At 41.2% G+C, this 288,358-nt stretch overlaps 1 protein-coding gene and 1 non-coding gene across 2 annotated transcripts; both read right to left on the bottom strand.

The window, feature by feature from the left end:
* Positions 1 to 60,202: 60,202 nt before the first annotated feature.
* On the bottom strand, positions 60,203 to 197,654 carry LOC126163056 (protein O-mannosyl-transferase TMTC4-like). The gene is made up of 13 exons (XM_049919955.1): positions 197,039 to 197,654; positions 187,217 to 187,448; positions 184,447 to 184,630; positions 181,359 to 181,538; positions 174,005 to 174,310; positions 158,641 to 158,849; positions 145,923 to 146,100; positions 136,367 to 136,566; positions 135,957 to 136,064; positions 128,879 to 129,020; positions 77,598 to 77,712; positions 62,494 to 62,676; positions 60,203 to 60,724 (listed from the first exon to the last, which is right to left on the bottom strand). The coding sequence occupies exons 1-13, from the start codon at positions 197,166 to 197,168 to the stop codon at positions 60,531 to 60,533; spliced, it is 2,361 nt and encodes a 786-aa protein (XP_049775912.1). The 5' UTR covers positions 197,169 to 197,654; the 3' UTR covers positions 60,203 to 60,530.
* Positions 197,655 to 275,826: 78,172 nt separating this feature from the next.
* Trnat-ugu (transfer RNA threonine (anticodon UGU)) lies at positions 275,827 to 275,900 on the bottom strand. The gene has a single exon. It is a non-coding gene; the product is annotated as a tRNA-Thr (tRNA).
* Positions 275,901 to 288,358: the final 12,458 nt, after the last annotated feature.

Genomic DNA, 288,358 nt, shown 5'->3' with positions numbered 1-288,358 from the left:
AATGAGAAAGGAACTGAATTTGATGGTAGCTTAATTACGTATTCAAATGTTCCTTTATACGGGAAAACCTAGGAGAATTGCCCTAATTTAATCCTTGTACCACTGAAAAGATGAATGAAATAATGAAATAAGTATTAGTGTCAGTGGTGTGCCCCCCCCCCCCCCCTGTCAGACTATATACTGAATTTGTAGCTCAGTTAGCCCCTTTTCTATAATCTATCGTAGATCCCTCGAACAAAACTGGTGCTCAGTTCTTGGAAAAAGGCACAGGTCAAAACCGTCTACAAGAAGGGTAGTAGAAGTGATTCACAAAACTACCGTCCAATATCCTTGACATCGATTTGTTATAGAATCTTAGAAGATATTCTGAGCTTAAACATAATTAGGTATCTTGAAAAGAATGACCTACTCAATGCCGACCAGCATGGATTCTGAAAACATCGATCATGTGTAACCCAACTCACGCTTTCCTCACATGACATCACGCACCCTCTGGATCAAGGCAGACAGGTAGATGCTGTATTTCTTGCTTTCCGAAAAGCAGTTGACTTAGTACTACACCTACGCTTATTGTCAAAAGTACGATCGTATGGGGTATCAAGTGAAGTTTGTGACTGGATTGAGGACTTTTTGGTAGGGAGGACACAGAATGATATCCTGGATGGAGAGTCATCGTCAGATGTAGAAGTAAGTTCGTATGCGCCCCAGAGAAGGGTATCGGGACCCTTGCTATTCCTGTTGTATATTAATGGCCTTGCAGACAGTATTTACAGTAAAATCAGGTTTTTTGCAGATGATGCAGTTACCTATAATGAAATACTATCTGAAAGAAGCAGCATAAATATTCAGTCAGATCTTGATATGATTTCAACGTGGTGCGCAGATTGACAATTTACTCTAAATGTTCAGAAATGTAAAATTTTGCACTTCACAAAATGAAAAACAAACGTTGTTTCCTTTGACTATAATATCAATGAGTCACTGTTGTAATCGGCCACCTCATACAAATATCTAGGTGTAAGACTTTGTAAGGATATGAAATGGAATTATGACATAGGTTCAGTCGTGGGTAAAGCAAGTGGTAGACTTCGGTTTATTGGCAGAATACTGGGGAAGTACAATCAATCTTCTAAGGAGATTGCTTACAAATTACTCGTGCGACTGGTTCTAGAATATTGCTCAAGTGTGTGGGACCCGTACCAGATAGGACTAAGAGGGGAATTGAACCTATGCAAAGAAGGATAGCACGAATGGTCACAGGTTTGTGTAATCCATGGGAGAGTGTCATAGAGATACTGAAGGAACTAAACTGGAAGACTCTTGAATAAAGACGTAAACGATCCTGAGAAAGTCTACTAAGGAAGTTTCAAGAGCCGGCTTTAAATGATTGCTCTAAGAATATACTACAACCCCCTTCGTATTGCTTACATAGGGATTGTGAAGGTGAGATTAGAATTATTAGAGCACGCAGAGAGGCATTCAAACGATCTTCCTTCCCGTGCTCCATGAGTGAATGGAACGGGAAGAAACCCTAGTAACTGGTACAATGGAACGTACCATGTGCCATGCACTTCACAGTGGCTTGCAGAATATAAATGTCGATGTAAATGAAGATATAGATGTAAGGTATGCCTCGGGCGGAATTAGAGCTCAATGAAATTAATCGAGAAGTTCATATTTCAGATACATCTTCTGTACATCGGTGGCGGCTGATAACCACACAGTCGCAGTTGTTTCGCAAACGACTCGTTTGCGGCCACGTGTTTAGGATAACTTTTTTGGTTCGGTTACGATATAGTTTCACAGTCTCACTTTTCACTATTAACTGTGATCAAGCCAATAGATACACTCCTGGAAATGGAAAAAAGAACACATTGACACCGGTGTGTCAGACCCACCATACTTGCTCCGGACACTGCGAGAGGGCTGTACAAGCAATGATCACACGCACGGCACAGCGGACACACCAGGAACCGCGGTGTTGGCCGTCGAATGGCGCTAGCTGCGCAGCATTTGTGCACCGCCGCCGTCAGTGTCAGCCAGTTTGCCGTGGCATACGGAGCTCCATCGCAGTCTTGAACACTGGTAGCATGCCGCGACAGCGTGGACGTGAACCGTATGTGCAGCTGACGGACTTTGAGCGAGGGCGTATAGTGGGCAAGCGGGAGGCCGGGTGGACGTACCGCCGAATTGCTCAACACGTGGGGCGTGAGGTCTCCACAGTACATCGATGTTGTCGCCAGTGGTCGGCGGAAGGTGCACGTGCCCGTCGACCTGGGACCGGACCGCAGCGACGCACGGATGCACGCCAAGACCGTAGGATCCTACGCAGTGCCGTAGGGGACCGCACCGCCACTTCCCAGCAAATTAGGGACACTGTTGCTCCTGGGGTATCGGCGAGGACCATTCGCAACCGTCTCCATGAAGCTGGGCTACGGTCCCGCACACCGTTAGGCCGTCTTCCGCTCACGCCCCAACATCGTGCAGCCCGCCTCCAGTGGTGTCGCGACAGGCGTGAATGGAGGGACGAATGGAGACGTGTCGTCTTCAGCGATGAGAGTCGCTTCTGCCTTGGTGCCAATGATGGTCGTATGCGTGTTTGGCGCCGTGCAGGTGAGCGCCACAATCAGGACTGCATACGACCGAGGCACACAGGGCCAACACCCGGCATCATGGTGTGGGGAGCGATCTCCTACACTGGCCGTACACCACTGGTGATCGTCGAGAGGACACTGAATAGTGCACGGTACATCCAAACCGTCATCGAACCCATCGTTCTATCATTCCTAGAACGGCAAGGGAACTTGCTGTTCCAACAGGACAATGCACGTCCGCATGTATCCCGTGCCACCCAACGTGCTCTAGAAGGTGTAAGTCAACTACCCTGGCCAGCAAGATCTCCGGATCTGTCCCCCATTGAGCATGTTTGGGACTGGATGAAGCGTCGTCTCACGCGGACTGCACGTCCAGCACGAACGCTGGTCCAACTGAGGTCCCAGGTGGAAATGGCATGGCAAGCCGTTCCACAGGACTACATCCAGCATCTCTACGATCGTCTCCATGGGAGAATAGCAGCCTGCATTGCTGCGAAAGGTGGATATACACTGTACTAGTGCCGACATTGTGCATGCTCTGTTGCCTGTGTCTATGTGCCTGTGGTTCTGTCAGTGTGATCATGTGATGTATCTGACCCCAGGAATGTGTCAATAAAGTTTCCCCTTCCTGGGACAATGAACTCACGGTGTTCTTATTTCAATTTCCAGGAGTGTATAAGAAGTTCTTTCATGGAAAATTTGTAAAGAACTCTAGAAATACGTTTAAAAGGAAATGCCTTTGTTTTATTCTAATATCCAGCTCTAGAATAAGGTTTAGAAACTTCTTTCTCTCATAAGGGAATGAGTACGTACCTACTTATATAAAAAAAAGAAACACGATCTCTAGATTTAAATTTATTATTAAAGGTCTTATTAAGATCCCAGGCAAAGGCAACCAATACAGTATCTGAGCGGGAGGGAGCGACATATAATATGGTGCTTGTGGGAGACAAATATCGTCGAACCGGCCCTGTCTGTTTAGCAGAACCGTTTTGACAGCTTGGCCCCATCTCACATGGCGATCGTAGTTCATGTGTCAACATGGCGGCTGTGACGTCCTGTGTCATCATGGCTTTACTTCGTGGGGCAATCTCTCCAGTTCGTTCCTGAGCTCACTGTGGGCGGGCATTGAATGCATACAATGTCGGTCACGGCATCAGACCTGAGGCAAGAGTGCAATACAAGCAAAAGAAAATGGATGTCGCACAGGGAGAAAACAGGGGTAACAAAAACGCTTAGTAAACTCGCAGGCGAAAATGTTCTTTACTGTGGCGAACCAACCAATACTTCGCTTTATATATCATTTGCAGACGCACCACTCTTCGGAGATTTAAAATTTTATCGTATACATTAACCCTGGATTATTAACCCTTGTAACATTTAGATTGCAGTAAGGTATAAAACAATATATTTTGTATTTCATTTCATTTATTATCATCCTTTGCATCATTTACATGACATAGGAATTGTCATAATACTGTCCACAATATGCACAGCAGAATACTACAAATTTCTTTCAAACACATAAAATTAACATTTATAATATGCTGAAAATTAAAACATTGAATTAATGGGTTGTTCTTTTAGATGCTCTTTTAACAAGTACCTTATGTGATGAATTTATATATATTTAGTACATTTTGGAAAACACATATTACACATAATTTAGAGTTAAAAGAGTATATACGAGACATAGAGCTGACAATGAGAACAACATGATATTGACATACAACTATCAGTTAGTGATTTAAGGATTCAAAATATTCCTCTATGCTATAAAAACATTTACTTATCAGATACTTTTTAAATTCTGACTTAATTTTCCTTCATCTTCTGTTCCTCTGATGCAGAGTGGCGGAGCTTTATAAAGCTTTATTCCAAAGTGGCTCACATGTTTTTGAGTTTTTGTTTTTCTTGTTCTTTCTACATGCAGATTCTTACAGATACGTGTATTGTAGTCATGAAGATCTGAATTTACACGTAAACTACTCAAGTGTGTTCTTGTATGCAGTATGCTTTTTAATATGTACAAAGATGGTACTGTAAGTGTGTTTAGCTGCATGAACAAGGGCTTGCAGTGTGTTTGTGGAGAGCTGTGCGTAATAATTCTAATGGCCCTTTTTAGTAATTTAAAAACCTCTCTCAAGCGACATTTAGTTGCATCCCAGAATGTTATTCCATAGGATATAATAGAATTTAATTTGGAATGGAACGTACTAGTGGTGATATTATAATGCTAATTAACTAATGCGTAATCTATAAATTACGTGTTCCTTTCAATAAAATGGTAGTAGTAAACATAACAGTGTTTTGCTAGCAATGTAACATTTTCCCTCCTTAAGTGTTCCACGGTTAATGAAGGCATTACGAATACTTCTAATTTCTACATTCGCAACTGTCACATCACACTGTATTGCCATTCTCCACGTACAATCCACAATTTCTACAGTGCTTGGTCTCTCAAACCACGGTATTTCTACCAGTCGCTGATTTGTTTCCATATTTATTTTATTTTATTTATTCATTTCAGATTATTGGGGTAAGATCCAAAGACGGGAGAATAGAAAGGTTTATATAACGTATAAAGGGTGTCCCCAGAGGCATGGTCAATGTTTAAGGATATGACAGGAACGATCATTTGAAGTAAAAAACTTCATGTGGACTTATGCCCTACTTCGAATCTTTTACAACATAGAGCACATTTAATGTACATTTGTTGATAGGACCAGTCATTTTAGAAGGGAATTACGGAAGAGAATAACTTGCATTTTTTGGACAAATTAGTTTTTTGAATACCTTGAGGACACTACTTTGGACGCGTGGACTGTCATGTACGTCCAGCATGACGAACCGCATCCACATTTCACAGACATCTACATATACACTCTACAAACCACCATGAGGTGCGTGGTAGAGGGTAGGTCCCAATATACCAGTTATTAGGGTTTCTTCCTGTTCCACTCACATATGGAGCACACGAAGAATGATAGTTTGAGTGCCTCTCTGCGTGCAGTAATTATTCTAATCTTATTTTCACGATACCTATTTGGGCGATATGTATATGAGGTTGTAGTATATTCCTAGAGTAATCACTTAAGCCAACTGTTGAAACTTTGTTGATAGACTTTCTCAGGATTGTTTACGTCTGTCTCAAAGAGTCTTCCAGTTCAGTTTCTTCGGTGGCACTCTTCCACGGATCAAAAAAATCTGAAACCATTCGTGCTGCCCTTCTCTGTATACGCTCAATATCCCCTGTTTCTCCTATCTGGTATGGGCCCCACACACTTGAGCAATATTCTAGAACCAGTCGCATAAGCGATTTGTAAGCAATCTCCTTTGTAGAGGGATTGCACTTTCCCAGTATTCTACCAATGAACCGAAGTGTACTGCCTGCCTTACCCACAACTGAGTCTATGCGATCAATTCATTTCATGTCCCTACAAAATGTTAACACACAGGTATTTGTATGAGTTGGCCGATTACAACAGTGGCTCATTGATATTATAGTCATAGGATACTACGTTTTTTTTCTTATTGTGAAGTTCAAAATTTTACATTTCTGAAGGTCAAAAGCATGTTGGCAATCTTTGCACCATTTTGAATTCTTATCAAGATCTGGCTGAGTATTTAAGCAACTTTTTTCAGATAGTACTTCATTATAGATAACTGCAACATCTGTGTGAGAGAACATCCCAATCACACTTACATTAATAGCTGAATTGGTCGTGGTAGCACAATTAATGGCCACGAAGATCGCCAGACCTTACACCCTGAAATTTTTGTTTATGTGGTTGGGTGAAATGTGAGGTGTACAAACGAAAGGCGAATACGTGAGATGAAACAAATGGTTCAAATGGCTCTGAGCACTATGGGACTTAACATCTGAGGTCATCAGTTCCCTAGACTTAGGACTACTTAAACCTAACTAACCTAAGGACATCACAAACATCCATGCCCGAGGCAGGATTCGAACCTGCGACCGTAGCAGCAGCGAGGTTCCGGACCGGCCACAGCGGCCGGCTTGAGATGAAACACTTGGTAGCATTATGGGCGGCGCTGTCCTCATTAGAGAACGTGCAGATGCTTTCAGGCAAGAAACACGGCATGTTCTCCCAAGAGTGCACAAATGCACAGAAGATGACGGTGAGATATTCGAACATTTGCCATAAACTGTACAACAGCTGTAATGTGACGGGTATGACAATGGTTAGAGGTAAATGTGTTAAAACTATGTATTTTTCAATTGAATCTTTGTAAAATGCGCGTTATAAAGTTTGCTAACTGACGTAGCCTACATTTGTAAACCTAACAATGTACTGAATAATACAGAAAATAAAGAACAAACAACATTAAATGTGTTCTGTCTCGTAAACCATTCGGAATAGGACTATGTCCATATGAGGCTTTTTGCTTCAAATGATCGTTCCCGTTACGTCCCTGAATATTGACCGTTCCTCCTGGGACAGCCAGTATATCGATATAGAGACTTTCCAGATAATTTTCAGAGAATAAAGAACCACCAAAATTACCAATTCTAAAAAATGCAAGCTACGCTTAATACAAGATACGTTTCAGTCGCTTTCGTGGGGGACTGCCCACGTCGGCGTAACTTGCTGATCAGCAGCACTGCAGCCAGGTAAAGGTGCTCACACATGACCACATCTGCTGTCAACAACGAATGTGACGTGGTTTGTGAGTAACCGGTAGATCCAGCAAATCACACGAAGCTGAGTGAGGCAAGATGGAAGGGGAAGGATACGCCACTAAAAGAGGAAGCTCGACATTCCGAAACGTAGACAGTCCGCCCCAAATGCGATCCAGAATGTAAAAATACATCGACGTGCGCTTTTCGCCAAGTTACAGCCGATAATGTACCGAATTTACTGACATTCGCAAGTGATCTTTATCTTTTATACGAGGGGCGTTTGAAAAGTCGGTGCAAAAATAAAAACTACTTACGTGTTTGGGATAAACCTTTTTTTTATTTTTCGACATAGTCTCCATTTAGACTTATACACTTCGTCCAACGCTGTTCTAGTTTTTTGATCCCTTCCGAATAATAGGAATTGTCCAAGTCCGCAAAACAGCTATTAGTTGCTGCAATCACCTCCTCGTTTGAATAAAATCTTTGCCCTGCCGGACATTTCTTCAAATTGGGGACCAAATAGCAGTCCGAGGGAGCCAAGTCTGCAGAATAGGGGGGATGTGAAACGAGTTGAAATCCTATTTCCATTAATTTTGCGACCACAACTGCTGAAGTGTTTGCTGGTGCATTGGCGTGATGGAAAAGCACTTTTTTGCGGTCCAATCCCCAATGTTTTTCTTGCAGCTCAGTTTTTAGACGGTCCAATAACGATGAATAATAATCACGTGTAATAGTTTTACACTTTTCCAGATAGTCGATGAGGATTATCCCTTGCGAGTTCCAAAAGACAGTCGCCATAACCTTTCTGGCCGAAGGAATGGTCTTCGTCTTTATTGGAGCAGATTCTCCCTTGGTAACCCATTGTTTAGATTGTTGTTTGGTCTCAGGAGCGTAGTAATGTATCCATGTTTCATCCACAGTGACGAAACGGCGCTTAAAGTCCTGCAGATTCTTCCTGAACAGCTGCAAACCATCCTTGCAACACTTCACACGATTCCGTTTCTGGTCAAGTGTGAGCAGTTGAGGAACCCATCTTGTGGATGTTTATGCAAAATAGTATGTACCCGTCCATTCGAGATGCCCAAAGCACTAGCAATCTCATGCACCTTAACTCTTCTGTCATCCGTCACCATATCATGGATTTTATCAATGATTTCTGGAGTTGTAACCTCCACCGGGCGTCCAGAACGTTCAGCATTACTTGTGCGCATATGGCCACTCCGAAAATTTTTAAACCACTTATAAAATGTTGTAATCGAAGGTGCAGAGTCACCGTAATGTTTATCAATCTTCTATTTAGTCTCCTTAGGCGTTTTGCCTTTCATAAAGTATTGTTCAATCGCCACGCGAAATTCTTTTTCGTCCATTTTTTGACAGTCACTCGACTTCCTTGATTCACACGAATGCCAAACACAAAGAAATAGACCAATATGGCTGAAACTTGGTGTGCGTTCTTTGCAAAGATGCTATGAACTAAACATGACCTCGATACGCGCCGGTGGTGCTATCTCTCGGACTTTGCACGGACTTTTCAAACGCCTCGTAGTCGCCGAATTACAACATCGACTCTGCTTTTTTCTAAAGGTACTCTATTCTATGGCATTTGATAGAAGCTTCTAAGAGAACTTCAATGACGTAACACGCATGGGACTCGACCAAGTAGCTTCAAGATAACAGCGCCTGAAACCATTGTCCCACTGTCAGGAGTAGAGGTTCCACGAAGTCTGCACTGTTGTAACAATGCAAGTAAGCACGTAACTCAGGTACGTTTCTTGTGTGTACCTGTGCGTTTGAAGGTAATCAGACTGTGTTCTGCTATCGCAGCAGTTCGATAACTCGCCCGTAGAGCTGTTGAGTCGTTCACAGTGTATACAACAGACGGAATGGCGAATGTCGCCATAGTATTAGTACAGCGGTGCGGGTGTATGCTGAACAGTATCCATATCATGCCAAGCACTCACGGTCTGTCTTTGCAAACATTGCAAAAATAAATTCTAACTGGAATTGTGGAGGATAAAATACGCCAAGGAAATAGACGAGCAACTGATTAAAGAAATGAAGCTAACATTTTAGTAGCAGTAGCACAAAATGCAAATGTCACTAAAGGACATTTCGGAATTACGAGAGGGATGAACGAAACGAGTGTTCTGCGAATATTATATTCCATTGCATTTCAGCCTCTTAACATTCCACTGCACCTACAGCTTCATAGCAGTGACTTCCAAAATTGGTTACAACCTTGCAAATGTTAACTACGAACAGAGCAAAGTGATGCATCATCATCATCATCATTTAAGACTGATTATGCCTTTCAGCGTTCAGTCTGGAGCATAGCCCCCCTTATACAGTTCCTCCATGATCCCCTATTCAGTGCTAACTTTGGTGCCTCTTCTGATGTTAAGCCTATTACTTCAAAATCATTCTTAACCGAATCCAGGTACCTTCTCCTCGGTCTGCCCCGACTCCTCCTACCCTCTACTGCTGAATCCTTGAATCTCTTGGGTAACCTTGCTTCTCCCATGCGTGTAACATGACCCCACCATCTAAGCCTGTTCGCCCTGACTGCTACATCTATAGAGTTCATTCCCAGTTTTTCTTTGATTTCCTCATTGTGGACACCCTCCTGCCATTGTTCCCATCTACTAGTACCTGCAATCATCCTAGCTACTTTCATATCCGTAACCTCAACCTTGTTGATGAGGTAGCCTGAATCCACCCAGCTTTCGCTTCCATACAACAAAGTTGGTCGAAAGATTGAACGGTGCACAGATAACTTAGTCTTGGTACTGACTTCCTTCTTGCAGAAGAGAGTAGATCGTAGCTGAGCGCTCACTGCATTAGCTTTGCTACACCTCGCTTCCAGTTCTTTCACTATGTTGCCGTCCCGTGAGAATATGCATCCTAAGTACTTGAAACCGTCCACCTGTTCTAACTTTGTTCCTCCTATTTGGCACTCAATCCGTTTATATTTCTTTCCCACTGACATTACTTTCGTTTTGGAGATACTAATCTTCATACCATAGTCCTTACATTTCTGATCTAGCTCTGAAATATTACTTTGCAAACTTTCAATCGAATCTGCCATCACAACTAAGTCATCCGCATATGCAAGACTGCTTATTTTGTGTTCACATATCATTATCTCACCCAGCCAGTCTATTGTTTCAACATATGATCCATAAATAATATGAACAACAGTGGAGACAGGTTGCAGCCTTGTCTTACCCCTGAAACTACTCTGAACCATGAACTCAATTTACTGTCAACTCTAACTGCTGCCTGACTATCCATGTAAAGACCTTTAATTGCTTGCAAAAGTTTGCCTCCTATTCCATAATCTTGTAGAACAGACAATAACTTCCTCCTAGGAACCCGGTCATATGCCTTTTCTAGATCTATAAAGCATAGATACAATTCCCTGTTCCACTCATAACACTTCTCCACTATTTGCCGTAAGCTAAAGATCTGGTCCTGACAACCTCTAAGAGGCCTAAACCCACACTGATTTTCATCCAATTGGTCCTCAACTAATACTCGCACTTTCCTTTCAACAATACCTGAGAAGATTTTACCCACAACGCTGATTAAAGAGATACCTCTGTAGTTGTTACAATCTTTTCTGTTTTCATGTTTAAAGTTTGGTGTGATTACTGCTTTTGTCCAGTCTGATGGAATCTGTCCCGACTCCCAGGCCATTTCAATTATCCTGTGTAGCCATTTAAGACCTGACATTCCACTGTATTTGATGAGTTCCGACTTAATTTCATCCACCCCAGCCGCTTTATTGCACTGCAATCTATTGACCATTTTTTCCACTTCCTCAAATGTGATCCTATTTCCATCATCATTCCTATCCCATTCTACCTCGAAATCTGAAACATTACTGATCGCATTTTCACCTACATTGAGCAACTCTTCAAAATATTCCCTCCATCTGCCCAAGGCATCCACAGGATTCACCAGCAGTTTTCCTGACCTATCCAATGCAGCATATCTATGTAAAATTTTATTTAAGGAAGAATCATCGTTTATAAATCACGGGCAAGTCAATCTTCGCAATATGCACTAATTGTCAGTTGAATATCCATTCTGACTCAGAGAAGTGGATAAAAGCAACGCTCTTGGTCCATCAACGTTTGGTAAATGTCTTTCGAGACCCGCGTCTTTGATCCCTGTTTTATTGACGTAAACCTAAATACGCTCAGCTATCTCGAGTTCTTAAGATATCTACATCGTACTTCGTAAGCCACGTAATGGTGTGTGGTGGATGATACGTCTGGTACCACCAACTGATCCCCCTATGCTGTTCCACTCGCGGATGGTGCATGGGAAGAACTATTGTCTGTATTGGTTCTAATTTGTCGAATTTTTTCGTCGTGGTCATTACGCGAGATGTATGTGGGAAGAAGTAATATGTTGTTCGACTCTTCCCGAAAAGTACTCTCTTGAAATTTCATTAGTAAACCTCTCCGTTACGCACAGTGCCTCTGGAGGACGACGGTTCAAACCCGCGTTCGGCCATCCAGAACTAGGTTTTCCGCGGTTTCCGTAAATCGCTCCTAGCCATTGCCAGAATGGTTCCATTGAAACGGCACGGCCGATTTCCTATCTAATGACCTCGATGTCGACGGGACGTAAAACCCAATCATCCTTCCTCCCACAACGCCTCTCTTGTTCCGTCTGCCACTGGAGTTTGTTGAGCATCTTGGTAACGCTCTCGTGACGACTAATCGATCCCGTGACGAAACGCGCCGATCATCGTTGGCTCTTCCCTGTCTCATCTATCAGTCCTACCTGGTAAGGATAGCAGATGAACAGTACTGAAGAATCGGTCGAATACGAGCCTTATACGCTACTTCCTTCGTGGGTGAGTTACATTTGTTATTTCAAAATCACAGTTCACACAGAAAATTCGGAATTTCGCGCATTCGTCTTTATCACTCGTCCGCAATCACTTTACGGTGCCGCGCGGACGCGTTCCAAGAGGCAGTGGCCTCGAAGGACCAGCAGATCCCCGATCAGCAACAGCTGATCGAGCTGCTGATGGGGGAGGGTGGCGGGTGAACACGCACAAACACAGACACACGTTCCACACACCAACGCCTGCCGCAAACACGAGAGATATGCCCTTGCTCTCGCCTCTGGCGGCTCAGGCACTGACCGAAACGGAGCCAGAGCTGACAGAAGACACTAACAACTCCGTAGACGGACTGTGGCAGCAGGTCGGTCCACGACGCAAACCGCTTCAAAACACACAAACAAGTGAGTCCACAAACTCACGAGGGAACCGCCGAGTGCTGCTGCCAACTCAAACCACATCGCTAAATAGCAGCACCAGCAACACAGGGACCAATGCGAACAACCCTGCGACTGCAGCACACCCAAACACACAAGCAGCTATGCAGATTCCAAACAAGTCCTTGGCTGGCTTCCCAGCAGTCATTATACACAACTACGGAGACCTTAGTCTCCTAAACAAAGAATTTAATAAGAAACACAACCCCACAATATTCTACTCTAAACTCACTGGGGACCACGCCGCACTGTACGTGGCGAACAAATCAGATTACACTAATCTAATGGAAGGTAGAACACTTTACGTACAGGACAGGCCTGGGAAAGACACAGCAGTATGTGATCACTGGATACACCACAAAACACAAATAACAACACCACCCTACCCCCTGAGATCGTGGACTGCATCCCACCACAGGCTACAGAAGACACACCAACACAGGGACAACCACAACGCCAGAGAAGGAGAAGGAGGAACAACCAGAACTGGAGGAACATGACCACAAAAAGCAGTCAGACAACAGAACACCAATCCCCACGAATACAATTTGGACACCAGCACAACGACCCACACAACACACCCACTCACCACAGAGACCACACGGGCATCCACAACCGTCACTCAAACAGCTGACACACAAGCCAGCCCTCACCAGACGCCAACACAAGTACCAGCAGGCGCCAACACAACCAACAACTCACAGGTCGACACGTCAGACATTACCTCAACATTCCGAAGAATAATGGAGACATTATTCCCTGGACTCACGACCACCAAAGAAATCATGAAGATTATGGGGTGTGTCTCACAACTCTTCACGCGGTTCGTGTTGGGCTCGCTCAACTGGACTAGCTTACAAGCCACTATCACGCCACTATTCTACACCAATCCATGAATAACACGCCACACCACCCCCGAAATGCAGACGCCAACACAAACTTACAGATCCTGTTTTGGAATGCCAACGGGATCGCAAACAAAAGAGCCGAAATGGTTGCGTTCACGGAGTCAAGGGTATCCAAATCACCCTAGTGAACGAAACACTGCTCACGCCTCGCAAACAACTAAACATCCCAGGCTACTGCGTTTATCGTACTGACTGAGCGGATGGCAGGAGGGGAGGCGGCACTGCAGTCATCATACACAAAGACATAGAACACACGAACATCGAGCTCCCGGCACTTGAGGGACTAGAGGCCATGCTCATCACAGTCAAGTTCAACGGAGCCAACACTGCACTGGTATCGCTGTACAGTCCTCCTAGAAACATAGTAACATGCGATATCAGCACAATTCTCAACATACATCTACATCTACATTTATACTCCGCAAGCCACCCAACGGTGTTGTGGCGGAGGGCACTTTACTTGCCACTGTCATTACCTCCCTTTCCTGTTCCAGTCGCGCATGGTTCGCGGGAAGAACGACTGCCGGAAAGACTCCGTGCGCGCTCGAATCTCTCTAATTTTACATTCGTGATCTCCTCGGGAGGTATAAGAAGGTGGAAGCAATATATTTGATACCTCATCCAGAAACACACCCTCTCGAAACCTGGACAGCAAGCTACACCGCGATGCAGAGCGCCTCTCTTGCAGAGTCTGCCACTTGAGTTTGCTAAACATCTCCATAACACTATCACGGTTACCAAATAACCCTGTGACGAAACGCGCTGCTCTTCTTTGGATCTTCTCTATCTCCTCCATCAACCCGATCTGATACGGATCCCACACTGATGAGCAATACTCAAGTATAGGTCGAACGAGTGTTTTGTAAGCCACCTCCTTTGTTGATGGACTACATTTTCTAAGGACTCTCCCAATGAGTCTCAACCTGGTACCAACAATTAATTTTATATGATCATTCCACTTCAAATCGTTCTGCACGCATACTCCCAGATATTTTACAGAAGTAACTGCTACAAGTGTTTGTTCCGCTATCATATAATCATACAATAAAGGATCCTTCTTTCTATGTATTCGCAATACATTACATTTGTCTATGTTAAGGGTCAGTTGCCACTCCCTGCACCAAGTGCCTATCCGTTGCAGATCTTCCTGCATTTTGCTACAATTTTCTAATGCTGCAACTTCTCTGTATACTACAGCATCATCCGCAAAAACCCGCATGGAACTTCCGACACTATCTACTAGATCATTTATATATATTGTGAAAAGCAATGGTCCCATAACACTCCCCTGTGGCACGTCAGAGGTTACTTTAATGTCTGTAGACGTCTCTCCATTGATAATAACATGCTGTGTTCTGTTTGCTAAAAACTCTTCAATCCAGCCACACAGCTGGTCTGATATTCCGTAGGCTTTTACTTTGTTTATCAAGCGACAGTGTGGAACTGTATCGGACGCCTTCCGGAAGTCAAGGAAAATAGCATCTACCTGGGAGCCTGTATCTGATATTTTCTGCGTCTCATGAACAAATACAGCGAGTTGGGTCTCACACGATCGCTGTTTCCGGAATCCATGTTGATTCCTACAGAGTAGATTCTGGGTTTCCAGAAATGACATGATACGCGAGCAACAAACATGTTCTAAAATTCTACATCTGATCGACGTCAGAGATATAGGCCTATAGTTTTGCGCATCTGCTCGACGACCCTTCTTGAAAACTGGAACTACCTGTGCTCTTTTCCGATCATTTGGACCTTCCGTTCCTCTACAGACTTGCGGTACATGGCTGTTAGAAAGGGGGCAAGTTCTTTCGCGTACTCTGCGTAGAATCGAATTGGTATCCCGTCAGGTCCAGTGGACTTTCCTCTGTTGAGTGATTTCAGTTGCTTTTCTATTCCTTGGACACTTATTTCGATGTCAGCCATTTTTTCGTTTGTGCGAGGATTTAGTGAAGGAACTGCAGTGCGGTCTTCCTCTGTGAAACAGCTTTGGAAAAACGTGTTTAGTATTTCAGCTTTACGAGTGTCATTCTCTGTTTCAATGCCATTATCATCCCAGAGTGTCTGGATATGCTGTTTCGATCCACTTACTGATTTAACGTAAGATCAGAACTTCCTAGGATTTTCTGTCAAGTCGGTACAAGGAATTTTACTTTCGAATTCACTGAACGCTTCATGCATAGCCCTCCTTACTCTAACTTTGACATCGTTTAGCTTCTGTTTGTCTGAGAGGTTTTGGCTGCGTTTAAATTTGCAGTGAAGCTCTCTTTGCTTTCGCAGTAGTTTCCTAACTTTGTTGTTGAACCACGGTGGGTTTTTCCCGTCCCTCACATAGCACCACGGTTAATCGCCGCTGGAGATCTAAACGCAAAACACCCCGACTGGAACTCACGAATACGTACCTCCAACGGCAAGAAACTATACGAACACGCACTAGGCCGCAACTACATTATACTTGGGCCGGACGTCCCCATGTTCGTACCCACATAGAGCCGACACAGTCCAGACGTGCTATACATAGCCCTCATCATGGGCATCACATACACACTCAACCTTATGGCTGAAAACGATCTGGACTCAGACCACAGGGATGTAATACTGCACACAGAAGAAACACTGCAGGACACAGAACCATGCAGGATACTGAACTACAAGCGCGCAAATTGGACACTGTTCAAGGAAACTATTGATAATCATATTCCGGGTATCCACGAAATTAACAACACGCTACAAATTGATGAGGCTGTGGAGGTTCTTACTATTGAGGTCCAAGACGCAATGACTGACGCCATTCCATGTACGACACCAAATCAACACTCGACGGCCCTGGCCCAGGAAATCCTGGGCATTATCTCAATGAGGAACCGCCTCAGGAGATATTGGCAGCGTACCAGGCGCCCATTCTATAAACTGCACCTCAACAGACTCCAGGATATAATACGAGACAAAATACAAACATTACGAAATGAACAGTGGGGACAGAAACTAGCAGGGCTAGATACCACACATCCTGGCGTGTGTAAGCTAGCCAGACACTTCACCAGGGAGAAACATTACATTCCCACTCTACAAGCACCAGACGGCTCAGCTTACTCCACGATGAGGCGGAAATTATGGCCGGAACACTTGCAGCGCCTTTCACGCCGAATCTGGGTCCTTCAGGTCCAGATTCACACTTGAAACGGACCAGGAGGTTACACGACTTGTAGCCCAGCCCATGTGCGACGAAATTAGATGCACTAGTACAAATGAAATTTCATGGGTTATCAAGCATACCAACGCTAGGAAAGTCCCTGGGCCTGATGGCATTCAAAACCGTGTCCTCCAGGAGTTCACGGTTAGAGCCATAGAATAACTTGCACACATGACGAATGCCATCCCAAAAAGACCAGCACTTCCCTGACTTTTGGAAGGCAGCCAAGGTCCTGATGTTCAGGAAGCCAGGGAAAGACCACTCCCTCCCACAAAATTACCGACCCTTCAGTCTACAGTGCTCTCTCAGCAAGATTGTTGAGAAGGTAATATTAAAACGTATCACTAGGCACTGCATCGCCAATGACACCCTAAGACCGGAGCAATTCGGCTTTAGGAATCACCACTCAACAACACAACAACTCCTCCGTGTAGCTGAACATGTAACACACAGCTACAACATGAGCTAAGTCACAGGGGCCGTGTTCCTGGACATCGAAAAAGCTTTCGACTGTCTTTGGCACAACGGCCTTATGTGCAAACTAAGCGAAGCTGGTTTCCCGGACGGACTCATACGTCTCATAACTCATATCTCATGAACAGTTGTTTGAACACTGACGTGCAGGGCAAACAATCACCACAACACGGTATCCAAGCTGGAGTACTCCAGGAAAGCATCCTAGGGCCCATCTTGTTCAATCTGTCCATTAACGACTTCCCAGCAACACAAAACATGACATTAGCCATCTACACGGATGACACAGCCATCATAGCACAAGATTGGAAGCCATCGAACATTAATTCACGAATGCAGATGGCACTCAGAACTGCCAAGCCTTTGTTGGAACGATGGCGTATTAAAGTAAACGTCGACAAGTGCGAAGCAGTTCTGTTCACACACAGACCCGAAACTACTGCGCAAACATCAACACTGTAGAGGCAGATAACATTACATACACGCTCAATTCGTTTCCGAGAGAAAGTCAGATATCTGGGTGTCTGGCTGGACCGGAAACTTACATGGTGGGACCACATCGAATACATTGCCAACAGAGTGCACGCGAGGCTCAAACAACTCTACCCAATGCTCAACAGCGAAAGTGCACTGAATAGGAGGGTGTCGAGGTCCATACACATGAGACTGATTAGACCTCTGATGACATATGCAGCTCCCGTCTGGGGATATGCAGCTCCTACATGCCTGCGCCGCCTGCAGATCATACAAAACAAAGTGCTATTCATCGTTAGCAACGCTCCACGCTACATATGTACTGTGGATCTTCACAATGAATACCGCCTTGAAATCCTCAAGGAAGTATTCAAAAAACACGCCACATGACTGTACAGAGACTCGAGACACTCAAACAATCCTTTCATCCTTACTCTGGGAAACTATGGTCACAACCATAGGTGGAAACACAAGCGGCCAAAGACACTACTAGCTTGGGCATAGGCACCTGTGGCAAGTTAACAAACACAAACAAGCGACTAACATCGGCAAGCCCCTGCATATCAGCAATGTTGACTGGATATACCAGCTACTATAAAAGCCGACGAACAGGCAGGGAAACCAACGAGCTCGCTCACTAACACACAAACAAATCGCCAACATCACCCTACACTGTGCATCTGATATATGACCTATCAGACACAAAACGATGATGAACCTAACTATTAGAGGTATGCTGACGCTGATCGAGAGATCAACACCGGCACGCAGCGGCAGCTGCCGAATAACAGCACCGCACAACGTCAAAGGTATTGACATGCATGATACCCACAACTAACAAAGCCTACCCTTGCATGATCTGTCGCAGGCAGCAAGACATCCGCTACTGCTCTTACTATCCGACCTAACTATCGCACAGGATTTTTCCCTTGGCTCTTGCCTTGGCACTTTTTTCCCTCTGCCCTTCAAACCGCTAACCTTCGTTCAACTATCGACCCAATCTATCTCCAGATGAGCTCTTATTAATGGTTAACCTTAACCAGACGTACGCAACATCGCAGTGCCCACATCCTCCAACACTTCACTTTAGTGAAAACTTACCCTTCTGCAGAGCTGGCAGTAGACGCTTTGAGTTGGCCATCATGCCAGTGTGGGCGTGGAGGGGCTCCACCTCCATTTAAAGGTGCCGCGTGGTTTGAGGCGCCACGTCACAGATTGCGCAGCTCCTCCCACTGGAGGTTCGAGTCCTCCCTCGGGCATGGGTGTGTGTGTTGTTCTTAGCATAGGTTAGTTTAAGTTAGTTTAAGTAGTGTGTAAGACTATTGACCGATGACCTCAGCAGTTTGGTTCCATAGGAATTCACACACGTTTGAACATTTTTGAACTTTATGCCACTCCACGGTCGAGTTTAACTCATAATCCCGCAAATTTACAACCAAATTCGAGAACTCTTACTACACCTACACTACTGGCCATTAAAATTGCTACACCACGAAGATGACGTACTACAGACGCGAAATTTAACCGACAGGAAGAAGATGCTGTGATGATTATCTTTTCAGAGCAATCACACAAGGTTGGCGCCGGTGGCGACACCTACAACGTGCTGACGTGAGGAAAGTTTCCAACCGATTTCTCATACACAAGCAGCAGTTGACTGGCGTTGCCTGGTGAAACGTTGTTGTGATGCCTTGTGTAAGGATGATAAATGCGTACCATCACGTTTCCGACATTGATAAAGGTCGGATCGTAGCCTATCGCGATTGTGGTTTATCGTATCGAGACATTGCTGCTCGCGTTGGGCGAGATCCAATGACTGTTAGCAGAATATGGAACCGGTGGGTTTAGGAGGGTAATACGGAACGCCGTGCTGGATCCCAATGGCCTCGTATCACTAGCAGTCGAGATAACAAGCATCTTATCCGCATGGCTGTAACGGATCATGCAGCCACGTCTCGATCCCTGAGTCAACAGATGGGGACGTTTGCAAGACAACAACCATCTGCACGAACAGTTCGACGACGTTTGCAGCAGAATGGACTATCAGCTCGGAGACCATGGCTGCGGCTACCCTTGACGCTGCATCACAGACAGGAGCACCTGCGATGGTGTACTCAACGACGAACCTGAGTGCACGAATGGTAAAACGTCATTTTTTCGGATGAATCCAGGTTCTGTTTACATCATCATGATGGCCCCATCCGTGTTTGGCGACATCGCGGTGAACGCACATTGGAAGCGTGTATTCGTCATCGCCATACTAGCGTATCACCCTGCGTGATGTTATGGGGTGCCATTAGTTACACGTCTCGGTCACCTCTTGTTCGCACTGACTGCACTTTGAACAGTGGACGCTACATTTCAGATGTGTTAAAACCCGTGGCTCTACCCTGCATTCGAACCCTGCGAAACCCTACATTTAGGCAGGATAACGCACGACCGCATGTTGCAGGTCCTGTACGGGCCTTTCTGGATACAGAAAATGTTCGACTGCTGCCCTGGCCAGCACATTCTCCAGATCTGTCAACAATTGAAAACGTCTGTTCAATGGTGACCGAGCAACTGGCTCGTCACAATACGCCAGTCACTACTCTTGATGAGCTGTAGTATCGTGTTGAAGCTGCATGGGCAGCTGTACCTGTACACAACATCCAAGCTCTGTTCGACTCAATGCCCAGGTGTATCAAGGCCATTATTACGGCCAGAGGTGGCTGTTCTGGGTACTGATTTCTCAGGATCTATGCACCCAAAGTGCGTGAAAATGTAACCACATGTCAATTCTAGTATAACATATTCGTCCAAAGAATACTCGTTTATCATCTGCATTTCTTCTTGGTGTAGCAATTTTAATGGCCAGTAGTGTACATGTATCTGAACAGTATGGTGGTGGAGCTCTGCATCTTTTCTAGAGTCCACAAAGCAGTTCTTATAGCTCACAAAATCGCGCGAATCTTCTGACTGACTGAGAAACATCACACCAGTGATCATTATGAAGCCGCGAGATAGCTGTGCAGTGTCCTACTACTTTGAGCAGTCTCGTTCTGTTTTTGACGCTTCATTATACAGCACTTCGATCTTGACAAATTAAAACAGTAGTCGTTTTAAAATGTCTCAGAGCCAGAACATGCAATCAATGGTTTATGATCGGTGCGAGAAATATACTCAGGAAAAACATCGTGGTGATCGCTTAGCGCAACGGTGAATTTAAGCCCGCGGCACTAGTGTCTTCCCAGTGACATCAGGGAGCCACGTCAATAACACCGTACTAAGGAGCCTCCCAGGGTGTGCCAGAAACATCTGACTGTTTTGAAAACAAAGCAGATCAAGAGAAAAGTGGAAATACTTTTATTTTTTATGGAGAATTAGTGAGTATCACTATTTCTTGAAAACAACATTTGATAAGTGCCCACTGATTTATACTATGCCAGTGAGACATCCACGAAAGAGACAAGTATTACAGAAACACAAGTTTATTTACTGAACACGACTTAATCACAATTTTCAGTGTATAGTGGAAGTAGGTCTTTCTTTAAGTCTGAGTTTTAAACAAAGTCCTGCCATAAGTGAAACTAAGTCGATGTTCCTGATTCCCAAATAAAATTATTAAGTTCCTCAACACTTGAAAATAATCACAATACCCTTTAAAGTGAGAAAATCTTGAGATATTAAATAACGTTAAATTTAACCTAAAGCAAATACCGCAGTTCTGGACTTTGAAAACGAAGTTGCATTGAAATTTTATTAACGAAAACAAATACTTTTAAAGTATCTTACATCTGGACTTCACAGAAAAGTACCAGATGATCAAACGCAAAGAAAAATTTCTAATCCTGACAAGGATACACTGATGTGGCAAGACTCATGGGATAGCGAGATGCATATATACAAATGGCAATAGTACCATGCTCACAAGGTATGAAAGGGCAGTGCATTGGCGGAGTTGTTATTCCCACTCAGGTGAGTCAAGTGAGAAGGTTTCCAACGTGATTGTGGCTGCTCGAGGAGAATTAACAGACTCTGAACACGGAATGGTAGTTGGAGTTAGACACTTCGGACGTTCCATTTCGGAAATCATTTGGGAATTGAATAGTCCGAGATCCACAGTGTGAAGAATGTCCCGAGAATATACATCGAAGCGTCAAAAAAAATTGTGTAGGCATACGTTTTCAAATACAGAGGTATGTGAACAGGCAGAATACGACGCTGTGGTCGGCAACGTCTATATAAAACAACAAGTGTCTTGTCCAGATCGGTTACTGCTGCTACAATGATAAGTTATCAAGATTTAAGTGAGTTTGAACATGGTGTTATAGTCGGCGCATGAGCGATGAGACACAGCATCTCCGAGGGAGCGATGAAATGGGGATTTTCCCGTACGACGACTTCACTAGTGTATTGTGGATATAAGGAATCCGGTAAAACATCAAATCTCCGACATCGCTGCGGCCGGAAAAAGATCCTGCAAGAAGGGCACCAACGACGACTGAAGAGAATCGTTCAACATGTCGGAAGTGCAACCCTTCCTCAAATTGCTACAGATTTCAGTGCTGGATCATCAACGAGTGTCAGTGTGCGAACCATTCAACGAAAAAACATAGATATTGGATTTCGAAGCCGAAGGTCCACTTGTGTGCCCTTGATCACTGCACGACACAAAGCTTTACACCTCGCTGGGCCCATCAACACCGACATTGGACTGTTGATGACTGGAAACATGTTGCCTAGTCAGACGAGTCTCGTTTCAAATTGTACCAGGCGGATGGACGTGTATGGGTATGGAGACAATCTCATGAATCCATGGACCCTGCATGTCAACAGGGGACTGTTTAATCTGGTTGAGGATCTGTGGCGGTGTGGGGTGTGTATAGTTGGAGTTATGTGGGACCCCCGATACGTCTAGATACGACTCTGACAGGTGACATGTACGAAAGTGTCCTGTGATCACTTGCACCCATTCACGTCCGCTGTGTATTCCGACGGATTTGGCGAATTCCAGCAGGACAATGCTACACCGCACACGTCCAGAATTGCTACAGAGTGGTTCCAGGAACACTCTTCTGAGTTTAAACACTTCCGCTGGCCACCAAATTCCCCAGACATGAACATTATTGAGCATATCTGGGATGCCTTGCAACATGCTGTTCAGAAGAGATCTCCACACCCTCGTACTCTTACGAATTTATGGACAGCCCTGCAGGATTGATGGTGTCAATTCCCTCCAGCACTACTTCAAACATTAGTCGACTCCATGCCACGTCGTGTTGCGGCACTACAGGTGTTCCAGTTTCTTTGGCTCTTCAGTGTAAAATTTCAGGCAATACCTCTCACCACAGACAACACAGTGCCCAAAGACCTTCACGTAGCGACGGAAAGCAGTGGCGTTTGTGTAGAGTTGTCAGTGCTATCAGAGAAGCAACATCGCATGAAATAACGGCAGAAATCAATGTGGGACGTATGACGAACGTATCTGTTAGGACAGTGCGGCGAAATTTGGTGTTAATAGGCTATGGCAGCAGACCAACGCGAGTGCCTTTGTTAACAGCACGACATTGCCTGCACTGTCCCTTCTGGGCTCGTGAGCACTTCGGTTGGATCCTAGACGACTGAAAAACCGTGGCCTGGTCAGATGAGTCCCAATTTCAGTTGGTAAGACCTGATGGTAAGGTTCGAGTGTGGCGCAGGTCCCACGAAGCCATGGACCCTGTTGTCAACGAGGCACGGTGCAAGCTGGTGGTGGCTCCATAATGGTATGGGCTGTGTTTACATGGAAGGGACTGGGTCCTCTAGTCCAACTGAACCAACCCATTGACTCGAAATGAGTATATTCAGCTACTTGGAGACTTAATGTTCCCAAACAAGAACGGAATTTTTATGGATAACAATGCTCCATGCCACCAGGCCACAATTGTTCACGACTGGTTTGAAGATATTCTGGACAATTCGAGCGAATGATCTGGCCACACAGATTGCCAGTCATAAATCCTGTCACACACCTATAGGACATAATCGAGAAGTCAGTTTGCACACAAAATCCTGCACTGGCAATACTTTCACAATTATGAACGGCTGTAGAGGCAGCATGGCTTAACGTTTCTGCAGGGGACATCCAACAACTTGTGGAGTCCATGCCATGCCGAGTTGCTGCACTACGCCTAGCAAAAGGTCTGATATGGTATCAGGCTGTACCCCTTGACTTTTGTCATCTCAGTGTAAAAGCACAATGTAAAGTCTTGGTAGAATATTGTTAGTGAGCGAAACAAAACAGTAAAATTATACCAAGTCCCAGTGCCAGCAAACACATCACCGATCACTCTGAATCCCAGCAAAGGAGGTGTCGGGCTTTAGTGGACAACGGTGACTGAGTCCATGATGCAATGTGGTGGAGACCTTGTGCTTGTTTGTTCGCTGTGACAGAACTGCTGTCTGGAGCTCGTGTAATGGCCTAAATAGCTGCCTCGCAGACATTATATAGGTCCTGTTTTCGGCATGTGACCTGTGGATACAGGAAATGGTGCTATCCATCAACATCCTGTATTGTCACCATGCGTGCTGCATTGTCGCCTGGCCGGAATGGTGTTGTCACCCTCTGTTGGTCTAGCTTCGGTGTTGCGGCATTCTGAGATCCTGTGGCGTCTGCTTTGAAGGGTTTTAAAAATGAATTAAAAACAGTCTTGACTTCAATAAAATATTTATTAGCAATTTTACAGATTTAGGTCAGAATGTGACCATTTTCAGATCATTTATACCATGATGGTAGGCAGTTGACGTTCGTGGGGCCATAATGCTTGCTCCATTCACCACCACAGTCAACCGTCATGGTGACAAGAACTGGCAACCATTCGAAATAAATATTTTATTGTGGTCAAGACTTTTTAACCCATTTTAAACTATTTTAGCCAGACTGCTGTTTTCGTCCATGAGAAATGTTCTCAAAAGTTGCTGCTTCAAATGGGCTGAACTTGCAGCAACATAGAAGTTGTGCATGGTGCTATTGGTTCCTCTTGTCTAGGGTAGCATGGCATTCCTCCTCGCCCCCTCCTCCCCCCCTCCCCCCATGCCCCAGGCAATGGAAGACGGGTGGAGGCAGATGTCGATGCCCAACATCTTGCTGATGTATGTCAGCCAGCGGAGTCGCTGGGGAGATGCCGCCTGTGGGAGGGTCCACGTTGGGAAGCATTTCTGGAACAGATTGTGGTGTATGATTTCCGGCAGGAGACATGAGACCTCGATGTGACCAAACCCAATTGCCATGTTTTCTGGACTGGGTGCCATCCTATAAACCAATTTCGAGCATGGCGCGGCCAGAGAGATGTGTGATGGTAGCAGGGAGTTACGGGGGATGACTCTGGGAGAAGATGAGCGCCCAAACGAAATTTTGTAAGGAAAAACGGTGTCAGTGAACATGCTGGGGCTGTGGTGAGGCTGATTGCGGGTGGATAATAGAGGGTTGTGAGTGGTGTGGACGCACATGCAGTTTCTCTATGGCAGCACAGCTTTGCCATCTGAGCTTTAGACATTTGAACAAATTTCTCAACAAAGTCATTCGAAGAGGGTTGAAAAGGTACTGTGTGTATAAGTGATGTACTGTTGCTGGCACAAAAAGACAGGAAATATGTGGATATAAATTGGGTTCACTGTCAGTGATAATGGATTCAGGGAGGCCCTCCAATGCAAAAATGAGGGTGACAGCTTTGATGGTATGAGCAGAGACTGTGGATATCATTTTGGTGACTAAGGGGAAGCCAGTCCCAGCATCAGTTACCATGAACCATGGTAAAATGAGCCATGGCAAAATCTAAATGTATCCTGAACCATGGAGAAGAGGTAGTTGACCAAGGAAAGTAACTTCTTGCAGGGGCAGCCTGTCTGCTCTGACATGTAGTGCAGGAGGTGACCATATTTGTGACGTCTAAGTCCATACCTCACCAATACACATTTTGCCATGCTAGCCTCTTCATAAGGACCACACCCCAGCGGCCTTTGTGGAGCAGGTCAAGGACCCGACACTGCAGTGCTGTGGGATGACTTGTGCTCTTTTGTTTTCTTCTTGCAGGAGGATAGCCCTGTGGAGAATGGAGAGTTCCTGCTGTTGGGACCAAATCTCTGGAGATCTGGTGGACAGAAGGGCTCCTTATTGGAGGGCCATCCCTGATGGATGTAGTGTAAAATTCCCACAGCACTGGGTCTTCTACTGTGTGACACTGGACAAGATGAACGTCCAAGGGGAGCTTGGTGACTGTGTCATCTGCATCTTAGTCCAAGTGGAAGCATACTTCAGGGTCTGCATCAAACTCTGGGTCCTGACCTAGAGGCCGGTGTGACAACATGTGCTGCATTTGTACCTGTGTTGTGTATCATAGATGTAGGTGGAAATAAACAGTGCCCATTGTTGGAGGTAATGTGCCATCTTGGTTTAGACAAAATATACATTCATGTAGTCTGTCTGGAAGAGATAATATAACTCACTGCAACATTTCAAGATTTCATTTGCAATGCCTTGAATACATGCATGAATTCAATTATTTAGCTCATCAGTACTGGTTCAGAAATTAGTGTTTAAAATAGCCCTACAAAAAATAATCAGGTGCTGTGAGACTGGGTGAACAAGCAGGCCAGCTGATGCCTGCAAAGTGAAAAATTACTCTGCCTGGAAACATTTCATTCATGACATCCCATGGAAAGACATGCATTATGGGCTCTTGCTCCATCATTACAGTATGACCCTCATTTTCAAAAAACTGTGGACCAATAGTGTACTCTGAGGAAATGGAACATCATACTGCCACTTTTATACTATGCATAGAATGCTCCAGCAAATCACATGGGGTGTGCACTGTCCAGAACTGACAGTTCTGGTTGTTTATATACTCAGTAGCCCTCATCTGACATCAGTAACATGTTCACAATGTCCTCTTCAGTTGTAGGAGCTCCAAAAACTCTTTGCAGAATTGAAGTGTCATCAGCTTGTTGATTTCAGTAAGCTTATGGACAACTTTGATCTTCTACACATGCTGGTGCAGATCTTTGTGCAGGATTTGGTGAGCACTTGTAACCACCAACCCAAGTGTGATAGCTTGCTACCGAGCTGACCATTGAGGATTACACAAGAGCTTGTCCCATTCACAACTCACATTTTTTGAGGTATGCACCGAATGAGGATGTCCTGCAACTTAAACAACAGTTCCATCCTCATGCTGTTTCAATATCCATTGTACCGTATTGCAACTTGGAGGAAGATGTTGAGCAAACCTACATCTACAGTTGCATCATGCAGGTGTGATAGAATCTGTCTTTACGAACTGCTCCACCACCATAAAGTGATATTCCACAGACCAGTTCTCCATCTCAACTAAACTCTAGAGGACAGTGCTTGACATAGATAGTAGTATTACAGTGCCTCATAATATGTGTCCTGTCAATGAAAAGCTCAAAACTGTCTACATCTATATCTATACTCCATGAACCACTGTGAAGTGCATGGCAGAGTATGTGTCCCAGTGCAACAGTTATTAGAGTTTTCCTTTTCCATTCACATATGGAGTGTGGGAAGAATGATTGTTTAATTGCCTCTGCAGGTGCTGTAATTGATCTAATCTAGTCCTCAGAATCCCTGTGGGAGCAATATGTAGGGGGGGGGGGGGGGTAGTATATTCCTAGAGTCATTGTTTAAAGCTGGTACTTGAAACTATATTAGTAAGTTTTCCAGAGTAGTTGCTGGCTAACTTCAAGAATATCTACTTCAGTTCTTCCAACATCTCAGTGGCACTCTCCTATAGGTCAAACAAACCCATGACATTCATGCTGTCCTTCTCTGTATATGTTCAATATTCCCTCATGGGCAGTGCTATAGAATAGGTCGCATGAGTGATTTGTAAGTAATCTCTTTTGTAGATTGATTGAATTTTGCTAAGTATCCTATCAACAAACTCAAGTCTACCACCTTTTTTACCCACAACTGAGCCTACATGATCACTGCATTTCGCATCCCTACACTCAGGTACCTAATATTGTATTTATAGGATGCTATGTTCATTTTGTGAAGTGCACAGTTTTATATTTTTGAACATTTAAAGCAAGTTGCCAATTTTTGCACCATTTTGCAATTGTATCGAGGTCTGTATGTCCAGCTTCATTCAGACTGTAATCCATTATAGATAACTGCATCATCTGGAAAAACATTGTCATCATCTGCAAAAGTATTGTCTGCAACGTCACTAATATACTGCATGAACAGCAAGGGACCCAACACACTTTCCAGGGGTACACCCAAAGATACTTCTACATCTGTCAATGATTCTCCTTCAAAGATAAGATGCTACATCCTCTGTATCAATCCAGTGACAAATTTCGCCTGATATTTGTACGATCATACTTTTGATAAAAAGTGTTGGTGTGGTGCTGAGTCAAATGCTTTTCAGAAATTGAGATATACTGTTTCTACCTAAATATGTAGCTCCATAGCTTGCAGGATGTCATTTGAGAAAAGTGCAAGTTGGGTTTTACATAAAGTATGTTTTTGAAATCCATGCTGCTTGACATGGAGGAGGACATTCTGTTTGAGATATCTCATTGCATTTGAACTCAGAATATTTTCTAAAATTCTACAACAAATGGATGTCAAGGATAGTGGGCAGTAGTTTCGCTACCCTTCTTGTAGGCAGGTGTGACGTGTACTTTCTTCCGACTACTGGGTTCAGTTTTTTGTCTGAGGTATCCACAACAGATTATAGTTAGCAGAGGGCCTAACTCAGCCACAAATTGAGTCTGAAAGGGATTCCATTGCACCCTAGTACTTTGTTCCGCTGTTCCTCAACACCAATGACAATAATGTCTATTTCACTTATCTTTTCAGTGATAAGAGGGTTAAATTGGGGCAATACCTCTGCCCCCCCCCCTTTTTTTTAAGGAATATTTGGAAATGGTGTTGGCATTTCTGCTTTTTCTTTCTTTCAGTTTCTCTCTTGTCAATGAGTGTCTGGACACTAACTTTGGTGCTACTAACAGCCTTAACATACAACCAGAATTTCTCTACCTTTTGTAAAAGATCTTCAGGTGTTTCTGATGCAGCCAGTATTTACATATCGGAAGCCCTGCTGCAGCCAAAGAGAGGCCTTCTGCACTTGCACGGATGGAGTGATGCTGCTGCTGGACACTGCTGTTGTTAAATAAACACTAAATCAACTCTGAAGTGCTTTTTATTATGTCAGATGTCAGAGGTTCTTGTTTCTCCCATTTTAATTTAATGGCAGTCAGTGCTGGATTCCATGCTATACTGTATTCAACTTGAACTCAAGCATCTCTGTTGATATGACAGTCTACTGTAGTGATATTTATGGCCTCTTTGATATTACACTTCCAGAATGATGATGCCAAGGAGAAATCATTAGTCTTCTCATAAGATATGCAATGCTCCGTGGCACAACTTGACAAGAAGAAGGGACCGGTTGGTAGGGCATGTTCTGAGGCATCAAGGGATCACAAATGTAGCATTGGAGGGCAGCGTGGAGGGTAAAAATCGTAGAGGGAGACCAAGAGATGAATACACTAAGCAGATTCAGAAGGATGTAGGCTGCAGTAGGTACTGGGAGATGAAGAAGCTTGCACAGGATAGAGTAGCATGGAGAGCTGCATCAAACCAGACTCTGGACTGAATACCACAACAACATGTTCAGGCAGTGCTCCACTGCCACTGGTTTGTCATGTTGTCCAGGGCATGTATGTCAGTGGTGTTCGGTAAAATGTTCTTTCACAGTGTCACATGTCTACCCAATACCACATTTTCTGCACTGGCATGGGATCTTATGTAGAACTCGTTTTCTAAAGGTAAAATCATCTTCACAAAACATAATAAATTTCTCGGTTTTGCCTGTGGACCAAAAACACACTTAATGTTATATCTCTTGAAGAGCCTTTTGATTATTTAAAACATGTCACCAAAATACGGCAAGAAGATGCAGTCAGTGTCTCCACATCTCCACTTACATCTCTACATTGAACTCTCTTTCATCAGAATGCATTACACTTCTATTTATCAGACTAACCATTTTGTTGAAACACCATTTGTTGATGTTCCAGTCCACATGACAGAAGTTTCGCTGGGAAGCTCTTACAAATCCTCCATACAGTCCTGATCTCTTGCCGTGTGATTTCCATATTTTTGCAGCCATGACAAAAGACATTTGTGGCCATTGATTTTCTTTGGACAAAGAGGTGCACTCATGGGTACAGTCATGGTTTCGTAGGCAACTGCAAACATTTTTCTATGAAGACACTGACTGCATTGTATCACAGTGGGATGAATGTATTAATCGTTATTGCTATTAATCTTGAAATAATAGGCAGTTTAATTACTTTTCTTCCACCTGTTTTTATTTGACTATCCCTTATACTTAAACAACAAACACAGATACCACAGGTTTCCATAGGATTTCAATATCATTTCTGATGCTGTCTAAGATCACAGTTCACAGTTTGACAAGCAATGTGAAAATCTTGTGCCTACAAGCACTGCAAATAGCTCTAGATGTGGAAGAGTAACTCTTTCAATTGATGAAGCTCTCATCTTGTCACATATTAGAGGAATCATGACAAGAGTCACAGGTTTGTGATCAAAAATAGATGATAGCAGAGTACACCCATTCAGAAGTTTTGGAGAGGACACGCAGTGAATTAAGTGTCAGTACAACAGCTACCTATATGATTTGCACCACCAACACTTCTTGAAAGTATCCACCAACCTCTGCAGTGAAGAACCTGCCATGAGAATCTTACTGATAGGAAGTTATTTTCAGTCATCAGAGATGTGTTAACACAGAAATGCACTAAAGCTATAGCTCTCAAATGTTTGTGGGAGCTATTTCAGGCCTCTTACTCATCGGGAATGTGACAGTATTAACATTATAATGCAGGAAATCTATTCCCAGTACCTGACATACTTTCATCCAACAATATTTTTTCTTTTTTCTTTATAGAGTTCCTCACACATTGGTGGCAAACTTTAAGGTATGCTGCAGCCAATGAAAACAATCAGCATTCGAGTGAATCATGTGTCTGATTTCCACTGCAATACACCAGCTAAGCAAGACACATCACTCATCCACGTACACATCACAAGGTGGTGACAGAATACTGGATCGCTCTAACTGTGTGAGTGCTATGCTGTCATACTTATGTGAATGTATCCTTCCTTACGATATCCTGAAATGATGCTGCTCTTTGTAGTGCATTCCCTGCAATTAATATATACATAACTGCAAAACTCTACATTCAATAGCAGACAGTTAATATAACGGGTAGAAGGAGTGTGTTGACGGCGTGTATTGAACCACCATTACAGCGACTTATGTATCCCTTCTTAAACATTGTAACATGATTTGGCTCTTTATAACACAGACATTCATTCTGTTGGAAGTACAGTGCATACACACAGTGAATTTTACTGTTTTACTGTGTAATTGGAATGGTTATTATCAACATACTGGACAGCAGGATTTGACATCTGAACTTAACAATATGTTCTCACATTACGCATTTCCTAATTTTTTTGACAGACCCCAATATCAACTGGAAATGCAACTTGATTTTTCAAAATCTACATGAAAATAAGTGAATTTTAGGTTGAAATAGGTGTTCCAGTAGTTTGTATTTAACCTAAAGCAATCACGGAGCATGTAGTCCCTTTCGTATGATCATAGTTAGTAACGTGAACATCTTATTTCTAGAAGTATTGCAAATAGCTCTAGATGTGACAGAGCAGCCCTTTTGATTGGTGAAAGTCTTGCATTGCTGCGTACTAGATGAACAGTGATAAAGTGCCACAGGTTTGTGGTTGAAGCGGATGAAAGACAACTATCCAGAATATCAGAATGGGAAACGAAGATGGACACTATAGTGCCTACATACAGCAAGTCAGTCAATTTTGTGTTTAAGTAGGTGAATTTCAGGTAAAAATCAGCTAGTATAAAAGGTTCCAAGAGAGAAGTGCTTGGACTAAATGGGATAGTCACATTAGTCTATGTGATACACATCTAAAGATAAGCGAAGTCTCCACAGCTTTTCTAAATCATGTTGTTATGGATGCCTGTATGATTCTTTTCAACAAGGACACTTGTGCAAGAGACCTTCTTATGGTCACACATGTGGGTGTCAAGAGAAATGATGTGAAATTATTGATTTTATGGAAGATACTCTGAAATATTTCAGATGAAGTTTGGACTTTGAATATTTTATATGAAGTGGGAATGTGACAAGAAATCAAATAATTCTTAAGTTGATCTATGGATATTATATAAAATGTAACCCCATATGTTTACTTGCTATAGTGTAATTGTAACAAATAATGTCCATGTTATAATGAAATTGTAACAATATGTCCCCTAAAGCATAACATATTGTCACCAAAGTAAAACAAAGTGCTCCAAAACTGTAACAAACTGCCCCAAAACTGTATTAACTGTCCCCAAAACTGTGAAAAACCAAGTCATATTACAGTGAAATTGTGACAATTTGCCCCATGTTTCAACAAAAATTGTAACGAAATTCCCCTAGAAATGTGACGAATTTCCCCATATTACAGCAAAAATTGTAACAAATGGCCATGTTTCAGCAAAATTTATTGCAACATATCCCATATTACAGTGAATTTATAACAAAGTGCATCTCAGTATACAGACTTTTTACAGGATTAGCACAGTCATTGTTGCCTTATACGAATATTGCTCATCAGTTTTGGGAACAACGTATAGCTTTTAGGGCTTTTGTGAGTGGAACTCTACAGCCAACAGGAGAGTTACCCACCTAAGCCTGTCCAGCACACATTGTAACATATCTTGATAGTTTTAATTTTGTTGCTTGAATTTTCACAAGTGAGTCAACTTATTGTGTAAGTGACAGTGTAAACGTACTGGATTTGCATCTTCAGGAAATAGTCATGTATGAAAAAGCAATACTGACCTCCCTACTGTGATAATTATTTCAGGATTAGAGCTACGATCATCATAATGTCCTTACCAAGAAGCATTCTTCTATGTGATTCAGTCCAACAAATCAGCAGTTGCTGAACATTGCATTTCTACTGGCCATGCCATGGATTATGAAGATGGTAAGATTTTAACTACTGCTTCATCTTTCTGTGACTCAGTTGTTAAGGAAGCTGTAGAAATACAACTAGCCAACAACTTGCTAAACCGTGACGAAGGATTTCATCTTGACAATGCTTGGAAACCGCTTATTTCACACCTTCGTTCAGAAAGAATTTCTGCATCTTCACTTCCAACAGATGTTACCACTTTTAAAGATTAATTATTTATTTACAAGCATGGTGGATTCGCAGCAGCACTATTTTATTTGCACCCTGTGCTTATATGTTTATCTTTGCTATATATATCTTATCTATGACTAGCACAGTAGTGGCGACTTTGACATTTTTGACACATGCACTTTCAATCCTCAGCAGCTTTGTATCAGGTGACTCTCCGTATAAATAAGCACGCGCAAACGCTATGAACTCAGTCTCTGACTTACCTTGAAGATGGCTGGGAGGTTTCTAGCCGAAATATCGCAAGAAGAATTGTCGCTGTCCCGAGTGCATGCCCGAAAGATGATGGAACAAAGCATTCTTCTGTCTGGAAAATTGTAGAGGAAATGAAAACTGTTGGTCTGCCTTTTAACCTGAACCAGCTTGAGAGGCAAACTCATTTCTGTCTTTTGTATAAGAGTAAAGTGCTGAGGGGGGGAAACCTAGTGCCAGCAAAAGAGAAGAATCACTGTGAGACACTGCAAAGACTTGTGAATTTTAATCCTTTGTGAAGGACTCAGATATTTTAGAGTTGGGTACTCAAGCATCACCATGGACACACACTAACCCAAAATTCTCCCACATGACAGAATTTTGATATCTGAGTATGGACTGTTGTTAACAGATGATTCCAGAGAACACTGTTTTAGTATTTTACACTAATGGTCACGAATATTTTGCTATATGGTTGAAAAACATGCATTATTTGTCTTTAATGTTGTTTCAATGGTCTGAATATGCTTTATTTGTTACACTGACTGTTCTGTTTGATGCACATCCTATGATTCCCAGAGATTACCTATTATTGGCAGGGTTTCTTTCAGAACATAAATATAAGGAGGATCCTGGTTTCGATTACACAGAAAAACATTATGTGGCCTTACTTTACAGCTATGAGGCATTACTGTAAGGATGTAATACATACTGAAGGTAAAGATGACACCCACATGTTGTTCTGTGGGTAAGAAGGTTTTTGACTTTCTTCTGTCCTTGTGCAGAAAAACAGGGCACACAGGATGAGGAAACAGGGGGGGGGGGGGGGGGGGGGGTCGACATGGCCATTCCAACTCAAGCAGAGCACAATTTGTTGGTGAGCCACAAAGTCAGATATTCATAATATGACATAAAATGCAACGGGAAGGTTTCGTAGATGTGACAACACAATGTGCTTAACTGTAATTACTTCTGAACTACACATTAAGTTTAATTATGACACTTCGTCTTTGTATTCCAGCTATCATGTCACTGTGTTCTAAATGTAACCAAATTTTATAAGATATATTCATTTTAATTAGAAAACATACATTTATTTATCTGCAGTAGACTGACAGCTTTAAGCCACTTATAAGTGTTGTTGTAGCATTCAGTCTGACAACTGGTCTGATGCAGCTCTCCATGCTGCTCTATTCTGTGCAAGCCTCTTCATCTCTGAATAACTACTGCAACCTATATCCCTCTAAATCTGCTTATGGTACTCATCTCTTGGCCTCCCTATACAAATTTTACCCCCCCCCTCCCCCCCCCCCCCCACTAGATTGGTGATACCTTAATGTCTCAGAATGTGTCCTATCAGCTGATCTCTTCTTTTAGTCAAGTTGTGCCACAGATTTCTTGTCTCCCCAGTTCTATTCAGTACCTCCTCATTAGTTTTGTGGGGTACATAAAGGAGCCTCTGAGAGGATTGTGATGATCTGTGATCAAGATGATAAAAGCAATTGGGCGTACCCTGGACAACATCATAATATGATTCAAAATAATCTGATGACTGATCATTTCACACCGGAAACATATGTACCTGAGCCCTTTTCAGGGCCACAGTTAATGATTATATCTATTAACACAGAACACATAACACCAGCCAGAAAAGAACTGCTACGAGAACTATGCAGTTAGCACCAATGCCATATACTGTGCATAGAGGAGACACATAGAAGTTGTGACATGAGCAGACCAAAAATATACAGAATGTGTCTCACCTTCTAAAGACCACATGATAAATACAGAAGTGCTATCTTTGTTCATTCAGATATCCAGATTATATCTACAGCAGTCATGGAAGAAAACAACATTGAAATTCTCACTCTAGAAACAGTTAATTGCACCATTACATTGCTTTATAAACGACCTGGTGCTAAATTCATTGTTAACAGACCACCCAATTTTCTAAATAAACATGTGCAGATTGTGATCAGTGATTTCAACAGCCATAGTACCATATGGGGCTATGATCATGAAGATCAGAATGGGACAGCAGTGCAAGTATGGGAAGAAGCAAGTCACCTGATTTTAATCCGTGATGCAAAACTGCCTGGATCTTACAACAGTGGCAGATGGAGGCAAGCTTACAATCCTGACCTAATTTTTGGTAGCAGCAGTATCAGCCAACAATGTGTAAAATCTGTATGCTCTCCTCAAATACGCAACTTGCAGTATAGACCATAGACCAATAATGTGTTATTTATTTGCTGCTATAAGACCACAGTCTTTCTTTTCAAAGAAGGTTTAATTTTAAGAAGACTGATTGGTCAGGGTTTGCAGAATTGTTGGACATCGAAGTATCTCATATAGAACCAATACCCTAATGCTATGGCACCTTCATGGCTGCGGTAAAGAGATGTTTGAGAATGTCTATCCCTCAGGGCTGTCAAACATCTTATATCCCTGTGCTTACTTCAGACCAAGCCACCCTACGAGCAGGATACAGCTACTTATTTGAAGAAAACCCTTTCAGTAAAGCAACTGTGGAAGCAGGGAACAAGCTTATTTCCTCTATAAGGGAGACAAATAGGGATAAGTCGATAAAAACTACAGAAAACTTGGATCTGAAAAGAGACAGCCATGAAGCATGGAAACTTCTGAGATGCCTAAACAATGATCCAACTAAGACCATTACGCATCATAATATCACTGCCAATCAAATAGCACATCAGCTACTGATGAATGGGAAGCCAACACACAAATCACAAAAACCAAAATTGCAAAGAGTAGAGCAAGAGGAGAGTAATGACCTTACATCATCATTCAGTATGGAAGAACTACAGAAGGCTATCAAATAAAGTAAAAATTGCAGCTGGCTTGGGTTATATGAACACTTTGGCTTAAATACAAAGAAATGCATTCTCCAACTTTTTGATAACTGTGTAAGCATAAACCAAATTCCAAAGATATGGCAGAAGAATTGAGTGATTGCTTTGCTGAAACCTGGCAAAGAAGGAAATGATCCGAAGAATTTCAGACCAGTTGCACTACTTTGTCAGCTTTACAAAGTGCTGGAGAGACCGATTTTAATTCGTCTATCACCTGCAATTGACCCCTCACTTATAACTCAGCAATATGGATTTTGTACAGGTAAAAGCTGCACTGGACAATTGTTAAATCTCACACTGTTTATAGAACATGGCTCTAAGGCTCAGAAGGTGACAGGAGTTGCATCTGTCAACTTACAAGCAGCGTATGATATGATCAATCACCAGCTACTACTGGTTAAGGTCTAAAATCTGACCAAAGATTTAGGTCTAACCAGAATCATCACCTCCCTTCTGCAGAATCGCTGGTTGTTCATCGACTTTCAAGGACAGCATAGTCGATGGAAACTACAGAAGAAGGCCTCACACAAGGAGGTGTTTTGGCTCCAATTCTGTTTAATATATACACAAACGGCCAACCTATAGTCCCAAACACCGGAAGCATCTTATATGCTGATGACTTCACTCTAGCCACCCAGGGCATCGATTTTGAATCAGTGCAGAACAACCTCATGAATCCCCTTGAAGATCTGTCCAGATGCTACAACACAAGCCAGCTTAAACCAAACCCTTCAAAGACCCAAGTGTGTGCTTTTCATTTGAGAAACAAGGAAGCCACTCTTAAGTTGAAAATAGTATGGTTAGGGGTCAAACTGGAACACTACGAGACTCCAAAATAGCTAGGAGTGACACTTGACAGATCTCTCATTTTCAAAAAGCACTGCATGAAATGCAAGTCGAAAGTTTCCACCAGATACAATCTCCTGCAGAAATTGGCCGGATCACAGTGGGGTAGTCAACCTGAAACAATCCGAACATCTGCAATAGCACTATGCTGTTCTACAGCAGAGTGTGCCTGCCTTGTTTGGTATAATTCAACTCATGCCAAACAGGTGGACGTAGCTCTCAATGAAACCTGCATTATTATAACAGGTTGCTTGAAATCCACTCCAGTTGAATGGCTTTACCACCTTGCAGGAACACCACCACCACCTGTTCAAAGAGAGATAGCTGTGAACAAAGAAAGAAAGGCAGTGGTACAGGAAATTACCCATCCTCTGTATGGGCATGAACCAAGGCAGTGGCACAGGAAATTACCCATCCTATGTATGGGCATGAACCATATCTGCAATTACTGAAGTCAAGAAAGAATTTCCCTAGAACATCAAAGGAACTTAGAATGACTGCTGAAAAAGCTAGGTTACAACTATAGAGGGCTATGAACTACCTTACTCCTGGTTACAAAAGAATCATTGAAGCTTTACCTCCAGGCCATGACAGGGAATGGAAAGCTTGGAAATCCGTGTATAGACTGAGATCTGGAGTTGGAAGATCAAGATGGCGAGATGGGGATACACTGATCCAAATGGTATTTGGTGTGACTGTGGAGAAGAACAGACAATTCAGCACATGCTTTGGTGTTGATTGTGCCCAGTCTACTATACAGAAGATGATCTTCTGCAAGCAACAGAAATGCACTAGAAGTGGTAAAGTTCGGTCAAAAGTAATTTAACTGTAACTGTGTAAAATGTATGTACCATACCTGGATGTTTCTGACATGAAAATAATAGTAATTAGTTACTTGATCTACCCATCTAGTCTTCAACATTCTTCTATAGCACCACATACCAAAAGCCTCTATTCTCTTTTTGTCTAAACTGTTTATATCCATGTTTCACTTTCACATGGCTACACTCCAGACAAATATCTTTAGAAAATACTTTCTAACACTTAAATCTATATGGATGTTAGAAAATTTCTCTTCTGCAGAAATGCTGTTTTTGCCATTGCGAATCTACATTTTATATCCTCTCTACTTTGGTGATCATCCTTTATTTTGCTACACAAATAGCAAAACTCATCTAATATTTTCACAGTCTCGTTTCCTAATCTAATTCCCTCAGCATCACCTGATTTAATTTGGCTACATTCCATTACCCATTTTTTGCTTTTGTCCATCTTATATCCTCCATTCAAGACAATGTCCACTCTGTTCAGCTGCTCTTCCAAGTCTTTTGCTGTCTCTGACAGAATTGAAATGTCATAGACAAACCTCAATGTTTCTCCTTCCTGAACTTTAATTCCTACTCCACATTTTTCTTTTGTTTCCTGTACTGCTTGCTCACTGTACAGATTGAACAACATCAGGGAAAGGCTACAATCCTGTCTCACTCCCTTCTCAACCACTGCTTCCCTTTCATGGCCCTTGACTCTTACAAGTGCCATTTGGTTTCTGTAAAAGTTGTAAATAGCCTTTTGCTCCATGTGTTTCACTTCTACTGCCTTCAGAGTTTCAAAGACAGTATCCTAGTCAACATTGTCAAAAGCTTTCTGTAAGTCTACAAATGCTATGAATGTAGGTTTGCCCTTCCTTCACCTATCTTCTAAGATAAGTCATAGGGTCAAAATTGCCTCACATGTGCCCAGATTTCTCCACAGTCCAAAGTGATGTTCCCCAAGGTTGGCCTCTACCAGTTTTTCCATTCTTCTGTAAAGAATTCGTGTTAGTATTAATTAAACTGATAGTTCAGTAATTTTCGCACCTGCCAGCACCTACTTTTTTTGGAATTGGAATATTAAATTCTTCTTGAAGCCTGAGGATATTTTGCCCATTTCATACATCTTGCGCACCAGATGGAAGAGTTTTGTCATGGCTGTCTCTCCCAAGGCTCATAAGTAGTTCAGACAGAAGGTCATGTACTCCCAGAGCCTTGTTTCTCACATACATCTACATCTACATGATTACTCAGCAATTCACAGCTAAGTGCCTGGCAGAGGGTTCATCAAACTACCTTCAAGCTGTTTCTCTACCGTTCCTCTCTCAAACAGTGCTTGAAAATAACGAACACTTAAATATTTCTGTACGACCTCTGATTTCTCTTATTTTATTATTATGATCACTCCTCCCCGAGTAGGTGGGTGCCAACAAAATATTTTCACACGCTGAGGAGCTAGTTGATAATTGACATTCCATGAGAAAATCCTGCCACAAAGAAAAATACCTTTGCTATAATAATTACCAAACCAATTCACATATCATACCTGTGGCACCATTTTGCGATAGGCCTAGTACAAAACGAGCTGCCCTTCTTTGAGCTTTTTCGATATTCTCCATCGATCCTATTTGCTGCAGGTCCTACACCGCACTGTGATACTCAAGAAGAGGATGCACATGCATTGTGGAAGCAGTATCTTTAGTAGACCTGTTGCATTTTCTCAATGTTCTGCCAATAAACCGGTCTTTTGTTTGCTTTACTCGCAACGTTATCTACATGACTATTCTAACTCAAGTTATTCATAATTGTAATCCCTAAGTATTTGACTGAGTTGACGGACTTTAGATTTGTGTGATTTATTGTGTAACTGAAATTTATCATATTCCTTTTGGTGCTCATGTGCATGGCTTCCCCTTTTCATTATTTGGAGTCAATTGCTACTTTTCTAACCATCGAGATATCTTGTCTAAACCATTTTGCAATTTGTTTTGATCATTTGATTACTTTATAAGTTGGTAAATGAGTGCTCTCAGATTGTCCCCTAAATCATTTATGTAGATCAGGAACAGCAGAGGGCCTATAACACGTCAAATATTACTTAGAAACAAAGACGATGTGACTTACCAAATGAAAGTGGGTGGATGGATATGTGTGTGTGTGCGAGTGTATACCCGTCCTTTTTTCCCCTTAAGGTAAGTCTTTCCGCTCCCGGGACTGGAATGACTCCTTACCCTCTCCCTTAAAACCCACATCCTTTCGTCTTTCCCTCTCCTTCCCTCTTTCCTGATGAGGCAACAGTTTGTTGCGAAAGCTTGAATTTTGTGTGTATGTTTGTGTTCGTTTGTGTGTCTGTCGACCTGCCAGCACTTTCATTTGGTAAGTCACATCGTCTTTGTTTTTAGGTATATTTTTCCTTCGTGGAATGTTTCCTTCTATTATAAACAAATATTACTTAGGTTTTATTTGATGACTTTCCACCAATTACTGTGAACTGTGACCTTTCTGATGCGAAATCAAGACTCCAGTCACACAACTGAGATGATAGTCCATAGGCACGCAATTTAATTAGAAGTCATTTATGAGAGACAGTGTCAAAAGCCTTCTGGAAATATGGAATCAATTTGACATCTCCTGTCAATATCACTCATTACTTCATGAGAATAAAGTTAGTTGTGTTTCACAAGAATGATATTTTCTGAATCCGTGTTGGCTGTTTGTCAGTAAATCATTTTTTTTTTTAGATAACTTATAATGTTTGAACACTGTATATGTTCAAAAATCCTGTTGCAAATTAATGTTAGTGATAAGGATCTGTAATTTAGCAGATTAATCCTATTTGATTACTTGGCTATTGCTGTGACTTGTGCAACTTCCATCTTTAGGCACAGATCTTTCAACACATGATCGGCTGCATATGATTGCTAAATATGGAGCTATTGTATCAGCATACTCTGAGAGAAAGCTGACTGGTATATAATCTGGACTGGAAGACTTGCTTTTATTAAGTGATTTATGCTGCTTCGCTACAATGAGGATATCTCATGTTGGCAGGTGTTCTTGGTTCGAATTCTGGAATATTTACTTTTTCTTCTTTGTTGAAGGAATTTTGGAAAACCGTATTTAATAACTCTGTTTTAGTTGCACTGTCTCAGTAGCATCAACATTGTTATTGTGCAGTGAAGGTATTGATTACTTCTTTCTGCTGGTGTACAACAATCTCTTTGCATTCTCTGCCATATTTTGAGACAGAATTTCATTGTTGAAAGTAATAAAAGCATCTCACTTTAAAGTTCAGGCTACATTTTGAGCTTCTGTAAAACTTAGCCAACCTTGAGGTTTTTGCATTCTTTTAAATTTGACATGCTTTTTTCATTGCTTCTGTAAGAGTGTTCTGACATGTTTAGTGTATCATGTGGGATCAGTATCATCTCTTATTAATTTATTTGGTATATGTCTCTCAATAGCCACTGACACTATTTCTTTGAGCTTAAACAGCATCTGGCCTACACCTTCATATTCAGACTGGAAGGAGTGGAGACTGTCTCTTAGGAAGGTCTCAAGCAAATTTTTGGTTTTTAAATAGACATATTTTGCATTTATTTTTGATGGGTTTGAATGTTAGTCATCATGTTCCCTACTTCCTAAAGGATTATTTGTTGCTAAGAGGTCAAGTATGTTTGCGAACCATTTACAATTTGAGAGAGCTCCTGAACTGACTGTTTCAAATAATTTTCTGAGAATGCTTTCAGAATGATTTCTGATGACATTTTATGCCTACCTCCAACTTTAAACATGTATTTTGCCAATATATCGAGAGTAAACTGAAGTCACCACCAACTATAACTGTATGGGTGGGATACTTACTTGAAATGAGACTCAAGTTTTCTTTCAGCTGTTCAGCAACTGTGTCATCTTGTATCATCCCCTCTGCAGAATGACAAACCCTAACTTATATTGTACTGGACCCCTTGGACTGCCTGTTATGGTAAGTAGTAGATTTACAGGGTTGCATGGCAGGTCCGCTTTGTGGCTTATCTGTGCGGTGGCAGCGTAGTCAGCCTCCGCACTTTCTTGACCTGTAATCTTACCTGCCCTTACCTGCAGTTCAGCCTCTCGTATGTTATTCAGCACCCTGTAGATTCTGGACTTAGCAAATATGTACAATTAGGATTTTGGAGAGGAATTCCGGTGCTACTAAAGAATGCAACGCAGCTCTGATAAAAGAAATTATATTCAACAGACTCGTTGGCCTCAAAATTCTTTGATACAATTTATTATAAACAAGTTGCAAAATCTTAGTTTGCATACCAGAACCAACCAGACAGCAGTCAGATGGATATGCCCCTCAAAGTGGGGTTAAGACCACTAAAATAATAATAATGTCATGTGACTAGGGCCTCCTGTCGGGTAGACCGTTCGCCTGGTGCAAGTCTTTTGATTTGACGCCACTTCGGCGACTTGCGCGTCGATGGGGATGAAATGATGATGATTAGGACAACACAACACCCAGTCCCTGATAGGAGAAAATCTCCGACCCAGCCGGAAATTGAACCCTGGCCCTTAGGATTGACATTCCATCGCGCTGACCACGCAGCTACCGGGGGCGGACGGTTAAGACCACTGTCGGATACCGATTGCCTTTGGTTTTTGTCTCAGTCAGGCTAATCCCAATTGTGATCTTTTTAAAATCATTCACTCAGCTACCACACAGGTCTTTTAGTGCACAAGGCCAGGATCTTGTATTACTGGATGCCACGGAACTCAGTCTTTACTTGCACTTTATACCCCACATAAAAATGAGCATGATCATAACCAATTGATCATAATGATCATTGGCAGAAAACAAAAAAACAGAATTTGCAACACCAGGAGTGAGCACAGCAGCTGACTTACTGTGTTCAATGACTGTTGTGTTATTGCATGCAATAAGCTTTGCTCTGTTAACTATTTGCATCTATACCTCAGTAATTGTCACATATCACATCATTCACAGTGAAAATAAAAGCACCATCTATGTGAACATTACATTGTCACGGTCTTATGCAGATTTTGCCAAAAAGCAAAGCTTCGTTGGTAATCTTGCGAGAGCGCAACTGCCAGCCATCTGTACTGCTCCCCGGTCTAACCGCTAGTCCTCAACCATGGCGAGCTGTGTGCTCCTTCTCCCCCACTATACCGCTTGTGATGTTAGCCACCATCTCTGCCCTTAAAACAGACACATTTTACCTTATACTTTCCCTATTGCTTTCTGTGCAAATACACTTTTGATTTACAATCTTCTGCAAATTTTACTCAGGTCCTCTGCTCTAATTTAAAGTTTTCTCAAATGAACTACTTTTTTACCCTTCGGCAGCCTCTGGACGGACCAGTCCACCTTCTCCATCCCCAAGGAATGTCCAAATGTGGATGCAGTGTTGTATTTCTGAGCTATCTCTGGCTTTTCTGTGTCCTTCCGCTTTCATGTTCTTGCTAGTCACCATGCTGGCCTACTGCGCCCGACTTGGCTCTTATCGTAACCCTTCAGCACGCTATCTCTGCTCTGGCCATCTGCCTGTTTGCCATCCTGCTGCATTCTAATCAGCACTCACTTTATTAAAAAGGCTGGAACTTTAGTTTTTTAAACATTATTCTTAAAACAATTGCTTATCTGAAGTGTGGTCATTCTTCCACAGCATATTGTCACATTTCATCCCGTCTCCACTGTTTGTGTAAAACAATATTGCATTTTTCAGAAACAATGTAATAGATATTTTACCTCTGTTGTGCTTTAAAATTGTGCCTTTATGATTACCCAATTTCAATCTTTCACTCCTTTGTTTCTCATTAGTTGTCTATCACACCAACTGTGAACTTACAAACCTACTGATCTGAGGCCTGGGCATCATTCATGCCACCTCTTACTCTTCTTTTTCTGTTTGCTTATATTTGTTATGTTATCCTGTTTAATACACCTTTATTCACAACCTTCACACTGGCATATTACTTTTGTCCAGAACTGCACTTTCAGCTACTCTCTTGCACGCTTGAATTTTTGAATCACTTTAATATACCGAATATATGTACAAGACTATTCTAATGTGTCTCTGGCGCTCATGGCCGCTCAGTCCATTCCACACATCCTACAGGAATCTACTTCCACATCTTACAACTATGTCATAGCGTCTTGCTCCCTTAACTACCACTACAGAAAAACGTAATGCTTCTTTAATAGCTAGTGCTTTCTGTGGGCTCTGATCATTATTCCTCACCTTTGCTCTCTACTTTCAATTTGTCTCACATTCTTGCAGTGCCTCGCATATAGTACTAGACTCTATTCTAAAAGTTAAACATTTTCTTTAACTTTAAATACCCCTTTACTGCATGTAATTCCATTATTTTGCGTGTCCACAACTACTTCTCTCCACTCGAGCTATTGTCCTCCCTCCTTTTACAGCCCTGTGAAGAATTTTTGATAGACAAATGATTAGTAGTAGAGATTGAAGCACAGAAAGGAAGAATTGCTTTAGATTGCTGAGGTGCGCACAGTTGCAAACTGTGGTCTCCCCAAGACTGAGAGACTCCCTACGCTTAATTATCACTCCATCCAGTCACATACATCTTCAATTCTATTACATTCCTTAGTCCAAAAACTTGTTTGGAACCAGGATAGATGAGTCAATAGGCATTAATAAGTGGTGAACTCTGCACCAAAAATTGGCCATGATACCCTAGCAACAATTTCTTTATCTCTTTGGACACCTTATTCGATCGCTCTTTGGTCTTAACTAGAACCAAATCCCCTGGTTGAAACACAGTTGCCTGAGCCCTAGCATCATGTCTTTTCTTTCTTTCAGCTGCTCGTTGACACATTCTTTCTCTGGCCAACTTTTCTATTTCATCTTTAGTTAGAACTCTGCTCACTGGAAAAACTGTTCACCCCCAATAACATTCATTGGTTTATGCCCAAATATCAATTCACATGGCGCAAAACCTGTTGCTTCATGCCATACATTATGGATTATCTCTTCAAAATTTACAGTAAAGTTTGCCCAAGTTGTGTTTCTCCTGTGACAATAAGTCCTACATAACCAGTTCAACTCCATGACCTGCTCACTGGAATTCTCTTGAGGGAAATATGGCAAAATTCTGACATGTCTCAGTCCATGTCTCTCCAACATTTCTGTAAACTTGTGGGCTGTAAACTGAGGACCATTGTCTGACAATAAAGCAGCTGGCTTCCCCACCTGCACAAAATAATCTTTCTCCAGGAATTTGCCCTCCTGATTGGGTATAACTTTACATGTTTCGCAAACACATCTAACTCTACAAAAATATAGGTACAACCACCCCTCGATACTGGGAGATGTGCAAACAAGTCCACTGAAATTAATTCTCAAGGTCCTTCTACTTACACATTCTGTTGAAAACCTGCTCTCTCCTTTTGACATTGTTCACGAGCTTGGACTTGTCCCTGCACCCTTCGCCACATGTTCTCAAATATTACCACTTCTTGTAACTTTCCAATGCACTTTCATGCCCCATAATGTCCATGATTTTCATGCACTAGGTCTATTAATTCACCTACAAATTGCTGCAAAAACAGAGTTTCCATTCCTCCTGATCTCCTCTCCTCCTCTGAAACAACACCCCTTGATGAATTTTGTAAAATATTTTTACTTTGCGATGTTGCTTTGATCCTAAAATTTGCTTAACATATCTTGCATGTTCATCCTGATTCTGCTGTCTTCTCATATCCTTACATACTCGCCTAATTACAGCCTCATGCTTTGACCCTCTGATCATCAACACCCAGAAACCATCCAAGTTTCCCTTTTACTCAAGCTCTGTTCCTCCCACTGGCATTCTGGATAAGGCATCTGCAAAAATGTTATCCTGTACTTTAATGTATCTAATCTCCATATCAAACTGCTGTAGATACATCGCCCAACGACCCAATCTAGCATTATGCAAACGACATCTCTTCATGAAGCTTAATGACTGATGGTCAGTAAGCGCTATTGTGTGATGACCCAACAAATAAGCCTCAAACTTCTGAAACCCATACCATATAGCCAGGGCTTCCTGTTCTGCAACACAGTAGTTCCTTTCAGCTGCCTTAAGCATTCTGCTAGTGAATGTGATGGTTTGATGGCTGGGTTCTCCCTCCTGAAATATTTCTACCCCCAATGCCATAGTCACTAGCATCCGAAGACATGTAGGAAGGTCTACTGAAATCTGGATGATACAGAATTTTGCTACTTAATAGTTGCATGTTCAGTTCCTGAAAAGCCACCTCACATTCCTCTGACCACTTCCAGGGCACATTCTTTTTCAATAACTGATTGAATGCTGGGTTATTAAATGCTTGTGATGACACAAAATGCCGATGGAACCCAAGCAGTCCATACACAGCCCTCAAATCTTTCTTATTCTTTGGCTGAGAAAACTCCTCGATGGCCCTAAGTTTTTCACTCACTGGTTCTATTCCTGTTTGATCAATGATATGCCCCAAAAATTGAATCTTTTCCTTCAGCCAATCTGCCTAACTAAACTTAAGTTTCATACCCCCTTCCTGCATGGCCACCATTACTTTTTCCAATAATGCACAATGCTGCTCCCACATCTCTGTGGCTATTAATATATCATCGACATACACAGTAAGCTGGTACATTAGCTCAGGTCCTAACATCTGGTACATGGCTCTTACAAAGACACACACAGAAATGTAAAGACCAAATGGCAAGATGCAAAATTGATATCAGATTCCTTTATGCAGGAATGCTGTATATTTCCTAGATTGCTGTGCTAACCTTATATTCCAGTATCCACAGGTCACATCCACAGATGAAAAAACCTTTACTCCCTGAAACTTTTGGAAAAGTTCATCTATCGATATTGGCCTATCGGTCTCTCATTCTACAATTGCATTCAATCTTCTTGCATCCAAGAGAAGTCACACACTGCCATCCTTCTTGGGTACTACAACAATGGATTGATATATTAACTACTTGCTCTTTCAATTACCCCCCAGGACAACATGTGGTTTATCTCTTCTTGTATTGCTTCTCTCTGGGCAAACAGTATTACGTTAGTCTTGGGGGCATAGACCCCATGTGGCTTAATAGTCAAACTGCAGTCAAAATTCTGTAATTCACCTGGTGCAACAGAAAAGACTCCACAATTCTGTTTTAAATTTTCAATCAGTTCCCTTTTCTGTTGTTCAGACAAACTTCCCAACTCTGACACCCTCTCTCGTATTTTCCCTTGAATTGTCTCCACAGCATCGTTACCTCGACTCAAGCTATGTATCGTTATTAATTTCACCTCTGATGAATCGCCTCCGTCTCCTACTATAGGACTATTAAATATCTCCTTTCTCTTAACAAAGGGGACCACTAGTTTTCTACCTCCTACTTGGAATCTCAACACACAGTCATCAAAATTTAGTTCATCTTTAAATGCATTCAGGAAATCCAGGTCCACTAATAACTCTACAGTCAACCCGAGAATGAGAAGAAAGGAATGTTCTACCATTACTCCCCCTAATTACACTGGCATTGCTACTTCCTATCAAATAGCCTTTGACAACTTTCCAGTAGCACCAATATTTTCACTGGGGACGCTGGCCACACTGCCATATCTTCTTTTGCTGGTGAACTTGCAAAGCACTCTTCTGAAATTCCGAAAATTTCCAATCCGCAGTCCACTAACACCTGACTTATCACTCTTCCAACCTTCACATCGACAATAGGCTCACTAGCTGTGACCATGGGAATGACTTCTGTTGTAACCGTGACTGTTCCGGTTGCGGGGTTGTTGAGAACATAAGCGCGGCGGTACCAAATGGGAGCGTCCCGCAAACAAACAAAATGAACGGGGAAGGACAGACACAAACAATGACTGACGAAAGAGCAAGACCTAATTAACAACAACACGCAAATAGCAATGGGGTCACAAGCAAAACCTTATAAGTTCACAACGTCCACTTGCACATGGAAACCAAGTAAACACACTGTCTGTAGGTGAGATGCTGATAGACTAACGCGAATATCAGACTGCCTGCTGAGAGAGAGGCAGGCACTTAAATACCTGATAAGAGTACATTGCTATTGTTTGCTGGGACCATGTGCTCCACCGTGGTGCCCTCACATTATACGAGGGCCAGGAGTACTGTAGTGCCCCCAGAATTTTATGAAAGTGTGGAGACACTTGTGTTCCAGCCGTTTCAAACACGTGTTATTTTAAAGCAGGGTGTATGGATGAGCATGGGATACTGCACTCATTTATTATTTGCGCAGGCGAAACTGGAAGGTAGATAATTCGTTGGCACTGGCAAATATTCAGCGCAACCTGCCAAGAATAATTAAATACGGCCCGGAAGCTCCGTGGCTGGCTGCAAAGAGTAATGTAGCTTTGTATTGTTGAAAAACAAATGGAGTGACTTGAGATAATGGCTGTTTATTAGACATTGAACTGCTATTGAGAGTATGTGGACTGGACGCGGATAGTCAGCCACAATAAAAGCTTATGTATTAATTGTGTTGAAAAATGTGTAATTAACTGATTCTGGGTGCCCGATAATGTGTGGGCTTACGTCATAAACTTTAGTTGTATTTTTGTACAAAGTGGAAATAAACATGTTCTGGTGCATTGAATGATATTCCAAGAGTAGCGTATTTTTTAAATAAGAAGAGGGAGAGCGAGAGAGTGAAAATTTCCCCTTCCTAGCAGTGAAATCTTCGGAGAAGCGTCTGGTGCTAGCAGAAGACATCGGCGCTGCAAGAAAGCAGAACCAGCATTCTTCAGCAAGTAAGTCCACAAAAATGCTTAACATTACACCGGGCCACCACAAGATTGTGGCGACCGTAAAGAAAGGACCTGAGAAAGAAGGGGAAATATTAAAGAAGTTATAAGAAAAAAAAAAAAAAGAAACAGTTGGGAGTTGCCATAGCAACCAATAACAGCGAGGCTGAAGAGCGATTCCACGATACTTATCCAGAAATATTGTGTTGATAAATGGTGAAATGATTAAGGGAATCAAGAAAATCGCACAACGCTGCAGTTAGTCTCAAATCGCCGACGCCGACGTCTACCAATGCCGACACCGCCGTACACCAACGCCAACGTCGCATCAGACCAATGCCGATGCTGCTGTCCACAAAAGCCAATGCCATCGTCCACCTACTCCGATGTCGCCGTCCATCGACGCTGACACCGCCGTACACCGGTGCCAACGCCACCTTCCACCGACGTCGGGTGAGCTACTACTAACCTTTGATTGTTTGTGAAGTGTGGGGGGTTGTGGAAATAAGTGCGTGTACTTTTAATGATAACTAGATTAAAGGCAAAATAAAACACAATGGAAAAGGAACACCAATCCATAGAGTCTGTTGGGGCTATGGGAATTGAAAAACAGGGGCCAGATTTAGGCAAATTAATGAGATTTATCAAAGCGCAGTTTGAATCACAGAACACAAAACAGGATGAACTGAAGGCAGAATTAGACTCTTAAGTTAGATTTGCAAAACACAAAACTAGAGGCTCAAGCTAATATCCTAAGTAATCAGATGCAAGAATGGAAAAAAAGAATTGAAAAAAGAATTGTCCGATTCCCTGAGTGAACAGACAAATATTTTATTTAAGGATTTAGAACAAAGAAATGAAGCTAATCTAAAAGGTTTAGTTCAAAAATTAGAATATGATGTAGACTGTTAATGTAGTAATTTGGAAACACAATTTAACGAAAAATACGACTCTTTGAAAAATGTATGTAATGTCATATTTGATGAGGTCAAACGAGAATTAACTATGCTAAAAACCAGTGTCCAGAAACAAGATAAGTTGCTCTCCCTAGTACAGGCGCAAATTTCAGGGGTCAAATCATGGGTGGAAACCATAGAACAGAACTTCAAAGAAAAGTTGATGACCTGCAGAGCTTATAAATTTGAATGACTTAGAAGAACAAGTAGAAGAATTAATAGGACGAAAGGTTGAAGAGAAACTAAGTGTTGATATCTCTTCGCCTATAAGTAACTTCCGATTTAGATAACACCAAGAAAGACTTAGAAACTTTGAGGAAAGAATTCAAGTTTATGCAGGAGAAACTAGAGAAAGACACAGTTTCCCAAAATAATATATTAAATAAGGACATGATAACTGATTTGCAATGGGGATAAAATTCAGGCTTGTCGAGACAGTTTCCTAAATTCAAACCAGACGGGGAAGTACACCCCACCCATTTCTTAAAACGGTTCAATCAAGCCATACCAGGACCTTATCGTATTCAATCAATAGTACACCAAAAAAAACTCTATATTTAGTAGACCCTGTGACGGGAGAAGAAAAGGGAATGTATAATGTTAAGTATATAAAACAATATGTACAAAACTCCCAGGGGCATTGACATTCTGTGTCAACAGGCGGAGTGACGTCCGCCGGTTCCCGAGTTGGGTTCGGTGCTACTTCCACATTAGTTTTTCTTCACCGAACTCCCTTCAAATCTTTGACTATCCTGTATTCTATTTATAGCCATTAAGCTATCCTATCATATTAGTATTAAAAGAGACCAATTATGACTACACGATTATGACTAATTTAAGGAGTCACAATAAACAGTAACCTCTAAGCATGAGATAAAACTAACAGGGTAACATTCTAACAGGAGATATAATATGATGGTACTGTTTAGGAAGAATGATACCTAGATGACATAAACTGAACATGTGTATGAAATATAAAGTGAAGTGAGTAACTGAATAACTATTTGATTATAGTGTATATAATTTCTATTTTATAGAATGTTTTATATTTTTTGTAAAGTTTGATGTGATTGGGGAGGATTTATATCTAATTTTGAAAGGGGTGGGTAGCATAGGCACCGTAATGACCTACACACTGTGCCCTTCATACAACCCTCGCAAACAAGTGTGACTGGTTCTTCATCATTTGCCGTTTCATAGGAGTTGCTAAGATCTTTTCTTCGGGGACTTCAAAGGTCATGGTGAGAATGTCCGTTCTGCAGGAGACACCGAACATCATACCTCCTCCGGCTTCTCACTTAAGTACCGGCGAAGTGGGGATCCTGGGGAAGGGGGGTGGGAAGGGTTTCCTGTCTTTGGCGCTGTCTTCTTTCTTTCTTCGATCTTAGCAACCAATTCTTTTATTTCCTTTCTTACTTTTCTTAAGAGTACCAATCTATCTTTCCCTCTGTCCACATTCATATACTTCTATTGCTGAAGTCCTTCTCTTTTCCGTGATTTCTAAAAATCTTCAACTAAGAACCTTAGTGGGCCGAAGAATCAGGACGCACGATTACACTTCCACACTTAAACAATTAAATACAAAGATGCAGACAAGTAATACACAGGGAGATGTAACAACCATCACAGATAAGGAGGGAGGTAGTGCTCAGGAAGGGCTCGAGCACATGTGCTAAGTAATGACGGTTGCACATCTCAAGTGAAATGGTATAGTAAGCTTAAGCTAAAGGAACAAGGGGGGATGAAGTGTATATCCACCTATGTTCATAGCTATAGTAGTACAAAGTAATAGGAATGGAGATAAAAAGAAATAGATATTAAGCCAGAGGTATTGAGTCAAATAAGCTAAAGGAACAATGGGGGATGAAGTGTATATCCACCTGTGTTCATAGCTATAGTAGTACAAAGTAATATGAATGCAGATAAAAAGAAATAGATATTAAGCCAGAGGTATCGAGTCAAATAAGTTTCTGATGAATAATAGGATTGTGCAGACCGAATAGCCCGATGAAAGGAAATAAAGTTACAACCATGGACGAAACATATTTAGTTATTAAGGCTATATAAGTGAGCTGTAAGCAATGAACAAGCGAAGAATTTAAGCTGAGGGACTCAGCAAGAGAAAAGGAGAGGTAGATAGAAATTTTACCAGGAATTTTTAAATAAAATAGTGTGCAGAGGAGTACGAAAGAGGTAAGCCTATGAATCATTGTTAGAGAAGATAGGGAAGGCGCATCCGATATAGATGAAATAAGAGAAAGAGAGGCAGGTAGGCAGACCCAGAGGAGGCTGACTATACTGTGTGGGCAGGGGCACCAAGAAGGGGATTGACCTGTACCATAGTTTAGTATAAATGGAAGGGGCGTACTTACCCAAGGATGAGGAAGAAGATGTTTTCATAGTATCAACCCTTACGTAGATTGGAACCCAAAGGGAAAGGGTGGTATAGTCACCTGAAATTGTAGTGGAAAGTTTCTCCTGGTAAATTTGAATTCTAAAATTTTTTAAATAGAAAAGATGAGTCCTTCACGAGGAGATAGAAAAAAGAGAAAACCCCTGTACAACCAATTTTTTTCAGACCCGGAAAACCGGTGGTTATTATTGCAACAGCTTCTTAAAAAAAAAGTACAGACTCTACTCAGAGTAAGGGGAGGGATTTATTTTGGCTCAATCCTGGAAGCAAGAGTACATAAAACTATTGGAAATAGCTAATACTTGTTGTACTATTAGTTTATCATACTGCTATGTCTATGAAAGATATTACCAACAGCTTAATGAAATACCGTAGATGGAAGAGAGTTTTTGTACCTAATGTTTTTATGTAGTACAAAGTAACAAGATAAGTGTTAAGAAAAAATTATTAAAATATATGTTTTGAGCAAAATAACGAGTGTTCGAGCTAAGGGGGGGGGGGGGGGGGGGGAGATATGTAGTGCCCCCAGAATTTTACGAAAGTCTGGAGACACTTGTGTTCCAGCTGTTTCAAACACGCGTTATTTTAAAGCTGGGCGTAAGGATGAGCATGGAATACTGCACCCATTTATTGTTTGTGCAGGCGAAACTGGAAGGGAGGTAATTCATCGGTGCTGGCAAGTGTTCAGCATGACCTGCCAAGAGTAATTAAATATGGCCCAGAAGCTCCGTGGCCGGCTGCAAAGAGTAATGTAGCTTTGTATTGTTGAAAAACAAATGGAGTGACTCGAGATAGTGACTGTTTATTAGACGTTGAACTGCTGTTGGGAGTATGTGGACTGGATGTGGATAGTCAGCCACATTAAAAGCTTATGTATTAATTGTGTTCAAAAATGTGTAATTAACTGATTCTGGGTGCCTGGTAATGTGTGGGCTTACATCATAAACTTCAGTTGTTTTTTTGTACAAAGTGGAAATAAACATGTTCAGGTGCATTGAATGATATTCCAAGAGTAGCGTATTTTTTAAATAAGAAGAGAGAGAGCGAGAGAGTGAAAATTTCCCCTTCCTAGCAGTGAAATCTTCAGAGAAGTGTCCGGTGCTAGCAGAAGACATCGGCGCTGCAATAAAACAGAACCAGCATTCTTCAACAAGTAAGTCAATGAAAAAGCTTAACATTACACCGGGCCACCGCAGTACGCAAGCAGCATCACTTCTGGTGATAATCAAGGTCCATGCTGTCTGGCATGGATTAGAAACTCACAGCACTCGGCATCAGAGCTTTCTCCTCTGCTATCAAATTGGTAATTATCTCTCGTCAGCCAAATTCTCGAACAACTCTAACAATTCTGGATTGAAAATTACCTAACTGCCAACCCAAAGATCCTTCAAGCAACCTGTCATGAAGTGACAGTTCGCACATATGCTCAACTTCTGTCCATTCAGCACGAGATTTGAGGAGCTCAACTTCTCCGTCATTTAACCTTAAGGGTTGTCCATGTTGCTTATCTCCATCAAATGTGAACAAAAAAACAACGTCATTCTCTCCTCTTCACTGCTGACACCTTCCTCTAATGGTTCTGCTATTGCAACATTAACATTTCTATCCGTACTGCCAGATTCCACATTTACTCTTGGATGTCATAGCTCCCACACTCTTTGAGTAAAAAAGATATTACTATTTTTATTGCACTCAGGTTTTCAAACAATCAAGCTATTCCATAAGTTCGCTCACCTCCTGCACTTAACATGGTGTTTTCATTATCTCTCGCATGCTCCTGGTGCTGCTGATGGCCTGTCCACTGCTTGTATTCTTCCCTGTGCAAGGGACCCCCTACTACTGTTCTTCTCTCACTCTCTCCTTCTGTATTTGCTCCGCACGCATCCACTGTCACCTGTGTCCAGCCAGCACCAGATGACTCTCGCCCCTCCAGTGCACCTTGCCAAGTGTTGAGGTCATCTCTTACAGCCTCAGAAATGGCTCTGAGCACTATGGGACTTAACTTCCAAGTCATCAGTCCCCTAGAACTTAGAACTACTTAAACCTAACTAACCTAAGGACATCACACACATCCATGCCCGAGGCAGGATTCGAACCTGCAACCATAGCGGTCACGCGGTTCCAGACTGTAGCACCTAGAACCGCATGGCCACCCCGGCCAGCTCTTACAGCCTCCTTGCTCTTTCCTTCCCCTGCTCCCCCCACCAGCTCGCACAAGAACACCCGTTTCTGTATGGGCCCTTCTTGTGAGCTGTCTCCAGTCGGCCCACCACTGACACACTATTTAGTTTAAACTCTCTCCTCTCTCTTCCCTACGCCTGTCTCTCGCATTCTGAGCATGAACACCTCTCCTAACAAATCTTACTAGCTGTACATCTTCTTGCATTGAAAGCCACTGCGACCGAGCTGATTACCATTGCACAAATATAAATGCTCGAGTCTGTCTAAGAAACTCACATATTTTTCATAGCTGATCTGTGGTGCTGCTACCGGTTCCTTCCTCACATAAAAAGGCAACATCCGCTCTATCCCAGCGGCAAACAACTCGACTGTCATGCCACCATCTATGTGCTTTATGTGGCGCCACCGGCAATCACAAAACTGTTTCATAGTACCACACTCTGCTTGGTACATCCTGCCTCCCCAAAAATCCACTAACAATTGTTGCTGAATTTCTCCAGACCAATATTCTTCTAAAAACCTTTTCTTAAAATCTGTGAGATCTTTGCAGTCCAGAGCTACCTCATCAGCCCACTGAAAGGCATCACCCTGTAAGTGACCCACTACATACGAAATTTGCTCTCATTCTGTCCAGTACTCTGGCATTACCCCATCGAATTCCTTAAGGAATACTTTAGGATTAATGGTTCTTGTGGCTCAAAGGCACTAAACTTATGACACTAAATACAAGCTGCTTCTGCTGAATTGCTCGACGAAACCTGGCCTGCCCTTGTGTCCAGTTTAGCAATTGCTTGCTCATTTTGCATTATTCGAGCATCCATCTGCTGATTATGTATCTCTTGACGTTTCCCAAATGAGTCACATGTTGCTCGACTAGCTGCCAATGCCTGAATCATATCCTTAACATGCAACTTAAAACTAGTATCTTATTGAGATCTTATCTTACCACTTATATTACCCACTTCCATATTCATTTTCGTTTTAAAATCCCTCTGTTTAACTCCCAACTCAGTTGTGAAGTTTTGATATGCAGCAGCATGCTCAGCCAATGTTTTGATTACTTGATCTAACCCTCTTTGTGCCCTTTAGCACATTCCTTCTTCATTTGGTCCAGCTCAGTACCCACTTTAGATACTACTTGCTGCTCCAATTGCAATTTACACCAGGTGAACTGCTCAGCGATGTATTTCTTCACCTCCTTATGCAAATTCAACCCTTCCAATGCAATACTGGAGTTTAATTGTTCATTACCTTGCTTAATATGTTTACTGATTTCTTCCTGAAATTGTGTCAATGTTGCAAGAAGTGACAGCAAGAAGACATTTTTCTCTTCCCCTGGTACTGCCGAAATCATCTGGTCTACTACTGATTCTGACCTGCCTTGAGTAGCCTCAACCCCTTCAGAGATTGAATCACTCAAGTTAATAGTGGCACCTCTTTTCTCTGTTTGGTCTCTACTTTGCTATCAACCGCCAATAAAATTCTTGTTGAATGCACATCGGGGCTAAACCTCTGCACTGTCTAATTCCCTCATTTTAACAACCTCCTCAGTATCACCTTTGGCTTTCCTTGCTATGCTACTTTTATCCTGTGCAGCCATTCTCTTTTCTAAAGTTAACACGCTGTTCAACAGTTGGTATAGCTTTTGGTTTCTTAGCTTTCGACAATTTTTCCGACGTACTGCCTGTTTGCTGCATGCCCCGTCGTCCTCTTTGTGCAGAGCTTCTGCACCGGTTTCACCCTCACGTAGTCTGTTGTCCACTGGTCTTCTGCTTCCACCATGCGCTGGCGCCATTCCTCTTTGCGCGGCTGTTCATCACGACCAGCAAAGCTTAACAGACTGCAGGCGCCCGCTTATGCAAAGTGTGCCCTGTTCAAGGCTACTACGCAACCCTTTTCAACCGGTATTGTCACCATGTACTAAGCGCACAAGCCAAACTACTGAGCCATGCTGCTGCTGCAATTACATACAGTGCACTGTCCCACTATAGTGCTTATACTTTTGCATAAATTACTTCGTACTAGTCGGTGATTCATCTCCGTCTACTCGTTTCAAGGCCGATCATACCATTTTGTAACACTTCCCTAGGCCTATGCACCACTTTGTAACATCCTCTGCAGAATGATAAACCCTAACTTCTACATCTACATTCATACTCCACAAGCCACCTGATGGTGTGTGGCGGAGGGTACCTTGAGTACCTCTATCGGTTCTCCCTTCTATTCCAGTCTCGTATTGGAAAGAAAGATTGTTGGTATGCCTCTGTGTGGGCTCTAATCTCTCTGATTTTATCCTCATGGACTCTTCACGAGGTATTCGTAGGAGGGAGCAATATACTGCTTAACTCCTCAATGAAGGTATGTTCTCGAAACTTCAACAAAAGCCCATACCAAGCTACTGAGCGTCTCTCCTGAAAAGTCTTCTACTGGAGTTTATCTATCATCTCCATAACGCTTTTGCGATTACTAAATGATCCTGTAACGAAGCATGCTGCTCTCCATTGGATCTTCTCTATCTCTTCTATCAACCCTATCTGGTACGGATACCACACTTTTGAGCGAACTCAAGCAGTGGGCGAACAAGTGTACTGTAACCTACTTCCTTTGTTTCTGGATTGCATTTCCTTAGGGTTCTTCCAATGAATCTCAGTCTGGCATCTGCTTTACCGATGATCAACTTTTATGATCATTCCATTTTAAATCACTCATAATAGCTACTCCCAGATAATTTATGGAATTAACTGCTTCCAGTTGCTGACCAGCTATATTGTAGCTAAATGATAAAGGATCTATCTTTCTATGTATTCACAGCACATTACACTTGTCTACATTGAGATTCAATTGCCATTCCCTGCACCAAGCATCAATTTGTTGCAGATCCTCCTGCATTTCAGTACAATTTTCCACTGTTACAACCTTTCAATATGCCACAGCATCATCCGCAAAAAGCTTCAGTGAACTTCCGATGTTATCCACAAGGTCATTTACGTATATTGTGAATAGCAATGGTCCTGCAGCACACCTGAAATCACTCTTACTTCAGAAGACTTCTCTCCATTGAGAATGACATGCTGTGTTCTGTTATCTAGCAACTCTTCAATCCAATCACATAATTGGTCTGATAGTCCATATGCTCTTACTTTGTTCATTAAACGACTGTTGGGAACTGTATCGAACGCCTTGCAGAAGTAAAGAAACACGGCATCTACCTGGGAACCCGTGTCTATGGCCTTCAGAGTCTCGTGGACGAATAGCGTGAGCTGGGTTTCACATGATCGTCTTTTCTGAAACCCATGCTGATTATACAGAGTAGATTTCTAGTTTCCAGAAAAGTCATTATACTCGAACATAATATGTTATCCAAAATTCTACAACTGATCGACTTTAGCGATATGGGTTTATAGTTCCGCACATCTGTTCGATGTCCCTTCTTGAAAACGGGATGACCTGTGCACTTTTCCAATCCTTTGGAACGCTACGCTCTTCTAGAGACCTACGGTACACCGCTGCAAGAAGGGGGGCAAGTTCCTTCGTGTACTCTGTGTAAAATCTTATATCGTACTGGACCCCTTGAACTGTCTATTATGCTAAGTAGTAGATTTACTGGGGTGCGTGGCAGGTCCTCTTTGTGACTTACCTGCGCGGTGGCAGCGTAGTCAGCCTCCGCACTTTCTCAACCTGTAATCTTACCTGCACTTACCTGCAGTTCAGTCGCTCATACATTATTCAGCACCCTGTAGATTCTGGACTTAGCAAATACACTACTGGCCATTAAAATTGCTACAACACGAAGATGACATGCTATGGACACAAAATTTAACTGACAGGAAGAAGACACTGTGATATGCAAATGATTAGCTTTTCAGATCATTCACACAAGGTTGACGCCGGTGGCGACACATACATCGTGCTGACATGAGGAAAGTTTCCAACCGATTTCTCATACACAAACAGCAGTTGACCAGTGTTGCCTGGTGAAACGTTGTTGTGATGCCTCGTGTAAGGAGGAGAAGTGCGTACCATCATGTTTCCCACTTTGATAAAGGTTGGATTGTAGCCTATTGCGATTGCAGTTTATGGTATCGTGACACTGCTGCTCGCGTTGGTCGAGATCCAATGACTGGTAGCAGAATATGGAATCGGTGGGTTCAGGTGGGTAATACGGAATGCCGTGCTGGATCCCAATGGACTCATATCACCAGCAGTTGAGATGACAGGCATCTTATCCACATGGCTGTAATGGATTGTGCAGCCATGTCTCAATCCCTGAGTGAACAGATGGGGACGTTTGCATGACAACAACCATCTGCACGAACAGTTCGACGATGTTTGCAGCAGCATGGACTATCAGCTCAGAGACCATGGCTGTGGTTACCCTTGACGCTGCATCACAGACAGGAGCACCTGCGATGGTGTACTCAATGACGAACCTAGGTGCACGAATGGCAAAACGTCATTTTTTCGGATGAATCCAGGTTCTGTTTACAGCATCATGATGGTCGCATCCGTGTTTGGTGACATCACAGTGAACACACATAGGAAGCGTGTATTCATCATCGCCATACTGGCATATTACCCGGCGTGATGGAATGGGGTGCCATTGGTTACACGTCTCGTTCAGATGTCTCAGTAGAAACTGTGGGAAAATTGTTAGCTGGTGACTGGTTCACACATTTCTGAGTTCCACAATTGATCATGACAGATAACTTTGTCACTTTGAGTCACAACTATTCATGGAAGTAATGAATATCTGTGGTTGCAACCATTTACATACAACCAGTTACCATCTGTCAAGTAACGGGGTGCAGGAAAGGTTTCACCGTATGTTAAAGGCAGCACTTATGTACTAAAAGGTGTCATGAACCAAGGCATTACCACTCGTAGTATTAGGCTTGCATGCAGCAGTGAAGGAAGATATACTAAATTCACTGGTACAATTGCTTTATGGTGAATGGTTGTGAATTCCTGGGAAACTAGTAACACCAGTGACACCCTCAGCTGCGCAAGAGCTGAGAACAGAATTTGAGCACATGAGACAGTTATAAGAAGTGTCATCCATAAGGCATGGAGACAGAAGGGACTTACAAACATGCCCCTTTGTCTGGCTGCCTGATGACACTGTGCAACTGCCACTACAACTGCCTTTTGTGGTTCCTCATATAGTAAAAAGAAGGATATATTTTTACAGTAGACATAAATGGGAAGCAAGAGACAGTAACAGTTGAATGGTTGAACCCATGTTACCAGTGTATGGATGGAACATTATGATGTGAACAGGCAAACACACCTACTGGCAACAACTTGCCAACAGCGGCAAGTGGAAGAGACAGTCACTTGGCAGAGAAAGCCTCAGAACAGGAAGAAGACACTCTGGTGCAGCAACCACAGGTTTTTATCACCAGAGCAGGTTGTTGTATCAGCTCCAGTACCCCTACATAGCTGTGGCACCAAGTATTTGTTTTTTTATGGGGTGTAGAGGGCAGGGGGGAGGGGGGGGATGTAATGATAGAAGCATATAAATGGCAAGTGTATGATGCAGTAGATGATGATAGCTAGTTGCAGTATGGAATTATTATTGTCATTATTATGGAACTTTTGTCCATGTTATTTTTTATGATGGAACTTTTGTCCTTGTTATTTTTTTATTTTCCTTAGTTTTTTGTTGATTGATTACATGTATAAGGTACAAAAAGATTACTTACCTGTTTCTTTCATTTGCTATTATTATTCTCACCAAACACTCAGTGATTTGTGTATACCTTCGACTGCTAGTTCATAGGTAAAAAACTAGTTCACATTCCAAATTGGTACTGTTAGAGCATTATAGGACTAATAGCAAAATGTGAACACTGTTGCCATTCGCAGTATTAATATTATGGAATATCCAAATCTCATGTTCATAGATAAAGAACATTACATTTTACCACAGCAAAACTGACTGTTAACTCCTGCAGTTCTATTATGACAATACAAAAACTGTAAAATGTGATGTATATATTCTTTATCACCAACATAGCAGATGGCAGTGTTAGAACAGTTCTAGTGCATGTCTGGCTTTAATGACAGTATTCATTATATTTTAATAATAGTATACATTATAAAATTGTTGATGGGACTACAATCACTGAAGTCAAGACAGATAACTGGGTGGGATCTGTTCAAAATTTATGTGCCACTTTTTGGGTTTTAGCTCTGAGTGAGTGTTAAAACATACAATATTAGGATGAATGGAAGGGGAAATACATTACAACTGGTTAACACAATTCCAGCCTTTATTTCTAGTAACCAATCACTTGTTCTCCAGGAAGATTTGAATCCACAGCACAACAAAGCAAGCCACAGCTGTAACTATTTATAAAAACAGATAAAAAAGACTAATACATCACTGACAATCTTGTATTATCACATTTGGTTACTGTATGAAACATCTACAAGGGCAGTGACAACAGATATGTTTCATTGTTATAACAAAGTGTGAGGACTCCAGGAATAATCACTTTTCTGATTCCACACATGATTCAGTTACAATGAGAACATAATTAATTAATCCAGTCTTTTCTTGATATTAAAAAAATGACATTGTCAAGCATTACACGTATTTACCTCTTTCTTTCCCTTTTTTGTCTGTTTAGCAAGTGAATAATCTTGTTTTGAACGAAATGTACGGACCACATTCAGATTATCTATTGTACTTTGCATTGTAGGGTCTATGGCCAGCGCTATTTTATACAATGTTTCTGCCTTTGGGTACTTCTTCCAGCGATGGTATAAAACTCCTGAGGAGAAATATGTATGTGAATACAAAATGAAAATGAATTCATGGAGTACATTCAAGTATCACATAATGGAATAAATTAGCATCAAATAACATGAAAATATATTAAACATAACTGTCAAATGTAGCTATCTACAAAGCTACATTTAAAAGTTTGTGAGCAAAAATATTTCGTTCCCTCTCCTACCACTGCCACGCTACACTGTTGTTGTTGTTATCACTGTGGTCTTCAGTCCAAATATTAGTTTGATGCAACTCTCCATACTGACCTATTCTGCGCAAGCCTCTTCATCTCCAAATTACCACTGCAACCTACATCCATTTGAACTTGATTATTGTGCTCCTCCTACCACAATTTTTACCCCCCACACCTCCAACCATTACCATACTGATGAGTCCTTGATACCTTATTACATGTCTTATCAATCAATCCTTGCTTTTAGTTATGTTGTCCCACAAATTTCTTTTTTCTCAGATTCTATTCAGTACCTCCTTTATTACACTAACCACCCATCTAATCTTCAGAATTCTTCAGTAGCAACATATTTCAAAGGCTTCTATTTTGTTTTGGTGTAAACTGCTTACCATCCACATTTCACTTCTGTACAATGCTACACTCCAAATAAATACTTCCAGAAAATGCTTCCTAACGTTTACATTTATATTAGATGTTAACAAATTCCTGTTTTTCAGAAATGCTTTCCTTGCTACAGCCAATCTGTGGTTTACATCTTTTCTGCTTTGGCCACCATCAGTTATTTTGTTGCCTAAATAGCAAAACTCATCTACTACTTTTAGTGTCTCATTTGCTAATCTAAATCCCCAGCAATGCCCGATTTAATTTGACTACATTTCATTAACCCCCACCCCCTTCTTTTTTACTTTTGTTCACCTTATAACCTTTCAAGACCCTATCCATTCTGTTCAGCTGCTCTTCCAAGTCCTTTGCTGTCTCTGGCAGAATTATAGTGCTATGAATATACAGATGAAAAGTAATGCAGCAGTGATAAAAAAAATGGATTAATAATCAGTTGACACATGTCAAGCTTGAATAGAAAATTTAAAAAATTTAATCAGCAGAGCTACAGCATAATAATCTACAGATCCCATGATGATGATACAAGTCCTGAAAACTGATAAAAGAAATTTAAAAAAAATATAGTTCTACTATTTCACCAAATTTTACTTGGCTCTTCTGGGTGTACAATTGAAAAATCTTCTACATGTCAATCAACACTGCCAACTTAAAAGTGAGAGTTATATTAACACAGATGATTCTCTATTTTATGTTTAACAATTTTGTTTCTAAAAAGATTCTCAAAATTATAAAATCATTTTTTGTCATTTACAAAAGTGAGTCATTCTCAGTTTTATGATGAGATAAAAGACATCTTTTTTAATGCAGTGTCATATGGAATTTGTAACATCATTCTTTAACTTATAATTACCTTACAATCACTTTAATAAATCTGGCAAAATGTATAAGAATGAACTCTTTTTGAAACTATAAGCAGAACACAATGTTTGTTGAACACACCAGAGGTAGGGAATTTCTCACTTACTATATTTTTTCTAGTCTTTAAGAGACTTTTTACATCTTTATAAGTTTCACCTTGCTGTTGCTCATTTCTAAACTGTAAAACTGAACTAGAAAAACTGATGGAGTTAATGAATGAGGGCAAGTCCATGTAATAATTTAATAATAACAGATGGAACAAGTGTGAAAACTGTAGCAATGATTATATAATAAGGGAAGACATTAACACTTACCTAAATTTGAGTAATATAAAGCATTATTTGAATCAAAGTGAATTGCCAGCTGGAAATGTTTTTCAGCTTCCTCATATTTGCCAGACTTGCCCAGAGTATTTGCCAGACTAAAATGCAAAGACGGCTCATTTGGAAGATGCGAAAGGGCTGACTGCCCCACAACTTCAGCTTCAGTAATATTGCCTAGTAAAAGGAAACCACAAATGTAACCAGGCCATGAGTAATTCAGTCTCAACATTATTTTTAAAAAAGTTCAATTTTCAGCTAATTATCAAGAATGGAAGTCAGTGGTGCAATTATTTTATCTCAGACAGACATTTGAATTCCATCCATATATTCCATTAAAAACTGCATTTTTCTTCTGACTTCACAAACTAAAATTAGCCACAAACTGTTCTAATTAAACCTGATACAGGCACACCTATATATACAGAGCATCAACCGCAAATTACATTGCCTTGTACTGTTCCTTGTTATTTCATCATTGTGAGCAACTACCTATTAATTCATTATTTCTTGAGCTAACATAGTGGTTAGTTGTGTTGTCATACATCCAAACAATCAGCAGTAATATAAAATAAACACCGAACTAGCTGAGAAAAAATTTGTGATCTGTGCTAGAAAATGACTCAGATTAGAAGGTAGCAGCACAATCCCACAATGAGACTGTTGTCTACGAGATAATTAGTAAGCAAATAAACAGTTGGGTGGGGTCTGAAGCAAATGCTCTGTTTAATGCATTAGATGGGTCACTACTGCGGGGTAACTCTCGTACATGGAAACTGAGCAATATAATGAAGAATCACTTTATTATATTTTAATTAAACAGTGATTTAGCTCGTATAATGTAAGTTTATCATTCTTTAATTAAACTAAGATTAAACTGTGATTTTGCTCAGACGTTTACCTTGGTAACATAAAGACAGGTATCCTTTCTACGTGTACAAAGTACGCCACACGCCCTTTCGTGTTATGAAAGAGGGTGCCGCTAGAGGTCTCCCTGAAACTACTTGAGAGCCATTTCGATGAAGACACAGTGGAATTATTCCAGCATGTGCTCACAACCATGTATTCCCAGTGTGGGGGTAAGTTTTATGAACAGGTGGATGGAGTTGCTATGGGAAGCCCACTGGTACCATCGTTAACCTGTACACGGCACACTTCGTGGATATCGTCTTGGAAACAGCACGCCTTAAACCCAAGGTCTTTTATCAGTGCATGGACAATACTTTCACGTTCTAGCCACACGGTGAGGACACTCTAAAAAAAATTCTCTACCATCTGAACACCATAAATGAGAACACCAAGTTCACAATGGAATTAGAAGAAAATGGGTGCTTGCCCTTCCTCTATGTCATAATAAAGAAAGAAACATATGGAATACTGTGACACTCGAATACCGAAAGAAAACACACACAGTCCTGTACCTCAACACCAACAGCTGCCACTGCCCAGCACAACAGAAATCTGTGTTCACTACACTTGCCCGCAGAGATCATGACATTTGCAACAAGGACAGTTTATCTACTGATATGCAGCACCTGAACAAAACCTTGCAGAAAAATGGCTACACTGAAACACAGATTACATGTGCTCTCAAGTTGGCCAAGAAGAAGAAGGAGGACCTTCAGGAAGGAAGAAGAGGGCAATAAGGGCCTGGCGTTCCTCTTGTACGTGGACCCACTCACGGCAAAGATTTCCAGGATACTGGAGAAGAACAAGCCAAAACCATCTTCCATCCTCCAGCAAAAATCAGGAATATGTTGGGCTCAATGAAGGACAACCTGGGTCTAAGAACATCGGCTTTCTACAGCATTTGATATGATGTCGAAAACAATATATCGGACAGACACAGCGTTGCATCACACAACACTTCCCTGAACACATGAGAAGCGTTCACCTTGGACAAAAGGCAAAATCTGTGGTAGCGGAGCACAGCTTTAGTGAAGAACACATGTTTCAGTTGGAACAAACCAGGATGATGTGTAGAGTGAATGGTTTCTAGGAGTCTATTATTAAAGAGACAGTGGAGCTGTGAGTCAGTGATAACCTGGTCAACTGGGATAGTGGCTTCCAATTTAGCACCGTGTGAGACACAACATTAGCAACAATAGGAAAGAGTGCACCAGTGGAGGTAGCACAGTGGCAATTGATGGAATAAACAGGCTTCACTGAGATGAGATGCTGAGACAAGACACCAAGACCCACTGGCCACGAGCTCCCCCTCCTTCCCCCCCATCTGCTGCCGCACCGATTCCATTTGTGCTTGATTGGTCCAACTGGCATCATGTATGCAGAGAAGCCTGTGGTCCAGCAGCTATAAAGACCTGGATGAGACGTGAACCTGACACTTCGCCTGAAAATGGCAAGTAAGAAACTTGCCGAAATGTTGCCAGAGAATGATGCATTGACACAGCTGTCAACCTGAGAAGATTTTATCATCGAGATTCACTGAAAAAGCCTGCATTCTCATATGTGCACTGTTCTTTCAATGCTTCTCTATACTCAAAATTAAAGCACAAAACTTTAGGCATCACAAGTGCTTGTAAAGATTAAAGCTAATTTTTAGTGTTCCATACCTCAATCAATATAAAAGAACCGTTATTGGATTGCTTTGTTGTCAGGTCATCAGTCTGTCTGTCCGACTGTTAACAAACCTTTTCCTCACAAATGGGTAGACGTATCAAGCTGAAATTTATGTCACACACTCTGGTCTATAGTCCCTTGTTAGTGTAAAAAATTGAAGCTTCTAAACTAGTGTAATCAAAAGATTCAGCAATTAATGTCACATATTGTAATACTCCAAAAGCCAATAATCAAAACTTCTAGGGTACTTCCTGTTGGCGTATAATCATGAAATTTGACAAAACAGAAGATTTCACAGTGCACCCAAAGGAAAAAAGTCTGAAAACAGTAAATTTGTAATTATATCACACAATTTTTTTTTGTAATTTCTTATCTGACTCTTGTCAGTTAGTCTGCTTGTTAAGGCCCTTTTTCTCAGCAATGAGTACATGAATCAAGTTGACATTTATGTCACATACTAAGGTCTATAGGCTCTTGGTGGTGTAATAAATATAGGCTTCTAAGTCAGTACTGTCAAAAGTTATGACCATTTAGGTAACATATTTAGATACAAACTCCCTCATCAAACCATATAGGGTGCTTCCCATTGGCCTGGATCATGAAATTTGGCAAAAAGTAAGGTTTCACAGTACAACCAAAGGAAAAAAGTCCAAAAACTGTAAGTTTGTAATTATTTCACACGGAAAAAAAAATTTTCTGGCATGTTGTGTTATCAGACTGACTTGACTGTTCATCTGTCAGTTAAGACACCCTTTTTCTCAAGAACAGTATCAAGTTGAAATTTATGTCACATGCTAAGGTCTATGATTCCTTGACAGTATAATAAACATAAGCTTTTAAGTCAATGTAACCAAAAGGTACAGTCATTCATGTCACATAATTTGATACTCATAAATTCAGTCATCAAATTGATCAACAATGATGAAATTTGGCAAGAAGTACCTTTTCACAGAATAAGTAAAGGAAAACATCTGAAAATTTTTAATTTGTAATTATATCACATGAAAAAAGTATTTCTTTTGTCATTTGTTGTCTGATGTCCAACTTGAATTAAAACAGTCAGTAGTTCTGCATTCAGGCTGACTGTGTCATAATGGTGAAAGTCAAACATCAGGCAAGGAATGACTTTATTGCTGATATGATACACTTCGGAATCTGTCCATCATCAGATGTCCATGAACACAGTCTATGAATGTTTGTTTCACATAGAACTTGAAATGCCATATCTATGTACAGCAATCACTTCTGGATATCTAATGATGGATAAATTCCGAAATGCATCATATGAGCAATAAAGTCATTTCTTGCCTGGTGTTTAACTTTTACGTTCCTCAATGCAGTCAACCTGAATGGAAAACTACTGATTACAATAATAATGGTCACCTGCCTCTTGCATGACATTATGTCACATTTATATTATTGAAATTAAAACATTTTCGAAGTCATGGAATCCCTGGATCTTGCCAGTATCAGTGTCAATAACAGGCAAAAATGGTTGAGACAGTGAATTGCCAGAATGGATGAACTTTCTATATACATAATTAAGTTTGTACAGAACCCTCAGTGCACGAGCCCTATTCAACCCTGGCCAATTATTTAATATCTGCATAAGAAGTAAATATTTTATTACACTACTGGTCATTAAAATTGCTACACCAAGAAGAAACGCAGATGATAAACGGGTATTCATTGGACAAATATATTATACTAGAACTGACACGTGATTACATTTTCACAACCACCTCTATCCGTAATAACGGCCTTGATACACCTGGGCATTGAGTCAAAGAGAGCTTGGATGGTGTGTACAGGTACAGCTGCCCATGCAGCCTCTACGCAATACCACAGTTCATCAAGAGTAGTGACTGGTGTATTGTGACGAGCCAGTTGCTCGGCCACCATTGACCAGACGTTTTCAATTGCTGAGAGATCTGAAGAATGTGCTGGCCAGGACAGCAGTCGAACATTTTCTGTATCCAGAAAGGCCCATACAGGACCTGAAACATGCGGCCGTGCATTATCCTGCTGAAATGTAGGGTTTCGCAGGGATCGAATAAATGGTAGAGCTACGGGTCGTAACACATCTGAAATGTAACGTCCACTGTTCAAAGTGCTGTCAATGCGAACAAGAGGTGACCGAGACGTCTAAACAATGGTACCCCATACCATCACGCCGGGTGATACGCCAGTATGGCAATGACGAATACATTTCAATGTGCGTTTATCGTGATGTTGCCAAACATGGATGCGACCATCACAATGATGTAAACAGAATCTGGAGTCATCCGAAAAAATGACGTTTTGCCATTTGTGCACCCAGGTTCATCGTTGAGTACACCATCGCAGGCGCTCCTGTCTGTGATGTAGTATCAAGGGTAACTGCAGCCATGGTCTCCGAGCTGATAGTCCATGCTGCTGCAAACATCGTCGAACTGTTCGTGCAGATGGTTGTTGTCTTGCAAACGTCCCCATCTATTGACTCAGGGATCGAGACATGGCTCCACAATCCATTACAGCCATGTGGTTAAGATGCCTGTCATCTCAACTGATAGTGATACGAGGCCATTGGGATCTAGCACGGCGTTCCGTATTACCCTCCTGAACCCACCGATTCCATATTCTGCTACCAGTCACTGGATCTTGACCAACGTGAGCAGCAGTGCCGCGATACGATAAACTGCAATTGCGATAGGCTACAATCCGATCTTTATCAAAGTCGGAAATGTGATGGTATGCATTTCTCCTCCTTACACGAGGCACCACAACAACGTTTCACCAGGCAACGCCGGCCAACTGCTGTTTGTGTATAAGAAATCGCTTGGAAACTTTCGTCATGTCAGCACATTGTAGGTGTCGCCACCGGCGTCAACCTTGTGTGAATGCTCTGAAAAGTTAATCATTTGTATATCACAGCATCTTCTCCCTGTCGGTTAAAATTTGCATCTGTAGCACATCATATTCATGGTGTAGCAATTTTAATGGCCAGTAGTGTACATTATTTACAGAACATATGATCAATTGTGATATGTTCACATATCTCCAATGCAAATTACATTTAAAATCTTGTTATGCCTTGTATCGTTAAACATAAAAAAAGGTCACAATATTTCTCTAAATAACTAAAACCATCTTTCACTGAAGGAAAGATTACTTCATTGTCCAATATAACGGAGTGAAATAGTAAGCTAATGTAACGGGTGTATTACACAAAAAAGAGTAATTATGAACTATATTATTACTTTTTATTATACTCTAATTGTTAACTACATTTGCCTGATAATGGATACATAAATGTATGCTAATATAAGTTCTACACTCATTGCACTACACAGGTTCTCTCACCAGTGTGGTGTAAAAAAATTTCTGGCCATATATCATTTTGTACTAAAACTTCCTATCACTGTGAGCAAATCATCTTTAGACTTCTGCACAAAATTGTAGTAATTATATTTTATCTCTGTTTACAATAGAGAACTTCCCACCACTCTCATCCTCGTAACTAACCTGCTAACCCCATCCAGACAGACCTCAGAAGGCCCAACAGTACTGACCAACAGCTGTATCATCCTCAGCTGGTAGGCATCACTGGAAGCGGATATGGAGAGACACAGGGTGAACGGAGTCAACACACCACTCTCCCGACCGTTCTCAGATTTCATGACTGGAGACGCTACTTCTCAATCAAGTAGCTCCTCAACTGGCCTCACAAGGACTGAGTGTGCCCTGCTTGACAAAAGCTCTTGACAGACCAGACAGAAACCCAACTCAGTGCTAACCAAGCCTGACAGTTTAACTTCAGTGATCTGATGGGAACTGGAGTTTCCACTGTGGCAAGACTGTTGGTCCCTCATCCTCTTGTAACAGTGAAATTATTTTCCATGTATGGAAGAAAATAAAGCTACTAATTCATCATCTACCTGTATTAACATGACATGATGTGCTGTGCTGTGATGTAATGTAATGTGTATCTCACTTTGCGAAGATGAGCAGAAGAAGATACAATTGCTGAAACTTAAGAAAACCACATTCTATTTAAACCTTTAAATGCAGAAAATGACTTAAGCAACAACCTTTACGCAATCACATAATGTCAAAATACTGTCTACCTCTACAGCCAATGGCTCTACACTGCAGAAATGTGATGGCATGTAATCAGAAACTGACAAATTTTATACCCATAAAACAAAAAGTTCTGGCAGAATGTAAATAATTTTGGAGTCTAAGGGACCACTCACCAAATAGTAGAAGTGTGGAGTTGCTGTCAGATGCACATAAAAATAATTAAAACTGGCTAGATACAATGTGCTGGCTGAACACACAATGTCAGGATTGCAGTTTAGCAATAAGACCGATGTGAGGCATTGTGTCAGGTGGGGTGGGTAGAGGGAGGAAGAGGCAGCTAGCAGGAGGAGGAGGTAAGGTGCAGTAGCTGACAGCTCACAGGGACGCAGCTAGCGTACAGGTTAGCGATTAAGACACAGAGGCACCAGAACCAAAGATTTCATGCAGTGCACAATGATGAGCACTTGAAGGTGTGGACTGGGTGGCGGTGAAAGGACAGAAGAAAGGGAGACTGTTGGGTGGAGGGCCTGAGTGCATGAATGCAGTGAGTTAGCAGAGACTGCGGCCAGGAGGATTGAGGGAGCGAAGGGTAAGTTGCAAGAATAGCTCCTATCTCCACAGCTGGTGCCCTGGGTAGGTTCTAGATGCCATAGGTTGTGAAGTAACCATTGAACGTGAGCATGTTGTGCTCAGCAGTATGTCCTGCCACTGGTTTGTTAACTCTGTTCTTTGTTAAAGTGTGGCAGTGTCCACCCATTCTGGTGGATAGGTAGGCGGTGGCCATGCCCATATAAAATGCTGTAAAGAACTTGCAGTAGAGCCAGTGTACAACATGGCTACTTTCAAAAGTGTCCCTGCCTCCAATGGGATAAGATACGCCTGTGATAGGACTAGATTGGAATACGCTGAGCAGGCAAATTCGGCAGGTCTTGCAACTGGATCTTCCACAGGGATATGATTCATGTGGCAACGGGGTAGGAGTGAGAATGGCATAAGTATGGACCAGGATGTTTTGTACAATGGGTGGGCAGCAGAATACCACTTTAGGATGGGTGAGATGTAGGATGCCCTTCATTTATGGACACAGTGATTGAAAGTCAAAGCTCTCTTGAAGCATATGGTTCAGTTGCTCCAGCCTGGGGGTGAGACAGTGTGATGAGGAGGACACTCCTTTGCAGCTCCTTCTTGGGGTGGTGGAAGGATTAGGTGTAAGTGAGGATATGGTATGGAAAATCTGTTTGTGGACTAAGTGTGGAGAGTAGTATCTCTCTGGAAAGCCTCTGTGAGACCTTCAGCATAAAAATTACTGCAGATGGAAGGGGATGCAGTTGCCAAAATGCAGGAGCTGTTGATAGTTAGTTAGCTTGTTATGAACAGAGGTACGGAATGAATCCATCAAGAGGTGAAGATCAAAGTCCAGGAAGGTGGCATTGGAAATGTGGATAGTTACTAGTCATAAGTTTTTTTTAGATATAATGAAGACTTCAACAAGAACTCTCTGCAGATATATACAAACGTGACGAGAATTTTCCCATGGTACCACAATAAATGATCCGGGCCATGGTATTGCCAGAGCTTCTGTAAATGAGGTTTTGCCAAGTTTTCTTCAAAAAATAATGGAGCAGAAGAAGTTACCTATATTCCAGATTAGCAATTGTAAGGTTATTGGAGCTAATGGCACAAAATCCTGGAGCATAAGAGTGCAGACAAAAATGATGAATTTCAGTAGGGAATGTAGTGGATGCATGCAAGTTCCTAGTTCTTAATGGATTAATTGTAAACTAGATGTTGGGACTGAGCTCTTTCAAGGAAAAGGAAACAAAGTTCAACTTTTCAGTGGGCCACACCTTATTCTGGATTCACAGAGCTACAATCTGAATGAATGAACGAAGCAAGATGAGAGTCACTGAAGATACCGTATATGAAACCAGCTTCATTTTGTCTATGATCAACACTCCAAAACCCGAAATGTTCCTGTTGCAGAAGTCACTGAGCTTAATAAGTCACAGGGGCAGCAGTTGGCAAATTTCCTAGTGCAAAATTCTAAAGTTTTTGAAGAACAGCCAGGCATAATTAAAGGCCGCATATACCATATAGAGGTGTTTTCTTACCAGACTTCCTGCCATACTTTATACTCAATTACCTGGCCCCAATGGAAGCCTGTCAATGATGAGATTATGAGGATGTTACAATGGACCTTAAAAAAAAGACTTGCATGAATCTTATTCATGAGTTCACGACTGGAAGACAGAGATTTCTTCACAGACCTTTTGTGAACTTTTGTTTCAAGAAATGAGGAATAACTGTGATATGTGTCAACCTACACACTAGTGATTTATACTTTTATATTACACAAGTTGTATTAATATGTGCAGGTTTTCAAATTTTGTCCTTCTGCTTAGAAAATAGATTCCTATTGTTGTGTAATGTCATTGATGAATGCTTTTCCCTGAAATGGATTTCCTAAGTAAAAATTAATACTCTGTGTTACATGAATTTTATTTGTGATAAGGAATCTCCAGGAGAGGAATTATCATTTTTTAAAGTAATTAAATAATTTTCTTTGCTTTTATTTGAGAATTTGTAGGCTCAGTAAACTGAGCAAATGTTAGTTTAATTTCATCCAATAGCTCACAGTTCCCTAATGTTACAGGAACTGATGATTTAATTACTCCATAACAAGAATAATTTAAGATTCTTAGATCTAGATTTTGCTCTAGTGTCTAAAAACATGGGATGGTACAAGTGAGCAGTTTATCTTGACTGATGTGTAGTGCTATGCACACCATTCCATCTTTGTTACTTGAAAGGATAAAACATGAGCTGAATGTAGTTTGCTTCAGAATTATTTTTTTCCAGCTATGTAAAGATTAAAATGATACTATGGAACTGTTATTTAGAGAAGTGAGGGAGTGAGTGGTTTTGTGTGTGTGTGTGTGTGTGTGTGTGTGTGTGTGTGTGTGTAAAAACATTTTTAATTGAACATGAATATTTAGCTTATGGTTAGTGATGACTTGTGGAACTCTTTTAAGTATCAGCAGAAACATATCGCCCCTTTAATCTGTGTGAAACACCAAACCAATGCTGTACATTGAATTATTGGATAAAATGCAACATGATAATCAGTCAGAATAACTGAGAGCTTATGTAGTTATGAACATTGAATGTGACAAAGGTATATTTCAACATCGAACTATCAGTGACTGATCATTCTTTCACTTATAAGACTGGTGAATTTGACATCTGTAAGACAAGCACATTTGCATGTTTTGAAAGAAAATCTTCACACTTGTAAACATACCATTTCCAAAACAAACAAATTCAGGTCAACATAATTAAGTAAAAGTCCATATTTATGTTTAGACAGTTTCTTTCCAGCTCTAAAAAGGATAGGTATTACGAAGTGATTCTGAATGTTTTCCATGTATCTACACCACCGCTACTAGCATGGCACTGTGAGGGTTATGGCCATCCTGAGGGTGGTGTTCATTCCTGACCATACCGCGATCAGCCAATCCACTCACGGATGACTACTACAATTATGTTCCAGATCCACTTTGCCAAGATCTACTTCCATCGTTTTACGGTACATTGAAATCATTGTGGTGTTTTTCTGTTCCAACTCTCATACCACAAATTTTCCATCCATAGCTCCTGGTTATAATCAGTATCCACTAGAATATTACATGAGTTTCCTTGACATTTAGTTCTCACAATATGAGAATGCACATTCATACAAAAGCAATTTACTTAACACAATTTCTTTGTTGAATTCATGTAGTAAATTGAGGTTGATCAGGTTATGGTCAAGGTTTTGCCATGGTTCCCTTCGACCCAGTGCTGAATGGAAAACCCAGAATTCATTAGTTACTTCGACAGATGTGCTAACAGATAAGGTGAAAAGTTTTGTGCTAACAGCTAAGGTGAAAAGTTTTGTGCTAGCTGCATTTTCAGAACTTCAATCTTGGTGCCTATTTGGTAGCTTGTTATCATATGCTACCCTAAAAATAATCAATGAAAACAATCAATTATTGATAAAATTATTTAATTGGACAGATTAAAAAACCTACTCACCAAGTGGCAGCAGAACACACACATAAAAGACTGGTGTGATTGGCAAGCTTTTGGAGTCAGTGGCTCAATCTTTAGACAGAAGGGTTCAAGAGGAAGGAAGAAGGGTGAAGGAAAAGGATTGGAGAAGTCTACGAAAAGGGGCAGATTTTGGGAATGTCACCCAGAACTGCGGGTCAACGGAGACTTACTGTACAGGATGAGAAAGAAAGACATTGTTGGGGACTGCATGGACGAGATTTGAAAACCTGAGAGCTTAAAGGTAGAAGACAGTGTAATATGCAAGACTTTAAGCTCTCAGGTTTTCAAATCTCATCTGATGTAGTCCCCAACAATCAGTCTTTACTTCTCATCCCATACAGTAAGTCTCCCCTGACCTGAAGTTCTGGGTGACTTTCCCAAAATCTACCCTTTTTCCTAGACCTCTCCAGTCCTTTTCCTTCACCCTTCTTCCTTCACCTTCAACCATTCTGCCTGAAGAAGGAGTCACTGGCTCTGAAAGCTTGCCAATCACAACAGTCTTTTATGTGTGTGTTCTTCTGCTGCTTGGTGCCTAAAAAGAATCAGCTGCATTTATTCACTTAAGCATCCAGAAAAGAATAACAGTTGTTAACCTACTGAACTGAACAGTTACAATTGCTAATCTGGAATATAGGTAACTTCTCTACTTAGTGAGCACTTAGGTATATGTACACATGAACAAACAGTGACAGATGATGACAGTAGATAACTCTGCACTTAACTACTCATCACTTACCAGGGAGCCTTGTGCTGTCACCATATCTGAGTAAACTGTATTCCCAATGTATCTGGGTATATGCTTGAACTGAGGATACAGAAACTGTGACTTCATTAAGAAACTCTCATTTTTTTCATATTTTATGGAAGCATATTCTGTATGAACATGTTTTGAACATGGCTTGGAATTCTCTGGGTACTGGATGAAGGTTACTCTCTGAATTATGAAAAACTTTTTTGCTGGGACTTCTAATTGAATTTAAGTATGAGACGCATTAGAAATCAATGTATTAAAGAGATCAATATTAATTCTTCATTGTGTTGTAGAAAGCCATTGTACAAGAAATTGTAATGTAGTTAATTATATGGAATGTGTCTGAGTATACTATGATGAATGTTAAGGACATTGTTTGGGCTTGTGAATCAATAATTAAAACACACACACACACACACACACACACACACACACACACACACACACACAGGTTTGTTTAACTAATTTGTATTGTTGTTGTTGACGTCTTCAGTCCTGAGAGTGGTTTGATGCAGCTCTCCATGCTACTCTATCCTGTGCAAGCTGCTTCATCTCCCAGTACATACTGCAGCCTACATCCTTCTGAATTTGCTTAGTGTATTCATCTCTTGGTCTCCCTCTACGATTTTTACCCTCCACACTGTCCTCCAATACTAAATTGGTGATCCCTTGATGCCTCAGAACACGTCCTACCAACCGATCCCTTCTTCTAGTCAAGTTGTGCCACAAACTCCTCTTCTCCCCAATTCTATTCAATACCTCCTCGTTAGTTATGTGATCTACCCATCTAATCTTCAGCATTCTTCTGTAGCACCACATTTCAAAAGCTTCTATTCTCTTCTTGTCCAAACTATTTATCATCCATGTTTCACTTCCATACATGGCCACACTCCATACAAATACTTTCAGAAACGACTTCCTGACACTTAAATCTATACTCGATGTTAACAAATTTCTCTTCTTCAGAAACACTATCCTTGCCATTGCCAGTCTACATTTTATACCTTCTCTACTTCAACCATCATCAATTATTTTGCTCCCCAAATAGCAAAACTCCTTTACTACTGTAAATGTCTCGTTTCCTAATCTAATTCACTCAGCATCACCCGAGTTAACTCGACTACATTCCATTATCCTCGTTTTGCTTTTGTTGATGTTCATCTTATATCCTCCTTTCAAGACACTGTCCATTCCGTTCAACTGCTCTTCCAAGTCCTTTGCTGTCTCTGACAGAATTACAATGTCATCGGCAAACCTTAAAGTTTTTATTTATTCTCCATGGATTTTAATACCTACTCTGAATTTTTCTTTTGTTTCCTTTACTGCTTGCTCAATATACAGATTGAATAACATTGGGGAGAGGCTACAACCCTGTCTCACTCCCTTTCCAACCACTGGTCCCTTTCATGCCCCTCGACTGTTAGAACTGCCATCTAGTTTATGTACAAATTGTAAATAGCATTTCGCTTCCTGTATTTTACCCCTGCCACCTTCAGAATTTGAAAGAGAGTATTCCAGTCAACATTGTCAAAAGATTTCTCCAAGTCTACAAATGCTAGATATGTAGGTTTGTCTTTTCTTAATCTAGCTTCTAAGATAAGCCATAGGGTCAGTATTGCCTCACGTGTTCCAACATTTCTACAGAATCCAAACTGATCTTCCCCAAGGTCGGCATCTACCAGTTTTTCCATTCGTCTGTAAAGAATTCGCATTAGTATTTTGCAGCTATGACATATTAAACTGATAGTTCGGTAATTTTCACATCTGTCAACACCCGCTTTTTTTGGGATTGGAATTATATTCTTCTTGAAGTCTGAGGGTATTTCGCCTGTCTCATATATTTTGCTCACCAGATGGTAGAGTTTTGTCAGGACTGGCTCTCCCAAGGCTGTCAGTAGTTCTAATGGAATGTTGTCTACTCCCGGGGCCTTGTTTCGACTCAGGTCTTTCAGTGCTCTGTCAAACTCTTCACGCAGTATCATATCTCCCATTTCATCTTCATCTGCAACCTCTTCCATTTCCATAATATTGCCCTCAAGTACATTGCCCTTGTATAGACCCTCTATATACTCCTTCCACCTTTCTGCTTTCCCTTCTTTGCTTAGAACTGGGTTTCCATCTGAGCTCTTGATATTCATACAATTGGTTCTCTTTTCTTCAAAGGTCTCTCTAATTTTTGTGTAGGCAGTATCTATCTTACCCGTGGTGAAATAAGCCTCTACATCCTTACATTTGTCCTCTAGCCATCCCTGCTTAGCTATTTTGCACTTCCTGTTGATCTCATTTTTGAGACGTTTGTATTCCTTTTTGCCTGCTTCATTTACTGCATTTTTATATTTTCTCCTTTCATCAATTAAATTCAATATTTCTTCTGTTACCCAAGGATTTCTACTAGCCCTCATCTTTTTACCTACTTGATCCTCTGCTGCCTTCACCACTTCATCCCTCAAAGCTACCCATTCTTCTTCTACTGTATTTCTTTCCCCCATTCTTGTCAATTGTTCCCTTATGCTCTCCCTGAAACTCTGTACAACCTCTGGTTTATTCAGTTTATCCAGGTCCCATCTCCTGTAAAGTAGATGGCAGAGACAGGACAACATGAGATTGACTAAAACGGGGACACGACAATAAAACATGGCGCACTGTTAATGCATGACCACAAGGGCATTGCGGGGCTGGGTCACCGGAGAGCAGGTAGCGGTGGCTAAACCGGCAATGCCCAATCCGCCACCTGGTCAGAAGGACCTCTTCTCGCCGAGATGGTCGGGAGGAGGTTGTCCAAGCAGTTGGGAACGGTTTTACTGCCTGGAGCTTGTTTCCTTGAAGTGATGACCAAGTATCCCACCACAATGACACAAGCCTCTTACAAACAACCCCACTAACGTCAGATGACGGGACACAATGGGAGGCTGGCCGAGGTAGGAGGACTGCAACCTTGGCTGCAGCATATGACAGATTAAATTGTTCACACTTATTTTACAATCTTACATATATGTTATTGTAATTGCTGCATTTCATGTAGAGATACAATAACATCAGAAGAGTTAATCAAAAACACGATGTCCATTGAAATATTTCTGAGAACACAATGTGTGGTGGTGGTGGTGGTGGTGGTGGTGGTCGGTGTCACAGTCTGATATAGGATTAATATCATCTTGCTCTTTAGCAATGAAAGACGCAGTGCAGGACTCCTTATGAACCACTCATTTAAATGGAAGTCTTAGAGTATCTACTTCCACAAAATCTAAATCGTGCATTATCTGATCACCTATTTTCATCAAAATTAAATCATTTAACATTAGACACATATTCACATAATTTCACATGTGGGCCACACTAGACAGGAATACCGACATTTATTCTTTCTGGGCAGCTTTCACCAGGTAATTTCTTTTCCATCACCTTGACCCATTTCTTCTATCAGTGGTACTCTCTCATCAGGTAAAACATCTGTTGAACAGACTACTGAGCTTGAAGTCTGCCTTTCATGAGCAGTGCTCTACCAAAATAATACAGAATGTTCTTGTGTGACAATGTCTTTAAACTGTTCCAAGTATTTAGATCCTCTGTTTTATACCAACATTAAATAAACAATACCAAAAAGTCAACATACCTATGTTGTCCAACATAATTATCATATTATTCCATGCCAGACTGTGCAGTGGCTTAAGAGTTGTAGCATTCTTCCAAGCTTCATATGCTGCATTGTATTTTTTTAACTCCAGATACTGTAAAGGAAAAAAATTCCTTCTTCTGATATGTTACAGAGGTAACAAACATTAATGATAATGCACAATATTTCTACTCAGTAGGCCTAACTACAACATAATTATCAAAAAATTACTCATAGAATTCACCTGAGGAAGCTATAAAAATATGAGACAGAATTAACTGTCAGTATTTATCCTCAGGAGATGAAAAATTGAGCATTTGTAATAGGCACATATTAAGTATACTATCCTAGATTTCATAATAGTTAGTTACTTTTTCGGGGGAAGAAAGAGAGGGATGGGTTGGGGAAGGTCAGAAAGGCAGAGCAGACACCATGATGAGATGGAGCCATCTGTTATGAGGACGAGGAGAGGCAAAGGATAATTTGTGTGTGTGTGTAGAAGGATATTTCACTTTGTATTAACTTTGTAGGGAAGATGTGTATGCAATGCCAACAGACAACAGGACATTCATTGCAACAATAAAAAATTTACAAGAATGAGTCATTTAAAAATATGCAAGCATTATTGTGGCAGTCACGAGAAAGTCATAATGCATATACGCATATCAGTTTACTAGCTCTGCAACTATGAATAAACAGACATGAATAACACAGTAGAGAAAGAGACAAGAATAATATTAAGATCAAGTTCCTTGATGAGCTTATATTTAAAATTCAAAATGCAGGGTTAAAATAAAAACTTTGAGAATAAAGCAGATGAAAAGAGAACTTGCACAAGAAAATATAGGAAGGGTAAAACAGAAAAGAAAAGGCACACATCATTTGGCTCTCACGTTGTATCATAATAATGAAACCTTCCTCTTGCACGGATGAAAAAAACAATAGAAAACAGAGGGTAACATTAGCAAATGAAACAACACGAATAAAATTAAATCCACAGCGGGACACATTAAATATGGTGTGCCACAAAGTTTGGTGTTTGGCCCACTTCTGTTCTTGGTGTACATAAATGACATACCGGAGACACTGGGTGACTAATCAAAAACTGTACTATTTCCTGATGACACAAGGATATTGATATAAAGTCCAAAAACACCCATACCTGACACACTGACAAGAAAAATGATACAGCCTTTCAGCTGGTTCACAGCCAACATCCTAACCCCTAATGTTATAAAAAATCATATTATGCATTTTCAAAATAAATATATACATAAATAAATTACAGGTACCACATGGACATGGAAGGGATGAGGTTCCATGTGTAAAGGTCTTGAGTACCCATGTGGCTAATGAACTGAGGTGATACTGGCATGTCAAGAAGTTAACCAAAAAGTTCAGTCCTGCCTGTTTTGCACTCATAAATCTCTGCAAAGAGAGTTGCTAATACACTTGCAGTCAGTTCCATGCTACAGCATAATCTTCTGGGGCACTGCTGCTAATGTTAAAAAAGGGCTTATTCTACAGAAGCATGCAATAAGAATATTGCATAAAATTGTAACCAAACATCTTCTACATCTACATTTACATCCATACTCTGCAAGCCAGCTGACGGTGTGTGGCGGAGGGTACCTTGAGCACCTCTATCGGTTCTCCTTTCTATTCCAGTCTCGTATTGTTCGTGGAAAGAAGGATTGTCAGTATGCCTCTGTGTGGGCTCTAATCTCTCTGATTTTATCCTCATGGTCTCTTCGCGAGATATATGTAGGAGGGAGCAATATACTGCTTGACTCTTCGGTGAAGGTATGTTCTCGAAACTTTGACAAAAGCTCGTACTGAGCTACTGAGCGTCTCTCCTGCAGAGTCTTCCACTGGAGTTTATCTATCATCTCCGTAACGTTTTCGCGATTATGAAATGATCCTGTAACGAAGCGCGCTGCTCTCCGTTGGATCTCCTCTATATCTTCTATCAACCCTATCTGGTACGGATCCCACACTGCTCAGCAGTATTCAAGCAGTGGGTGAACAAGCGTACTGTAACCTACTTCCTTTGTTTTCGGATTGCATTTCCTTAGGATTCTTCCAATGAATCTCAGTCTGGCATCTGCTTTACCGACGATCAACATTATACGATCATTCCATTTTAAATCACTCCTAATGCATACTCCCAGATAATTTATGGTATTAACTGCTTCCAGTTGCTGACCTCCTATTTTGTAGCTAAATGATAAAGGATCTATCTTTCTGTGTACTCGCAGCACATTACACTTGTCTACATTGAGATTCAATTGCCATTCCCTGCATCATGCGTCAATTCGCTGCAGATCCTCCTGCATTTCAGTACAATTTTCCATTGTTACAACCTCTCGATACACAACAGCATCATCTGTAAAAAGCCTCAGTGAACTTCCGATGTCATCTACCAGGTCATTTATGTATATTGTGAATACCAACGGTCCTATGACACTCCCCTGCGGCACACCTGAAATCACTCTTACTTCGGAAGACTTCTCTCCATTGAGAATGACATGCTGCATCCTGTTATCTAGGAACTCCTCAATCCAATCACACAATTGGTCTGATAGTCCGTAAGCTCTTACTTTGTTCATTAAACGACTGTGGGGAACTGTATCGAACGCCTTGCGGAAGTCAAGAAACACGGCATCTACCTGTGAACCCGTGTCTATGGCCCTCTGAGTCTCGTGGACGAATAGCGCGAGCTGGGTTTCACATGACCGTCTTTTTTGAAACCCATGCTGATTCCTACAGAGTAGATTTCTAGTCTCCAGAAAAGTCATTATACTCGAACACATCTTGCAGATGTCTCTTCAGGTACCTGGTGATTCTTACACTTCCATGCCAATGTGTATACTTCCTAATGGCATATGTGGTTAATAACAGGAGTGAGTTTAGGATAAACTCAACAATTCACAACCACAATACCAGAAGTAGAAATAATTTCCATATGGACTATGCATGACTCTAAGGCTCAGAATGGAGTTTTACAATCTGGTGCAAATGCCTTTTAACAGGCTGCCAGTGGACATCAGGTGGTAAATTGAAAATTTCCAAATATTTCAATACAAAGTAAAAGTATATTTCACTAGGCAATCCTCCTACAATACATCTCAATACTTTGACTCACCAATGTAACATCTGTGTAACTCTAATACGTGTCTGAGATAAATCCTGGTTTTATCAGTACATAAATAGCTAATAATAGTGTGTGTAAAGTAAAAATTCTTTGCTTGATGTATCAAAAAATAATAGCAGCTGAATAGTACAGGAGGAGGAGCAGTGCTTTTTCAGAGTAGTTGTTTTCTTCCTAACATTAATGTTACATAATCTACAAATTATTACCATAAGTATCAGTCTGAGTAGACTGATGCTAGTAATAATATGTTGTTACTGTACTTTACAGAAGTGGCCACCATTCGTAGCTTCTGCCTGTTAATGGATAGATTGATTTGTTCCATGTCCCTGAAGGGCCTCCTTCATGATGGGACTGACAGAACATGATGTGTGACTGAATGAATAAATAATTTGGTGACTACTTAATGTGTTATATTTAATATCTATCCTGATTTTACTATCTTGACCAGACACTGTAAGAAACATTTCCTTAAATTTATGAACAGGCCCAATTTGCTTGGTCTTTTCTCTATTTGACAGAGTAAGGAAACACCAGTTTCCAAATTCTTGCATTTTTGTCATTCATTCAATTAATTAAAATGTTTTATGGGTTGGAGAGTTGAATGTTAGATCCTTTATTTGGCTAGGTAGTATAGAGAATTTAAAAATGGAAATGGATAAGTGGAAGTTAGATATAGTGGGAATTAATGAAGTTTGGTGGCAGAAACAACAGCACTTCTAGTGAGGTGAGTACAGGTTTATCGACACAAAATCAATTAAGGTTACTGCAGGAGTAGGTCTGATAATGACTAAGAAAATAGCAATACAACTGAGTTACTATGAACAGTGTAACGAATTAAATACAATAGGCAAGACAGACAGACAGACAGCCAACATTCACCACAGTAGTAAAGATTATATACACCTACTAGCTTTGCAGATGAAGAGATTGAAAGAATTTGTGATCAGATTAAAAAAAAAAAAAAAAAAAAAAAATATGTTGTTAAGAGAGACTAAAATTTAATTGTGATGGAGCACTAAAATTCAATGTTAGAAAAGGGAAGAGAAGGAAAAATAGTAAGAGAACATGACCTAGGGAAATGGCTGAAAGGGGAATCCATCAGGTAGAATTTTACACACAGCACATTTAATCATTGCTAAAACTTGGTTTGAGAGAAGGTTGTATACGTGGAAGAGACCTGGAAATATTGGAAGGTTTCAGATAAGTTACATGATGGTAACATGTATACTTCAGAAACAGATTTTAAATTGTGTATCATTTCTGGGAGTGGATGCGGACTGGGATGATAATTTATTGGTCGCGCTCTGAAGATTAAGACTGAAGGAAGTGCAGAAAGGAAGGAACTTAAAGAGACAGGACCTGGACGTATTGAAAGAACTTCCAGTTATTGAGAGTTTCAGTGTAAGCATTAGGTAGCAACTGACTGAAAACGGGGTGCAAGAAATACAACAGCAGAGGAGTGTGTTGCATTGAGAGATGAAACAATGAAGACAGTAGAGGATCATATAGTCAAAAAGACAAGGCCCACTACAATTCCTTGTGTAACACATGATGAATTAGATTGACGAAATGAGAAAAACACAAACAAAAATTGTAGCAAATTAAATAGAGAAAAGGGAACACAACGATACATAAATGGGATCAATTGAAAGTGCAAAATGGGAAAGCAGGAATGGCTTGAGGAGAAATACGAAGTTGTAGAAGCATGCATGAAGATGGGAAAGATAGATGCAGCCTATAGAAAAATTGAAGACCTCTAGAGTAAAAAGAAGCAGCTGGATAAATATCCATAGCTTAGATCACAAACCCGTAAGCAAAAGGTACAAGTTATACACAAAAAGGCTGTACAAAGGAAACAAACTTGAAGATAATATTATGGAAAGGAAAATGGAGGATATAATAGAAGAATCTGAAAGACCTAAGTCACAACAAGACACTAGGAATAGAAGATATCCTTCAAAATTATTGAGATCCTTGGGAGAACATACCATGATAAATCTATTCCACATACTGTGGGACAGATGAAATACTTTTGGACACTAATTCCAAAGAAAGTAGGACATGGCACATGTGAATATTAGAGAACAATCAGTTTAATAAGTCATGTTTGCAAGATTCCAACATGAATTACTTAGCAAAGAATGGAAAAAGGGTAGATGCTAACTTCGGGAAGGATCAGTTTGGTTTCCCAAGAAATGTAAGAACTGAGCTTATGACTTTTATTACAACACTACCTAGATGACCGTGCTTCTCAAAGGAAGTTAAAGAAGGGCCTGTGCATATCATTACTTTTTACGGGATGTGATAAAGCAAGCTGGGATATTTTTACTTCCTCTCTTGTTTTGCCATCTGCCTCCTTAAAATTCATTTTTTTCAATTTTAACTAATTACCATAACATACGTGAATATTATCTGCATTTCCATAAAAGAGCAAGTTTGGCCCTCAGTTTTGAAGAACATAACACCGGATCTAATTTTGTGCTTGGTTTTATGTGAGTAATTGATTTTCTAATTTATTTTGACTATTCCTAGTTAGTATCTTTCATTATAGGGTGAAATCAGCAATTGTTTCATATTTTAAATTCTGTTGTTGACTTCTTGTATATACACATGTAGATGCTGGTACTTAAATATACATCTGTATCATAATATAAAGAGGAAGTGTTTGATTTCAGGATAGTAACCCATCACATTCCCACATTGGTGACCTCGTTATGAATTTCGAGTACATTCCATGTCTCCCGCGCCTGTTCATTGTGCTACAAGTGATTGTTCACTGCCATGTCTTCTCAGTACAATGCTTTCCTCGTGGACTTGGAAGCTCAAACCAGCTCTCTGGATGTATTCATCATGTCTCCTGTGAATGGATTTTCTCCTGCTGACCACAATCCATGTTCTACACCCACATCACATGAGATGTTGGTCTTGTCACAACAGCTGTTAGCTGCACCTCCAGCAAGACTCAGGATTTGTATCTCCGGACTGTGTTTGTCACCATGTGCATTTCAACTAAGACGATAGTCAGAATAGTGTTTCACGTGATTGTAATCCGAATGCACAGGTTAGGTTGCCTCCACAGTGGAATGTTCATTCATAGTGTGCTCCCGTGACCATTACTGTGGTGCCATGTGCAGTGCTGCGATTACCGCAACATGTAACATGTTTCAGTCAGCTGTCCTCCACACCTGTTATGACTTCTGTGAATACTAGCCAAGGACATATCATCACTAATAGTGTACCATGGGTATTCCCCAGGACTTCTTCACAGGCAGTTGACCATAATAGTGCAAGATCAGTTTATGGGCCAGCACCTGCTGCTGGTGTTGTGCAACCAAGGGACGCATACCCCCACCCCCATCCAGTGACATACATCACCGCACAACAAACTTTGCCACCATCATATGTCGTGGGCTTTAATTCATGTAGCACATGTTCACCATCTGGTCCCCCCCCGCCCCCCCCCCCTCTACCACTCCTGCCTGCACAGAGGATTCTGGTTCCTGTTATAAGCCTGCTCGCTGTTTCCACAGCACCGGCTGTGCCTAACGCAAGCAACCCAACAGTGTGTGGCGGAGGGCACTTTATGTGCCACTGTCATTACCTCCCTTTTCTATTCCAGTCGCGTATGGTTCGTGGGAAGAACAACGTCTGAAAGCCTCCGTGCGTGCTCAAATATCTCTAATTTTACATTCGTGATCTCCTTGGGAGGTATAAGTAGGGGGAAGCAATACATTCGATACCTCATCCAAAAACGCACCCTCTCGAAACCTGGCGAGCAAGCTACACCATGATGCAGAGCGCCTCTCTTGCAGAGTCTGCCACTTGAGTTTGCTAAACATCTCCATAACGCTATCACGGTTACCAAATAACCCTGTGACGAAACGCGCTGCTCTTCTTTGGATCTTCTCTATCTCCTCCGTCAACCCGATCTGATACGGATCCCACACTGATGAGCAATACTCAAGTATAGGTCGAACGAGTGTTTTGTAAGCCACCTCCTTTGTTGATGGACTACATTTTCTAAGGACTCTCCCAATGAATCTCAACCTGGTACCCGCCTTACCAACAATTAATTTTATATGATCATTCCACTTCAAATCGTTCTGCACGCATACTCCCAGATATTTTACAGAAGTAACTGCTACAAGTGTTTGTTCCGCTATCATATAATCATAAAATAAAGGACCCTTCTTTCTATGTATTCGCAATACATTACATTTGTCTATGTTAAGGGTCAGTTGCCACTCCCTGCACCAAGTGCCTATCCGTTGCAGATCTTCCTGCATTTCACTACAATTTTCTAATGCTGCAACTTCTCTCTATACTACAGCATCATCCGCGAAAAGCCGCATGGAACTTCCGACACTATCTACTAGGTCATTTATATATATTGTGAAAAGCAATGGTCCCATAACACTCCCCTGTGGCACGCCAGAGGTTACTTTAATGTCTGTAGACGTCTCTCCATTTATAATAACATGCTGTGTTCTGTTTGCTAAAAACTCTTCAATCCAGCCACACAGCTGGTCTGATATTCCGTAGGCTTTTACTTTGTTTATCAGGCGACAGTGCGGAACTGTATCGAACGCCTTCCGGAAGTCAAGGAAAATAGCATCTACCTGGGAGCCTGTATCTAATATTTTCTGGGTCTCATGAACAAATAAAGCGAGTTGGGTCTCACACGATCATTGTTTCCGGAATCCATGTTGATTCCTACAGAGTAGATTCTGGGTTTCCAAAAACAACATGATACGCGAGCAAAAAACATGTTCTAAAATTCTACAACAGATCGACGTCAGAGATATAGGTCTATAGTTTTGCGCATCTGCTCGACGACCCTTCTTGAAGACTGGGACTACCTGTGCTATTTTCCAATCATTTGGAACCTTCCGTTCCTCTAGAGACTTGCGGTACACGGCTGTTAGAAGGGGGGCAAGTTCTTTTGTGTACTCTGTGTAGAATCGAATTGGTATCCTGTCAGGTCTGGTGGACTTTCCTCTGTTGAGTGATTCCAGTTGCTTTTCTATTCCTTGGGCACTTATTTCAATGTCAGCCATTTTTTCGTTTGTGCGAGGATTTAGAGAAGGAACTGCAGTGTGGTCTTCCTCTGTGAAACAGCTTTGGAAAAAGGTGTTTAGTGTTTCAGCTTTACAAGTGCCATCCTCTGTTTCAATGCCATCATCATCCCGGAGTGTCTGGATATGCTGTTTCGAGCCACTTACTGATTTAACGTAAGACCACAACTTCCTAGGATTTTCTGTCAAGTCGGTACATAGAATTTTACTTTCGAATTCACTGAACGCTTCACGCATAGCCCTCCTTACGCTAACTTTGACATCGTTTAGCTTCTGTTTGTCTGAGAGGTTTTGGCTGCATTTAAACTTGGAGTGAAGCTCTCTTTGCTTTCGCAGTAGTTTCCTAACTTTGTTGTTAAACCACGGTGGGTTTTTTCCATCCCTCACAGTTTTACTCAGCACGTACCTGTCTAAAACGCATTTTACGATTGCCTTGAGCTTTTTCCATAAACACTCAACATTGTCAGTGTCGGAACAGAAATTTTCATTTTGATCTGTTAGGTAGTCTGAAATCTACCTTCTATTACTCTTGCTAAACAGATAAACCTTCCTCCCTTTTTTTATATTCCTATTAACTTCCATATTCAGGGATGCTGCAACGGCCTTATGATCACTGATTCCCTGTTCTGCACTTAGAGTCGAAAAGTTCGGGTCTGTTTGTTATCAGTAGGTTCAAGATGTTATCTCCACAAGTCGGTTCTCTGTTCAATTGCTCGAGGTAATTTTTGGACAGCCTTCCACATTTTCTCCGAAGTTGGACAGTTCAATGTGACATCCCTGGCTGATGCATCAGTTTCGGGGACCCCAGCTCCTGCTGCCCTTCTGCCTGTTCATTCCATGGTACCGACCGTGCCTGCCACAATGGCCTTCCACGACGCAACAGGTATGCTCAGTGATCACACACATGGCAACTGTGACAAACATGTTTTTGGACCTATACCCCCTCCACTGTTACACATGCCATGCCGAACTGTCATGCTACCATTCTGTGCCCAGAATGGGATTTCGCAGCTCACATAAACAATTCATTGTTCCCAGAGGTTCCTAATTCTCCTCCATCTACTCCTCCTGGATGGCTAAAGAAGTTACCACTGCTGTCAGACGACAACCTTGTGTCGTGGTTCACTTTCGTAGAGCACATTTTTGAGCAACATCATGTTGCTGATGACAACTCCAGGTTCATGTGCCTCATGTCACACCTTCATGACCACTCAGACCTGATCTGTGACCTGCTCCTCTCTCTGCCACTGGCTCCGAAGTATGACTTCACCAAGAACACGCTTATTGAGTGCCTCGCCTGCCCCCCCCCCCCCCCCCCACACCAGGAGCTCATCCTAAAAATTTTATACAAAGAACACCTTGGGGACTGGACTCCATCGCAATTCTGGCACCACCTATGGTTGCTGGTCAACAAACCAATTATGCCAGATATAACTCTCTGGTCAGTGTGGTCTGCTAAGCTACCAACCAATCTCCAGATACATGTGCTACCACATTCCTTCCAGTCGATTTGATTGCACTTATGGATCGCCGATCAGTTGTACTCTCTCCTGTGACATTGCCAGCCCCTGTGTTCTCTGCCACAGGTTGGTACACCTCCAATGGAGATTCATCCGTTTGTTGGTAGGGTGGTAGGGGAAGGGCCCGCTCCAGCACTCCCATCCTTCACGATGCCTGATGGCCTGTGCTCACACTCCCCGCTCTCTGAAAATTCCCGGATCCTGCACACCCCGTACATGCCATTATACCTACCCAAAGCAATCGATGGCGACAAGCTACTCCCTCTTGCTAAGTCTCTGCCTCCACCACATCCAGCTCACCCATACTGCTGGTATCACAAGATCTTCAACGATGCAGCACAGAAGTGTAGATCATCTTGCCAGCACCCAAATGCCATCCACATGGCACAGTAGATGCTGAACCCTGCAGGGGAATCAGACAGGCGTCCCCCTACACATGTCACTTTCACACTGCCATTCTCTACATGCTTCAATATTCATATTTAGAACTGTGGGCATACTCCTCACACGATGGACATGTTTGTTAACCAGGAACCCCCTCATGTGCACCGTTCAGTATTCTCCATCACCGACGGGTCAATGCACAAAATAGTTACTACTGATGGCCCTCCTATATGGCATAAAGTCAGACGCCTCAACCGTATTAAATTACGTGTGGCACAACAGCAAGCAAATTAATGATCTATTAGCCGTAGGTATACTACAACCATCGGACAGTAACTGGTCATTGCCCGTTCACCTCGCTACCAAACACACGGCTTATTTCGCATGTGTAGGGACTACAGGCATGTAAATGCGAGGACTATAATAGCCAATTAACCAGTGCCAAACATCAACAACTTCACCCATGTTATCGGGCGCTTCCATCTTCAGTGTAATTGACTGTGAACGTGCCTACCACCAGATACCCGTGGCACGAGGATATACCCAAGACAGCAGTTATCATGCCACTAGGTTTGTTCCAGTACCATTACATGTTGTTTTGCCTTGAAAATGCTGCCCAGACATGGTAATGATTTATTGACTCCATCCTATGAAAATTCGAGTTTTGTTTCAGGTATCTGGATGACAGACTCATTTTCAGTAAGACAGCTGAGGAGACAAGTGTCACTTAACCACAGCACTGAAGACCTTAGAGTCGAGTAGTGTAAAAGTCAACAAAGATAAGTTACAAATACGGCAGACGCGTGTAACCTTCCTCGTCTACACAGTATCTGTCAATGGTATACAATATCCAAAAGCTCATGTGTACAGGCCATCTAATCTGTGCCACCCACTTTGACTCACAAAGAACTGTGCCAATTCCTCAGCACCATCAACTACTACCAAGTGTGCTCTCATTGGCTGCAGTACAAGCTCCTCTTCTGGGTGCACTGTCAGCAAGCAAACCTAGGGACTCTGACCCATCCATTGGACACAGCAGTGGGAGCTGTCCTTCAACAATGCTCCACAGTGACAACATCTCACCCCTGCACTTCTTCTCTAAAAAAACTGTCTGCTGCACAGAAGAAATACTCTGCATTCAACACGGAGCTCCTGGCCACCTACGAGGCTGTTAAACATTTCCACCCTGATGTTGAAGGATGCACGTTCTGTATCCCCACAGATCACATATCACTCACGGATGCCTTCTGAAACCCTCCGGAGCACTCTACCCCTTGTTGTTTCTGCCATTTCAACTCGGTGTCTCAGTTTATGACAGACGTCCACTATATCCAGGGTGCAGATAATATCACTGCCAATTTTTGCTCATGTGCCAATGCAGTGTCCAACATCATCGATTTGTCTAATTTAGCTACTCTTCAGGCAACAGAAGAGGCCACCCAAGCACTCCTTGTGGACCCAACCACCTTGCTCATGTCCACCAAGATATGATTCCCCGACATCACCGACGAGGTTTGGTGTGATTCTTCGATTGGGGTTTATGCCCAGTGTTACCGGCTTTCTTACGCTGTCAAGTTTTCGATGCTTTACACAACCTTGCACACCTGTGCATTCATGCCTCTACCCAGCTCATTATGGAGCACTTTATCTGGAAAGATACCAAAAGAGACTGCCAGATTTGGACTTACAACTGTATCTCTTGCCAAAGCAATAAAGTCAGCCGCCATACAGTCCCTCTGCTGGGTAATTTCAGATTCCTCCAGGACATCTGAGGCACGTCCATATCAATCTCATTGGCCCTCTTCCACCATCAGAAGGTTTTAGATATGTCGTGTTTTCTATTGACTGCTTGCCCAATGGGTGGAAGCCATATCTTTGCCGATCATGGCCGAGACGGTTGACAAAGGTTTCGTTTCCTCTTGAATCACCCAGTTTGGCTGCCCAGCCACAATCACAACCAACCAAGGCCGTCAATTTGAGTCATCCCTGTTCGCCTTGCTGTGTCGCATGTGTGGTATCCACAAAATCCACACCACCTTGTACCCCCCCCCCCCCCCTCGAGCAACGGTTTGGTGGAATGGTGGCACCACACTTTAAAGACCACCCTCAGGTGCTATAACTGCCTTTGGTCGGAAGCTCTACCTTGGGTCTTTTTAGGGTTGAGATCAACGCACAAACCAGACATCCAGGGCACCATTTGAGAGGTGGTTTATGGGGAGAAACCCGTCCTGTCAGGTGAACTAGTCCAGCCCATGGCTCAGGAGGATTTCCCCCCACCCCACCCTCCCAGACTTCATTGGCCACTTGCGTATGCATTTCGAGCACAAGCGCCTCTATCCACTGGTTAGCCATACCCAGCCACTCTCCTACATGCCCCCTTCTCTTCGAGACTGTTCCCATGTCATGTTACGGGACGACACAGTACGCCAACCTTTACAACTCCCTACCAGGGCCCCTTCAAGGTTCTGCAATGTGGCTATTCAACATGAGACCATTCTCGTCAGGGACACCACACAGACAGTTTCACTGCATCGGGTCAAACCTGCATTTGTGGACTCCGATTCTCTGGCACCAGGCTCTCCCAATATAGCTGATGACCAAGGCCCCCGCCATGTTTCAGACTCCTTGAATGATACACCACAAGTCACTCAAAACCATGGTCTCTCACTGGTGTCCAGCCCTAGCGACGCACCTTTTTCTGGTTTTCCAAACAGGAGGGGAAAATTGCTGCCCTTCAGGCTGAGTTAGACAAGGCCAGGGGAGATCTTGACAGGTTAAGGAGGGAGAAGGGTAAAGAGAGGTGGGAAGTGGCAACAGGCAACAGGAGGAACAGGCCTAGAACTTTGTCTGACAGCTTTATGGTGAATGTGGAAAATAGATTTGACCTGTTGCTTCAGTTAGAAGCTGGTGAGCCTCAAGCAGTTACAGGTGTAGACAGGGCACAACAAACTTTCAGCAGCAAATTGAAAAGTAAGAATGTAGGGAAATCAGTAAAGAGAAAGAAAGTGTTGTTGTTAGGTAGTTCCCATGGAAGAGGTGTTGGCCAACTCTTGCAGGATGAACTAGGATCAGAATACCAGGTCACCAATTTTTTTAAACCTAGTGCTGGTCTGGAGCAGGTGACAGAGGATTTAGGATCACTTTGCAAAGATTTCACTAAGGAAGACACCGTGGTTATAGTGGGTGGGGCAGGTAACAGTATTGACAGAGATCCTGGGTACAGCATAGAGTGTGACCTGGCGAAGATTGCATCAGCATCGAAGCATACCAGTGTTGAGTTTGTATCTGTTCTTGGGCGCCATGACCGACCTCATTTGAACTCTTCTGTCAAGAGAGTTAATTTGGAGCTGGAACGGCTGCTCATGTCGGGTGCGGGGTCACACATTGGTGTGGTTCATGTTGATTCTATCAGTAGGTGGGATTATACTAGGCATGGCCTTCACCTCAACAGGAAGGGGAAGGGTAAATTGGCTGGGGAAATAGCAGGAAAGTTAAAGGGGGGAGGCACTGTCATGAGTGGTAAAATACCAGTGGTTATAGGATTCAGAAAAGACCCTTTTTTAGGGTAGGGAGGACAGAAAGAAAACAAATTTTAAGAGAGGTTAGAACTGAGACAAACCTTCAGTTTGAGAAAGAAATCAAAAAACATAATTCCAGCTTATTACATCAACATAAACAGCCATTGGTTAAGAATTTTCAACTGTCAGCAGATATTTTAACTCCACCCAATTTTAACTCACTCAATGTGAAATGTCAGCTATCTTTATTGCATCAAAATATTCGAGGACTGAGAAATAAAATTAATGAATTAACTATCTGCATAGATGAATTAGAGTCTTCAAACCCAGCTGACATAATCTGCCTCTCCGAACATCATGTGACCACTGGTATAGAACTTTTAAGTGTTACAGGGTTTAGGTTAGCATCTCACTTTTGTAGATCAGAAATGGAGAAAGGAGGAGTTGCCACATTCATCAGGAACTGTCATAAATTTAAGAACATAGACATTCATAAATTTTGCCTAGAACAGCATATGGAAGCATGTGCAACAGAATTAGATTTTCACAAAAAATCTTTCATAATATTAAGTGTATATCGAGCACCTGCAGGTAACTTTAATCTGTTTGTAAACCACCTTGAAGCTGTACTGGCCCATTTAACAACCAAAAACAAAGAAATAGTGGTTGCTGGTGATTTCAATGTAGATTTCCTTAAAGACTCTCCCAATAAGAACTTATCTGAGTTAGTAACACTATCATTCAACTTAATTCCCACAGTAAAGTTCCCCACTAGGATAGCCACTTGCTCACAAACAGCCATTGATAATATCTTTATAGAAAAGTCAAATGAACAAAATTATATTACAAAACCAATAGTCAATGGCCTCTCAGACCATGACATGCAGTTCCTTCTGTTAAATGTTAATACTGAACAGGATATAAAATCTGTTAAATCTGAGCTCAAGAGGGTAATCAGTAAGCCAAAAATTGATTATTTTAGGACACTCCTCAGAGACATTCACTGGACTGATGTTTACAGTGCTCATGGCATGAATGAAAAATATAACATTTTTGCTAATAAAGTGCTTACCTTATTCGAACACTGCTTTCCCCCAAAACTTACCAAGGTTAGAGCAAAGTCTACAAAGAAGCCATGGATTACTCGAGGAATAGGGGTATCTTGTAAAACCAAAAGAAAACTGTATCTGTCAATCCGAAACATTTCCAATGTTGATGCTATAGCACATTATAAGAAATACTGCAAAATATTAAAGACTGTAATACAGATGTCAAAGCAAATATATTACAAGGAAAAGATAGTCATATCAGATAACAAAATAAAGACAATATGGGATATAGTGAAGGAGGAGACCGGTAGAACCAGACATGAAGAGGAACAAATAGCATTAAGAGTAAATGATGCATTGGTGACAGATGTGTATAGTGTTGCAGAACTTTTTAACAAACATTTTATAACTGTTACTGAAAAGATGGGGTTGTCAGGTTCGGTAGATGCTGCTATGGATTACCTTAGACCAGACATTTCAAGTAACTTCCATAATATGAATTTGACCCTCACTACCCCAACAGAAATAATGTCCATCATAAAATCTTTAAAATCAAAAACATCTAGTGGGTATGATGAAATATCAACAAAGTTAATTAAAGAATGTGATTCTGAGCTAAGTAACATATTAAGCTATCTGTGTAACCAGTCGTTTATCAGTGGAATATTTCCTGAATGGCTGAAATATGCTGAAGATAAGCCACTGTTTAAGAAGGGAGATAAAGAAATGGCATCAAATTTCCATCCAATTTCACTGTTGCCAGCATTCTCAAAAATTTTCGAAAAAAGTAATGTACAGTCGTCTTTATAACCATCTTATCTCAAATAACATACTGTCAAAGTCACAGTTTGGATTTCTAAAAGGTTCTGATATTGAGAAGGCTATCTACACTTACAGTGAAAATGTACTTAATTCATTAGACAAAAAATTGCAGGCAACTGGTATATTTTGTGATCTGTCAAAGGCATTTGACTGTGTAAATCACAATATCCTTTTAAGTAAACTAGAATATTATAGTGTAACAGGAAATGCTGCAAAATGGTTCAAATCTTATATCTCTGGCAGGAAACAAAGGGTGTTATTAGGAAAGAGACATGTATCAAGCTATCAGGCATCATCCAACTGGGAACTAATTACATGTGGGGTCCCACAAGGTTCCATTTTGGGGCCCTTACTTTTTCTTGTGTATATCAATGACCTTTCATCAGTAACATTACCAGATGCCAAGTTTGTTTTGTTTCCTGATGATACAAACATTGCAATAAATAGCAAATCAAGTGTAGTCTTAGAAAGATCAGCCAATAAAATATTTGTGGACATTAATCACTGGTTCCTAGCCAATTCTTTGTCACTAAACTTTGAAAAAACACACTACATGCAGTTCAGAACTTGTAAGGGGTGTCCCAAGAGTATATGTCTAACATATGATGACAAGAAGATAGAAGAAGTGGACGGTGTTAAATTCTTGGGATTACAGCTTGATAATAAATTCAACTGGGAGGAGCACACCACAGAACTGCTGAAGCGTCTTAACAAATCTCTGTTTGCAATGCAAATTTTGTCAGACGTAGGGGATATAAAAATGAAAAAGCTGGCATACTATGTTTACTTTCATTCCATAATGTCATATGGGATTATTTTCTGGGGTAATTCATCAAGCCAAGCTAAAGTTTTCCGGGCACAAAAACGTGCAGTAAGAATTATATGTGGTGTGAACTCAAGAACATCCTGCAGAAGCCTGTTTAGGGAACTAAGGATACTAACTACAGCTTCCCAATATATTTATTCCTTAATGAAATTTGTCATTAAAAATATATCACTTTTTCAAACCAACAGCTCAATTCATGGAATCAATACTAGAAATAAGAATAATCTTCACAAGGATTTAAAGTCACTTAGTCTTGTACAAAAAGGTGTGCATTATTCAGGAACACACATTTTCAATAACTTGCCAGCAGCCATAAAAAGCTTAACAACCAATGAAATTCAGTTTAAGAGAAGCCTAAAGGATTTATTGGTGGCCAACTCCTTCTACTCCATTGATGAATTTCTTAGTAAAACCAACTGATTTGTATATAAGTACAACATAACTTCTGCACAATTTCAGTGCAGTAATGTGTTCACTGAAAATTTGTGTGTGTGTGTGTGTGTGTGTGTGTGTGTGTGTGTGTGTGTGTGTGTGTGTGTGCTTGTGTGTGTGTAAGTGTGTAAGTATAATCTAACTTCTGCACCATTTCAGTGCAGTAATGTGTTCATTGTAAATAAGTATTACAGTAGTTGTATTACATGTTTCTTACCTTATAAATAAATAAAAAACTTTTTTATTTTAAATTCAGTGCAATAGTATTTGTAAAATGACTCTTAGTGTTCATTAAAAAATGACGATCATTCCACTTGGGACCTGTGGAATGGTACATTAGCTTATTTGTTTTAGTTGTAAATATTTGTCATGTATTGTTGTTTTTCTGACATGTTCCACATCCTGGAGGACCTCCTCACCACGGATCAATTGGAATGAAAGTAAATCTAATCTAATCTAATCTATAATTTGATGTATTAATAACATATATACATCAGTAGGTCATGCTAAGAAATTCGTCAGTAGAGTAGAAGTAGTTGGCCACCGAATAAATCCTTCAAGTTCCTTTTAAACTGAACTTTGTTACTGGTTAAATTTTTCATGACTGCTGGCAAGTTATTGAAAATGTGTGTTCCTGAACAATGGACACCTTTCTGGACCAAAGTAAGAGAATGTAAATCTTTGTGAAAATTATCCTTATTTCTGCTACTAGTTCCACGAACTGAACTGTTGGTTTGAAAAAGATATGTATTTTTAATGACAAATTTCATTGAGAAATAAAATTGTTGGGAAGCAGTAGTCAGAACTGCCCTCTGCAGAAAGTTCTTGAGTTCACATCACAAATAATTCATATTACATGTTTCCGGGTTCAGAAAACTTTTGTTTGGCTTGATGTGTTACCCCAAAAAATAATCCCATGTAACATTATGGAATGAAGTTAGCAAAGTACGCTAAGTTTATTTTTATACCACCTATGTCTGATAACATTCACATTTCAATAGAGATTTGTTAGGTGCTCCTCCTCGTTGTATTTATTATCAAGCAGTAATCTCAAGAATTTGACACTGTCAGCTTCTTCCATCTACTTGTCATCATATTTTATGCATATACCAGTGGCGAACCTCTTACAAGTTCTGAATTGCATATTGTGTGTTTCTTCAAAGTTTAGTGACAAAAAGTTAGCTAGGAACCATTTATTAATGTCCATAAAAATTTCATTGGAGAAGAATGCTGAGTATTAGATGGGCAGACCAAATAACTAATGAAAACGCCCTGAATAAAACTAGGGAAAAAGAAATTTATGGACAAATTCAAAATGAGAAGGTATCAGTTGATAGGCCACAGCATGGGGCATCATGGAATCATCAATTTGGTAATTGAAGAAAGTGTGAGGGGGCAAAAAAACTGTAGAGGTAGACCAAGGCTAAAGAGAATTTCTTCAACAGCATACCCCACCAACTGATATTGGACGTAAACAAACGGCTATATCACCTGTGTTCGAAATTCAAAAATACCACAATCATTAAAGCTAGGGAGTTTGACAGGGAGTGCTATACACGACAAGGATTCCACCTCAACAACCATGGAAGAAGATTAATCTCGAAACTGATTACCAAAACTGTGAGTAAAGAAATGGCCACCTTTACAGTAATACCGCTGGACCAGGGAAACCTGTAAAGCCTGCTGGTCTGTCTGGCAAAATATTAACAGATATGCTCCAGCCAGATCAAAATAACCATCAAACCATTCACTCTGAGTCCAGGAAACTAGATGTATCCAAATGTTGTCAAAATGGGGCCTGGCTACCAGCAGTAGACTTACACACAACTCAAGATATCAGCTGTATAGAAGTGCCCTTAAGAAGACAATCTGAACCCTCATCTTTACTGCCCAGGGTTAGCAAAAATAGTCTTCTGTTCTTACATATTAATATACAGTCTTTAAGAAAGAAGTTGGAAGAATTGCAGTACTGGTTAGAAACTTCCAACTGTGGTATATTTAGTGTAAATGAGCATTGGCTATATTCATCAGAAATTGACCTCAATATTCCATTTGGTTACTCCTTAGCTAGTAGTTACTGCAGATCAACAATTGGACATGGGGGTGTTGCAATATACACTCCTGGAAATTGAAATAAGAACACTGTGAATTCATTGTCCCAGGAAGGGGAAACTTTATTGACACATTCCTGGGGTCAGATACATCACATGATCACACTGACAGAACCACAGGCACATAGACACAGGCAACAGAGCATGCACAATGTCGGCACTAGTACAGTGTATATCCACCTTTCGCAGCAATACAGGCTGCTATTCTCCCATGGAGACGATCGTAGAGATGCTGGATGTAGTCCTGTGGAACGGCTTGCCATGCCATTTCCACCTGGCGCCTCAGTTGGACCAGCGTTCGTGCTGGACGTGCAGACCGCGTGAGACGACGCTTCATCCAGTCCCAAACATGCTCAATGGGGGACAGATCCGGAGATCTTGCTGGCCAGGGTAGTTGACTTACACCTTCTAGAGCACGTTGGGTGGCACGGGATACATGCGGACGTGCATTGTCCTGTTGGAACAGCAAGTTCCCTTGCCGGTCTAGGAATGGTAGAACGATGGGTTCGATGACGGTTTGGATGTACCGTGCACTATTCAGTGTCCCCTCGACGATCACCAGTGGTGTACGGCCAGTGTAGGAGATCGCTCCCCACACCATGATGCCGGGTGTTGGCCGTGTGCCTCGGTCGTATGCAGTCCTGATTGTGGCGCTCACCTGCACGGCGCCAAACACGCATACGACCATCATTGGCACCAAGGCAGAAGCGACTCTCATTGCTGAAGACGACACGTCTCCATTCGTCCCTCCATTCACGCCTGTCGCGACACCACTGGAGGCAGGCTGCACGATGTTGGGGCGTGAGCGGAAGACGGCCTAACGGTGTGCGGGATCGTAGCCCAGCTTCTTGGAGACGGTTGCGAATGGTCCTCGCCGATACCCCAGGAGCAACAGTGTCCCTAATTTGCTGGGAAGTGGCAAGTGGCGGTGCGGTCCCCTACGGCACTGCGTAGGATCCTACGGTCTTGGCGTGCATCCGTGCGTCGCTGCGGTCCGGTCCCAGGTCGACGGGCACGTGCACCTTCCGCCGACCACTGGCGACAACATCGATGTACTGTGGAGACCTCACGCCCCACGTGTTGAGCAATTCGGCGGTACGTCCACCCGGCCTCCCGCATGCCCACTATACGCCCTCGCTCAAAGTCCGTCAACTGCACATACGGTTCACGTCCACGCTGTCGCGGCATGCTACAAGTGTTAAAGACTGCGATGGAGCTCCGTATGCCACAGCAAACTGGCTGATACTGACGGCGGCGGTGCACAAATGCTGCGCAGCTAGCGCCATTCGATGGCCAACACCGCTGTTCCTGGTGTGTCCGCTGTGCCGTGCGTGTGATCATTGCTTGTACAGCCCTCTCGCAGCGTCCAGAGCAAGTATGGTGGGTCTGACACACCAGTGTCAATGTGTTCTTTTTTCCATTTCCAGGAGTGTATATTAAGAATGGACTAAATCTACAATACTTTACTATTGATGTCACAGACCTGTGTATAGACACCATCTTTGAGGCTACAGTTGTACATATACCTAAACATAATAGTATTGTTGCATCTGTATATTGCACACCATCTTCTAGTGAATATGAATTTATGGTAAATTTAAAAAAAAACTGTTAGTCTTACTAATTAAGCCTAAATATAAATACCAAAGAATCTTAATTTTTGGTGATATTAATATGGATATCAGGGTACAGAGTCATATCATATTGGAATTCTTGGATAGCCTAAGAGTTTTTGATTGCTATTGTCTAAATGATAAGCCTACAAGATATAATGCATGCTTAGACAATATAATAAGTAATATCCATGAAAATAATGTTGAAATTGGGGTAGTTAAGTTAGGCCTAGCTGACCATGATGGGCCTATGGATTACAGTGCCAGTCAGCATTCCAGATGAACAACACAAAACTGTTAGACCTATGAATGAATGCAACATAAGAGAGTTTAGAACTAGATTAAGGTCAGTTAACTGGAATGACATCTTATACAAAGATATGTGTGTGAATAACACAAGCAAATTATTTATAGAGGAAATTGCAAGAATATTTGATGAGTGTTGTCCCAGATTAGTAAAAAGACAGAATAATAACCAAGCCCATAAACCACAGACACTAAATAATTGGTTTACACCATACCTCAACAGCATCAGGATTATGCTTCTTACGTTTAAGGACAGATCTCATAACAGCAATGAGTACAAAGAGATGTACATTAGAATAAGAAAAATTTATAGATCTGAAATAAGTTTGGTAAAATGTAGAGTGATTGATAACGATATTCTTAAATCCAGAAACAGCTGTAAAGCTGCCTGGGAAGTAATTAAAAGTGAAATAAAGAGACCAACAACTCAACTAGCTTTACCCATAGCCCCAGATATCTTAAACTCACACTTTGTTAACTTCAGTTTACAACAAGATTTGTCTCCCCTCAACGCCATGTTTGATGCTAAAACTCTTTTAGGTTCAAATAAGTACGTAGTCCATAAATTCTGCTGGGCAACAGTAACTGAAAATGATGTTAGCAAAGCAATAGACAAACTAAGTAGTTCCAGAGCAGAGGACTTCTATGGTCTGTCAAACTTTGTCATAAAGAAGATACCAAGTGATCTTCTGCCCCCTCTAACCACTCTTATTAACTGTATATTACTGCAAGGGATTTTCCCCGACTGTCTGAAAATAGCAGTAACTATTCCCATATTTAAGAAAGGAGATAAATCAAATCCAAGTAACTATCGCCCTATCTCATTAATCCCAATAATATCTAAAATAATCGAAGACTGTGTTCACCAACAAATGAATCACTATTTTGAGAGGAATAATTTGTTAAGTAACTCACAGTATGGATTCAGGTCTAAACTATCCACAGTTAAAGCAGTTGAAAATATTGTTAGTGATATATATGATGGCTTCGAAAATAAATTAATCTCCTGTACTACTCTCCTAGACCTGAGTAAAGCATCTGACACTGTATCTCATAGTACTTTGATCATGAAATTAAGACACTACGGCATGGAAGAGGACACCCTGAAATTATTAGAATCCTACTTAAGCAACAGAGTACAATTTGTTAGTGTAAATGGGCAGCTGTCAAACCCACAAACAATAAAAAGAGGTGTGCCACAGGGCTCCATACTTGGGCCCTTCCTGTTTGTAGTGTATGTTAACGATATGCCACAGTATTTAACCTGTAAAACAGTCCTCTATGCAGACGATACAACTTTTATCAATTCAGGACAGTCTCTTGAATCTGTACGAGAAAAAAATAATATAATATTTGAAAAATCGGTTCATTGGTTTAGTGCAAACTCCCTATTCATAAATGAAACAAAAACTGAGGAAATATTCTTTAATTTGAAGGTATCAAACAAAGAAAATAAGTCCGTTAAACTGCTAGGAATGATGATTGACCAGAAACTTAGCTGGGATAAACATATCACATACGTCTGTTCTAAACTTGCACGTGCTATGTTCCAACTTTATAAGCTTAGGAGTAATGTCAGCCAAAACTTACTGCTGCATTCATATTTTGCTTATATCCACCCCCATCTTTCATATGGTATTCTGCTCTGGGGAAATTCTCCCAATTCAATATCAATTTTCAGATGGCAAAAAAAAAGCTCTTCTATGTGTAGTGGGTTTATCTCCTAGGGATACATGCAGGGAACATTTCAAAAAACTTAACATCATGACAGTTCCTTGTTTGTACATCTATTATTGCTTACTACATGTAAAAGAAAACATAGCTCAATATCCCCTTAGGTCATCTGTCCACACCCACAATACAAGACGAAACCACACAATTGATCTGCCATACTCTAGACTGTCTAAGATACATAATAGTTATAAATATGTAGGCCTCGAACTGTTTAATATGCTCCCTAAAATTGTACAGACAGTATCTAAAAGTAAAGTTAAGATAACATTGGGTCAATGGCTCAAAGGTAAAGCATTTTACTCAGTTGATGAATTTAAAGATTGTAATATGGCAGATTTGCTGTTTTAACATAGAGAAAGGTACCTCTGCCTGTAGTAGGACCTAAATTTGTATCAATAGCTTAGGATAATGACATAGTGTTATCAACATATATATGATAATGACACAGTGTCATCAACATGAATACTCCCTGCTTAATATAAATCTGTATAATGTTTTCCTTTTTATTGTAAAATTAATAATATATAAAATTCCAAATGTGTGCTATTGTACTACACTAAATTTCATATGATTTATATATACGTACATTGTTATGAGAATATATCCATCTTTATACTGTAATTGAACTTACTGACGAAGCCCACTGTATAGGAAAATACTGAACGGCTAATAAAGATTCTTATTCTTATTCTCGATAAATGACTTCAGAACTCAAGTATCATGTCAATAAGAAGTTTCTTCAGTGTCCAAAAGACATCATACATGATGGGAACATTTCAAAGATGCTCAAAGGCTATCTAGTGAAAACGGAATACCACAGTATTAACTGCAGCTTAAAAAATCTGCAAACATCGTTACATGTAATTAACAGTGCTCAAATATCAACTAAAATTGTAAAATTCTAGTAAAAGTATGTTACTGAATGTTTCATATGTGTGACTTGCCTTACATTAAACTAATATTTGCTGTATACAGCATCATCTCACAAGATCAGTATATTAGTAATTTACTTGTGTGCATGTCTGCTGCAACCAGAAAGTATATGTTCTTTCTATCTTTACGTGTCAAAATTTATAACTGATGCATATTTACTTGAAGACAAAGGAGTAGTTATTGTTTGGATCAATATCTTCAATTACAAACAAAACCCTTGACAAGTGTTCTCCATCTGGACCACAGAAAAGTGTCTTTCTTGCAGTCTGTCTTGTGTTTTGTGAGATTCTGTGGGAATATATCCACTGCAGTTCTAGATGGTGACAAATAATGTGGTTATCACTGAACTGAATCAGGCGACTGGATAAAATTCCATGTAGTATCTTGGACAATACTTTCACTGGGAATCCTCAATGAATCCTTTCTTTCACTGGGAATCCTCAATGAATCCTTTCTCTTGGAAAGCATCTCAGTGTCTACAAATATGGAGTTCAATCAGCTGCTTTGGGCAGGTACTGGGTCAGACATGGGTTTGGTTTCCACTGACGCAATTAGTAGGTGGAATTTCATTGGGCATGGCCTGCATCTCTATAGGAAAGAGAAAGGTAAATTGGCTGAGGTGATAGCAAAATCCTTAAGGTAGGTTGGTTGGTTTATAGGATTGAAGGGACCAGACTGAAAATCCTTAAGTGTGGGGAGTGGGGGAGGGGGGAGTGTGGTAACTCATGGGAGAACCTCTTTCTTAGGCTAAGGTCAGTGTTCAGTTATTCAACATAGAAAGGAATTAAGCCTAATGAGAAGGTCAGACAGGCAGGTACTAAAGGTGTTAATATATCAAAATAGTCTCATAAAGGAACAGCAAAAAATAATGGTAGTATATTACATCAGAATATCAGGGGATTAAAATATGAAGTTGATGAACTACTTGTTCATTTCAAATAGTCTCATAAAGGAACAGCAAAAAATAATGTTAGTATATTACATCAGAATACCAGGGTATTAATAAATGAAGTTGATGAACTTCTTGTACGTTTCGAAGATTTGGAAACTGAGGATGTAATAGATGCAGTATGCCTATCTGAACATCTTATAGTCACAGATATAGAAAAGTGAATATAAGCATTTTGCACATGGAAGTAGAGACAATATGAAGAAAGGTGGAGTTGCTATATATGTTAAAAGTTATCATAATGAGAAAAATTTAGAAACTAAAAAATTTTGTGTAGAGCAATATATAGAAACATGTACTTGTGAGTTCAAACTAAATAATAGTACTCTTAATTGTAAATGTGTATAGGTCCCACTGCAACCATTTCTGAAAAACTTGGATTGTTTCTTGTGCTACCTGTCAGAGAGAGGGAAGTAAATTATTATTTGTGGGGATTTTGATGTAGGTTTTTTGTAAGATTGTGGTAGGAAGAATGAGCCTGAAGCGTTACTCAGTTCTTTCAATTTGACATCAGTTATTGATTTCCCAACTTGGGTAGGACACGAAAGCAGCACACTTATAGATGATATTTTCATAACCCAAGATAAATTTTGATCCTGTTAGGAATGGTCTTTCTGGTCATGTTGCACAGCTAGTTATAGTACATGATATAGCTCCATGCAATAATGTAAATCAGTTCACAAAAATGGTGCATTCAATTAACAATTTAACACGCACATTATTGCAGTGTCTGCATTTAAAAGCACCTGTAAAGTTTGATGCACTGTTACTTTGGAGATGCATGCATGTCCAAAGGAACAGACACGTCTGACAATATATAGCCATGTTAAATCATGAAACATATTCACAGACTGTGAATATGGTACCACCACAGCTACACAAATCGCTGGAATCTGTCAAATACAAATACTGCACTAATGTATTTCATGCCAAAGCAGTCTGATGAGAAAACTAAATAAGTCTCTCTCCCTGTGCAGGAATCACATAACTGTGCAAGCACTATCTGTAGCAGATACTGGGACATGTGGAAGTTTATGTCTGTCTGTGAAATGTGCTTGGATAACCAAAGTGGTTAAGGCAACCGCTTACATAAAATGGGAAATCTGGGTTCAAGTCCTGGTCCAGCACAAATTTTCATTTGTTTCTATCAATTTGTATAGCTGTGGTTGTACTGTACTTGCAATTTGTGAATATATTTCATAACAATTTAACAATTGCAAATTTTACGGAAAGCTTGCAGCAGTCAGATTGGGATGAGGTCTGCCAGGGACCGGATGCTAAATTAAAGTATGACTGATTTCATGATGCGTTTGTGAGTATATTTGAAAACAGTTTCCCTGCAAAAACAGTGAAATGCAATTGTTAGAAACTATTAAAAAGCTATGGCTTACTAAATGGATAAAAGTATCTTATAAACATAAAAGGTCTTTTATTTATGAAGCATTTTCAGTGGTCTGTAATATATGTTTATTTTTATATACACACATCAAAAAAGGCTTTGCATCACCCCGGTTCCCAGAGCTCCTGAAGATGGACATTGATTGTGGATATTGTATCAGAGACACAGTCCCTTTGACTGTTCAGAGATGTCACTAAACCCACCCAAAGATGTAAACAACCATGCATGAGCAGCACCTATTAGACGGAGGGGATCTGACAGCTGATCAGTTCCAGTCATTCCACCAGCAAAGAGGTACACAGTTTGTGCTGCCTGTAGTTCAACCATGCCTAGATGGTCAATGCCGCAGTTTGATCACATCTAGGAGTGAATCAAAATGATGTTGTTTGGACATGGAGCAGATACAGAGAGACAGGAACTGTTGACGACATGCCTCACTCAGGCTGCCCAAGGGATACTACTGCAGTGGATGACTGCTACCTACAGATTATGGCTCAGAGGAACCCTAACAGCAATGCCATGATGTTGAGTAACGCTTTTCATGCAGCCACAGAATGTCATGTTACGACTCAAACTGTGTGCAATAGGCTGTATGATGGGCAATTTCACTCACAATGTCCATGGTGAGGTCCATTTTTGCAACCATTACATCATGCAGTGCGGTACAGATGGGCCCAACAACATGCTGAATGGACCACTCAGGATTGGCATCATGTTCTCTTCACCGATGAGTGCCACATATGCCTTCAACCAGACAATTGTCGGAGCCGTGTTTGAAGGCAACTCAGTTAGGCTGAATGCCTTACACACACTGACAAGCGAATGCAGCAGGTGGAGATTCCCTGCTGTTTTGTGGTGGCAGAATGTGGGGCTGACGTACGCGGGGCTGACGTACGCCGCTGGTGGTCATGGAAGGTATTGTAACGGCTGAATCATAAGTGAATGCCTTCCTCTGACCGATAATGCAACCATATCGGCAGCATATTGGCAAGGCATCTGTCTTCATGGATGACAATTCGCATCCCCATCATGCACATTTTGTGAATGACTTCCTTCAGAATAACGACATTGCTCAACTAGAGTGGTCAGCATGTTCTCCAGACACAAACCCTACCGAACATGCCTGGGATAGATTGAAAAGGGCTGTTTATGGACAACGTGACCCACCAACCACTCTGAGAGATCTACGTCTAATCGTCGTTGAGGAGTGGGACAATCTAGGCTAACAGTGCCTCGATAAACTTGTGGATAGTATACCACAATGAATAAGGGCATGCATCAATGCAAGAGGATGTGCTCCTGTGTATTAGAGGTAGCAGTGTGTACAGCAATCAGGACCACCACCTCTGAAGGTCTCGCTGTATGGTGGTACAACATGCAATGTGTGTTTTTCTTGAGCAATAAACAGGGCAGATATGGTGTTCATGTTGATCTCTATTCCAATTTTCTGTAAAGGTTCTGGAACTCTTGGAATCGAGATGATGCAAAACATTTTTTGATATGTGTATAATAAATGCATTAAGTAGTAGTTACAAGTATGTGACTATGCTACATTTTCTCATTTTTTCAGATTAGAAAAACTTTTGCACCACAAGTTTTGTGAGGTTAAATTATCATTTTGTGTTACTTATGATTTTCAAAGCTGCTAGTCCATGTGTGTGGTCTTGGAGATGTGTTCATTCAGTCCCTATACTGCAGATGGGCGATTTCTAGTATTTTTTCACCCACTTTATCACGACAGCTCACTTACACTTTTAATTTGTGTTACAATGTGTATGTTTACAGTGTGTAGTGTTGCCAGCTGTCACTGTATGTTTGTCTTTTGTTTGTGTGGTTTGATATGTACTCATTTGTTTTGGTGTGTGTGTGTGTGTGTGTGTGTGTGTGTGTGTGTGTGTGTGTCATTAAATTAAATGGCTTGTCTGGAACCAAGGTACCATAGGGAACCTTTGCCAGCAGTCCTGTACTCTCCGCTATACTCCAAGTCTTCCAAGCGAAAATGTTTGTATCAGGGAATGCTTCAAGGCCACCATAACAATCTGGATGGTTCCCCCATACAAAAGCCAAGGTCATCCATGTACTGCTGCCAAAGACAGCACTAACATCACACGTGAACTGCATTCTCAGTCCACGAAAGACATTTGGACCACCAATAAGCTGCTGCTTATTGAATTGGCCAGCGAGGTCAATGTCTATTGCTACCAATGACTTGTATGCAGGAACACTGCGCTGCCAATGGCGACGACAACCACATTGTACAGGCATTGCAGTGGTATGTTAACACAAGTGAACATTGTAGCTGTGTTTTGACTGGTGATGAGGCATTTGGCTACCTTAAGAGAAGGGCCTCCACACTCAGGAACATGGTGTTACTAGTTTTACTTAGTGCCACTAAGTTGATAAGCAGGCTGCAGCTGCATAGCTCGTAAGAGGGGGAAGCAATAAATGTCACACTTCCGGCCTGTCGGAACTGGCCTGTGCCACAGCACGCTGCGTCATTCTCTCTGTGGCTGCTGACGCGTGCAAATGCTTCACTCTTGGGTGTCACTGGGTGTTAGCTTGCGATGTTCACTTGTGTTAACATACCACTGCAATGCCTGTGCGACGTGGTTCTCGTCACCGTTGGTGGTGCAGTGTTCCTGTCTACAAGTCTTTGAAAGCAATAGACATTGACCTTGCCAGCCAATTCAGTAAGAAGCAACTTATTGGTGGTCCAAATGTCTTTCGTGGACTGAGAATGCAGTTCACATGTGATGTTAGTGCTGTCTTTGGTGGCAGTACACGGTTGACCTTGGCTGTTGTATGGGGGCACCATGCAGATTATGGTGGCCTTGAAGCATTCCCTGATGCAAACATTTTGGCTTGGAAGACTTGGAGTGTAGTGGAGAGTACAGGACTTCTGGTGAAGGTTCCCTATGGTACCCTGGATCCAGACAAGCCTTTTAATTTGTCTACAAGGAGAAAGAAGAAGCACAATGCAGATGAGTATTTGTTTATTTGGGACAACATAGGCAACAACAATTGTGAAATAAAAATTACTGGTGACTGTATGTTGTATTATAGACAATAAAAACTTCTTATCTCCTTTCCTAATTCTTTATGTTTCAAGGCAACAGACGTAGACATTGACCTTGCTGGCCAATTCAATGCCTTAAAAAATAGGTGTGGATGTAGGTGTGTGTGTGTGTGTGTGTGTGTGTGTGTGTGTGTGTGTGTGTGAGAGAGAGAGAGAGAGAGAGTGTGACAGGGGGGGAGTGGGGGGGGGGGGGGGAAGATTCATTAATTATTTATTCTGGTTATGTTTCACATTTTTGTTTGTTATTGTGGCAGGCAATACTGACCTTACGACTTATCTTAGAAGAAAGATTAAGGAAAGGCAAACCTACGTTTCTAGCATTTGTAGACTTAGAGAAAGCTTTTGACAATGTTGACTGGAATACTCTCTTTCAAACTCTAAAGGTGGCAGGGGTAAAATACAGGGAGCGAAAGGCTATTTAAAATTTGTACAGAAACCAGATGGCAGTTATAAGAGTCGAGGGACATGAAAGGGAAGCAGTGGTTGGGAAGGGAGTAAGACAGGGTTGTAGCCTCTCCCCGATGTTATTCAATCTGTATATTGAGCAAGCAGTAAAGGAAGCAAAAGAAAAATTCGGAGTAGGTATTAAAATCCATGGAGAAGAAATAAAAACTTTGAGGTTTGCCGATGACATTGTAATTCTGTCAGAGACAGCAATGAACTTGGAAGAGCAGTTGAACGGGATGGATGGTGTCTTGAAGGGAGGATATAAGATGAGCATCAACAAAAACAAAACAAGGATAATGGAATGTAGTCGAATTAAGTTGGGTGATGTTGAGGGTATTAGATTAGGAAATGAGACACTTAAAGTAGTAAAGGAGTTTTGCTATTTGGGGAGCAAAATAACTGATGATGGTCGAAGTAGAGAGGATATAAAATGTAGACTGGCAATGGCAAGGAAAGCGTTTGTGAAGAAGAGAAATTTGTTATCATCGAGTATAGATTTAAGTGTCAGGAAGTCATTTCTGAAAGTATTTGTATGGAGTGTAGCCATGTATGGAAGTGAAACATGGACGGTAAATAGTTTGGACAAGAAGAGAATAGAAGCTTTTGAAATGTGGTGCTACAGAAGAATGCTGAAGATTAGATGGGTAGATCACATAACTAATGAGGAAGTATTGAATAGGATTGGGGAGAAGAGAAGTTTGTGGCACAAAATGACCAGAAGAAGGGATCGGTTGGTAGGACATGTTCTGAGGCATCAAGGGATCACCAATTTAGTATTGGAGGGCAGTGTGGAGGGTAAAAATCGTAGGGGGAGACCAAGAGATGAATACACTAAGTAGATTCAGCAGGATGTAGGTTGCAGTAGGTACTGGGAGATGAAGAAGCTTGCACAGGACAGAGTAGCATGGAGAGCTGCATCAAATCAGTCTCGAGACTGAAGACCACAATAACAACAACAACAACAACAACAATTTGTAACAACACTAACGTTATCCTACTGTATATGTAATACATTTTTTTCTTCTGAATTTCAATAAGTTAGGATAATCGATGTTTTGATTTCATTTTTTTTTTTTTTTTTTTTTTTTTTTGTTTCATGCCATTATGTTGAAGAAGCTATAAACAATTTTCGATGTAAATTTTAATATTTATGTCAAATTTCAAGTAATGTTGTAATCGAAGTGAAGTGTACCTAATGTTGAAACTATTATAAGATGTGAAAGTTGTATTTGTACGCCTGGTCCATACGTAGGCAATGTATTAGAATATGTGGAATGTAAAACCTTTGGTGAATAGCCTGTCTGTAGGGGAGCGGTAAAAGGTGGAGGCAGGCGGGCGTGGGAAAATGACACGGGTGCTGTACGGCATAACGGGCTCAGCAGAGTTAGTCGGAGTTAGGCATCGATCTGAGAAACACGTGCTAGATCGAGGAGGCTCTCCTGGAAAAAGTGGTTTCGTTGAGCCTCGGATGCGCTGTTTCCGACGTCTATACAGCATGGCAATATTCCATAGGCACTAAATGGAAAAGCATTGCGACGCCATGAAGAAGTAAAGTGCTGATATTTCATGAGCCATTGCTGTAATTGCACGTGTGCTTTGTGCCTCGCCATCTTGCCGCCTGCCGACCGCCTCATCGATACGAACAGGTTGAAACTTTCAGTACTGTATTCGTGTGGACCAGTGTCACTTTTACTACATACTGTTCAATAATAACTTAAATTTTACCAGAACTGTCCAATCAATTAATTATCCTCACAACTAACCTAGACAGGGTCCTTTCCACATGTTGTGCGTTAGAATGATGTTTAAAGAACTTTGTTGCTAATGAAATACTGGACGAATAATATAGGTCTGACCAAGTTGGAAGATAATATTGAAATTGGTTTAGTAATGAAGTTTATTTAAATTGAGACAAAAATAACGGTAGTTAAATGAGCAGGAAATAAGACAAAAAGAGTGGTAAATCATATATTGGAAATCTAGAATGCTTAAGGCTCTCAATGATCAAACTTTCACTACAGTGATCATAACAGTTTCAGGGTCCCCCCCCCCCCTTTCTTTCTTTTCTATTCATTTGAATCCTGAAGTGTACTGAACTGCTTTGACCAGCAAAGTTAAAGTCAATATAAAACCTAAATTTATCAGTGTTTTACCCTTCTTAAAATTGACACTGTATGTGTGTTTCAAAAGTGCTGTTTCTAGGGTAACCTATGCCCGATTTCAGTCGGATCAATAGACAAAACGCAGTTTGTAGTAATCATTATAGTGTAATGTTGTGTATTTATAGCTTGTCCAAATTAGTATAGAAAGTGAAAATATTAGTTCAGTAGATTTTTCTGGTTCTAAAATTTACCATATAATGCAGTATTACTACGTGTTGTTATGCTTGTACGTACATCCACTTGTACAACGAAAAAACTCACTTAATGCCTAATTAGGCTGGCGACCGTATTATTAACAATTGGTAGCATCTGCTGTGTATGTTTCTTGTCCGTCCAAACGTGTAATTGCACTTTACACTTGCTTGACGTATCATTGTTGTTACTGAGTGGGTGTAAGTCTGATTTTGCCTCCATTCAGGTACACGCGGTCAACATATTTACTAAAATCCTTTCTTATAAGGTGAAGCACGTCAACTTACCATAGTACAGGCTTTAAAGAGTTAACGTACGCCCGAGCGTAGACGTTACAAGTGGCTTCCCGGTGACAGGACATCCAGTTGTTGTCGATCACAAATTAATGTGAATACCGAACAGTGGATGTTCAGTGGCACGAATTGCAATATTAGTCAGTAAAATAAATAGCAGTGAACGCCTAGTACGGTAGGGTGGTGTAATTTGCATTCAGTATGGACAGGAAAGTAGACAGGGTAGATGTGCCGAGCGTAATGGAAGATGCGCATGTCAATAGCAAAAGTTTAAGCGGCCAGATAACAGATGGCGTTAGCGGAAGACAGTTGGCATACATACAATATCATGAACATGTTAATGAACAGATTAAAATGTCGAGATTGCCTCGAACACAGCAAGGGATAAAACAAGAAGTAGGGGATGACTTTGTAGATGATAGTGGGTATGTAAACGAATCCACTGACATGTTTGATTCTCCACAGATAAAGAAAGAAACGAAAGAAACTTTTGAAGTAGGATCGGAACACAGCGATTCCGTAGAACAAAACAGTGTGAAAATTTTAAGCATGAACGATTTATTTGAACAATTAACCAAACAAATTGCAGGACAGAGTGAGCAGCTCAAAACACAGAATGATCAACTTAAAACACACGTTGCAGAGCAGCTCAAAACACAGAATGATCAGCTTCAAAAACAAGTCAGTAATCAGGTTAGTCAGCTTAAAACACACGTTGATGAGCAGCTTAAAACACAAAGTAATCAGCTCAAAACACAGAATGATCAGCTTAAAACACACATTGGTCAGCTTAAAGTACAGGTTGAAGAGCAAGGAATTAAAATTAGTAAACAAATAGAACAGGTAGAACAACAAGTGGGTAGTTTGAGCTCTGTAGTAAATACTATGAAATTTGAAATTGACACAATTAACAAAAATATGGATACTATGCAGGGGGAAATTGACAACATTAACAGTAGGTTTGATGTTGAAATTCTCAACATCCAAGAGAAAGTAGAGCCTCTAGTTGAAACAAAAGTAGACGAAAAAGTTTTCGGTCTTAAAACTGAGATCGTAAACGAATGTCAACTTGGAATATCACAATTGAAAAAGGCAGTTTCTGACACTGAAAGAGATTTAGGCGAAAAATTTACCGGACATGTACAAAAGTGTGAACAAAATACTTCGAAAAATCAAGGCAAAATTTTCGATCTTGAGAGTAAAATCAAAGATAGGCCTGGTGTTCTCTGTAATGGCACACCACTTACGAAGCTATTGGAAGGTGAGGAACGCTTCGATCCCGCCAAGAAACATAACGGATGGCATCCATTAGATTTCATCAAACATTGCGAGAGAATATTTCCTGAACACTTGTCTGATCAGGAAAAGATAAACGTAGTAATTAGCGCCTTAGCAGGTGACGCTAAGCGCTGGGGAATTAATTTGAATACCGAACGAATGACATTCGAAGAATTTAAGCAAAAGTTTACGGAAGAATATTGGTCCGAACAAAAACAGGATCATTTGTGGCACGAATTTATCATGGCCAAACTCCATGATAACAGGGGCAGGAATTCTTTGAAAGATTTCTGCGAGTATTGGTACCGGAAGTTGATGCATTTAAGAGGGAGAAGATCTGATTCTGAAATCATATGGGAGCTATATAAAAAGCTTCCAGAAGATTCAAAGAGATATGTGGGAAGCAATCATCGCAGCTTCCAAGCGTTTCTCGAAAGGGTCGAAGACGAAGACCACTGGCGCGAAAGTCGTGCCAAATATCAGAATATTGGTAACAAGAATAATCGCAATAATGACGGAAGAAATGACGGCGATGGTTTTCGCGTCAATATGATACAGAGAGGTAGAGGCAGAGGCAGAGGAAGAGGAAGTTATATGGGTCGCGGTGGAGGGTACACCGCACAAAATAATAACAATGCGGGAAACTGATTTCCGCCAACGTTGCTGGCCAAACGGAAGCGGACAGTACATACCGGCCCTGATTTAAGAAAAGTTACCGAACTGACAGTAATGTTATGAGACAGGTTAGAGACAGGCATGGAACGACACAACGCGAAGTTGCGGGCCAAGCGCCAGGTGCGAGCGCTAGTGAGTCATATGCGCCGCGCAGAACGCTACATGTTAACAGGTGAGTGGAGCATCAAAGGGCAACGGCCCAGCCTAGCAGAACAGCTGTTCAGAGAGTAGCCGCTAACAATGCGGCAGCATTAGATACCAACACTGCCGTAAGAACTGATGAATACATTACAGGTGGTAATTCCGTGGCGAAGGAAATAGTAGATGAAACGGTGGAGACACAGAGAGGCACGGTTAGCAGTGTTAGCAAAAAAGTAAATGGCGAGAAAGAACTAGCAGAAGTAACTGATTGGTGTGTGCAGATCGACGATCTGTACAAGGGCCTAAAGCAATGTGAGTGGGAGGATTTTAAGAAGGAGTATGAGGCAAGGAAGTTGATTAGTGAAAAAGGAGATAATAGGGACGTCGATAAGGTGACGTGGCCCAAAGTTGAAGAGGAGAGATTAAATAGCGCCGCGCAAAGTACGCGTGCTGCCGATAGGACAATGATTAAAAGTAAGAAGGAATTGGAGGAAGAAATCCTAAGCATTAACGAGGAAGTAACTTCTGTTAACGATCCGCCAACAGTACAAACTGCTACCGAAAAACACCGTGAGGAGGAGGCTGGTAATTACCTAAAAGTAATTGAAGTCCACGAGGATTACACTAAATATGAAGTAACAGTAGATGTGAGTAAAGCTGATAATGAGAACGTTTTGTCAAAAGAAGATAGTGAGTTAAAATCAAAACCTGACGAAAATGAAGGGGAAGAACTTAGTGCCTGTCTCAGAAAAGCTTTTATGTTAGAACCTGAAAGCGATCCAGAATGGTCGGATTCTGACGATAGTTCAGATGACGAATATTTCGGTACTAGTGAAAATAATGGAAATACAGTTAATTGCGATATTATACCTAATGATGACGAAGTTTCAAAACAAAATCCAGATGTTGATACTGAACAAAGAAAGAAAGAGCCACCTGAAGACTCAGTGTATATTTTACAAAGAGTTCAAGTAAGTAAAGACTTTGAACTCTAGAAACCTAGAAAGCCACCAGATATAAATGGTTCACAGGTCAGGAACATATCTTGGGATAATGTCATAGTCGACCAAAGTGCGTTGCGGAAAAAACAGGAAGGGGCATGATTTAGAGGCTGGGGCAAGTTTATATTGGACTATGAGAATGTCTTGAACACCTTGCATCATGAATCTACTGGGTTCCCACCGGAAGACATTTTGTTAGGCAGCAGAAGTAAAAGTTTAATTGAGGAAAAACTAGAGTTTCCGCCTTGTACAAGCTTGGGGTTGAGTCAAAAGAAAGAATTAGTCAGAAAAAGGGCAAAGCAGAAAGCTGAAGCTAGATCTAAAAGACATGATAAATATCTGAAAGTTTCAAAATTTAAAATTGGGGATTATGTTCTTTTAAAAACCCACGAAAAATCTAGTGAACTGAACCATGAAATTTCCAAATTTAAATATACACTCCTGGAAATTGAAATAAGAACACCGTGAATTCATTGTCCCAGGAAGGGGAAACTTTATTGACACATTCCTGGGGTCAGATACATCACATGATCACACTGACAGAACCACAGGCACATAGACACAGGCAACAGAGCATGCACAATGTCGGCACTAGTACAGTGTATATCCACCTTTCGCAGCAATACAGGCTGCTATTCTCCCATGGAGACGATCGTAGAGATGCTGGATGTAGTCCTGTGGAACGGCTTGCCATGCCATTTCCACCTGGCGCCTCAGTTGGACCAGCGTTCGTGCTGGACGTGCAGACAGCGTGAGACGACGCTTCATCCAGTCCCAAACATGCTCAATGGGGGACAGATCCGGAGATCTTGCTGGCCAGGGTAGTTGACTTACACCTTCTAGAGCACGTTGGGTGGCACGGGATACATGCGGACGTGCATTGTCCTGTTGGAACAGCAAGTTCCCTTGCCGGTCTAGGAATGGTAGAACGATGGGTTCGATGACGGTTTGGATGTACCGTGCACTATTCAGTGTCCCCTCGACAATCACCAGTGGTGTACGGCCAGTGTAGGAGATCGCTCCCCACACCATGATGTCGGGTGTTGGCCCTGTGTGCCTCGGTCGTATGCAGTCCTGATTGTGGCGCTCATCTCCACGGCTCCAAACACGCATACGACCATCATTGGCACCAAGGCAGAAGCGACTCTCATCGCTGAAGACGACACGTCTCCATTCGTCCCTCCATTCACGCCTGTCGCGACACCACTGGAGGCAGGCTGCACGATGTTGGGGCATGAGCGGAAGACGGCCTAACGGTGTGCGGGACCGTAGCCCAGCTTCTTGGAGACGGTTGCGAATGGTCCTCGCCGATACCCCAGGAGCAACAGTGTCCCTAATTTGCTGCGAAGTGGCGGTGCGGTCCCCTACGGCACTGCGTAGGATCCTACGGTCTTGGCGTGCATCCGTGCGTCGCTGCGGTCCGGTCCCAGGTCGACGGGCATGTGCACCTTCCGCCGACCACTGGCGACAACATCGATGTACTGTGGAGACCTCACGCCCCACGTGTTGAGCAATTCGGCGGTACGTCCACCCGGCCTCCCGCATGCCCACTATACGCCCTCGCTCAAAGTCCGTCAACTGCACATACGGTTCACGCCCACGCTGTTGCGGCATGCTACCAGTGTTAAAGACTGCGATGGAGCTCCGTATGCCACGGCAAACTGGCTGACACTGACGGCGGCGGTGCAAAAATGCTGCGCAGCTAGCGCCATTCGACGGCCAACACCGCGGTTCCTGGTGTGTCCGCTGTGCCGTGCGTGTGATCATTGCTTGTACAGCCCTCTCGCAGTGTCCGGAGCAAGTATGGTGGGTCTGACACACCGGTGTCAATGTGTTCTTTTTTCCATTTCCAGGAGTGTATTTATAATGGACCGTATATAATACAGAACATTCCACACGATAATGCTTACTACCTGATCCACCCAAAATCCAAAAGACCTTTAGGTGTAAGAAATGTTGTGGACCTGAAACTGTATGTCCCTAGAAGTGAGTGAACTAAGTACAATCAGAAAACAATTTGCAGTAAATGTGCTGTATATTATGCTGAAACTAATTTATGCCAAATGTAACAAATCTTTGTAACATAGGTAGACCAATATCAGTGTACTAATGTAATTATGTGAGTTTCAGATTACCAGTTGTACTATAAATGTAAAGAGGTATGGAGAAAAAGGGCTGAAAAGAAAGGATAAATGCTGTCAGCTAGATAAAAGATGGGACTGTCAAAAATGAAAATGGGCTGTATATGAGCCACAATATAAAGGACTGCCAAACACCAAAGAGGGCAGATAAATAGTCAAAGGAGAATTGTAAGTGTGATACAGGAGATGTAACAATATGAGGTGAAAAGGACTGCCCAAATCTGAATAATACGCAGCAAATGTGTTTAGTAATTTTCTAAATATTATTGTGTGTGTTTTTTTTTTTAGTAAATGAGGAAATGGACTGCCATTCAATGCAAGCAGCAACAAATTGTTTTATAGTGTATATACATATTTGTATTTGCTTTTGTAAATAAGTGTTTGTGTTCCAAATTTGGTTTTTATTTGTCTGAGAAATTGAACAATGATGAATAGTTTGCTACTTAAATAATGTTGTGATAGGAGGTTGGACTGTGCCAAAGGCACTTAAGCAAATGATAGGTAAATGTTCTTGATATGAAAAAAAAAAAATAATAAAAAATAAAAAAAAAAATAGACTTATGTAAAGTGAGTGAAAGGAAGTTTGTGGTATAAAAATTTTTTTTGATGGGACAATCACACAAAGATTCAGAACCACTGTATAAATATAAAGTTCAGTGTTCCCATCAAATTTGCACTTAGTGAAATTTAATGGAAACAGGGGCATGTGTAACAACACTAACGTTATCCTACTGTATATGTAATACATTTTTTTTCTTCTGAATTTCAATAAGTTAGGATAATCGATGTTCTGATTTCATTTTTTTTTTTTTTGTTTCATGCCATTATGTTGAAGAAGCTATAAACAATTTTCGATGTAAATTTTAATATTTATGTCAAATTTCAAGTAATGTTGTAATCGAAGTGAAGTGTACCTAATGTTGAAACTATTATAAGATGTGAAAGTTGTATTTGTACGCCTGGTCCATACGTAGGCAATGTATTAGAATATGTGGAATGTAAAACCTTTGGTGAATAGCCTGTCTGTAGGGGAGCGATAAAAGGTGGAGGCAGGCGGGCGCGGGAAAATGCACACGGGCGCTGTACGGCATAACGAGCTCAGCAGAGTTAGTCGGAGTTGGGCATTGATCTGAGAAACACGTGCTAGATCGAGGAGGCTCTCCTGGAAAAAGTGGTTTCGTTGAGCCTCGGATGCGCTGTTTCCGACGTCTATACAGCATGGCAATATTCCATAGGCACTAAATGGAAAAGCATTGCGACGCCATGAAGAAGTAAAGTGCCGATATTTCATGAGCCATTGCTGTAATTGCACGTGTGCTTTGTGCCTCGCCATCTCGCCGCCTGCCGACCGCCTCATCGAAACAAACAGGTTGAAACTTTCAGTACTGTATTCGTGTGGACCAGTGTCACTTTTACTACATACTGTTCAATAATAACTTAAATTTTACCAGAACTGTCCTATCAATTAATTATCCTCACAACTAACCTAGACAGGGTCCTTTCCACATGTTGTGCAATCCGAGTATCCCAAGATGAAGATTTAAAGTTTATGTTAATAATAATTACCTGCAGACCTATCTATGTTAGAATGATGTTTAAGAACTTTGTTGTTAATGAAATACTGGACGAATAATATAGGTCTGACCAAGTTGGAAGATAATATTGAAATTGGTTTAGTAATGAAGTTTATTTAAATTGAGACAAAAATAACGGTAGTTAAATGAGCAGGAAATAAGACAAAAAGAGTGGTAAATCATATATTGGAAATCTAGAATGCTTAAGGCTCTCAATGATCAAACTTTCACTACAGTGATCGTAACAGTTTCAGGGTCCCCCCCCCTTTCTTTCTTTTCTATTCATTTGAATCCTGAAGTGTACTGAACTGCTTTGACCAGCAAAGTTAAAGTCAATATAAAACCTAAATTTATCAGTGTTTTACCCTTCTTAAAATTGACACTGTATGTGTGTTTCAAAAGTGCTGTTTCTAGGGTAACCTATGCCCGATTTCAGTCGGATCAAATGACAAACGCAGTTTGTAGTAATCATTGTAGTGTAATGTTGTGTATTTATAGCTTGTCCAAATTAGTATAGAAAGTGAAAATATTAGTTCAGTAGATTTTTCTGGTTCTAAAATTTACCATATAATGCAGTATTACTACGTGTTGTTATGCTTGTACGTACATCCACTTGTACAAGGAAAAAACTCACTTAATGCCTAATTAGGCTGGCGACCGTATTATTAACAATTGGTAGCATCTGCTGTGTATGTTTCTTGTCCGTCCAAACGTGTAATTGCACTTTACACTTGCTTGACGTATCATTGTTGTTACTGAGTGGGTGTAAGTCTGATTTTGCCTCCATTCAGGTACACGCGGTCAACATATTTACTAAAATCCTTTCTTATAAGGTGAAGCCCGTCAACTTACCATAGTACAGGCTTTAAAGAGTTAACGTACGCCCGAGCGTAGACGTTACAAGTGGCTTCCCAGTGACAGGACATCCAGTTGTTGTCGATCACAAATTAATGTGAATACCGAACAGTGGATGTTCAGTGGCACGAATTGCAATATTAGTCAGTAAAATAAATAGCAGTGAACGCCTAGTACGGTAGGGTGGTGTAATTTGCATTCAGTATGGACAGGAAAGTAGACAGGGTAGATGTGCCGAGCGTAATGGAAGATGAGCATGTCAATAGCAAAAGTTTAAGCGGCCAGATAACAGATGGCGTTAGCGGAAGACAGTTGGCATACATACAATATCATGAACATGTTAATGAACAGATTAAAATGTCGAGATTGCCTCGAACACAGCAAGGGATAAAACAAGAAGTAGGGGATGACTTTGTAGATGATAGTGGGTATGTAAACGAATCCACTGACATGTTTGATTCTCCACAGATAAAGAAAGAAACGAAAGAAACTTTTGAAGTAGGATCGGAACACAGCGATTCCGTAGAACAAAACAGTGTGAAAATTTTAAGCATGAACGATTTATTTGAACAATTAACCAAACAAATTGCAGGACAGAGTGAGCAGCTCAAAACACAGAATGATCAACTTAAAACGCACGTTGCAGAGCAGCTCAAAACACAGAATGATCAGCTTCAAAAACAAGTCAGTAATCAGGTTAGTCAGCTTAAAACACACGTTGACGAGCAGCTTAAAACACAAAGTAATCAGCTCAAAACACAGAATGATCAGCTTAAAACACACGTTGGTCAGCTTAAAGTACAGGTTGAAGAGCAAGGAATTAAAATTAGTAAACAAATAGAACAGGTAGAACAACAAGTGGGTAGTTTGAGCTCTGTAGTAAATACTATGAAATTTGAAATTGACACAATTAACAAAAATATGGATACTATGCAGGGGGAAATTGACAACATTAACAGTAGGTTTGATGTTGAAATTCTCAACATCCAAGAGAAAGTAGAGCCTCTAGTTGAAACAAAAGTAGACGAAAAAGTTTTTGGTCTTAAAACTGAGATCGTAAACGAATGTCAACTTGGAATATCACAATTGAAAAAGGCAGTTTCTGACACTGAAAGAGATTTAGGCGAAAAATTTACCGGACATGTACAAAAGTGTGAACAAAATACTTCGAAAATTCAAGGCAAAATTTTCGATCTTGAGAGTAAAATCAAAGATAGGCCTGGTGTTCTCTGTAATGGCACACCACTTACGAAGCTATTGGAAGGTGAGGAACGCTTCGATCCCGCCAAGAAACATAACGGATGGCATCCATTAGATTTCATCAAACATTGCGAGAGAATATTTCCTGAACACTTGTCTGATCAGGAAAAGATAAACGTAGTAATTAGCGCCTTAGCAGGTGACGCTAAGCGCTGGGGAATTAATTTGAATACCGAACGAATGACATTCGAAGAATTTAAGCAAAAGTTTACGGAAGAATATTGGTCCGAACAAAAACAGGATCATTTGTGGCGCGAATTTATCATGGCCAAACTTTATGATAACAGGGGCAGGAATTCTTTGAAAGATTTCTGCGAGTATTGGTACCGGAAGTTGACGCATTTAAGAGGGAGAAGATCTGATTCTGAAATCATATGGGAGCTATATAAAAAGCTTCCAGAAGATTCAAAGAGATATGTGGGAAGCAATCATCGCAGCTTCCAAGCGTTTCTCGAAAGGGTCGAAGACGAAGACCACTGGCGCGACAGTCTTGCCAATTATCAGAATATTGGTACCAAGAATAATCGCAATAATGACGGAAGAAATGACGGCGATGGTTTTCGCGTCAATATGATACAGAGATGTAGAGGTAGAGGCAGAGGCAGAGGAAGAGGAAGTTATATGGGTCGCGGTAGAGGGTACACCGCACAAAATAATAACAATGCGGGAAACTGATTTCTGCCAACGTTGCGGGCCAAACGGAAGCGGACAGTACATACCGGCCCCGATTTAAGAAAAGTTACCGAACTGACAGTAATGTTATGAGACAGGTTAGAGACAGGCATGGAACGACGCAACGCGAAGTTGCGGGCCAAGCGCCAGGTGCGAGCGCTAGTGAGTCATATGCGCCGCGCAGAATGCAACATGTTAACAGGTGAGTGGAGCATCAGAGGGCAACGGCCCAGCCTAGCAGAACAGCTGTTCAGAGAGGAGCCGCTAGCAATGCGGCAGCATTAGATACGAACACTGCCATAAGAACTGATGAATACATTACAGGTGGTAATTCCGTGGTGAAGGAAATAGTAGATGAAACGGTGGAGACACAGAGAGGCACGGTTAGCAGTGTTAGCAAAAAAGTAAATGGCGAGAAAGAACTAGCAGAAGTAACTGATTGGTGTTTGCAGATCGACGATCTGTACAAGGACCTAAAGCAATGTGAGTGGGAGGATTGTAAGAAGGAGTATGAGGCAAGGAAGTTGATTAGTGAAAAAGGAGATAATAGGGACGTCGATACGGTGACGTGGCCCAAAGTTGAAGAGGAGAGATTAAATAGCGCCGCGCAAAGTACGCGTGCTGCCGATAGGACAATGATTAAAAGTAAGAAGGAATTGGGGGAAGAAATCCTAAGGATTAACGAGGAAGTAACTTCTGTTAACGATCCGCCAACGGTACAAACTGCTACCGAAAAACACCGTGAGGAGGAGGCTGGTAATTACCTAAAAGAAATTGAAGTCCACGAGGATTACACTAAATATGAAGTAACAGTAGATGTGAGTAAAGCTGATAATGAGAACGTTTTGTCAAAAGAAGATAGTGAGTTAAAATCAAAACCTGACGAAAATGAAGGGGAAGAACTTAGTGCCTGTCTCAGAAAAGCTTTTATGTTAGAACCTGAAAGCGATCCAGAATGGTCGGATTCTGACGATAGTTCAGATGACGAATATTTTGGTACTAGTGAAAATAATGGAAATACAGTTAATTGCGATATTATACCTAATGATGACGAAGTTTCAAAACAAAATCCAGATGTTGAGACTGAACAAAGAAAGAAAGAGCCACCTGAAGACTCAGTGTATATTTTACAAAGAGTTCAAGTAAGTAAAGACTTTGAACTCTAGAAACCTAGAAAGCCACCAGATATAAATGGTTCACAGGTCAGGAACATATCTTGGGATAATGTCATAGTCGACCAAGGTGCGTTGCGGAAAAAACAGGAAGAGCATGATTTAGAGGCTGGGGCAAGTTTATATTGGACTTTGAGAATGTCTTGAACACCTTGCATCATGAATCTACTGGGTTCCCACCGGAAGAAATTTTGTTAGGCAGCAGAAGTAAAAGTTTAATTGAGGAAAAACTAGAGTTTCCGCCTTGTACAAGCTTGGGGTTGAGTCAAAAGAAAGAATTAGTCAGAAAAAGGGCAAAGCAGAAAGCTGAAGCTAGATCTAAAAGACATGATAAAAATCTGAAAGTTTCAAAATTTAAAATTGGGGATTATGTTCTTTTAAAAACCCACGAAAAATCTAGTGAACTGAACCATGAAATTTCCAAATTTAAATATATTTATAATATATAATATATAATATATAATATATAATACAGAACATTCCACACGATAATGCTTACTACCTGATCTACCCAAAATCCAAAAGACCTTTAGATGTAAGAAATGTTGTGGACCTGAAACTGTATGTTCCTAGAAGTGAGTGAACTAAGTACAATCAGAAAACAATTTGCAGTAAATGTGCTGTATATTATGCAGAAACTAATTTATGCCAAATGTAACAAATCTTTGTAACATAGGTAGACCAATATCAGTGTACTAATGTAATTATGTGAGTTTCAGATTACCAGTTGTACTATAAATGTAAAGAGGTATGGAGAAAAAGGACTGAAAAGAAAGGATAAATGCTGTCAGCCAGATAAAAGATGGGACTGTCAAAAATGAAAATGGGCTGTATATGAGCCACAATATAAAGGACTGCCAAACACCAAAGAGGGCAGATAAATAGTCAAAGGAGAATTGTAAGTGTGATACAGGAGATGTAACAATATGAGGTGAAAAGGACTGCCCAAATCTGAATAATACGCAGCAAATGTGTGTAGTAATTTTCTAAATATTATTGTGTGTGTTTTTTTTTTTTTAGTAAATGAGGAAATGGACTGCCATTCAATGCAAGCAGCAACAAATTGTTTTATAGTGTATATAGATATTTGTATTTGCTTTTGTAAATAAGTGTTTGTGTTCCAAATTTGGTTTTTATTTGTCTGAGAAATTGAACAATGATGAGTAGTTTGCTACTTAAATAATGTTGTGATAGGAGGTTGGACTGTAAAAATTTTTTTTGATGGGACAATCACACAAAGATTCAGAACCACTGTATAAATATAAAGTTCAGTGTTCCCATCAAATTTGCACTTAGTGAAATTTAATGGAAACAGGGGCATGTGTAACAACACTAACGTTATCCTACTGTATATGTAATACATTTTTTCCTTCTGAATTTCAATAAGTTAGGATAATCGATGTTCTGATTTCATTTTTTTTTTTTGTTTTTTTGTTTCATGTCATTATGTTGAAGAAGCTATAAACAATTTTCGATGTAAATTTTAATATTTATGTCAAATTTCAAGTAATGTTGTAATCGAAGTGAAGTGTACCTAATGTTGAAACTATTATAAGATGTGAAAGTTGTATTTGTACGCCTGGTCCATACGTAGGCAATGTATTAGAATATGTGGAATGTAAAACCTTTGGTGAATAGCCTGTCTGTAGGGGAGCGGTAAAAGGTGGAGGCAGGCGGGCGCGGGAAAATGCACACGGGCGCTGTACGGCATAACGAGCTCAGCAGAGTTAGTCGGAGTTGGGCATCGATCTGAGAAACACGTGCTAGATCGAGGAGGCTCTCCTGGAAAAAGTGGTTTCGTTGAGCCTCGGATGCGCTGTTTCCGACGTCTATACAGCATGGCAATATTCCATAGGCACTAAATGGAAAAGCATTGCGACGCCATGAAGAAGTAAAGTGCCGATATTTCATGAGCCATTGCTGTAATTGCATGTGTGCTTTGTGCCTCGCCATCTCGCCGCCTGCCGACCGCCTCATCGATACGAACAGGTTGAAACTTTCAGTACTGTATTCGTGTGGACCTGTGTCACTTTTACTACATACTGTTCAATAATAACTTAAATTTTACCAGAACTGTCCAATCAATTAATTATCCTCACAACTAACCTAGACAGGGTCCTTTCCACATGTTGTGCAATCCGAGTATCCCAAGATGAAGATTTAAAGTTTATGTTGATAATAATTACCTGCAGACCTATCTATGTTAGAATGATGTTTAAAGAGCTTTGTTGTTAATGAAATACTGGACGAATAATATAGGTCTGACCAAGTTGGAAGATAATATTGAAATTGGTTTAGTAATGAAGTTTATTTAAATTGAGACAAAAATAACGGTAGTTAAATGAGCAGGAAATAAGACAAAAAGAGTGGTAAATCATATATTGGAAATCTAGAATGCTTAAGGCTCTCAATGATCAAACTTTCACTACAGTGATCATAACAGTTTCAGGGTCCCCCCCCCCCCTTTCTTTCTTTTCTATTCATTTGAATCCTGAAGTGTACTGAACTGCTTTGACCAGCAAAGTTAAAGTCAATATAAAACCTAAATTTATCAGTGTTTTACCCTTCTTAAAATTGACATTGTATGTGTGTTTCAAAAGTGCTGTTTCTAGGGTAACCTATGCCCGATTTCAGTCGGATCAATAGACAAAACGCAGTTTGTAGTAATCATTATAGTGTAATGTTGTGTATTTATAGCTTGTCCAAATTAGTATAGAAAGTGAAAATATTAGTTCAGTAGATTTTTCTGGTTCTAAAATTTACCATATAATGCAGTATTACTACGTGTTGTTATGCTTGTACGTACATCCACTTGTACAAGGAAAAAACTCACTTAATGCCTAATTAGGCTGGCGACCGTATTATTAACAATTGGTAGCATCTGCTGTGTATGTTTCTTGTCCGTCCAAACGTGTAATTGCACTTTACACTTGCTTGACGTATCATTGTTGTTACTGAGTGGGTGTAAGTCTGATTTTGCCTCCATTCAGGTACATGCGGTCAACATATTTACTAAAATCCTTTCTTATAAGATGAAGCCCGTCAACTTACCATAGTATAGGCTTTAAAGAGTTAACGTACGTGAGAGCGGAGACGTTACAAATTGTTTTAGTGGCTAAACTGATCAGTGAGTTACTGCTTATATTGATTTGGTCACTAATTATTTTCTTTTTCATTGCAAGGGCTCTTTGTATATGAACGTTTTCCTGTTACATCAGGAGTTTTTTGTTGTAACTGTTCACTCTAATAATTTTTATGTCCTGTTCTAACATGGAACAAGACACAAAAGCTTTTAGAGTGAAGAATTACACAAAAAAATTCCTGACATGACACATATGGAAAAAACAAACTACCTTTATTTAGTTGTGAAGAAGGAGCATACCTCTACCAATATGGAATGTTATTGAAAGGGACAAAGGGAAACATGGCAACCAAGACCACACAAAGCTTGTACTACCATCAAACTAAATGAAAACTTTATTAACAAATAGTCAGAAGTTGAAAATATTTTTAATAATGATTTTTTAAATGTTGCGGAGGAAGAAGAATCTAGATGCTCATCAGAAAAGGCAAGGTTATGGATGGAAGATGCAATACTTATGCAGTTTGATAAAATTGAAATTCTATCCACCTCTTCTGAACAGGTAAGTAGAACTCTCAGTCACATATGTAGTAGCTCGGTGAAACAGGGCATTTTTCCTGATAGACTGAAATATGCTACTGTTAAACCACTTCATAAAAGAGGGGATAGGTCTGATGCTGACAACTACTGCCCAATCTCGCTTCTGACAAATTTATCCAAAATTCTCAAAAAAGGAATGTTTTCAAGAGTAGCTTCACATATTGTAAAAATAAAGTACCAACAAAATGTCAGTTTGGTTTCCAGAAACGCTTTTCAACAAATCATATTTAAATGCTCTGAACAACTGAACATTACCCACTGGGATTTTTTGTGATCTCTAAAAGGCTTTTTATTGTGTATATCATGGAATTCCTCTACATAAGCTTATGTAGTGTGGTATTAGTGGGACAATGGTCAAATGCTTTAGTTTATATTTAACTGGAAGAGTGCAGAAAATTGAAATAACACACAAAAAAACAGCAATTCCTCAAAATGTGGAGGTATCAAGAATGGGTCTCATGTGATTCAGTCTGGGATTCCTTATTGTTCTTAATATCATTAATGACATACCACTCTATACTTCTGAAGATCAAAGCTAGTTCTTTTTGCTGATGATACAAGTATAGCAATTACACAACAAACACGAATTAGCCAAGGAAATTGTAAATGATGTCTTTCAGAAAATTATTAAGTAGTTCTCTGCAAATGGACCCTCACTAAATTTTGATAAAACAACACAATATACACAGTTTTGTACAACAAATGGCATAACATGATTAATGAATACAAATTTTGAAGAGAAGTCTGTAGCTAAGACAGAATATTCAAAATTTTTAGGTGAGTGCACTGATGAGAGACTGAATTGGAAGAAACACATTGATGATCCACTGAAATGTTTGAGTTCAGCTGCTTATGTTATTATTACATAACGGGATAGACAAAAAAAATCTACTCACCAAGCACTGGCAGGAGAACACACACACACACACACACACACACACACACACACACACACACACACATATATATATATATATATATATATATATAAAAAGAAAGATGATGAGACTTACCAAACAAAAGCGCTGGCAGGTCGATAGACACACAAATAAACACAAACATACACACAAAACTCTAGCTTTCGCAACCAACGGTTGCCTCGTCAGGAAAGAGGGAAGGAGAAGGAAAGACAAAAGGATTGGGTTTTAAGGGAGAGGGTAAGGAGTCATTCCAATCCCGGGAGCGGAAAGACTTACCTTAGGGGGACAAAAGGACAGATTTACACTCGCACACACACACATATCCATCCACACATACACAGACACAAGCAGACATTTGTAAAGGCAAAGAGTTTGGGCAGAGATGTCAGTCGGGACGGAAATACAGAGGCAAAGATGATGTTGAAAGACAGGTGAGGTATGAGCGGCGGCAGATTGAAATTAGCGGAGATTGAGGCCTGGCGGATAGCGAGAAGAGAGGATATGCTGAAGGGCAAGTTCCCATCTCCGGAGTTCTGACAGGTTGGTGTTAGTGGGAAGTATTCCCACGTGGAATGTTTCCCTCTATTATATATATATATATATATATATATATATATATATATATGATATGGTTATAATAGAAGGAAACATTCCACGAAGGAAAAATATACTTAAAAACAAAGATGATGTGACTTACCAAATGAAAGTGCTGGCAGGTCGACAGACACACAAACATACACACAAAATTCAAGCTTTCGCAACAAACTGTTGCCTCATCAGGAAAGAGGGAAGGAGAGGGAAAGACGAAAGGATGTGGGTTTTAAGGGAGAGGGTAAGGAGTCATTCCAGTCCCGGGAGCGGAAAGACTTACCTTAGGGGGAAAAAAGGACGGGTATATACTCGCACACACACACATATCCATCCACACATATACAGACACAAGCAGACATTTGCCTTTACAAATGTCTGCTTGTGTCTGTGTATATGCGGATGGATATGTGTGTGTGTGCGAGTGCGAGTGTATACCTGTCCTTTTTCCCCCTAAGGTAAGTCTTTCCGCTCCCGGGATTGGAATGACTCCTTACCCTCTCCCTTAAAACCCAAATCCTTTTGTCTTTCCCTCTCCTTCCCTCTTTCCTGACGACGCAACCGTTGGTTGCGAAAGCTAGAATTTTGTGTGTATGTTTGTGTTTGTTTGTGTGTCTATCGACCTGCCAGCACTTTCATTTGGTAAGTCACATCATCTTTGTTTTTAGATATATTTTTCCTTCGTGGAATGTTTCCTTCTATTATATTCCACGTGGGAAAAATATATTTAAAAAGAAAGATGATGAGACTTACCAAACAAAAGCGCTGGCAGGTCGATAGACACACAAACAAACACAAACATACACACAAAATTCTAGCTTTCGCAACCAACGGTTGCCTCGTCAGGAAAGAGGGACGGAGAAGGAAAGACAAAAGGATATGGGTTTTAAGGGAGAGGGTAAGGAGTCATTCCAATCCCGGAAGCGGAAAGACTTACCTTAGGGGGAAAAAAGGACAGGTATACACTCGCACACACACACATATCCGTCCACACATACACATTCCTAAACCTCTCCAGTTACTTCTCTCCAACCCTATTTCTTCCCATTCAACCCCTCTGCCAGAAGAAGGAACCACCGGCTCTGAAAGTTTGAATAAGTAATATATGTGTGTTCTCTTGCTGCTGCTTGGTGAGCATCACTTTTTATCTATCCAGTTACATTATATTGTCAAAAATTGATTACTTTCGTTGTTATACTTACATTATTAGCATTCTTAAAAATTTCTGGCAATAAACATATCAGTAAATTAGCTTACTATGCCCACCTTCATTCACTGCTTTCCTATGGTGTCATATTTTGGGGTAATTTGTCATTAAGGGAAAAAAGTATTCATTTCAAAAATATGTGTAATCAGAATAATAGCTGGAGCCCACCCAAGATCATCTTACAGATTTTTATTTAAGAAACTAGGGATATTTACAGCTGCTTCACAATGTGTGTGTGTGTGTGTGTTTGTTTATTTATACAGGATGGAGAAAAATTGTGTCATGTAATTTTAACCCTGGACAGCTGATGCCAGTAGGAAACAAAATTACTAATGTTGTATAGGTCAACAACATACCATTTTTAAACCACAGAAACTCGATGCCACGTGCTCTGATTGGCCATGGGATTGACCTGTTGTCATTCGTCAGTTGATGGGCAGTGCTATGGTTATCGGTTCACACATACAGAAGTCCCTCGCCCCATCACTGCCCGCATGTGATATGTGCACATGTCAAACAGGTCTTGCTGTTTGTCACCACTTCGCATCTGAGGCATTCACACATAAGCTTCACTTCGGAGCACACAAGTCACCGGCAATCTCTGGCAAGCAAAGCATTCATGGTCATGTGTTGTCCAGAGCATCCGGCAACAGGGCAATCCTGCAGAGCACTTTCCGTACTTTAAAAATTGTGTGTTGTCAACCTACACGACATTAGTAATTTTGGTTCCTAATGGCATCAGCTATCCAGGGTTAAAATTTCGTTACACGATTTTCCTCCACCTTGTATGCATGTGCGCATGCGCACACATGCGTGCGTGCACGCGCGCACGCACACACACACACACACACACACACACACACACACACACACACACACACACACACACACACACTTATGACATTTGTTATTAATAACACATCCCAATTAAAAAACAACAGCATTGTGCATAGCTACAACAGTAGCAGGAAGGCTGATCTTAACTATTCTTGGTTAAATCTAACTTTGGTACCAAAAGGGGTAAATTATGCTGCCACAAAAATTTTTGGTCACTTTTCCAATAGCATCAAAAGTCTGACAGATAGCCAACTAGTATTTAACAATAAATTAAAAGAATATCTGCATAACAACTCCTTCTACTCAATAGATAAATTTTTAGATATAAATCAGCAATTTTACAATAAAAAAAGAAGAAAAAAGAAAGAAATTTAGGTATGTTATGTAAAGAGACTAACTGACGTGTTTCACATCATTATGATGTGTCATATTTGTGACCTAATATAATCTAATCTAGAAGCAAAGAACAACAATATTAGGAAAAGGATAGATTGCTACTCACCATTAAGATTACCCATTGAGTTACTGACAGACACAACTAAAGACTCTCACACATTACAGATTTCGACCAGAGCTTTCTTCAGCAGTAAAACACATACCACACAAGTAAGCACACTTCATACTCACATGACTGATGTCCCAAGCAAGATGTCCCTGACACAGATCGACCTGATACACATGATAAAACAGAAGGCAGAAAATGGAAGCAATATGAAGACAGGGAGGAATAAATAAATATCACTGCAAGTAAACAAGTAAATCACACTATCCTATGATGATGCAATAGTTGCTTCTGAAGAGAAGAGTGATTTTTGTTATGCTTGGCTTGTCCCCCCAATGTTTTATGTTAATGCAAGGTATTATTTAGGCAGGAACAGGAAATTATGTGCAATTAAACTTCTCCCAGAAAATACCTAAAAGCAGATCTAGACTTTGTCCCATTTCAACTCTGAATGTATTTGTGATTCACATACTCAAATTTCAACTTGTTCACATCCCTCTCAAATGAATTGAATATATAATTGGTACTGAGAACTGAGCTTAAGTTTGATGTTTGTTGTTAAAAAATGATACAGCGGTTGTTATAGTTCCCCTACCACAGCAAAGAACACAACTACAAGATCAGAGTTCTAGTTTTGTCCCTTTTTACACCCAATGCTTCTTCTCATCCCTTCAATACTTCAGTTACTTGATTATCAGTAGTAGTACAGTTTGTTTTTAATAAATTTTTTAAATGAAACAAATCCTTTTGAAATGGGAAGCAGAGCCATAATTGTACTAACCAAGTTTCCTAAATTGTAATAGCAGTCAGGGTATTTCCGTCTATGCTTAAGAGCTGTTATGTAGCATTCTTCTGCTTCTTGATAGCGTTTTTGTCCTGAAAGTACAATGCCCAAATTCATCCAGGCAGCAGCAAAATCATTTCTGTAAGAAACCAAATGTATCAGCTTTATAATCACACAACAGGGAGACTACTATTCCACAATGAAACGGAGAGGCACAAATGTAACAACAAAGCTAACATACAGCACACACTACAGTATTTAAAAATATATTAATGTAATTTTTATTAAATTATTACTGGCTGACGAATACTGGCTTAAATCAATTTATGGATCAACACTCACCTTTTTGCATGTTTTACCCTTTATGGGAGAGAGATAATACATAGTATGATAGTACACCAACCTATACAAGTATCCGTTTATCTCCCCTAATCTTACTGTTGAAATAAAAATAACTTTCATGCTTATTGCTGTTCTCCACACATTGTAAAGCCACTGTGGCATATTTGGCACTAACGCTATATGGTTATTATAAATGCTTCCCAACAGAATGTGGTAAAGGAGATTTATGTTTGTGGTGGTGTCTGTGGTGACAGTGGACACTGTAGGATTTTTTAGGCACACTGTATGTTTAATACAGCAATCATGCACTAAATTATGGAAGTACTTTACTATGAATGTGATTAAAAGAAGTAAAAATCACACACTCATGAAAAACTTCCTTATCAAAATCTGATTAACACTCTCTTTCTTGCTTTCTCTTGTTAACATCTGAGTCTTCAACATATAAAACTTTTTGTAATACAAACAGCGTAAAATCTGTCCCCAAAATATAACAAAAATGACACATGAAAAATAAATCTAAATGCTGTGGCTGGGTGTTTGATTATTAAGGGAATTAGCCATTCACCTCCACTGACACATTTATGTTTTTGTAAGTTCATGTGTTGTTTGCTCAACAGGATATGAAATACAATGAGTTAAAATAGAATGTGTTGTAATTAGAACACTATATGAATTGGCATGAAGCCCCAGTCATACACGTTTATATGCCATCTAGCTCCGCAGATAATTAAGAGACTGAAGAAATATATGATGAAACAAAAGAAATTAAACAATGGAAAATACAGGATGGAATAATGACAATATTATGAAAAGTATAGATTGCTACTCACCATATAGCAAAGATGTTGAGTTCCAAACAGGCACAACAAAGAAACTACCAAACACACAGGCTTTTGATCAGAAGAACTTCTTCTGAAATAGACAACACACACACGCACATTCAAGCAAATGCAACTCACACACACACACAAAATCACTGTCTCTGGCTGCTGAGGCCAGCCTGCGAGCAATAGCACATGATGCAAGCAACAGCCTGGGTGGTGGGGCTAAGGAGGAATCTAGGACAGGAAGAGGGAGGGATAGAAGGGTACAGGTGGGGGACAGTAAAGTGCTGTTTGTGGGAGCACGCAGGGATAAGGTGGAGAGAGAGGGTAGGGCGTAGGGCAGCTAGGTGGTGTCAGGGGTTAGACAGATGAGGCGTTGAGGGAGGGGTAGGTGGGGGGGGGGAGGCTGCGGAGGAGAGGATGGAGCGGAAAAGGAGAGTAAAAAGACTGTGGGTATGTTTGTGGAATAGAAGGCTGTGGAGTGGGAACAGGGAAGGGGATAGATGGGTAATGGAGAATGACAAACAAAGGTTGAGAACAGAAGGGTTACGGGAACATAGGATATATTGCAGGGAGAGTTGACACCTGCACAATTCAGAAGAGCTGGTGTCGGTAGGAAGGATACAGACGACACAGGCTCTGAATCAGTCATTAAAATGAAGAACACTGTGCTATGCAATGCACACAGCAACTGGGTGTTCCAGCTGTTTCCATACAGCCTAGCCATCCGTGGTTGTCACATTTGTAGTGACAAGTGGTCCCTCTCAAAATATATCGAAGGTCTCACTGAAGCCTTCACAGACCGTAATTATCCTCCCAACCATGTACAAAAACCAAATCTCCTGTGCCTTATCTTTCCAGTCTCTCACCACCTCCAAACGTCACACCATGTAGCCACAGAAGAGCATTCCCCTCATAACTCAGTACCACCCAGGACTGCAGCAATTGAATTACATTCTCCACCAGGGTTTCGACTACCTCTCATTGTGCCCTGAAATGAGAAATATCCTGCCCACTATCCTCCCCACCCCTCCCACATGGGCATTCTGCTCTCCACGAAACCTACAAAATATACTCGTCCATCCTTAAACAACCCCTGCTCCCAATCCCTTACCTCATGGCTCATGCTCCTGTAATAGACCTAGATGCAAGACCTGTCCCATACATCCTCCCACCACCACCTACTCCAGTCTGGTCACAAACATCACCTATCCCATCAAAGGCAGGGCTACCTGTGAAACCAGCCATGTAATCTACAAGCTAAGCTGCAGCCACTGTGCTGCATCCTATGTGGGCCTGATTATCAATAAGCTGTCTGTCTACATGAATGGCCACCAACAAACTGTGGCCAAGAAACAACTGTTACTTGTTACTTGTTACTGAACATGCTGCCAAACATGACATCTTTCATTTCAATGACTGCTTCACAGCCTGTGCCATACGGATCCTTCCCACCAACACCAGCTTTTCTGAATTGTGTAGGTGGGAACTCTCCCTGCAATAAATCCTACATTCCCGAAACTCCCCTGGCCTCAACCTTCATTAGTCACTCTCCTCACCCATCCAGCCCCTTCCCTGTTCCCATTCCAGCACTACATAGCCATCATTCCACCATCACACTCAGTATTTTTACTTCTCTCCTTTTCCACTACTTCTGCGCCTCCCTCCCCACCTCTCCCCTACACTCCGTCTAACCCACCTCTCCCCTGCCCTCTGTCTAACCTGCAGCACTTCACTGTCCATCACCCCCACCATACTATCCCTCTCCCTTCCCACCTCCTCCTTACCCCCCCCCCCCCCCCAGTCGATACTCCCATCATGCACTGGTGCTAGCTACTGCTCGCAATGTGGTTTCAGTTGCCTGAGTCTGCGGTCATATGTGTGAGCTGCATTTGTGTGTGTGTGTGTGTGTGTGTGTGTGTGTGTGTGTGTGCGCGCGCGCACGTGCGCTTGGGTTTGTGTGTGTGTGTGTGTAATACTGTTACATTCCATCCTGTATTTTCCATTGTTTGATGTACTTTTACGATTCTTTTTTGACTGATAACAAAACATCAGTATTGTATAGTTCATTGATCAGTATAATACAATACTATGATTTTGATCAAAAATAATCTTGTATATGATTGAAGTGTAATGAGCTATTATTGAATAAGTATGTGCATATGTTATATGGGTGAGTTTTATAAATGGAAGGGAATGTCAAAACTTCTCTCAGTTTAGAATGAGATCATGTCAGAGTTAGAACTGAAGCTACATTCTTGCTCTTGCGTCTTCCTATTGAAGATGCATTTGTGTAAGAGTTGGAAAGGAGGACATATGCCTAGAAATTACCAAGTGGTTTAAACTGATTAGTCGAGAAACAAACAATCAGGTTGTCAGCCAAACGAAAATTATGAAATAGTTTGAACCGAAGAGGACAGATTTGGATGAAGCAAAACTTATACAAGCTCCAGAAGTTAACTCACCTGCTGATTGCCACCAGCAAACAGAAGCCACACACAAGAAAGATACCGAAACATTTTTATGGTAAGTGCTGTATTAGAAATGCCATTTGATAAAGAATCAGAAACTGTTTCAACTAAAGTTACTAAATACCCTGATTTTGCTATACTACACCATAACGTTCAGTCACTCACAAATAAAATTTCCATATTGGAAGCACTACTCCAGTATGCACTAAATGTAGACATAATCTGCATTACTGAACATTGGCTATGAATTGACAAAGTAAAATCAACCACAATCTCAGGATATAGATTAGCAAATCATTTTAGCTGAGAATTTTCCAAACATGGTGGCTCTGCTATCTTTGTGAAAGAACAAATAAAGTTCTGTGATGTCAGTAAAAGTTATATTGACTCAATTGAAAAAGACTTTGAACTTTCCATTACTAAACTGCCAGAGCTTAATTTCATAGTTATTAACATATACAGAGCACCAAGTGGAAACCTGCTAGTCTTCATGAATAGACTAGAGGTTCTGCTGAACAGGATCAGTACACTAAATATGAAGATAGTGTTTTGTGGGGATTTCAATATTAATTTTTCAAAAGACAGCAGCACCAGAGATGCTTTGATAAATATGACCAACACATTCAATATGATCCCCATAATACATTACCCATACAAGATTAACACAATGCAGAGATTCCATTATTGACCAAATATTCATCTCAGAAACAAATTACAGATTCACAAGCAGAGGACTGAACATGGGTTATAGTGATCATGAGGCACAGCTACTGTGTATAGAAATGCCAACAAGTAGAAGCAGTTCCAAAAAAGTAGTTAACCTTTTCTGAAGATAACATTAGAAGTTTTAATCTCTTACTGGTGAAGGAAAACTGGTAAAGCATCGCCACTCAGAACAATGTTAATAGCATGTACATGAGTTTTCAGAGCATCTTTCTTCACTATTTTAATATTGCATTTCCAAAAGTAGTAAAAACAGTAAAACCTAACAATAATAAGCAATGGGTAACTAAAGGCATAAAAATTTCCAGTGAGAGAAACAGATTTCTGCAGTACTGTTGTAAGAAATATAGAGTAACTCAACAATTCGCAGATTATTCAAAAGCCTACAAAAGAATCTATGGTAGAGTAGTCAAAGAGGCAAAAATTATGTGAAATGACAATTTGATAAGAAACTCATGTGACAAAATGAGATCCACGTGGAGAGATATAAAGAAAGAAACTTGTAGTTCAGAGCCAAAGAAAAAGAATGTATCATTAACACTAGAAGGCTCAAAAGTGACAGACCCAAATTCTGTTGTGGAAAAATTCAATGAATACTTCACTTCACTAGCTGAAGACCTTATTCAAGTACACTGTCAAGGAGCAGTCTCAAGTTTCTCCAGCAAGTCAGTGATCTCGACTGCTTCTATGTATGTTTATGAAACAAACCCCAATGAAATTATAAGTAAAATTAAATCATTAAGCAATAAAATGTCAAGTGGTCTCGATGAAGTGCCTGATTTCATATTAAAAGCATGAGCTCACCCCTTGGCAAACATTCTCAACCTCTCTTTAAAAACTGGTGTATTTCCAGATATTTTTAAAATAGCAAAAGTTTCACCACTGCTAAAAAAGGGTTCTTCTGAAAAAATATCAAACTACCAACCCATGTCACAGTTAAGTTCCTTCAAGAAAAACTCTCGTATGACAGGCTTTTAAGTTCCATAAATAAATATGCACCTCTTACAGTACAACATGGTTTCAGAAAGTCTAAATCTACACAGACAGCAATTTTCGAATTCTCAGTCTGCATTTTAAAATCCCTTGATTAACATAAATTAGCTGCAGGTATTTTTCTAGATCTATCAAAAGCCTTTGACGTCCTGGATCATGACATTCTGCTCCAAAAATTAGAAAGACAAGGAGTAAGAGGTGTAGCACATAGTTGGTTGTGTTCATACCTAAAAAAACCACAGGCAGAAAGTATCACTTCAGTACGAATTCAACAAAATGAATAAAACAAGAAACAACTCCTTTCTTTCTAGTGAATTACCAATAAAATATGGTGTACCACAGGGCTCAATCTTAGGTCCACTACTCTTCTTGATTTATGTGGATGTCTTAGTTGAATATATGAGTCCCACAAAAACTATCCTGTTTGCTGATGACACCAGCATATTGCTCACTGGATCCAGTCCAGAAACTTTGGAGTCCATGGCAGAAAGTTCTATGAAAAGACTTTCTGAGTGGTTCACAAAAAACAAACTCATTGTAAATACTGAAAAAACTGTGTGTGTCGATTTTCATTTAATTCCTCCAACTAATCAAATGTCTATTCAAGCACAATTAAAAAATGATACCCTACAAAATGTGTCACAAAATTTTTGGGTCTATGGGTTCAGCAGGACTTAAAGTGGGACACACGTATAAATAATTTGTCTAGAAAACTATCATCTGTGTGCTATGGCCTAAGAATTTTAAAGGCTACAACAAGCTAAACAACAGTATTGCAGGCTTACCATGCACAGTTCTGCTCACTAGTCTGATATGGGGTCATTTTCTGGGGATACTCAACTCACAGTGTAAAGCTTTTTAGAATGCAAAAAAGAGCGCTAAAAATAATTCGTGGTCTCAAAAAGATGGAGTCCTGTAAATCCCATTTTACTGAGCTTGGTGTTCTAAATGTTCCAAGTTTATTCACTTATGAAACTATCTTGTTCACTAGGGACTACCTCCTGAAAACAGGCAAATTGCTACAGAACAAACATGTACACAACTATAGTACCAGAGGGAAATCAAATATATATCAAAAATATCACAGAAAAACCACTTACCAGAGGAGCATAATTAACATTGATGTAATACTACACAATAAGATACCAGAGAAAATAAAAAATGCTACTCATCCAATATTTAAAGCTAAACTAAATGCATTTCTAATAAAGCACTGTTTCTATTCTGTAAGAGAATTTCTGAATACATAACAGAATTAATTATAATAGGCACCTATTTTTAATTTGCCTACTATTCTGCTAATACTATGTATTATTATAACTTATCTTTGACCTGTCCAATATCAATTGTACAATTTGTGCTGTATGATAAAACTGGACCAATAAAAAATCAAATCAAATCAAAAAGGCAACTGAAGGACTAGCTCACTTGAAACTTCCTTTAGTATTTTAGTTATGCACATGAAGTCTGGTTCTTTAGCACATGTCACATTATACAGTTCACAAGATCTTTACTGTTAGTTGTGAAATAGCTTTGGGTTGTATTCAGTAACAAGTGCACAAATATTAAGCCACTGGAAGTTACTTCTTTTGCTTCCTTCATAACTTTATAGCAAAATTAGAAGGTGCTTGATTCATTATTGTTGATATATAAACTATTTTTTTTCAAAATATTTCAGTACTTCAATTTACATTTTAGGAATCAAAAGTTTCAATTCACCTCAATGATATGGCTTTTCGGAGGAGGCTTTCTGCTTCAGTCAACTGTCCTTCATCTCTGAGCATATTGGCCAAGTTGTTCATTGCCTGATCATATTCTTCATTTAACCTGCAAAAAGAAAAAGAAAAAAGAATTTAGTTTTAATGCAGGGAAACAATATAGTCTACAAAGTTGTTCATCATAAATATTATGTATTCTGTTTTGGACCTTAACACTAAAAAATATTACAAGTGGCTGAAAACATTATAAATTTATGAAATACACATAAAAGATTCTCTTTTCATCTATACAAAAAATTTTGATGGGGTGAGAACAACTTAAAAATTCACCTATTACTTCAAGTACAGAGGATTCCCATATAACTGTCAAATGATATTAAAATAAAACACAGGAAGTTTTGAACATGTTACCTGAGAGCTGTCCTGTAGCCAGCAATGGCTGAAAGTTTATGTCCAGCATCACCTGCCTTTTTGGCGATGTTGTAATGAATTTTGGCATTAAGGGGGCAGACATTAAGACCACTCTCAAAAAGAACCTCCTCTGTCTTCCACTGTGCACTCCTTCGAGTTGCACGGCTACCAAAGGCAATCAGCAGGTAAAGAAAACCTACCTGTACATAAATGAGAGTAAATAACAATGTAAGTAGCAGAGCACAAGCAAATGACTACTGTATTCAAAAAAAAGAATTGTGATACATGCAGAGGCACAGCAATAAAAGGGTGGTGGCAAAGGAAAATGACTGCAACTTGTTCTTAGTTGCTCATACACCGAGACAATGTCTGCGCTTATGCTTATTATGCACTGTTTAGGTGTTCACCTAAAGCATTCTTGCACAGCACCTGCTTTCAAACACAGAGCTCCAATATATATTACACATAACAGCTGCAATGCCAATACATAGGAGGCTCACACAGGCACTTCAATATTCTCCTCTGTGCTTACAACACTCATATCAATGACATTTATGTCCCTTGTATGGATTGATGATCTTTAACCTTCTTTTACCTAGCTAAATAAATTGACCATTTTTTACACATTAAATTTTGAAACACGTTATTAAAAAACACACACACGTTTTGGTTGTTGTTTGCTAACATGCTAGTGGCCAAGTTACCTGCTGGAGGACAACTGTCCCAGCAGTGTGGGTTCCTATACAATTCTTTCTTTGAAGAACTAGCTATAATATAACTCTGACAGTGTGGATCCCATACACTTGTTCCTTCTAAGAACTAGCTATAACCTTACTATTGTTAACTTATCAATTACAGCTACCCATTAAAACTACCGTCCACCTAATATTACAGAAAAAACTAATACTAATACTAATAACAATAATGATTATGATGATGATGATGATGATGATGATGATGAGAGAAGTAATAAAAATACGAAGAGAGAGGTAGAGGAGGGAGGGATGGGGGAGGGGAGTAAAGAGGAAGGGGGAGAGGGGGAAAGAGGGAGAGGGAGAGGGAGAGGGGGAGGGGGAGGGGGAGGGGGAGGGGGAGGGGAGGGGGGAGAGAGAGAGAGAGAGAGAGAGAGAGAGAGAATAGAAAGGAGAAAAATGTTGTCATCATAATAAAACCATGTTGATGTAGCGTTGTTTTTAATTTTTTACTTTTTTTATTAGTAATCTGAGGTAATTTCACTAGTTAGGGTATGATACATCCAGTATGCTTTTCACACTGGCTTTAGGAACCTTATAACCTGAAAGCTAGATGATGATGTACTGGAATACTTCACAACTGAATATCTGTATTACAGATGAGGGACTGAAGATCAAGTCTCTCTTTCACACTTGATTTCAGATCAGATGACAACTCAGCTTTGGAAATGGTGTTGGGTTGTTTTGAGGGAGGAGATCAGACAGTGAGGTCATCGATCTCATCGGATTAGGGAAGGACAGGGAAGGAAGTTGGCTGTGCCCTTTCAAAGGAACCATCCCGGCATTTGCTTGGAGTGATTTAGGGTAATCACAGGAAACCTAAATCAGGATGGCCAGATGCGGGATTGAACTGTCATCCGCCCAAATGCGAGTCCAGTGTGCTAACCACTGTGCCACCTCGCTTGGTGCTTTGGAAATGAAGACAAGCTAATGGTCTACTTCGCCTAGATGCAGAACACACTGTCTGTGACAACACATTCAACTTCATCTGTTGCCTTGCAACTCATGTCACATTGGTTCCTCACAGAAACATCTCTTCTGAGCTGCTCATATGATAAGAGCTCTTCCAGCATATTCTACTCCCCTGCAATTTTCCTAGACTTAAATTCTGTTAGTCTTTGTGTTGGCCTGTCCATTCTTCTCTTCCTTTTAAACTTCTAGTTTTCCCCAGTCCTTTCGTTTTCTTTTCCTTACTATTTTATCTTTCTTAGGCTACACACTGTACTTCCCTTTCCAGTTCTCTGGCCATTTTCGTGGCAGGCTCCCTCCCACTTTCTTGCTTGGCACATCTCCCTTCACATGTGTATCCTGTCTGAGGCCACAACTCGTTGCTGGAATCCACCAAGTTGTTGCTTTCTGTCTACTCCATCACCTCTCTTTGCAATCTTTTGAAGTCTCCCCTCCTTCCACCTCTTCGGCCTTCCCACCCTTTTCAACTTCTACTACCATCTACACCAGTTATGCTGCAACATGAAAAGTATGTATGCACACCTACATATCCAGAACAACAACAAGTATCCCAAAGATAAGCAATTAATCACTTTTCTTTTATGTTTTGCCCACACTGTTACTTCATATTTACAGTGTGTCATGGCCTGTCCTTGCTACATTTATTTTTATTATTCACAAGGTGGACATAAAAATGCAATAACCTGTACATTCTTGGTGGAATCACACCATTAAATTCCTTTTGTATTAAATACATTAGCAGGTGGTACATGTACAATTATTTAACAGGTTGAGAAAGAAATCTTAGTATGTATTAGTAATAATGTGGGGTAGGAGTTTGGGGGGGGGGGGGGAGGGGTGAGAGTGATAGCTAGAGCTATCTTCTGGTTAAAAACAATTTCACAACACTTCTTATACTGCAATGGCAATGTACCAGGGCACTTAGTTTCAAGTGGCTAGTGCGAAAATGAGACAATGGAAACTCCAGGTAGGACTATCAACAATGTAGGACAAGATAGATTGCTACTTTCCATAAAGAAGACATTTCAAGTTGCAGACAGACACAATTAAAAGACAGTTACATAAAGCTTTTGTCCACAGCCTTCACTGGAAAAAGAGAAACACACACAAAAGTAAGCACACCTTCTGGCCTAAGATGCTGGAGTTGGCAGTTGTGTGTGTGTGTGTGTGTGTGTGTGTGTGTGTGTGTGTGTGTGTGTGTGTGTGTGTGCGCGTGTGTGGTGTGCTTGCTTGTATTTGTGTGTATGAACTCTTTACTGACGAATGCTGTGGCCAAAAGCTACATGTGAGTGTCGTTAAATGTACCTGTTTGCAACTTACTTTGAAGATAATTTTAAGTAGCCAATGAGATGTGCAGAAATAGATTTAATGTTCTCCAATATTTCAGATGAACTGCTGCATTTCTTCAACTTGCTACCACAATATTTTGGCACATAGTCTTCTGGCCATTGTCAGGCGAATACACACAAAAATGCACTGAGCTCCCATATTTAAGACCCTGCTGGCAAATGCATGGTGTATTGAGCTGGTATTGTGCAAGTGCTGCTTGAGTGAATGCGTTTCTGCTCCAAGTCTGTGCACTGTGGCGTGCGCCCTCCGTGGTGAAATTGGGTCAATCTTTGCAGTCTGCCTTGTTGTAGCCTTGTTGTTGCCTATGTCACACTATCAATGGAAAGCAATGATTTGTTGGTCAGTTTTGATGTAGTTTTGCTTTTTACAAATGTGCCTCTGATGGACTTAATACATCTCGTTGGCAGTAGGTCTGGGATTGACATCACAGTGTTGTTCAAGCACACTCTACCCTCAGCATACTTTTTATTTAACAATGATGTTTTTTGACCAATTGGATGATGTCGCCATGGGGAATCCTTTGTCTTCCCTGGTGGCCATCCTTTTATGGAAGATTTTGGGGAGCAAACATCCCTCCAGTATACGCTGATGACACTTTTATAGCTTGGCCTCATGATTTGGACATTCTCCAAGAGTTCCTTCAACACCTGAACTCTACGCATGAAAACATAAAATGTACTATGGAAATTGAGAAAGATGGTTGGTTGCTTGCTGCTTTTACATCTCTTGGTGTGACATAATACCTATGGAACAGCACTGCATCTGCATGGCAAAATCGCAGGAGTAGTGTTTGTCTACATCGCTCGCTATGCATGCTCATGTGGCATCATTCCTTTTGAAACACTCTGTATTAGTGGATAATCTACCATCAGAGGTACATACAGTAGCTTGTCATGAGTTTAAGAAATATTTTAAAGACATGAATGAAAATTTTAAATCAGTACACAGTGAAATTTTGAGCATGAATGAGAGAGTAGAATTAATTAAGTGTCTATAACAATCCATTACTAGTGCTTAAGAAGGCTGCAGGCAGGATTCACCTTGTGTTGGACGCAAGCACACAAAATAGGCACACAGAAATGGAATGTGATAGACCTGTTAGTATCGATGAATTATTGAAATGATTTGAACAGCAAGATAGTTTAGCTTGATGGAATTGATGGTTGGCTATTGGCAGGTAAAATTAAATGAGGACTCTAAACTATATACAGTGCTTTTATACAATGGAAAATGTTATCAATTTAGGATATCACCTTTTTCATTGAATAATTCTGTTTCAGTATTTATTAGAGCCCTTGATCAAGCTCTTGGGAAAGAATTATTGCAAGAACTTTCAATTTATGTAGATGATATTTTATTGGCATCCAAGACATGGGAACTGTCTTTGATATCTCTTTTCTTCTTAGATTTCAAGAAATCCATGCTTAATTTCCTTTCTTTAATCTCCTTTAGGAGGTCCAGTTATATCTTTTCTTCTTTCCATAAGCTATAGTCTTCCTTGTGGAACCCTTCTTATTTCTGCTTAGTTTCAACCTGTTTTCACAGGATTGATGAGATTGATCTGCATGCATGAGACATGAGATGATGACAATACAACAAATATTCAAGTGTAGAGATGTTCCCGGGTATCAAACATTTTTGGTGGCGATAGCCATGCATGAAGGAACAGCTGTATTGAAGAAGACACACTACACTTGTTCAAACAGCAGATGCATGGGCATAATAAAACAAGATTGATTTCTTAAAGACAAGAGTATGCCAAGGGCAAATCAAATTCATAACCAGGAAAACTGGGTATTATTGATGCATGACAACATATTACAAGTATGTATGGATATGAATACCAGCAAATTGGTGTAATGTAAGTACTGATATAAATTTTTCTATGAATATAGATTAGTTAAGAACTCAAGATAATTTTATCTCACAGGTACTAATGAGTAATGTTGCTGAGTTAATTACATGCATAAAGTAGGGAAAAGTGAGTAAAATATTAAGAAATAAGGAACAAAGTCTGGCTGAACGTACGTGCATGAGCCATGGTAGGTAATGCAAAAGTGGATATGAAGCTTTCAACTTTAAGTAAACAGATGGGCCTGGGAATTATTGTATAAAATATTATAAGTATGAGGATTTGCTAAATGTAAGTAATTAGAGTATAAAGAAATGTTAAGCTATAAGCTGAAGAGTAACACAGGTTGACATCTCAGTACAGTCAAATATAAGTGAAGAAATCTCTTCAAACTGATGTAAGGAGAGAAGTAAAAAATAAGCTGATAGATGCTGTGTGACTGGTTTGTAATATAAGGAGAAGTGTACTCGGCTTAGGAGAAGGTAGAAATGGGAGACGGATGGACAGATACGTGAGAGACTGAGGTATGCTGTGGTTCAAGGAATGGCGGTAGTATATATTTGTAGAGAATTTAAATGGGGCATTTTCACATGAGGTTGTGCAGTATCTACCCACAGAAGGCAATGAGCAGTTCTTTTATTAAACAATTTACACAGTTGCAGTGGAAAATGATCATGTCAAGGAAGAGGTTTCTTAACCAGTTTAGATAAAGGTTTTTCCTAATCACAATGTAAGGGGACCCTTAAAATCTCCATGCATATTAACATACAGGTATTTGAAATTTTGATGTTTACTCGTAAGGAACGACGTACCGTCAGCATAAGACTCCTCTAGAAAAGGGAAACATAATAAAAATTTGTATAGGGGAACTGAGAAGTAAATGAGTTAAATGTTAAATAAGTTAATGCAAACTGATCTCTTTATTGAGAAACAGACTAAGGAAACAAACAATACCCACCTACAGAAAAAAGTCATAAGTATTTTAAAAGAAATAAGGGTATATGCATTGTAAAAAATTGTGTGACACGGTATAAAGTTTAAATATAACATGACACTTATAATGAACAAAGCATGTTCTACAAATTTTGTTAAACATGAGCTGGAGTAATAGTCACTAAAGATATATATAAATGATGTACCTGTTGAGGAAATGAAAGTATTGATGCATATGAAAAGCAATTATGCGCATCTTTAGCTCGATTGTGGGGTGTGTAATGCAACAGCATGTTTCATCAAATACCCTGGCCCACTACCGCACCAGCTTAAGATGATTGTGATAGTAGATATTTGTTAATGATATGAATATAATAGAGGGAAACATTCCACGTGGGAAAAATATATTTAAAAAGAAAGATGATGAGACTTACCAAACAAAAGCGCTGGCAGGTCGATAGACACACAAACAAACACAAACATACACACAAAATCTAGCTTTCGCAACCAACGGTTGCCTCGTCAGGAAAGAGGGAAGGAGAAGGAAAGACAAAAGGATATGGGTTTTAAGGGAGAGGGTAAGGAGTCATTCCAATCCCGGGAGCGGAAAGACTTACCTTAGGGGGGAAAAGGACAGGTATACACTCGCACACACACACATATCCATCCATACATACAAGACACAGGCAGACATTTGACAGGTATACACTCGCACACACACACATATCCATCCATACATACAAGACACAGGCAGACATTTGACAAATGTCTGCCTGTGTCTTGTATGTATGGATTGATATGTGTGTGTGTGCGAGTGTATACCTGTCCTTTTTCCCCCTAAGGTAAGTCTTTCCGCTCCCGGGATTGGAATGACTCCTTACCCTCTCCCTTAAAACCCATATCCTTTTGTCTTTCCTTCTCCTTCCCTCTTTCCTGACGAGGCAACCGTTGGTTGCGAAAGCTAGATTTCGTGTGTATGTTTGTGTTTGTTTGTGTGTCTATCGACCTGCCAGCGGTTTTGTTTGGTAAGTCTCATCATCTTTCTTTTTAAATATAGATATTTGTTAAGTTGTATATAAGAAAGGAGCAAATACTGTGCATCTCTGGCTGTGTCTGTACGGAGCGTGCACGCACAGTAACAAGTGCAGTGGCAAGCACACATGTGATGCACAGTGTTCACTTGCTGTCTGAGGCCGTAAGTATGCATTGGCACTTGGTTTCGTGGACAACTCAGAGTAAGAGGGCTGCCGACATTGTCAGTGGGAACCCAAAACAAATTAATCTCTTTTATGTTATAAATAACTTCGATGTATGGCCTAAGAGTCAGATGTTATGTATAAGGATGTGTTAATGTTTCATTAAAGTATCTTGAGTTACTTTCACTGGGATGTGTCATTATGTGACTCAAAAATTTTACATATAGAGAAAAGGAAATGAGAGTTTGGGGTTATTTAGTAGCTCAAAGTAGTCATCATGCTCTAAAATTTCAGCATCAACCAGCAAGGATCAAAGCCCAGAAGAAAAGGAAGTTTGTACACAGCAATGTGATGGAGTAGCTGGACCACCAGAACAATTTCTGAAGGTGACTGTTCATCAGCAAGATTTATAACAGGTAACTGACAGATCTGACACGGTGAAAATGTACCAAGCGCAGACAGCAGTTGAAGTGCACCACTGCAAACCTATCTTCTTCACCATGCAAACTCTCACCATAGATGGCACACACCACAGCACGTGGACTTGCAGCAGAAATGCAAATGCCTATGCAGCATTTGTGCAACACCAACTGGATACACCACACATGTGCTGCCTGGGTCTTAAATACAAAAGCTCAGTGCATTTTTGTCTGTATTCACCTGAAGATGGCCATAAGTCTCTGTGCCAAAATATCATGGCAGCAAGTTGCATACATATCCAGCAGTTCACTCAAAATTTTATGAATCAATCTGTACACCAGAAAGTTTTAAATTTCACAATAGATAAAATGTTTCTAGTGTCAAAACTGTGAGGGTACAAAGTAACAATACCTTGCACAGCCCAAAGAAGTGGATAATTTGGGCATGAGAAGAAACTTGAACTCCTTGCAGAAAACACGTGGTCTGCCTGATTTTCTCCAGTTGGCTATTCAATACAAGGTATCAAGTTATTACATATTCTGTGACACCTCACAGAAACCCTATAGATGTTATTCTGTACAACAAGCATTTAACATTTACTTTATCAAAATACAGTGAGTGGTAATAGAAGTAACCAATGGGTTTTAAGTACTAAATGTATGCAATGGTGGCTAAACATAAACCTTTGTACTCACTAGAAGGTAGAATAAGAACAGAATTCTATGTTCATGTTATTATAATAAAGGTTTGACAACAAAACTGGATTTTTTCCATACTTTTCTGAAACTTATTAAAGTTGCAGAGACAAATAAAATTTAGTTTATATGAGGCTTGTTCCAAAATGCCTGAACTTTGTCCACAAATTTTTTTCATTGCTTACCTCTCACTTATTTTGTATGATCTCCTTCAAAATACTCTCCTCCACAACTAACACACCACTCCCAACACCATTTCCCCTTCCTGAAGCAGTCTTGGTACACCTCTTGCTGGATCACATGAAGCGCCACCTACAAATTTTCTATTATCTATTATCAGGTCTGGACAGTACAGAGGATGAGGCAGCACAGTGATTTTGTCTTTTGTGCAATAGTCACGCACCAACAGAGATGAATGTGTGGGTGTGTTATCAGGATGCAAGAGCCATGAACTGTCTCGCCACATTGCAAACCATTTCCTTCTCACATTCTCTGACAGGGATCACAAGACGTTCTGAAAGTACCATCGATTATCAGTTTGTCTCTGTGGCACAAATTCATGATGAACTAATCCTTTAAAGTAAATTATCAGCATGGCTTTGAGATCTGACCTGACCTGACGAGCTTCTTTTAGTCATGGAGAAACTTCCCCGACTCATTGTGAAGACTGAACCTTGGTTTTAACATCATATCCATAGACCCACGTCTCATCAACACTCTAATTCTTTTAAGGAATATCTTGTTCTCATTTGCGCAATCCAAAAGATCTTCACAGACTGCGAGGGGAAAATCTTTCCGGTCTTGACTCATGAGCCATGGGATGAGATGCTGTATCATGATTTCATGACATGATCCAACTGAAACGTTACATTCTTCTGAAATCTCTTGGACAGTCAGTCTTCTATGGGCACGCACAATTTTGTTGGCGTTCCTGACATGAGCATCGTCAGTAGATATTGAAGGGCATCCTGAACAAGGGTCATCTTTAACTTCCAACTGGCCACTTTTAAACCGTGTGAACCACTTGCAACACTGAGTATGGCTTAAGCACTCATCACCGTAGCCTTTCTGCACCATTTGGTGTCTCTCTGTAGAGGTTTTCTTGAGTTTCATGCAAAATTTAATGCAGATGCGTTGCTCCTCTAGCTCTGCCATCTCAAAGTTTGAAACCTGTGTGACACAATGTTCTGCGCACTATAGCACTGATCAATAACTAACAGACATACAACAATGAAACTTCTGGCAGTTCACTTTAAATAAAGGCATGTGAAGGGATGACAACTGCATTTTGCTCCAACACACCACTGGTGAGAAATTACGAACGTTCCGGCATTTTTGAACAGACCTCGTAAGAAATAGACAATTAATAGCATTAGTAGTACATATTACCCGTGCTAGTGATCTATCAACTTGGGCCAGCTGTCGAAGGCCTATCACAATAAGCATGCAATGGCCAGCACTTGGGAGGTAAAGAACACGCTCAGCCACAACAAAACCCACACGGAAGAATATATTTGAAGCTGGGAGGAATGGAATCACTAGCAGTCCCAGACTCAAGATCATGCACCTGTAAAAAACAATATTCAAGTAAATCAATGAGTTAGATAAAGTGCTGCTTTAATGGGGTATTAGTGCATGTTCAATACATGGGCAACAATCCTCTTTGTCGGTTGTGTATATACTGCATTCTGTATCTACAGCCTGCACCAACATTCACTTACTATATTGTTTCATTTTATGTTTTTGTTGCTGATCATTTCTATTGTGAGCCAATGTGTGAGAGGTAAACATATTTTACTGAGTCAGCAGATAATGTAATAGTCTATGAAGACTTCCGTGGAGTACTGGGAGACTGCAAAGCATTTTGTCTAAAATGAGACCCATGGCACAAATGTGAAGACATAAAAATTATATAAAAACATGTCTGGAAGTAAATGTATATGATGAAGTTCTGAAATCATTTCTGCATGGACCATGGGCGGTGATGTGTGTTTTCATTTTGAAGTAAATTGTGAGCATCCAGGAGAGAGAAAGAAAACAACATTTTCTGGGGCTTTCCTGTGGTGAATAAGATATGGGTTCCAATATCATTTTCCATTGTGTTTCTCCATATTTCTGACAAATGTAAAATAACAATATCATAATGTGAATCAGTGCTACGTAGGCAAAAGAGGAGCACTTTGACTGCTGATGCAGGAGGAATATGAGTTAAAGTCTTCTACACACAATCAAACAAAAGTAGGTTAAGAGACATGGAATCTCTTGCTTTAGAAACATCTGGAATAGGTCGTTCATCAAGAAAACAAGGCAGACATGAAACTGGAAAACATATGGATATACTGGAAAACATATGTACCGGTATATGATGTATAAGAGCTGGTGAAAAGGAGTCTGTCTGAACTCTTTATTAGTGGAAGAACTGAGGGTAGTGTGTATGGTACAGGAAAGGAACATTTTACAGTCACACTTATTAACTATTCCATTTGTGCACTGTGTGCCTCTCTTTACACAAATTCTGCATAATATTTCCTTCCCTACAGTGTCATCTGTGTATTATATTTTACCTTCTCCATTGCTAAGTGCACCTCTTTCTTTGCTAAAAGAACAACATTTAAGCTATGTGGCCTAAAATCTAAATCCCTGTTAGAGGTGTTATTTAATTGGATAGATAAAAAATCTACACACCCAGAAGCGGCAGCACCCACACATAAAATACTGTTGTGATTGGCAAGCTTTCGGAGCCAGTGGCTTCTTCTTCAGACAGAAGTGGTGAAGGGGAAGAAAGAAGGATGAAGGAAAAGGACTGGAGAGGTCTAGGTAAAGGGGTAGATTTTGGGAAAGTCACCCAGGACCATGGGTCAGAAGACTTTAAGCTCTCAGGTTTCCAAATCTCATCTGATGCAGTCCCCAACAATCAGTCTTTCCTTCTCATCCTGTACGGTAAGTCTCCTCTGACCTGCAGTTCTGGGTTACTTCCCCAAAATATACCCCTTTTCCTAGACCTCTCCAGTCCTTTTCCTTCACCCTTCTTCCTCCCCCTTCAACCCTTCTGCTGGATGAAGGAGCCACTGGCTCCAAAAGCATGCCAATCACAACAGTCTTTTATGTGTGTGTTCTGCTACCACTTGGTAAGTAGATTTTTTATCTATCCAATTAAATCATTTTATCAATAATTGACTGTTAGAGATGTGATATAACGATGCAAGTAAATGAAAGGTCGTTTGTTTTGTGTCTTGTAACATCTTCAATGGCTTATAGTACAAGTTTGTTTTATGAATATAATAATGGTGTTGTATAATAATTCACATCTGTTGCTATAGTACAGTTTTTTTTGTTATTCTCATATTTTCAAGTAATAGACAACTTTTTGGAGCACAATTTTCATAAGGTTAACCAAATGTTAATTTAACCTTATGAAAATTGTGCCCACAAATTGCTTCTTTCCCAAAAATTGAAGAATAACAAAAAACTGTAAGGTAGCAACATATCTGAATCATTACATAATGCAATTATTATATACATCATACACACATGTATCACAGGGCACTGAAGATGCTTCATAAACAGATACAACTGAAAAGTGTATAGCATAAAACAAACCACATTTTATTAAGTTTCATAGATGGACAACATCTTCAAGAATATAGTTGCAACTAACGAACAACAGAAAATGTAAAAAAAAATGACAAGTTATTAGCTTCTAATTACAGTAGGAACATTCTGGTACAATGAATGAGGGCATGGTGGAAAGTAATATTTCTGTATTTTTTATGTAAAAACTCTTAAAGCCTTTTAAATAAAACAAATGTTATTAACATTCTACATCTTTATTCTTCACGTCTACATATTTGCAGCCCTCTGCTGCTACAGGGCTCCCAACTGCAGCACCTAACATTGCTGTTGTATTGTAACTATGTAGGGGCATAAGAAACAGTGTGCTGCAATCAAGTTTCAAATTTGAAGAGTTCATCCACACATGTAGCAACCTCTCCTTGAAGTCCAGAGTGAAGATTTTAACTCTACAATGGGGTGTGCACTGATACAAAACTTCCTAGCAGATTAAAAGTGTGTGATGGACCAAGACTCAAACTCAACACCTTTGCCTTTTGCAGGCAAGTGCTCTAGCACTTGTGCAGTGTGCAGCACACAGTTTTAATCTGCCAGGAAGTTTCTCTCCTTGAAGTGTTTCTATAGAGAACCTAGTTATGGGCTGTATCTAAGTTCTCAATTGATGTGTCACTTCAATGTTGTTCAAGAGTACTTTTATCTTACTGAAGATTTTAGATTACCTTCTCATTCTTTCTTGAAGCAGTGGACCTGCTATTCAGTGCCACTGATTGTGCCATGGGACTTTGTTTCCAGCTGCAAAAGGTCGAGGGCTATAAGAGAGCCCACAACTACACCAACTCATTATGAAATGGCGTAACTGTCTTTTAGAGAATTCCCCCGTACTTAGTTGTTCTTGTATTCAATAATTATGAGTGGTAACAAATCTGTCATTACTCAGAACAATGTATCTGAAGTGTATCTCTGAACAGTACATAAGAAAGTGACATTTTTCCGCAGCTTCTATCAGATGTTTTTGGGTGTTCATATTGTCAGCAGAAGTGTTTCCTCTGTGCTTTCCAAAACACTGCCAAGCCATGACACCAAAGCATAAACATCACATCCAGAGCAAGCAGAGACTCTTAACAGCATCACACCTCATTGATATCCCGTGCTCATGCTTCTCGAATCTTCTCTGCACAAACCAAAATCGAAGCATGCACAGTGGATATTTCTTACGTGCTAACCACCTAAACAGTGTTTTTAAACCAGCAACTTTCATAAGATTGAGTTGAAGAGGCAGAAGAACGTGTTATACCACATCCTTCAGCTTGACAATGCCAGATCATACATGAGTGCTACGACACCTGCAACAATCCAGCACCTTGGGTTCACTGTCACTGAACATCCTCCATACAGTCCCGACTTGGCTCTATCAGATTTTTAGATTTTCATCTGTTTCAAATACTTAAAACAATGAATTAGTGCGAGCAAATGTGATGTTGTGGCACCGTCAACTAAGTCAAACATTCTACAGTGACGTACAACAAACTGGTCTCTCATTGGGAGAAACGTGTATGTCAGCAGGGTGGCTAAGTTGAGAGATAAATCTGTAGACATAAAGATTTAAGATGTACAATGTTAATAACATTTGTTTTATTTAAAAAGATTTAAGAGTTAACACACAAAATATTCGGAGTTATTAGTTTTTAGCCCGCCTTGTTACCTACTTTGGAGACCACTCACCAAATAGCAAAAGCATTGAGTATTGAGTCGTCAATGGGCACAAACACAAAATAATGAAAACTTGCTAGCTTTTGGAGTAAGAGATACAAACACAACACAAACCCACCCACACACACACACACACACACACACACACACACACACACACACAAAATATTCCAGTACTGCAGTTCATCAGGTGGACAATGTTCAGGTGGGATTTGTGTCGGGTTAGATAACCAGGGAGGGGGGGGGGGGGGGGGGGGGGCAGGGAGGGTTTGGGGTGGGCGGCTAGCAGCTCGAAGGGAGACAGCTGATCTGCTGGCTACGAACATGGAAGGAGGGGTGGCAGTTGCACAGGTTAGGTATGAAATGCACAGGTGTCAGAGCCAGCGGAGAGTGGCAAATGCTGAAGGTGACATTAGGATGTGAATTGAGAGAGGGCAATAGGACCGAGGAAGGGGAAACTGTTGTGTGGCAGATGTGGGAATTGCAGGTATCTGGAGCTGAGGCCAGGGTGACTATGGGAGCAAAGGGTGTGCTGCAATTTCAGAGAAGTTGGGGTGGAGGAAAGGATCCAGATGGCCCGGGTTGTGAAACAGCTACTGAAATTGAGCATGTAGGCTCAGCTGCATGTTGAACTGCTGGGTAGTCAACTTTGGAAGGAGTTTGTTGCTGGTCATTCATCCTGCTGGACAGTTGGCAGTTAGTCATGCTGACATAAAAAGCTGTGCAGTATTTGCAGCAGAGTTGGCATATAACATGATTGCTTTCACAGGTGGTATAGCATCTGATGGGGTAGGATAAACCTGTGACAGTACTGTAGTTGGATGTGCTGCATGGGTGGATTTTCCATGTCTTGCATCTGGGTCTCCCATGAGGATATGATCCCCGTTGCAGAGGTTGAGAGTGGGAATGGCACAGGGATGGACTAGGATGTTGTGTAGGATGCATGGGGGAGACAACACCACTTTAGGATGAATGGTAAGGATCTTGGGTAGGATGTATCTCATTGGAGTGCATGATGGTAGATAATCAAAATCCTGGTGAAGGATGTGGTTCAGTAGTTCTATTCCAGGGTGATACTGGATGACGAGGGGGTGCTGCTTTGTAGCTGATTCGTGGGGCTGGGGGGAGGATTGGGGATGTGTGAACATGTTGTTGTTGTTGTTGTGGTCTTCAATCCAGAGACTGGTTTGATGCAGCTCTCCATGCTACTCTATCCTGTGCAAGCTTCTTCATCTCCCAGTACCTACCTCAACCTACATCCTTCTGAATCTGTTTAGTGTATTCATCTCTTGGTCTCCCTCTATGATTTTTACCCTCCACGCTGCCCTCCAATACTAAACTGGTGATCCCTTGATGCCTCAGAATATACCCTACCAACCGATCCCTTCTTCTGGTCAAGTTGTGCCACAAATTTCTCTTCTCTCCAATTCTATTCAATACCTCCTCATTAGTTATGTGATCTACCCATCTAACCTTCAGCATTCTTCTGTAGCACCACATTTCGAAAGCTTCTATTCTATTCTTGTCTAAACTATTTATCGTCCAAATTTCACTTCCGTACAAGGCTACGCTCCATACAAATACTTTAAGAAACGACTTCCTGACACTTAAATCTATACTCGATGTTAACAAATTTCTCTTCTTCAGAAACACTTTCCTTGCCATTGACAGTCTACATTTTATGTCCTCTCTACTTCGACTGTCATCAGTTATTTTGCTCCCCAAATAGCAAAACTCCTTTACTACTTTAAGTGGCTCATTTCCTAATCTAATTCCCTCAGCATCACCCAATGTAATTCAACTACATTCCATTATCCTCGTTTTGCTTTGGTTGATGTTCATCTTATACCCTCCTTTCAAGACACTGTCCACTCCATTCAGCTGCTCTTCCAGGTCCTTTGCTGTCTCTGACAGAATTACAATGTCATCAGTGAACCTCAAAGTTTTTATTTCTTCTCCATGGATTTTAATACCTACTCCGAGTTTTTCTTTTGCTTCCTTTACTGCTTGCTCAATATACAGATTGAATAACATTGGGGATAGGCTACAACCCTGTCTCACTCCCTTCCCAACCACTGCTTCCCCTTCATGCCCCCAACTCTTATAACTGCCATCTGGTTTCTGTACAAATTTTAAATAGCCTTTCGCTCCCTGTATTTTACCCCTGCCACCTTCAGAATTTGAAAGAGAGTATTCCAGTCAACATTCTCAAAAGCTTTCTCTAAGTCTACAAATGCTAGAAACGTAGGTTTGCCTTTCCTTAATCTATTTTCTAAGATAAGTCGTAGGGTCAGTATTGCCTCACGTGTTCCAACATTTCTACGGAATCCAAACTGATCTTCCCCAAGGTTGGCTTCTATCAGTTTTTCCATTCATCTGTAAAGAATTCGTGTTAGTATTTTGCACCCATGGCTTATTAAACTGATAGTTCGGTAATTTTCACATCTGTCAACACCTGCTTTCTTTGGGATTGGAATTATTATATTCTTCTTGAAGTCTGAGGGTATCTCTCCTGTCTCATACATCTTGCTCACTAGACGGTAGCGTTTTGTTAGGCCTGGCTCTCCCAAGGCTGTCAGTAGTTCTAATGGAATGTTGTCTACTCCCGGGGCCTTGTTTCAACTTAGGTCTTTCAGTGCTCTGTCAAACTCTTCATGCAGTATCATATCTCCCATTTAATCTTTATCTACATTCTCTTCCATTTCTATAATATTGTCCTGAAGAACATCTCCCTTGTACAGACCCTGTATATATTCCTTCCATTTTTCTGCTTTCCCGTCTTTGCTTGTAACTGGCTTTCCATCTGAGCTCTTGATATTCATGCAAGTGGTTCTCTTTTCTCCAAAGGTCTCTTTAATTTTGCTGTAGGCAGTATCTATCTTACCCCTAGTGAGATGACCCTCTACATCCTTACATTTGTCCTCTAGCCATTCCTGCTTAGCCATTTTGCACTTCCTGTTGATCTCATTTTTGAGACGTTTGTATTCCTTTTTGCCTGCTTCATTTACTGCATTTTTGTATTTTCTCCTTTCATCAATTAAATTGAGATCTCTTCTGTTACCCAAGGATTTCTATTAGCCCTCGTCTTTTTACCTACTTGATCCTCTGCAACCTTCACTATTTCATCTCTCAAAGCTACCCATTCTTCTTCTACTGTATTTCTTTCCCCCATTCTTCTCAATCATTCCCTAATGCTCTCCCTGAAGCTCTCTACAGCCTCAGGTTCTTTTTTTTTTTTTTTTTTTTTTAATGTGGATAGGATGCTGCCAGATGTTGAAATGCTGGTACTGTTTGTAGTTAGTGGGTTTAATGTGGACTGAGTTGTGGACCAGAGCCATCAGAGAGGTGAAGGTCAACATCCAGGAACGTGGCACATTGAGTTGAGGAGGATCAGGTGAAGAAGATGGAACAGAAGAGAAGGTGTTGAGACTCAGAGACAAGTGGTCATGTGTGTCAGTTGTACCTGTGTGAATGTGTGTGTGTGTGTGTGTGTGTGTGTGTGTGTGTGTGTGTGTGTGTTTTGTCAACTTTAAAAGAGGGCCTCTTGGCAAAGCATAGCAGTATTTTTGCTGTGTCCTCCATATGATAAGTACCAATCCACCATAGTGACTTTGGGAATAGCTAATAACTGTAAAGAGTATGTTTAATGTAAAAAGAGAGATGCAAACCATAGTGCCTTTTCATGTTGGAAGTGTTCTAATATTTCTCAATAGATACTCACCATAGCAATTTTATTGAACAGCTTACATTGTTATAGAAATTTATTTGTTGTGATAAAGAAAGGACATCGACTATACTGTCTTTATGTAAACTGTTTTTAATTATGTAACTGGGTATGTTTCAAAACGACAGAATGTTTGTAATGGGAAAAGCTAAAAGGAAATTTATGCTGGAGGAAATTTAAAAATTTCAAATGTAATTTATTTGTGACGTGGACATTTATTTTGTTGAAAAGAATCTCAATATTATTATTTTGTTGGAAATATATTTCTCACAAAAGTTTGTAAAATACACTCCTGGAAATTGAAATAAGAACACCGTGAATTCATTGTCCCAGGAAGGGGAAACTTTATTGACACATTCCTGGGGTCAGATACATCACATGATCACACTGACAGAACCACAGGCACATAGACACAGGCAACAGAGCATGCACAATGTCGGCACTAGTACAGTGTATATCCACCTTTCGCAGCAATGCAGGCTGCTATTCTCCCATGGAGATGATCGTAGAGATGCTGGATGTAGTCCTGTGGAACGGCTTGCCATGCCATTTCCACCTGGCGCCTCAGTTGGACCAGCGTTCGTGCTGGACGTGCAGACCACGTGAGACGACGCTTCATCCAGTCCCAAACATGCTCAATGGGGGACAGATCCGGAGATCTTGCTGGCCAGGGTAGTTGACTTACACCTTCTAGAGCACGTTGGGTGGCACGGGATACATGCGGACGTGCATTGTCCTGTTGCCGGTCTAGGAATGGTAGAACGATGGGTTCGATGACGGTTTGGATGTACCGTGCACTATTCAGTGTCCCCTCGACGATCACCAGTGGTATACGGCCAGTGTAGGAGATCGCTCCCCACACCATGATGCCGGGTGTTGGCCCTGTGTGCCTCGGTCGTATGCAGTCCTGATTGTGGCGCTCACCTGCACGGCGCCAAACACGCATACGACCATCATTGGCACCAAGGCAGAAGCGACTCTCATCGCTGAAGACGACACGTCTCCATTCGTCCCTCCATTCACGCCTGTCGCGACACCACTGGAGGCGGGCTGCACGATGTTGGGGCGTGAGCGGAAGACGGCCTAACGGTGTGCGGGACCGTAGCCCAGCTTCATGGAGACGGTTGCGAATGGTCCTCGCCGATACCCCAGGAGCAACAGTGTCCCTAATTTGCTGGGAAGTGGCGGTGCGGTCCCCTACGGCACTGCGTAGGTTCCTACGGTCTTGGCGTGCATCCGTGCGTCGCTGCGGTCCGGTCCCAGGTCGACGGGCACGTGCACCTTCCGCCGACCACTGGCGACAACATCGATGTACTGTGGAGACCTCACGCCCCATGTGTTGAGCAATTCGGTGGTACGTCCACCCGGCCTCCCGCATGCCCACTATACGCCCTCGCTCAAAGTCCGTCAACTGCACATACGGTTCACGTCCACGCTGTCGCAGCATGCTACCAGTGTTAAAGACCGCGATGGAGCTCCGTATGCCATGGCAAACTGGCTGACACTGACGGCGGCGGTGCACAAATGCTGCGCAGCTAGCGCCATTCGACGGCCAACACGGCAGTTCCTGGTGTGTCCGCTGTGCCGTGCGTGTGATCATTGCTTGTAGAGCCCTCTCGCAGTGTCCGGAGCAAGTATGGTGGGTCTGACACACCAGTGTCAATGTGTTCTTTTTTCCATTTCCAGGAGTGTAATTTTGATGTATTACTATCGAGTCCAAGGTGTAGAAATTTGATAATACTGTAGAAAAATTTCATGTTTTCATTAATATGTAGTTCACCACTGAATTTTTTGATGGTTAGACTCGGTTAAAAAAGTCTGCGGTTAATTTGTTTGACTTTCTTCAGGTAAAAAGGTACTTTATAATAATCATGCTCTTATATGAACCTCAAACATACTTGAAAGTAATTTTCAGTTCATAGGAGGTGTGTAACGTATCAGAGTATACCGAGTATTTATTCCTTGCAGTGAAGTATGTGATCTTAGAGTATGTCTATTCTGGAGCCAGAAGGAAGAGCAATTTTCTTTGTTCTCAGCTGTAAGGAGCTAATACTGAGCACCCAAATTGTCAGCCAATAGGAATTAAGCATTTCCTGCACTTAGGAACAGCTTTGTATGGTGCAGTTCTGTTAGCTCTGGAACCATCTCACTGTGCAGGTCATGTGACCCACAGTTTTTGGCTAAGATGGAAACCATCATTTATTCTTTTGCTTCTGTTACCGTAATTATGAAGCAACTATAGTTCTAAACAGTTTAGTGGAAGTCTGGAAATTTTGAGTAGCTTTGCCTGGAAGTTATTTGCATGTGAACTTCCCCCAAAACAACTTCACATGGTGTGTTTCATGAACGTTCTTGGAAGTTTTGGGTGAGCACATCTTCTTAAGAAGACAACTGAATGACTTGATATAGTAACTCATAAACAGCTGTGGGTCAGTGGCTGTATAGACCATAGAAATTATTCAGGTTGGACTGATAGATTTCTGGCTCCTTTCACATGTGAAATCTTGTAGTAAAATAGTAACCAACTTGCATGATTCCAGAATGAGATTTTCACTCTGCAGCGGAGTGTGCACTGATATGAAACTTCCTGGCAGATTAAAACTGTGTGCCCGACCGAGACTCGAACTCGGGACATTTGCCTTTCACGGGCAGGTGCTCTACCATCTGAGCTACCGAAGCACGACTCACGCCCAGTACTCACAGCTTTACTTCTGCCAGTACCTCGTCTCCTACCTTCCAAACTTTACAGAAGCTCTCCTGCGAACCTTGCAGAACTAGCACTCCTGAAAGAAAGGATATTGCGGAGACATGGCTTAGCCACAGCCTGGGGGATGTTTCCAGAATGAGATTTTCACTCTGCAGCGGAGTGTGCGCTGATATGAAACTTCCTGGCAGATTAAAACTGTATGCCCGACCGAGACTCGAACTCGGCACCTTTGCCTTTCGCGGGCAGGTGCTCTACCACCTGCCCGCGAAAGGCAAAGGTCCCGAGTTCGAGTCTCGGTCGGGCACACAGTTTTAATCTGCCAGGAAGTTTCAACTTGCATGATAATTGTTTCAGTACTAAGTACAGATTTGGTAGCCATTTACAACTTCTTTCGGAGGCAATAAACCTTAATTAACTGAAATTTAAAAGCTTTTATGCCACTTATTAAAAAACCAAAAGCCCAATATTTTTTTACAAAACTTACACATGCTGCCTCCAAGCTTGAGTTATACGTCTTTTGCCGGTACATATTTAGTGAGTCTTTCATCAGCTGAGACAGTACCTATCAACACAGAGTGAAGGGGGTGTACATCACGAAGCCTTTTGAGGTAGGTGGACTAAAATTTCTGCACTGAAACTCCAGGCACAGACTTTTATGTTGAATTGTTATCTGAAGTAGATGTAGTAGGGTGTTGGAGGTATGAATGTGCCCTGCTGATTGTTCGAGGCTGGAACATGCCACGTTGAATGCTGGAGGTCTCACAAAGGCCTTCACAAACAAGCACCCACCCTGCTCCCTCCCTAGTCCACAAACAATTTCCCCATGCCATATCCTTGCACATTCCAAATCCTCCCTCCAACCCCAAGAATCATCTACAAAGCAGTGCCTCCCTCATCACCCAGTACCATCCTGGAACAGAACAACTGAAGCATAACTTTTATCAGGGTTTGACCCTACCCAAGATCCTACCCACCCCTCCTAAAGTGGTGTTCCGTCACCCTCCCACCTACACAAAATTGTAGACCATCCCTGTGCCACTCTCACTCTCAACCCCTTGTCACTGGGACCATTTTATTGTGGAATATCCAGGTGCAACACCTGCCCAACCAACCACCACTTATTAATCCAGTCCTGTCAGAGGCTTATCCCACCCCATCAGATGGCCTATGAAAGCAGTCATGCCATATACCAACTCTGCTGCAAACACTGCACAGCTTTTTGTGTCGGTATGACTAACAACGAACTATCCACCAGGATGAATGGCCAACACCGAACTGTTGCCAAACTTGACCACCCAGTGGCATAGCATGCAACTGAGCATAACATGCTCTATTTCAATAGCTGCTTCATAGGCTGGGCCCTTTGTGTCCTTACCTCCACCTCCAGTCTCTCTGAATTATGGAGATGGGAATTATTCTTGTAGCACACCAATAATCTCCAGTCCCCACACCTGCCACACAACAGTTTCCCCTTCCTCAGTCCTATCACCCCCTCCCAGGTTCACATCCCCATGTCATCTTCAGTGTTCACCTCTCACCGTCACCTCCGATATCTATACATCACATGCCTAGCCTGTGCATCTGCCAACCTTCCCTCCCAAATTCCCAGCCAGCAAACCAGCTGCCCAAGAGCCACTAGCCACATACCCCCATAACTTCCTGCCTCTTGCCTCTCTCCTCCTACCAACCCCATCCAATACAACCTGCACCCCAACCTAGTCCACCTACCATGCAGCAGCAATGGCATTGTGTGTGTCCAGCTGGTGCCATGCAAGGATATATAAGTGTGTGTGTGTGTGTGTGTGTGTGTGTGTGTGTGTGTGTGTGTGTGTGTGTGTGCATGCGCAAATGGTAGGGAAATAGTGAGTGTGTGTGTGTGGGGAGGGGGGGGAGTGCACTCACATGCTTCTGCATGTGTGTATATTTGTACTTTAGCATGAAAAATAATTATTTTGGAAGCCAGGAACTTTTCTTTCATTTTTTGTGTTTGGCAGTGAATATCTGATTACAGAGTGAAATTTTTTCATTCTGGAAATAAATCAGTTTTATCAGCTCTTACAATACAGTTGAGTTTCCTACTTGACAATGGAATCATTGTAATTCAGTCAATATTAAACCAGTATCTACTAATAGTACGTATGACCAATGCTGTCTTTCTCAGTTAGTTTCACTGACAAAATTTTCTTGGATTGTGGTGAATAACAACACTGTCTAGCAAAAAAATATCAACAAGCTCTGTATTTGTCAAGAAAATCTGACTGAACTGATGAGTCGGAAAATTGTTGATATATTATTTCATGATGCTGCTGTTATTTGAATCTTATCTAGATAGCTGAAGAAGTCATATACATTACGAATAAAATAGGAAATGTCTCAAGATTATCAGGAGAACATACCTCAAATTTCTTGAGTTTCTGCTTGAGAAACACTTCCGCAGCAGCACTGCCAATGAAGTCCAGAAGATAACAATGGTCACAATACGATAGTCAAATGGATTCTTCATGGAGAAAAGGGGTATGCAACCCATGGACCAATCAAAGCACAGCCATTCAGGGCACAATAGTAACCAGGCATTGAGAGCATAGATGTAGTTGTAAGTAAGAAACTAAATGAACAAAAAAAGAGTTTTTGTTAGTTATAAATCTTGAATTGTTTCCTTAGAGTAAATATTAAAAAAAAGCTAAAAATGAATAAATAAAGCTCAAATGTGAATCAACAACAAATAGCTAAATCCATCAGGAGGTGGTCCAGCAGAGCATCAATTATCCAAATACCAATTACCTGAAACATTAGCTAAATGAAAACACTCCAATCAGACAATTCAAATTTGCACTCAGTAAATTCAAATTTGCACACACGCCATGCAGAAGTTTCAGTGGCACTGGGCTGGCCAGTGTAGCAGTAACCACCTCCCTGCTAAATGTCATTTTTTATGTTCTGTGTTGATGCCTAAACCTTCCATGTGGCTGATCACGCTGTTGAGACATTCACAAAACATATTGTTCCTAATATTTTCAATAAACTACAGATAATAGACCAGTTGAAGAAGGCTGCCAGTGGATCAAGCTTATCTCAGGAAGATGGTTCAGAAATGCAGTAATGCTGGGTCTTAAAAGGGACAGAGACGTCACTACAAAATTTGCAAGTGTACTTCACAGTGTAATGGTACAAAACTCTGCCACAGTCCACAGCCATAATTGCACCATGGTCACCTCCAGCAGCCACAGAGACCTGTCGACACAGCAACCCTCTGCTGTCAGGTCACTTTCACGTCAACCTCCTTCTGACTGATGACATCTGCATCTGTAACACTGGCCCTGTTTGAGACTTTTGAAATGATCCAGAAACACACTTTCTTCTGTACTGGTCATCATTTTACAGCAGCACTTAAACGTCAAGGACCAGCCCATCATCACTGAACAGCTTGGTAGTAGTATGAATTCCAATCTGTTCTGCCCGTGCCATACTAACATCACAGCTACCATTGCCATCAATGAGACATGAACTGTCGTCTGCTAATTGGCTGCGTGGGTTGCTCACAGCCAGCCACCCCACTGCCAACACCACCACGTGGTCCGAGACTCACAGTGAGGTACAGTCACTTTGGCACTGCTACTACATGGTCTCCAAGGTCTGTGTTTGATACCCAGGACAGTTTTACTGGACGAGCCCATCTACCCCTGGGCAGTTGTTGCTCCACCACCCCCGCTGTCCTACATAGCCATCATCACTTGTCACAATGTGGCAGGAGTAGTAATCAGTTACAGAATTCAAGTAACTGTTGATCAAGTTTTTGGACCTGTCTGGTTGTGTTTTTTCCTTTGCTTTCCTTTCTGTTTGGGTATATTGTACTTGTGTGGCAGTAATTGTCAGCAAAATATCTGTCACTAAGAGACTGATAACCCTGGAGATGATTCAGCATTTGGTGGATAAGGTAGCTAAATTTCAAACAGATAATAAAGCTTTGCATAGAGAAACAGATTGTTTAATGGGTGAAAGCAAGAAATGGTCAACTTCTAACATGTCCCCACACATCTTTGATGCTAGTACTGCCTAGTTAGTAGCCCCATTTTCTGGTAAAAGAGGGGAAGATCTTTTTATCTGTTTTGATAGTTTGCACATGAGTTATGGAACTGGTGTACTGAGCAGTTTCAAATTTAAAATTAGTGGGACACTAGAAAATAAGTAATATACAACGAGAAGTTGTAGGATGCTCAGTCCTTCACAGACTTTCAGGAAGAGTTAGTGGATCATTACAGGAAAAAGGATGCTTCTAGGAATTATCAGGAAAAACTTAATGGTTTAATTAAAAAACAAGGGGAATCAGTAGAAAGTTTTGTAGACCGTTTCAGGAAAATCAATATTTATATACATGAAATGATGGAAGGTGATAGTGTCAATAAGCCCATTCTGTAGGAAGCAGAACAATGGACACTTGATGCATTTCTGTGGGGACTATTGGCTGAAAACCTTGGAATATGTGGTACAAACTGCGGCAGCTTCAGCTGAAATTTACTCAGTGACTAGGCGGAAGGGGCAGCAATTAGTTTTTACATCAGTGCACAATGCTCCCAGTAAGTCTGACCACTTGGATACCCATGTGCAAAACCAATGACAGGCATCTGTCTAACTGGCTATGTAAAGGGAAGATTGTGTTGGGTACAGAATTACAGGTATCCATGACAAACAAGTGTTTATTTGGTGCCATAAATTTGAACCACCACATTTCAGAATAAGTGGTGGGGTGGTAATACTGTTCACTCCCCCTGTTCAGTGTTACTGAATTTCTGAGTAAGAGGGTTGAGGGGGTGGGGAGTGGAAGAGGCAGAGGGATTTTCAGGTGTGTGTTGAACTTCTCACAAGCTACGGCATCATTCTTGGGCTACATTTCCTAGCAAAACTTCACACCAAAGTCGATCTATAACAACAAATAGTGGAGCTGGGTGGGACATTGTTCAATCTTGATTTTACTTCTGAAATAAATGAACTGTCATAAGGAATATCTGCGACATCAAGCAGGTAATTTAAAACTGCATACGTGATCTCACTTAACTTGTGGGATGTAACAGTGAAAGGTAAGAGAAAGCTGCTCTGGATGAACACAGGAGCTCTGATTAATATTTATGTGTGAGAGATTCCCTATCAGAAAATGGGAAGTTGGATCAGGCACTATGTTTACCCTTAGTGCTGGAAATTGACAAAAGTCGAGGGACGCCTTTCAATGTAGACAGTATTAGTTTGGAAGAGGTTAACATCAAGAGGTGCACTGACAGGTAACTTAAGAGATGTTATAAGCGGATGACTTGAATACGGATTTTAGTGCAGAATACCCACTATAGGTGTCACATCCAGAAGGATGGCATGCTGTGGGGTCTGAAACTGAAGTAATGCATGCACCACCTAGATGATATCATTCTATTCTGCAAGGACAACCAAGAGCACATGGTGCATCTATCAGAAGTCTTTGGTCGATTAAATGTGGCACAACTGACCCTTAACTTACAAAGTGTCACTTTTTATTATAGATGGTCCATTGTTCAGGTCATGTTACAAACTGACCTATGATTTGTAAAGGTTGTAAAGGATTTCCCAGTGCCTAACACAGTAAAGGATTTACAGTCATATTTTGTGATCACTAATTTTTACAGAGAATTTATTCCAAAATTTGCAGATGTAATGAGACATCTTATGCATTTGCTAAAGAGTAAGTAAAGTTTCACTGGAATCTAGATTGTGAAGCATCATATAAACAATTAAAAGATTTATTAAGCATGGTCCTATCGTCGCATTTCCTGACTATGAAAAACAGTTATACTGTTGTGTGACTTAGGCAACCACCACATTCTTGGCTCTGTTTTGAGGCAAGAGGTAGATGGGAGGGAACATATAACAGCTTATGCTTCTAGACTGTTCAATAAGGCAGAGAACAACTATTCATCTAAAAAAATTTGCACTAACTTTTAGCATCACCCATTTCCATTGTTATTTGTATGGGTGACATTTTAGGGTCATAAGGGATCATGCAGCACTGAAATGGCATCTAGGACTAAAAGATAGAACCAGTTGTTTGACACACTGGGCTTTATGGCTAAATTAATTTGATTTTTGAGGTTTTACATCATCCAAGGAAATCTCATGGAAATGGATGAACTTAGTAGCAAAATCTCTGCAGTAGAATGTATTGGGGTAAGCACAGAAGAATGTTGCAGACTCAGGCCACTGACCCAACTTGTCAACAGTCTGCGAGGCAAGCCCAACTCAGCTCTGACGATAGAGTGCTGTACATGCAACTAAGGTCCGGCTGCCACATAGATGCACCAGTAAGTTTACAAAAGAAATTCTGAGGCAGGCTCAGAATTCCATTTTGGCAGGACATTGTGGATGATGTGCCACGGAATGTCCTATTTCCGGAAATTACTGGTGGCCAACAAGAAGCAAGATGTAGAGGGTTTCATATAGAACTGCATTCACTGTGCTCGAAGAGACAAGCTGAGTCATCAGTGAATCCCATTACAAAGGTTACCTGAGGTGGATAGACCATTCTAAATGACTGGAAGGGACATTCTTGGTCCCTTTGCACAAACACCACCAGGGAACTGATATGGATTAACTATAAGTGATTATTTCTCACATTTATTGACTGTGATCACCATGCCAAATCAACAGGCAGAAATGGTGGCACAAGCTATGGTCAGTCAATGTTTACACAGTTTGGAGCACCAGAGACTGTGTTAATTGACCATGCCACTAACTTTATGTCTGAGTTACTGAAGTAACTGTGTCAACTATTATGCAAAAGATGTCACTATACCCGTAAACAAACAGCAGGACTGAAAGGCTACACCGAACAATAGCGAAATGTTATGTTATCATGTAAATAGTAGTCATAATGATTGGGACACACTAATACCAAATGTAGTAGCAGAATGTAACTTGAAAGTCCATGAGGATATGGTCTTATGACTGTATGAGGTTGTTCTGGCCAAAAAATGCTCTCCCCTTTTGAATTATGCAAACCTACCCCATGAGAAAATATATTGTTTGTTTGAAACTTTGCTGAAAAGTTTGAAAATATCTGGTGCCAGATTACAAAGATCAGTGCAACAGCTCTAGACTAAGAGGGGGCTTACAACAAAAAGGAAAAATTGTCCAAGTACCAAATCAGGCAATGGGTAATGTTATCTAACCCTTGATGCTGAAAGAAAAAATTAAAAAGTTCATTTTGTGTTACCAAAGACCTTATCAGGTAGTCAAGACAATGTGTCTTGTTAATGTCAAACTGCAACTTCCGATCTTAAGCGCAGTGGTGTTAAGTAAGAAGAATTCTGAACTGAAAGTACTATCTCAAATTGCTGGCAGTTCCTTACGAAGGAAAGGGTTGGTGATAATATGAGAAATAAGGTAAAATTATGCACGTAAAGCATGGTGTACCTACAGTTGTTCCAATGCATCAATACACCTTGTCACGAGATGGCTTTGCGAGCTAATTTTTCATGTTTTCCTATTAGCTATTAGAGATATTTGTGATAATACATTACTGTTATGTCTGTGTTTGCATTGCTTTTCTGAAGGAGGCTCATGTGTAAGTGCGAAGAAAAATTTTGCTTTGGTAATAGATTAAAATAATTTTCACATAAAATTTTATTTGCAATATTGGTAGAACATTAAGTGCCTTATTTAGCATAACATCGTGCAGCACATTTATTGTTTGGTTAAGTATGTGGTTTGTGTAGAAGCAGTTGTGCAGACTTGCAATGTGAAATAGGTTGGCAGTAAATAGAGAGAGAGAGAGAGAGAGAGAGAGAGAGAGAGAGAGTGTACACCTTTTACTAAACTGTAGACCTATTTTAGTGACCATTTTGAACTTTTCAAACAGGGATGTGTAGTTAACAGTCTGCATTATTTGCAAGACACATGATACAAGATATAAATGTACATTTATTTTTGTGTTTAATTTTGTGTTTCTTTGTTTCATATTCCTATGACCAAAAAGGTACAAAATGTTTTCATAAATGACTGGTTATCTTAAAAAAATCAGTTATCTGAACATCTTCCACCCTCAACTGTTTTAGATAACTGGTGCTCCATTGGAAAAACTATTAAAGTCATGATACTAAATAGGCAATAAAATCATCACCATTTATATATTACAGACACTAATCACCTAACCATATTCTGATCAAAACATGTAGTCATATCATTCCTACACTACAGCTTGGCCATCATCTGTGGTTCGATTTCTCTCCACAGGGTCATTTTCCACATGCACAGCTGGCCTACCACTGAACACTTCCACAACCTGTGATATCCTCCCCACAAATCTTAAATTCATATTCAATAATAACTGTTTTGACTTTGAGTGACAGGTATTCAAAGCTCCCTCTTATGCTAAACTTCTCATTCCCACTTTGAGGGTTTCACTAAAGTCCAAGAACAATAAGCCACTAAATTTATTCAAATTATGTTGTTGATATTTACACTATCTAGATCTAAGCTGTCTTACAACACATCACTTTGTTTATAAAGTTCAGCTGATTTAAACCTAGAGTGCTAGCACTATGAGAGCTGTCACCCTCTGTGGGTTAAACACTTCCTTCTTTTGGAACTCAGCAGTTGTAGTAAATTATCTATTCAGACAAGGACTTGGCTCATAAATATACTCTTTAACGTCACCAATGAACTATTTAACTATCTAACAACAAAGCAGCGTATTTCTCTAGTATGGATATAAATTTCTTATGCCATGACATAGTGTTGTCACCTCCCAAACCTCCATACAAGCTACTCACAGCCTTTACATATCTTTGACTCACGCCACTGCTATATACTCCACAGGTTTAGGATAGCATCCACAGCCAAGCTTTATTATACATTTTCTTGTCACTACTTTCTCCAGCCCTTTACTAATAAGAACTCTTTCAAAGGCACACAGTATACATCCAATAATATGCAACCACAGTTTCTCCTTTTCTTGAGAATAGCTATTTCAACAATGACATACCTACAACATTCTCTCAGTACTTCTACTTCCTTACAAATTCTGGCACAAATATCTAATAAAGAATAGCAATAAATTTGAAATCAAATTTCTATGACAACTACGCAATACCCTTTCACTGTTCCTACAATACTACACAATAGCTGTAACCTTATTGTTGCTAGTGGTTGTTTACTGTTTCCCAGCATGAGGAAAGTTCTCAGTGAAAGTCAGATTGTTGTGACAGCCATTTACAACGCAGCAAGTTGTCATTATGACTAACATACTAACACTGATGAATGTGTGGCTCTTGGTCAAAAGTGAATATCTATTGCCATTCTCTCTTCTCATTTGGACCTTCTCCTTGCAATCTCATCAATAATCAACCATGGTAAAGCAACAGTCAATCACAGCACAGATGCTGCACACCGAAACAGCATATACAGGTGCCAATCAGGAAGAAGCAGTAAGCAGCACCTCTCATAGTTACAAGGCACCACTGCCAAGGCACACTCTTCAGATACTGCCATATAGAACTAGACTAGCCAGTTCTATTCTGCTCTGTCTTCAAGTTGTGTATCTCGAGTGCAGTCACACCAAAATGTACTGCTTCTGGCTCCAGAGGACAGTGGTGTTGTATCATTGCTGAGTCAAATCTAGTTCCATCTTAAATGTGTTGAGTGTCATCAATGGTCACATATCCATCACAGCTGCAGCAAATATTCAGAATTCATTATCTGTAGACCTGTACTTTGACTCAGCTCAGTGTTTACGGCTGCCTTTTGCATATTTGAACAGCAAGTCATTTAACTGCATAACTAATTCCAGACTAATTCCACGGTAGTGGAGCACTACAGATAGAGTATTTGTTTGCTTCAATGAAGTGTTGGGTATTTGACTGTTCATTTAACTGACTGTTTCATTTGTTCAGAGCAGAACACAACACCTCCCATCACAGAAAATTTCAATGATTCCACTTCTATCATTCCCTTGTCATCCTCCAGTATTCCTGCATTCTCTCACTGCATACCTTCTTCATTACATAGCACCATTTTGTGCCTATCTTCTTCTATTCCTAACATGGATCCCTTCATTTTTCAAAATTCTTCTTAATCTCCATTTTTACCACATCTTATTCTCTTATGTTGTGACTTTTATAACGTTTCTTCCACTCTTTAATGGAGGTTGTCATCATCTTCCTAGAAAAACATTTGAAAATCTGTTAATTTCGTATCAGTCATTCTGCACAGGTATTAAAATAACATCACACAACATATTGTTTCTTTGTTTCTGTTTTATTTTGTATGTTCTATTCTACAAGAACTTCTTACTATCCATATATCTTGTTTTTGGTGTATATAGTACCTTAGTCAACAATTCTCATTTCAAGTATAGCACTTTTAATTCAATATTAGACATCTGCTCAACTATAAGCACCATGGCTCTGTTAGTTTAGTTTGGTCATGAAAGAGATTGCAGCTGACAAGAGGACTGCCAAAGAAGTAAACAAAGACAACTTTTTTACTTAAATATAGCCACTATTCAGTGCAATGAGGTATTGTGATTATGTGTGTTTGTAGATGAAACTTGTTCATCTGACATATATCAGTTTTAATGTGATCTAATTTTAAGGTAATTAATGTTCTAGGTGTGGTCCGGTCAAAAGATATGTTTAAATTGTTAATTTCCGACTTTTTCAGAGTTCTCACAATTAATTAGACTGATTCCACTACACTCATCTCTGAATATTTGGTGCTCAGTGGCCTTTAACATCATTCTTTAATGGTCATTGTTGAATGTTGTAGAGAAGTTACACAAATTATTCTTTACAGCAATGAAAAAAATCAGTTTTTTAAAATGTAATGTGATTGTATGGGTAAAAATCTACTCAGCAAGTGGTGACAGGGGAAGATACACATACAAATTTCAAAGTCTGCAAGCTTTCGGAGCCAGTGGCTCCTTCATCTGGCAAAAAAGGTTGAAGAGGAAGAAAGAGGAGTGAAGGAAAAGAAGTGGTGAGGTTTAGGAAATGGGGAGAGTTTGGAAAAGGTGCTCAAACCCTGAGCCAGGGGAAACTTACCAGACAGGATGAGAAGAAAAGACTGACTGTTGAGGAGACATTTAAAACCCTAAGAGTTTAAAGATGAAAGAGGGGTACGGTAAGAGACAGATTATTGACACATCATCATGCGCATGTTAATAAGAACAGGAAGCTAAGTGCATTTTGTGCGCTAGAGGTGGGGGACGAGGAAAAATGGACAGGTCAGAAAATGAAGGATATAGAAAACTAAAATGGAGTGAAGAAAGGAACAGTTACTGAGAAGAAATGCTGGGACTGAAGAAATTAAAAGTAAATTAAGGCCAGGTGGGTGGCAAGAACCAACGAAATGTTGTAATGCCAGTTCTCGTATGCAAAATTCTGAGAAACTGGTGGCTGGGGGAATAATCGAAATGCCACGTGTGGTGAAACATACACTGATGTCACGACTGTCATACTGTAAAGCACGCTCTGCAACAGGGTACTGTGTTATGGCAGTATACGACCTCTACCTATGCCCATTCATCCTAACTGAGAACTTGGTGGTATTCATGCAAATGTACAAGTTAAACAGTGTTTACTTAACAGCCGATACACAACATGTGTCATTTCACAAGCAGCTCTCCCTTTGACAGTATATGTTTTGCCAGTACAGGGCGGATGTAGGTGATGGTAGGTGGGTGTATAGAGTAAGTCTTGCAGCAAGAATGGACGTATGGATAGAAGCCATAGAATAGGTCTGGCAAGGATGTTGCAGAGATTGGGAGGGTGATGAAAAGTTATTCCAGCTGCAGTGAGCAAAATGTCAGACAGAATGGACCTCATTTCAAGACATAATTTTAGGAAGTCTTAACCTTGTCAAAGTAGCTGGTTAACACATTCAAGACCAGGATAATACTAAGTGACAAGAGGCATACGCCTAAGCTGTTTTTTGGAGGGATCAGCGGTACCAGGAATGGATATGATGGCCCAGGAAATCTGCTTTTGAACTAGGCTGGTGGGGTTATTATGTCCAGTGAAGACTAGGGTGAGAACAGTGGTGTTTTTCTGTAAGGAGTCTGCATCTGAACAAATATGCTTTCCTCAAATGCCAAGGCTGTATGGGAGGGAACAGTTCATGTGGAAAGGATGGCAAGTGTCAGTATGTAAGTACTGTTGTCTGCTAGTAGGTTTAATGTGAACTGAAGTGAGTAGCTGACCCTTGGTGAGGGCGAGGTCAACACCAAGGAAAGTGGCATGGGATTCAGAATAGGACTATGTGAAATTTAGGTGGAAAAATGTATTTAGAGATTCCAAGAATTTTAACAGGTCTGCCTGACTATGAGTCCATATTGCAAAGTTGTCATCAATGTATCTAAAGCAAACCAGGGGCCCTCAAATGACACATCAAAAGGTTAACTTATAAAGGAGCCATCCTGGTTCCTATTGCCATTTTGTCCCTCATCTGTTTATAGGTCTGCCCATCAAAGGTAAAGTCATTTAAGGGGAGCAGGATGGGTGTCATACATTTGGAATCAGGTGGGTGAGTAAATGCTCAGCAGCAGACAGACCAGGCACTTGGGGGTGTTCGTGTAGAGGGAGGTGTCTTCAGTGGCCAAGACAAAGTGTGTGGTGCGACTGGGTCAGGCTCAGATTTCAGGTGATCCAGAAAATGATTGTGTCTTTAATGTAGGAGGGAAGTCTTTGTACTATAAGTTGCAGGCATTGATCAACTAATGCAGATATACTTTTGATGTGTGCTTTGAAGCCAGAAATATTGGGACAACCAGGGTGTCTGGGTAGTGGATCTTAGGAAGAAATTGAAAGGTGGGAGTGCATGGTTTGCATGGGGTAAGAAGTTCTGTGGATTGAGGTGTTAGTCCCTGTGAGGGGTCTGAGGTTTTTTGAAAGGACTGCAGGTTAGTTTGTACCACAGGGATGGGATCTTGATGGCAGATACTGTACGTAGGGGTGGAAGACAGCTGGTGTAAGCCCTCACTTACATACTCCCATTGGTCAATTACCACAGTGATACATGTCTTGGCCACCAGTAGGATAATGATAGAGTCATGAGCGTTTAGGGAATGAAGAGCCTGGAGTTTCGCAGAGCACACTTTAGAGTCACATTTTAGGGACCTGAAGAAGGGTTGTGAAAGAATGCTGGAGGTTAGGAATTCTTGCTAGGCTTGTTAAGGGATGATTTTGAGGCAGTGACAGTGGATCAAGTTGGGACCACTGTCTGAACTGTTCAAGCCAGTGTTCTATTTCAGCTGCATAATTAAATACAGGTTTAGGTCTGAAAGTGAGACCCTTGTATAATACAGATAATTCAGGAGAGGAGAGGCCTTAGATGAGAGGTTGAGAAGACTGTAATGTTGTGGTCAGTTTTTGTGATCATGAGTTATCATTGTTCTGGTAGGCAGTGGTGAAGGTTGGGGGATTTTAAGAAGATTGGCCAAACTTGGTTTGTAGGAGGGGAATGGTGGTTGACGGTGTGGTTCTTTATAGGAAGGTCGTGCATGAGGAAGGCAAACACCACTGTTGAGTTAGTTTAGGAGAAGATGGGAAAGTGCTATGAGGTGAAGTCTGGCCTGTTTTTGCAGTTTGAAGTTGGCTTGACAGATGATACCATCCAAGGAAACATGAGAGGCAGATAACTTCAGCTAACATTATGGCAGAAAATTCCTTACCCACTCATTACTTCTTGTTAACCTTTGTCTGTTCTCACAATTTCCATATGAATTTTTCTGATTTTTTCCCTTGCTTTTCTCTCTGTTTCCTCCTCTGCTTCTTCTTTGCTGCTCCCACCATCTCTAGCACTCCAAACCCTCCTCTCTTGCTATGATGAATCCCATCAAATATTTCATATGGTCCTTTTGAAAACATGCTTTTGAACAATCAAAAATAAGGCCCAACATTTTGTTTCTTGAAACTTGCTTGTCCCTATGAGTTACCCTCAAAGGCCTAAAATTGAAAGTTTCTGTTTCTGGATGTAATCCTACTTGACAAAGCCCCTTTTACAGTTTCAAATAAAGCACTTTCTTGCACTCATCTAACTAATCTGTCCCTGTACACCTCATCTGTCAGTTTCCACACCACCAGACTTTCTGCCTTTACAAAATCCTGCAGTTATCTGTCCCTCATATTTCCTTGGATGTTATCCATCAACCAGGCCAACTTCAGACTGCAAAAACAGGCTAGACTTCATCTCAAAAAGTTTTCCCACCTTCTGCTAAACTAATTCAACATGGAGTTTCCCTCCTGTTCCTCACTAACTCCCTAAACAGCCACACCATCAACCACCAGTCATCCCCAACAAACTGGGCTTGCCCAACTTTCTTAACATCGCCCATCCACCACCACTGCCTCCGAGAGCAATAGCCAACAATCACAAGAACCAGCCACAACATTACAGTCCTCTCAACCTCTCATCTTAAGCCTTCTCCCCTCCTGAATAGCCAGTGTTATCCAAGGTTCTCATTTTCAGCCCTAACCCTGGATTTAATGGTGCTGCTTTGGTGAAAGACCTACTTTCCTTCACATGTAAAGTCAACTGGAAATATCACTTTGCAACCAAATCACAAAACCTTTCAAACAGCAAACCGGACATTAAACCCCGCCTTGAACAGTCTGATTATGATCCCAAATTAATCCACCATCACTACCTCAAAATCATCCCTTACAAGCCTTGCAAGAATTCCTTTTCTCTAGCATGGCTTTACAACCCTTCCTAATCTATCCTCTGCAAAATTCCAAGCTCTTCATTCCCTAAAAACTGATGGCTCTATCTTTATCCTTCTGGTGAGCAAGGGATTCACCACTGTGGTTCTGATGAACAGGAGTATGTAAGCAAGGATCTACACCAGCTGTCAGCCATCACTACGTATAGCATGTGCCATCACGATCTCATCCCTGTGGTACAAACTGATCTACAGTCCCTTCTGAAAACCTCTGGCCCCTTACAAGGACTAACGTGTCAATCCATAGAACTTCTTACACCCACAAAAGCCATGCACTCCCATCTTTTACTTTTTTCCTAAGATCCGCAGACCCAGTGACACTGCCTGTCCCAAAATTGCTGATTTCAAAGCACCCACCAAAGACGATATCTGCATTAGTTGATCAATGCCTGCAACCTATAGAACAAAGACATCCCTCCTAGATTAAAGACACAATCATTTTCTAGATCATCTGAAATCTGTGCCTGTCCGAGTCTAACCACACATTTTGCTTGTCACCACTGATGCCCAACTTCTTTCCCTTTGAGGGGCAGACATATTAATAGATCAGGGGAACAGCCATGGGAGCTAGGATGGCTCCTTGTTACACCAACCTTTTCAGGGGTCATTTGGAGGGGGCTTACCTAGGACCCATAAGCCTTCAGCCACTGGTCTGATTTAGATACATTGATGGCATCTTTGCCATGTGGGCTCACAGTCACTCTGGCCTGTTAAAATTCTTGGAATCTCTAAATACATTCTCCCACCTAAATTTCACATGATCCTATTCCAAATCCTATGCCACACACTATGCTACACACTTCAGTTCACATTAAACCTACTAATAGACAACAATACTTACATACTGACAGTTGCCAGCCTTTCCATGCCAAGTGTTTCCTCCCATACAGCCTTGGAATTTGAGGCAAACATATTTGTTCAGATGCAGACTCTTTACAGCACCACACCATCATTCTCACCCCAGCCTTCACTGGACATAATAACCCACCAGCCTAGTTCAAAAGCAGATATCCTGGGCCATCACATTCATTCCTGGTACTGCTGATCCCTCCAAAAATACAACTTAGGAGAACAACTCTTGTTACTTAGTATTATCCTGGACTTGAATGTATAAACCACCTACTCTGACAATTGTAAGACTTGCTAAAATCATGTCTTGAGAAATGGGATCCATTCTGTCTGACACTTTTCCCACCACACCTAAAATAGTTTTTCGTTGCCCTTCCAATCTCTGCAGTATCCTTGCAGACCATATTCTATAGTTCCTTCCCCAGTGTCCATCCCTGCTGTAAGACTTACCCTATGCTAACCACCTACCACTGCCTATACCAGCAATTGGCAAAACATACAGTCTCAAAGGGAAGGCTACATGTGAGACAACACAGCAAGTAACAGCTGTTATATACACACTGTTCGGCTTTTGCGCTGGCATGACTACCACCAAGTTATCAGTTAGAATGAATGGGTATAGGTAGAGGGTGTATACTAGCAACATACAATATCCTGTTGCAGAGCATGCTCTACAACATGTCAGTCATGATCTCAGTGCCTGTTTCCCAACATATGGCATACCCAGATACCAGTGCTCAGAACTTCACAGGTGGGAACTGGCATTGTAACATGTCCTTGATTCTTTCCACCAACGTGGCCTTAATTTATGTTAATTTCTTCAGTCTCAGCATTTCCTCTTAGGAACTATTTTCATTTCCTATATCTTTTACTTTCTAACCTGTCTATTTTTTTCTCATCCCCCACTTCTACCACATACAATGCATTTAGCTTTACGCTTTTATTACTTATTTACGATGTTTTGTAAGTAACCTCTATCTTGCCTTCCTTCCCACTCTACTCCTCTGCCAGAAGAAGAACTTGTAAATTTCAATACATTTATGTATGTATTCTCCTGTTGCCTCCTGGTCAGCAGATTTTTTTTATATGCAATTACATTACAATTTATTCTTTAAAACATTGTCCTCAATTTCAACACATTGTGATTATGCAGATGTCCTCTCTATTAATTTGGTTACAATTCTTCTTGTATAGACTGCAGTGTCCACTTCTTCTGGAAATTTATATTCACTTCACAGTATCATTTTTTCTTTTACTGTTCCTCAGTTTCATTTCTTTTTAATTTTAGCTTGGCTAAACACCATCTTTGGTGCCGTACTGATTGTGTGTGGATAATCTTTGCAAGTTTCATAGTTCAATCACTAGAATTTCTTCCCAAAAATGTTTGGTTTCTGTGTGATGCTTAGCTTCTGTTATATTACATGTTTTCTTTTACCTTATATGTTCTTACTGGAGTATCCCCTGTAGCTTGACTTTGCAGGAATAGTGGTATGAACTTTGCTTCTTACTACTTTGTCAACCATGATTTCTTTAAAATAACCTTGAGAAATAAGTGAACTGCGTTAAGAACTGTGGACAACATCAGGTTTGGCAGCATCTATGTTTTAGCTTTCCTGGGGAGTTTCTTGAAGGTGGACATAAACTTCAGCTGGCTTTAATGAGATTAATTAGTGTCATACCATTAGTCCTTTGGAAAGCAGTTTATTTTCTTAAACAATTTTTACTTATCTATTCGTGCACTACCTAGTGCCTTGTAGCTGCATTCTTTTTACGACTTGGTAGCTGATGTCTCTAAAAAAACTGTATAGTTTTTTTTGTTTCTGACACGTACTTGTCAAGCAAAATGGTTGCTTCCACTGCTGAGATTTGTATTTACACTTACTCAAGAGGATTTTCAGTTCTTGACTAGGTTTTCCCTGTAACCCATGAAACCGTCTTAGAGCGATTGGTACCATTCAGCACCACATGATCTCATAATCATTGATATTCACTGAACCTTAAAAATGGCATTTCTCTCTTTGTATCCAAATGATTCGGTAAAAATGCAAACTTTAACAAAGAGTTACAGAATATTTACTTCACAATACACAATGCAAGTAACGATTTGAAAATTATCTTCATTTCATCTTAACTTTTCCACAAATTAACATTCACAATCAAAATTTTAACATCCTTACCCTGGCTGTAAAACTTTCAGCAAATGAGGCCGGATTATCTGACTTCTGAAATGTTGGAAGAGTGGAGCCCATTACTTTCCAGCGGAGCAGTAACAACAAAATTCCTGTGAGAAACAGTATAGCATGTCTCTTTAACAAATGCTTGCTTCTTCCATTAGAGCTGCTTTTTCTTTCATCTAAACCAATTGTCTCCACTTGTACCTCTTGACTTTTCTGAAGAGCACTGATTTTACATGCCAAGCTTGATATGACATCCATAGGAAGAATTTTAGCTGTTTCTATTACATCGTACAAGCTGCACAGACCCTGCAAAACCAGTGATCCTGAGTATGGTATGTAACAAATATTGACATAAAAAACATAATAGTGCACAAAGGCATAGCTTATGTTGATATGATGCACAATATAGAAATATTTTGTACATGGTTTTGTAAATATTTACTACAACTATTACAATTTTTTTGTAATGTGAACTGTAATTAAATATTTTATTAGAGGAAGAGAGTCAATGAAGTTTTACTATCACTACATTCTTAGCCCACATTATCCACATTCTAGTTTTGGATACTACTTGCTCCCTTCCTGTTTGATGAAAATTTCTCAGGTTAGCTGCAAAGGAATCCCATGGTCATTGCCCTACCTTGCTTTACAGAGGCAAAGGAAACATGTGGTATGTTTTTTGGTATTACAAAATCTTTTTTTGTGTTGTTTCAAGGCTGATTTCCACTTCCATAATTACATTTATTCTTTGTAAATAGCAACATGCGTGATTCAATGAATGTGACAAGTATCGCAGAGCTGCCTTTCTGATTTGTCCAGCAGTGGGAATGAAGCAAAAAAAAAAAAAAGTCTAGCTCTTATCAGTTTTTACTGAAGTTTACATAATTTCTGTCAATGCGATTTGTGTCTTTAGAAATGGGTACGTTCATGAACTGATGAGGTAGTTGAAAGTTTTTCCATTGAGCTCAAAGCCTTTCCTGTAACCTTTATATTCACATGTCACCATTTGCAAGGGGACCAGTCCAAACAGTCACCAGAGACTGAGTGACAGTTGAACTGGTTGTGGAAATTATGAGGAAAAGATGGACAAATGACAGTTATTTACCTGAAAACAACCTGCTTCTTTGAGAGCCACCCTAAGATTCATCACATCCACCGTCCCTTACTCATCCTGACTGCACCCTAAAGTGTCAGATAACCCGCACATGTAGGATGAGTCTTATGCTACTTTCTAATCTTGAAGAGAAATGTGAGTGAAAATATAGTTATTGTTAGTGTTTATTTACAGCTGAAATTGGTATAAAAATAATAATTCAGTGAAGAGAACAAATGATAATATCAGTTTTCTTTGCAAAAATCTGTGTACACATACTTATAGCTCTAGTTGATCTGCATGTGATGCAACAACTTGACACACACTGCTCCTTCTCACAAAAACATGGCAAATGGATGGAATGCACATAATTCCACAATTATTAGCATCCAAACAATAATATAAGTGTTAGAAAAGCACTCCCTAAATAATGAAGCAATCAATTTAGCTGTTAACACTGACACAAGAAGATATTGCATTGTTGTTGTTGTTGTTGTGGTCTTCAGTCCTGAGACTGGTTTGATGCAGCTCTCCATGCTACTCTATCCTGTGCAAGCTTCTTCATCTCCCAGTACCTACTGCAACCTACATCCTTCTGAATCTGCTTAGTGTATTCATCTCTTGGTCTCCCCCTACGATTTTTACCCTCCACGCTGCCCTCCAATACTATTGCATTAAAAATCTAAAATATTCAAATAAAGTGACTGGAAAATACACACAAAAAGATTACCCAATCACTTTCACATATACTAACCCTCCTCTTTTTAATGTTTTGGAGAGAAATTCAGACACACCAGAAACTAAAACCTCATGGTAGACTCTTACCATCATCCCATGGTCCATCTGCATTACTAGGGAGAACAGATTCCAGTAGGTTAGAGAGAAGATAAACAAGCAAATGGCTTCACTGAAAGAGCTCCAGTTGCTTATATTTACACTGTAAGGTCACATTCTTGTGACATGGCCCAAATTTTCTGCAGCACGTAACTATTGATGTGTAACATATCATGTGCCATGGCAAAATACACTGACAGAAAGAAAAATGCAGCACCAACAAGGAATTTTGAAACATAAACAAAAATTGGCATGCGTTATTTCTACATCGGACATATGATGACTATACTAATTTCTTGCCAGTCACATAAGAGTGGTGCTAGCAGTGCCACTATGAGGATGCCAATCAGGTTTGCTTTAAACACATACTGTAATTGTTGTGGAGTGTTACTTCCTTTGAGATGGGACATGGTATGTTGATATTAGTCAAAGATGCCTTTAAGGTGACATAAAGATGGCAAAGTTTCACCGAGGTGGTGTAATTGGAGTATGAGAAGCTGGATGTTCCTTCTGTGATACTGCAGAGAGATCCGGCAGGAATGTAGCCACTGTACTAGAGATGGGCAAAACTGTTCTTTTCAGAGATTGGATCAGAACTGTTCACTCCCTGAAATGAATTAGCTCTTTTTCACGACTCACCACTCATTTACAATAGAAAATAAATGGAAGGCACATTGCCCTTTAAACTTGGTTTATTCCAGTACTATACCTGTATTTTGATCTTATTTGATCCTATTTTGAAGTAACACAGATAATGAGTAAGAATTTTGTATTGTTTATTGAAATTTCCACGATATGACAAAGTTTTTGATTATTGATTTATTTTGCACTATCGTGGTTTTTTGGGTGATCGGAAAATGTTGTAACTTGAGATTTACATTAACAATATATTTGGCTATAATGTATTAAAATTTCATTAACCTCATACAAATACATCGCAAGCCATATATTTTTAAAGTGAAAGTTTCCTTTCGAAGACGCCTAAAATCGCAAAATCCGTACCAGAATAAGAAAAAAAAAAATATAAATTTGACTGTAAAACGATAGTGCTGCATATAGCCTTACGCAGAGTAAAACAAGGAAAATATTGGTGTATCACATTTTGCGATACGTTTATCGGTTCGCTCGTAATTAAAGCGTAAATTCGAGTGTCCATAATAAAAATCCTATAGTAAGAGGAGTCATCAGGAACCTAATCTAATCAGTTTAAACAAATAAAAATAAAATAAAAACAATTGATGTATACATAACATAATAATGTAATATACATAGCGGTATTACTATGAAGAACAATATCCAGTGGGGACGAACTCCGATGCAGAGGCGCTGAGTCGAGCAGGTCGAGCCGCGAGCTGTATTACTGCGTGAGCTGAGACCGCAGAGACCAGAGTGACACCTGAGTCGCTTTGCTCGACGCTCTGGCTAGAGTCGAGACGGTGGGGTGAGCGTTGAGCGGGCGAGTTCCGAGGGTGGGGGGGAGCGGTGAACTCACCCGCTCCGAGACAAATCGTCCGTTCCCTTGCGAGCAGGTTTTTGCAAGTAGTTCCTATGTTATCCGCTAGGTGGCTCTCTGTCCTGTTGCTCGCATCAACTGCCCAGAGGGCAGGACATGCGACTGAAACGATCGCCGACAGACTGCGATGCGAAGTTAAGCTGCGCCAGACACTGCACAGTGCACACGGCAGACGACGCACAGAGACGGCACGGCATATGTGAAACACAAAATCCAATGGGGCACTGCACAATGCAGGCAGCCAAGGTAGAAGCAGGGCAGAGGCCGGCGCTGGCTGTGTTGTGTGGCGTGCACTGTGCTCTGACCAGCAGAGGCGCTGCTGATATGCTCCGTCGCTCCGTCTCTCTCTCTCTCTCTCTCTCTCTCAGTGGGAAACGTTTGGAGCTACCGTTCTTTTTTCTGAATCACTGATTGTTCACTCCTTTGAAAGATTGAACTCTATGAATTAGTTCAAGAGTGGATCCCCCATCTCTACACTGTACATGAGCACTGGCAGCAGTGGTCATGAAAATGTATAGTTGCAAGAGTGCCGAGCTCTTGACAGCCATGTGGCACTACTGAGAGGGAAGAGCACTGCATTCAGTGTATGGCTCTGGTTCATTACACTGCATCTGCAGCAGCAATTTCAGTAGCAGCTGACACTGCAGTGACATAACGAACTGTTTCAGCTCTGAGCCAGACGGAGCCAGATGCCCTGTTGCATGCATTCCACTGTTGCATGCATTTTCGACTTTAGTGGTGTCAAGCGAGAACTTATTGGAGGATAGGGCGGTGGTCTATCTCCTTTTCTGATGAAACCTGTTTCTGCCTCAGTACCAGTGATGGCTGTGTCTTGGTTACAAGAAGACCAGTTGAGGGCCTGCAACTACCCTGTCTGCTTACTGGACACACTGTACCTACACCTGGAGTTAAGGTCTGGGGTGTGATTTCATATGACAGTGGGAGCACTCTCGTGGTTATCTCACACAGCATGACTGCAAATTTTTATGTCGATCTGGTGATTCGACCTATTGTGAACAGCGGTCTAAGAAGTGTTTTCCAATAGGATAACACTTGGGCACACACTACTGTTGCAATCGAACATGCTCTTCAGAGTGTCAACATGTTGCCTTGGCCTGCTCAATTACTAGATCTGTCTCCGATTGAGCAAATATGGGATATCATTGGACGATAACTCCAGCATCATCCACAAACAGCATTAACAGTCCCAGTATTGACCAACCAAGTGCAACAGGCATGGAACTCCATCCCACATCCAGTACCTGTACAACACATTGCATGCACATTTGCATGCATGCATTCAACATTCTCGAGGTTATAGCAGTTATTAATATGCCAGCATTTCGCATTTAAAATGGTTTGTCTTGGGCTTACATTAACCTGTGATCTTGCAATGTTAATCACTTAAATATTCCAAAAATTTTATTACTCTACATTAATTATTTTTTTGGTGTTGTGATTTTTTTTTCCACCAGTGTCTATATGGTGACCGGAAAGCTGTTTGTAAGTATACAGCTCACAGTGGATTGCACAGTATAGATGTAGATGGTAGATAGGTACAGACAGGAAATGATTTGTCCGAGTTACAAAAAGGGGCTATAATCGGCTTTCAGACAAATGAGAGCATAAGAGGCAGCTTTGTTTAAAGGCTTCAAAAAGGGCCATCATAGTGGGCCAAAATAGCTTTGTTGTAATGATATTCACAAGAATTACAAAATAGCTAGTATATCAACACTACAGCTTCCTTAAAAAAAACTTTAGATTTGACAAATCATCTTTCATAGCTGAGTGGTCAGCACAGCTGAGTGCCACGCAGGGGGCTGCGGTTCGATTCCTTGCCAGGTCGGAGATTTTATGCACTCGAGGATTGACTGTTGTGTTGTCATCATCATCATTTAGGTGCGAGTCACCAAAGTGACATCAGATGAAAAGACTTGCACCAGTGGTTGAACAGCCCCAGATGGGGTTTCCTAGCCAATAACACCATATGAACATTTCATTTCATTTAACCTGAAAAGAATTGCTAACTTTTTATAATGTAGGAAAAGATAGATTGCTATTTACCATATAGAAGACATGATAAGTTGCAAACAGGCACAATTAAAAGGCACTTACACAAAGCTTTCGACCAAAGCCTTCATTAGCAACAGAGAAACACACACCATTCATACACACTCACAAGCACACTTAACAAGCACATGACTGCCAGTTCCAGCAGCTCAGATCAACATTTTGGAGTACACTGTATTCATCTTTATAGCTTTGTTATTGCCTCTTTGTTATTATCCAATTTGTTTATGAGAAATTTTTTTTGGTCTTTGATGATGTCATTAACTTGATTTGCTATCAATTTTCTGATCAGCCCTTCATTTATACTATGGTTTTTGTTTCTTCCCTCAAATGCTCTGCTACAAGATGTTGCAAGAGGTAACATTTATTCTTATGTACCTGGCTCCAAATATTAACAATATGAAAAAATTCATTTTATGTATACCAATATTGCTACAAATTCAGGCTTCGTTGATGAATTTTACTGATAAATTCTTCCTGGGAAATCATCAGAAACTTTATTATTTTATGTGTGATTTTCATCCTGAAATTTCAGAGTTCCATGTTTCATTAACACACTCAGTTTTCTTTCAGACTCAACATTATGTTTGGTTGAGTAGAAATTGAATAATTAAACATGAATAATGAAGTTTCAACTAGAGTAAGGGAAAGCATCAACTGTGCAACTATTTGAGAGAAAAACCAAAGGGATATGGTGATGTAGGTTAAAGTCCCAGGTATGACATCCTGCAGCCCTTCATCCTGCTGGGCCCTCCTTTGCAAGTTATCAACACAAAAATTTAGGAATGTAGTGTGATTTTGTACCTTTGTGAAAAAAGGATATGTATTAGATTGGTTGCTCAGCATAACAATTAATGTTCTGGCTTTCCGCATAATAGGTTCCTGACTCGAAATTCATGGGGAGCTATCTAATTTTTTATTTTTAAATCTTCATTGGAATGCATTTTCTCATTACTTTTATTCAATTATTTGAGTAAAATGTATTTTTTTATTTCAGTTCCTTTTTCACATCATTTTAACCACTGTATTATCTTTTTCAATTGCTCTAATTTTTTTCTTCCTATCATTCTTTTTCCACTTGGAATCTTTGCTCATGTGAATTTAATTCTTTCTTATTTATCTGTCATGAAGATTTAATGAAAGAAAGATTTATAAATGAAACGAAATTCAAGCAAAATGAGGACTAGAAAAAATGAATGCAATATCATGGGCAAAATATACGATGATAAAATGCTAGAGATCTAATCGAAGTTAATAAATAAAAATAATTATAATCACATGAACAAAGATTCCAAGTGGACAAAAATTTTCGGAACAAAAATAAGAGCAATTGAAAAAGTTAATTGACATGATGTGGCAAAGAAACACAAATAAAAAAATACATTTAACCCAATTAATTGAATAAAAATAATGGCCAAAGTCCTTTCAACAAAGATTTAGAGATAAAAATCCAGACAGCACCCCACGAGTTTCAAAATGACAGCCTTCTGCATAGGAGGCAAGAACTTTAACCATTACACAGTGCTACTGATCTGCCACATATCACTTATTCGCAGCTGCATAACATCAATTGAAATTCAGAAATTTCTTATGCCGATTATTAGCAAAAGAGGGCCCACCAGGGTAAGTGGTGGCATGGTTTGATCCCTGGGGTCTTAAACTACATCACCATATAGATGATTTCAAAAAAATTGATCCCACCATTGTGGACCTCTCCTTGTACGATTATTACTGTTACATAAATAGATTTGTACAATACACTATACAGAAACAGAGAGAGCATGTGAGATTTTTTTTTACTCTACCAGTTCCAAAAAATATTCTCCGATGTACTGCATACTTACAAGCACTGTGATGCCTTGTTCCTTACAGAGCATCGATATACAGCAAAGAACCATACTGACAAACAGGGCCCAGAGCTTTTCAGTCTCACTCTTATAGTGAATTGCTCTGCAGTACATCAGAAATGATAGAAGGAAGAAGACAGCACATAGTAAATCAGCTCTTCCCACAACACCTGCAACCTGAAAAGTTTATAATTTAGCAACTGAAGAAATAGTAAACAAGGTTTTTAACATTATGGCAAAAGTGGGAGTTATGCAATGATTGTTGATTTTCAGTGACTAAATCCTGAAATGATTTTCTATCAATTAGAGGCCTTTTGCTATGGTCAGATGAATTTCTTGTCAAAACTCAATATCCCCCCCCCTTCCCTGCGGATGACATCCTCATGGGGGTGGGGTGGGGGTGGGGGGGCTCTGGCTTTTCTGAAGGTCTGATGCATGGGCTGGCTCACTGCTATTGAAATTTTTCTTCCTACTTTTGTAACAGATGCTGGAGTAACCCACTAAGATAGTCTGAACTCAATGTATTGTCTATAATACACAATTCTAAATGATGACATGTGACTATATCTGTATGTATTCCAGTCAGACAAGAGAATGTACGAGAGTCCATCAAGACAATAATAATTGGTACAAATATACTTCAGCATCATTTGTTCACTGGCAAGCACTTCTTTGTCATCATGGATATCATATTCTCTCCCTTCACCTGTGGCACCACAGAGCAGGCAACACCACCCAGCAGGTAGAAGTGTCCTTTCACAGCCCTCCCCCCTTGCTGATAGCACAGGATTGGTACAACTCTCATCTGCACAGACTACAAAAAACACCTCCCAAAAGTGGGGTGCTTCCTACTTATTAACCACCTTAACTCAATATCTTTTGTCAGCCGATCAAGAGCAAGGAAGTGTGACATCTCATTCCCAGAATGACATCTGACATTTCACTATCTGAAGTAAAATTCCGTTTCTGCATGCTCTTGCGCAGAGGCACGACATCACATTTGAGCACAATTGACTGTTGTCAGTTGCTGTTGTCCACCATGGTGGAAGACTGACACATTCTTCAACACCAGTATCTAGATAACATTTATCTGTCACACCCTTCTCCTACTGATTAAAATTACTGGTGTGTTTAATAATCTCTACGGCCTTCCATATTACCCACTTGTAGCTGCCAGTAACTGACTCTTATCAAATCGAATTGTTGGGTATCAAAACGAAATTCATCCAACCATGGCATAATAGCCAGGAATATTTTAATAAGTGTGTAAATTCTGACCATTAAAGTTTATATTTTCCAATTTCCTTCAAATGTGGGAAAAGCAACTTTTTTATAATGGAGGGCTGTCTCGAAATACTAGTCTTAGTGCAAGCAAATAGTAGACATCATCTGGTTAAGAGCTTGTCATTGGCTACTGCTGACCAGACATATAGGTGCATTGCCATCATAATTTATGTGCACAGGCGTGGTGTGTGGATGAGTTTTTAGCCAAGCTTACTTATAAAGGACTCATCAGTCACCAGAAAGAACACTGTTCCACTATGTTCACCTACAGTAATTTACATACATTGTTGCTTATCTACTAATGTGTGTGACAAACCACTGAATGATAGTTCTGCACCACCCTCATGATTTTCACTGTATGTGCATGAAGCTTTTTAATTACTTTTTTTAAAATCAGTAACATCTTTCTGAATACTCTTTGTAACCACAGTAAATATATACACACAGCCACATGTGTAATGGAGAAAAAAGAGTAAATCTGCATTCTTGGTGCAGTATAGTAGGAAGCATGTAATCTCCAAATGTGAACAAGACTTTGTGCCTAAGAGTTGCCTTGCAGGTTCATTTCAAAATAAGATCACGTGTGTATTGTCACTTTACAGTAAAAAGGGCTGTTGCAAAAGAAATTTATATGTTGAACTGCTATCATTAGATACAGAACACTGAAGCTGTGAAGGTGTCGTAACACCAGCTGAAGAAAGCTACCAAGAAATTATAGCTCGTGCAAACTTTAAGGAGAACAGGAGAAAACTGTGCAATACTTTTTGGAGGTGACTCAGAAGGTTGTGTTGACTCAGACAGTATGCAACTGTCTCCACATCATCAGTTTGACCTCTGCATGTCCATTAAAAATAGCAGTACAAACTCAGCAGTGCTGTGGTGCGAGAAGAAGGTGGCCAAGGAAACTACTGGGATGGAACCTGGATCAATGGCATTGAGTTTTTTTCATTGTCAAGTGAAGAATTTGTCTGATACCTGACAACTGTCATAAAAGAATGTATGGGTGGTTAAATAACAATGCATACTTTAAGCAAAGAAGTCCCACAGTTTCGAATGGGATTTAGATGAGTGATGTTTTCAATTGCTACCATGTTTGGATGCTGGACACCTCTCATCACTATTAAATGGTAATTTAAGGTTTTTTTTCTGTATCAGGACACAATCCTACATCCCATTATACAGGAATGCAGTCAACATTTCAGTGATGGATTCACATCTTAAGACAATAATGTATGACCATTCAACATTCACCTTGTGAAAACCTATTGGTTCTGAACAAAAAAAAAAAAAAAAAAATGTAAAGACCACAGGAAATACATGCTTGTACATAAATGAATTGTATTTGACCACAAATGGCACCTCTGCAATGCCTTCAACTGGTTGCAAGTGTCAGCCATGGTCAGAACAGGTTCTGTGTAGCTGTAAGTGCATTATGTTGGTGCAAAGTGAATTCAACTGTGGGCAAATTTTTGGTACTCTTATGGTGGATGTTTCCATAGCCAAGGTAGCCAAAGTGTTTAGTGTTTTAAGAGAAACCATATCAAAGTTTATTTCTCTAACAAAAGCATCTCAATCTGTGTTTGCCAGTCAACAATTTTAAGGTCTTCACCATAAGTAGTATATTACAGCTTAAGATCCAATAATAATGTAGCACATTATAATGAAATAATTTTGTTTTGAAGGATTTAACATGCACTTACTACATATGAAACTGTTCACATATGAAGGGTAACACAAAAAGCACAAAAACAAATTTTAACCAACTGGGCATCTACAGAAATAAAAGTACTTGATAACTCACAGCCTCTGAATGCACAGGATGGACAGCAAAAAGCAATGCAGTCAGGAACGATGCTCTTGGACATCCACCACCATAAAGTATGTCACAGAATGGTAAAAGTAGTACAGATGCAAGAGCATGCAGCCATATGTTGGTCACATGAAATCCCCATGGCTTCAGTCCTCCAGATAACCAGTAATTCCACCTACAAAATAAACAAGCAATCAATAAAAGAAATAAAAAACAAAAATTAAAAAATACAGATTCCAGCTGGAGCCAACTGAAGGAGCTGATAATGTTTGTGTCATGAACAAGTACGGCAGTAAAATGATTATGACTTTAAACTGCAAAAGGGATTATGCAAATTCCTGTTCCATCACATGGACTGATTTTTTCCTCATTTCAGGCAAATTGTAAAATATTTCCTTCAAATATGTGTAGTTTAGGTTTGTTGGGGGACATTTATGAAAGTGTGGGGCATCTGTAAAGGAAGCTGTATGCACAATGCTAGCTCAACCAATTTTACAGTACTGCTCCAGCGTCTTGAGTCATCATTAAGTACCTGTCACAGCAGACATTAGATTACATTCAGACATGTGACACTTGGATCACAAGTGTTTAAGTTTACTAGAAAACTTAAATGGAATTTTTTGGAAGAAAGGACAAAGTGTTCTTGTGAAAACTTGTTGGATAAATTTGAGGATTCTACATCAGAGGAAGACTGTGCACAGTAGCTACATTGTCTCCACCATACATGTGACATACCTGGCCACACATCAGCTTGTAGTTTTTCGGAGGCAGCGATCATGGCGAAAAATATACAAAAATCAGACACCCTCCCCCCCCCCCCCCCCCCACTGAATTAGTTATGGCCAGTCCATGTCTTAATTATGCAATTAAGTTGCATTTATCTGGTATGCAGGTACTGTGCCTTCTAATTAGACAATAGTCACTGTCCAGTATAACCTAACCTAACTGTCCAACAACAGTCTCACTCAGATGACCAATGTGTATGGCATTTTTATATTCAAGTTGATCAGCAACCATTGTTAACTGTCCTACTTCACTGTACACTGTCTTATTCATGACAACATATCATTGCACCATTACATTATTACAGTTCAGATTGACATGGGTTTCGTGCTCACAATCTAGGCACTGACTGTCTTTCATATTCAAGTTAATTCACATATGTTATTAACAGTTCAGATACACAGTCCAGTTTCATATTAAGTTAGACACATTATTGCATAAGTACATTATGGCTCTTTTGACTGATGTGAGTTCACACTCAAAATCTCGTAACAGACTGACTTAAAATGGCATTAGGCCCAGGGTCTATATTAGCTCTGCAAACATGGCTACTAAAGTTTCACATTGTTAAACATGTAATTTTGATGATTTACAATTAGAATTTTAAATCTCAAATTAACTGAATAGTGCAGAAAAATTGGTTTTGGTCTGAACTTTATGTTACAATAAGAGTTAAAATTGAAATAAGCCTTCTTGACAATGAAACTGGATAAACAGCCAATTAAATGATGCCATACACAAAAGTGTTAATTAACTGGACACTAATTAAGTGCTGATGTTCCTACAATGTTATGGAAATTAGCTTCTTGAATACTTTAATGATGTCTATAGGTTGTTTTCCTAACTTGATCAGTAATATAGTGATTTCATATGTTTACATGTCAACAATGTGACTGGAATAGGAAATAATCACTGTTAGCTTAGTGAACTGAACTTAAGCAAAACTTTTTTCTTGAAATTGTTCAAATTAATTAGGAAATTGTTCTGACTAATGTAATTTAGCAAAGTTGGGCCTGACGTTATACTCAGAATTACAGAATGACAGCTATATCTTATGGCACGTCTCTCAGTAACACTAATGATAATTAAGAAGAAAAAAAATTCAATCATTAATGGATGCAAATAACAAAACAAAAAGGGAATGGGTCCCAGCTTGCTTTGCTACAAAATCTTTGTAGCACCATGAGCATAAGATAGGAGAATTTAGTACATGTAAAAATGCATTTTCCCCTTGTTCTGTATGCAAGTGGAATTGCTCAGAGAGCCATTAATATTTGCTTGTCAAGTATAAATGTAGACAGAATATTGAACTCTAACCTTCTTTCTTTTTTTCACTCTATACTTTGATCAATGACATCAAAATTCTCTCTTCACTTACCGCTTTGCGTGCCTCTTATGACAACATTTGAGTGTGTCTGAAGCTTTACTTTTAAATTTTGTTTGATTCTTTAAAGCCCCCTTCACTTTCTCTCCGGAGAGTTACTGAACACCATTATACTAAATACTGAACATAGACTGAGGTATAAATCAAACTGAAATAATATACCCTAATCATTCTCATTGCACTGTGAGCATAATACATGGCAAGTTACCAAACCTCTTGATAATTTGTTTGATACTTCCTAGTACCGTATACTGAATTTTCTTGCACAGCCCACTTAGGTTATCTGAAAATATGGTGGCTGGCCATTTTATAAATTACTAAAGGTGTAGATTAGTAGGGCATCCTGGCACTTAGAAGTCACGGGGCACGAGTATCATAAAATAAATTTGCATCTTCTTTACCTTGCAATATAATCTCATATATTTACAGTTAGATGGTACTCCGTGTGTGTGTGTGTGTGTGTGTGTGTGTGTGTGTGTGTGTGTGTGTGTGTACGGATAAGCAATCTACAAATTTCACAGATTCTCTAATGAATAAGTATATATAGATATAGAATGACACATATAAACAAATGAAGATTATATTTTTTTGTACCTGAAAGAAAGGACAGTCAGTGGTCTGTATGACTTGTGGCTAGTCTTGTCTGTAAGTCTCGTCCCCCAAAAATCATTGAAAAATAAATTCCAAACTGGAGTCTCAGGCTGCAAATCTTCATTATTCACAATGGCTTCAGTGTCGTCAAATACAAATTCACCATCAACTGAGTTTTTGTAGCAGAGTATTGCCACCAGGCCAACAATAACTGCTGAAAATGGTCCTGAGAGTTCTGAAAAAGATGGAGAAACTGATTAAGATGTCTGAAATAACAATATTGAACCAAATTTCACTCTCCTATACTGCAACATAATATATATTGAAAAGATACTTTCGTATGGATTTGAATTGTGATTTGTGGCTTGTGCAGACTGTGTCCTATGGAATAAGCTAACCAAGCATGACTCATGAAAAAGTACAACTTTTGTCAACACAAAGATTGATTTTAGCACCACAGTGAATTATTAGGTATGGTCCTAGTGTAGGCAGTATGCCCATCCTTTTCTCCAAACTTGAAATGACTTTCTCAGGCATTTATGGGGGAACCACACTTTAATGTGTGGACTCTATCATGGTACAACTTGGTATTTATCACATTAATAAATCAGTGTCCAAGATGAGGTAAAAAATGTTTTACCTGAGACTATAATGCAGTTAGCTAAGTTCAATTTTCTTAGGGATTTTCTGTGCTGACCTATTACTTCCTAAAACAGTGAAAATGACATGGTTATACACTAACATTAATTCCAGGGGTATGAGAGTGTTCAAAAGCTAAAATAATCTTTATTTTTCATATGATACTGTAATGTCAGTAACAGCAATATGGATAAACATCTCATCTTTTTATATGTCAAAAGCAAAGCAACCTTCCATCTTTTTTACGTACTTCTCCACACATCAGTCCTCCTATATAAAGCAACTAGTAGCAGCATAATCAAGGTTTCAAGAAGGTACTATCGTCTGAAGCTTTTTGGCGGTGCAGTAGAAAGCACTGCTTCATTTTCCCTTCTTTGCCAATGTTGTGTGGGGAAAAACAGATCCCTGCTGCTGCTCATCTATACCTGCAGAGGGCTAGATCTGCGCAGTAAATGGGATAACACCATTGACTAATACAGACTTTGAACAGAATTCTGTTGCTAAGGCAGAAACATTTATGATCTGCTGAAATGCTCAGATTCAGCTGCTTATGCTGTTAGGGTTATTGCAAATTACAGTGACAAACATATCAGTAAATTATCCTACTATGCCTATTTTCATCCACTGCTTTCATATGGTATCACATTTTGCAGTAACTAATCATTAAGAAAAAAATTACTCATTGCAGAAAAACATGTAATTAGAATAATAGCTGGAGCCCATCCAAGATCACCTTACAGACATTTATTTAAGGAACTCAGGATATTCACTGTACCTTTGCAATACATATATTCACCTACGAAATCTGATATTAATAACCCATACAAGTTCAAAAATAATAGTGAAGTGCATAGCTATAATACTAGAAGAAAGAATGATCTTCACTATTCTGGGTTAAATCTGACTTTGGTACAAAAAGGGGTTAATTATGTGGCCACAAAAATCTTTGGTCATTTGCCAAATAGCATTAAAAGTCTGACAGATAGCCAACCAGCATTTAAAAACAAATTAAAAGAATTCCTGATTCACAACTCCTTAATTTCCTCTGTGAGCTGGACTACTTTAGGACAAGGCTACAGGTTCTCTTAACGAACAATATTGGTGTTTGCACATAGGGATACACCCTAAAAGGATGGGAAAAAGATTAAGGTTTAATGTCTCATCAGTGATGACATTGTCAGAGAGGAAGTACAAGGGCCTTTGAATAAGTAATGCAACATATGATTTTTCTCAAAGCAGGATCATTTTATTCATGATTTAAATACACATTATTTTCCCCCCAGTTCTTTGGCTACAAAATGTTACTTTTCAACTTAATCTTTGTTCAATTCTATGAACACCTTAATGTGAAAGCACATATGCCATCATGGTACTATCCTACTGGTTTGATCTCTGCCAAGCTCTAGCTGCATCAGTAACTTTTCCGTAACTGCTGTCGAGCTTCCCACACAGTCCGTTCTTCAGTGGGCCAATGAGATGGAGAAGAATACCCAATCAAATTTTGATCTCTGCTTGGGTGTACAGACTTCTGCATGGCCTTATGTTATCATAGAGAAAGAGAAGTGTGTTCACATTTTTTGCAGCCATGAACACGTTGTAAATAATTTCTTCAGTTTCTGAAGAGTCTTTTGATAGACTACAAAGTTTATAATTTGGTAGTGAAGGAGCACATTGAACAGAATAACCCATTCAAAGTTCCAGATGACTAAAGTGCTGACTTCACCAGCTGAAGGTACTGTTTTGAACTGATTCCAGAAAAAAATGGGGAATTCATGTTTCATCATTTGTGACAATGTTTGATAAGAAAACCTCTCTTTCAGCTTCATAACAAGCAAGCAATTTGGTACAGATGTCCCTTCTTTAATCTTTATGCACTTCAGATCGGTTTTGGGGAACACAGCAGGCACAAATGTTTGAATCACAAGTGAGTCAGCACTACCAACAGAGATGTTAAGTCAAGCACTGTGTTGCCCAACTGTCATTCATCAGTCACTTCAAATAAGTGTTTCCACACACTGCAACATTTCAGGCATCATAGCTGTATGTGGCTGCAGTGCGCATGTGGATAAGACAGATTTCCTTCTCCTTGTTCTGTTGACAACAGACACTTTGCCTGGTGACACTGTGCTTCTATCCAATGCCCACTACCCCCTAGTTATTCTAAAAAAGCCTGTGAATATTTGTGATGGCTTCATTTCCCACTAAAAGAGTAGCTGCTCTTTGTTTAGAATGCACCTTAGTTGCAAATGTAATTTTGAAGACATAGTAGTATAGCCACCTACTGAGAGTTACTAGAAATATACAGGATGATGCAGGAATGTTTAAGGATGCTGCAAACCAACTTACAATTTTTCTGAACCAAAATTGGCTGAGACAAACAATTTGTTGCATTACTTGTTGAATGCCCCTCATACAGGCTTGTATTGTGGACGAAAATCAGCTATATTTTTTTTCCCAAAAGAAGCAGTAGATGGGCAGTCACTGTGAAAACAGTGCAGGTACGTGTGCACAGAAAAATAACTGCAACTATTAAGACATGGAGAAAATTTATTGGCCTCACATGGAACTGATATTAATGAGATTTTCTTCTTGGTATACTGGTGAATGTTGTAGCATGCAGTTATGTCTCCTTGCCTCCTCTAGCTGCTCCTGGGAGTTCTGTGTGTTCTTCACTTTTCTGGCAACAGCCACAGCACCACCACTCAGTTAACCAAACACTGAAAGGCCTGTGTGGTCAGGAATGACAAGGGGGTAATTCCACCTGATGGCTTGGGTATAAGCAGAATCTGAAGTGCTTTAACTGCTCCTTTATGGTTCAGTGTGCTTTTAGCCTCATATATCGCTGTTGGGATTAAGTTTTTTAAACATCCCTGCTCTGGCTTCTTCTTCTTCACCATTGCCTTCTTTTCTTCTTCTTCAGTGCACAATGTGTGGCATTCATAACTTGCTGGAAATTTACACCCATGCCCAACTTAATTTTACCACACATGATTTTATCAATTACAAATGCTGAAATCATGTGATGCTTTGATCTGCATGCAAATTTTGTTTGGACAGCTTTTAAAGTATGTCTGTCAGTTTTATTCAAATGGATAAGCTGAACTAACAAAAATTTATTATTAATCGAAATTCATCCAAAGTTGGTATTGGTTTCTAAGGAATCTGTTCCTACACGAGCTGCTGAATTTGTGTGTGATCATGCTCTTAAAGACAATTCACTTGGGACATGTGAGAACTGCAACAACTGAGGAAGCGCACCATCTGATACGCAAAAATTAACAACTAAAAGTGCAATGAAATCACTGTTGCCATAAGAACATTTATACAAAAAAGTGGCTATGGAACACATTTGTGCAAGATGGGTGCCAAATCTACTGAATTTTGACAAAAAGCAAAAAAAAAAAGGTAAATGTCTAAAAATTAAGAAAAAAGACCTATTGCTTTAGTATGCTGATCTGAACTTCAATACTGTACATCAAATTTGACAATGCCACCACTCGGCTGATCACCTGAGAAGACTTTATCACTGGAATATGCTGAGAAAGCCTGCAGCCACATATGTCCAATGACTAGCCTACTGTAGTAGTGAATGAGTATTTTCAGAGAGGTTTTGGCAGTGCACTTCAGATTAGGAGGCTGTTCACTGGAAAAATACTGAAGAGTGTGAAATGATCTGATAGTGAGTTACATATTCCACAGATCATTTGAAAGATTCTTTTATTGAAATGATGTGGAACAATTCAGTTTACAGGTTATGTACACATGATTAATGTTAAGATTAGTGAACACACATTATTTTTAGTCCTATGTTTAATTTAATTATCTTTTTTCTCTTTCATTTTTACTGTCGAGCAATTTCTAAGTAGAAATTTGTCAATGGAATAGGGGTTGTCCATGAGAAATGATTTAAAACTTGGCTTTGCTACATGTCAGACATTTTATGTTATTGGGCAAATTATCAAAAATTTTTATTGTTTCATATTGAACTCCTTTCTGAGCCACTGGCAGCTTTAAGAGTGAGTAATGAAGGTTATTTTTCCCCTCTAGTGTTGTAGGTATATAGATCACTGTTCTCAAATTATGATGGATTATTTGAGATGAATTTCATGGCACAGTTAAAATGGCTACTCCCCTTAAGAGGTCCATGTGTGAACACCACATGTTATTCTTACTACTCACTTTTGTGCAATCAATATTTTCTTCCTAAATGATGAGTTGCCCCATAAAATTATTCCGTGTGACATTATTGAGTGGAAACATGCAAAATATGTTGCAAGGTTCATATTTTTGTTTCCAAGATTAGCAATTATGCGAAGAGAAACAGTAGCTGCACTTAATTGTTTGCGAAGCTCAGGAATATGCTTCCACCAGTTACAGTTTTCATCAGTCTGTATATGACTGTTGCATAGAAATAAATTTAGTGTGTGCTTTTTTTTTTCAATATTTAAGGAGAGTACATTTTGAGTACCATGTTTGCTCAATGAATGTTAAGTGGAAGGTCATTTCCAAAAAATTGGGTATATGTTAAATCACCAGTTCCACATAACTTGAGTTTTTCTAAGAGAGTTTCATGATCTACACAATCAAATGGCTTGGAAAGATCACAAAAAATACCAACTGGCAGTACATTGTTATTTAAGGCTTGTACTATTTGATGAGTGAATGTATACATACCATTATCAGTCGAGCAACTCCTCTGGAATCACAACTGTGATAAGTTAAGTAAATTGTTATCGTATGGGCTACTCTTGATTAGATCACTTTCTCAAATATTTTGGAAAAAGATGTCAGTAAGGAAATTGGATGATAATTATTGAAATCCATCTTGTTATCTTTCTTATGAGGTGGTTTAATAATTGTATATTTTAACCAATCTGGAAAAATTCTCTGTGCCAATGAAAAATTGCGAATATCAATAAGGACATTGCTTATTATGTTGGAACAACTTTTCAGAATTCTGTTTGAAAATTCATCAACTGCACAAGAGCTTTTGTATTTTAGTATTTTTATAATTGTATTAATTTCAGTGAAGGAAGTTGGTGCTACTTCTAGATGCTTAAAGTTTTATGGAGTGACATTTTTAATACATTCTCTTGCTTTTTCAACTGAACTGTTACATCCCATATTTACTGCTAAAACATAGCAGTGAAAGTGATTGTTAAATGTACTTGTAACTGATGAATTATCAGCCACAACATTGTCATTTAGTTTATTGTTATGGAATTTTGTACTCTAATTGGCTGCTCTGTCTCCTGTTTGACAATGTCCCATACAGTTCTAATCAAGTTATCTACACTGTTTACTTCTGTCAGAACATGAATACTTCTGGACATTTTAATGATTTTCCTTCAAATATTACATTACTTTTTGTAGTATACAAGTCATGTCAGATCTTGACTTACTCTGGCCTCTACATAAATTTCCATTTTACTGTTACACGAGTTTTTAATTTCCTTAGTTATCCACAGCTTACCCCCCCCCCCCTTTCATACATGCTCTGGATAATTTTTTAGGGAAGTGACTTCCAAATATTGACACAAATTTACTATGGAATATACTGAATTTGACATTGGCATTTCTTTCTACACATTGCTCACCCCCCACAGCCCCTTTCAGTTTACTCTTAAAAACACTGCATTCTGTTCTCATTATGAAGCCTCACTGCTTTGTATGAGCTTGCTTCAGGGTTATAAAGTGTCATACTATTTATTTCCACTACTTGTGCATCATGATCAGATAGTCCATTACCAATATGGTACACATTAATTGTTTCAGTCTGAGCACTGTCTATAAAAAATGTTATCAGTCAGTGTCCTATTTTGCTGCACAGGAGTTGGCAAAGTGACTACTGAAATTATACTGAAACACCCAAATAATAATTCTGGTTCATTTTTCCTGTCTGTGTCTTTTAAGAAATCTGCATTGAAATCTCCACAAACTACTAACTGTTTCTTCTTGTCTGACTGGTTGCTCATTAATGCATCTAATAGCTGAAAGTAATGCAGCAAACAGCTAAAAGTTGCCTAGAGGGGATCTGTACACTGGTACAGTTATCAGAGAAGTCTTCTGCAGTGACAACCCACAAGCACATGCTTCTAGGTTCCGATCAACAGAAAAATTATTTGTTTTAGAATTTTTCACTTTGTGTCCAACTTTTATATATGTTGCAACTCCTGCTCTTTTTCCATGTTGACTCTACATGAAAAATGATGCAGGTCTATAATCCCTGGTATGTAATATCTCCATCACTGTGGTTACATGATGTCCAGAGATTGGTGGAACAATTTTCCAAATCTTCTACGCATACAATAAGCTGATCTATCTTGATTTTCAGACTTTTAATGTTCTGATGAAACAAATTAACTTTATTTTCCTGGAAACTGTTAAATGTATTATGGTCTTACATCTCTTTAATTTCTTTCAGTACTGTCAATCTGCAACGTGACTCTAACCTAAAGAATGTGCCCCTTTGATTCCAATAATTAGAGATTTTCTACATGCTTGCAGCCCCCCTTACACTTTCTGCAAGGTGCTCAGCTAATCTTTATCTTCCCTCTCCTATTCAAGTGGTAGCCATGATTAGTGTATCCCCAACTACCAATCACAGCAACAGGCACGGAACAGATATGTGACTTTGTTTCAGTCAAAAACAACTAGCCCAGCTCTTTTTCCACACAGCTAACAACCGTGTTAAACCAGGACTGGTTGTGTTGCTGCAAAATCTCAATGAACCCCACATGAGTATGTGCTGGTGCTACTCCTACTTCCTCCAGGTCATCCTTAATGCTATATTCTAAGTTGCTAGCTAAGCTGTATCCTGCTCCTTCAACTAGGAGTACCTTATGCTTGCCATCAAAATCCGTGCACAAGGCCACTATGTTCTGTCACCTGGCTAAGTTTGGCACTAGGTTTCACAGTGCTTGTGACCTGGTATTCTGCACCTTGCACTCCCTGTAGCAATTGGCCTTCACCTCTTCTGTAACTGCTCCCTAGTAGACAGATTCTTTTTTTCTAGGTGATTTTTCTACTGAGCTAGCATTAAAGTCATTCCTAAAAGTCCACTGCATCCTATTAAGCAGAAAAACTGGTATAGGCCCATCCCCTACTTACAGTAACAAGTTAAACTGATTGCTAACCAGAATTTGAAATGTTATTTCTTAAGTCTTCTCCTTTTGCCTATTACTTGTCACCTTCTCCCAGCTCCAATTGTCTCTTTCCCCCTTCAACCTATCAAATTCAAAATGTGCCATGTCTAATTATGCGTGGAGGACACAAATCTTTCTTTCATTCCGCAATTTTCTTGTCTCGGCTACATAATCTACAACCCCAAGGAACAGACTCATCTGTCACTTTTGTAGCTTCCCCACTGCATTCTCCCTAGTGAAACACCAAAACAACGCTGAGGACTAAATTAAATAAATAAATGTATTGTTAACCTCACCGACACATCAAGATCATTTCTCACTAGTGACGTAAAATGGGGTAGGCATGGGTGTCGTTCTGGTGGATTAATACACTGAGGGTAGTGAAGCACCCATTGTAGGCTAGTATGCTCTGTGACTGGATGGGCAGTTTGGTTCTTTACCAAAGTCTGTCAGTGACCGATGATACAGGTGGGTAGTGGGCAGCTTATAAGTAGTTATCTCACATGAAAAGTTGTACAGTAGTTGAGAAAAAATGAAACTCTGCCAGTGGATATTGTGACTGACTAATTATTTTACTCTGCTGTTTACAAAATAACAAAAACATTTCATTGTATAAGTAGTTACACTGGAAATTGTTCTAATGGTTGTGGCAATAACAAAGTAAAATAATATTTGAAGCATTTGTAGTGAATTGACACAACATGACTGTCTTTAGAGATGTGGTTCTGCCTCTGCAAATGAAGGATATGCCAGTGACAGACTGGAATAAGATGTTCTGGCAGTCCTCAGCTCAATAAACACTCGTGTCTATTTATATTTGCATATATGACCTGTAAGAGTTTTTATTTTTATTAAGCTGATCCATCCTATACAACTGTCAAATGATTCTTGGACAAATAAATTACTAATTCTAATGGATAAGGCATATATGCTCATATTGCATAGAAATGACCTGTGTGGTGAAGAGTTTAAAATACAAAAGATAAAAATGTGAACAGGGACATAACTTCTTTACTCAACCAATTTCCTGTAAGCCATCACAATACACCATTATTGTATTAATTTCCCATTTATTACATTCGCTAATGGCATTTAAAAGAATCTGTTTTGTGTGTGACACTTAAAAACATTTCTTTTTTGTTTTGTTTTGGCAACCCTTCGCCATATGGAGGTAAAATAAAGCAAGTTACTTTCAGATTCTTACTTTTTCTAACAGACAACCTCATCCACTTTCAACATGGTATATCATATTGTTTCAATAAAGCCTCTACCCGTATACGCTAAACTGAACTCTGTTGTACTGTCATCCTGTAAGGCATTGGCCTGCTGACAGATCACTGCTTCATTCTCTGTCATAAGAGAGCAATATTGCCGATTTGCCAGCTATAATTGTGTATTCCTATAACCCTGCCAGAGTTCTGGCACTACACAAATAATTGTTTAGCTTTTGTTTCATATAATATTGGTGTTCATTAGGTTTATGAATGTGGCTTCTATTATTTATAGACCAGGCTTCTTGGCGGAGAATAGCTAAACAAAAATCACTTCAGGAATTCCTATCACAAAGTTGCTATGAAGCTGAGATAGAGAAGAGATGCTATGTCACCTACCTAACTAATAAGAAATGCAATATTGTTAAATAGTTACCGGCAAGAGAAACCACACAACAGCACACTAACCACAAAACATTCGATGGCAATGCACTAACAACTTGTTACCTATTACTGTGATTTCAAAGAGCAATCAATTCAACATACACCATGCTTATGAGCAGCCAATATCACTCAATACAGCACACAAGTTGCTTTACACAACAGGCGAAACACAAAACATTTACAAAAAAAAACAATATTAGGTTTTGGCAGTAGCTTCATTATGATACAAAAATGTGACAATTGGTACATTATTTTCAAAATAACTTGTGGAGCAATAATTTGGAACTCCTCTTGAAACTAGTTATACTGTTACAATAGCTATTGCGTTCCCTATATACAACACATATATAGGAATTTTCGTCACATTACAGCTGCAATTTACGCACTCGGGAATGGTAATCCTGAGTCCCAGGAGACTTCTCTGCGTCTTGAGCCGCGTTTAGGCCTATAGTCATCAGAGTCATCTGACCATCTGTCACCTATTCTCTCAAACAACTTTTGATTCACATTTCTCATTTTGGTTGGTTCTGTTCTCGTTATAATACTATCTGGTGGGCCTCAAATTTGAAGATTTTTTTCCAATATTTACGTTATTTATGTTTTGCAGGAATAAAAACATAAAATTTCCCACAGCGACAACAAGATATAGTTTTAGAAGAATTACATGTTATTCACGAAAAAACTGCATCCAAATACATTATTCCAAAAATTTCAGTCTTTCATTTGCTTTAATAAAAAACACTGAGGAATTTAGCTGACAGGTACGTCAAGTGAGCACATCTAGTTAAAACTGCCATTTTAACTTGCTGATTTACTTCAGTCCCTCGAATAACTCGTGGAATTACTATCATTTTCGATTATTTCAAGCGAGTTTCATTACGCCAAAAAAGCAACTACTCCATCCCCGACGTGAGCAAGCATACCGGCTTCTTCTTAAGTACTTTAGTGCAGATGATCACGATAAGACACACGACGCAGTCGACATTTTCGGCACTTCGATACTTGATTCTACTCTGCAATCGACTAACTTTGCCCTATCAATCCTGGCGGCGTATGATACAGGCGGCCGTGGATTACTGGTGATCTTAATTAGTATCAAAGGCGAGAAATCTACAGCTGTAGATAATATTATTAGCTGATAATGTACAATACTATTGAAACTGTCAGTAGACGTCGGTCTCAAGAAAATTGCGCAATTATTTTACATTGCTGTAAGAGACTGAAAACTACACGAAAAATTGATACATGGAGCAGCAGTAAGCCAGGTTTCCACAGGCATGAATTTCTTACACTTGCATCCCTATAATCGTATGCTTACAAACACATTAAAAGCCGGGTTCACACACGCTTGTGGCTTTCTGTACTGATGCCTAGCTAGCCTACGTATCACACAAGACGCCACAAATTATCTGTTGTTGCACAGCTTTCGATATTTTTACAACTGAAAACATACGGGCAAGCATTAATGTTATATAGTGCATGTTACGGCATTAAAGCTGTGAGAAGCGTCAACTACAAGGAAGACGAAACCCAAATGTTATGCCTGAAAATATATTTCGCGCAGCGATAAATCAGGGATCGCAACACATTTACAAAAGAAATAAACACTCGAAGACGAAAATGCTGTCTGCTATGGCAAACTAACCGACAGCTGGCATTTCAGAATCATCTGCAGACACGTAACTCTTCCAACAAATGTATTCGTTTCTGTAGGCATTTCTAAATAGCTAATTTTGAGTTTAACAGCTGCCACGTCACATTGTGGGGCTATTTCCCCGCATATGATCCACAATTTATACAATGCGTGGTCTCACAAATTTCGTACAGCTCGCTTTTTTTGGTAACATATTATGTTTATTTATTTTTCATCTAAAATTGTTCAAGGTTATTGGAGAGGCCTACGTCATCGATTTTCAAGTATAGAGCGCACAAGTATAGTGCCCACGCGCGCGCGTACACACACAAACGCACACACATACACTGCTACCGAAAATTAAACATAGGTTGTTGTTCGTTTAGTCCAAGAAGCTGCGAAAGTGTACCTGCTAACCACTGTTCTGACTTTTTTCAGTAATAAAGTAAAAACACACTGAAATGGAATGGAGAACAGCAGGAATTACTTCACGTTAACTGCAACAGAAATCTCATGTTCCGAAATACTGACACCAGCGAGCAGTGCTGGAAGAAAAGTGGTGTCACAAAGTACAACCAAGCTGAACTTTTGTGGCACGACAAAAGTAGCGTCTCCTAAGTTGTGCCATTGAAAACTGGAAGTTCACATATGCAGGTGCATTGCAACTGTGGTATGCCACTAGGTGTGGCGAATTTCTGTTGTGTAGCCTATGCGAACCCGGTTCAGCGTATCCACAGGTCCAAGTTCGAAATGCTTCTTACACGACTTTCAAGATGGCGACAAGTGAAATTATAAACTACAAGAGTTTAGCAGCTTTTGGCCAAGAAGCTGATAGTCATGTTAATGAATAAAAATCAGACAGACAGGTGTTGGGTATGGGAATGGGCATCTCACAGGAATCGTTTGGCAGCATACAATACGGTAATAAAGGAATTATCTATCGAGGACGGCATTTCGTTAGAAAATCATTTTCTAAGGAATAAAATCAATGGTGTAATCTTTTTGAGTCGTGTTTCTGGCTCAGGAAGGAGGTAAGATTCCGTGTCAGCTTGCAATAAATTACAAGTAGCACTGGTGTATCTGGTAACTGTACGGTGCAAGAAGAGAACTGTTTCTAAATTATTACGTTATCTACTACACACTGAAGGGAGATGGGGAAGTAAGGTGTTTTTGTCTCAACGTTCAGCTTTGTTTTTATTTCCAAGGCTAGTCGAGTTCTTTTATATGTCACAGGTGCTATAAATGTAAGTTTGTTTTATTGGTGCAGTACTTAATTTTGTAACCAACTTGGTACTACTGTGCAGAACAGCCATTACTCAGTGATAGGGCCAATATGAACACTGTTATATTCACACAGGTTATCAATGAGAGTGAAAACTAGTTTCAGATCTATAAAGCCACAAATAAATTTCTATTTCACCGCAATATTTACTCACAATGACTCAAGCTGCAATGATACAAGCCATCTGACTTTTCTCCTCACATTTATACTAAATTTGTCCGCTCCTTGTCACGATTGCTGACGCTTTAGCTGCATATAAGTAAAGACTCATTACCTTGATTTATAATGGGGACATCCATTTTATATTATTTCAGCGGTCGTCGTTAAAGGGGCTAACAGTCACAGTCTGTGAATACGTGAAAAATGCACAGCCCGCACACTGCTCTGAATGCGGCAGATGTATCATGAGCACTCAAATCTTTCTGCTGTTTTGCTCGTGTCAAGTGGCCACTGACGGAGGGTCACGGAACCTACCGGTCCTTTGCACTAAGTCAGCGTCTGCGGCCTTTGGCACAACTCGCTTCTTGAGATGGTCTAGCGTAAGAATTTCAAGTGCTTGCTCGGACACCACAACTTATGGCGGAAAAGTACAAGCCTTGGAACGTTGGGCGAACTGAGGTGAGAGCACCTCACAGAGTGCACGTCATGTTGGTTTGCCCTCAGGAAATTCAGAAGCATTAAACAACATTCTGATTTATTCATCTCCAGCCGACATCAAATGAGAATTTCTAGGGCAAACTAGTTAGAAAGATGTACTCTGGTCCATGACTGACGACATTCCAGGCTGAGGATTTGTTAAATGTGGCATTAACACTCTACTGGCGGAAAATAGTTACATTTTTGCTGATTGGCGTTTGCGACCAGATGGACGCAAACTGCCGAGTTGGGAGCTGGTGAATGAGAAAAGGACAATTGTTTTGGTGGTGGATGGAAAAAGATTGCTGGTTGGAGATGTCGTGGCACCTGGACGGGTCCGAGTCCTGACGAGCAAGATTCTAATTCTCCACTATGACCATGGCACTCCGACTCACCGCCACAGCAGACTGGTGAGAGTACACAGCAGCACAGTTCACTAGATGGGGGTTGTTAGGTAGCGTACTGTTGCCACAGCTTGGCTAAATCAGATTCATGTATTTGTATCGTTTGGTGTGGTATTCAATTGACCACTGGAGTTTCTAAATAAATCGTTGGGCTGTACTGGATTCATTATTTAATGTACAGCTACGATATGGTAGCCATTCTTCCGTTTGCCTACCATGTTAATTGTTGTCAGCAGTTAACTTTGTTTTTCGTAGAGTTTTGATGCCAGTACTCTGTAGTTGTTTAAAACAATAAATAATCTGTTTACATTTCATTTGCATTTTTGTTTGAAAGAGCACATAGTTCCCTTCAGTTCACTGATTTATTCTGTTGACTGAACGGATAGTTATAGAATAGGATTATTTTAATTTCCCACCTTATGATACTATGTTAGGGCATATCAAGATAGCGATTCCTTTATATAATTTACAGTTTATGTGGAGTCTTAAAGGCAGTGTGATGGAGTCTGTATAGGTCCATTACCCTGGTAGGTTTCACAGTCTCACTGTAGGGTACTTCAGAGCAAAAAATTATTGTCATTGTACTGACATAAAAAATTTCTTCACAGAATTGACTGTTCTGCAGTTCTCAGCAAGCTCCAACTCTCAATTACAGCACTTCTTAATTTATTTCACATTTCAAAAGATTCTGTGTTATTCCATTACAAATAAGTGACTATGAAGATGTTCTTATTCCATTGTTTAAGAATATTTTACCGCTTTATAGAGTATTTATTTATCTAGCTGAAGGCTAAGCCCATTATTTTGGCGTTACACTAACATTCCATGCTCATAAACAAAGAATTCTAGATCTGTGCAGGCGAAAGAACCAGAACAAAATGAGAGGATATTCACCTACTGGCAGTTGCTGAAGCTCCTAGGTGATAGTGATGGAAGCAACATCATGCAGGAAAGTAGAATGCCTTCCAACTTTCGTAACTTAAGCGTAAGTTAGCGTGACACAGTGCAAGAAGGGTGTTTCCACATGTAAGCTTACTTATGCGAGTGGTGATGTGGGGTCGCATGTGTATGAAAATTATGTCTGTGGAAACCCAGATGTAGAGTATCTCTACCATAGAGTAGGCCTACGTATATCTATGAAGTGAGCATAGCCTATTGCACATGTTCTCAACATCAAACCGAGCCACTCATCTGGTTTTGGGATGACGCTGCTTGTCTACATTTTGTGGTAATAGCGAAACTTGAATATTACAGTATTCCCCTTGTTTTATATGTTTCTGCACATATGAGTAACAGCTATGGTGCAGTATTGTTGTTGTTGCAGATGTAAAGAGAAGTAGACTATGTGAAAGGAGGACAGTTACTTTTCATAGGCATGTACAAAAGATGTATAATTGTAAATGTCACATTAATATGAGGCACTTTATATGTTGGAAAAGTACCGATACATGGTATTTTAAAGTTATGTACTGCAGAACTAATTTCTGCGATTTCTTGGCCATGTGCTTATGAGGCAAGTGCTAGATAAATTTGCAAGTGTGTTTGAGTAAATTGCCAGACAGTGTGTATACAGATTCACACTATGCTCATAGGCAGATAAAATTTATACATGACAGTCTGATTAATTTCCTCCAATTTATGAAGGTTCTAAACCATTGTATGTCTCTAAACACGTCTGCATGAGACAGTTTTCTCCTTTATGTGATTTACTATTTTGCTTCCTAAAAGATGAACAAAGAATCAAAATATGATTCCACAAAATAAAAATGAAGAATTTCGCCCCTAAAAAATATTTAAAAGTGTAAACACAAACAAAGCAGAATCTGAGCTCCATATTGTGACAAAAAAGCGCAATACTCTTGATCCTCCCACCCTTGAGCTGATTTCACTTCTAGGTATGAAACTGTAAAGGCGTCTATAAAACACATATACCAAGTTTCACGGCACTAATGAGGATGATCTATCTGTACCAGTGAAGTAATAACGCTCAAAATACGCTAAGCGCTAAGTGGGCTAAAATGTGCCATACTAAGATCATGTAACTTGAACGGCAAGAGATGTTGCAGACAGAATTCTCATTCCAAGCATCTGAATGCTCACTTCATAGAGATTTATAATCTATGATTTCTACAGGGAACACAACAATATTTGCATAGAGATACTTTTTAACAGCAGTAAGGGTAATAAAAAAGTATATTATTTTACATCTATTCTTATGATACAACTCACTACAGTTTTCACAAACCATAGAAAAAATGTATTGTTGCCTTGTTCAAACTACGAAATTGTCATCCATTAATTCTTCGGTAGAATAATACCACTTTTTCACTAGAGGAGTCAAAAGCAATCTTCTTGGTGATAATAGACCCAAGTCGAATGTATTCCTACCTATTTGTTTATTATAAATTTTAATTAAATATACTCTGCGTTCTGGAAATTGAACTACAGACAGCCTGTACAAACTTTAAAATTTCCTCTATGATGTAATTGTCCTAGAAACTGTTTATTGATTTTTGTACTAGAAATTCAGGATCTTGCAAATGTACAGGAAAGAAACTATTTTAGGGGATGCCAATATCGCATCCATTATCGCACAAGCTTGTTAATACAAACACTTTACTATGTCATTCCACGTCACACAGCAACAAGAGACCCAGAAAACATTACTGTAACAAAAGAGAGAGAGGGGGGGGGTTAAAGAACATCATAATCAACAAAGCATAAAAGACAAAGATCTTAGGTCAATGATTGTTTGTACCTTAATGACTGTCCTTAACTTCATCGATTCTCAATGCCTCCCCCCACCCCCACCCCCACACTCATTTTAGAGACCTGTACCTCAGTCGCAACTACCAAGTGTTACCTTTATGTTGATCACTACGGTGAAAGTTCACCAGCTACATTGATCGCAAAAAAACCACATGCACTGTGAACCCATTGAAGCCTGCATGTCATCATTCAGCCAGATTACGTCAACACAGCTTGTGGGGTAGACTATGTATGAGGAGGTACCCACAAGCACACATCCAAATGACCCTGATGTCCATGAAGAGATCCTCACCTGGACCTACATGACAGGATAGGTTGGTTGTCATCAGTAAAAGCAGGCTTAAGATGACCCACCATTACCATATCCCATCTTCTTATCCTATCGATAATGAATGTTTTGTCATTCATATCAATTACTCGAAAGTGATCAGCATACTGAGGAGCAAGTTGTGATCTGACTGTATTGTCTCTCATCCAAACTAAACTACATGACGAGAGATTTTTGTGGTGGAAGATTGGCCTGGTACCATGCTGCACAAGATTTATAGGTTGGAGACAGTCCATGTGCATTTGGAAGTCCACAAAAACTTGGCACACTCCACAACTGATAAACTGGGAGGAGGCAGGAGTGAAAAGAACTCATCCAGTATTTTTAAAGCTTTGTGTACACCAGCTGGGTGGCAGAACATCCAAAGTCCTTCTGAACTATGGTTCTCTACCCGTGTAGCACTAACGGAAGTGCACCAACAGTGTGTAGCAAGATAAAACAGCTTTGAAGATGTTGTGCATATGCTCCACCATCCTTTTATTGTGATCCTAACACGGTTACAACCTCAAAAGCTCAAAATTTCCTGAAATAGTTGGCAATAAATTTGCCTGCCTCTGTCTGATCTTATCTCCTGAGGATTAGTAAATTGGGAAAGCCAAGACGAAACAGCAGCAATAGCTGAGATGTCAAGGACAGGAACCACATCAGACCATCTAGTAAATCTGTGCACCATTGTAACCATGAAACCAAAGCTCTCAGATTGGGATAGGGGATCGAAAATACAAGAATGAAGATGAGCCAACTTTTCAAACGGCGAAGGAAAAACTTCCACAGGGGTCGATGCGTGTCGAGATACTTTACACTTTTAACAATGAATGCAGCTCCGAGACCAACGACAACAATCTTTCTACACCCCCAGCCACACAGCTTTGTCTGACACCAACTTTGTGGATGCCATCATCCCCAAGTGTGATAAATTGTGGAATGCAACGAAAACAGTTCAATGGCACCTCGTCAGGATGAAGAGATGGACCATGTTGTCCTCTGCGTTGCACCAGATCCATTGCACAAAGCCCTGCAGCAGCATGTCAAAGCACGTTCTGGGTGGCAGTGCAAGAGGAATGGCTCAGCCCCCAGCTTGGTAGCCACAATCACACAGTCAATAATGGAGATAGCTTCACAGTTGCGATACAAACTGTCAGCTACCGCATTCAGCTGCTCTGCAGTGTGATTTTTATCTGTAAAAAACTGTGCAATTTCAGCATGAGACACCTGCTGGGGATAACTGAACTCAGTCACACATATGTGATTTCAGTCTTTCTTGGTGTATTCCACTGATGAATTCTTTTGGGTTATCAGTCGAGTGCTGGCGTCGTCTTGTCGCAACGTTTCAATGAGTTTTGTACCCATCATCTTCTGGCGAAGAAAGCAGTGGAGGCATTTAAAAGTCACAGGCAGTGGAATCTTCGCCAGAAGATGATGGGTACGAAACTCACTGAAACGTTGCGACAAGACGACGCCACCACTCGGCTGATAACCTGAGAAGAATTCATCAGACAGTCACACATTTAACAATAGAAATCTCTGATTTGTGATCTGTGTAAATTTTAAACATTTGGCTGTCTAGCCATGGCTAAAACTGTTTAACTACCAAATAAGTCTCCAATAGCTCTCTGTCGACAGTTCTCCAATTTTTTTGTTGCTCTGACATGTACGTTGAGAAATGTGCCAACAGGTGCCATGCTGACGAAATCGCTTGCTGCAACACTGCACCCACAGCTGTCACCCACACTGCACCCAAAGCTTGCATCCACTACCAAGGCAATTGGTACACTGGGAACAGGAGGGATTAAGAGAGTAGCGTTTGCTAAAGCTTTTCTGAGGGCCTTGTATGCTTGAGTGGCCTCAGAATTCCACAGGACTTTCTAACTTCCCAATGTGTTCGTCTCCTTAAGCAAATCAATGATCGGCCCTTGCGTCTCTGCAAAGTGGGGCAAAGGCCTATGATAGTAATTCAGAATTTCAAGAAAGCAGTGGAGGCATTTAAAAGACACAGGCAGTGGAATCTGCATTATTATGCAGATTACTTTATCACGATTGGAAGAAATACCAGCGTGGGAGACAATATAATCAAGTAATTTAACCTCTTGTTCATCGAACACACATTTGTCTCTATTAATCTTAACCCCATAACTGTCCAGTCTCTTTGAGGAATGCTCATGGCTGCTTCATCTTCCCCTCTTTTGTGTGAGAAAATACCAGTACATCATCAGTGTAACAGGGAACAAGAGGTAGTCCATGCAGCACCTCATCCATGAAACTCACCATTTAAATTGCTATTGAAATTCGATTGGGCACAGGGCATCTATCAGGGGCGGTATGAGAGTTGAGGCCTCAACATTTCTCACAAATTCACCATGATCCATCTTTTATCTTCACCGCCTGTAGTGGTGGCTCCTATGAACTATGTGATCTTGACACCACTCCATCAGCAATCACGTCATCAAATACAGCTTTAGTTGTGTGCAGTTTCTCAGAAGGCAAAAGTCTCAGCCGACTAGCTGCATATTGACCAGGAGTAGGTCTTCTGTGACGTGTGATAGAATGCCTCAGTTTACCCTTAGTCACAATGGGATCTGTCAGTGCTGGGAACTCCCTGCAGGAGCAGTTAACTGAGATTATCATCCACCAGCAGCACACCTCTAGAGGGGAGTGAAGGGGAAAGGGGGTGGGGGGAGTTCAGCCTCCTTACACATGCACACATGCAGCATCATACCTCCTTGAGCGCCTTGCAGCCGATTTTCACTAGCTACCACACTCAGTCTCAAACAAACAATTTTCTCAATTCGCATCTTACTGTCCTTCACTTCCTTCGTGTATAATACGTTGATCTCGCAAATTTTTTTGTCAGGCAACGTGTATTTTTCATGTAACTAAGTAAGCTCACAACAGTAATAGGGCGAGGAGAATTCTGGCGCACTTTGTTTGTTCATGTGGCATACATTCAGGGGCAAGTTATTACCTTCCCCCTCCCATTAACCTATTGTTATGCTAATTGATTTATGTCCCCCTCAGGGTTGATTTATGAACCCCTGGGGATAATCTGTCCTTCTGAGAAACCCACCCCCACTCCTCTGCTCCTTCTATACCACTCCTCTGGGAAATTCTCCAGCCATCGTCTCCCCTCATCCCCTCCCCCCAACCCTACTCCTATCTGGAAATCGGTGGGAAGAAAGACTCAGTCTGCACTGGAGAGGATGGATCCCACAACACGAAATTCAAATCAATGTCAATAATAATAACTTATTGATGCACATTCTTTATTTAATCAGTTCGCAGAACACGGGCTGTCCCACTTGGGACAGCTCATATCTGCCCCCACTTCCCATGATATAAAAGCTGCAAGCAATGAAATAAAGTGTGTTATATTAGCTACCATTTTGGGCTGCTTGTGTGTGTGTATCTGTCGTCCGGGCGCCGCCACAGAGGTCAGAAAACGCCCAATATCATAATTACGGATTACAGTACCAAATACCGCCGACTATGGATCAGATGTCTGGCTCATTTGATCTCGTGACACCGAACAGATCATCAGGTGGTGGCATTCTGTTGATCGGGAAATTCCAGATGTGCTTCCTGTCTCTGTCTCTATCTCTTGTTTGTGTGTGAACCAACATTTCCAAAACATGCAGCGGAGATTTTCATCCATTCTATTGACTAATTCTAGGGCCAAAGGAAGAGCTGGTGGAGTTCCAATACCTAAAGTGGTGGGAAATAGTCCACTTCCACTGCCCTATTAAATTAATTGTTTAACATTTTACAGGAGTCAAATAGATTACTTAAAACACTGTCCACCACCTTACGATTATCCTTTTTCATAATAAAAACATATTTTCAACATCTCAGTATCACATGCAAATATTATGGAAACCACATAATCAAAATTTCTGTCACAAATAGATCATATAACTAAATATATTCGAGTTTCTGTATCGATCCATGTTTGAGAACATAAGCACCCTCTTCCACTATTACAACACATATATGGCGAAAAAATCCGTATAATTGCCTCTTAACACTTACCACAGGGCAGACATGGGGGGAACTGCAGATTTGCACATGCACTGGTTGGGAGAGAGATCTGCACACAGGAGATTAGATTAGATTAGATTCGATTTTAGATCCATACACTCAGGAAATGAAATTATTCTTGTGAGTGTGGAACATCTCAGAAAGCATAATATAAAAAACATAAAGCATTTGAATATAGTACTTACTACCCTGATCTTTTGTCAGGAGATTGTCAAAATAGGTGAATTCATTACAGTAAACTGGAACTGCTAATATTTATAGAAGTAATACGCTGTCAGAATGAAACATTGTTATGCACTTTTAATAAATTTATCATATACAAAATACCTAATCTGGCCATTGTGACCAAGTGCTGTCAAAACTGAAATCTAACAGACATTTTTACCAAAGCTGGTCTAACAGTCCCTGTTAAGATATTCATCTATGGAATAGAAGAAGTTGCCTATCAAAAAGTCTTTCAACTTCTGTTTAAAAAGTGCTTTATCTGAAACCAAGTTTTTAATGTTTGCTGGCAATTTATGAAAAATATGTTTTCCTGAATATTGGGCCCGTTATTGGACCATAGTAAGTGATTTTAGGTCTTTATGTAGATTGTTCTTACTCCTAGTATTGGTACTATATATAGCGCTATTTGTTGGAGACAGAGACATATTACTTGCAACAAATTTCGTTGAGGAATAATCATAGTGAGAAGCAGTGGTTATAGTACAAAGTTCCTTGTACAGGTTTCTCCATGATGTTCTTGAATTTACATCACAAATGATTCTTATTACATGGTTTTGCACATTAAAAATTTTGCTCGACGGAATATGATCCTGTATGACATAACTGATTGACAGTAAGCAAATTATGCAAGTTTTTTTATTTTATATCTCCTACATCTGACATCATTCTCACTGCAAATACAAACTTGTTTAGGCGCTTAAGCAGTTCTGTGGTATGCCCTCCCCAACTGAATTTATTGTCGAGTTGTAAGCCTGGAAATTTAACACTGTCATCCTCTTCAATCTACATGTCTTCATATGTTATAAACATGCTGGAAGGAAATCTCTTACATGTTCTGAAGTGCATATAGTGGGTCTTTTCGAAATTTAATGACAGTGAACTTGTATCATCTGCAAACAAAACAGACTTAGCATCTGGCAATGTAACACTTGAGAGGTCATTAATGTTCAGAAGAAAAAGCAATGGACACAAGATGGAACGTTGAGGGATACCAAATTTAATTAATTCCCTTTCAGATGAAGACTGAGTGCTTACTTCACAGGTATTTCACAACGACAACCGTCGTTTCCTGTTAGTCAGATAAGACTCAAAGAATTTCGCAGCATTGCTGGTGACACCATCTAAAGTGTAAAGGAATGACTTTTCATTCTTAAGTGCAATCGTTCTAGTGATATTTTCTTTTGTTTATGGTACACGAATTTTGGTTGTGCCGTTTACTTTTGCTGTAGATGTTTTATTCCTGGCAATTGACTCTACATTTTCTATCAATCAAATTCGAAAATGTGTCTGTGTGAACGCTGTCAGAAGGAAAGATTGGAAACCAACTATGCATAATAAGGTATGTTCTCAGCATTTTTGGGAAGACGACGTAGACTGAACCTCAGTTTCGTCAGTCTGTATTAAGGTTAGGAAAATAGCCTTCTCATACCATATACCTCTCTCTTGGCTATTCGATGCATATAAAGGAAAATGAAAGTTACATCAACGAGGCGAAATGCGTCGTATTACTGGTTCTAAGATGCATTTAAGCCTTTTACTGATTCAAAGATGCATTTAAGCCCAGAAAATAGTCTGAAAATTCTTTCCTGACCACGTGTTATTCACTAAAGCACTGCAACACTTGATATTTAAAACAACTGTTGTGTGCACACAACAGAATTTAAGAACAAGAAGAAGCTGTGATAGAAGTTTACTATGTTTCAGAGCATCTAATATGGCGGTGCCGGCTTTAAAGCAATGCACAGTGTAAGTCTACGCCATCTCCACGTATTATAAGTCCATGCCCTGACTAAAACCGGTAGACCTGTGTGGCCGGCGACATCAATGCATATTCATAAAGGCAAAGATATCCCAGATAGCACAGTAAGCCGGTTTCAAACTTGTTTCCAGCTGTAAAGTTCAAGTATATAAGCTTGATCAAAGCTGGAATATTCAAGCCTGTTAGCTGGATTCTAGCTTGAAATAAACATCAAAGTTGGCAGAGTTCAAGCTATATTTCAAGCTTGACTTATCAAGCTTGGCTCCAGCTGTATCTACACACGTGGAATACAGCCTGGTATTTACAGCTTGTTTTAAGCTATATAAATATTAATCTGAATTTATTGAACCTAATTAATTACGTTACGTAATATTTAACATTTGTAACATTAACGTACCGAACTGTTTTCTAGTATAAAAACAAACTTGTCAACGAACCACAACCATTAACGCGCGTCGCACAGGTAAAATGGCCGTAAACGTAACTTTACGTTACGTAATATTTAACATTTATAACATTAACGTACCGAACTGTTTTCTAGTATAAAACAAACTTGTCAACAAACCACAACCATTAACGCGCGTCACAAAGGTAAAATGGCCGTAAACATAGCAAGGCTCAGAAAAGTAAATAAAATAAGATAAAACAGAACTGGAGACAGCCACACTCAAACCAAACTCCGCGCCGTCATGACGTCACACACAACACCCTTACGTTACGGCTTATAAACGCTTGTGGCGCTTCCCGTGGACGTCTATGGAAGCTATGCTGCGCGCGCATCTGCTGTACAGCCTTCCTGGGAAATTACAGTTTATTTCAAGCTTGGGAAAATTATTTTAATTCAAGCTAAATTTTTACAGCTTGATGTAAACTGTGTAACAGGTTGAGTTTCAATCTTGAATTTTCAACTGAACCTAAACTCAATACCCACCTTGAAACAAGCTGTGTAACAGGTTGATTTTTCAATCTTGAATTTTCAACTGAACGTAAACTCAATATCCACCTTGAAATAAGCTTGAGTGCTAGCTGGGATAGAGCTTACATTCTTTGCAAATTGGCGGTATTACGATATGTTGCTAGCCGAGTGGAATATTACCATTAATAGAAGAGAAGAAGTGGTGATACACATGTCTTCAATATGTAAATGTCAGTCCTTTCTCCATTTATCTCTCGGTTTTACTCTTTTAAAGCAAAGAGAGACGTAATACATCTCGATGTACAAAAATTGTCTGCCCGATATTCAGCCCATGCGTTTCAACTTTACATGTGGAACTTCATTCCATTGTTTCCAAAAATATAGTCTTGTCAACCGCTCTTTCAGCAGAAAGATTGTTATATCCATCCCTGACACATGCAGGGGGAATCATTGTTTAGATTATTTACTTCGATCTCTGGTGAACTGTAAACCCAATACATTATTTCGCCTCGATTCAAAATGAATTGTAACTTTTTCTAGTGAGCGTTTTTAACTGCCACCAAACCATCCACGAACACTTTGGTAGCACGATGCTTTTCTTAAATTTCAGATCTCTTGGGTCCAAATGACTACTGACCTTTTGCTAGAAAGGTGATTGCACACCACCAATGCAACGTTTGTCGCGCTGCAATGGCTTCGAATACATTGTTCTTGGATGTGAGGCACATTTCTTGTTTATATCCCATTAGTCACCACCCATTGTTTCAGTGATATGTTGCCAAGAGGATTTTTATATGCAATCTCCGCTGCTGTTTGCATACAATGAGGCACGTATGCAGGATGCAGTATCTCTGCTCTTCACCGTGAGAAGTGAAGTTCCTCGCCTTGATTCGGTTTCACCATCTCGCCGACAGGAAGATTATTACAGACGGAGTACTAATTCAGTTTGTGCAGGATGAGCAGAAGAGATTACGGCAGTATTTCCGTACGAAGGATTCAGCCAGAATGACTGTAATTAGGATTTTAACTCTTCTCGACTGTGACTGCAGTGTGGTTCAGGAGAAAGCCTTTTACGGTTTTTCTTGGCACTTAATTTACTTATTGTAAGAATTATTAGTTTCTCCATGTCTGGATAGTGCTGTTACGATGCAGCTGTATTTCCATTTAAGGAAAGGGCATCCCAATGGCTGATATCCACTTTATTGAATCGCACGAGCGATTTCGGCCTTCACTTACAGGCCATCTTCAGGTGGATCTGAAACTACCGTTGTTAATACATAATATTATGGATGCGCAAATCTTTTACGTAATAAAATATGAAAAATGACACTAACGCATGTACAGTATAAGTGCTGCTGTGAAGCGACATCAAATGATTAAAAAGGTAAACCTCTGCTGAATTTAAAAGCTATACGCTCATTGATATCATGACAAAAATGTGCGTCTCATGTAACAGAAACTGTTCAGTTCGATATACTGGAAATACTGGCATGCTTTAGCTTTAAAGGTGTTATCTTCTGACGGTTCTATGGCCAGGTCTCAAACGTAGACAGAACAATATTTTTTTAAAAAACATAATGTACACATCATAGGACCGTTGCTATTCACAATATACATAAATGACCTTGTGGATGACATCGGAAGTTCACTGAGGCTTTTTGCAGATGATGCTGTGGTGTATCGAGAGGTTGTAACAATGGAAAATTGTACTGAAATGCAGGAGGATCTGCAGCGAATTGACGCATGGTGCAGGGAATGGCAATTGAATCTCAATGTAGACAAGTGTAATGTGCTGCGAATACACAGAAAGATAGATCCTTTATCATTTAGCTACAAAATAGCAGGTCAGCAACTGGAAGCAGTTAATACCATAAATTATCTGGGAGTACGCATTAGGAGTGATTTAAAATGGAATGATCATATAATGTTGATCGTCGGTAAAGCAGATGCCAGACTGAGATTCATTGGAAGAATCCTAAGGAAATGCAATCCGAAAACAAAGGAAGTAGGTTACAGTACGCTTGTTCGCCCACTGCTTGAATACTGCTCAGCAGTGTGGAATCCGTACCAGATAGGGTTGATAGAAGATATAGAGAAGATCCAACGGAGAGCAGCGCGCTTCGTTACAGGATCGTTTAGTAATCGCGAAAGCGTTACGGAGATGGTAGATAAACTCCAGTGGAAGACTGCAGGAGAGATGCTTAGTAGCTCGGTACGGGCTTTTGTCAAAGTTTCGAGAACATACCTTCACCGAAGAGTCAAGCAGTATATTGCTCCCTCCTACGTATATCTCGCGAAGAGACCATGAGGATAAAATCAGAGAGATTAGAGCCCACACAGAGGCATACCGACAATCCTTCTTTCCACGAACAATACGAGACTGGAATAGAAGGGAGAACCGATAGAGGTACTCAAGGTACCCTCCGCCACACACCGTCAGGTGGCTTGCGGAGTATGGATGCAGATGGATGTAGATGTAGATCATGTATAAATCTCAACCTTCACTGTTACGTCTCGTAATACACGACGTTAACACAATGCAAACCTTAAACCAAAACGGTGGTATATACAAAATGTACGTCTCTGACTAATTATAGTTATGAGGTTCATTCAAATGAAACCTGGTCATTGGGTCTACCTTTGCCTTAAGCGTAAGGTGGCACAACGTAGCTGCAGGTATGGTGGCGCCGTCTGTTGGTAGAGAGACTGATGCGTGCGCACCGTTTGATGTTGCATAGCGCCAGTGTGGTTTCACGCCGAAGAGAAGGTGGTCACACAAGTTATTGTCCGCTACCGAACATGCAGGCGAGTAAGCAGGAACAAATAGGAATGATTCGATGTTTGGTGGCGGAGAGAGTTGGAGGCCGTGAACTGTATTGACGGATGGAGGTTGTGTTCAGTGAGTACAGTCGGAGTCGTTCGAGTGTCGTGAAATGGCGCATACGATTTCCTGAGGGGTGCGAGTCCTGGACAGACTCATCCTGTCATCACACCGGAAATAGTTGCGGAAGTGAATGCTTTAGTCTTGGACAACTGCAGAATCATCGTGGACGAGATCCATCGGTTACTGGGTATTAGCGTGGGCACCGCCCACACCATAATGCATCAACACTTGAACTTTCGAAAACTCTGTGTGCAGAGGGTTCCCCATCAACTGGCCGCCGAACAGCGCAATACTCTAATGGCGTTGTCTTTGAGTCATCTGCAACGTTATCATGAGGAGGAATACGGCTTTCTGTCGCGTACTGTCACAGGTGACGAAACATTGTGTCACCATTTTGAACAGGAAAGCAAGCGTCAGAGCAAGCAGTGGAAACGTGCGACTTCACCACCTCCAAAGAAATCAAAGACTGTGTACGTCAGTTCTGGTAAGGTCATGATGTCTTTCTTTTTTGACCACAAGGGCCGAATGCTTGTCGAGTTCCTGGAATGGGGAACCACAATCAATGTCCAGCATTATCAAACCACTTTACAGAATCTTAGTCGAGCCATCAAGTCGAAACGCGGAGGAATGTTGTCCAATGGCGTTATCCTCCTTCTTTATAACACGGCCAATGCGGTGAAGACGACGTTGCAACAGTTTCGGTGGGAAACGCTGGAACATCCACCGTACAGTCCCGACCTTTCACCGTGTGACTTTCATGTCCTTGGACCTCTAAAACAAGCTATTTGCGGACATCGATTCGCAACGGACGACGAAGTGTGTGCCTGGGTCCAGGCCTGGATCCGACACCAGCCTACTAGCTTCTTCAAGGATGGAATCGACCGGCTAGTGTCGCAATGGGGTAAATGTGCCAACAGTTTTGGCGACTATTTCTGAGTGTGTGTACTGCGTATAACTACATTTTTTGTTAATAAAGTCGTTACCGTCACTTTATACTAGTGCCCCTTAATTTATATAATGGACAAACTGGAAGGAATTTTAAAACGTGATACCAGGAATGCACAAAACTAAAAAGAAAGAAACACAGGAATTAAATCCGCCTCTGCGGTTCACCTCATAGATGACAGTTACATTACATTAGTACTTGATCACGAATATGACATCTCGTTATGATGCAGAATGTGTCAGTTTAACATAAGTTTCCTTTATACGATTTTTAAAATACAGTTACCACTTCATATCTAAAAATTCAGCTATTGAGTACATCCACATCTACATGGGTATTCTGCGAATCACATCTGAGTGCCTGGCAGAGGGTTCATCAAACAACCTTCACAATAATTCTCTATTATTCCAATCTCGTACAGCGCGCAGAAAAAAACGAACACCTATATCTTTCGGTGCGAGCTCTGATTTCCCTTATTTTATTATGGTGATCGTTTTTCCCTGTATAGGTCGGCGTCAAAAAAGACGTTTCCACATTCGGAGAAGAAAGCTGGTGATTTGAAATTTCGCGAGGAGATTCCAACGCATCGAAAAACGCCTTTGTTTTAATGATGTCCACCCCAAATACTGTATCAGTTCAGTGACCCTCTCTTCCCTATTCCGCGTTAATACAAAATGTGCTCAATTCTCTGAACTTGTTCGAAGTACTTCGTCAATCCTGACCGGTAAGGATCCCACACCGCGCAGCAGTATTCTAAAAGAGGGTGGACAAGCATAGTGTAGGCAGCCTCTTTAGTAGATCTGTTACATTTTCTGAGTGTTCTGCCAATAAAACGCAGTCTTTGGTTAGCGTTACCTACATTCTTTACGTGTTCCTTCCAATTGAAGTTGTTCGTAATTGTAACCGAAAGTTTAACGGATTTCTTTTAGAGCTCATGTGGATGACATCACACTTTTCGTTATTCAGGGTCAATTGCCAATTTTCGCACCATGCAGATATCTTTTCTAAATCGTTTTGAAAATCGTATTTATCTTGATGACTTTACTAGTCGAGAAACGACAGCGTCATCTGCAAACAATCTAAGCCAGCTGCTCAGATTGTCTCCTAAATCGTTTATATAGATGAGGAAGAGCAGAGTAGAAGGAGTTGTCATTGAGAAAGTCTTTTAATTTGTTTTTAAATTATAGTTGGCTATCTTTCAAACTTTTAATGTTATTTGGAAAATGACCAAAGATTTTTGTGCAGCATAATTCATTCCTTTCTGTGCAAAGTCAGATTTAACCCAGAATATTGAAAAACATCTTTTCTTCTAGTGTTGTAGCTATGCACATTGCTACTATTTTTGAACTGGGATGGATTATTAATAACAAATTTCATAAGTGAATTTAAGTATTGCGTAAGTATTGTGCGTATCCCACAATCCTTAAGCAAATGTCTGCAAAGTGATCTTGGGTGAGTTCCAGCTGTTATTCTGATTACACGTTTTTCTGTAATGAATACTTATTCTCTTATGATGACTTACGCAAGGAGTTAATGCTATAAAAAGCAGTGAATGAAAATAAGCATAGTAAGTTAATTTACTGATATGTTTATGACCAAAATTTGCAATAACCCTATTAGCATAAGTAACTGAACCTGTTTCAGCAGATAATCAATGCGTTTCTTCAAATTTAATTTCTCATCAGTGCACATTCCCAGAAGTTTTGAATATTATGCCTTAGCAACAAACCTCTGTTCAAAGTCCATATTTATCAATGGCTTATGTCATTTACTGTGCAGAACTGTATCTACTGTATTTTCTCAAAATTTAGAGAGAATCCATTTGCAGAGAACCACTTAATAATTTTATGAAAGGCATTATTTACAATTCCCTCAGCTAATTCTTGTTTGTTGGGTGTGATTAACTATACTTTTATCACCAAGAAAAAGAATTAGCTTTGTATCTTAATAGATATAGAGTGGCGAGTCATTAATATAGATTAAGAACAATAAGGGACCCAAGACTGAGCCCTGGGGCACACCATTCTTGATACCTCCCCAGTTAGAGGACTCTGCTGATTTTTGCAGACTATTTGTACTGTTAATTTCAACCATCCATATTCTTCCAGTTAAATATGAATCAAGCCATTTGTGCCCTGTCTAGAAGAATTTCATAAGTCACACAGTCAAAAGTCTTTGAGATATCACAAAATATCCCAGTGGGTGACGCCCAATTATTCAGAGCATTTAATATTTGGACAGAGGAAGCACATATAGCATTTTCTGTTGTAAAGCCTTTCTGAAAACCAAATCGACATTTTCCTAAACCTCTTCAATTCCTTTGCCTTCACCTCTCTTCCTTTTCCTTCAACCCTTCTGCTGGAAGAAGGAGCCACTGGCTCAGAACATTTGTATAAATAAAACCTTCTTTTTATATGTGTGTTTTCCTGCCACCACTTGGTGAGTAGATTTTTTACCTATCCAATTACAACATAATAATATAATTAGCTAAACTCAAATGTTTCAGTGGGTCATCAATGTGTTTCTTCCAATTCAGTCTCTCATCAATGCACACACCCAAAAACTTTGAATATTCTACCTTAGCTACAGACTTCTGTTCAAAACCTATATTTATTAATGGCATCATGCCATTTCCTGTATAAAAATGTGTGTACTGTGTTTTATCAAAACTTAGTGAGAGCCCATTCGCAGAGAACAACTTAATAATTTTCTGAAAGATATTATTTACAATATCCTCAGCTAATTCTTGTTTGTTGTGTGTGATTACTATACTTGTATCGTCAGCAAAATGAACTCGCTTTGATCTTCATAAATACAGAGTGGCACATCATTAATATATATTAAGAACAATAAGGAACCCAAGACTGAATCACATGGGACCTCATTCTTGATACCTCCCCATTTTGGGTATCTGCTGAGTTTTTGTTCATTATGTGAACTGTTTATTTCAACCTTGTGAACACTTCCAATTAAATATGAATTAAACCATTTGACCACTGTCCCAGTCGTAACACAATACTCGAGCTCATCTAGAGGAATTCCATGATTTACACAATAAAAAGCCTTTGAGAGATCACAAAAAATCCCAGTGGGTGATGTTCAGTTATTCAGAGCATTTAATATATGATGTGTTGACTAGCCATTCTGGAAACCAAATTGACATTTTGTTTGTACTTCGTTTTTACAAATATGTGAAGCTAATCTTCAATACATTACGTTTTTAAGTATTATGGATAAAGCTGTTACATGTGAGACTGGGTGGTAGTTGTTAGCCTCAGACGTATCTCCTTTTTTATACAACAGTTTAAGAATAGCATGTTTCAGTCTACCTGGAAAAATGCCCTGTTTCAATGAGCTACCACATATGTGGTTGAGAATCCTACTTATCTGTTGGAAACAAGCTTTTAATACTCGGTTGGAAATGCCATCAATTTTTTACGAGCTTTTGCTTTTGAGTGAATTTATTATTTTCGTAGTTTCTGTAGGAGAGGTGGGCTGAATTTCAATTTTATCAAATTGCGTAGATTGCCTCTTCCATATACAGCCTTGCGTTTTCTAATGACTTGCTGGATCCTATTTTCTCCAAGACAGTTAAAAATGATTTTTAAAATATTTTCTATTTTGTGACTTTTTGTTAACAAATTTTGCATGGAGTTTGATAGAAATACAGTCTTCCTGTGGTCTTGGTTGCCCTGCTTGTCTTTTAACAGTACTCGAAATTGTTTTAATTTTGTTATCAGAGATGCTAATTTCACATATAATGCACACCCCTCTGGCCCTTTTAATTACTTTTCTTAATCCAGTGCAGTAGTTTTTATAATGTTTCACTGTTTCTGAATCATTACTTCTTCTAGCTATAATATACAATTCCCATTTCTGTTTACAAGACAAATTTATCCATTTAGGAATCCATGGCGTTTTAGATGGTTTCTGTTTTCTTACAATTATGTTTCACTGTTTTCCTAGGGAAACTGTTTTCAAATATAATCACAAAGGTATCATGAAATAGGTTAAATTTTAAATTAGCATCAGTTTTCCTGAACACTCAACCCAGTCTGACTGTTGCAAGCTTTCCCTAAAATTTGCATTTGTTAAATTGTTAATTGCACTATTTTGGAGGACTGTTTTGCATAATTGTATGGAGCTATATTATACACTGTAACAGGCTGTGTATCATTATCAGAAAGGCCATTCTCAACAGGAAAATTTTTTATTTGATTAATTTTATCTTGGGCTTTAAAAACATTTCATATATATATACTACCTGAGAGGGAAAATCAATAACTGATGTCAAATTGAAAGAACCAAGTAATACTTCAAGGTTAAGCTTTCTATCAGACTCTTTCAGAAAATCTACACTGAAGGCCCCACAAACAATATTTTGCTTCCCTGTGTCTGACAGACAGCGCAACAAAGAATCCAAATTTTTCAAAAATAGCTGTAAATTTGCCAATGAAGACGTGTACACATCTACAATTATAAAAGTACTATTACTTAGTTTAAGCTCACACATACATCCTTTTGTTTATTGCTTTACACAATTTTTTTTTTAGTTTCTAAATTTTTCATACTGTGATAAATTTTAACACAAATGGCAACCCATCCTCTCTCCATAGAGTCTCTACTTACATGTGCTGAAAGTTTATATCCACCTACATTTACCTTTTCCATATCCTTCACTACATGATGTTCATACAGGTATAGTACATCTATTCCACTGTATACTGTTCATAGTATCGGAAACAACATCGTAATTCTGATACAATGAAGAAGAGATAGTTTATGGTCATATATGAACGAATAGAAAGCTGCATTTACGTGAAAAAAATCCAAGTAAAAGACGTTGAATCACCAGTGCACACTAATGAACACCTGTTTCTTGGACATATGTCGTACTCTTATTGACAACTTCCTTTGAAAAAAGTCCGCAGGTTGGTAACTACATCTAGACGTTAGTAAAAAATTTATTGTAAGAGCGTGAGGTGTTTACCTTGCGCGTAAGACAAGCCAACGCCCTCTGCAGCTCCCTGTTTCAACTCCTGCGCTCACACTCAAGAGGACAGAGCATTACGCTCGACCTCGATGCACCGTTAACTGTAACTATTTTAGATTTTTATTAGATCTAAAAAGAGCTTTTACTTTTTTATTGGTAAGCATATAATTTCGAACATGTCAGAATGTAACTTCTTTTAAAGGTAAAGCCTGCAAGTACTCCGATTGTAACGAATTGTACAGTTTTTTTTCAATCATGACACGCCCATTCTTTTTTACGATATCGTTAGGCATATCGCTACTGTACTCATACCTCGCATTATGCTGGTGACAGAAAGGTAGGGGTCAAGTGTCTCGCATAGCGCTTGGGCTAGAGGCCATTTGTATACCCAACAGAAGGATCGTCTTAGTGTCACTATCCTACGGTGTAGGGTCAAAGTATGAACATTACACAGTGCCTCATGCTTAGGGAAACGGAGCAAATCGTTTGGTTCTTTTTGCTGGGTGGATTCAGGCTACCTTATCAACAAGGTTGAGGTTACGGATATGAAAGTAGCTAGGATTATTGCAGGTAATAGTAGATGGGAACAATGGCAGGAGGGTGTCCACAATGAGGAAATCAAAGAAAAACTGGGAATGAACTCTATAGATGTAGCAGTCAGGGCGAACAGGCTTAGATGGTGGGGTCATGTTACACGCATGGGAGAAGCAAGGTTACCCAAGAGACTCATGGATTCAGCAGTAGAGGGTAGGAGGAGTCGGGGCAGACCGAGGAGAAGGTACCTGGATTCGGTTAAGAATGATTTTGAAGTAACAGGTTTAACATCAGAAGAGGCACCAAAGTTAGCACTGAATAGGGGATCATGGAGGAACTGTATAAGGGGCGCTATGCTCCAGACTGAACGCTGAAAGGCATAATCAGTCTTAAATGATGATGATGATGATGATGAAGAGTCTTTTAGAGAGGTACATATTCGCTTTTTTCGTATTCCGACAGAAAATTTTTTCGTTGGTTCCCTTCTTTTCCCTGTTACAGCAGCGTGTTCTGGATGTACAAAACGAATTCTATAGGTCAGTAAAGTTTGACAGTTTATATACTTCGACACAGTTAAATACTTTGACACATATAAACAAGAAATAAGTACGCATAATATAAGATTAATATATAAACGTTTGCTTTAGATCTTTTATTCTGGATAATTTGCTCATCGACTGCATTTAATCGAAAAAGCCCGGCTTATGATTTGTATCTTACAAGAGGAAAAATGTTTTAGAAATATTTTATTGAATTTGCAGCCTTTCCAGTTTTACATAATTCTTAGCACTTATTTTAAGTTCTTTTCAGTCATGTTAAGATTCCTTTTCGCCAATTTTTTGTTACTGCAGTATCACTTCAGGCATATTTGTGTAAATGTTAAATTGTCCTTGTACAAAGACAGCGCGTCAGAGAGTTTTATTGGTGCAAAAATGCCAACTAAAAACATGAGGTGCCCCTAAAACCCTTGCCCTGTGTTCAATACGCCAGTTAAAACTATAATTACACCTCAGACTGAATATTATATGCGTATTTTACATACATAAGTACTGTAACTTTGAACCTTTGGATCTCGGTAACGGATAATGATTTCGAAAAATGTTTCACGATCTCCTGGAAACATCATTCTAAGAACATATGGTAAAAATTTAGATTATTTACCACGGATAGAATCACAGAAATGGCCATCCGCCAATTAGTAGTTTTGGTACCCAAAAATCATTGTTTTCGGGTGTAGCTTGATAAAGAATACATTATTTTCGAAAACGGTAAAATAGCGTTTTTAGCTGAATTTCTTAAGACTATACAGTTAAAACTTGAGTCATTTGCTATCGTAGTTGTTTAGATAATTGCCGCCGACGGTGAAAAAACTGCTAAAAACCGATTTTTGCGGTTTCCTCCATAAGTGCGGTAACTTTGAACCTCTAGCTCTCGGTAATGGATAATGATATCGAAAAAAGTTTCGTAGTTCCCCGAGAATATTATCGAAGCAACACACAGTAAAAAATTTCGACGATGTGCCCTGAATAGAAATTATATAATTGACCATTCCCACAATTGCTACTTTTCGTACCCAAGGAACATGGTTTTCGGGGTTTCCTCAGGAACCGCCCATGAAAAAACGGTGCTTCTGTAGTCCGCCTAAGGTCCACCTTAGGCCATACCAACTGCAAAAGAACTAACCGATTTGCTGAATTTACCTGGGTTGGAAGAAGTTTTTAATGTTTAAATTTTGACCGTGTTCTGTAGAGTTGCGGTTACCCACCTTCTTACGATAGGTATACAAATGGTGGCTAGGCTAAGATCTGTTCAAAACGCTTACCCAAAACATTCTCTGTGATTAACAGAACCCGAGATATGAGCGCCTGAAAAATAGAATTTTCGATCGCGGCTTTTTGGAACACGGTGGTATACCGTGCTCTGTCGTGCACGGACCGAAGTATCACGATCCTTGCAGTGGACACAGAGAAAAATTTTTGTTACTTCCTACAAATATGTTGAAAATTATGACTAAATATTGTACTGCTTACATACGCTCCTTTCACAAGCTTAGTACCCAGACCTCGGTCAGCATACCATACCGACCTTAGATTATGTGATACATGATTGACAGGCGTTCTTGCTTAATTCTTTGTATACGTCTCGTTATTTCGTTATATTTCAGTACATATTCAAAATCAATTTTACTGGTATTTAGCTATTACTAAGTGTACTACTCGTGTACTTATCATTGCAAATTTTCCTAAAGAATACATGCATCACAATACGTCAGCAACTCATCACAAGTTATCTCAGTCATATATCTTAAGTAAAGGATAGACAACTTTGCTTGCTGTTACAGTTACTCATCCTTAACTGTCTCTACACATGTGGTTCTCGGGCTACATGCTGCTTGAACGTTAAATGACTCAGAATAGTCTCAGCAGTTACGTCACATTATCGGCAAATCTAAAACTTACGAGCTCACTTATAATGCTATTAATTCTAAACTAAAACGTCATGCATAAAAATATATGTCATATATAAAAATAGTTTTCATCCCAAGTATATTATGATTCTGTTGTCGACGTACAAGGTCTTCAGAAATTCCCATTACGAACTTCTAGGTCTTGTAGAGGAGAGTGAGTACACGATATTTTGAATACGAACTCATGTCTGGAAACGTATCGTTTCCGTTCTACGACGGTTTCAGTTCAGATGCTTGACGCGTCCACGTCTGCTGAAGAAAAGAGAAAAGTCTCAGGGCTGCTTGTCCCGGTGTCCAACAGAGCAGAGTTTAATTTACGAGACTCCTGTAGAAACAGAGGAAGATCATCTGGTACGAGTTCTGGCCACTGCACTAGGAATTGAAGAGACACCAGGTGCGATGGAAAGTGTGTACCAGAACACGCTACGTAGGTACAGTGCCTGTAACAATGTTGGTGGTCACCAAATCGAGCCGCCCCTGTAATGCATCAGTACTGTTCTCTACGTACAGTATGCTGGGTCCTTTTTTGTTTTGGAATAATGTAAACTCTTAATGTATAAGTGTTAATAAAAATCTGTGTGCTTAAGTGTTAATGCATATTCCGTTATGTTTCCTTTCCGATTGTTACCTTATAAATGTGCTGCGTACCGCCTAATTCAATTCGTCAAGCAGAAGTGGATGAGTTTAAACATCTGAATTGAAACCGTCGTAAAACGGAAACGGCGCGTTCCCGGACGTGGGTTTTTATTCAAAATATTATGTACTCACTCCCCTCTACAAGTCCTAGGAATTTGTAACGGGAATTTCTGAACAATCTGTATATGGCTAGCTGATTTCTGTGTAGGCTGGCATTATTTTCCCTCTTCGTTACTTATTAAGTACGAATAAGTTTCTCAAGTTTACAAGAGTTTTTTTTCTTACTAAAGGGTTATTTTGCACTCTGTTTCTTAGAATACTGATGTGAAAGCCGCGGCATGTTTCTGAACGGCTTCTAGAATTCTCTTACTATGGGATCAGTAGCTATAGATTTCATGAGAATTTTAACATTTCCTTGTTTCTGTAATTGTAATGATGCTGCTTTATGCTTCGTCAAATAATGACATTTACAACAGATATGTTATGTCCTTTGCAATGTACTCATATGCCACTGTGTGGCACTTAGGTAATTGATTCTGACTGTACATCATTCAAAAAATATTTTTTTATTTATTAATATACTAAGTCAAATAATGACATAATTATGTAGTTAATACCTCACTACCACTTTCAGTGTCCTTATAGGCCGCTTTCTGGCATTTAGGAAATTAATTTTTATGCTATATAGTTTTTACGGTACCAGTACATTCAAATTATCTTACTCATATCACTAGAGTTTGTGAATCGTTCAGTATTTTGTGCTATGATCAGAATTTACCATTAGCACCATCTGGTGGAACTTTCTTCCTTGTAAGCCCTGACGCAAGGCACTGGTTAGTCTTCTGCCAGTAGCGATAAGGGCACTTCCTTGTTTACAGATACTGCGTGTCATGAGCAGCCTTTGATGTTTATGTTCACATGCGGAGCTTACTTAGTAGGGGAACTCGGGGCGGAACGGGATACTTAATGTTTAACAATTTCTATAACATAAGGGAACTCAAGGAAACACTTCTTCAAGTGATAAAAGAACACCTTGTACTGTAACCTAATGTACCTTATTTTAAAATCACATAAAACAATACATTTTACATTTTTTACAAGTTTTCAAAGAAAGTCTTGCATATTTTCCGTTTCTCCCCACCCACAGGGCAGAATGGGATAAGGGTATTTTTTGTTAAATTATTGCTTAAACGTTGAATTTAAATTACGAATATCGTTTTAAACTATGACAAAATTTTGTATAACAGGCAATTCAGACTAAGGAATGTGTAATTTGAACAATTAAAAAGTCATTCTTCAAAATAAGAAAATATTTTAATGTCATTCTGAGAAATGTACAATGCTTAATAACCACCAAACCGCTAACTGCTAGCCCTTTCGACAATAGTCACAAATCAGTATTTCCCCTTCATCTACACTGTCTATGCCAGCACATGAATTGTGAGCCCACTCTGGCATGCGACGCAGCCCTCATTAGAAACGGAGTAGGAGTCCCCACAGTAGAGACACTCAGCATCCTCTCTCTATGATTCTCCCTTCCCCATAATCTTCTTCCTTTTATTTTTCTTAAGGTCTTTGATGTCCTCTGTTTCGGGTTTTTTGACTGCACAGTTTGATATTTTTGCCTTAAGTTGCATTGCACCTGACGTCTCTGTCCTGACATTGTTTATATTTGTGCACACTCCTCCTTTCTGGAGGCCTACTTTACGTGAGACAGCATTCTGCACTTCCTTCTTATAAGGAGAATCTGTCAATACGACGGTTTTTCCTTTTCGTCTTGTAGTCCGCCGAGTATTTTGGAAGATTAGTGGGATTGGAATGACAGCCTCGGGCGATATCTGGAAAGCTGAGTTGTTCGGCGAACATAGCTGGTTATGAGAGTATGTCATCCATGAACATCCAGGCTGGGTCTGCTTTCTACTTGCATCAAAATATGACGGGGCGGAACGGGACACTATCCCATTCTGCCCCGTCCCGTTCCGCCCCAAGAGCACTTTTACGGAGTGTAATAACTGACGTATTTAAACGCATTAAATAACTAAAGTATAACAAATGCTATGCACTTTTAAGAAATGTGTCATTTTAGGGTATACAATTAACAATTAACAGCTTACCTGGCGTTGAAATTCACCAAACGTTAGAACAACGCAAGCGGTAACGTGACGGACAACAATTCACTTAGATCTCGCACTTCAAACTAAATCAGAATGGCTGCCCTCATTTACCTTCCTTTCGGAGAAATAGTTACATACCCATACAACAGGTTGCAACACCGTCCAGTCTAGAAAAGAGCAATTTCCCATTGTGCCCCGCTATCCCGTTTTGCCCCGAGTTCCCCTAATAGATTTACACAGTGAAGACGCAAGTCTCGTCTAACGGAGTCAACGGTATACATTACTTCTGGTGCCACTTCTCTAGATTAGAATAACATAGCGTGTCAGTTATGTTCTTACTATGCACTTGAGGATAACGTTCGATTCTGTTATTACACATGCCAAGCAAGGATCTAGTAAACTAGGATAAAAATTGTAGTCCCAACTTATACTTTTTATGATGTGTTCATGCGCTATAATATACGAGGTGTACAACTTTGCTTCCGCCGTTTTTTCCCCAACATTTGTAGCTTTAATGAAACAAATTGGTTACACGTGTGTCATTCAAAGTATTTTCCATCGCTGGCCACTACCTTCTCCCATCTTTCGGGCAGTGTATGAACCCAGCTTCGAAAAAATTGTTCATCTTTTGAAGCGATCCACGAATCGATCCAATTTCTGACTTCTTCATGAGATCGGAAGTGTTCGTCAGCTAGGCCATGCGCCATTGATCTAAACAGGTGATAATCAGAGGGAGTAATGTCTGGAGAATACAGCGGGTGAGGTAGGACTTCCCATTTTAACGCTTGCAAGTACGTTTTGACCTCTTTTGCAACGTGGAGTCGAGCTTTGTCGTGCTGCAAAAACACTTTACCGTACCTCTAGCTGTATCGCGGCCGTTTGTCTTTTAATGCTCTGCTCAAACGCATTAATTGCGTTCGGTAACAAGCACCTGTGACTGTTTCACATCGTTTTAACACCTCATAGTACACGACGCCGAACTGGTCCCACCAAATGCAGAGCATGATCTTGGAGCCGCGAATATTCGGTTTGGCCGCCGACGTGGAAGCATGGCCGGGATATCCAATTGATTTTTTGCGTTTAGGGTTATCGTAATGAAACCATTTATCGTCCCGGGTCACAATGCGATGCAGAAATTCCTTCCGGCTTTGCCTCTGAAGCGACTGTTCACAAAAACTCAAACGCCGTTCAACGTCTCTTGGTTTCAGCTCACACGGGACCTGAGTTATTTCTTTCTGAATCATACCCATACCCTTGAGATGTTTTAAAATGGTTTGCTGTGTCACTCCCACTAATCGTGCCAATTCTTCTTGAGTTTGACACGAGTCTTCACTCAGTAATGTCTCCAATTCTGTATCTTCAAAAACATTCTCTCTCCCAGCACTATGCCGGTCTACAACGTTAAAATCACCGTTCTTGAAGCGTTGAAACCACTCACGACACGTTCTTTCACTAATAGCGTCCTTGCCATACGAACTTGAGAGCATTCGATGAGACTCACCCACTGTTTTCTTCATATTGAAACAAAACAGTAACACCTCTCGCAAATGACGATAATTAGGCTCCTAAACTGACATTTACAATCAAGAACAACTTTATGATGCAGACGCAAATGAGGTTATGTTGACCGAGGTCCAAGCTAACTGCGTGACGTCTGCGATGTGTTTCTCTCGAGCGCTACTTACCGTTGTCGCCACCTGTCGGCAAAAGGCAGAAGCAAAATTGTACACCTTGTATATATCGTCATGATTTAAATATATATTATAGATTATTTTACATTTTCGATGTTGTTACTGGTTGTATAATCAGCAACGCAGTTTAAACAAAATTATGAAAATGTGTCCCGCCATTTGGTGAGTTTTGTGTTGAGTAGTTTGTGACAGAACTATTTTATATGAATAGTTTATACAATATTACTTTCTTAGTTGCAATTTTCTATGTATTACAGATCTGAAGTGTTGTGTCTAGACAAGACAGTCTAGACACAGGGTGAGGTTACCGAGGGGCACGCGTCAACTCACTCCGACTGGCGTGAAGTCTGGAACAGGATACTTTGTGAATACTATAGAGAAAAGTATGCAGCTAAGTTAATACTCATCTTTAATCCATCATTGTGGTACATCGCTATTGACTATACAAATGAGAGTCTGTAAATACAAGCACTGTAAGGCTAATGGCGCCTTGCTAGGTCGTAGCCATGGACTTAGCTGAAGGCTATTCTAACTGTATCTCGGCAAATGAGAGAAAGGCTTCGTCAGTGTAGTCGCTAGCAAAGTCGTCGTACAACTGGGGCGAGTGCTAGTCCGTCTTTCTAGACCTGCCATGTGGTGGCGCTAGGTCTGCAATTACTGACAGTGGCGACACGCGGGTCCGACATGTACTAATGGACCGCGGCCGATTTAAAGCTACCACCTAGCAAGTGTGGTGTCTGGCGGTGACACCACATGAAGATATCTAATCAATGTAGCCGAAACTAGTTATCAATAAAGACAATATACTTGCGATCGTGACTAATAAAGGATTTTTGTGAATCCATCATTTCTTATCTAAACTCGTCCAGTGTAAATCAGTACAGTAACGACAATATATATGCCGAGAACATTTCAGGTGTAAGTCCACAATTCTTTCTGAGACAGTGAAAGACCGAAGTTTTACTTTGGCAAGATAGAGTCCGATTCTTAAGTTCCACTGCTATTCCCTAACAGGTACTGCAGACAGCGGTGTTCTTCTTAAAAGCGTAGTTCACTACACAAATAAAGTCTGCTGTATCGCGACACATACACTGTAATCCGCAGTTTCATTGCATAAAAGGGTGAGGAAATGACTCAGATATGTTGCGTGTCTCTACAATGTTCTAAAGTATGTAACTAAGCGTAAAGCGTAATTGCGCGGATTAAGCCGCGAAGGGAAGTTAATTTTGAATATTTTTTGTCTGCAATATGAAATTTCAGTATTTCTAGGCGAATTTCACTGATAAAATCTTCATAGATTGTCAGTTGAGTCATCGCGTTGACGTAACGTTCCAAGTTTCCTATTCTTCATCTTCAGGCGAAGTTGACGTACTTACTCGGCAGATAATCTGAGAAGGTTCTGTTTGGAAAGTGAAAATAAAGCACTGCTGATTAAGGTAGCCAGTCACAAAATAAATAGTAACAGTAGAAACTGCAGATAAGACTTATTTTATAAGAATACGTAATTGCGTATTTGTAACAAATATGGGGTAGTCAGACAATGTTTAAGGTAAATGACAGATGGTATGGGGGACGCCAATGTAAAACAAACACTCGAAGCGATAGAATTCGTGAAGACGATGCTTGACACCAACTCCAATCGAGGATATCCAAGTTGTGGCCGAAATAGCACAACCCGACATATGTCAGATAGTTAACAGCCAAATCCGAAAGGAGCGAAGTCAACAATGATGACAGACGACACCCACTTCACGGGCATAAATCTGTTGCTCCTCGTCTTAGCAGAAGGAAAAGCTTTCTCTCAAGTACACTACTGGGCATTAAAATTGCAACACCAAGAAGAAATGCAGATGATAAACGGGTATTCATTGGACAAATACACTCCTGGAAATTGAAATAAGAACACCGTGAATTCATTGTCCCAGGAAGGGGAAACTTTATTGACACACTCCTGGGGTCAGATACATCACATGATCACACTGACAGAACCACAGGCACATAGACACAGGCAACAGAGCATGCACAATGTCGGCACTAGTACAGTGTATATCCACCTTTCGCAGCAATGCAGGCTGCTATTCTCCCATGGAGACGATCGTAGAGATGCTGGATGTAGTCCTGTGGAACGGCTTGCCATGCCATTTCCACCTGGCGCCTCAGTTGGACCAGCGTTCGTGCTGGACGTGCAGACCGCGTGAGACGACGCTTCATCCAGTCCCAAACATGCTCAATGGGGGACAGATCCGGAGATCTTGCTGGCCAGGGTAGTTGACTTACACCTTCTAGAGCACGTTGGGTGGCACGGGATACATGCGGACGTGCATTGTCCTGTTGGAACAGCAAGTTCCCTTGCCGGTCTAGGAATGGTAGAACGATGGGTTCGATGACGGTTTGGATGTACCGTGCACTATTCAGTGTCCCCTCGACGATCACCAGTGGTGTACGGCCAGTGTAGGAGATCGCTCCCCACACCATGATGCCGGGTGTTGGCCCTGTGTGCCTCGGTCGTATGCAGTCCTGATTGTGGCGCTCACGTGCACGGCGCCAAACACGCATACGACCATCATTGGCACCAAGGCAGAAGCGACTCTCATCGCTGAAGACGACACGTCTCCATTCGTCCCTCCATTCACGCCTGTCGCGACACCACTGGAGGCGGGCTGCACGATGTTGGGGCGTGAGCGGAAGACGGCCTAACGGTGTGCGGGACCGTAGCCCAGCTTCATGGAGACGGTTGCGAATGGTCCTCGCCGATACCCCAGGAGCAACAGTGTCCCTAATTTGCTGGGAAGTGGCGGTGCGGTCCCCTACGGCACTGCGTAGGATCCTACGATCTTGGCGTGCATCCGTGCGTCGCTGCTGTCCGGTCCCAGGTCGACGGGCACGTGCACCTTCCGCCGACCACTGGCGACAACATCGATGTACTGTGGAGACCTCACGCCCCACGTGTTGAGCAATTCGGCGGTACGTCCACCCGGCCTCCCGCATGCCCACTATACGCCCTCGCTCAAAGTCCGTCAACTGCACATACGGTTCACGTCCACGCTGTCGCGGCATGCTACCAGTGTTAAAGACTGCGATGGAGCTCCGTATGCCACGGCAAACTGGCTGACACTGACGGCGGCGGTGCACAAATGCTGCGCAGCTAGCGCCATTCGACGGCCAACACCGCGGTTCCTGGTGTGTCCGCTGTGCCGTGCGTGTGATCATTGCTTGTACAGCCCCCTCGCAGTGTCCGGAGCAAGTATGGTGGGTCTGACACACCGGTGTCAATGTGTTCTTTTTTCCATTTCCAGGAGTGTATATTATACTAGAACTGACATGTGATTACATTTTCACGCAATTTGGGTGCACAGATCCTGAGAAATCAGTACCCAGAACAACCACTTCTGGCCGTAATAACGGCCTTGATACCCTGGGAATTGAGTCTAACAGAGCTTGGATGGCGTGTACAGGTACAGCTGACCATGCAGCTTCAACACGATACCACAGTTCATCAAGAGTAGTGACTGGCGTACTGTGACGAGCCAGTTGCTCGGCCAGCATTGACCAGACGTTTTCAATTGGTGAGAGGTCTGGAGAATGTGCTGGCCAGGGAAGCAGTCGAACATTTTCTGTATCCAGAAAGGCCCCTACAGGACCTGCAACATGCGGTCGTGCATTTCATGGTGAAATGTAGGGTTTCGCAGGGATCGAATGAAGAGCAGAGCCACGGGTCGTAACACATCTGAAATGTAAGTTGCTCGGCCAGCACTGACCAGACGTTTTCAATTGGTGAGAGATCTGGAGAATGTGCTGGACAGGGAAACAGTCGAATATTTTCTGTATCCAGAAAGACCCCTACAGGACCTGCAACATGCGGTCGTGCATTATCCTGGTGAAATGTAGGGTTTCGCAGGGATCGAATGAAGGGCAGAGCCACGGGTCGTAACACATCTGAAATGTAACGTCCACTGTTCAAAGTGCCGTCAATGCGAACAAGAGGTGACCGAGACGTGTACCCAATGACACCCCATACCATCACGCAGGATGATACGCCAGTATGGCGATGACGAATACACGCTTCCAATGTGCGTTCATCACGATGTCGCCAAACACGGATGCGACCATCATGATGCTGTAAACAGAACCTGGATTTATCCGAAAAAATTACGTTTTGCCATTCGTGCACCCAGGTTCGTCGTTGTGTACACCATCGCAGGCACTCCTGTTGTGATGCAGCGTAAAGGGTAACCGCAGCCATGGTCTCCGAGCTGATAGTCCATGCTGCTGCAAACGTCGTCGAACTGTTCGTGCAGATGGTTGTTGTCTTGCAAACGTCCCCATCTGTTGACACAGGGATCCTCACGTGGCTGCACGATCCGTTACAGCCATGCGGATAAGATGCCTGTCATCTCGACTGCTAGTGATACGAGGCCGTTGGGATCCAGCACGGCGTTGCGTATTACCCTTCTGGACCCACCGACTCCATATTCTGCTAATAGTCATTGGATCTCGACCAACACGAGCAGCAGTGTCGCGATACGATAAACCGCAGACGCCATAGGCTACAATCCGACCTGTATGGAATTGGGAAACGTGATGGTACGCATTTCTCCTCCTTACACGAGGCATCACAACAACGTTTCACCAGGCAACGCCGGTCAACTGCTGTTTGTGTATGAGAAATCGGTTGGAAATTTTCCTCATGTCAGCACGTTGTAGGTGTCGCCACCGGCGCCAACCTTGTGTGAATGCTCTGAAAAGCTAATCATTTGCATATCACAGCATCTTCTTGCTGTCGGTTAAATTTCGCGTCTGTAACACGTCATCTTCGTGGTGTAGTAATGTTAATGGCCAGTAGTGTAGCATCCTCTTGGTGGAGTCAGTGGTAGTGGACAGACTTCGACGCTAGCAGGAAGATTAGATACCGCCAAAAGAAAATCTGCAGCCTAGCAGCCTACCACGGCCAACGTGGAGTTACTTAATCGTCTTAGCGTGGGAACTGTCCAAAATAAGACTGACACGTTAAAATGGGGCCTCTGCGATAACCAAGATGTGTCCTGAACGTGTGGCGCTGAGCCATTTCCTTCACTGCCCCAAACACACCATCTTCTCAGGCATCGTGACGCAAGAGGATCTGGCATCAGGGTGCCCAACACCAGTGCACCTTGCTGAGGCGCTACACTTCATTTAAGAGAATTCAAATGGTTGTCATCGCGACGATAAGAAGAAGAAGAAGAAGAAAGGTTCATTCACGGCAACGATGAAAACTGCGGTAACGGTTATTTCTAAAGGAAGCAGCTTATCGGTTGCTGTAGCAGTAGCTTACGGTGTATCGTTCTCGCATATCACGATGTGGGTAATAGGTTTCATCAAAATAAGTTACTGCTTTTCACGTGAAAATCATGCTGATAACGTACAGGGTGTTTCACAATTAATGTTACACATTTCTGGAGGTTGTAAAGAGGCTTAGTAAATAAAGTGTGTCATAGGAACCCATGTATGGAAACGTCGCCGGCCGGAGTGGCCGTGCGGTTCTAGGCGCTACAGTCTGGAACCGCGAGACCGCTACGGTCGCAGGTTCGAATTCTGCCTCGGGCATGGATGTGTGTGATGTGCTTAGGTTAGTTAGGTTTAAGTAGTTCTAAGTTCTAGGGGACTGATGACCTCAGAAGTTGAGTCCCATAGTGCTCAGAGCCATTTGAACCATTTTTTTGAAACGTCAACCAACGATACTATAGAGCGTCGAAGTTAGAGATGACGGCGTCTGTAAATATATGTATTTAGACAGTGATTCCGTGATGATGAAACTTTGAAGGACGACGGAGAAGGATAAATGTTCCAGTTTGAGGTAAGGGTCCCTGTACTGGAAACGAACGAGTCGAAAGTTATAAGCGAAAACTATTCTGATTCCTAGAATACATCTACCGGAACTGTTGTTGATATGATTGCCCAAGTTTGGCAATTTTCAGAGGTGGCAGTATGGGTCAAAACAAGAAAAAGATGTCCAGTAAACATGGGATCTAAAATGCATACTCAAGAACTATGAGTATTTGTTCAATACAGTGTGGGTCCCTGTACTGGAAACGAACGAGTTGAAAGTTATAAGCGAAAACTATTCTGATTCCTAGAATACATCTACCGGAACTGTTGTTGATATGATTGTCCAAGGTAGGCAATTTTCAAAGGTGGCAGTGATTTAAGTGTCAGGAGGAGCGTAGCCACGTATGGAAGTGAAACATGGACGATAACTAGTTTGGACAAGATGAGAATAGAAGCTTTCGAAATGTGGTGCTACAGAAGAATGCTGAAGATTAGGTGGGTAGATCTCATATCTAATGAGGAGGTATTGAGTAGGATTGGGGAGAAGAGAATTTTGTGGCACAACTTAACTAGAAGAAGGGATCGGTTGGTAGGACATGTTCTGAGGCATCAAGGGATCACCAATTTAGTATTGGAGGGCAGCGTGGAGAGTAAAAATCGTAGAGGGAGACCAAGAAATGAATACACTAAACAGATTCAGAAGGAATTAGGTTGCAGTAGGTACTGGGAGATGAAGAAGCTTGCACAGGATAGAGTAGCATGGAGAGCTGCATCAAACTAGTCTCAGGACCGAAGACCACAACAACAGCAACAGATGTGTTTCACAGTACTGATGATGAACAAGTGCTCCTAGCTCCTCAGGTAAGCAGCTTAGATCCCATGTTTACGGGACATTTTTTCCTTGTCTTGCCCCATACTATCACCTCGCCTACCCTACAATCTTAGCAATAACAGAAGTGGTACATGTGTTCCACTGTCGGAGGAATCAGAATGATTCTCTCTCGTAACTTTCGATACGTTCGTTACCGAACCAAGGACTTTTACCTCAGATTGGTACATTTATCCGCCTCCATCATCCTTGGATGTTTGTAACACCATCACGGAATCTTCCTATGTACATGTATTTTATATATATTTACAGGCAACGGCGCTATAACTTTGAAGCTCTGTAGCATCGTTGGATGACGTTTCCGAACATGAGTTCCTATGTCAAACTTGATCTACTGTCCCCTCTATAGCTTCTAGAAGTGTGTAACATGAATTGTGAAACACCCTGTGTAGTCTAGTTCTGATAATAACTTTTTCTGGTTATGAAAAATTTTCAGTTATATGACCAGGAATAAAAAGCGTAAATAAACTAAGATTAGTTCTGCAACAACATAAACGATGTTAATCTTCTGTTTTGCAATTTTAACAGCATGTAATTTAACTTTATAATTATGTATAAACATGTAAAACTGATTTTACTTTTATTAGTGGTGCGCATATTTTGAAAACCGGGAATTATTTCAGAACATCTATCAGTCGTATCCATTGTTAAGAGTCATATTTAAACCTTAGCAGCATTCGCACATCATGTTTGGAAGCAGATTTCTTTCACATAAGTTCGTAACATCCTAATTCATTATGTGACATTGTAGATGTTATTAAAGCAGGAACTTGAATTTTCATTGTTTTGTTGAGAGGGAAATGGCTGTTTGGATACTTATCAATCCATAGATTATAATGGGTGCAGTTTTGAGCCTGCTTAACGGGTACAAATAGATTTTAAAATGTGATACATTACCGTACCGCAACAAAGCGAGACCAAACAGTTAGTAATGAAATATTCATTTGAGTTTTTGGTACGCATGCCCTTCCACCATAGAACGCCGTACATCGTCGCAACCTGACATTTTGTGATCTTAACCGAACTTGACCTATTGCTGACATTATACTCTCGCTCCTACAACACGACAACACGCTATATATAGTTGGTGAACTAGCAGATTCTTCTGCCCGACATGATCCGTGCTGAACGAAGGCCTATGTACGCTATCGCTGAGCCACAGCGGAATGACTCATATAAAATGCATTATATTATCAAGATTGCTACATAGCACAGTAATCGTTTTGATATTTCAGTCATCTAATTTCTCATACTATGAAGTTTAACATTTTAAAAGGAAACGTTATGAGTTAGGCTTTACCATCGATTGAAACTACAAATTTACTATTTCTGGCCAAAATTTGCTTTATTTAGACTATTCGTTTCAGAAGCTTAAACCCACATCCTCAAGTGGATTTGTTGTGTCACAACTTTAGGGTATGCTGCGGCACTGTCTAGTAGAAAATGACAACGACAAAATACTATTTTAGCATATGGCTCGTAGTTTCATAGAGGTCTTGATTGAAAAGATGACCAGAAACATAAATGTAACAAATTTGGTGAAAGTTTAACATTGTGCAGCTCTGACATAATCAAAGCTGTGTTGTCTCTCATTCCTTTTCACCCTCCATCCTTCAACCCTTGCCCTTCCCTTTTCCTCCGCCTCGCCCACCCCCTTCGCGCGCGCATGCGCCCACCACACACACACTTTAGCAATGTAACATCATGATAATGAGTAAAATTTTAACGACATTTTTCCACTGTTGGCAACCTAATAATTTTATATATTTTTTCACTTAATGTTTATAGCACGGAGCCTTTATCTGTTTAAACGTATGCAAATTATTAAGTCATGTAAACATGGAAGATAAAAATACACGACCACTGGAGGTATTTACGTTTATATTGCTGTCTGTCTGTGGTTTCAAAGACCTCCACAATGCTTTGAGACTTGTCCAAAACTGTGTTTTGTTTCACGACTGTTTGCAACATTGTTATTTTATATGTTCTTTAAACTTATCAGATTCTAGACCCACTCGTTGCTTACTTCGATATTTACGAAGTGCGTGTGATGTAATACGAGAGAAAAAGGAACCTGTGATAACTGGTGGCAGTTTTACATATATATTTTTGTTCGTCTTTTCAATCAAAGAACTCTTCAAAACGTTGAGCCATGTACTATAACAGTTTTCTGTTTTGTCTTCCTCTACTAAATAGTGCCACAAGTTACCGCGAAGTCGTGGAAACAACTCATAACTTATATGTCGTATTAATTCACATAAATCCATATGATGATGGAGATTTAAAATTCTGATATGCGTTGTGGAAATAATATAAATTTTAACTGGTAGCAGTAAATTTGTTGTTTCAATCGAAGGTTATCATTTTGTGTTATGTTCCAAAGTGAATGTTATTATCCAGAAAGGCGATTTAGTAAGTAAAAAATGATAGAATCTCCCATAATAATGTTAACAAACTATGTAAACTTCAAGAAACTTAATCATTTGTGCCAAAAATTAGAGACGACCCCGTAATTTTAGGTATAACATCCGGACATTAGAAAATCATCAGTGACGGTAAGATTGTGACAATTAAGGGTGATAAAATACACAACTAGGCAAAACCATTGATGCACTTTTCTTGTCGTTCCTTGCGCAAACTTTTTCGGAAAAATACCTTCGTTGCACCAACATTGTTACTACTTTCAAGCAATAACAGTTCAAGTGCAAAATATTGGATTTATGGAGTTGTGAATATCAGCGAGAGTAAGTTCGCAGTTGAAGAGTTATCATACTGAAAGGGTAAGTTCGCAACTGAAGAGTTATCATGCTAAAGGGGCTAAGTAGCAAAATGTATTTTCTAGATTATTCAGAATAAATTTTATTAAAATAACAAGAACATAAATATGCATTAATGTCATATTAACACTCGCTCATTGACTTCATTAAAGCAAGTTATCACTTGGCATTGATTAAAAAATAATGTATAAACTCTTGACTTTTGTAAATAAATTTTCACTAAAATGCTAAACAGTCTCAGCCCACCAAACAGATTTTTTAATATTTCTGCCTTTAGTTATCATTTTACTGTTACGTCTCGCACAATTCACTGTAAAACTTTTTGTGCACCTCAGGTAGGTATACCATCACACTTCTGAGTTGTCTCTTCTTCTCTGAAGAGCCTTTTGCACCAATGACCTCACTGAATGTGACCGTTTTCAAACATTCACTTCGCCATCCTTTTTCAACACTTACCATTTCTATCCATCTATTTCAAGAAATGTCTTTTTTATCTGAATTAGCCCAGGCGTGGTGGTTTTAAGCCATGAGGCAGAACATGTATTAACTTCAATTGTGTGATCATTTTCGCCTGCTTGCTGAAAGTCCGTAAAATAACTGCCTTTCATCTGAACAATTCTAAATGGTTGCTTATTACGATCTGTTGCTATAGAGTTCATTACATCATCAGGAACAAAAAGTGTATATCTCTAAGTCGAGTATAGTGAACTCGTGTAACACATCTGCAGTTACCCCATTTAGTTTGAAAAAGTCATAGAAGTTATCTCTAAGCTACTGGCCTTTGTAGTTCCTACATCAGCCAAAAGTGGAGATAGCCCTTTTAGTGCATACAAGTCCTATTGACTTACCAGAAAACACAATTCATGCAAACCTGGCGCTTAGCATGACAACCGTGGCCGATCGGTTCTAGGCGCTACAGTCTGGAACCGCGCGACCGGTACGGTCGCAGGTTCGAAGCCTGCCTCGGGCATGGATGTGTGTGATGTCCTTATGTTAGTTAGGTTTAAGTAGTTCTAAGTTCTAGGGGACTGATGACCTCAGATGTTAAGTCTCATAGTGCTCAGAGCCATTTGAACCATTTTTTTTTAGCATGATAACCCTTGAATTGGCATTATACAGAACTAATTGGAGGTGCAACAAAAAGTAGTGGAGGAAGCTTGGGACCATATTGTATAACTGGAACAGAGCTGCGCTAATGCTGAATAAGTCACATAACAGAACGTCATCAGCTGGTGAATGAATTATGTCAAGTTTACACATTTCAGGATAACCCACCATCAGATATCTGTAAAACAGAGGATTCAAATTCGTGTAGTGAAACCAACAGCTCTGCCACGGCGCATCACAAAAATATCCACAAAAATATCCAAAAGAACACGTACAAGATATATCGAGTTGTACAGACAAATTTACGTTATATGATACATAACTGTCAGAGGTAGACTGACTGTTACACAATGATAACAGCTCCAGTAAAGAAAATTTTACCGGAAGGGAGTGATAGTGGCGCTACCCGGTGTCATGTCACATACAACTATTTATGTACTAAAGTTTTTCAAGTATTCCATAAAGTCGTATAGAGAGAAAGATCCAGCCTACAATGAGGTATACACATAACTGAATTGGTGGCTTATAGCTTCAACATGCCAGATCAAAATTTTTTAAATAATTTTATGTAGGTAAAATAAGAATTTTTTAGTTATTGTACAGATGTTTGCTATGTCCCCGTTACATAAAAACTGCGACTGCTCTACAGAACGTATCACATGTGATACGCCTGTCCAACAGTCTATACAGCGTTTAAATTTTTTAACGAAGTTTAGGGTAATTTTTTTAATCGTAATTTCATTGCACGTGAGTGCAGCAATTGCAAATTAATCATACGCAGGATTAAGATAAGCAACCTGATAATAAACTGATATCAGCTTAGGGGACGTTGTACCGATCAAAACCCTAATAATGGCTGTAAGTCGGTAAAGCACCGTTGTGGATCTACAGCCAACCAGCGAGGAGCGCGCAGAAGTGTGTGTATTTAGACTAACTTGCCCCAGCTAATACCTGTTATGCTAAACAGCGCAGCTACCGATTAAATCAACCGAAGGTAGTGGTTTCAGCTGAACAGTCAAAGCTAGGCAAAATTTAAATTAATATCCATGGCTGGTTATGTTAGAAGCGAATTTTCGGTGACGTTAACCTGATAAAGTCTGACTAATAAATCAATTACGCTAAAAGTACTGCAGTGCAATTAATTTATAAGATAAATAAGCTGTACGGGCAAAACAGCACTGCAATGGCACACTGCACGTGTGGTAGCAAGGTGCAATGTTATTAACAATGGAATCTAAAGGTTTTGCTTCTGTACAGAGATCATGAATGAACTTCATTCTAACAGGAGCAGTATTACAGAAAATGTGAGCTAAGACAACTGTGCAGAAGACAACAAAAATTAAATTTTAAATGCTCTTTTAATTGAAATCAGTCATTCCTTACAGGAAATGCTCGAAATTCCTTCCTTCAACATCGTTTCAAAGTTGACAACACATCATACGAACTTAAATTCAACGCTATAATTATAATCTGTGTTCTTTTAGATTGTCTTACGTTTACAAAATACGAACGGCGCATAGTCGTCTTCTGCCTTCTTATTGCTTGAGCCTTGCAGTATATCATGTATTAAACGAACTCTGTGTTTAGTTGTGAAATAATAATTAGTTTACCTTAGGTATGCTCTTAGTTAGTAGTACTGATTTTATTCCTGCTCTTTACTAATGATTCACCTCTCTGTATATTTCCCAGCCTTTTTGATCCGTGCGAGTGCGCGTTGGTTATTACGCTCACCTATCTTTGTTCAGAGAATTGTATGACATCCCTGGACGGCAGTGATCTCTATACATCCTGGATGTAGAAGTCTGGTCTCTGAGTATGGACTGGAGCGTGTCTGCAGACACGTGTGCTTTACACGTTCCTCCAGACCTTTCCATCGGTCTGTACGTGACAAAGAATTGTAGACTGATTTATTATTTTGAACTTTATGTCGATATGTGATGTAATAGACTGATGTGGGAACGGAATCGAAAAGTATTTTCTTTTCGTGTTCTCGTGATATATCCTACCAGCGATGTTTTAATTTGGCAAGAAACGAAGTATGAGCATCTATGACTGACACGATCAGACAGCTGAAGTCCAACGTCCCGGTACACTACTGGCCATTAAAATTGCTACACCAAGAAGAAATGCAGATCATAAACGGGTATTCATTGGACAAATACACTCCTGGAAATGGAAAAAAGAACACATTGACACCGGTGTGTCAGACCCACCATACTTGCTCCGGACACTGCGAGAGGGCTGTACAAGCAATGATCACACGCACGGCACAGCGGACACACCAGGAACCGCGGTGTTGGCCGTCGAATGGCGCTAGCTGCGCAGCATTTGTGCACCGCCGCCGTCAGTGTCAGCCAGTTTGCCGTGGCATACGGAGCTCCATCGCAGTCTTTAACACTGGCAGCATGCCGCGACAGCGTGGACGTGAACCGTATGTGCAGTTGACGGACTTTGAGCGAGGGCGTATAGTGGGCATGCGGGAGGCCGGGTGGACGTACCGCCGAATTGCTCAACACGTGGGGCGTGAGGTCTCCACAGTACATCGATGTTGTCGCCAGTGGTCGGCGGAAGGTGCACGTGCCCGTCGACCTGGGACCGGACCGCAGCGACGCACGGATGCACGCCAAGACCGTAGGATCCTACGCAGTGCCGTAGGGGACCGCACCGCCACTTCCCAGCAAATTAGGGACACTGTTGCTCCTGGGGTATCGGCGAGGACCATTCGCAACCGTCTCCATGAAGCTGGGCTACGGTCCCGCACACCGTTAGGCCGTCTTCCGCTCACGCCCCAACATCGTGCAGCCCGCCTCCAGTGGTGTCGCGACAGGCGTGAATGGAGGGACGAATGGAGACGTGTCGTCTTCAGCGATGAGAGTCGCTTCTGCCTTGGTGCCAATGATGGTCGTATGCGTGTTTGGCGCCGTGCACGTGAGCGCCACAATCAGGACTGCATACGACCGAGGCACACAGGGCCAACACCCGGCATCATGGTGTGGGGAGCGATCTCCTACACTGGCCGTACACCACTGGTGATCGTCGAGGGGACACTGAATAGTGCACGGTACATCCAAACCGTCATCGAACCCATCGTTCTACCATTCCTAGACCGGCAAGGGAACTTGCTGTTCCAACAGGACAATGCACGTCCGCATGTATCCCGTGCCACCCAACGTGCTCTAGAAGGTGTAAGTCAACTACCCTGGCCAGCAAGATCTCCGGATCTGTCCCCCATTGAGCATGTTTGGGACTGGATGAAGCGTCGTCTCACGCGGTCTGCACGTCCAGCACGAACGCTGGTCCAACTGAGGCGCCAGGTGGAAATGGCATGGCAAGCCGTTCCACAGGACTACATCCAGCATCTCTACGATCGTCTCCATGGGAGAATAGCAGCCTGCATTGCTGCGAAAGGTGGATATACACTGTACTAGTGCCGACATTGTGCATGCTCTGTTGCCTGTGTCTATGTGCCTGTGGTTCTGTCAGTGTGATCATGTGATGTATCTGACCCCAGGAATGTGTCAATAAAGTTTCCCCTTCCTGGGACAATGAATTCACGGTGTTCTTATTTCAATTTCCAGGAGTGTATATTATACTAGAACTGAGATGTGATTTCATTATCACGCAATTTGGGTGCATAGATCCTGAGAAATCCGGGCCCTGAACAATCACCTCTGGTCGTAATAACGGCCTTGATACGCCTGGGCATTGAGTCAAACAGAGCTTGGATGGCGTGTACAGCTACAGCTGCCCGTGCAGCTGCAATACGACACCACAGTTCATCGAGAGTAGTAACTGGCGTATTGTGGCGAACCAATTGCTCGGCCACCATTGACCAGACGTCTTCAATTGGTGAGAGATCTGGAGAATGTACTGGCCAGGGCAGCAGTCGAACATTTTCTGTATCCAGAAAGGCCCATACAGGACCTGCAACATGCGGTCCTGCATTGTCCTGCTGAAATGTAGGGTTTCGCAGGGATCGAATAAAAGGTAGAGCCACGGGTGGTAACACATCTGAAATGTAATGTCCACTGTTCAAAGTACCGTCAATGCGAACAAGAGGTGACCGAGGCGTGTAACCAATGGCACCCCATACCATCACGCCGGGTGATACTCCAGTATGGCAATGACGAATACACGCTTCCAATGTGCGTTCACCGCGATGTCGCCAAACATGGATGCGACCATCACGATGATGTAAACAGAATCTGTATTCATCCGAAAAAATGATGTATTGCCATTCGTGCACCCAGGTTCGTCGTTGAGTGCACCATCGCAGGCCCTCCTGTCTGTGATGCAGCGTCAAGGGTAACCGCAGCCATGGTCTCCGAGCTGATAGTCCATGCTCCTGCAAACGTCGTCCAACTGTTCGTGCAGATGGTTGTTGTCTTGCAAACGGCCCCATCTGTTGACTCAGGGATCGAGACGTGGCTGCACGATCTGTTACAGCCATGCGGGTAAGATGCCTGTCATCTCGACTGCTAGTGATATGAGGCCGTTGGTATCCAGCACGGCGTTCCGTATTACCCTTCTGAACCCACCGATTCCATATTCTGCTACCAGTCATTGGATCTCGACCAACGCGAGCAGCAATGTCACGATATGATAAACCGCAATCGCCATAGGCTACAAACCGACCTTTATCAAAGTCGGAAACGTGATTGTACGCATTTCTCCTCCTTACACGAGGCATCACAACAACGTCTCACCAGGCAACGCCGGTCAACTGCTGTTTGTGTATGAGAAATCGGTTGGAAACTTTCCTCATGTCAGCACGTTGTAGGTGTCGCCACCGGCGATAACTTTGTGTGAATGCTCTGAAAAGCTAATCATTTGCATATCACAGCATCTTGTTCGTGTCGGTTAAATTTCACGTCTGTAGCACGTCATCTTCGTGGTGTAGCAATTTTAATGGCTAGTAGTGTAGTATAGAGATCTCTGCTGGCCGGCCAAGAGAGGGCGCGGCCGGGGAAAGCGATTTAGAGCGACTCAGCCGGCGAGGAGAACGAAGTTGCCGACGGCGGCGTCCACGGACAGCTTTACGTTGGTGTTGATATTCAAGCGGCACTGGTTATGGGGACTTGTTAATATTGGTCAACGTCTGTAACGAATGTAGACTGGTTGTCATCGGGAAAAGATTGCACGGTGAGCAATTAGTGAATCTTTTAATCCCTATGTTGTCGAAGGTGGTTAACGAAGCTGATTTTTAATATTCAGCATTGTAGTTGCCGCCACCGGAATAATAGTTGATTAACCCTCAAAAGTGAGTTAATAAATTGTTAAAGCAAAAGAATAAAACTTCAGTTCTGCTATCCTGATAAGTACCATTTCTTCCGGGTCGAGTTAATAAGACTCACGGCTCTAAATGGACGTATTTACTTCCCCGGATTTCCTCTCTTAATTCTATACAGTTTAACACTCTAGAATTTAAGCCTGCGTTTGTGTGTTTTATCTGTTGTAGTACTGGTCACTGTTGTCTGGCCTGCAATTACTGTTGCTGTGCGTGTTATGCTGGCCATTCAACCCTAGTTAATCTAGTAAGCACATTCAGTTCGCCGAAACTTGGCATTTCCCCAGCTTTGGTATTTCTGTTTTATTCCTTATGTTCATGCCATAATTTCTTTACGCTGTAAGTTGGCTTCTACACAATTTGAGTAATCTCGCATTTCAGTGAAGTTGCCTTGCGGGTATATTCCCTTTAAAATAGTATTTCTTGCACAATTGTAATTCAATAACAGTGCCTTTCATTTAATGAAGAGCCTACAGCTGATCAGTCGTCGTGTTTTGTTTTAATCTGCTTGCGTGTTAGTTAAATGGTTTGGTTGTTATGGATGCACTTGGACCAAACATTTTATAAGTGCGTTATTCTATAAATGCATTAAGTCACCCTCTGCGCCGTCTTGGCAAATAGTGATTGTTATATTAACTGCACTGACTTCTGATTCCTTTCATCACCTTCCGCGAATTCTGTTGCCCTGTTTGAATTTTGTTCCGTGACTTTTTAAAAAAACGTTATCTAGCGATCTTTTGATTAAAAATTTTGTAACTGTGTGTTAAACAATTATCAATGAAATCATGTGCGCTATTCCTGGCAAATAGATTTATTCCTAGCAGTTTCCATTCCAGTCTCCCCGTCCCCCTTACCACTTTTAAATTCGTTGGAAGTGATCTGTTTGGCCAGGCAACAATCGAGGGCCATAAGCCCGTTATTGTTTACACATTTCAGTATTTGTAAATCGAGCTTGCAATCTATGCCATTAACGAAGTCCGATCGTCATTATTATTATTAGTATTACTATGCAAATCGTGCATTGGGAGTTAACAAGAACATGGTCTTGTGTCACCAAGCTTGCCGCTTACCAACGTCGACCACTGGCTCTGATGCGAGCAAAATCGGATACGCAGCAAGAGAGACTGACCTTAACGCATCATTTCTAGGTCAAACAGCTCTATATTTTTTCATCATTTTCTTGCGTCGTCGATGTTATGCGCGTTTCCTTCGTCAGCGCTTTACCTTCTTGTTAACAAAATTCAAAACCTCCACACCTGTACGAAGGAGGTAGCGTTACAGCTGACTACACAGCAGCAAAAAAATTGGTTAAAATGGCTGTGAGCACAATGGGACTCAACTTCTGAGGTCATCAGTCCCCTAGAACTTAGAACTACTTAAACCTAACTAACCTAAGGACATCACACACATCCATGCCCGAGGCAGGATTCGAACCTGCGACCGTAGCGGTCGCGCGGTTCCAGACTGTAGCGCCTAGAACCACTCGGCCACTACGGCCGGCTACACAGCAGCAGCTTACTCAGATGAAACTGTAGCGCTTGACTCACCCAATCACGTTCGCTTACAGGACGCACTTCTACACGCCCGTCGCTGATGGCTGTCGCTTTATGGGTGTAACTGCACGACGATGCATCCCTTCCTGTGGCTATCACGAAAGTTTTGCTCGAGTCCTCGTCAGCTACTCTGCCCTGCCGCTGTTATCAGGGTCTTTTTTCTCCACCATATTAGGCGTGCGTGCTGCTGAATGTAAATACAGTGTCGGCCATTAAAACTGCATATCATAAGAGCTACGTACAACAGACGTCAACTACATTGTCCAGTCACTTTAATGTGACCACCTGTCAAAACCCAGAATAACGAACCACCTTTTTCAGGGCGAAACGTGGAAGGAACCGAGAAGGATGTGGAGCCATGCCGACACAAGTGTCGTGGCCAGCTGCGCTATGTTGCTCGGTTTATGATCCCTGGTGCGAACAGCCCGGTAAATGGAAATGAGCGTTTGGCGTCATTGGCATGGAGGCCCCTTGCGGGGCAGGTCCGGCCGCCTAGGTGCCACATTGGGCGACCTGCGCGCCGGATGGGGATGATATGACGATGAAGACAGCACAACACCCAGTCGCTGATTGGAGAAAATCCCCGACCCCGCCGGGAATCGAACCCGGGCCCGTAGGACGGCAATCCGTCACGCTGACCACTCAGCTATCGGGGCGGACAACAGCCCGGTGAAGGCGGTCCAACAGAATCTCGATTCGGTTTATGTCCGGGGAGTTTAGTGGCCAATGTACGGTAAACTTATCCTGGTGCTCTTCAAACCACGCACGTACAGTGTCAGTTGTGTGACAGTTGCATTGTCCTGCTGGTAGAGGCCATCGTGCCAAAGAGGAACAAACTGTATGTAGGGGTGGACCGGGTCCCCAGGGATAGCTGCCTTCCAGAATGGCGATATCACATAGGGAATTCTCTCCGACTTGGTTCTTTCCGGCAATTGTTGCAAGGTGTTTGCTTCAGACGTTTCAAGTTATACATGCCAACGGCCATCTGTTCGATGGGACATAAAACGTGATTCATCTAGAAAGGCCACCTGTCGGCACTCAGTGGACGTCCAGTTGCAAATTCCAGCCTTCGTCGCCGATGAACAGCAGTCAGCATGGGTGCACGAACCAGGCACTTGCTGCGGAGGTCCGTACGCTGCCACTTTCGATGAATGATCTTTGAGGAGACACTGTTCACTACATTCTAGCCGCAATGGGTCGTATTCAGCAGGAATTATAAAGTGCGAACAGAAAAATCAATCAAGACCAGAAGCCAGAACGAGTTCGAAAACTGCTGCGGAAGCAAAGGGAACTTCACAGCAATCATAAACATAGCCAAAGCCTTGCAGACAAACAAAAATTACGCGAAGCGAAATGTAGTGTGAGGAGGGCTATGCGAGAGGCGTTCAATGAATTTGAAAGTAAAGTTCTATGTACTGACTTGGCAGAAAATCCTAAGAAATTTTGGTCTTATGTCAAAGCGGTAGGTGGATCAAAACAAAATGTCCAGACACTCTGTGACCGAGATGGTACTGAAACAGAGGATGACGGACTAAAGGCGGAAATACTAAATGTCTTTTTCCAAAGTTGTTTCACAGAGGAAGATTGCACTGTAGTTCCTTCTCTAGATTGTCGCACAGATGACAAAATGGTAGATATCGAAATAGACGACAGAGGGATAGAGAAACAATTAAAATCGCTCAAAAGAGGAAAGGCCTCTGGACCTGATGGGATACCAGTTCGATTTTACACAGAGTACGCGAAGGAACTTGCCCCCCTTCTTGCAGCGGTGTACCGTAGGTCTCTAGAAGAGCGTAGCGTTCCAAAGGATTGGAAAAGGGCACAGGTCATCCCCGTTTTCAAGAACGGACGTCGAACAGATGTACAGAACTATAGACCTATATCTCTAACGTCGATCAGTTGTAGAATTTTGGAACACGTATTGTGTTCGAGTGTAATGACTTTTCTGGAGACTAGAAATCTACTCTGTAGGAATCAGCATGGGTTTCGAAAAAGATGGTCATGTGAAACCCATCTCGCGCTATTCGTCCACGAGACTCAGAGGGCCATAGACACGGGTTCACAGGTAGATGCCGTGTTTCTTGACTTCCGCAAGGCGTTCGATACAGTTCCCCACAGTCGTTTAATGAACAAAGTAAGAGCATATGGACTATCAGACCAATTGTGTGATTGGATTGAGGAGTTCCTAGATAACAGGACGCAGCATGTCATTCTCAATGGAGAGAAGTCCTCCGAAGTAAGAGTGATTTCAGGTGTGCCGCAGGGGAGTGTCATAGGACCGTTGCTATTCACAATATACATAAATGACCTGGTGGATGACATCGGAAGTTCACTGAGGCTTTTTGCAGATGATGCTGTGGTGTATCGAGAGGTTGTAACAATGGAAAATTGTACTGAAATGCAGGAGGATCTGCAACGAATTGACGCATGGTGCAGGGAATGGCAATTGAATCTCAATGTAGACAAGTGTAATGTGCTGCGAATACACAGAAAGATAGATCCTATATCATTTAGCTACAAAATAGCAGGTCAGCAACTGGAAGCAGTTAATACCATAAATTATCTGGGAGTACGCATTAGGAGTGATTTAAAATGGAATGATCAGATAATGTTGAGCGTCGGTAAAGCAGATGCCAGACTGAGATTCATTGGAAGAATCCTAAGGAAATGCAATCCGAAAACAAAGGAAGTAGGTTACAGTACGCTTGTTCGCCCACTGCTTGAATACTGCTCAGCAGTGTGGGATCCGTACCAGATAGGGTTGATAGAAGATATAGAGAAGATCCAACGGAGAGCAGCGCGCTTCGTTACAGGATCATTCAGTAATCGCGAAAGCGTTACGGAGATGATAGATAAACTCCAGTGGAAGACTCTGCAGGAGAGACGCTCAGTAGCTCGGTACGGGCTTTTGTCAAAGTTTCGAGAACATACCTTCACCGAAGAGTCAAGCAGTATATTTCTCCCTCCTACGTATATCTCGCGAAGAGACCATGAGGATAAAATCAGAGAGATTAGAGCCCACACAGAGACATACCGCCAATCCTTCTTTCCACGAACAATACGAGACTGGAATAGAAGGGAGAACCGATAGAGGTACTCAAGGTACCCTCCGCCACACACCGTCAGGTGGCTTGCGGAGTATGGATGTAGATGTAGATGTAGAATCGTGCACGTAAACAAGATATAAAACAAGATTAGATTCCCCTAAACACGCAACGTCTGGCTAGTAAACACACAGCTGACTCGAGTCGACGCGTGCCTTAACTTGGCGCCTCAGAAACCAGAGATTCTCTCCAGTTAGTCCAGCACACACGGTGCCGGACCGCCCCCTGTCGACGGCAGTCGTACTCAGTTGACTGGCTGCAAACATCGTCGGTTCCGTGTTCTCTGTTGCCATGGCGTTATCGGGAGGTGCGGATACTAAACTGTTGGTAGCCCCTCGGTTCACCTGGGTGGTCATTTTCTCAACAATTGCACGTCTATGGAAGTACACATCCCCGCAGCCGTCCCTCACCGCTGTCATCTATGGCCCATGGTGCACCGCGGTTGCCTCAGCATCAGTTTTGGATAGCGCCATTTTGCCATGCACGGTATATTTTAACCATAGTGACACGCGAACGGTTTACAGACTTAAGCATTTCGGAAATGCTTCCACCCTTGGCCCGAAAGCCAAAGATCATGGCCTTTCGAACGTCAGTTAAATCGCTATGTTTCTGGAATACGACGACGACGGGACTGTATTCCGTGTTCCCCGCTCCCCCCCCCCCCCCCCCCCCCTCGATACACTTCTTATATCCTGCACTGCTAGTGCTGCCAGTTGCAATCTGTGAGTGGTACTTGCACGTTGACGTCGAATACCGACGGTGTTCACATTAATGCGATTGAACTGTGTAGAATCAAGTGTACTGCTTGCTTGAACATGCAAATGATTAGCATTTGAGGGCAGCCGCCAAAATAGGTAGGAATAAAACCGTCTACGTTCTGTATGTAACGAAAAATAGCACACGGTTTTCTTATTCAGGAACAGTATTTGAGTCACGGCCACCTGTGAAAAGATCGTGTAATGCGTCGTGTCTGGATAAGCGAAGTCTACCAACACCTGTTGGAATTTAACAGCAGCAGCATGGTGTCATATCGAGACTGATGTTTATGATTTTACGATATTACTCGTCAAGTTGCTCAGCATCCCAGGACTGTCATGAGAATCGATGGGTCCAGGAGGATCATACTCAACGCCAACCAGGATGACAGCGGTCCTGACAGGCTAGTGCCCGACAGCACAGCACAGACAGCATGCGTTGACAAAAAAAGTGAGAAATCTGGAAGTGAAGGAGTAAATGAAATGAAACTTCACGGGTTGAGACAGTATGTCAAACTATTTCAGTGATTACATCACGGAGTGAAATTTACAAAGAACTAGGAAATATGAGCTCGCTAGTCACTAAGACGCTGCACTCCCTGTAGCCAGAATGAAAGCTCTGATTTGGCTAGGAGTGATCATGAAGTCACTGTATCCTCTCCTGAAGCGAGATGGCCGACAACTGTTGTAACTGTTCCTCGATAGCCCTGATACTGGTGCTGCGACGTCTGATCTGCTCTGACACATGTTCTCTTCTGACATACTTGGGAATTTTGCCGAAAACTGGAGTACTTCAACATCACGCAGGCAATTCATAGAGACACGTTCCATGTGTGCATTGTCCTGTTGGCAATTTGCACCATGATATTGATCGCATGGTCCATGACATACTGTTCAGATGTCAGAGTCTCCTCAGTCACCAGGTATGACCTGAAGTCGCACCCGATGGCTCCCCACACCATGACGCCACGAGTAACACTGCTGTGTCTAACCAAAACATTGAAAGAATGGAATGTCTCCCAAGGCCGCTAGCATACTCGCCGAAGATGGTCATCTGAGGTAGTGCAGAACTGCGATTCATCACTGAACACAATGTGGTGACATTCATCGGCAGTCCATGCTTCTGGGTCACGGTACCTCTCCAAACGCAACTGTTTGTGTTGTGGTGTTAATGGCAGCCTGCAAATGGAATGGTAACTCCCTAGCCTGGCTGCTGCTAGTCTTTGACCAATGATTCAGGACGTTGCAGGGGGTCCGCTACTTGTTGTCGGAGATCAGGCGCAGATGAGAGTGGATCATGATGTGCTTTGTCCACAGTATGCCGATGTTCCCTTATGGTGCCCAGGTGTGGTCGACTGGTACCTTGACGACGAGTATGTCTGCCATTAGATTCCCATGCAGTCCAACATTAGTCCAATATCGTACCCCAATGGCCCAGAAATCTGGTTACTGCACGATTCGACCAGCTGGGCAAATAGGGACCAACAATAAGGCCAATTTCAAACTCTGTCAGGTGCTGGTAACACTGTGTCACACGAATACGTGGTATTTCCGTGTCCTTCATTGTGACCACTCAATAGCTGACGCTGTTCACGCCCCTTGCAAGTCCAATCATTTACATACCCACCTATGGTGTTTAGCTGTACGAAGTTCCATTGACATCCGACCATGTCTTCTAGGTGAATCATTGTTTTCGTCAGGAACTATATATTATCCAGTCCTCGCGGAGGAAGACCTACCTTGGGCCAGGAAATGGGCTTCTTTGTGGCGAGACAAGAATCCATATGGGCAGTGGTACGACCGACGTCTGAAGCAGCACAGATAGTCAGAATGGAGACCTTTGCTGTGCCTTACGTTGTCGCGGTCGCAGAGGTGCCACATCTTGCCTGTGATGTCCTGACCTACCTCGATACAGATGGTGTCCGACTGTTGCGTTGGCCAACGACTGTTGCGTTGGCCAACGGTAGATTCCTTACCCACTTAAAACATCCAGCCATGCGTTGCAGAGAGACTTCTGCACCATCATTCGCCAACTCCAATGGTCGATGAAGTAGATGTACTGAATCAGTATGCAAGTACGCACTCACATCAGTCATTAAACTCATTTCGACTCGTTTTACATCTGGGTTAGAGTGGTCGTTGCTGTCAGAGGTTGGCAGCTCAATGTACGAAATCTGCGCACCGTACCCCCAACACACCTGCAAATTCAGCCACGCGTTCTTCCTACGATTCCATATGCACAATATAAGTAACATTTCACATTTGCTATACTTTTTGCTGCTACGACTATAATGTCCAGCAGAATAGATTATGCTACAATAACTTAATTTCACAAAATATGTTTGGACCACGGCTACTGACGCCAGTAAACCTTTAAAAAACAATATGACAAAAATGTTGTATCGGTCGTCAGTCCGAAGACTGGTTCGATGCAGCTCTCCACGCTACTGTGCCCTATGCAAGCCTCTTTATCTCTATGTAACTACTGCAGCGTACATTCATTTGTACCTGCTTGCTGGGGTCAACTCTTTGTCTCTCTACTCCAGCACCCATACTGAGCTTCTACCAGATATTCCTTCATTTGTAAATATTTCGTCACAGTATTGTGCAACCATGACTTAGCCCTTTCGTAGTTACAAATTCATTTTACACATATCTGAAAAACAATAGGTCAGAAACTGTGATCCATTAGGATCAAAATTACACTTTCACAAAAAAATTTTTAGCTTGATGGATTCTAAAAGTTGGTTGGATGGAACGCATGTGTCCGACGACATAACTAATAACAAAGTCCATATTTTCATTTGAATGTAGGATTTTCAAAGATAACTTTTTGTTTGTAGAAGGATTTTATTAGAATACCAAATAACAAGCGAGGTGGGGCAGTAGTTAGCAAAATGGACTCGCATTCAGGAGGACGATGGTTCAAATCCTCGTCCAGCTATTCAGATTTACATTTTCCATGATTTCGTTAAATTGCTCCAGGCAAACAGGCAAGTACCAGGATGGTTCCTTTGAAAAGCCCATGCCCGAATTCCTTTCCCATCATTTCGTAGTCCAAGCTTGTGCTCCATCTTTAATGACCGTGCTGTCGATAGGACGTGGAACTGTTATCTTTCTTCCTTCTAAAATGGAAAATGTGTAAAATGTACCCTTTAAGACAAAAAAAGACCCACTACGAAGGAGGTATGCAAACTGGTCACAAATCGACATTCATATAGGTATCGCTGGAAAAAGCAAACTGTTAACTTTGGCGGCCAGTGGATGAATGTGTGATGCTGCAGCCGAATTTCACCGCGCAGCTGCAAGGATAGTAAACATGTCGATACAAGGGCATAAACTCTTTGCGAGTTTCATTTCGTGTACTCAGTCGGACAGTAACTAGGCCTCGCAGACAGACGCGTGAACAGTATACGCAGAGGTCAGCATTTGTGAGAGGACGGGCAGTTGGACTCAAAGTAAAAACTAAAACTAAACTCCTCTCGAACAGGCGATGAAGGCCCAACGGTACCGACAGGCCGCTACCATCCTCAGCCCACAGGCGTTATTGGATGCGGATATGGAGGGGCATGTGGTCAGCACACCGCTCTCCCGGCTTTGTATGTCAGTTTACGAGACTGGAGCCGCTACTTCTCAGTCCAGTAGCTCCTCAGTTTTCCTCGCAACCAAAGAAACCAGTTGAATAATCGGCGAATAGCACAAAGTTTGAAGAGGATCGATGCCACTATTCAGTGTTGTTGGTAGGACTGGGTGAATTATGGCCGAACACAACATTGTAACATAATGCATATGCAGAAGAGCTATTTGACCACTTAGAATGGCAGGAGATGACTTTGTTTGTCAGCTGTATGCTAAGCCAGCGGCTCCAGGGGCTGAGAGCATCGCTCGGCAGGACAAGCCGGAGCAGATATTGGTCGTCCCATGTACAAAGGCTGTCAGCCTAGCAAGGCCGGATGTGGGTAAATAGCGGTACGAGGAATTTGGATGACGCGTCGATCACTTAAGAGCATGGACAGTGCTCCAAGAAATGGCGAAGTGTGAGGCAATCTGAAATATGGCTAAGTTCAGCTCTTTGAAATTCGACAATAAACCACAGTTACGCTATAAAGAAAAATCTGAATACGTCAGAGATCTCGGAAAAATGAGGCACATCTAATGACACAACAGTATTTTCAATATCTTTAAAACTGTAGAAGTTAATATTTCACAGTGAATAAAAATTTTCACAATGAACCTGTGAACTAAGAAATTTTAAACACTTCATGCGATTTCAAAAAACGATATCATAGATGATAGCACTGCACGATAGCTATCATCCCTGAACGCCACTCATCTGTACCTATTTGTTTATTGATTTATTATGTTTTTATATCTTCCCATTATGCAAATATTTGTCAGAACATTGTAATTTCCAGAATAACACAGAATATGAACACAGCATGAATATCTCATATTGTGTCATACTTCTGTGTTTACTTAATGAATATGTTACTGTGATTGCCAGATGTTTATTTAACTATTGATTGCAGTAGCTAATACAAAATCATGTTGATACAAAAAGTAGTCAATCACATGTGTTAGTTGACACCACTATTGTAAAGAGTGTCGAAAGACGCTTCTGTCAAGCAAAAATCTGTTGTCATTTAAAGTGAGTGCACTCGCATAAGAATACTAACTTATTTATTTGTAAACAAACCTTTATTCGTAATTTATTGTAAATGATACAAGTGTAACTGAATGTTTATAACATTGTTTTTACCTAAATATTTTTGCAGTATATTAGTTTAGTCTGAGAAATGGTCAGGTTGAGTCAGATCATGTCTGTAGAACGTAAGTACAATGTATTTTTGGTAGGCACAGCCTTCAGCCAATGGAAAAGCAGACAGTAGTGGAATACAATGGGAGTCAAGTGGAGACTGAGAGTTTTCGAGTGAAGAGCTCAAGGGAGCTATTCTGGACACTTCACGTGGAGTTCTCGAAAAAGACAGGCCTGCCTGTGGTAACAGGTGTTATTCGATTGTGTAGGTGATCGATTCTGGGTGGCGAATAACTTCTACCGTACTTTAACATCTCAAGAGACCCTATATTTCGAAAGGTCTGAGTGCGCTCCAGTGTTGGACCCTAACTTTTTCCGCTTGCATTACGGAACTGAGAATAGGCAGAGTATGAATTACTGTTTGTATTGACTGTGTTAATTTATGAATCACCATGTTGAACTCTGAATTATTTTGAGCTGGTGGTTATTTCGTGTATTGTAATCACAAAAGGGACATAGGTTTTGCGTCTCATGAGTGACAATTTAGCTTGGGGATTTTGCTGCTATTCTCATAACACTCAAAACGTAACTTTAATGCATTTGAGAAGGGTATTTTTGTCTGTATTTTGATTGGATATCGTATGACCATTTCCTGTTTATTTGAAATGTCCCATCGTGAATGAACAGTATTGAACAAAATACTCTCTCCTCTGCACCAATTACAGACGTTACAATACGACCCTTTTTATTAAATTATTCATTTATCTTTTATTTAATATCGTATGTATCTTATTAATTCAGAGTTGTGGCCAATATACAGATTATTTGACTGCATGATCACAGTACAGATCATTATTTGCAGTGAGTTAGCTGCAGGGCATGAAAGCAGATGTGCGCAATTTGACTCTATCACTACATCGAGCTACTACTTTTAAACAGATCCATGCATGGCCTAACTACCTTAAGTGTGAGCAACACCAGTTAAATTCGCAACTGGTTTGTTTGCGTGGACTGTTGGTCAGAGAGCAACTACTGCAGCAAGAGGTGGCCAATGACAGAGAGTTGCGAGCTGGACAGATGGCAGCAGATAAACGTCGTCAGCACGTCGGTGAGAGTAGAGCTACATCAAGGACGGGGTGGGTGGCAGGCATGCTGTGGCAGCAGACTGTGGTGTAAGCCAGTCACACTGTTTGGCGCAAATACGTGACCAGCTAATAAACTGTGGTGGGCCTGGTGCAGGAGGCACACGAGTGTGTCAGTGAACCAAAGATCCCCGATGCAAACGTAATCTTGCGGTAGCAGTGTGTTGTAACGGAACATATTAAAGGCTTTACTGTACCGAAGTATGCGATACCCTCCAAATTCAACCAGTTTAACGAGTATTTATGATTATAGAAAAGTTATTGTGTATGTTAACAATGATTGCATAACATGTCTGCATAAACAGTCAACCCATTAAATTATACTGAGTAACTGACCCACTTGATCACTGATACAGCAAATGTCATCATGTAAAAACACTAAGTTCATCTTAAATAATTAATATGAAGTACGAAAAATAGTGGCCAACTTAGGTATTTTGGATCTCCTTAAATAAAAATCACCCAATGAAACCTATTTGTTCACTAGGAGCGTTTTCACTCAGTATTCACGAAATCAATCCTATTTTAGACGAAAACCAATGTAATTCTTAATAATTCATGTTATTTACTTATTTATGTAAATTAGAGAAGTCAATTGACAAACTTCTAAAAAACGGCCTTTTTGTAACAAAGAATTATTCTGTCAAGTCAACAAATCTGTCTGTCATTTTAATAACATGTTAAATTATGTCACTCGATGCAAATTAATAACTTTTCTGCACAAATTATGATAACAGATGTACATGTGACTTGTAAACTATATCTCTTTTTAGTAGTTCTTTGACAATGTTATAAATACAAGCAGCAAGAACGGTCGGGAGGCAGTCGGAATGTCACTTTGGTAAAGTGTGTTTGTGTGTTATTGTTTGAGGTGGATAAACAATGCAAAGAACATGTAACGGAAGTACTACTTTGTGTTGAGTCATGGTCTTTGGTGGACAGTGGAATTAAGATGGCCACCAGAGTAATAAATATTTGAAGTTTACATATTTGTTGGTTTCGCTCGTTCTTTATCATCAAAAGCACATAAAAAACACGGGACCTCATGTTTTTAACCCTAGACAACCAGATTTAGAGCCAGCATCAGCATCGAGACACAGCAGCGATCCAGCAAGTAGCAGCGATTACCACAACACAATGCATTTTAATGGCGCCAACCTAACATCAAGTGCTAACAAGCTCCGTAAATGGGAGTGAAATAGTGCGATTATAGCAATTAGCTATATCTACGACCAGGCGACCATTACAGTGTGTACATAGAAGGTAGGCAGCACCTCGGCGGTATAAATATGTGGATGGCGCCTGAGAATGGGCTGCGAACTGTGGGCCCGCTCGCTGGCTGAAGTCAGCTAGCAGTTGATCAGCACCTGGGAGTCAGCAGTTCAGCCCCCAGCAGCATCAGGACTAGGTGCAACCCATAGATCTGCAGCTAGTGGAGGCAGTGTCTAGTAGTGGATGAGGCCAGATGACTCCCTTCAGTTGGACGACTGGTGTCGGGTACTTCTCTGAGCTGGCTGCGGACGATGACAGATACTGCAACCCTGGAGTGGGCGGTGTGTGCGGCCACTGGATCCGAACCTTTTGTGACAGGACATCATTTTTGATCTCGTAGACGCAAAAGTGATACAGCGCCATAGTGAGTGCCTGGCTTCCTTTCTGTGCCTTTCCAGCCTTGGCGGCAGGCAGCGTGCCAATAGTTGCCATGTAAGTATAATGTAGTGTTCATCTTGATTTTTCTGCATTTGAGCAGTAAAAATATGGAATTTGGAGCCAGAGTGGGGTGCTATTGGCTCACACTGAGGGACAGTCTGTGAGACAGTGGTTAGCTGAGTGGGATTCGCGTGTGATATAAGTTAGAAAGTTTGGTGAAAGTTACCGAGACAGATTCTGATCGGCAGGAAAGCCACAGAGTTGAAATTTGTACAATTCAGCACAGAAGCATAAATTTCAGACGTAGAGAAAACACCACCGTGTTGCGCACGCAACTCTGATGTATTTGTGTGGTATATGGCGTCGAACTTAGCAGAGTTTTCTGCATTGGTGCCTATGGTATCCCTGCCTGCAGCGTGCGCCAATAGCGACTCAGAGATGCTAAACATCGCTACGACAGCTCTGTCTTTGGTTGCAAGAGGCTGGACGGTCTGTCACGTGGACTGCACTTCTCACACTGACACAGGCCAACCGGGCTGCCATTAATCTCTTATTCCGTGCTGCGTGAGGTGCTTTGTATCTCTTCACATCGCCAAGTATACAACAACCCTACTTCTGGTCTTCACTATCGGTATACGGCTCAAAAATGGCTCTGAGCACTATAGGCCTCAACATCTTAGGTCATAAGTCCCCTAGAACTTAGAACTACTTAAACCTAACTAACCTAAGGACAGCACACACACCCATGCCCGAGGCAGGATTCGAACCTGCGACCGTAGCAGTCCCGCGGTTCCGGACTGCAGCGCCAGAACCGCTAGACCACCGAGGCCGGCATCGGTATACGTTCAGTGCGCATCTTCGCCGACACTTGTTTAGGCTTTCGTGACGGGAGTGGACAGAAAAGAACCAAGTTCTGAACTATGCTGGTTAATTGGTAATAGGCTTCAGTTTAGATTACAGTGCCGAAATCTGCAGAATGATTTGGCAAAAACCTGCAGCTTCGATCTAAAAGTAACCTTACTCTTGGGTAATCTTATGCTGGACTACGTACTCATGTGCCCACTCTCACTACCGATTTTTATTGACATGTGTTGTTAATCAAGCAGAACATCAAACAGATTCTCGCGTGTCGCCTAGAGTTATCGATTACTCACTTCCTATACAGTGTTTCAATAACAACGGGTATAGAAGCAGAGACTTTGAACTTGAGTGTAACAGAGTGCAGCCGAGTGTGTCTGTTCTCATGGAGAACCAAGACCAAACCGATGTAGCGGTCACACATCGCTCCAGCAGCCTTGATGCTGAAAAGAAATGTTTTACGCCTGTAAGGTCCCAATAATCGGGCCACGGTGTAGCAAATAACCCGCCAGTTCACAACTGGGCAGAAATGCCACAGCCAAGATATTCGAAGTGTTTCAGTTGTTCTATTTTTTATAGTTAGAGACAATTTCAATTTCAGTCGAGTTGGCTATTTTCCTGAAAAATCCATGGTTATAGTTTTCTGAACTGTAAAATACTTTATTCAGTCACGAACAGCTATGTGCAAGTAATTTTCTTTACTTGAAATCTGTGCAAGATTAGTACCGCCGATGCAGATATGAAGTGGGGTAGGACACGAACTACACTCATGCTCATAAATTAAGGACTGCGGTCGTCGGACGTTGGCGTTGGCAGCAGTCCACATACGCAGATGTGTGTTGGTGCATGTCAGAGTAGGGTGCAGCGAGTAAGTGTGCAGACGTTTTCAGACGTGCTAATGGTGACTGTATGTTGAAAATTGCTCAAAGAACACATATTGATGACGTTATGAGGGGTAGATTACTAGGGCGAATAGAGGCTGGTCAAACACAGCAGGTCGTAGCACGGGCCTTCTGTGTGCCACAAAGTGTGATCTCAAGATTATGGCAACCATTCCAGCAGACAGGAAACGTGTCCAGGCGCTACAGTACGGGACGTCCACAGCGTACAACACCACAAGAAGACCGATGTCTCACCACCAGTGCCCGCAGACGGCAACGGAGTACTGCAGGTAGCCTTGCTCGGGACCTTACAGCATCCACTGGAACAGTTGCCTCCAGACACACAGTCTACAGACGACTGAACAGACATGGTTTATTCGCCCAGAGACCTGCAACTTGCATTCCACTGACCCCTGGTCACAGGAGAGCCCTTAAAGCCTGGTGTCAAGAACACAGTTCGTGGTCATTGGAACAGTGGTCCCTGGTTATGTTTACGGACGAGTCCAGGTATAGTTTGATCAGTGATTCTCGCCGGGTTTTCATCTGATGTGAGCCAGGAACCAGATACCTACCCCTTAATGTTCTTCAAAGGGACCTATATGGAGGTCGTGGTTTGATGGTGTGGGGTGGAATTATGATTGGTGCACGTACACCCCTGCATGTCTTTGACAGAGCAACTATAGCTGGTCAGGTGTATCGGGACGTCATTTTTCACCAGTGTGTCCACCTTTTCAGGAGTGCAGTGGGGTCCCACCTTCCTCCTGATGGATGATAAAGCTCGACCCCACCGAGCTGCCATCGTGGAGGAGTACCTTGAAACAGAAGATATCAGGCGAATGGAGTAGCCTGCCTGTTCTCCAGACCTAAACTCCACTCCGGGATGCTCTCGGTCGACGTATCGCTGCTCGTCTCCAAACCCCTATGACACTTCAGGAGCTCCGACAGGCACTGGTGCAAGAATGGGAGGCTATACCCCAGGAGCTGGTCGACCACCTGATCCAGAGTATGTTGTGCGGCCTGTGTGCATGTGCATGGTGATCATATCCCATACTGATGTCGGGGACACGCGCAGGAAACAGTGGCATTTTGTAGCACGCGTCATGGTTTGCTCAACTTATCACAAATACCGTAGACTTTACAGATCTGTGTCGTGTGTGTTCCCTATGTGCCTATGTTATTAGCGCCAGTTTTGTGTAGTGACATGTTGTTTGGCACCACATTCTGCAATTATCCTTAATTTAAGAGCATGAGTGTACATCCTTGTCGTATTTCTTTGACAGTTTTCCACCCCCACCTAGCTGCAACATAAATGATCAGTTTACTACATGCACTCAATCCCTGATATCACATGAAAAGGGTGTCCTCTAAACTTCATTATGCTCCAGAGCTTTTCTCTTAAGACGTTATCGGAATCTATAAATATTAAGACTATTTCTTGGTTAAACTATCGTTTCTTTTTTCAATGCATTGTTGTGAAACCAAATAGCTCAGTAGTTGAATATGTTCCCTTAAAACCCATTCGTTCTTTTGTAGGCAAATATTCAGCTATTGAATTGAGTCCCTTGTTTAAATACTGTTGTACAGTTTGTTTGTTGTTGTGAGAAAGCTTATTCCTCTGTAGTTACTGCAAACTGTTTTGTCGCCTTTCTTGTACAGTGACATTACAATGGCCTCTTCCAGTTTTGAGAGATCTTCTTCTGTTTCCAATACATTTTAAGAAGATACGCTGTGTAAAATGAGGCAGCATTCTTCCGTACTTAATTACATCTATACCAGTCACTTTCCTGTTGTTTGTGGCCTTTATAGCTGCCATCAGTTCTTCTCATCTTCTGTATTCGGATGCAAAGGAGGACATCGCAGATAGCCACAGTTAGGTTTGGCCCACGGGAGGGTGTCTCGGTAACGCGGAAAAACCTAGAAGCAGATGCTTGAAGATAACGCTAACTGTTCCGTGAAGATCAGCTCATATGTACTGTCTGGTCACATTAATGTGACCACCTGTCAAAAGACGGTACATGCCGGCCGTTGTGGCCGAGCGGTTCGAGGCGCTTCAGTCCGGAACCGCGCTGCTGCTACGATCGCAGGTTCGAATCCTGCCTCGGGCATGGATGTGTTAGTTAGGTTTTAGTAGTTCTAAGTCTAGGGGACTGATGACCTCAGACGTTACGTCCCATAGTGCTGAGAGCCATTTGAACAATTTTTGAACCATTTGAGCCAAATGCCGGAACAACACATTTAAAAGCGCAGACCGTCGCGAGACGTGCTGGAAGACAGTCAGTGAGGTTCTGCAAGACACCGACAGGGAAAAAAATGTTCAAATGTGTGTGAAATCGTATGAGACTTAAATGGCTTTGAGCACTATGGGACTTAACATCTATGGTCATCAGTCCCCTAGAACTTAGAACTACTTAAACCTAACTAACCTAAGGACATCACACAACACCCAGTCATCACGAGGCAGAGAAAATCCCTGACCCCGCCGGGAATCGAACCCGGGAACCCGGGCGCGGGAAGCGAGAACGCTACCGAACGACCACGAGCTGCGGACTGGGACTTAACTACTAAGGTCATCAGTCCCTAAGCTTACACACTACTTAACCTAAATTATCCTAAGGACAAACACACACACCCATGCCCGAGGGAGGACTTGAACCTCCGGCGGGACCAGCCGCACAGTCCAGGACTGCAGCGCCTCAGACCGCTCGGCTAATCACGCGACCGACAGGGATGTGGGGATAGCGAGACGCGCAGGAAGACACTCAGTGAGGTTCTGCAAGATACCGACAGGGATGTGGGGATACACTGACTCCTGCACCGTGGCCAGCTGCGCTGGATTTCATGGCTGAGTATCCACGGCACAAACAGACCGATCGAAGTGGTCCCACAGATTCTCGATTGAATTTAAATCCAGGGAGTTTGGTGGCCAGGGAGGTACGGTAAACTCTTCCTGGCTCTCTTCGAACCACAGACGTATTCTGCGAGCTGTGTGACACGTTGTATTGTCCTGCTGATAGATGCCATCACGTCGAGCAAAAACAAACTTCATGTAGGAGTGGATATGATTTACAAGGATAGATACACACTTGTGTTAGCCATTGTGGCTTCCAGAATGACGACATCACCCAGGGAGTACCAGGAAAACATCGACCAGGCCATAATGCTCCCTCTCCCGACCCGTGATCTTTCAACGACCGTGGCAGAGTGTTTCCTTTCAGTCCGATAGAGCATCAAACTGGTTCTTGTGAAAAGGCACCTGTCGCCACACAGTGGATGTCCAGTTACAATATTGTCATGAAAATTCCAGCCTTCGCCAGAGATGAACAGCAGTCAGCGTGGGTGCATGAACTAGGCTCTGCTGCTGAGGTCCGTACGCACCAACGTTCATCGTTCGCTGACCGATCGTTGAGAAGACACTGTTGATAGAACCTTGGTTCAGCTGGCGGTCAGTTGCTCAACAGTTGCACGTCTATTCGCTCATACATATCTCTACAGCCGTCGTTCACCCCTGTCGCCTATGGCCTGTGGTCTACATCTGCATGATTACTCTGCAATTCACACTTAAGTGCCTGGTAGAGGGTTCATCGAAATATTTTCACACTACTTCTCTACCATTCCACTCTCGAATGGCGCGTGGGAAAAAGGAACATCTAAACATTTCCGTTCGAGCTCTGATTTTACTTATTTTATTATGATGATCATTTCTCCCTATGTAGGTGGGTGCAAACAAAATATTTTCGCATTCGGAAGAGAAAATTGGTGATTGAAATTTCGTAAATAGATCTCGCCGCAAAGAAAACCGCCCTCGTTTCAGTGACTGCCACCCCAACTCGCGTATCATATCAGTGACACTCTCACCCCAACTGCGCGATAACACGAAACGGGTTGCCCTTCTTTGCACTTTTTCGACCTCCTCCGTCAATTCTATCTGGTAAGGATCCCACATCGCGCCGCAGTATTCCAGCAGAGGACGGACAAGTGTAATGTAGGCTGTCTCTTTAGTGGGTTTGTCGCATCTTCTAAGTGTTCTGTCAACAAAGCGCAGTCTTTGATTCGCCTTCCTCACAATATTATCTAAGTGGTCTTTCCAATTTAAGTTGCTCGTAATTGTAATTCCTAGGTATTTAGTCGAACTGACGGCCCTTAGATTTGTGTGATTTATCGTATACCCTAAATTTATCGAATTTCTTTTAATACCCATGTGGAGGACCTCGCTTTTAGTGCCAATTGCCACTTTTCGCACCATACAGAAATTCTCTCTAGATCATTTTGTAATTGGAATTGATCGTCTGATGATTTTACTAGACTGTAAATTACAGCGTCATCTGCAAACAATCTAAGGGGGCTGCTCAGATTATAACCATAGTAGCCTCAGCGCCGCTTTTGGATAGCGCCATTTGCCCACGCACAGTGTACTTTAACCAAGGGTCACGCGAACAGTTTGAGAAATTAGTCGTTTCGGAAATGCTTCCACACTTGGCTCGGAAGCCAAAGGACATGCCCTTTTGGACATAAGATAAATCGCTTCTTTTCCGCTTTACGACAATGATTACACTATTTTCCGCGTCTCCCTGACACTATTCGCATGCCTTCGACTGCTGGTGCTGCCACGTTCGTCTTTGAGTGTTTGCTGCCCGTTGATGTCGAACATAGCGGTGTCACTTTACTGTGTCTGCACAGTTTATAAATCCAGGTCTGGTGTACGTAAATACACGTTACCCAACACAGATATTGCATCACTGACACAAAAAAGCAAAGGAATATTCAGAGAAACAAAATATTCTTCCGTCAATTTGACCGAGTGCGTAATTTTATAACTGAAAGTTATAATTAATCTGAACGTGCTAATCATTTCAGTGACACCTCATATTAACTTATTGAGTTTGTGGATAGCCTACACAGCATTTTGTGTGAACAACACTCAGTAATAGCTGTTTTCATTCAGTACAAAGGACGTCAAGAAAATGCAACGCCGATACAATGCCATTTCACTCAAGGCCAGAAAAACACGACTAGCATACATTTACATATAATGAATGCTCAATAGCAGTGTTTGTAAATATCAGTTCGTTATAGATTCACTGTTTCATTTACTAGAGTGACCTACCTAGGACACTACTTCGGCCCTTACGTATAGCTCCTGAAGTGACGGGGAAGATTAATTACGGCGCGCATACACATACAGAGAAGCATTTCAGCAACCATTTTTCTCGTGCTCTGTACAGCAATGGAAAAAGGGAAGAAACGCTTATATGTCAAGCAGTAGGGAGGATCCTCTGCTACCCACTTCACAGAGGTGCGCGGAGTATAGATCTACACGTACTGCACAAATTTCTTGGTGGCCAAGTCCGTTCTGCCTTCCAGTAGCGAACGTTATCTTTGTTTCCCCCTCCCGGTTCTTGCTGTTTGACGTGCGACATTTTCCGCGCCAGAATATCTTACAGGCATCATCAGGCATTTCGATAACATTGCTAGAAATGTGAGTACATGAACTTATGTTATTAATGTTATTAAACGCATCGGAATAATTTCCTACGATTGCCCAAAGCCTCTGAACAGGTAGGCTACTGATTCCTGTTGTGATCGTAGCTCGGTTGCACACTTTCTTCTTAGTGAACCAGGATCCGCTGAATGTTTTTCTGAAGGGCGTTGAGCCAATTCGTAATATCATTCAAAAATCAAATTCGAGTGCTGTTTGGTGAAGGATCTCTAAAAGCGAGAGAACTAGAGGCTTAATTTAGACTCGTCAGCAGTTAAATTGACGCAATTCTTGGTATGGACTCCACGAAACACAGCAAACGAAGAGGATCCGTTTTGTTCCATGACCGCTCAAAACAACGCACGAGGAAGGTTCGGGGCCCATATATCTCGCTTGATGACACCCCAAATGTGTGCAGTGTAGTTAAGACTAGGTGACCTGCTCGACCCACGTAAGAACCGCCAACGGAGAACCGCCGACGTGGCGTGCTTCTCAGACCACTCTGACGTAAGTCGGGGACTGTGTCGAGATGCACCGTCCTGCAGAATGTGCAAGTCGATTTCAGGTTGCCTATGATCGAAAGTGGCTTCTTGTATCTTTTTACTGGTGAGAGACAGTGGCAAACGTGTTAGGAGCCCCATTTCATCCCTTGATAACATTCCCCTACAATAGAAGCCTAAACCGTTCGCTGTAGGCATGCAGAATGCACTGGTGTGCTGCCATGGACATGTTCAAACGTGCATCGCCACATATCAGTCAGAGCGACTTTTTTCTAGAGCCCAGTAGCTGTGCTCCTGCACCACTGCTGACCTGTGTGTCATGCCCCGTGACGTACGGTTAGAAGGGGCACACATGTGGGACTGTAGTTTGGTTTGTGGTCCCGGAACGAGGACAGCGTTCTTGTCTAAACTTGTCATTAACAATAAATAACAGAAGAAGTGAAATATTTCGAATATCTTGGCTGTGACATATCATTTCGAGACCAACCATGTTTGTTAACCCTGTTCGCTAAGCCCTCGGCCAATTGCCAGGTCCAGGAGAAAGGGCTTTTTTTGTTCGACTTGGAGAAGGCGGATCGGTCTTTCCCTAATCCCCCTAAATGGGTGGCGGTCGGAGCCGACTAGACGTAAAGTCCGGTGTTTTCAGACACCTCTTGCAGAAGAAATTGCAAATGTCCCTCAGGAATGGTCAATGAAAACGCCTGCATTATACTCCTCATTTGGAATGTCTGGAATATCAAAACGTTTGATAATTCCGTGGAGCGGTTTGGAGCTCGGGAAATGGAGGACTCGAACAGCAGCCCTCGTGTGGTATAGAAGTCTTGTGCCCTCTGGGACGGAGGCAGTGTTCTCGCTGTGTATTCTGGAAGTCCCGCGTAGGCGATCCTTCGAGATCAACCGAGTTACTGAGTGCGGTACGAAGTGTGAGAAAAGCTGGATTGTTGCGGGTTAGTGAGCGTGGACTTGTTCGGTAAAAAAAGGCCTCAGAGAAGAGCGTGGGGCCGTCAGATGGACGGTCGTGGCGTTAGCTAAAAGTGACCAATTTGGCTAGTGTTGACACACGACAATAAATTTCGTTTGTTTCCGTGCAAATCTGAAAGTGGTGTGTGCATCTTCACTTTTTCGCGGGGCGACGATTGCTCCATTAAATTTCGGGTGTGTAGCAGCATAAATTCCGCTTCTTTTTCTAATATTTCGGCTGTACATCGTTCGGCTGACTTCAGAGTAAACCGAAACATTAGAAGAAGAAACGAAATTATGCGGTTGCTCACCCGAAATTTAATGGACTTGAGAGTGATGTTTTTGTGTGACTATTTTCCTACTGAACTGGACTGCTGTTTTGTTGTAGTGATGACTTTCGTTGAGAGTTGCTGGTAGCCAGTTAAAGATAGTGTATGAGCTGTTAGCGGTGTACACTTCCAGGCCCATGGTTGGACCTCGGGATCTTTCTGAAAGTAGCTGGACTGTTGCAAGGCTTTTCATTATTGACATTGGCAAGGTCAGAAGCTTAACCTTGTCTCGTTGGTCAAAGCGAGGCTGGTGAATCTTATGTAGACTGAGTTTACATGAGTAGCTGTGCGGAGACTTAATTCGGCTCAGCCAACCAACGGTTCCGATTACATCTGTGGAGCAGCAAATCGCGTAACTGTCCTCACGCGGCGAGCAATGCAAACCAAAAGGACAACCAGGTACTGAAAGTCCGAGGAGAAGACGGGGACCGACACAAACAGTAAGCAACCTGATTCGGAAAATAAAAAAGAACAAGCAGTAGGAGAGAAATAAAAGTGTGGGATATTCTTCGTTCTTCCCAATAGCCCCTTATTTCTCGATTGGGTGTCTGCCACATGTTCCTAAGGAGTGAATTAGTGTGATATGTAACACGACAAGACAGAAGCGGGACCTTTTATGCCACTGAAACCGGTTACATGTTTCTGCAGTTCTTGGATCATTCTGTAGCCGTATGGGGAAAGGGACGTCGCGGAGATATGAATGGGCTATAAAGTACTCTATCGCCGACGGGTTACGCACATTAAAAATGATTTATTTGTACATTTGGCATCGCCACAAATATTAAGCCATATGCGAACAACTTTTTCACACACGCTCCGGACAGTGCCATTGTTAGAGGCGGATATTATCATCTTTCCTACCTTAATGACCAGCCATAAATATACGCCATTAATCACGGCACTCAGCACCTTCCCGACGTAATTCTTTCCAGCTTTTTTATTTCCCCCAAACGAAGTCGTACACAGGCACAGAATATCATGGCCTCATTTTTCTCTCACTCCATTTGCGAATGAACCAGGGGACGGTACAGAGTACCCTCTGCCGTCCAGTGTCCAGTGGCTTGCTGAGTATGTCTGTGTAGTTCTAGATGTAGTTTTCATTACAGTCAGAAAAGTGCAAATTGATTTCCTGTAGAGTGTTCGCTGGCCGAATGCCACAGCTACTTTTGAGTGAGCCATTATTAACCACAGTAAGAACTGCAATGGACCTAGAACGAATCCGTGTGGTACCAGCCTCCCCAGTCGCATTCACATCTGTTGACCGAGCGAGGTGGCGCAGTGGTTAGCACATTGGACTCGCATTCGGGAGGACGACGGTTCAATCCCGTCTCCGGCCATCCTGATTTAGGTTTTCCGTGATTTCCCTAAATCGCTACAGGCAAATGCCGGGATGGTTCCTTTGAAAGGGCACGGCCGATTTCCTTCCCCATCCTTCCCTAACCCGAGCTTGCGCTCCGTCTCTAATGACCTCGTTGTCGACGGGACGTTAAACACTAATCTCCTCCTCCTCCTTCCACATCTGTTGAGGACTCCCTTCTGTTTCCTATTTTCTACATATGTAATAAAGCATAGATCGGCTCTTTCCATAATTCAGTAATGTTACAACTTTTACAAAGGCACAGGTGTAGAGCACAATGGGGTAACTCTGCGCAACGGTTACATCTCAGTTTTAACAATCGAGTAGTTCACTATTCTGATGAGCATGAAACAGCGTCTCTTGCTAACAATTTGTTGCCGTACTTTGATTGTTTTCCTGGTACTAAATTCTGCACAATATGGTATGAAGTGTTTTGCGTCGATTCATGATAAAATTTTATATTACGAAAATAAGTTATAGCTCAGACAATAACGAGGTTATGAAGTCTAACTTTATACTACAATGTAATACGTTGTATTTCCATTGCTGTGATGTGTTAAACCATTGACATTCCTTTCTGCAAAGCACTTCCACGTACGGACAAAAACTAAATTCACAGCTCGAGTAAAACCGCGCAGTACGTAGGCTCACCAAATGCGTTACCATTACTAGTTGTCTCGATCATATGAATATTTTCGCAGGTTTTTGTAGTTTTTAGTACATTGTTCACAGTCGGAATTGTACATTAAATTAAATTTTGCGTTAATAGTAATTGTTAGATGTGTAGAAACAAGGTACATTATACAACTGTATTTTCGAAATTGAAATGAATGACACGTATGTTGTAGCCATTTTAATAGTGTGCAAATTTACCCAACTGAAAACGGGGGTCGGGTAAAACTATGAATATACATAACTGTTTTTTCCAAGTACGCATTACAGTTCAAATTTTATATATCTCTGACTCCGTTACACAATCGTTAAAAGTCAGACGAAATGGCAGTTAAAATTTTATTACGGTTCGTGACGTTTCTTTCAGAGCGTCCCTAATCAGCCTTTAACAGTAGCCTACAGTATTGTACAAATTTACTCTGCATACAGTCAAATTATTTTGTTAAGTAGAAGAAGGGAAGTGCTGCCCTTAATTTATCGTTTAAACCCGGAAGTGTCTCGCCCACAAAAGAATGAGTGGTAGTTTCTGTTGATGCTCATTGTTGAAATAACAAATTACCTATGCTGAGATATGTTGCCTCTTTAAAAAAACTACGAAGAGACAGCAGCGACAGTTTTGTGCTTCATCGGCTGAAGATTCGCTTCTCGGACCACGCACACGATCGTCCCTCGTAGAAACAGAAGACGTAGGCGCAACGGCAGTGCCTGTGAAAGCTGTTTCTGGTCCGGGAAAAGATGTCCTAAGCGTGTTGCGATACGCGCTCTTGGCCGCTAGCGTTCAGTTCCGCTACGCCGCGCATGATGGCCCGCGTTTATAAGACGCAAACGGCTGCAGCCACACGGCCACACGTCATACTCAGGCTGTGGTGCACTTCCTCGCCACTGTTTGTACAGTTTGCGACCTGCTCTGGTCTATCCACTTCTATGTACACGTCTATGGTCTACCGGCGTCTTTGGCGAAAATAGTAGGCAAGAAAAGGCAATGAAATCTCTATTAAGATCTCTGACGCCCATTGGTCTACATCTATAAACCGCGCACCACATTACTGTGTGTGGTGGAGCATACTTCTACTTTTTCTCCCCTTCCCTGTTTCATTCACAAACCGTGCGTGGGAACAACGGCTGTTGGTGAACTGCCACATGAGTTTTAATTTCTGTGATTTTCTCTTCCTGGTCATTTCGCGAAACATATGTGGGAGAAAGTAATAAGTTGCCCGATTGTTCTTGGAAAGCACGCTCTCGGAATTTCCGCAGGTAAGTTCTCCGCGATGCACAACGCCTCTCTCGTAGCGTTTACGTAACGGTTTCACGCATATTTAACCACTCCGTGACGAAACGTGCCGCTATTCGTTGGATCTTCTCTGTTTCTTCTGTTAATAGTTGGTGAATGTTCCAGAATGATGATAAATACTCAAGAATCGGCGGAACAAGTGTTTCGTAAGCTGAAATTTTGTTCACTAAACGACAGTGGGTAAAAGTATGTGATGCCTTGCAGAAATCAAGGAACACGGCTTCAGTCTTGTCCTCTTTGTCTCTGAATTTCATGGCTTCAGTCTTGGCCTCTTTGTCTATAGTACCCTGAATTTCATGGACGAACAGAGCGAGCTGTATTTCGTGAGATCTCTGCTTATTGAATCCTTATCAGTTTTTATAGAAGAAGTTCTCACTTTCCAAAAACTTAATATCACGTGAGAACATAACATGTTCCACAGTTCTACTGCAGATTGACGTTGGCGTTATGTGTATATAATTACGTGCACCTGACCCGACGGCCCTTCTTGAAAACGGGTACGTCCTGCACTCTTTTCAGTCGCTAGCTACCTTTCGTTCGTCCAGTGACCTACGACAAACTACTGCAATAAGGGGTGAAAGGTTTTTTCGCATGTTCTCTGTAGCATCTCACAGGTGTCTCATACGGTCGTGCGGTGTGTGTGTGTGTGTGTGTGTGTGTGTGTGTGTGTGTGTGTGTGTGTGTGTGTGTTGTCCTTAGCGTAAGTTAGTTTAAGTTAGATTAAGTAGTCTCTAAACCTAGGGACCGATGACCTCAGCAGTTCAGTTTGGATCCATAGGAACTTACCACAAATTTCCAAAAAAATTCCAAGTATCTCATACACTCCAGGTGGCTTTCCACTATAGAACGATTTAGTTGATTTTCTATTTCGCGATCACTTACCTTAATATTTGTCATTTGACGATTCGAGTGATTATTGAAAAGAGAAACCGTATTCCGATCTTCCTCGGTGAAACAGTTTTGGAAGACGAAATTCAGTATTTTGACCTTTTCTCTTTCATCTTCCGTTTCTGTGCCTGTATGGTCATAGAACGGCTGAACAGATGATAAAGACTTTATGGATGACAAAAATTTGTTACAATTTTTTATCAGAACTGTTCGCAAAATTTTCCTTTAGAATTCATTGACTGTTTCTTGTATTGCTCTCTGTACGGTCATTTTCGCTTCGTTCAGTTTTTGTCAACTAAACTGGTGCCTTAACTCCATGATTTAAATGTCAGATCTTTCATAAATCACTTTTGGGCGAATTTTGCATTGAATTAGCGAACTTACATGCTGTTGACTGGAAGGTAATTTTAAGATGACAGTATGATTTAGCTCTGCCCGACTTATGTAGTGTCTTATTACAAGAAGTGACAATTCAGATTTTACACCATTATTTGAGACAAACGAACTCTTGAAAAATGCTACTGCGAATTCAGCGTGCCCCTTTAGTTCAACCTAGTGCTGTAGCAGTATCCCAGGCAAGGAAATTAGGCACATCCTGGTCACCGCTTTCTGTCGCTGAGTCCACTTAGCTGTCAAGACATCTTTATTAACGCGTTTCGGGCATGGCCTGTCATCGAATGTCAGAGGAACTCTTAATGCAGAGTACCACGTCAGGTAGTATCTATCGTAACACTGAGCATCGATGTTAATAAAAAGTTTGAACTGCAAGTGGACAGCCGGCCGATGTGGCCGAGCGGATCTAGGCGCTTCAGTCTGGAACCGCGCGACCGCTACGGTCGCAGGTTCCAATCCTGCCTCGGGCATGGATGTGTGGGATGTCCTTAGGTTAGTTAGGTTTAAGTAGTTCTAAATTCTAGGGGACTGATGACCTCATATGTTAAGTCCCATAGTTGGGTTGGGTTGATTTGGGGGAAGAGACCAAACTGCGAGGTCATCGGTCTCATCGGATAGGGAAGGATGGGGAAGGAATTCGGCCGTGCCCTTTCAAAGGAACCATCCCGGCTTTTGCCTGAAGCGATTTAGGGAAATCACGGAAAACCTAAATCAGGATGGCCGGACGCGGGATTGAACCGTCGTCCTCCCGAATGCGAGTCCAGTGTGCTAACCACTGCGGCACCTCGCTCGGTCTAAGTCCCATAGTGCTCAGAGCCATTTGAACCATTTTTGGCAAGTGGACGCTTCTAACCGGCGGCGTAAAGCGGTGGTAAGGCGGCCGCTGCAGGTCTCCTGCGCGACTTTATGTCGCAAGGTGAACCTAGCGTGTGGTGTTCAAAGCATTTTAAAATAAACTGAGTAGGTATACAAACTTAGTCTTTCTGCTTGCCGCCAACGCAACGTGTTCCATTTTTTGTTACTCGCACCCATCGTGTGACTCCGGGTGTGTGTGACTCAGCGCTAATGTGATCAGTCTGCAGTGCATATCTGCCTTAGCAAGCACGTGAACGTTCGGGGCATCTAAATGTTAAAGTTTAATAAGTTGCTCTCGAAGAGGTGGACGAATTTCAGTACCTCGGAAATATGGTACACAGCCTGACAAAAATGTGATCTACCCAGAACAGGAGGAGGGAACGAAACGAAAATTCATGGGTTGAGAGGCTATGTGATGTTACTGCCGTGATTAAAAAACTGAGTCACACTTACAAACCACTTGGCAGTATGAACCCACTTAGCAATATGATGTTGAGCCTCTCTTGCCTGTAGGCAAACACTGATTAAGTTGGGAAGAGTGTGATAAGGCCATTGTATCCTCTCCCCGGGGATCTTGCTGCCCACTGCAGTAGGGCCTACTCAACATCAACCAGACACTTGCCATGAGTGGAAAAGCGTTGTCCTGTTGAAAAATGACACCATGATACTGTCGCATGAGACGTAACGTAACGTAACGTAACGTAAGACCGATATCCGTGACTTACCGTTGTGCCGTCAGAGTTCCCTTATTCACTACAGAGTTCCCTTATTCACTAATACCCGATGGCTTTCCACACCGTGACGTCAGCAGTAACACCGATGGGCTTCTCCAAAACACAAGAATGGGAGCTCTCCCCAGGTCGCCACGATATTCATCTGGGGTAGTGCAGAATTAGTTAGCTAGTTACACGCTCCATACATCATTTGAACGATTCTTTTATCGAAATAATGTGGAATAAGTCGGTTTAGAGGACACGTAAACATGATTAGTGCTGTATCGGAGATCTACGCGAAAGGGAGCGGCAACCCGTCGGGCACGCGTGCAGCCTACACGGCTCCTGCACGCCTCAGCATCGGGAGCTCTCCGTGTCGCAGTCACGACAGGAGATAGCAGTGCTGTCAGAGGCCGACACTTCGCGACCGCCCAACACGTGACTAGGAAATAGTATCTCGCAGCGGGCAGATAAAGAGGCCGGCGCACGGACTACACTACCAGTCCTTCGGGCTGCAGGAGCCTCTCCTGGCCCCCGCGTGGCTGCTACCCACCTCACCGCCTCAGGACGCTCTCGAAGCCCATCGGAAAGACTGACATCACTGTTCTCAGCTTTCATCGTTGTTTCGGACTTAGACTGCATTAAGCATTGACTTTTCTTTGCCTGATTTGGACCCAATCATGACGACATCCTGGGAACTTCGGTTATTTACCTGCAAGTGTACCCGTATTTTCCTGTGAAGCTCCTAGTGGCGGTACTACATGCTATACTGTGTTCATCATAAGAATAAACCTGATGTAAACATTACACCATGCATTCTTCCGCGTTTGCTTGAATCTCATTGGATTTCGTTTCACATGGAGCGGAAGCCAATATACACTCCTGGAAATTGAAATAAGAACACCGTGAATTCATTGTCCCAGGAAGGGGAAACTTTATTCACACATTCCTGGGGTCAGATACATCACATGATCACATGATCACACTGACAGAACCACAGGCACATAGACACAGGCAACAGAGCATGCACAATGTCGGCACTAGTACAGTATATATCCACCTTTCGCACCAATGCAGGCTGCTATTCTCCCATGGAGACGATCGTAGAGATGCTGGATGTAGTTCTGTGGAACGGCTTGCCATGCCATTTCCACCTGGCGCCTCAGTTGGACCAGCGTTCGTGCTGGACGTGCAGACCGCGTGAGACGACGCTTCATCCAGTCCCAAACATGCTCAATGGGGGACAGATCCGGAGATCTTGCTGGCCAGGGTAGTTGACTTACACCTTCTAGAGCACGTTGGGTGGCACGGGATACATGCGGACGTGCATTGTCCTGTTGGAACAGCAAGTTCCCTTGCCGGTCTAGGAATGGTAGAACGATGGGTTCGATGACGGTTTGGATGTACCGTGCACTATTCAGTGTCCCCTCGACGATCACCAGTGGTGTACGGCCAGTGTAGGAGATCGCTCCCCACACCATGATGCCGGGTGTTGGCCCTGTGTGCCTCGGTCGTATGCAGTCCTGATTGTGGCGCTCACCTGCACGGCGCCAAACACGCATACGACCATCATTGGCACCAAGGCAGAAGCGACTCTCATCGCTGAAGACGACACGTCTCCATTCGTCCCTCCATTCACGCCTGTCGCGACACCATTGGAGGCGGGCTGCACGATGTTGGGGCGTGAGCGGAAGACGGCCTAACGGTGTGCGGGACCGTAGCCCAGCTTCATGGAGACGGTTGCGAATGGTCCTCGCCGATACCCCAGGAGCAACAGTGTCCCTAATTTGCTGGGAAGTGGCGGTGCGGTCCCCTACGGCACTGCGTAGGATCCTACGGTCTTGGCGTGCATCCGTGCGTCGCTGCGGTCCGGTCCCAGGTCGACGGGCACGTGCACCTTCCGCCGACCACTGGCGACAACATCGATGTACTGTGGAGACCTCACGCCCCACGTGTTGAGCAATTCGGCGGTACGTCCACCCGGCCTCGCTCAAAGTCCGTCAACTGCACATACGGTTCACGTCCACGCTGTCGCGGCATGCTACCAGTGTTAAAGACTGCGATGGAGCTCCGTATGCCACGGCAAACTGGCTGACACTGACGGCGGCGGTGCACAAATGCTGCGCAGCTAGCGCCATTCGACGGCCAACACCGCGGTACCTGGTGTGTCCGCTGTGCCGTGCGTGTGATCATTGGTTGTACAGCCCTCTCGCAGTGTCCGGAGCAAGTATGGTGGGTCTGACACACCGGCGTCAATGTGTTCTTTTTTCCATTTCCAGGAGTGTAGATCTCGCCGCATAGAAAACCGCCTTTGTTTCAGTGACTGCCACCCCAACTCGCGTATCGTATCAGTGACATTCTCACCCCTATTGCGCGATATAGACTATGTTCTAAAATGTGTTCATATCCTTTCTCATTTTGCATTTTCTTAAGCGCAACAAGGGGACCATATCCTAATCACAATAAACGTATCACCACCTCCTCCGAACCACAGTGTTGGCACTGCACATGATGGCAGCTAACGTTCTTCAGACAGCATTCGCCAAACGTGAACCTTCCCATTGGACTATTAGAGGATGTGTGATTCGACACTCCACATCTTTCCTTTCGGCCAACCACTGTCCAGTGGCTTCACTCTTTTCATCACCTGAAGCGTTGCATAGCATTCACTACATGAAAGAGGAGCTGCTCGACCATTCTACCCCGTTCTTGTTAGCTGCCCACGCATAGTCACTGTGCTAGATGGGTTGATGGTAGCACTTTGGATCTCACGATTGATTCCTGCTGTTCAGTTGATGCGACTTTTTGACAACCATCCTCCACAATGTTCGACGATTCCTGTCCTCCAGCACACGACGTGTGCCTATACTCGGTTTAGTAGTGGTTGCTCCATCGCGTTTCCACTTCACAATCACGTCACCAAAAGTCGACATGTGCAGCTTTAGAAGGGTTGAATTGTCAGTAGTGGATTTATTACTCATGCAACATCTGAATTATTTAAAGAGACATCGAACGTATATCGAAAAGACCGATTAGACGCCATACGAGCGGAGTTCTCATAAGTGTCGACAAGAACATTGTGGTTATTAAATGTTCAAATGGCTCTAAGCACTATGGGACTTAACATCTGAGGTTCAGATGTTCAAATGTGTGTGAGATCTTATGGGACTTAACTGCTAAGGTCATCAGTCCCTAAGCTTACACACTACTTAACCTAAATTATCCTAAGGAACTCGAGGGGAACTCGAACCTCCGCCGGGACCAGCCACACAGTCCATGACTGCAGTGCCCTAGACCGCTCGGATAAACCCGCGCGGCTAACATCTGAGGTCATCAGTCCCCTATACTCAGAACTACTTAAACCTAACTAACCTAAGGACATCACACACATCCATGCCCTAGACAGGATTCGAACCTGCGACCGTAGCAGCAGCGCGGTTCCGGACTGCCTAGAACCGCTCGGCCACAGCGACCAGCTTGTGGCTATCAAGGTCGAAAGTGAATCTGACGGTGAAGTTATGTGGACACGAGTAGCAGGCGTAGGTGAACTCAAGCTAATTATTGAATGTTTTTACTGGCCACCTGATTGCGACGTAACAGCTGTAGAGTCTTTCAATGGAAGTCTACGCTCAGTGGGGCGGAAATACCCACATTAGCAATATTTGTTGCAGGCGACTTCAACTCAGCGAGGATAGAGTGGGACGTCTATATATTCTCTGCAGGGGCTACTGACAGGTCGTCTCTTGAAGCAGTTTTAAACATGTTTTCCCAAAGCATGTCTTGAGCAGCTAGTTTGGCAGCCCACATCACAATGGAAATATTTTACAACCTGAAGCTACAAACAGCTCGGACTTTATCGACGCTGTCAGTATAAAGAGACGTATTAGTGATCAAGATGTCGTGATAGCAACGATAGTTACTAAAGTTAACAAATCAATCAAGTAAGCTACACGAGTATTTTTGCTAGAAAGAGTAAATAAACAGTTGCTAACGTACCACTTACACAATTAACTGACATCATTTAGTTTCAGGATGATAGAAGCAGAGGAATTATGGGCAGTATTTGAACGGACTGTAAATCGTGCTCTGTAGAAGTATGTGCTGAGAAAGTAGATTAAGGAGGAAAAGACCCATCGTGATTTAATAACTGCATTCGAAAAATGCTGAGAAAGGAAAGACTGTTGCATTCTTGGTTCAAAAGAGAACGCGCAAATGACGACAGACAGAAGTTAATGGAGGTTCGTGCATCTCTAAAAATATCCATGCGCGGAACATACAACTACCATCGTCAGACCTTCGCAATGGTTCTGTCAGAGAACCCGACAATGTACTAGTCCTACTAAAATCACCAAGCGGCTCGAAGCCTTCCATTCAGTCACTCGTTGACCGGTCAGATGTGACAACAGAAGGTAGCAAAAGGAAAGCTGAAGTGTTAAATTTCATATTTAAAATCGTTCACGCTGGAGGATCGTACAAACACACCGTCGTTTGACCATCGCACAGACTCCCGCACGGAGGACATAGCAACACGCGTCCCTCGCGTAGAGGAACAACTGAAAAAGTTGAAAACAAATTAGTCGGCAGGTCCGGATGGAATCACAGTTTGATTTTATAGAGAGCACTCTACGGCACTGGTCCCTTACTTAGGTTGCATTTATCGGGAATATCTTACCCGGCGCAAAGCGCCAGGGGACCGGAAAAAAGCGCAGGTGACCCGTGTGTATAAGAAGGGTAAAAGAACGGAACTGAAAAATTACAAATACACTTAATATCGGTTTACTGCAGAATTCTTGAACTTATTCTCTCTTCAAATATAATAAATCAGTGGCTTACCAGGCAAATCAAGTGAATAGATGATGACTAACTGAAACCCTCAGCTGCCGACAGGTGTTGTTGATATACCTCGATGTGGTCAGCTGAAAATGTGTGCCCCGACCGGGACTCGAACCCGGGATTTCCTGCTTACATGGCAGACGCTCTATCCATCTGAGCCACCGAGGATACAGATGAATAGCGTGTAGAGTCCCGGTCGGGGCACACATTTTCAGCTGTCCACATCGAGGTAAATCAACAACACCTGTCGGTAGCTGAGGGTTTCAGTTAGTCATCATTTATTCCAGGGAATAGCTGCACGGTCAACAACAGTAATCTGTTCTTTCGAGAACAGTTACTGTCTTCATATACAAATCAAGTGAATTCAAGAATTCAGTTGGATGACTGACAGCATCTATTGTCGTTGTGCACTGTGCTGGAACTGCAGCCTGCGAGTGTCCACGTAACTAGCTCTGTTAAAACGTTAAGGTACCACCCCGTCCCAGTGCACGAGAATGTCGAGAAAAAATATAAATTAAAGAAAAGTGATAATTACTCGAGGAGAGGCGCAACAGAATTCTGTTCAATCTCTCAGAGGAACACAGATTCCCAGAAACACTGCACGAACAACGATGTGACCAATAAGCAATCGTATGCTTAATCGAATTGGTGATTGTACCTCCCAGCACTATAGCACACCTTTTCTTAAATGAATCTTCTTTAGTACATGCTTATTTACAAAAAGAGCCATCAAAAGTGAACCATCAACATACGACGGAGAGAATGCATAAGTCAGCTCACTACTCATGAAGTATCTTTTTTTGTAAAGAATTCTCTCAGTACATGTATTGTATGTATACGCGAATCACTGAGTTTCCAGATCAGCTTCACTCACATCTGGGCGACCCTGATCCAGATGTTGGCACCATTTCACTACCGGCTGGAGGTGACACTGCATCTGGTTCGTATAGCGCCAGAATGTCACGATGAATCCGTGTGCAGTTTTGTTCACAAAAATCGTACTGTCCCGTCTACTATAACTTTGGTGTTCGTTTCGAGTTACCACGACATTTCAACCGCACCCTTTGATCACCCATCATCTTTACAACAGAAGAGCCAAGTCTGCAGGAAACCCTGAATATGTACTCTTGTTCTGGCAATGCGCCACTCTTCTTGCGCAATGGTCTTCGCGCGGGACGACGGGCCTAATATTTTGTCTGCGCTGCCTACGTAAATTTGGATGTCCTGCAGCTGCTTTACCTTTTTTACGACGATTAAACTTATTCGGTGATGCATTCCATGCGTAGATGTAGGCACTTCAGAGTAAAGTAGCGTCTCGCCAAACATATCGACCGCGCACAAGGAGAAAAAAGCAGTGAACGCTGTTGGCTGCCGTGACAGGGCTCTTGTAGGTGCATTTTCTGTTCTGAAGTACACGCGCTGTCCATTTTTCGAGGTACTCTGCCAAATGATCAACTCCTGGAATTCGTTCACGTACCGAAAATGAGAAACACTGTCATACAGCTTCATTGTTACTAAAGTAGATACTGGTCGATTCCATTGAGAGCTGTCGTTGCATATTCCACTCCAAAAAGAGCCGCATCTCTTCCTTTGTTGACATCTTTGCAGATGTACCTGATAGATTTCAATGAATTGGAATACTCGACATAGATGTGTGATTTGTAGGTTTTCGAGAGTAACGGTGAACATGGTACAACCCAACGATTATCGACTTCAACATCATTGTTTCGTACTTTTAAAGTCATGGACTTCTTGCTATCTTCAGTTGATCGTCGACCATAGAGTGGATATCCGTCAATGCCGGAGACAGCCTCGCCAACTAAGTCTCTTGGGTATCTTTTCGTGCATTTCCCGTCAGAAACGCATGGTGAATTGTGGCTGGGTAACCCACATGGACCATGAATCATAAGTAGGCTTGTAGAAAAACGTGTGCCTGTAGCAATCCTCTCTGTTGCCATTCAGTGGAACATATCTAGCAGCTTGCCTCTTCAAAAACAAGATGCTGGATAATGAAACACATTAAAGATTTCGATTTTTTGTTTAAAGACACGGGCGGCAATATCGTGAGATCTGTTGATGATTGCCCAGTTTGCAAAAGTTCTTTTAATTCATCAGCCGGCCGTTGTGGCCGTGCGGTTCTAGGCGCTTCAGTCTGGAACCGCCTGACTGCTACAGTCGCAGGTTCGAATCCTGCCCCGGGCCTGGATGTATGTGATGTCCTTAGGTTAGTTAGGTTTAAGTAGTTCTAAGTTCTAGGGGACTGATGACCACAGATGTTAAGTCCCATAGTGCTCAGAGCCACTTGAACCATTTTAATTCATCCCGGGTAGGGTTGCGTGTGAATGTAATTAAAAAATCTCGGCGGCCTTATGTGCGATGTGCGAACATGTCCTGTCTTTGCAACTTGTTCGTGTTCACGCATATGCCACGGATTCTCCGTGAATGTGACTGGAAGTACGACCGTTTTCCTCAACTGCATCACATAAATCAATGTAGTCTTCGGAATGCCACTTGGTTTGATGTACTGTAATGTAAATGAGGCGTTCCGTTTCAGTTTTCGCACTCATATCGACAATCTCCTTACAATAGCCGACATTTCAAGATATGATTTTAGTGTTTTCACGAATCATCAGTCGATGTGCGTAATAATTGATGGCACTGACTTATTTGTTTCCTTATCTGTTTGTGGATTTCTCAATTGGATGTTGAGATTGTATCCATCTCCTCCCTGCCAGAATAAAATCTAGCAGTCCGTCCTATGAGCATTGAGTTTATAATACTCACTGAATACAACAATTTTTTGATGGAAAATTATATCACGCGAGATAAATTTTGTTGTCAGTTATAACTATCGCCTCTTCATCAATTGTTTGTGCAATTCTACAGCATTTCATGTTGACCTACAGGTGTTTCGTCTGCTCTAATTACAACTTTATAGTCATCATCTGGCATTTGTTCAAGGGCAGTTCTGAACAATCGAATTAATTCGTTGTGCTGGTCGAATGAAGTTTGCAACGCAGCGACGATTTTTTCATTTGGTGCCCGTACTGAACCGTCAACGTTGATCTATTTGTTCATCAGCGTTTCCGATAAAATAAATATGAATCAATTTGTGATTTGCGTCCAGCAGTGGTATCACGGATCATGCACGATGATAAAGATTTGCCTTTGCAATTTGAATGTTGTCCTGTAAATTTTGCGGACGATATTTATTGTGTCAAACTATGTCATCTGGAAATATGAATTGAACTTGCTTGGGTTTGCCAAGAAATATTTCGTTTGGCTTATGTCACCTTATATAGATGTTGATAACGGTTCGGATGGTGAATGTAATTCTGGCGATTTTACTTTTCCACCTGCCCAGCACATTCCTGGTGTTTCATTCTTATACTACTGGCCATTAAAATTGCTACACCAAGAATAAATGCAGATGATAAACGGGTATTCATTGGACAAATATATTATACTAGAACTGACATGTGATTACGTTTTCACGCAATTTGGCTGCATAGACCCTGAGAAATCAGTACCCAGAACAAGCACCTCTTGCCGTAATAACGGCCTTGATACGCCTGGGCATTGAATAAAACAGAGATTCGATGGCGTGTACAGATACAGTTTCCCATGCAGCTTCAACACAATACCACAGTTCATCAAGAGTAGTGACTGGCGTATTGTGACGAGCCAGTTGCTCGGCCACCATTGGCCAGACGTTTTCAATTGGTGAGAAATCTGGAGAATGTGCTGGCCGGGACAGCAGTCGAACATTTTCTGTATCCAGAAAGGCCCGTACAGGACCTGCAACATTCGGTCGTGCATTATCCTGGTGAAATGTAGGGCTTCGCAGGGATCGAATGAAGGGTAGAGCCACATCTGAAATGTAACGTCCACTGTTCAAAGTGCCGTCAGTGCGAACAAGAGGTGACCGAGACGTGTAACCAATGGCACCCCATACGATCACGCAGGGTGATACGCCAGTATGGCGATGACGAATACACGCTTCCAATGTGCGTTCACCACGATGTCCCCAAACACGGATGCGACCATCATGATGCTGTAATCAGAACCTGGATTCATCCGAAAAAATGACGTTTTGCCATTCGTGCACCCAGGTTCGTCGTTGAGTACACCATCGCAGGCGCTCCTATCTGTGATGCAGCGTGAAGGGTAACCGCAGCCACGGTCTCCGAGCTGATTGTTCACGCTGCTGCAAACGTCGTCGAACTGTTCGTGCAGATGGTTGTTGTCTTTCAAACGTCCCCATCTGTTGACTCAGGGATCGAGACGTGGCTGCACGATCCGTTACAGCCATGCGGAAAACATGCCTGTCATCTCGACTGCTAGTGACACGAGGTCGTTGGGATCCAGCACGGCGTTCCGTATTACCCTCCTGAACCCACCGATTCCATATTCTGCTAACAGTCATTGGATCTCGACCAACGCGAGCAGCAATGTCGCGATACGATAAACCGCAATCGCGATAGGCTACAATCCGACCTTTATGAAAGTCGGAAACGTGGTGGTGCGCATTTCTCCTCCTTACACGAGGCATCACAACGACGTTTCACCAGGCAACGCCGGTCAACTGCTGTTTATGTATGAGAAATCGATTGGAAACTTTCCACATGTCAGCACGTTGTAGGTGTCGCCACCGGCGCCAACCTTGTGTGAATGCTCTAAAAAGCTAATCATTTTCTGTCGGTTAAATTTCGCGTCTGTAGCACGTCGTCTTCGTGGTGTAGGAATTTTAATGAGCAGTAGTGTAAATTTGAGGACACTGCAATACACGCATAATTTATTCATTTTTACCAGCCACACTTGCATGCAGACCAGAATCATAATTAGCACCGTAATTGAATGCAACAAGAAGTATGTGAAGCGTACAATAAGTAATATAACACTTTTTTTCTGAAAGCAGGTTGGCTGAAAGCAGGTTGGCTTTATTGAGGATTACAGTACACCATATTATTCCACACTCTTTTGGCTACAAAACCCTATTTTTCAACATAATCTCCGTTCAATGCGACGGCCTTACGCCACCTTACTGGGGCGGCCCGCATGGTACCACTTCACTCGTGGACGTCGGAGCCAACGTGTTGCTTCATCAATAACCTCCTCAACATCCACGTACTGCTTACTGCGGAAAGCTTCCTTCATTGGACCAAATAGACGGAAGTCGGAAGGTGCGAGATCTGGGCTGTTCAAATGGCTCTGAGCACTATGGGACTTAACTGCTGAGGTCATCAGTCCCCTAGACTTAGAACTACTTAAACCTAACTAATCTAAGGACATCACACACATCCATGCCGGAGGCAGGATTCGAACCTGCGACCGTGGCGGTCGTGCGGTTCCAGACTGTAGCGCCTGGAACCGCTCGGCCACTCCGGCCGTCATACGGGCTGTAGGGTGGATGAGGAAGAACGGACCATTGAAGTTTTGTGAGCTCTCGGGTGTGTGACTTCTGTGAGACCTCGCGTTGTCATGAGGAAGGAGAAGCCCGTTTGCATTTTTGTGGCGATGAACACGTTAAAGTTGTTTGTACAACAACACTTACAAGTTGATCGTTGCACCATGTACGGCTCTCCCCGTCGGAGGTTCGAGTGTGTGTGTTGTCTTTAGCGTCAGTCAGTTTAAGTTAGATTAAGTAGTGTGTAGGCTTAGGGACCGATGACCTCAGCAGTTTGGTCCCACAAGACCGTGCCACAAATTTCCAATTTTCGTTGCACCATGAGGGAGGAAATCGAAAAGAACAACCCTTTCAGACTCCCAGAAGACCGTCGCCATGACTTTATCGGCTGAGGATGCGGCTTTGAACTTTTTCTTCGGAGGAGAACTGATGTGGTGTCACGCGATAGATTGCTGCTTTGTTTCCGGCTAGAAGTGATGATTTCATATTTCATCATCTGTGACGATGTTCGACAAAAAATTTTTGTCAAGATCAGCCTCGTGACTCTCAAACAATTCCGCACAGATGGTGGTTCGTTGCTCGTTATGGCCTCCTGTTACGCGGCGAGGGAACTGAGCGGGCACTCACCTTTGAGTACCCCAACTGGTGGACAAGTGTGTCACCACTACCAACAGAGACGTCCAGTAGTGCAGCGAGGTGTCTGTGATCCGCCGATCACTTCCAATGAGAGTGCACCTTCCAACTCTGCAAGAGTCACAGCTGTGTGCGGTAGGGCCGGCACGCGGGAGACTGGACAGGTTGCGCGCACTTGTTGCGGTGATCACAGACGCCCCGCCCTATGACTCACTGTACTTTTGTTCGCTGCAAGTTCTCTGTAGATATCCTGCAAGCGGCTATCAGTATCTGCGATGCTCTGGTTTTTCACCAAAAGAAACTCAATGACAGCTCTCTGCTTCGAACGCACCTCCGTTACAGACGCCATTTTGAAGGATGCCTATAGCGCGGCCACATGTTTGAACTGCAACTACAGGGGCTGACAGAAATGTGTTGTATTACTTACTAAACGCCGCTAGCAGTGCGTACTCTAAGGTTCTGTTTCTGAAGCTTATGATGCCTGCGAGGTGCCGGGGCAAGCAGTGTATTTAACACTAAATTATTCTAGAAGCTACATATGTACATGATGCGCTAAGCCCCCCCCCCCTATTCTAACTCCGACTTTTGCTGTTGCACAAGGATTAAAAAAATACGCGAACTGACTCTAATCAACCCTGCCAGTGGAGTAGAAGAGAGTTTGGCACCTGCAATAATTTAATTTGATAAATAAGTTAAATAAACGAAGGTTTCATTAACATAGTGAGGAATGATAGGGTTGCTCTACCGATTAACAGAATGAAAGTTCTGTCCAAAATCACAATATGATTTATTAAGACTAAACACAAAATAATAAACAAAAACACATGAAATATTTACAATACATCAAATTGGCTCAAATTGGATACTCAAACAAACGCTGTGAATGTGAAGTTGTCCCTAAACTAGATTGTGAGGATTATGACGAAGTGGTATGTGCAGCCAATTCCTTGCAACTCAAATCTTAGAGAAAACACATACCCAACCCAACATTAATTGCTGCTACCCAAGACAGAACAAAGTTAGAAAAAAAGACGAACAGGCGCGCTCTGCTGAGCTCTGATTATCACCTAGGAAAATCCCTATCTGCCGGTGCTGCGGACATACATTACCAAACTGTCTTCTTGACTGCCAGGACACGATCTGGCGTACCGGAGCTGTTGGCTGGTTGCTTCGACGTCCTCGACCGAAAGGGGAGAGCCAACTACCTACAAGAGCACCCGTACAAAACCGAACACAGAACATTCCCGCCCCCACGACAGTCGCCGTGGTTAAACGTTCCAATCAGCAACTCGAAAACCGGCGGAAAATTCCACTCCATTGCCGGAACGCTACCATTCCACCAATGGAGATTCTTGGCGCCAATTTCTGCGCCGATCTTGCTACGTCACGGAGCTATGCCCTGAGCAAGCCAATCACAGTTACTATTTTGCAGAAAGCGTGGGAATTTTCCCGCCACAGCTGCCTGGGTACACAAGTCATTCCCACGCCTCGCTGGTAGCCCACCAGAAAGTGTTTTCGCTAAGTTTCTGCGAAGTAACGGAACCTCTAGCCCAGCCGCTACTTCAGGCCCTGCGGGTGTGCCTCTTGACAATGTCGGCGTCTGGAAAGCATTCACTCGACTCCCTCACACCTGTCGGCTTACCCTTTCAAAGTCAAACAGAGCCCGCCTGTCACTGGACCACCCGGGTGACGAGAGACGCTGCGTGGGAAGTCCGCGTGTGAAGGAATAGCAACTTTCCACCGCATGCAATTAGAGAGGAGAATCGTAAGATAGAAATATGAGAGGGGGCTCATGCCACCTCTCATGCCTTTTTGTTTCGTGCTTGAGGTACAGATCGACCAATCGCTTGTCGATTGTGTGGCATAATTGTCTTAACGAAAGTAACGCTTTTGTGGCGACTATTGCAAATTCACTTGGAAAAAGGAAAGGAAATGCAGTATCGCTGTCGGTATTTGATTGAATTCAATTATATCATGCGCGCGCACTTATACACCGAAAACACAGGAACTCCCGCTAAGTTATATTAAACACAAACATCTGATCAAATGACTCGCGCACCACCTATTGTCAATTGGATGTACTAATTCAGAAACGTTCGTGGCCGTGCGCACAACACACCAAAGTTTCATCGCAGTCAGATGAAAAAAAAAAAATCTTTTTTACGTATGCAGAACGCGTCTAGTGAAAAGTGGGTGGCTACCATTTCCTAATTATGGAAGAAACGAAACACCAGGAGCTTTCGCTAGAAACACAGAATAGGGATATCGAGTAAGCATAAGGTACTCCGTGCTTCGTCAATACCACACGGGTATAGTTACGAGATAATTTTGCACTAAGACGGAAATTTTAATGCTACACGTACATGTTTTTGCCCTGTCTGAACAAATTTATTTATTGGTGACAGCAAAGGTGCTGAACTGTTGCTGCTACACACACAAATCAAAATTCGCTAAAGGTCGAAAATTTACATTTCGTAGGTAAGTACCACAAAGGTCTAACTACAGTTGTCATACTAGTAAGAAGCGATTTATGTGTTCATTAATATCGAGTCGCAGTGTAATAAAGAGCAATTAACGTAGGCTTAAGAAGCTGCTAACTGCAGTAAGGGAACAAACTTTTATAAATTTTACACTAGAGCCAAAAAATTGTTTCATACGAAAACTCTAAACCGAAATTATTCTATATTTTTTGCAAAAATATGCGGTTGTATGATGCTTTGGATTATGTAATTTTCATCCAATTTTGTGTTACTGTTAGCAAAATTTAACCTTTTGAAGTAATAAATGTAGAACATAAATTGTAACCTTGTGCTGTGAGAATACAAATTTATTTTACATATTGTCCTTAAACAAAATACATTTTAAACATTATTACATCAAAATGAGTTCCATGAACTTACAAATTCTCTCCTTTTCTGCCTTGATTGTCGGATATGTCATAATTTCATTCCAAGTTTACATCTTTTCTTCCGGAATATAAACTAAATGTTTTTAATGTCATCCATTTTTAAAATGTTTATTATTTTTTAAATAAAAGCTATCAGCTCACAGGCTATTGGTGTTAATCTTACACCGAACTACCTGTGGTGTATCTTTGCTAAATTCGTGATACTTCGATAGGGCAAAAGAAATCTTTCGCTCCTTTAGTCCTTTGGAACATCTTTTTCGTAAGCATCAAACAATGGAAACTCGAGACTGGAAATCAACAATGTACGAAAAGACAGATTGCTACTTAGCGTAAAGATGACTCGTTAAGTTGCAGACAGCCACAAGTGGAAGACATTTACGCATAAGTTTCCGACCACAGCCTCCGTCAGAAAAAGAAACACACACCATTCATTCACATATGCACACCTCACGCACACATGACTGCCAACTCCGCCACCTCTGACCATAAATATAATTAGTAAGACAACTTTTTTGTAGGATCTTGGCCACCAAGTAGTGTACTCTGTTTTGTTTTTATGAGAGCACCATTAAATTTGTCTTTCTTCCGTGAAGAATCCAGTAAGAGATCTATCACCTCACAAAGAGTTTAATATCGTTCTTGGGACCTCAGTTTTGTCGTCATGATGTCGAAGTCCCTATATTGTTTACAAGCAGATAGGTAATACGCCCAGAACATGTTCCCATTCTGTAGTAAAAGATGAATTATGATCTGTTGCTAGAGGCGCTTCATCGATTGTGGACAAGTTCTGTATCTGCAGTAAAAGGCGCACCTATCGAGCTGGACTTCTTTGACGCAATAAAACGAATTTTGAAAATTTTGGACATGTTTCCTTTCTGCAGGTAGCGATTCAATTTATGTAACTGTATGACCATATTTTTACGAGATTAGCACGAGGTCAATTTGGTAGTGTGGGACTGTACTCCCAGTCGATCTGCTGAACATATACACATTTCGGGCAATTTTCTCCTGCAAATGAAATTTATGTACGTCAGTGTGGGTCATTATCTCCGGATTATACAGTTCACCAAATCATTGCGATTGTTTTAAAAGTGGTCAAAATATGAAAATATAGTGATGATACCTATGACGAGGAGACTATGTGCGATCAATTTTTAGTTTTCCTAAGAATGAACGAAGATTAAACATATGACACTCAAAAGTAAGAGCGGAAGAATTTCGTCTCCAAAAAAATTCATGGTGTGATGAATCGCTAATTCAGAACATGTGATAGCTCCGAATTCGATGTTTTTCGGAACGCTTTCACTGTGGCGTAGTAGTAATTGACTTCGCAATAATACCAGGGCTGTTGTTGTTGTTGTTGTTGTTCTGGTCTTCAGTCCTGAGACTGGTCTGATGCAACTCTCCATGCTACTGTATCCTGTGCAAGCTGCTTCATCTCCCAGTACCTACTGCAGCCTACATCCTTCTGAATCTGCTTAATGTATTCATCTCTTGGTCTCCCTCTACGATTTTTACCCTTCACGCTGCCCTCCAGTTCTAAATTGGTGATCTTTGATGCCTCAGAACATGTCCTACCAACCAACATGTCCTCTTCTCCCCAATTCTGTTCAATACCTCCTCATTAGTTATGTGATCTACCCACCTCATCTTCAGTATTTTCCTGTAGCACCACATTTCGAAAGCTTCTATTCTCTTCTTGTCCAAACTATTTATTGTCCATGTTTCACTTCCATACATGGCTACACTCCATACAAATACATTCAGAAAAGACTTCCTGACACCTAAATCTATACTCGATGTTAACAAATTCCTCTTCTTCAGAAACGCTTACCTTGCCATTGCCAGTCTACTTTTTATATCTTGTCTACTTTGACCATCATCAGTTATTTTGCTCCCCAAATAGCAAAACTCCTTTACTTCCTTAAGTGTCTCATTTCCTAAACTAATTCCCTCAGCATCATCCGAATTAATTTGACTACATCCCATTATCCTCGTTTTTGCTTTTGTTGATGTTCATCTTATATCCTCCTTTCAAGACACTGTCCATTCCGTTCAACAGCTCTTCCAAGTCCTTTGCTGTCTCTGACACTATTACAATGTCATCGGCGAACCTTAAAGTTTTTTTAAAAAATTGCAGTGGTTATCACCTCTTTTCTCGTAAAAAAGTGCAAAGACAAAAGTAGGATAGCGATGTTAGAGCTGTGACAGATGTAAACAACCAAAATGCCCTTATGTTTATGTCTTCCGAAGCTTTAGTCCAAGTTCATTTCAGATATCAAGTGGAGATTATTAAGGTGCCTATGAAGCTCGTACACAATCCAAGGTGTTTTTAAATGGAGTCTGTCTGAAGTAGCGATGTAATACATTATTGGCCATTAAAATTGCTACACCACGAAGATGACGTTCTACAGACGCGAAATTTAACGGAGAGGAAGAAGATGCTGTGATATGCAAATGATTACCTTTTCAGAGCATTCACACTATGTTGGCGCCGGTGGCGACACCTACAACGTGCTGACATGAGGAAAGGTTCCAACCGATTTCTCATACACACACAGCAGTTGACCGGCGTTGCCTGGTGAAACATTGTTGTGATGCCTCGTGTAAGGAGGAGAAATGCGCACCATCACGTTTCCGACTTTGATAAAGGTCGGATTGCAGCCTATCGCGTTACGACTCGTGGCTCTACCCTTCATTCGATCCCAGCAAAACCCTACATTTCAGCAGGATAATGCACGAGCGCATATTACAGGTCCTGTACGGGCCTTTGTGGATACAGAAAATGTTCGACTGCTGCCCTGGCCAGCACATTCTCCAGATCTGTCACCAATTGAAAACGTCTGGTCAATGGTGGCCGAGCAACTGGCTCGTCACAATACGCTAGTCACTACTCTTGAAGATCTGTGGTATCGTGTTGAAGCTGCATGGGCAACTGTACCTGTACACGCCATCCAAGCTCTATTTGACTCAATGCCCAGGCGTATCAAGGCCGTTATTACGGCCAGAGGTGGTTGTTCTGGGTACTGATTTCTCAGGATATTTGCAACCAAATTGCGTGAAAATGGAATAACATGTCAGTTCTAGCATAATATATTTGTCCAATTAATACCCGTTTATCATCTGCATTTATTCTTGTTGTAGCAATTTTAATCGCCAGTAGTGTAGTATTCAAACTCTGCAGAGCGCTTACCGGCAAATCTTGAGCCTCGTCATGGTCACGGCACGTTTGGAGCAGTGTATGTTCGTGGGAAAAATTCTGCTCTGCGCACTTGAAAGTCCAGGCTACAGATAAACGATCTCTGCCTGCCAGAGTGGCCGAGCGGTTCTAGGCGCTTCAGTCTGGAACCCCGTGACCGCTACGGTCGCGGGTTCGAATCCTGCCTCAGGCATGGATGTGTGTGATGTCCTTAGGTTAGTTAGGTTTAAGTAGTTCTAAGTTCTAGGGGACTGATGACCTCAGATGTTAAGTCCCATAGTGCTCAGAGCCATATGAACCATTTGATACGATCTCTACAGCAGAAAAGTGTTGCTACGGCAGCAATTCGACAGCCAGTTCTAGTAGTCTATCAGAGACTATCAGAGGGTGCGTGGATGTATCTTTGGTCTGGCAAATTCGTCACGCGAGCCGTCACTGCATAGGCTTTCGCGCGCGTGACGGGGAGTGCGGCAGTCCCT

This window comes from Schistocerca cancellata, chromosome 2 (assembly GCF_023864275.1).
Source record: "Schistocerca cancellata isolate TAMUIC-IGC-003103 chromosome 2, iqSchCanc2.1, whole genome shotgun sequence".
Classification (NCBI taxonomy): Eukaryota; Metazoa; Arthropoda; class Insecta; order Orthoptera; family Acrididae; genus Schistocerca; species Schistocerca cancellata.
Note: the sequence above shows the minus strand (reverse complement) of the source record. Positions and strands in the feature narration are given on the sequence as shown.

What these genes read in the sequence shown, in the direction of transcription:
- LOC126163056 (XM_049919955.1), bottom strand. Translation starts at nt 197,168, where the DNA reads ATGAGAAATGTGAATCAAAAGTTGTTTGAGAGAATAGGTGACAGATGG. An exon ending in CTGACTGTCCTTTCTTTCAG is followed by an intron (nt 184,631 to 187,216) that starts GTACAAAAAAAT and finishes TTTATTTTGTAG; the next exon opens with GTGGAATTACTGGTTATCTG. An exon ending in AATTATGTTGGACAACATAG is followed by an intron (nt 62,677 to 77,597) that starts GTATGTTGACTT and finishes TCCTTTTACTAG; the next exon opens with GCAATATTACTGAAGCTGAA.